This window comes from Mytilus galloprovincialis, chromosome 5, assembly GCF_965363235.1.
Source record: "Mytilus galloprovincialis chromosome 5, xbMytGall1.hap1.1, whole genome shotgun sequence".
In the NCBI taxonomy this organism is placed as follows: Eukaryota; Metazoa; Mollusca; class Bivalvia; order Mytilida; family Mytilidae; genus Mytilus; species Mytilus galloprovincialis.
This window is the reverse complement of record NC_134842.1, coordinates 32,974,356-33,260,086: the sequence shown is the minus strand read 5'-3', so window position 1 is coordinate 33,260,086 and position 285,731 is coordinate 32,974,356. Positions and strand designations below refer to the sequence as shown.

The 285,731-nt window shown below is 32.1% G+C and overlaps 12 protein-coding genes and 1 long non-coding RNA gene across 26 annotated transcripts; 5 read left to right on the top strand and 8 right to left on the bottom strand.

The window, feature by feature from the left end:
• Positions 1-53,283: 53,283 nt before the first annotated feature.
• On the bottom strand, positions 53,284-57,245 carry LOC143075648 (pantetheinase-like). Its single transcript, XM_076251151.1, has 2 exons — positions 56,940-57,245; positions 53,284-55,138 (listed from the first exon to the last, which is right to left on the bottom strand). Exons 1-2 carry the CDS (start codon positions 57,138-57,140, stop codon positions 53,804-53,806), a joined length of 1,536 nt encoding a protein of 511 aa, XP_076107266.1. The 5' UTR covers positions 57,141-57,245; the 3' UTR covers positions 53,284-53,803.
• Positions 57,246-59,428: 2,183 nt separating this feature from the next.
• Positions 59,429-64,490, bottom strand: LOC143075647 (pantetheinase-like). Its single transcript, XM_076251150.1, has 2 exons — positions 64,224-64,490; positions 59,429-60,883 (listed from the first exon to the last, which is right to left on the bottom strand). The coding sequence occupies exons 1-2, from the start codon at positions 64,428-64,430 to the stop codon at positions 59,480-59,482; spliced, it is 1,611 nt and encodes a 536-aa protein (XP_076107265.1). The 5' UTR covers positions 64,431-64,490; the 3' UTR covers positions 59,429-59,479.
• A 13,400-nt stretch (positions 64,491-77,890) lies between these two features.
• On the bottom strand, positions 77,891-119,546 carry LOC143075645 (two pore channel protein 1-like). 2 transcript variants are annotated; one of them, XM_076251147.1, is made up of 26 exons: positions 119,451-119,546; positions 116,304-116,674; positions 115,718-115,831; positions 111,505-111,635; positions 110,185-110,273; positions 108,895-108,929; positions 104,057-104,115; positions 98,224-98,323; positions 97,330-97,446; positions 96,467-96,530; positions 96,098-96,207; positions 95,657-95,723; positions 94,979-95,023; positions 94,411-94,467; positions 93,861-93,938; positions 92,964-93,036; positions 92,293-92,397; positions 90,800-90,871; positions 90,320-90,409; positions 88,373-88,470; positions 87,912-87,958; positions 85,811-85,879; positions 85,418-85,508; positions 83,974-84,095; positions 82,386-82,463; positions 77,891-80,757 (listed from the first exon to the last, which is right to left on the bottom strand). In XM_076251147.1, the coding sequence occupies exons 1-26, from the start codon at positions 119,509-119,511 to the stop codon at positions 80,578-80,580; spliced, it is 2,523 nt and encodes an 840-aa protein (XP_076107262.1). In that variant the 5' UTR covers positions 119,512-119,546; the 3' UTR covers positions 77,891-80,577. The 2 variants fall into 2 exon arrangements, with proteins under 2 accessions (XP_076107262.1, XP_076107263.1); XM_076251148.1 differs by lacking the exon at positions 119,451-119,546 and adding an exon at positions 119,113-119,305.
• A 261-nt stretch (positions 119,547-119,807) lies between these two features.
• LOC143075646 (dynein regulatory complex protein 10-like) lies at positions 119,808-124,506 on the top strand. The gene is made up of 4 exons (XM_076251149.1): positions 119,808-120,871; positions 121,697-121,930; positions 123,075-123,146; positions 123,979-124,506. The coding sequence occupies exons 1-4, from the start codon at positions 119,939-119,941 to the stop codon at positions 124,246-124,248; spliced, it is 1,509 nt and encodes a 502-aa protein (XP_076107264.1). The 5' UTR covers positions 119,808-119,938; the 3' UTR covers positions 124,249-124,506.
• Positions 124,507-127,178: 2,672 nt separating this feature from the next.
• On the bottom strand, positions 127,179-129,763 carry LOC143075643 (bolA-like protein 2). The gene is made up of 3 exons (XM_076251139.1): positions 129,662-129,763; positions 128,152-128,246; positions 127,179-127,386 (listed from the first exon to the last, which is right to left on the bottom strand). The coding sequence occupies exons 1-3, from the start codon at positions 129,722-129,724 to the stop codon at positions 127,281-127,283; spliced, it is 264 nt and encodes an 87-aa protein (XP_076107254.1). The 5' UTR covers positions 129,725-129,763; the 3' UTR covers positions 127,179-127,280.
• Positions 129,764-129,915: 152 nt separating this feature from the next.
• On the top strand, positions 129,916-136,112 carry LOC143075642 (protein nucleotidyltransferase YdiU-like). The gene is made up of 2 exons (XM_076251138.1): positions 129,916-130,639; positions 135,020-136,112. The coding sequence occupies exons 1-2, from the start codon at positions 130,015-130,017 to the stop codon at positions 136,108-136,110; spliced, it is 1,716 nt and encodes a 571-aa protein (XP_076107253.1). The 5' UTR covers positions 129,916-130,014; the 3' UTR covers positions 136,111-136,112.
• A 7,000-nt stretch (positions 136,113-143,112) lies between these two features.
• Positions 143,113-207,881, top strand: LOC143075644 (unconventional myosin-Ic-like). 6 transcript variants are annotated; one of them, XM_076251140.1, is made up of 31 exons: positions 143,113-143,192; positions 163,707-163,856; positions 165,420-165,535; positions 168,279-168,477; positions 169,216-169,296; positions 170,548-170,727; positions 171,504-171,602; positions 172,293-172,406; positions 173,097-173,168; positions 179,120-179,239; positions 179,875-179,942; positions 186,594-186,699; positions 187,659-187,739; positions 188,757-188,894; positions 189,269-189,364; positions 190,174-190,254; positions 190,670-190,775; positions 191,714-191,831; positions 192,377-192,490; positions 192,801-192,877; positions 193,765-193,833; positions 195,399-195,483; positions 196,407-196,566; positions 196,961-197,044; positions 197,538-197,631; positions 198,107-198,177; positions 201,922-202,063; positions 202,626-202,696; positions 203,872-203,972; positions 204,424-204,523; positions 205,443-207,881. In XM_076251140.1, exons 2-31 carry the CDS (start codon positions 163,731-163,733, stop codon positions 205,455-205,457), a joined length of 3,084 nt encoding a protein of 1,027 aa, XP_076107255.1. In that variant the 5' UTR covers positions 143,113-143,192; positions 163,707-163,730; the 3' UTR covers positions 205,458-207,881. The 6 variants fall into 6 exon arrangements, with proteins under 6 accessions (XP_076107255.1, XP_076107256.1, XP_076107259.1 ...); XM_076251141.1 differs by lacking the exon at positions 143,113-143,192 and adding an exon at positions 146,841-146,993; XM_076251144.1 differs by lacking the exon at positions 143,113-143,192 and adding an exon at positions 148,037-148,118.
• Positions 207,882-212,567: 4,686 nt separating this feature from the next.
• Positions 212,568-222,288, top strand: LOC143075641 (uncharacterized). Its single transcript, XM_076251137.1, has 8 exons — positions 212,568-212,621; positions 213,154-213,208; positions 213,451-213,572; positions 214,798-214,906; positions 215,820-216,029; positions 216,966-217,055; positions 218,217-218,288; positions 220,677-222,288. The coding sequence occupies exons 1-8, from the start codon at positions 212,607-212,609 to the stop codon at positions 220,724-220,726; spliced, it is 723 nt and encodes a 240-aa protein (XP_076107252.1). The 5' UTR covers positions 212,568-212,606; the 3' UTR covers positions 220,727-222,288.
• Positions 222,289-223,222: 934 nt separating this feature from the next.
• Positions 223,223-240,344, bottom strand: LOC143075640 (uncharacterized). Of its 8 annotated transcripts, XM_076251131.1 has the most exons (7): positions 240,213-240,231; positions 233,147-233,185; positions 231,361-231,527; positions 227,132-227,253; positions 225,631-225,721; positions 223,967-224,146; positions 223,223-223,402 (listed from the first exon to the last, which is right to left on the bottom strand). In XM_076251131.1, the coding sequence occupies exons 5-7, from the start codon at positions 225,704-225,706 to the stop codon at positions 223,239-223,241; spliced, it is 420 nt and encodes a 139-aa protein (XP_076107246.1). In that variant the 5' UTR covers positions 225,707-225,721; positions 227,132-227,253; positions 231,361-231,527; positions 233,147-233,185; positions 240,213-240,231; the 3' UTR covers positions 223,223-223,238. The 8 variants fall into 8 exon arrangements, 7 of the variants coding, with proteins under 7 accessions (XP_076107246.1, XP_076107244.1, XP_076107248.1 ...); XM_076251129.1 differs by lacking the exons at positions 227,132-227,253; positions 231,361-231,527 and having other exon boundaries at positions 240,213-240,274; XM_076251133.1 differs by lacking the exons at positions 227,132-227,253; positions 233,147-233,185 and having other exon boundaries at positions 240,213-240,238.
• Positions 240,345-244,560: 4,216 nt separating this feature from the next.
• Positions 244,561-254,934, bottom strand: LOC143074446 (uncharacterized). The gene is made up of 4 exons (XM_076249902.1): positions 254,844-254,934; positions 250,813-250,903; positions 248,289-248,471; positions 244,561-244,763 (listed from the first exon to the last, which is right to left on the bottom strand). The coding sequence occupies exons 2-4, from the start codon at positions 250,886-250,888 to the stop codon at positions 244,618-244,620; spliced, it is 405 nt and encodes a 134-aa protein (XP_076106017.1). The 5' UTR covers positions 250,889-250,903; positions 254,844-254,934; the 3' UTR covers positions 244,561-244,617.
• Positions 254,935-256,839: 1,905 nt separating this feature from the next.
• LOC143075639 (uncharacterized) lies at positions 256,840-259,748 on the bottom strand. Its single transcript, XM_076251128.1, has 4 exons — positions 259,694-259,748; positions 259,418-259,508; positions 258,110-258,289; positions 256,840-257,105 (listed from the first exon to the last, which is right to left on the bottom strand). Exons 2-4 carry the CDS (start codon positions 259,491-259,493, stop codon positions 256,954-256,956), a joined length of 408 nt encoding a protein of 135 aa, XP_076107243.1. The 5' UTR covers positions 259,494-259,508; positions 259,694-259,748; the 3' UTR covers positions 256,840-256,953.
• Positions 259,749-264,443: 4,695 nt separating this feature from the next.
• On the bottom strand, positions 264,444-273,099 carry LOC143075638 (uncharacterized). Its single transcript, XM_076251126.1, has 4 exons — positions 272,975-273,099; positions 270,336-270,426; positions 269,036-269,218; positions 264,444-264,732 (listed from the first exon to the last, which is right to left on the bottom strand). Exons 2-4 carry the CDS (start codon positions 270,415-270,417, stop codon positions 264,578-264,580), a joined length of 420 nt encoding a protein of 139 aa, XP_076107241.1. The 5' UTR covers positions 270,418-270,426; positions 272,975-273,099; the 3' UTR covers positions 264,444-264,577.
• A 10,536-nt stretch (positions 273,100-283,635) lies between these two features.
• On the top strand, positions 283,636-285,497 carry LOC143075637 (uncharacterized). Its single transcript, XR_012978380.1, has 2 exons — positions 283,636-283,827; positions 285,293-285,497. It is a non-coding gene; the product is annotated as an uncharacterized LOC143075637 (long non-coding RNA).
• Positions 285,498-285,731: the final 234 nt, after the last annotated feature.

Sequence of the window (285,731 nt, the reverse complement as noted above, 5' to 3'; positions counted from 1 at the left end):
TTAAATTCGAGTATATTATCAAGAAATTTAATCGACAGGGATTTCTTTTAAATTTTCAAATAAACAATATGTGAATGATATTAACATTTTCAACTGTTTCAGCATATTTAGTTTATAGTACAAGACTTTATTCAAATTCGTGCGTGCAATGTTATCTGAACGATTTTATATAGTTTTAAGTAGAAGAATAGCTTCTCATTGAACATAACATTCGAAATTCATTGTTTTTCCGACTTTGGTGACCGAACAGTCTACTTCTGAGCTGAAGCAGTTTATTATCGGTATGTATGGAAAAGCAGTTATTTTATACAACATTGAAGTAAACAATAAAGATGACCAGTTCTTGCGCATGGTAATAGACAAATAAAAAGATACTGTTAGTAAAAACTGAAGTTAAACATACAAAATCTGAGCTTTAAAAATTACAAGAAGACTATCGATATTATAAAAAAGAAGATGTGACATGATTGCCAATGAGACAACTATCCACAAAAGACAAAAATGACACAGACATTAACAACTATAGGTCACCGTACGGCCTTCAACAATGAGCAAAGCCCATACCGCATAATCAGCTATCGACTATAGAAGGTGTTCATTACATTGAATTGAAATCAATAGGGATGAAACCAAAAGGTAATAGCTATTTAGAGAGAGTCTACACAATAAAATATCAAATCTGCGTTAGCAAAGATTGATTACAAAATACGACAGGATGAAAATCTACATCCCCTTATCATAGTTATCGGGTACCGTCTTCTCTTAGAAACGCGCACAAACTAAAAAGAAAATTGGATTCTTTGAAAGGAGACTATCTTTTTAGACTATTGTAAGAAGAAGGATATCTAGATTGATTTTAGTCCCTGATGCATGATATTTTATAATTAATTGTTTTGGTTTTTAACTAGCTTTCAGTAACTGCGAGTACTATGAAATCGGACTTTCGTATTAATGTGACCTGTTGACACCATTTGTAATGCATTCCTTTTCTTCAATGTTTACTTACTAGGTGTTATATTTCGTCTTAGTATTTTTTATATGCACCACCTTTAATAAGTATTGAGTATGACGATAAATGTTCACTTAGGGACGACATCAAAAGTTCAATGAAGGATAAAAAACTTAATTCACATAGTTTTTTCACTGACCCCCACACCCCCCTTCTTAACTTAATTTGGGAAAAGTTGATTGACCAATAGGGATATATGTAAAATCGATTTTAGATTAACAAAACTTGCAGCAATGTTGACCCGCACCCCCAAACTATTTGATTTAAGTTTTTTTTTTATCCTACATCGATCTTTTGATGTCGTCCCTTATGTACTCGTTCTATAAACAACAAATTTATTTTCGTAAAAATGTTCCGGTACTCTTTATAACAAAATTAGTATATTTCAATTCACCTGTGTACTTTGCTTTCTTTGACGCCATTTTGTCCTAGGTTGAAGTCGTCCTTTTTACATTGCTACATCTTTTTGATTTATATTGTGTCATACACAAAACTTATTCGTTCAGTGTATATCTACTTGTTTTGTGAATAATTCTTTTTGATTGAGTTGAGCCATTTCAATTGATATTTTATTGTGTGTCTTTTTATGTTGTAATGTTACACTACTGTTTCAGGTGAGAGTGAAGGTTGGCGCCCAGTGGCGGATCCAGGGGGGGGGGGGGGGGGGTTCCGGGGGTGCGCACCCCCCCTTTATTTTTTCCGATCAATGCATTTGTATCGGGACATATGTTTTGCACCCCCTGCACCCCCCCCCCTTTCGAAAATTCCTGCATCCGCCCCTGGCGCCTGTTAAAACGTTTAAACCCACTGCAATTAAATGCACCTGTCATAAGTCAGGTGCCTGTTGTTCAGTGGTTGTCGTTTGTTGGAAATGTTCATAAGTGTTTCTCGTTTCTCTTTTTTATATATAGATAACACCGTAGTTTTTTTCTGTTTGAATTGGTTTACATTAGTCATTTTATGGCCCTTTATAGGCTTAGCTTGCTTTTCGATGTGAGCCAAGGCTCCGTGTTGAATGTCGTACTTTTACTTTTAATTGTTAACTTTTTAGACATTGTGACTTAGATGGATAGTTGTCCTATTTGCGCTCTTACCACATCTTATTTATATGTATGTAATCTAACGGATCTTTGGATGTTTTCAGTTTCTTCATCTGAACAATTAGACCCTAGAGAAGGTTGTTTCACACTAACTTTGACGCCCGGATTCGTTTGTTGATAGAATTCATGTTAATAATTTAGAAAGAGGTGTCGTAGAGCAATTAGGAGATCCAGCAATATAAAAGATATGAAAATCCATGCTGTACACTGTTTAGGACCATATATGTCTGCTTTGTTCACAGATCGTTGTAAATACAATAGAGAGGTGTAGCGCTATAAAACCAGGTTGAATCCACCATTTTCTACATTTGAAAATGTCTGTACCAAGTCAGGAATATGACAGTTACTGTTGTTGTCCATGCATTTGATGTGTTTTTTCATTTGATTTTGCCATTTGATTAGGGACTTTCCGTTTCGAATTTTCCTCGGTGTTCAGTATTTTTGTGATTTTACTTTTTATATTGAGAACAAACTATTGGAAAACGATAGAACCAAACTTGCTAAAAAAAATCCTATCTAATGACAAAACACCTTTACCCTATGTCATCAACGTCTCATTAAAGTCCACCCCAAGGGTGACTGGAGTATAGAAATATGGTCACTTGGTCTTCTCCCGACCGGCAGTAAAACGCTTGCCGAAGTGGAGGGGTCCGTTTGGCTGTGCGGGATGTATCAACTAACTAGATATATTGTATTTTTGCAGCTTCCATAATAATGGAAGGAAAAATAGGAGGAAAAATTTTGTCCTGCATTTTTTTTAGCTGTAATCTCTGTCCTGCCTTTTTATTTTTCACTCTGTTCGGTCCTGCCTTTTTTTTTAGTTTATCCTGACTTATTTTTACCTAAATTGTCGTCCTGACTTTTTTTTTTGCAAGTGTCTCATCCTGCCTTTTTTTTTTACTCAAAACTCCTGTCCTGCCTATTTTTTTCAAATTTCATCCTAGCCCCCCATAAAATTTAATGGTAGCTCCCTAATTAGGGTTGGTGTGCTATAAAAAAAAAAGTGTCTATAGTATAGATATGGAAAGTCGCCTCCCAAAATATCAATATAATAATAATAGTATAGATATGATTTCACAGGCTAGTATTTTTCTTATGCAAAATTGGTATCATCATCAGATGAAATAAAGTTTATCCGTTATTTCTAATAATAATGGTATAGATCCCTACTATAACTTGACTATAAGCGTTTAAGCACCAACGTAGATAGATACTATAACATTTGTTATCTTGGATAGTAATCCGATTCTACTCCTTGATTCGCAAGTCAAATCGTTTAACGCGTACCGTATAAAAGTCATATTTTATTGAAATTGTTCGGTATAAGAATCGGACTAAAACATTTTTCCGACAAAGAAGAAAGCCTTATTTCATTTTTACAAGTCACTAAATTTTGAGAATATATCATTCAGAAATCTACTTTAGTCCTAACTCAATCACAACCAGATTAACGTCAACGGTTTAAAGTCCTCGTGCAATTTTTCTTCATTTTGACTGTATTACTCCCCAGTATATTGTACCTCTGGGAATAAGATATTTCAATAGAGATAGTATGGTATGATATGATAGAAATAGAAGCCGACAACATTAAAATTAAAAAGAAAAACGGCGAAAAGACTAACACCCGTCTCTAAAACACCCCATAGAATGCGTAAGCTTATATGCTGCATGTGAGCAATTTGAACACCACCCAGGTACTTCGGAAGGATAATCAAATGCTGCAACAAATTTCTAGTTGTAAATATATATAGAGTTGTGTACGTCGCGTAGAACACTTTCGTGTAGTGAATTGTGCCGCAGCATAAATCACCAATGCAGTTCACTCTTTGAGGAACGTGTTTGTAGATTTTCAACGTGGCCAACTATCTATTGGCCACTCTAAGGTGGCAAGATGGACTTAAATCAGGAAATTATGATTTTGGTTGCATTAAACCAAGAACTTTTATAGTGTACAGTCGTACTATTAAAGTATCATTTTTTGATAGATTTGCCCTCCACTAAACAAAATTCTAATTTGGAACACTCTAATTAAAAGATCTCTGATTTCGTTCTGCTCATATCATATATTATGTACACGAGCCTGTGTGTTTCGATAAATCTAAATTGTAATAAGATTTAAGTTGTAAAAAAAAATGATGGTATCTAATATACTAGTAAATTTTAACATCTACCTCTTTTTACCATAACTATATCAATGCTGTAAAATGGGCGTTTTTTGTTTATATCCACGACAACTTGTTCTGCTCATACCACTTATCATCCCTGTGCCAGCTGCTTCTTAATAATATTTATGTTCATAAAGTAAATATCTTATCAAATAAACAAAAAGCAAACATTTGTGTAGAAACATAGTTTAGTCTTAGATGCATGATTTTTTTATTAGTTGTCAGTGGCTTTGAACTAGCTGTCAGATAACTGCGAGTACTCTCAGATATGTTCATTGTGTCGGGGTGTATAAGTACCCGGCCACGTCTATTTGTATTTTTGTCCATCTGATGAGTTAAGCCTTTTCAACTGATTTTTATAGTTCGTTCTTATGTTGTACTGTTATACCACTGTCCCAGGTTAGGGGAGGGTTGTTTAACCCCGCCACATTATTTATGTATGTGCCTGTCTCAAGTCAGGAGCCTGTTATTCAGTGGTTGTCGTTTGTATATGTGTTAAATATTTGTTTTTTGTTCATTTTTTTTATACCAATAAGGCCGTTAGTTTTCTCGTTTGAACAGTTTTACATTGTCTTATCGGGGCATTTTAAAGCTGACAATGCGGTATGGGCTTTGCTCATTGTTGAAGGCCGTACGGTGACCTATAGTTGTTAATGTCTGTGTCATTTTTGTCTCTTGTGTACAGTTGTCTCATTGGCAATCATACCACATCTTCTTTTTTTTATATTCACATGGGTAAAACTACTTCGGTAACAAACAGTTTAAAAATAGTCTAAAGACCCTCTTCCACTACGAACGAAACTTTCCTCAATCTAATCGATAATTAAATGTAAAGAACATGCAGATGAACCGACAATGTACAGTTGTTTGTACAGAATTTTGTGAAGCTTAGGTATGGATACTACTAAACGATTGCCAACACATATAAGGCATACATCTAACACTTTACTACGTAGGTGTAATGCAACCTTTATTCAATAGTGTTCTTCACTGTTCATACGACAGGTCAGCCATTTTTTTGTATAACTGAATGTTATCAATTCTCTTTAAATGTCAGGAATGGTTGCTTGATACCCCTCAATTCATCTAGCAGATCATCAATGTATATATCATGTTTATCAAGACGTTGTAATAATTGTATTAGTTTCTTTTGCTTATCTAAAGGATATAATTCCGGTTTTAAGAGATGCGCGAAGAATGATTCGGTAAATCTAGCCATGTTATGTTTAAGATTTGTTCCTCTGCACACACCAATTGTGCAATTATTTGTAGATTTACAATTGGTGTATTGAATTTCGTAACTATTTAATGGTTGACATGTGATATTATAATAAGAGCATCCAGACGAAAAATAACACGTCGGCTCCACATTATTTATGTAATCCAGATCAATCAATTTGATCTTACCCTTGACCATAAGGAAATGGTCATATGGCAAAAAATCAACAAGTTTTAAAGATCCAAGCGGAGAATGATGCAAATAGGATATCAGATCAGCTATATCAAGTGCATGATTGAGTCTGTCCTCTATTTTAAATTTGGCTTCCGCAATTCTAAACTCTTTGCCAAATTCATACACTGCAGAAATGTCACCAAAAGGGAGATAACCTTGGTAGATATTAAGATCGTGCTTTAAATGATTCACACAAAAGCCTAACATTTTTATAATTGATGGATGGTCAAGTTGGTCTCGCATTAGTATGTCTTTCATAAACAACACTTCTCTGAACTGTGCATCCCTTTCTTTAGGGTTTTTACGTGGTGAAAGTCTTTTAACCACTACTGTTTCTCCTTCAAATGTACCAATATCGATAGTTTTTGACATTCCTCCACCAATATCATACTTGAATAATCTAATGCTGTTTATATTTGTACAATTAAATTTATATTTTGATGCACTTTTATCGGACTTGTTTACGTCTTCACATGTTTTGTGTCGTGGGTATGCTTCTTTGTTATTTGGAACATTGTAATACAGTACCAACAGTACAAATTGAAGCAATATTATGATTATCATATTTTTGTTTATTCTGCGAAACATTTTCCGTATTTTCTCGGTGGGTTTATCTAACTAAAATGTTTGACAAAGAAACTTCGAATGATTCTACCGGACTCTATTCCTTTACATTTGTTACCAGACCGAAATTTCTTCTTTTTTAAATTTTGGTATGCGGCAATTTGGTCCACATTATTTCTATGTATCTTCTGGGAAAAAGATCCTTTCTTTCTAATTTATTGCTGTTAAAACTTTGATTAAAACGACGTCGGTTTTCTACCTGCAAGTGAATGAATTTAATATATAAATAGATAGATAAAACAATGAATATTATTCAACCATGGATAATTTAAACAATACTAACTACCATTTTGGAATTAAAGTAACTATAGATTCAAATAAACTCATCATGAATGCCAGGATTAAAATGTTGTCAATCAGACGCCCGTTTCGTCTACATAAGACTCATTAGTGACGCTTAAATGAAATACAGATAAATGCCGTACAAATTTCAAGAGCATAGAGGACCCAAAATTCCAAAAGTGTTTGCCAAATACATCTAAGGTACTATAATCCTTGGGTAGAACATCTGTAGCATTTAAAAAAGTTTTGTAAACAGTTATTTTATAATTATGATCTTATCAACGATAGTTCATGTCAACAGAGAACAACCGGGTTGGTAATACCCTCTGGGAAGACCCTCACCAAGCAGTGGCATCAATCCAGTTGTTTTAAATAAAATCATCAAAGTTACCAGAATTGAAATTTTGTTTGTAACACGCATGTTTCGTCTACAAAAGACTCATCAAAGTAACTATAGAAATATTTTGAAAAATGCCATAAGCAAACACGTGCAATTGATCAATAAAAGAAATAAAATAGAGGCAGTAAAATCCCACCCCTGATTGTTCCACATCAAGGTCAAAACAGTGTTCCATAGTAGTATCACAGCCTAATGTCTGTTGCAATGGATGTAACAATTAAATAGCTTAATCATTTTGAAAAAGGTAACACATTAGTATTAGCCTGAAGATATCCCCAAACCGCAATTCTAACAAAAAAATATAAAAAGGACACCGTTGAACTAGACCTTAATTTCTTTTTGAAGCAAACACATATGTATTGTCTTTCGGATTATAAAAAAAATAATTCAATTTGGTAAACTACTTCATTGTATCACGGAGGTTATATTTATTGAGATTCTCCTTTCTACGAGCACAATTTGACACAAATAATGTGAAATGGCATTTAGCTAACACAACTTTAAAATGTACTGTTTGAAAAAGGTTTAATTATTCAAAACACTAAGATTTTATACCCAAGACATATATTGACTTGATCGTATTTTGTACATATTTTCGGAATTTAGTGTTTTAATGTTCTTCAATTTAAGTTAGTATTTGATTTGGCCTATCCACTGTTTTAGTTTACCGACCCTTATATTCACGGAACGCACGACTAAAATTATGTGGTCAAGCAAATGACAAAAAATTATTCGGAATCTAGATTTTCAACATTCCATACATACTAGTGCTAAATTTTGAAAGAAAAAAAAAATATTGATATGAAAAAGAAGATAGTTAAGATTATAATATTATAGTCTGTTCACGAGCAGGCATATATGGTCGCAGCCAGATTTGATATTATATAAGGAATATGTTTTTCCCTATGGGTTTTAACGTCATAGTTGATTAGGACTTTGATTTTGAATTGTTTATGTAGAATACACGCTAGTCTGCCGTACTCTATTATGAGCCTATTTGTCTTCGATCAGTTAATTTACAAAGAAATAATATTTGATATGAAATATATTGTTGTTGTTTCCCCCTTCTGAAATGTGCTTCGTACGCACGAATATCCAAAGTGCTTTTTTCATTAACGATCACTGACTTGATACCCCTTCTTGAGAACTGATAGTTCCAGAGGGTATAATCAGCTGAGTGTTTCAGTAATTGAATGAATTTTTACTTTTTTAATTTAACGTTGATAGGTTAAAAAAAATCTAAGAAACTAAAGTTCTAACTACCTCAGGCAAAGTTTAACATCGATGATCATAGATTATGGATGGTGATGTCAGTTTTTAACAACATTGACTGGCTCTACAGCACTCACACGGTCGGCATATTATTATATTCAATGACATTCCTACGTATATACGGCATCACTAGTTTTCATATTCTTTAATTTCATTGCTGGTGAAGAAGGCCAATCCAGAAAAACGATTCGTACACGCAAGTTTATAAAGTGCTATTCACATTTACCTACAGGCGATTCTTTATTTTTGTGCAAATACGAGATACTTCATTTGTGATTAAATGTTTTTACTTTTAGATAAAAAAAACACCGATACTAGTCTTCGTTTTCATGGTTCGGGAATTAAAATGCTTTGAGTTGAGATCAAATATCTTGTACGTCTAGAAAAAAAACCTCTCCGTTGTCTTTTTAAATAACCGATTGAATGATGACCAATTCTCTTTCCATCTCTAAATACTTGTAATTACATATATGTCTATAGATGGGTTTCTTTACCTTTACATCAGTATGAACATACATCTTATGCTGTCTTATGCTTATTTGAAATCGGTGTTATACATCTAACTTTCTTGCAAACTTTCTCTACTTTTGAAATCGGTGTAAAAGAATCAGTCGCATCCAACACGTTTCATATATATTGTAAAATATCTAGCATTCTCATCCTTGCAATTCACGTTATAAGATGCAGACTAGATACAGATCAGAAACAGACAAAATGGAACCTCCTTTTAAAAAAAAAACCGGATAAATTCTTACGTTACTTCTATTCGAATTTTAGTAACCATTTGATGCTTTATTACTTTGATATTTAGTAATCACGCGAGTGACACCTTTTTATCATTATGTAAATATGCTGATCTGCCTATAGCAGTTGATAAAAAAGTCAATATTTAATAGAAAATATATAATAACTTTAATTACTTTATTTTCTTATTATCAAAATCAAGACTTGTGTGAAGGTTAGAAAATCATGTTGGTCTCTCTCAATATATTTATACTTTAATTGACAACATGTGTTTATCTTTCAAAGGCAAAATCTTTATAATTTCTTTCTTTAGTTCCTACTACTATACATAATACGGACAGTAGTACTGTAAGTGTAGCTGGAATAAGTGATATGTATGATTTGAACATTCATTTAAAGCAAACATAATGTTGTTAAGAGCTTTTATAGTATTAAAGCTGATTGTAACAGCTTGAATTAATAATATTGTATGAATAACACCTCCACGCAATGTAAATATAAAATATGTATCTCTTATCATGATCATTGAGAAAATATGTTTGGTTGTTTTTTTGTTTGATTGTTTGTTTGTTTATTCTTTTTGTATTTGTATTTTGTAAATGTCGGCTGGTATCATTTCTGTATAGGAATTTACACCTATAAAATTATTTGATTGATTTGATTTTATACATAATTGTTGTAAAGGGATGGATAAACTAATAAACGTATTATCGGCTAATGATTATAATGATTTTGTTAGACATTAATAGCAAACAAGCGATAGCCTTTCAAAAAGTGCTAAATTCGACTCTTAGCTGACTGAAAATGGAAAGAGCTCTCGCTTTGTAGATTAATTCATTTACTAGAATAGCCACGTGCATCAATCAACAAATTTTACCACACACGTGAGGTCACGCGTTATGAACTTGTAGTATCGTTTAACGTTGTGGTTTACTCCAGAAGATTCGTCTATTTATAGATAAAAGTTACCTGTGTAAAATCTTATTGCTAAAATAGAGACGACAAATCCGATACTCTACGGGATTGAAGGATATTTACTTGGTTTGGATTGTCCTAACCAATCAATAAATTTTAATTATTCACGTCTCGTGATATCTTCCAATCAGGTAGCAAGAAAAATTCACGCCCTTAGTGTCCATCGTTCAATTCTTAATCTCGACTCCTAGGAGTCGAGAATAATTTAATTTTGGATGCAACGCGTCTTCTGATTGGCTTACATTATTTTGTTATTAGCCCATAGACATAATTTAGTCATGTGACAGTGACGTCATCAACGATTTTTCATGGTTTTCTACGGTTTAAAATGGAATTTAGAATTAAATTATAAGACATGACTGTAATATTGTTCTGTCTATTCGAAATAACATAAACAATGTGGTGCACACTGTTAAATAACCCGCTACGCGCGTTATTTAATGTGCACCAAATTTTTTATGTTATTTCTTCATAGACAGAAAAATAATTAAATATTAAAACCATATAAAGAGTTGAAAAATCATCATTACGAAATAACAAAACCACATCATGTAATGAAACAAATTCATAAGGTTAAGTCACATACACATCACGTGGTATTTCGTAGTGCATTTCTTTTAGACAATAAATTCAAATTAAAAAAATCGCACCTGCTCTTTCTCAAAAAGATTTTTACAGTGTAGTGTACTACCAGTGAGACAAATAATATTAAAATTATAGAAACTTCTACCAGCTCTAACTCAAAATATTGACAATTCTGTGTTAAGGGGGTGTAAAAGTCAGTTTGACAGCTTCAGACGTGATAAAATTTGACCTTTTTGAACTGGACCAAATCACTACTTAACATAAAGATTCAGCACCCAAATTTTTGTAACATGTAAATATTGTTACGGTTTAGGGTATAGGCTGTAGGTTTGTATATACGACTCTTTCGGGCTACTCAGTAAACACTCACTTCTATTTTCGCGTTCGTCGTTTACTGGTAGCCAACGCGTATACAAAGACATTTGATGAACATTGTGTATACTTATATATTGTTATTGTATACATGTAAATATTGTTAGTCAGGTCTCTGGGAATAATACTATAGAGTTCGTCTTCACTGTTTGACCACGGGGCGGTCCCCTGACTGAATGACTGTTCCCACCTTCTGTTTACCCTTATTTCACACGTTCCCGCTTTATTACCTTGTTATTTTATTAGCGTTAGGCATATATATTGTAACCGGGGCCCATACATGCTAAGAGTAAGCTTAGATACGTCCCCATTTCCCGACTCGACAGAATGTCAACATTCCGATCGCCGCCATTTGCATCACTATGTTTATTGACGTCAATGACCTACCGAATTAGACTTTTTACCGGATTTGTAATCACATAAGCAACACGACGGGTGCCACATGTGGAGCAGGATCTGCTTACCCTTCCGGAGCACCTGAGATCACCCCTAATTTTTGGTGGGGTTCGTGTTGTTTATTCTTTAGTTTTCTATGTTGTGTCGTGTGTACTATTGTTTTTCTGTTTGTCTTTTTCATTTTTAGCCATGGAGTTGTCAGTTTGTTTTAGATTTATGAGTTTGACTGTCCCTTTGGTATCTTTCGTCCCTCTTCTAATGACCCGAGATCAGCATCCAATCAGCATAACGTAATTTGCCCACCATCTCCATAGGGGCACGAGACGTTGGTGGGACAGAGATATAAAAGCAAGTGCACAACAGTCTTCAGATAGACTGCGTCCCGCTACCAGGGCAGTCACTCCTGATACCAAGGAAACTTACCAAAGGCAAGGTAAACCAAAAGTGCCGCAGTCGATGCAATACATGTATCTTTGCATCCCCGTTGGATAAATGGACCAAACCATAATTGACCTAGATGTTTTACTACGTTTACTACGATGTTGACAAACGATTAACGTACCGAAAAGGGGGGTCTCTGTATATTTTATTATTAAAGTGCTCTGGTGGTTTTTCATGTGCTTTATACTTGGAATAGTATTGAATGTTTTGTATATAATAAATTGTGAAGCTTTATTAATCTTGTTATCTGTTGTACATGTATTTAGTAAGTCAATGATCGAGTTTCTGTGTTACCATATTTAGACCAGTGCCTTCACTGTTTTGCCTGCTACGCTACCATAGTCTTGACCATTTTACCAGCTACGCTACCAGTATTACTTAGTTTGTAACTCGACACCAGAGTTAACAGATCTATATAGAAATACCGTTACTTATGGGGCACCCCCGTCCCGTAACAGTTGGTGGGATACGTATAAAACCACACCTCGAGAGTAGAGACTTGAACCAGTATTTTTTTATTGATGATTTTTTTGTGACTTACTTGTACAACAGATTTAATTTAAACAATTAGCATGAGTAGTTGCGTTAGCGCTTCAGAAAATTTTGTTTCTGACAGTCGTGTATCTACCCCAGTTAGTGATAAATCTTGTGCATCAAGGCCAGATGATGTAGTAAATACCATGAATAAGAAGGTTGAGGTCTATACAAATATAGTGAACCAGTTCAGTAGAAATTTGAATACCCTAGGGGACCGTTTTAATAGATTTGAAACACAGTTAAAGATAAATAATGAAAAAGTAGAAAAGCTTGAAAATCTTTCTGAATCACTTTTAAGTAGTATATCGAAAATAGAAGACCAAGTGGCAAATTTGTGTATGAGTGTTTTAGATAAAATACCAAAAGTTACCAATGATTGTTCATGTGAGCATACAATTTCTAATGTTACCAATAAAGTATGCGGGAGTAGTGAATCAAACCAATTGTCTAACCGAGAACCAGTATACATCGAGACTATTGGGTATACAAAACCATCAAAATATGATGGGACCACTAACTGGCTTGAGTACAAGTTACATTTTGAGGCTGTTGCAAAATTAAATAATTGGTCTGAAGATATAAAAGTTTTAAAGCTTATTACATGTATGAATGGTGCTGCTTTGTCGACTTTAGCTGATATTGAGATAGATAATATCCCAACATATTGTTATTTAGTTAAACTGTTAACCAAACGGTTTGCTCCTGAAAACCTGACAGATGTATATATGTCACAAATTGATGCTTGTGTTAGAAAACCAGGTCAACCATTGCAGGAACTGGCGGATAATATAAAAAGGCTAGTCAGAATGGCTTATCCATCAGCGAGTCTCGATACCAGAGACTATTTAACTTATAGGGCATTTAGAAAAGCACTAAATGATCATGATTTAGAATTGGCTATTGTACAAAGCAATGTAGAAACAATTGACGGAGCGTTGTACTGTGCTCTGAAATGTGAAACTTTTAGGGCTAGAGAGAAAAAGTTTAGACAGAAACCAAAATTTGAAACGTCTGTTTGTTTAAATGCCAAGGCAAACCAGACCTGTTATTTCTGTAATGAGAAAGGACACGCCATTAGAGACTGTCCTAAGAGAACTTAATCGTTAATGTTTGTTACATTCAGATACCATGAATGTTAGCATGTGAACATGTTTTTTTTATATATATATTTGTTATGAAAATGAGATTTTTACCAGTAATAGTCATTTCGATACCTGAAAGTGAGATTTTTACCAGTAATACTAGTAGTAATTTTTGATACCGGAAAATGAGTTCGTTAAATATTTCAGTATTTTTATAAAGAGTTGCACCTCGTTAAATATTTATTGTTCTATCAGTTGAAACTGCTGAGGTGGTGTTATGTATGCATTAATGTTACCAATGAATAACCTTTTTATAGACCATTGTATGATAAACAGAGTTGTATGGTTGGACCTTTTATTGACTACAGTATTATTTACTAGTATACAGAAATATTCTGATTGACTCATCGACGTGTCTGAGACCCCGTTCACACTAGGACATTTTTATCGATTTAAACTAGACCGGTTCACTTTAGATCGGTTTAAGGGCTAATGTGAACGCATTGAATCGATCTTCAATCGGTCTAAACTAAAACACCAAAAGAGGTAGTTTAGTTTGAATCGATCTAAAGTAAACCGATCTTACTTTAGATGTGAACGCAGAGATCGGTTTAAACTAGTACGATTGAATCGAAAATAACGTATGCGCATGTATAGCGGCAAAACTATCTCAGAGGTTCGTTGTTTAACCCATATTTCTTTGTTAAAAGACCTTTAAAACAAACTGTTAACATGTTGTCTTCGCCATAGCATAGATTGGCGAAATCTGTGTCTTCTTTTCTTATGTTGATTTTTTTTCTTTGCAGGAACCGCATATTTTCCGGCGTCGTGTTGTAACTTCGTTGCTACAGTAATTTTTTTCAAAATTAAAGAAAACTGCAATAACACCAGTATCAAAATTTTAAATTGTGATTCAAGAGAAACAATGACTTTATCCAATTTTTTTTCCAAGTGTGTGTATCAGTGTATCAGCACATGAATTTGATAAATCAGTTCTATTTATACACAGTGTTTACAGTTTTACGGGCAAAAAGGTTAGATCGATTGCGTTTTTAATTGTAGTGTGAACGCAGTGGTTCATATTAGACCGATAGAGATCGATATGATTAAAGATAATGTGAACGCTAACTGGTTTTATTTAGATCGATTCAAATTAGATCGATAAATAAAAATGCTAGTGTGAACAGGGTCTTAGTGACGGATGAGATGTCAATTTAATGTATTTATTTGTTATTGTCCTGGTGACTCACCGACGTGTCTAAGTGACGGGTGGAATGTCTTTGGAATACCATGCAGTATTTTGTTATATATTTTGTTTTACCAATGTTCCCGGTGACTCATCGACGTGTCTGTGTGACGGATGGAAGGTCTGTGGAATATTTGTATTTGGTATTGTCCCGGTGACTCACCGACGTGTCTAAGTGACGGGTGGAATGTCTGTGGAATACCATGCAGTTTTGTTTTACCTATTTTAGTTAACTAGTGTTCCTGGTGACTCATCGACGTGTCTGTGTGACGGATGGAAGGTCTGTGGAATATTTTTATTTGGTATTGTCCCGGTGACTCACCGACGTGTCTAAGTGACGGGTGGAATGTCTGTGGAATACCAAGCAGCATTTATGTTACCAATTTTAGTTTGCCAGTGTTCCAGGTGACTCATCGACGTGTCTGTGTGACGGATGGAAGTTCTATGATATATTTTCATATGGTATTGTTGTGATTCACTGACGTGTCTTTGTGACGGGTGACATGCACAATTTAAAGTACCATTTATTTAGCCACTTATTTATTTGAACCAACTATACCATGAAGTTTACACCAAGTAGAGCAAGCACTTTACATTGAAACCAGATATATACTTGTATACAGAGTATCTCAATTTCAGAGATACATTATACCATGTTTAAGACCATATTATTGATACCAGAATTATGGTACAAATGTTTGATCTCAGTACCAGAGATCGATACTATAGAACTAATGATGATTATTGTGATTAATTTACCATGTATACGAAGCCAGCAACCACACAGAGAAGATCCGGTTTTATTTTTAGGTATTTATTAGGTAGGTGTCCTATTTTTAAGTTCGAGGACGAACTCTTATCCTGGGTTGGGGGTAGTGTTACGGTTTAGGGTATAGGCTGTAGGTTTGTATATACGACTCTTTCGGGCTACTCAGTAAACACTCACTTCTATTTTCGCGTTCGTCGTTTACTGGTAGCCAACGCGTATACAAAGACATTTGATGAACATTGTGTATACTTATATATTGTTATTGTATACATGTAAATATTGTTAGTCAGGTCTCTGGGAATAATACTATAGAGTTCGTCTTCACTGTTTGACCACGGGGGGGTCCCCTGACTGAATGACTGTTCCCACCTTCTGTTTACCCTTATTTCACACGTTCCCGCTTTATTACCTTGTTATTTTATTAGCGTTAGGCATATATATTGTAACCGGGGCCCATACATGCTAAGAGTAAGCTTAGATACGTCCCCATTTCCCGACTCGACAGAATGTCAACATTCCGATCGCCGCCATTTGCATCACTATGTTTATTGACGTCAGTGACCTAATGACCCGAGATCAGCATCCAATCAGCATAACGTAATTTGCCCACCATCTCCATAGGGGCACGAGACGTTGGTGGGACAGAGATATAAAAGCAAGTGCACAACAGTCTTCAGATAGACTGCGTCCCGCTACCAGGGCAGTCACTCGTGATACCAAGGAAACTTACCAAAGGCAAGGTAAACCAAAAGTGCCGCAGTCGATGCAATACATGTATCTTTGCATCCCCGTTGGATAAATGGACCAAACCATAATTGACCTAGATGTTTTACTACGTTTACTACGATGTTGACAAACGATTAACGTACCGAAAAGGGGGGGTCTCTGTATATTTTATTATTAAAGTGCTCTGGTGGTTTTTCATGTGCTTTATACTTGGAATAGTATTGAATGTTTTGTATATAATAAATTGTGAAGCTTTATTAATCTTGTTATCTGTTGTACATGTATTTAGTAAGTCAATGATCGAGTTTCTGTGTTACCATATTTAGACCAGTGCCTTCACTGTTTTGCCTGCTACGCTACCATAGTCTTGACCATTTTACCAGCTACGCTACCAGTATTACTTAGTTTGTAACTCGACACCAGAGTTAACAGATCTATATAGAAATACCGTTACTTATGGGGCACCCCCGTCCCGTAACAATATATCCCCCTGCTTAATATTTCATGCATTTGATATCAAGAAATAAAATTGGAAAGTGTATCAAATAAAACATGCAAGTTATACACTGTTTACACTAGGGACTATATTACAACGAAAACCAAAGGACGATAACTGTGTCCTTGGACCACACAAACCAAAAGACGATAACTGTGTCCTTGGACCAAGTAATGTCAAAACCACATCAACAAATAACACAACCACATTAGATAATCACATCGAGTAATGACAAAACTATATTAAGTGAAACAATCTCATGTAAAACAAAAGTTCATTCAGTAATGACTATTCCATATTGAGTTATATCTAAACATCATTACGTAATGTCATAACCATCAGTGGCGGATCCAGGGGGAACCCCCCTTTTTTGGATGATCAATGCATTTGAATGGGGACATATAGTTGAAACCCCCAATTTTGTCCTAGGCTGAGACCCCCCTTTTTAAAATGGCTGGATCCGTCCCTGACCATATGATGAAAAGCAAAAATATTATTAAGTAATAATAAAACAAGATAACGTTAATATCAGTTCCATATAAGACAGAAGTGGCGTTTCATACTAATGCTTTCAATATTATGGTCAAAAATAAATTTGAAGTAAAAGAATAAGTGTAGCCAATGAAGATGGAGATCGACTTTTCAGAATGTAAAGGAATATGAGTAATATCATTAATAGTGAAATAAAATGAAAAAGAAAATGACGTCATGCTATTTGTTAGTTTTCACTCTTAACCGAGTTACAACGTTTGTGGTAATTTGTTGAAAATATCGCCCATAATTCATTGAATTCTTCAACGTCGCATTGAATGTTTAGATTGATACGAAATGCTAACCCCAATTCAGAGACACTATAAATGAATGAATGCATGGATAAATGTTTTATTAGAGTACATAAAGAATCCGCGAAAATAAGTTGGTTTACAGTATAGGTATAAGGAATAAATGAACTCTCGGATAATCTCATGTACAAAATGTATCTTTTGATAAATATGATATCTTGGCGTTACCTCATTGAATAGTCCATTGATCATTAGGGAGCTACCATTTGATTTTTATGGGGGGGGGGGGGGGGCTAGGATGAAAAATTTTGTCCTGCATTTTTTTTTTAGCTGTAATCTCTGTCCTGCCTTTTTATTTTTCACTCTGTTCGGTCCTGCCTTTTTTTTTTTAGTTTATCCTGACTTTTTTTTTACCTAAATTGTCGTCCTGACTTTTTTTTTTGCAAGTGTCCCCCCCCCCATAAAAATCAAATGGTAGCTCCCTTAAGTCTAAAGACTTACCTTGTTTGTTTTGGACACCAAAAGCTTCACAAAACTCCATACAAACAACGATACATTATTAATTGGCTCACCTGCCTGTTCTACTTTAAAATGATTGTCCGTTAAATTCACCAAAATTTGTCCGCAGTGAAAGCGATTTTACAGAAAAAATGTGATACTATTTATTTGCGTATTGTTATTTTGCATATTAATCTAGAGCTTTTCTCATCATCAAAATTGAGGTCACTTTACTTTAAAAAAAATATATAACATTTCCGTTCCCGAGAAGCAATATTTCAACGTCATCTGCGTATGCTGTATTTTATATTTTTAAACTCATACGGTGTTCAGGAGCTTACAGCTGCTACTCAAACTTATAAAACTAATCAACTAGTGTTTTGTTAAAGAATGTCTCGTCTTTTATTGAAAGCACAAAGACCTACGAGATAGATATTTAATATATGCTAATAGCTATTGTTCTCTGTGTAGTTTATTCACTTGGACATTTAAATTTCTTCTAGGAGAAATCTATCACTCATTGATTAATTTGCCTGACCAAAAAAATATCTTCTTTGTTGATTGAAATACATGTATAAACTCACATAAACTGCATGTGATACAGTATTTATTCAATATCAATAATATATTTTCAATCTGTTCAATATAAGCCTGATTTAATCATAAAAAGTTTATTTCTGATTTTTTTTAACTACTGCATGCCTTTGTGTTTCAAAGAATTTGCGTTTTTTTTTGTGGTTGTTCAGTTATAAAGAATACATTTATGAAGACCTTTATTTAAACATAATCATTTCCGTTTTTATTTGTGAACAGACGAAAAAAAAGCTAATTTTAATAGGTAAAATGTTGAAATTTGATCAGAAATCAACTCTTAATTTTTAATTAAATCAGTGTTTATATCAAACAAATTGAAAATGTGTTATTGATTGAATAAAAACAACATCACATGCAGTTTTATAATTACTTATTTGTACATGTATTTCCATCATTGACAGTTCAAATTTGTTCAGATAAATTAATCAGTGAGTGATAGATTTCTCTTGCAAGAAATTTAAAGGTCCCATTGAATAAACTAAACAGAAAACAAAAACTATTGTATTTGTTAGATGAGACAATAGAACTTACAACAGTTTAAATGGACAGGTAACTTGCAGGTGAATCTTTTGAAAACTATGATAGGGTTCGCAATAACATAAACGAAAAACAAGAAAACAAAAATTTACCATGGCACACTAACACAATGACGGGTAGTACATGTACTGAGCCACGTCAAATGGATATCTGCACCATAAATGATATATGATACGGATCTCAGTTTTCACACAATTACGCAGTGAATGAATTGGAGGCTGGTTATACACGCATAATCATACCTATAAAGAAGCACTGTCCTTTATCTGACCTTTCCTTAAACATTTTTTGATTCGAGCTTCACTTATGAGTCATTTGTAGAAAAAACGCGCGTCTGGTGCAAATATAAAATTTTAATCCTGGTATCTATGATAAGTTTATTTGTTTCATGGATTGGGATATTATTAGGGATTAACAGTGCACTGCGTGTACCAAACAAATGATATGATGACCAATTGAAAAAAGAATATGGTGTGTATTAACAAAAACCAAAAATCATACCCGACTGAATCCAATGCAACGAAACAACGCTCTTATTTTAATTTATTTTTGAACTTTGAACTAATATTACAGTTTAACTGCACGAACTACTAATGTTCCAATTGTCGTAATCACAATCACGTCCTCTTTTTTCCAATTTTTCCAATTAAACTTATCAACGGGTTTGTACCACATGTCAGGTATCACATGAGGAGCAAGATCTTCTCACCCATTCGTAGCACCTGAAATCGTCCCTGATTTTTGGTGAGGTTCGTGTTGCTCAGTTTTTCATGTTGTAATTTGAACACTGATGTTGGACTTTTGAAGTTTTTTTGACATATATTTTCAGTTTGTTTTTGACTTATGAGTTTGAATATCCTTTTGGTATCTTTTGTCTCACTTTTACAATGATGATGCAAAGGATATGAATAATCAAGAATTAAATTGAAGTTCGTGAAATATATACCCTACATAAAATGAAAAAAAAGGATGTTTAAGGTGGTACCCAACACTTTCACTAAAATTAATTTGGCTCGTTTAATTTTTATAAAATTTTGTCAAAGTATTTACTTTGACCATTTAACAAAAATATAAAAATTTCTAAAATTTTGAACCAACCGTTTTGTCAGAAAAATTACACTGGTTATATAGCAGTTTGACAAACACCAATTTTGATCATTGAGAAGCTTAATATTCCTTTTACAATACAACGTAATTAAAACGTTTAGCTGACTTTACAGAGTTATCTCCCTGTAGTGTTAGGTATCACCTTAATCTATGTGTTTAGACATTTAAACTATTTTCAAATATGAAGAAATTTTAAAAACAACTTCATGTAACATCACCCCAATTGTACTTGCAGACATTCTACATTTTGAATGAGGTGCATGTACCTATTTCTTCTGCATGTAATATTGCTTTTTTATTTCCGCATTATGTTTTAACAGTCTGACGCTAAGAAAAAACAATCAAAATGAATTTGAAATGATGCAATTGGGAAAATTTTGTAACTCTCTCCGGAATATCGACTTCAAACACAGTTTTTGGTCTGAAATGTTACAGAAACTCCATAATGGTCAGAAAGCGATATGTTTTGTTCATCAACATCTATAAATCTGTCTAATACTCTCTGAAAAAGATGTTATCATGAATAGTGTGTTAACGTAGATTGTTAATAATGTATTGATATTTTCATATTCTGTGTATTTGTGACATTGAATAACATAATCTCATTTATTGATTTGTTGTGAATAATATAGAATAAATAAATACCTTAAATAAATAAATACCAAATTGGCAATAAAAATCGTCGCACTTCTTGCTCGTTCTAATAGGATAAAACATATAAATTGGACCAATGATCATAGATATTTAGAGATTATCGTTGATCCTCTCAACGAGATTGATTTTCTCGCTTAAGCTGGTACAGCGAAAGTGAGAAAAGCAATCGAGTTGAGATGACCAATGATAATCTGTTTATCGTTTTTTACCTATGATGACGTTGTTAATTTCCTTGGCAACGAGCACGTGCACCCTTAGTTTCAAGCGATAATTTCTCATATCACTCTACTGTGCAGAAAAAAGAAATTATCAGTCATGGAGATCAAAGGAAAATTTCGTAAAAAGCCATAAAAAAATATATAGGATACATTTATTCAAGAAATGATCATCTGATTCAATTGCATTGTTACCGTTGATATGTAGATCACTTCTGTATCATTGAACTTTTAAAATGAAAAAAAAGGCAACAACATGACACAACCACACCACTTATATCCCTTTCATGAATGTGACCTACCGAATTAGACAATTTACCGGATTTGTAATCACATAAGCAACACGACGGGTGCCACATGTGGAGCAGGATCTGCTTACCCTTCCGGAGCACCTGAGATCACCCCTAGTTTTTGGTGGGGTTCGTGTTGTTTATTCTTTAGTTTTCTATGTTGTGTCATGTGTACTATTGTTTTTCTGTTTGTCTTTTTCATTTTTAGCCATGGCGTTGTCAGTTTGTTTTAGATTTATGAGTTTGACTGTCCCTTTGGTATCTTTCGTCCCTCTTTTATATATAATTAACAAATTATCAACAATTTTTTTTTACTTTGAATTACTGTTTATGAACACGCCTTTATACACGCATGTAGAATTCCTAGGAAAATGTTCATCTTTCAGTTGATACATTTTTCTAAGTTCAATATCGGTTTTATCGGAGTTACTGTCACAAATTAATAGCATATTTGTCCATAACGTATATGATCCTGTATGAAAGGATATATATGATATAATTCCCTTATGAAGGACATATATTTTCAACTATATATGACTAAGAACTATCTTTCTGTGTACATTTTGTATAATCTTGATGTTTTTTTTTTATATATAAAACAGCGGATAAAACACGCCTATATAAAACTTTAATCTTATCATGCTGCACATGGGCAGCATTTACTTTCGTATGGTTTAGGACCGTCTTCAATTAGCAAACGAAAACAAGTTGTGTTAAAAATGTGTGATAACAGAATCAAATCCGTATTTGGCAGACTACTTTAGGATGATATTAGTTCTGTTTTCTATGTTTGGGACTGCACATTGAAACTTTTTTCATTACATGACGTCAAACCACAAATACTATACTTACCCTTGTTGATTTGACATGAAATCCTTTGTGGACGATGTGATTCCAGACTGGTTTCTGGACAAAGAATTGACAATTCCGTAGGTTGGTAATCCAACGGCATCAACATAGGGATTCGACAGACCATTCGATAAAAAAGTGCTTATAGTTATCTATAATAAAATCAAATTATTTTCTATTCGCCGATAAATGGTATTTGTACAGTATAACATTATAAGAGAATTGGTAAAATGTTAAATAATTTTTGGGTTTTAAGTTCATGTAATAGTACATTTTTTGTCATATTCACAAATGACACAGTGAAAAATTGTGGCCGAATCATGTTATAAATCATTTGCAAGAATCGTCAGATTTTTCCGGAGCACCTGAGATCACCCCAAGTTTTTGGTGGGGTTCGTGTTGCTTAGTCTTTAGTTTTCTATGTTGTGTCTTCTGTACTATTATTTGTCTGTTTGTCTTTTAGCCATGGCGTTGTCAGTTTATTTTCTATCTATGTGTTTGACTCTGCCTCTGGTATCTTTCGTCCCTCTTTTGTATTAAGAATACTTTTTTATTCTGATACAATGAAATGTTAAATGTATGCAGGTGGTGGAACAAATAGAATTATCATAATGATTCCAGATATTACTGCTGAATTTGCAATTCCAAAATTTTATAAGAGGAAACAAATATTTGAAACTTAACTAAGCGCTTACAAGTTCAGTAAGGAAAACTGATATATATGTAATTGTGCTTGGTGCTCAGATGAGTTTCTAGAGTGAGAAAGAGATTATACTTTGCACTTTATAATACAGGAACAAGATCAAATGAAATGGTGATTTAAATACGATTAGGCAGCAGACAAGACGACAAGACCTCAAGTCAGATTTAGAATTATCAAGATTTAAAATAGGAAAGAGCTTTAAATACTCTCCCTGAAAGATGTTCATGCTCTTCATCTCTGACTTGTTTGGCTTTCTAACTATTTTGATCTGAGCGTTACTGTATGTCTAAGTAGACGAAACACGCGTCAGGCGTATTAAATTATAATCCTGGTACCTTTGATAACTATTTTCACAATTTCGAATCACACTATACACTGTTCAAACCATAAACTCACAAAACAGTACTAGGCTCGTCGAGATGAAATTATGGACAGTCACGGAGGTCGGGGGTTTGGGGACGACACTTCTCATATACAAGGTGATAGGACGTGCCGCTGGAATAGTAAATATTTGGGAAAAACTATCAGAAATAATGATTAGGTCAATAATGTTCCCATTACTTGTAACATGAAAAGCCCTGTATTTTTTCACAGCCAACAGTCTCGCCGTAATTGAACATTACACAAGGAATCTGAACCTCAGATATGAGATTAAAGCATGATATATTTTCGATTAGTAGAGACTGTGATTATTATTTGCTCCAGCACTCTTAAATAAAAGTTATCACGTTATAATGACGTCACTTACCTTTGCATTACGTCACAAGACTGTTGTAATGTCGGAAAAGGATACATTTTACCTACACATTATATGAAAAGAATCAGGTTTTTAAAAAATGAAATCATATGAAAAGGGTGGGGTAACAGAACCCCAGCGACACCCACTATCATTTAAATATTGAAGTGCCCCCGCTCAACCGAGTACACTGTACGTTTTATTACTCACCTTCAAATTCAGGCGTTATATTTGTTGCCTGAACACGTGGTGACTCATTTAAATCTCCCAACAAAATATATTTATTTTCTGCTTTGAAGAATTCAAGTATTCTTAAAGTGTTGTTCAAGTTTTCTTCTTCATAGGTTGAAAACAATGGCGGTGAAACAGCTATCAACGAAACATAAAGCATAAAAACATTTTGTTTATCTTTGTTGACACATTTGCGTGTTTAACAGCTATCAATATTATGACACAATGCTGACAGCTGTATCCCAATTTTTGACATTTGTAACTATTATGTCTGTTTCTTTTTTTCACACATTGTTATTAATACAATGGAATTTGATGCATATGTCTTACAAGTGAGAGGTTTAGCAAGCTATAAAACTAGGTTTATAATACATCCATTTTGTACACTTAAATGTGTACCAATGACAGTTTTTCTCGATTCGTTTGTTGTGTTTGAGCATTTGGTTTTTCCATTTGCTATGGGACTTTCTGTTTAGAGTTTTCCTCGGAGTTCGGTATTTTTTGTTATTTGACTTTAAACTAAAAAAAAAAGCGGAATGATAACTCCAACATAAAAACCTTTGATGACAATACCCTTACTGAAATTTAAGAAAATTGAAACAAGTATTAAAAAGTAAAACCTACATTGAAAAACAATCAACATCATTTGTTATAAACAATGAAACAGTTACATTTTTCAAGAGATGCCAGACGAAACTATTTACACCACTGGGTCGATGCCACTGCTGGTGGACGTTTCGTCCCTGAGTGTATCACCAGCCCAGTAGTCAGCACTTCCGTGTTGACATTAATATCAATTATATGGTAATTTTTATGAATTTCCTGTTACAAAACTTTGAATTTTCGAAAAAAATAAGGATTTTCTTCTCTCAGGAGTAGATTACTTTAGCCGTATTTGCACATCTTTTCGGAATTTTGGGTCATCGATGTTCTTCAATTTTGTACTTGTTGGCTTTACAACTATTTTGATCTGAACGTCACTGATAAGTCTTATCTAGACGAAACGCGCGTCTGGCGTACTAAACTATAATCCTGGTACCTTTGATAACGATAAACAAAGGCAACAATAGTATACAGCTGTTCGAAACTCATAAATCGATAAAAAAAATCCGGGTTACAAACTAAAAATGAGGGAAATACATTAAATATAAGAGGAGAACAACGACACAACATTAAAATGTAACACACAGAGAAACGAACTATAATATAACAATGGCCAAATTTTGACTTGGTACAGGCCCATTTAAAAAAAAAAAAATGGTGGGTTGAACCTGGTTTTGTAGCATGCCAAACCTCCCGCTTTAATGGCAATGTTAAATACATTTGTATAACATTAGAATGGCAACATAACATTACAGGACTACAATACAAATAAATAGGAGAACATATTGGACAAAGAAACACACTAATAATAACTAACAAAAGGCACCAGATTTTAAAATTTGATACGCCAGAAGTGCGTTTCGTCCACGTAAGACTTACTAGTGATGCTCAGATACAAAAGTTCGAAATCCAAAATAAGTGCAAAGTTGAACAGCACTGAAGACCAAAAGTATAAAAAAGTTTGCCAAATACGGCTAGGGTTTTCTGCTTGGAATAAGAACATCCTTATTATTTAGAATAATTTATTCTTTTGCAAACAGTAAATTTTATAAAATGACAAAATAAAAGATGTACATGATAAAACTGCAGTATTAAGTAATTAAAGAAAAAAACAAACCCGGATACATTTCATAAACCAACATAATCCAACACAAAAATAAACCACACCCGAGTTAGTCAAGGCCTAAACGCTAAAAGTGACGTCAAATTTGAAATTATAAAAAGGCACAAAAAATGACGTCACATACACATGACTAAAACTATTTCTCAAAAATAAGATATAATATGAATTGATTTAAGATTATATTTGTATTAAACACTGATATTACATTTAATAACAATGAAAATTGCAATACTTATTAATATCAAACTGAGGTAGCAATTAGACAATTAACTATATTATATAGCTATGTCCGGTTTATTATGAATCAAACTGAAAACGTAATACATGGTACAAATTACGTTGAACCCAATCAAATCCAATAAATGAATGCGGTGATTAATTTTCTTTACCATAACACAAGAATATAACAGAACAGACGTCAAGACATTTGACAAAATCCGATGAGAATTACAAATATTACATAAACTAGTACATGTACTAGACAGTTTGTCTTGTTGGGTTTAACATTCTATCAATTTTATCAATTAAGAGGAAAAAGACAGGCGAAAGATATCAAAGAGACTTTCAAACCCGTAAGTCGAAATTAAAATTAAAATGTCAAAGCTTCAAAATCAATTACATGCAATAAATCTAAAAGTGGATTATGATTGCTTGAACACAAGTTTTGTTTCGTTCGGAATGAGGAATGGTTGAATTTTTAATTACCCATGGAAAAAATGGCATGGTCTATGCAAATAAAAATTCCGTTTCACCAACTCTTTGTGACATCCGCTGATGAGTCTTATGCAGACGAAACTTGCGTCTGGCGTACAAAATTATAAACCTTGTATATTTGAAAATGTTTTACCAATTTGTTTTTAATTGCTAGATAATACAACACACTGAGGAAATCCTGGATAATCATAGGTCTGTTCTATGTTCCTTTGGAATTTCAACCAAAGATGGTGAACTGGATCTTCCATCACTGTATTGGATACCTAAACTGCATAAGTGTCCTTACAAACATCGGTATATTGCTGGGTGTTCCAAGTGCTCCACGAAACCTCTTTCTAAATTTTTAACATATATTTTATCAGCAATCAAAGACGGGCTTCAAAGTTATTGTGAAACTTCCCATTCTAGAGGTGGCGTGAATCAGATGTGGATACTTAAAAATTCCAAAGATCTTTTAGAGTACATACAATCTAACTCTCTTTCATCTTGTAATAGTATTAAAACATTTGACTTTTTTACACTTTATACAAGTATTCCACATTCCAAACTAAAAGACAAATTGAAAGGGTTGGTATTGCTTTGTTTCATAAAAAAGAATGACCAACGGAGATACAAGTATCTTGTCTTAGGAAGGGATAAATCCTACTTGACAACATATTTGTTACGTTCGGAGGACGTGTTTTTCAACAGACTATCGGCATTCCAATGGAAACGAATTGTGCCCCTCTTCTTGCCGACTTGTTTCTTTATTATTACGAGGCTCACTTCATACAGGAACTTCTTAGGAAGAAAGATAAGAAGTTAGCATTATCTTTTAACTCTACTTCCCCTATATAGATGATGTTCTTCCACTAAATAATTCAAAATTTGGTGACTATGTCGAACGTATCTATCCCATTGAACTAGAGATAAAGGATACAACAGATACAGTTAAGTCGGCCTCATATCGTGACGTACATCTAGAAATTGGCAATGAGGGTCGATTGAAAACAAAACTTTACGACAAAAGAGATGATTTCAGCTTTCCAACTGTGAACTTTCCATTTCTAAGTAGCAACATTCCAGCAGCACCTGCATACGGTGTATATATCTCCCAATTGCTACGATATTCCCGTTCTTGAATTTCCTATGATGATTTTCTTGATAGAGGGTTGTTGCTTACAAGGAAGCTATTAAATCAAGAGTTCCAAATGGTGCAGTTGAAATCATCTCTTCGTAAATTTTACGGACGCCATCACGAGTTGGTTGACCGTTAAGGAATAACCGTATCAGAAATAATATCGGATATGTTCCTTACGTCGTAGCTACAATCCCCTTCCCTTTCATGAACATGACCTACCGAATCATACTTTTTACCGGATTTGTTATCTCATAAGCAACATGACGGGTGCCACATGTGGAGCAGGATCTGCTTACCCTTCCGGAACACCTGAGATCACCCCTAGTTTTTGGTGGGGTTTGTGTTTATTCTTTAGTTTTCTATGTTGTGTCATGTGTACTATTGTATGTCTGTTTGTCCTTTTCATTTTAAGCCATATGGGGTTGTCAGTTTATTTCGATTTATGAGTTTGACTGTCCCTCTGGTATCTTTCGTCCCTCCTTTAAAGAGGTTGTTCGAGTAATGCAGAACAAAAGACAAATCAATGAAGCGAGAAAAGATTGAGAAAGAGTTCAAAGCCTGCGAGGTAAGGATCTTGATAATTTGCTTACCGGTGCACCCCGGTATTTGTTGGGGTTGGTGTAGTGCATTTGTGTTTCTTGAATTTCTCGCTGCATTGAAGACCTATTGGTGACCTTCTGCTATTGTCTGTTCTATGATCCGGTCGTTGTCTCTTTGACAAAGTCCCCATTTCCATTTTCAATTTTATTCTATTTAATGTTTCATGTCTTTTTGAGTTTTTTTGCATGGTATTGACGGTTTTCTTCTTATTATTATTTTTGATTGTCCTTTTGATATCTTCTGGTTCCCTTTCATTTATATTTACGGTCAATATAGCGGCTTGCAATTGCTGACGGAAGGTGCGTACAACCTATTTGCCGATACCTTTTACCTGAAATACAGTGTAATTTAAATTAAATATTTGGGTAGATTTGGTATCAAATGAAAGCACTGTAGAACCCTGGTTTCTTTTATATAAAACACAAAGTATATAAAATTATAATGGAAGGGCACATTTGCCCTGTTGTACAGAAGTACCTGTTATTGTACTATCAAACTTCTAGAAACCAGTACTTTCTAATATGCAATTAAAGATATGTAGAATTTTTCAGCACAAGTAGGGATGAGGTATATTGTTTAACATTGTCTTAAAAGGGTTAGGTTTGGCTATCCATAGATATAAAAAAAAGAAGATGTGGTATGTCAATGAGACAACACTCCACAAGAGACCAAAAATGACACCGAAATTAACAACTATAGGTAACCGTGCGGCCTTCAACAATGATCAAGGTCCATACCGCAAATCAAGCTATAAAAGGCCCTGAAATGACAATGTAAAAGAATTTATTTAAACGAGAAAACTAACGGCCTTAAAGTCTTAGTGTTTTGTTAAGTACTGTTTACACGTTTGGCAGCGGCGTTATCTATTTTTTTTTAAATCGTTTTACGTGTACACTTGTGTTCGACTGTCCACTTGGTGTCTTCTTATTTTTTTTTATAAAAATATAAAACATATGCTAAATTTATGCATATTCGGGTTTGTATTGATATAAGAAAAAAAAACACACCAGCGTCTTTCCCTGTATGTCGATGTTGTTATACAGTTGCTTACAGACTGAATGTATAAATACAGGCAATAGTAATATACCGCTAGCTGTTCAATAGTTATAAGTCGATTTAACTGAAACAAATCCAGATCACAAACCAAAACAAAGGGAAACACGACAACTATAAGAGGACAAAAACGGACCGACAGAAATACAGAGCTGCTACAAAAAAACACCCGCCAACATACATAAACACAGACTATTTGATAACTGCCATATTCCTGACTTGGTACAGAACATTTTAAGAACATAAGGTTGGTTGAACCTGGTGTTATGGCTAGCCAAAATAATATAAAATGAGAGAAAAAGTTATCATAAGGATATTCAAACTTATAAGTTGAAAACAAACTGATAATGACATGGCAAGAACAACAAACGAACATGACGAAAAGACAAACATCTGTACACAACAAACAACAGAGAAAACTAAAGACTGAGTAACACGAACCCAATCAAAAACTGGAGTGATCCGGAATGGTACTAGTAAGCAAATTTGCTCCACATTTCGCACCCGTCGTGAATAATTAACTCAGTATCTTTCCCCCAAAAAATCATATGTTATAACAGTAGGGAGTTACAATTTTACATGACTACATTTGTTTTGTTGTATGATTGATTGATTGATTGTTAGTTGATTAACGTCCAATGGCAAATATTTAACACATGCTCAGGACGAGAATGGGCTAAAAGTAAAAAAGAATATGAAGGTTTTGTAATAACAGAGGCCATCCGGGAGGATGTCGGGAAAATTTGGACTGTCACTGGTAAATGAGGGTTTAGTATCGGGACAGATATTTTGCCTTACAACAGACCACCTACGGACCCTTTTGCTGTATGAAAAAATATCTACGATCCTTCATAATTCCAGCTAGCCAGTCATCAAGAACTATAGTCTGCTGCATGCCCGAAACGGTAATAGAGTAAAATAATTGTTACTATCAGTAATCGTCGGAGTCATTTGGATCATGACTTTGTAGTCTCAATGTACAGCACATGTATATTTGTTGGTAATAAACGACCAGATATCTTTCTTATTTGTACGTTCATTTAAAGTAATGTAACTAACGGCGCGCGTTTTTATTTCGAATTCAACAAGAGGAGTTCAATTATATAAACTTTGTCTTAGTTTGATATCACAATCCAAATCTGTCTTCATTTTACTGGTATGTGACTAGTGAAACTCAGAAACCGTATTGATGTTGCTTGAGTCAGCGTAGTGTAGAAAAAGAGGGACGAAAGTTACAAAAGGGACAGTCAAACTCATTTATCGAAAATAAACTGACAACACCATGGCTAAAAAAAAAGACAAACAGACACTTAATAATACACAAGACACAACACAGAAAACTAAAGGCTAAGCAACACGAACCCCACCAAAAACTGGGGTGATCTCAGGTGCCCCTGAAGGGTAAGCAAAACGTCAAAAGTAACTAAAACGTTTCATAACTTTAAAAACTAAGATTCATCGGAGGAGAGCTTAATATCAGGCGATTGTTCCGTGTCAATCACAAATCAAATAGATGAAATTACCTAGTACCTATTGTTCATATGATTTGAAAGAAAGTTATATCTTGTTAAAATATTTAAAAAAAAAGAAGATTCTAAATGCATAATTACCTTTGCGGATAACAACCATCTTGAAAAGGGTTTTTGTATACCAGGTATAAGGCTTTGTGCTTTTCTTTGTGTCATCGGATATTTACTAAATAACGCAAGGCCAGGACCATTGAATGCACCTATTTGTTTCTCTGGAGTAGAACTTACACACTGTTGTACTGACCGGTTAAAACCGCTTACAATCAGACATGCCAAACAATCATTCGACAAAGAACGAGCAGCTTCGCATCTTAGAATTAAACATTCTATGTGTTCGTCTGCTGAATCTAAAGCATTGCAATAACTCAAAAAACATTTCAGAACTTTTTGAAAATTTACAGGATTGCATGGATGCTTTTTAAGTTGTTGTTGGTTTAATAAGATAGTGTCGTCGTTATGGATTTTACTAAATGAGTATGGGACTTTTCTTCGTAGAGATTTTTGAATCAGAACTAAATCCTCTGCATACCAAATCTGAAATTACACAATAATATTAGATTTTTACCGACCACAAACTGCTTCCAATAGCGGATTTTAACCTTGAGACTTATAGATTATCGTTGATCATCTCAACGAGATTGAGCCGGTACGGCGAAAGCGAGAAAAGCAATCGAGATGAGATGACCAATGATTATATGTTTATCGCTATTTTACCTATGCCGACGTTGTTAATTTCATGTCAATTGCATAAGCAATGCCACGTGCCTCCTTAGTATCTAGCAATAATTTATCATCTCAAGCTAGTAGTATGATATAAATAATTATCACAAAAAAAGATCAAAGAAAAAATGCACAAAATAGCGATGATATATAATACCGTAATAACAGACAACAAAGACATATCGATAATTAATAAATGTAAAAATAAAGATTGCTTGTGGCTACTTGATTTCTATTCAAACTACTACTCACCTTTTGATATAAAAAAAAATCCGTCCCCACATTTGGTACTAAATGATACGATCTTCAATTAAATGCCAAATTGAATTTCCACAGAATATGATATAGAAAAAGGAAACAATGTTTTCATGTTTTTATCTTTTAAAAATAGTGGGTATACAAAAGCTATATGTAATCGGTCACTAATTATAACATGCCATGGGGCGGATCCAGGATATTTTAAAGGGTGTTACCCCAAAAAAATCTATATACATAGTCGAGCGATATATTTACCAATCATAACGGGGGCTTATTCCTTTTACGACCTTCTAATCTGCAACTGATTCCTGTCCTGAACAAGTATTTTCGTTAATCATTTCCTTATATTTAATGCTTTGTCCATTTGTCTAATTTAATTTTGATCGAGAACTTTGAAAGTCTTGTTTAATTTATTTCAAAATGTTATCGTACGGCCTTCAACAATGAGTAACACCATACTGCATAAAGCGATGGAATGATCCAAAATGACAAATCAAAACAATTCGAAAGAGAAAACTAACGACTTGAGACTCTTTTCACATAAAAATCTTACGATTAGAATTAATTGTTAGTTACACTGAAATTTTCAGTACAATCTCTTGTTTTTACTTGTTTTATTTTTGTGTGGAAGAGCTGCTGTTTTATGAACAAATAAATAAACGAAAACAAATATGATATTCATGAACAAACGACAATCAATGAATTACAAGCTCTTGGCTTGGGACAGGCATATACGTAATGTGGCGGGGTTAAACATAATTGTTGGCGCCAGACCCGTCCCCTAACCGTGGACAGGGATGGATGTTACCGTACAATATAAGTATAACTTTAAAAAATCAGATGAAAAGGAGTTAACTAACCAAATCGATACAAAGCACACAAAATGTAAAGACAGAAAAATATTACCTTGTCCAATAAAGACTGATAAAGCACGAACCACACCAGAAACCGGGGACGATCTCAGATGTTCCAAGAGAACAGGCATATCCTGCTCCACATGTGACACGCGTCGTGTTACTCTTAGTAAATATGTACATACGTCATATTAATTGATTAGGCATCACACAATAGCGGATTAGTAGAGGACTGTTATGTCACCCTGACATCTGATTTTTTTTCTGCTCAAATACTGATTTATCAATATACAACTTTCTGTTTATTTTAATGTATAAAAAATATTAATTTTACTTACATACCTCGTTTAGACAAATGATATCTGGATCCGCATGTAAAATAGCATCATCGATATGATTCCGTCTTTGATCATAAAATTGTAAAAATGTTGCCAGCCCAGTGTTAAAAGTGATAAGATGTATTGCAATGTCAGTCTTCTTATTTTTCTTCCATTACCTTGTAACACAACAAAACACAAAAGCATCTGTACAAGTAACTTCATTATCAAATACCTGAAATCTTAAAAAAATTTCCCCACCTTACAGTCTAAAATAAACATACTGTGGATTCATTTATTTTCGTTGGTATCATCTTTTTGTGGACTGAGGAAAATTTCCATTTTCGTGGATAGGTCATTATAAAAAAAAGTGCAAATTTCGACGAGGTAATATTATGAAAAAAGATGTCATTGTTTGAAACATTTAAATGTGTTCCCCTATTCTATAGTATGGAACGATATTCAGAAATATGCAATGGGAAAAATGAAGAGTTCCTTCAATTTTAACAATTTTAGATCATCCTTTGATAGAATCATGTCAATGGTGTTACCAATTTAAAGCATACATTTAAGTACTAAATATTATTGTTAAACATCAAACTACTATTCCAATTTGTTGTTGAGGTTAAAACTACGACTTATTTACATTATTCATACAGCTGTGCATTCTTTTCAAATATAAATTTCAAAATACATTGTCGTAAAAAAGTTGTCTGTCCTTACTGTGGCCGTTGTAAATACTGAATAAAAATTTTAAAAATGTCCCATTTTTATATAGTAACACCACTGACCCTTCAGTTACTCCAATGAGTATCACCATTGACATCACAGTTCAAATTTTACCTTTATTAAATACTGAACACAAAGCCAAGAACACCGAGCAAAAGAAAAAGATGAAAAAATAATTCTTTTGCTAAAATATCTCAAATTATACAACATAACATCAATAACTAAAAATGGCAATAATGTTACTAAATAGTGTCATTGGTGTTACCAGCATACATCAGTTTGTGAAAACTTTGTATATGTTATACAGGATATTGTTAAAACATTGTTAAATAAGTATTGTTTTTCATAAATAATATGTTGTTTCGCTTGTTAAGCATGAAAGAAACACAAAACAATACTGATTGTCATGATATATTCAGTGGTGTTACTAAACTGGTCAATGGTGTTATTTTATCAAAATAGTCTCACCATTGACAGTAACATTAATGATTTAAGGTGTATTTTGAGATTTAGTTACGAAATGAGTGTTCCATTCCCCTATTCTAAATGTTGTTACTGGTGCATGTTTCTATAATCAATATATTTCATAATTCAAAGTTCAGGAAATGTTTTTAAAAATGATACATCATGGACACTATTTTCAATTATGATATAGCTTTTACTTACTTTTAAGATTTTTCACTAAATTTTCAACATAAATGTTTGTTTTCTTTTGCATAACATGCTTACAGGTACCATTGCTAAGGAGAAACTATTGTTACTGCTGAAATCTTGAGAAATAACTCTTACCCTACCCATTTGTCTTTTGGTTACACCATTGACTTAAAAAATGAGACTTTTCCTTTTGGTGATTTTTTTATTATGAACCAACATACACCTCCCAAATCATTAAAAAAATGTTTGTATGTATCAAAATGCAATAAAAAGTGAAAAATCCTAATAACAAATGGTATAAATAATAGTCCTATTTCAGGTCTGAAAGGATTTATAGTAAACAATAACAGTTGATTCTGGCTATATCCAAGGGTTTAAGAAAACGTTAAGGATGTTTTTATAACATTTCATACTGTAAACTGTATATAGTGTATCACAAAACATTCATATCTAACATATGCAAGTGTTATTTTGATACATTTTGATATATTTTCATGTCTTTTGACTTAAACATACCAAATAACATAGTTTTGCATGTTTTTTTTTATAATGACCCGGATACAAATGTATTTGATTTATTAGTTTTGCCAATCTCTGCTTATAAAGTCTATAGAAAAATATGTGAATGGTTGAACATTTGAATTCGTGGTTCACCTGTACCCAAATAACCAACGAACAATTAATTCACAGTATGTGAAACTCTTTTATACATTTATTTCCATTCTTTTGGTACCAGATAAAGACATCGTTTGGAGGTTTCATTTTGGTCAATATCTCAATTTCGTCTCCATACAAGGTACTTAATTTTAACATTTAAACAAAAAATCTCCGTGCAACATTATTGGAGATAATGCTATTCTTTACGTCAAGTGACGTGAGATTAACCATTTGTGCTTATTTGAGGACCGTAAAAATATGTTGAAACTAAGTTTGCAAGAACTGAACTTTTACAGGATTGTAGTATGAAGATGTATTTCTGACCTCGGGAAGCCGAACATGAAATGGTTTTCCGGGGATGGAAAAATTGTCGAAAAAAATCTCGTTTATATCCCGAGAACTTACTCAACATAGGAAACGTCTTTGCTAAGAAAGAACCATTGTACATATCAAAGTTTACCATATGGGCAGAGATATGGGGATAAAACCGACCATGATCGTTTGACGTTATTTCTATACTACACAGTTTTGTCATGACAATGTCAGTTTGTTTTCTACGTATGAGTTCGAATACCCATTTGGTATCTTTGAGAATGGGGATATCGACATAACTTAAATGCATTATGGTTCTGAAATTGAAATGTTCAGTTTAAAACAGAAGTTATAAGAGTAAAGTACACTTTCTGTATACTATTATATTATAATTATAGTATAATCTTGTAACGGAACTTAAGTTTTATGTGAAGAATTATTGTAATTAATGAGGAACTGTTCATTTACAGGGTTGATATAATAGCCGAATATCATATATTACTGAAACACAAGTTTTAAACGCTATATAAACTCAGGGGACAATTTATTGTGACTATTTTGTGTCTGGAAGTTTTATTGGTATGTGGAGGTAACTGGGGTGTACAGCTAGGATAACAGGGGACGACAACTAACTGACACAATTACAAAGGTTATTTTGAGGTCAACACAAGGTGTTCAACAATACATAATAGTTATCACAGGTACCAGACTTATAATTTAATACGCCAGACGCGCGTTTCGCCTTCATAAAACTCATCTGTGACGCTCGGATTTAAATAGTTAAAAGCAAAATCAAGTACAAAGATATACTTTATAATAATTTCTTTTTAATTGTAGATTGAGACTGATTATACCAAACCTGCACCAACAAAAGGCTGTATAATCCCAAAATTTAGTGCTGTGGATTGTGTTTTCCTTATAGGTGTTTGTTACAGACAGAAATAAAGGCCATAGTAGTATACCGCTGTTCAAAACTCGTAAATCTATGGACAAAAAACAAAATCGGGGTAACAAACTAAAACTGAGGGAAACGCATTAAATATAAGAGGAGAACAACGACACAACATTAAAATGTAATACACACAGCAACGGACTCAGCATTAGACAAAATCCGATGAGAATGACCAATATAACATCAAAACCAAATACATGAATTTGGGATAGAAAAGTACCGTGACAAGTCTTATAGTAATGTGAATTCACACTCAAATATAGGAGAAAACAAACGACACAACGGAAACACAACGTAAACATGTAACACACACAGAAACGAACTATAATATAACAATGGCCATTTTCCTGACTTGGTACAGGACATTTTTAAAGAAAAAAATGGTGGGTTGAACCTGGTTTTGTGGCATGCCAAACCTCGCACTTTAATGGCATTGATAAATATAATATTAAAATGACAACATAATAATACAGGACTTTAATACAAATAAATAGGAGAACGTATTAGACAAAGAAACACATGAATAATAGATAACAAAAGGCATCAGGTTTAAAATTCAATACGTCAAAACCGCGCCTCGTCCACACAAGACTTACCAGTGACGCATGTGATATAAAAGTTCGAAAGTCAAAAAAAGGTTACAAAGTTGAAGACAGCTCATGGATGCACTTGTGGATGGTCCGATATAAGTAAATGTCCGGCTTGAAAATAATGTAAATTGTTTCCATTCCTTTCTGATGAATAAAAGCTTGATAAATCATATATCTTGCAGTAAATTGTATGTGGAATACGAGCAGTGGCATGTAAATACCAAATATATAAGAGAATATTATACAGCTTTTTCATTATAATTATATAAAAAGAAACTTTTCAAAAATACCTCCAGGGAAAATTCAAAACGCAAAGTTTTTAATAAAATGGCAAAATTAAAAAGCCCAAACACATCAAATGTATAAAAAACAACTGTTATCTTCCTGACTTGGTAAAGACTTTCCTTATGTATAGAAAATGGTGGGTGAAGTCTGGTGTTCTAGGTAGCTAAACCTCTCACTTGTATGGCATTCGCACACCATTCTATTATACTGACATAAATGTTAGAATAAAACAAAAATACATATTAGGTAAAAAAGTCAAAAATAAAGGAAGACACACCGTATCAACCCTAAACCAAATAGCCCCATCTAGCAGAGCTTGTGATAATATATTGGTATCTTGGGTTGGTATGGGTGTGGTATTGAAAAAACTGTATTATATTCTCTAATATATTTTGTATTGATTGTAATGGCTAGATCGCGTTTAAATGCAGTGAGTCTAGCATGTTGCATATACCAGTTAACAAAAGTAGTACAAGTTATTTTTGCGATTGATAAATGCGGTATGGGTTTTCTCTTTGTCGAATGTCATACGATTGGATATAATTGCTTATATCCATTCTATTTGAACTTTGGTAGATAGTTGTTAGATAGTTGTCTTATTGGCAATCATACCACATCTTCTTATTTTTTTTTACAAAATGGACGAAAATGATATGGACATAAATATACGGGATATAAAAAAATAAACAATAGAATGCACAACACATATAAATCTACAAAAGGTACTTAGGGGTCAACGCAAAATCAATCACTAGACGTATACATACCATATGTTGTTTGTAGTTGAGAATACATTTACTACCAAAGATCTGCAATAACACCAAATTCTTTATAGATAAAACTATACCAACGGTTAATGAGACAACTATTCGGTAGTTTTGAAATGACATGATAATAAGCAACTATAGTTCCCAGTTTTATTTTCAACAATAACTAACACTGCAATATTGTCTTGAAGTACAAAGGTTCAGTATTTGATCCTGAAAATCAGAGATAGGTTCGTGTTGTTTAGTCCTTAGTTTTATATGTTGTGTCTTCTGTACTATTATTTGTCTGTATGGTTTTTTTTTAATTCATAGCCATGGCGTTGTCAGTTTATTATCGATCTATGAGTTTGACTGTCCCTCTGGTATCTTTCGTTCCTCCTTGATTAATTTATGAAGCCAATTTGGGTCAAAATTTAATGATAATAGGGGGAATTCAGTAAAATGATCAAATAAATCAACATCTCGACTTTTGATGACACAATGAACTCGTCATTAATTGATCATGGTTAATAGTATTGTAAAGTTCAGAGAAATCAAAGATATAGATAGATAGTGAATATTGTAATTGAATATTATTTAGTAGACAACTGAGTGACAGCGCTGGTTGAATAAACATCAACGCCATATTACTAAAGGTCATCTTTTTTTTTACTGTAGAAGTAGAAAGGTTGGTAGTCGGAAATTAAAAATGTTTTGTCGATCATCTTGATGATCCGGCAATGTATAGTTTTTTTATGGATTTTTGTTTCAGTTTTAAGACCAGAGATTTTTATTATCCTTTTTAAAGTTAGAACCATTTGTGCGACTGATGGATTTTTGTCTCTCCTAAATATCATCTTTCATGAGAGATATTAAGGGTATATGTAGCTTTGATCTGAATTCTATGTCCTTTAGTGAGACATTCTAAAATAATGATTTTTGCATATCAAAATAAATAACATTGTTTGATGTTTTAAATGCATAGACATTAAATTTATCTATCAGATCAACTATTAGTACCCTGGTTTTTCGTCAAGTTTCTTTAATTGTGAAATAGATTTTTCTGTCTTTTCGGATAACAAATCTTAAAATTATAAGCCTGGTACCTTTGGTAACCAATTAAAACGTTCATTGTTATCATCACCTGTAATTACATGAGCAGCGGGACTATATCTTTATCGGAACACCCATAATTGACTTAATATTATACAAGTCGCAATCCTTGAATAACTTGAAAAGTATGTTATGTCTTTTCATTATTTTACAATCAGTGTTAGGAACATTATGATTTATATTCGTTTAATTTATAAAAATCTTCCTGATATACTATAACAATGATGAAATGTGGTATGATTGCCAATGAGAAAACTATTGTTAACTTGATTTGTCTATAAAGGCCTCGACATAAAGAAAGAACAAATAATTCAAACGAGTAAATAGTAGGGTGCTAGGTATCGAAAAAGACGTCTATTTAACGAGTTTAAGTTAACGGATAACACACGGCTATATTTATATGCAAACTATTGGAAAATCATTTTATTTTCCAATCATGAATGTCGTCGTAAGCTCCCGTGGTCACTTATTTCAAAATTTTGTGGTTTCTTAGGGTACCCAAAGATGTCTCATCATACAGGTCATCTTCAACACGAAATATTAAAATATTGCTTTCTGTGTTATTAGTTCAAATATGCAAACTATTGGAAAATCATTAAATTTCCAATCATGAATGTCGTCGTAAGCTCCCGTGGTCACGTTTTTTCAAATTTTGTGGTTGCTTAGGGTACCCAAAGATATCTCATCATACAGGCCATCTTCAGCACGAAAAATAAAATTATTGCTTTCTGTGTTATTTGTTCAAATGATACTTATAATTTAGCTTAAAAATCAAATTTATCATATAACGAAAGCTGAAAAGATTTATTACAATTTAACTATAAGTATTTCATGATTCAAGTAATACTATTTTTTTTAGTTGAAGTTACCACATTTTGAACGAAAGAAAATTTATTGTGTGTTACTTTCACGGGATTTTGACTCACTTTGATTACAACAATAAGACAGGGTTCATCTGTGTGCCAGATATATTTTGTATAATAATAATCGGTAAGAAGAAAATAGCAATTTAAAACACAATTTAGTAATAATTCTGCCTTGATTCGAACACGTCTTTTCTCGTGTCGTTAATCGTTTTGTAGCTTACACTATCAGGTCATTACCTAGGACAATTGTCACTATAGTGCCTAACACGATTTTATGAGGTAGACGAAATTAAACTCAAAACGATCGTATTGACTTTTGAGTTCCTAAAATAGGTAGATCGGACATATTTTGACTTTATTTAATGACTTCTTTAGTTTGGGATTAATTGTAATTAGTATGTTCCTATGAGACTAAACAATGATATTTTTTGTAAGATAAATAATATTTTTACCTGACGTAGCCATGCGTAAAATGTATTTTGGCATTTCTCTTCGAAAATGACTTTTTGATTGGAATAACACTTCTTATTTGTAAACTTTTTCTGTTTTTCTCCGCAATTGCCTATTAAAAAATAATCTATCTACTGTGTATTTGGAGAAAATTGTGAAAATAGGAGAATTGGCAATTCTTACCTTCCGTACCTATACTTCCATTGATAAAACATAACATAGACTCATCCAGTGTCCAGTTTGAAGGTCATTTTAGTTACTGTCACATTCATGCACGTTCTGATTTAATCAATAGTCATGTATGAAAAGCATAAACAGTTTGAAGGTAAACTGTAATAATTTAATCCAATCAAATTGCGTAATTTTCAATAACAAATGACCGGTCCACATCAAAATAAGTAATAGGGGGTAAACTGGGTTGGGAGAAAATGTAAGATATTCAAAGTTAATTGTTTTGCAATAGAGAATAAAAATTTGTCAACCAAAAGTTTTGCTATCATTTCATAAACATGTCGTTTTGTGTTGGTACAGTTTTCGGAACTTTCATGTATGTTGTCGAGGATTGCGACGGTGGCTCAGGTGCGCGGTAAGGTTTTCCTGTTACTTTATTGCACTGTGAGCATTTTCTAAGATGGTATTTCACACATTGACGAATTTCACAACGGAGAGAGAGGATGGACATAAGCAGATTAAAATCGTTGAGAGCGGGGAACAGAGCAGCGGTGACGAAAGTTTTTAACAAACTGGAGGACGCCATCGTTGATACACCTTTAGACCCGGAGGAAATATGTACATTATTGGAAGCAGTTGAAAAGAAAAAGAAAACTTTAGCCAATATTGACGAACAGATTTTAAATACAGTGGACTCGGAGGGAATTACTGATGAAATTATAGAAACAGATGAGTACTATTTAGAGTTAGAAAGTAAAATTAGAAAATACAAAAAGTTCTTGAAACCCGTCGCCACCGCCACTTCTTCAATTCTAGATAGCAATGCCCAAGAGTTTATACCACATTCAAACCCATTTACGCATTCCAGTCGGGAGCCGTCACAAACAAGTTCAACCTCAAGCCAAAATCATCGCCTACCCAAGTTAACGCTACCAAATTTTAGCGGAGATATATTAGAATGGCAATATTTCTGGGATTCATTTGAATCGACAATTCATCATAACAGTACACTATCCGACATTCAGAAATTTTCATATTTGAAGTCCTTATTGCAATCAGATGCCGCAAACGTAGTTTCAGGCCTCACCATGTCCAACCCAAATTACTACAAGGCTATTGAACTTTTAAAGAATCGTTATGGCCAAACACACAAGATAATCGAGCGTTTAGAGAGTTTAAGAGCATTTTACGATAAGTCCGAGGCATACATCAGAGGTCTAGAGTCATTAGGCCAATGCCAAGAAATGTTTGGTTCATTACTGATTCCAGTTATTCTAGGGAAATTGCCGCCAGATTTCAGGAAAAATATTACACGGGAAAACGGAAGTGATGATTGGAATATACAGAAACTACGAGACGCTATTTGCAGAGAACTTTCAATTCAAGAATCAGGACATAATGAATACATGTATCAACCGCCGACAGCTAATCACACCGCAAATTTTGTAGCAAGCGTTAAGAAGGATTTTAGCAAAAATCGCCCACAAGGAAAAACATCGAAGTATCAAGGTATGAAAAAACCAATTAATTCCGCACAGAGAAAAGCATGCACATTCTGTGAGGGGGACCACTTTTCCAATGACTGCACGGATGTCGCCGAACATGAAAAAAGAATAGCCATTATTAAAGAGAAGAAATTGTGTTTTAATTGTTTTGGTACGCACAGAGTATCAGATTGTCGCTCTAAATACGACTGTAGAATTTGCCATCGTAAACATCACACATCAATTTGCAAGAAAAATACAACACATCAATCAGAAGATAAGGACAACACAGAAACGTCAATGTTGTACACATCGGCAAGTCAAGAAACTTCAACCGTTTTGCTTAAAACAGCAGTAGCTCAGGTAATGTCGGTGAATAATACAGCAGAGGCAAACATACTTTTCGACGAGGGTGCACAACGGTCTTTTATTACTGCAGACTTAGCTACTAAATTAAATGTACAAAAAGAGGGATCCGAAAATCTGAATATTGTTTCTTTCGGGAATAAAACTAGCGGTATTAGAAATTTAGACAAAACCACGGTACAGTTGAAAGCCAATAATGGAGAGATTATACCTATAAAAGTACTAATAGTACCCAGCATAGCATCACCGCTTCAGAGCCAGAGTAGAAAAATCACACAGGGACTACACTATCTACATGGATTATCTCTAGCCCACCCCGTTACAGACGCAGAGTCTTTTGAGCTTACTCTTCTAATTGGAGCAGACTTTTATTGGAATATAGTGCAAGATAAAGTAATACGTGGAAATGGTCCGACTGCTGTAAGCTCTAAACTTGGATATTTGTTGTCAGGTCCAGTTCCAGTCAAGAACAATAACCAGTCAACTTCAATGATGAATGTTTTGATATCTCATAAACAGGAAACTTGCGATTTAGAGAAATTTTGGAAACTGGAGTCTTTAGGAATTGATGAAAAGGAAGTTGATACGCAATTGATAGATGTCATGGAAACCTTTGCCGAATCGTCCATTACAAAACAAAATGGGAAATATGTGTCCAAACTACCATGGAAAGAAAACTGCCCGGAATTACCAACAAACAAAGAGATCGTCAAAAGAAGAACAGAAAATGTAATACGTCGTATTTCAAAAGACAAAGAAATGTTCCGAATGTATGGAGATATTATATCTGACCAAGAACGGAGAGGTTTCATAGAAGAGGTAAGCGATGAGACTCTTACTGAAAATCTTATTCATTATATACCACATCACGCTGTCAAGAAGGATTCCACAACCACGCCTATACGAATAGTTTATAACTGTAGCTGTAAAGCAAATTCTTACAGCGCTAGTCTCAACGATTGTTTAGCAGAATACCCGCCTATGATGAACGACCTTACTACAATTTTGACACGCTTTAGAATGGAGAAATATGCAGTGACAGCTGATATAGAGAAAGCATTTCTACACATAGAATTAGACGAAAATGACAGAGATGTTACGAGATTCTTTTGGTTACAGAACCCCAACAATCCGAACAGTCCATTAATAACTTACAGGTTCAAAGTAGTATTGTTTGGTGCAACCTGTTCACCCTTCATTTTGAGTGCTACATTGATGAAACACTTTAAGGAAAACCCATCTAACACATCCTCAGAACTGCAAAGGAACATATATGTAGATAACATTCTAACGAGCTTTCCTGACGAGATAACTCTACTCAAGTTTTATACAGAATCTCGCACATTATTACACGATGCCGGTTTTAACTTGAGATCATGGAATTCAAACAATGAAAACTTACGAAATAGAGCAATACAGGAAAAGGCAGGAGACGAGAACCAGACAGTTAAAATACTTGGAATGCGTTGGAACACAAAGTCTGATAACATTTTGTATAATCAACTTACTTTGACAGAAAATGATGATATACCATTAACAAAACGAGAAGTGTTGCGCCAGTCGTCAAGAATATTTGATCCGCTTGGATTAATATCACCAGTTACTGTGACATCAAAACTCTTTATGCAAAGATTATGGAAAGAGAAGTTAAATTGGGACGAACTATTACCGAGTACTTTAAAAGAAGAATGGAAATCGATCGCTATGGAAATGGAAGAGGCAACAAAAACAGAAATTTCCCGCCAAATAACACCTGAATCTGATGCGCAAGAGGAGACTGAACTTCATATATTTACAGACGCGAGTCAACAAGCATATGGCGCGTGTGCCTATTTAGTCAAAGGGAACACGTCTAGTCTAATCATTACAAAAAACAGAGTCGCTCCGGTAAAAACTATAACTTTGCCACGTTTGGAATTAATGGGTGCGCTGATTGGCGCCAGATTAGCAAACTATTTAGTAGGATTTATTGACATAAACAAGAAATATTTTTGGAGTGACAGTCAAATAGTGTTGAGTTGGATATCGTCAACAAAAACGTTACCTACATTTGTGTCTAATCGTCTCAAAGAAATTCGAAAATTGGCCGCAAACAGTGATTGGAGATATTGCCCAACAGACCAAAACCCAGCAGATTATCTTACCCGCGGAATTACGGCAAAACAGCTCATGAATAGTGCACTTTGGATAAAGGGACCAAAATGGATCGCCAACAAGACAGAATGGCCAAGCTGGACAAGAAATGTGGAAAACTGTAACACATTTTCAACAATTACAGAGGAATATATGGACGCTGAGATACATGTACCAAAGACAAGTTGTATTCAAATTGAAAAATATAGCTCGTTAAGTAAATTGGTTAGAATAACAGCATATGTGTTAAGATTTATTCGTAATCTGAAGACCCGTAAAAGCGAGCGAACGATTGGAATACTCAGCATTCAAGAAATCGGAGAAGCCGAAATTACACTTATTCGTAATGTTCAGCGGACGACATTTGAACTCGAGATTGATTGTTTGAACCCATCATCGAAACATAAAGTTGCTATAGTTAGACAACTTAGACTTTATTTGGACGACAACGGATTATTACGCTGCGGAGGAAGACTAAACAACGCACCATTAGAATATAATACGAAGTATCCAATTTTGTTACCAACGAAACACCATTTTACGTCATTGATAATTAGAGACATGCATCACAAAAATCTACACTCTGGACTAAACAGCACAATTGCGCATATTCAGCAGAAGTTTTGGATTCCGAGAATTCGTCAATGTGTGAAATACCATCTTAGAAAATGCTCACAGTGCAATAAAGTAACAGGAAAACCTTACCGCGCACCTGAGCCACCGCCGCTTCCGAAAGATAGACTTAACGATGAATATCCCTTTTTTGTTACAGGTGTTGACTTTACAGGCGCTTTGTGTACAAAAGGACAAAATAACATTGACTGCAAAACTTATATTTGCCTGTTTACATGTGCAGCAACACGAGCAGTACATCTAGAAATTGTACCGGATATGAAAGAAGAGTCATTCATGTTAGCTTTTAGGAGATTTGTGGCACGTCATTCACTTCCAAGAATAATGATGTCAGATAACGCTAATACATTTAAAGCTGCAGCCCAATCAATTCAACAAAAAGTGGTGGAGCGTGGAACCGAATGGAAATTTATCCCAAACAGAGCCCCATGGTTTGGTGGATGGTGGGAAAGACTTATAGGACTAACCAAAAATGCTATTAAAAAAGTATTAGGTCGATCATTTGTTACTATTGACATGCTTCGAACCATAGTGACTGAAATTGAAAGCATGCTGAATAATCGTCCGATTACGTATATATCAACAGACATAACCGACCCACAACCACTTACGCCATCACACTTACTAAACGGAAGGAGATTGGATTCGCTACCACATCAAATGGATGATATTGAAAACTTTCACAATTCTAACCATTCGTCTTGTAACAAAAAACTTCAGAGACAACATCAACTGATTGAACATTTTCGTACACGTTGGAGGAATGAATATTTAACATCTTTAAGAGAATTCCACCGTGCAACTGGTAATAACGTTCAAACTATTGAAGTAGGAGACATCGTTCAAGTTCACAACGATTCAAATAGACTTATGTGGAGGTTAGCCGTCGTGAAGGAGTTGATTCGTGGAAAAGATGGATTTATCCGCACTGCTATCATCAAAACAGATACTGGTATTACAAACCGACCAATTGTTAAATTATATCCGTTGGAATTACAAGGACCAACTAGTGAAAATTGTAAAACGCACTATTTACTTCGTTCCCGCCAAAAGTAAACCAAAAAGGACTTTTACCTATCAATTACATTCAATGACGGAGGGGCAAAATGAAAGACAATTGTGAATTAGTTAAAGTAAATTTCAGGAGTAATTTAAGTATAGTAAATTACAGAGACAGTAAAAGTAAATTCTTTTTGTATTCTTTTGTGATTGTAAATTTTATCATTTTTCTTTAGTAATCTCATTTCGGTGGCCCCCAGGATGTCGAGGATTGCGGGAACGTTATACGTTCGTATGTGTGCCGTCGCCACTGACGATGTGACGTCGCGTTACTATGTATATTGTATCTTATGAATCTATGCTTTTGAATGAATGTTGAACCACACGATTGTATTTATTGTTAGTCAAACCCTAAACGAACACAACGCGAAGTACAAACACACTCAAAACCCAACATATGTATTTAAGGCAGTACAAAGTTTGGGCTTCAAAAGTCCACACAATTATGGACTTTATACAGAAAATTCATCCTTTTAAAACATAAAATGTTTCACAAACAATACGTGACAACAAAGTAAAATCATTTCTCAAAACACTGCAAACAATTTCATTACGATTGGTATAGTGGTATTGTCATAAAGTGCGTTTAAATGAACAGTGGTATAGCAAACATTGAATTCCCTCACAAAATCTTGTTAGGCACTATAACTTCATTTCTCTTTTTTTGCTTGTTGTATGGTCGATTTTTATGTTTTTTTGAATAGTCCAGTTTGGTTGAAGATCGTTGTTTCGTTTAAGGAAATATTTTGTTTTTGTTAAATTGTTTTTTTGAATTTACAGTTTTGTTATAATATACAAATCAAATCATTCGGTTTCAGATCCAGAATATGGCGCACATTCACAGTTTTGTTAAACTATGCCCATCAAGCCCTAAACGAAGTAGGAATGAAATACAATAGGATATGTGAGTTATATGTCAGGGTTCTACGGCATTGCTTATTAATATGCGAGAAATTAGCACAAACAAAAGCTTTATCGAGGCTATGGGAGCACGGAAAGATCATTTATTTTTTAGTATACTGCATGATGCTTCAGACCTAGATCATCTTCGTACTGATGATTACAAACTATTGTACCAACATTTTTGTTATAAATCTTACACTAGCAGACACAATTGCAGTTATTTTAAAGCTGAATCAAGTTCTTATTCGTATGAAAAAGTGTTTCATGTCATATATAGAAGGTCATCAAATTCCTGACTGGAAAAAGTTTCTATGAGTCAGTGAGAATCAGCAGACCTTACTCAGATTTCTTGGCAAATCGATTGTTTAGCATCATGGTAATTCAACAGTTACTATGATACATGAGGAAGTCATTTATTTAGCTAGCACCTCCAAGGACCATAAATCTGCTCAGAAGCAGTATTCAAGTTTTACGAATTATTTTGTAGAAATGAAGTAGAAACTCGCATGATTTTACATGCTGTTCATGTAGACAAAGAGTTCGTTGTGAAAAGATTCAAGGGTAGGATGATAATAAAGTCACAAGATACAGATGTTCTGATCTTATGCGTTTATTACTTCCCCTCCAAGCAGCATACGCATGAGCTATGGTTTCAAACAGGCACTATAACTTGCAAACAAGATTTGCGCCGCTATATACCTGTCCACGAAATATGTAGAAGTCTCGGGTTTGCCATCTGTAACATTCTACCAGCGGCACATACTGTAACATGATGCGATACAACGTCATCCCTATTAAGGCTCGGTAAGCGCACTGTTTTTTAGTCTTGAAGGACAACCCAGATGATTTCACCGATTTGTCAAACCTTTCTAATTTGGACATCGATGAATCTATAGATGCAGCTTGAGATCTTGTTGTTAGGTTGAATGATCTCAAGTCAAAACTCAAAATAGATCATTGTGACCTGAACAAATTGACCTAAACAAAGTGATCGTAAAATTGGCTACAATTCAAAATTCCTCCTTTGTCAAACTTCTTCCTTGTGAATCTACTTTTAAACCATAATAAGAGCTTCACTCCAGATATAATTTTGATGTCTTCATATATAGTCGGTGTTGACATGAAAATCAATAATGTGGTCATTTTTATAAATTTCCTGCTTACAAAACTTTGAATTTTTCGAAAAACTAAGGATTTTCCTATCCCAAGCATAGATTACCTTAGCCGTATTTGGCACAACTTTTTGGAATTTTCGATCCTAAATGCTCTTCAACTTTGTACTTGTTTGGCTTTATGAATATTTTGATATGGGCGTCACTGATGAGTCTTGTGTAAACGTGCGTCTGGCGTACTAAATTATAATCCTGGTACCTTTGATTACTATATAGCAAAACTACCCTAACATTTTCTTCTTTAGTTCGGATGGGAAAAAAAAGAATGACCTGTCTATCTCGAAGATCAAAATGAAAAACAACGATGACAACGGTATTTCGATGAGGCTTGCTCTCCTCTTTCCAATGATATAAAATATAGTCGTGTGTTATTCAGTTAAGACAAATCGATCAAAATTGTTGATTGGGCACCCTAATAAAACTAACAGCATAATTTATAACTAAACAACTAAACAAATGTGACAGAAATGAACCAACGACCACTGATTCGCATCATGCTGTTGCATGCACATCAATATTGTAACGGGATGTAAAAATTTGTTTGGTGCACTCAACTGCTCCTTTTAATTTAGTATTTGTATTCATAGTTACTTTATGAATAAACTCATCAACGATACCAGGATTGATATTGTGTATTTGTACAAGACGGGCGTTTCTTCTACATAAGACTCATCAGTGAAGGTCGAAAAAAAAGTTAAAAAGGTAAAATAATGTATGAAGTTGAAGAGCACTGAGGAGCATAAAGTCACTTCATAGAGAAGACGCACGTGTGTTTTATATACTTTGTACTATAAACATTTCGGGGTGTTTTGTTTTTGAGAAAAAAAAGGGGGGGGGGGCAAATGATCAATGATTGATTGTTGTACAAAGAATGCGCATTCTTAGGCGAACTATTTACGTTTATTTTTGAATTAGATAAAGGAAACTTAAATGACTATTTCTAAGAAAATTTATAATTAGCAGGTATTTTGATAATAATATTGACATCAACGTACGATTTGCATTAAATAATAATATAAATTCAATATTATCAGATTATTACATGACATTTTTCATATCGCATGTATTATCAGCCCTAGGTTCAATATCAACACAAGAGCCGCATGCCTCGAGGGCTGATATTGACCGAGGGCTGATGATACATGCGATATGAAAAATGACATGTCATGATCTTTTTATCGTATGCTTCAAAAATGGAGAAAAATAACAAATTCATATATTGATCCTTCTACGTGGTTCCCAAATAGAAGTTCAAAAAGTGAAAAGTTCACGGACGTCGGACCCCACATTTAGTACATTCGATATGAAATCTTTCTATTCTATGCCTCAACAGAGAAGAAAAAGATTTTAATATGGACGAATCGACAAAAATCTGCATTATAAACACTGTTTGGAAAAACTTTTTTAAGTAACTTTCTAAAAGGGGGACGAAAGATACGAAAGGGACGGTCAAACTTGTAAATCTAAAAAAAATTAAAACGCCATGGCTAAAATTGAAAAAGACAAACAAGCAACAGCACACATGACACAACATAGAAAACTAAAGAATAAACAACACGAACCCCACCAAAAAATAGGGGTGATCTCAGGTGCTCCGGAAGGGTAAGCAGATTCTGCTCCACATGTGGCACCCGTCGTGTTGCTTATGAGATAACAAATCCGGTAAAAAATCCAATTCGGTAGGTCACATTCATGAACGGGAAGGGGATTGTAGTTACGACGTAAGGAACATATCCAATATCATTTGTGAAACGGTTATTCCATAACGGTCAACCAACTGGTGATGGCGTCCGTAAAATTTACGGAGGGATGATTTCAACTTCACCATTTGGAACTCTTGGTTTAATAGCTTCCTTGTGAGCAGCAACCCTCTATCAAGAAAATCATGATAGGAAATGCAAGCACGGGAATATCGTATCAATTGGGAGATGTATACCCCGTATGCAGGTGCTGCTGGAATGTTGCTACTTATGGAAATGGAAAGTTCACAATTGGAAAGCTGAAATCATCTCTTTTGTCGTAAAGTTTTGTTTTTAACCGACCCTCATTGTCAATTTCTAGATGTAAGTCAAAATATGAGGCCGACTTAACTGTATCTGTAGTATCCTTTATCTCTAGATCGATTGGATAGATGCGTTCCACATAGTCACCAAATTTTGAATTATTTGGTGAAAGAACATCATCTATATAGCGGAAAGTAGAGTTAAAGGATATTGCTAACTTCTTATCTTTCTTCCTAAGAAGTTCCTACATGAAGTTAGCCTCATAATAATACACAAAACAAGTCGGCAAGTAGAGGGGCACAGTTTGTTCCCATTAGAATGCCGACAGTCTGTTGAAAAACACGTCCTCCGAACGTAACAAATATGTGGTCAATCAAGAAATCAAGCATCTTGATAATATCAGTTTCAGAGAATTTTTTGTTTAAACCAGAGTGATCCTTTACAAAGTAGGATTTATCCCTCCCTAAGACAAGATACTTGTATCTACGTAGGCCATTCTTTTTAATGAAGCAAAGCAATACCAACTCTTTCAATTTGTCTTTTAGTTTGGAATGTGGAATACTAGTGTAAAGAGTAGAAAAGTCAAATGTTTTAATACTGTTTCAAGATGAAAGAGAGTTAGATTGTATGTACTCTAAAAGATCTTTGGAATTTTTAAGTATCCACATCTGATTCACGCCCCCTGTAGAAAAGGCAGTTTCACAATAACTTTGAAGCCCGTCTTTGATTGCTGATAAAATAGATGTTAATAATTTAGAAAGAGGTTTCGTGGAGCACTTGGAAGACCCAGTTCTAAATTATGTTTGAAACTTTTAAAAATGCATTTATTTAATACTTTGTTTGTTTGTTTATTGTTTGGGGTTTTTTTTTTTTTAGTTTTTTTTTTAATTATAATTTTACACAATATTCCTTCCAGTGTCCAAATAATTGTTTTGTACACTACTTTTTAATGTTTTCACTGAAAACGTAGCATTGAGGTGTATTTTCCGGAATTTGCCGAGTATTACCGGAATGACATGCGATAACGTTACGGAAAAGCATGTGATAACAATCGAAGCATGTGATCAACTTTTCATATCAGCCCGCAAAGCACCAATTCGAAAAATATGGAATTTACGTTAATTTAATGCTATTATCATACAGTAAAACGCTTATGTTATTAAGTCTAAGTATATGATAATAATACTTATTTTATAAATTATTCATATATATATGTATCACAAAGCTTTGAGTGTTTTCCGATAAAAATTGAAAATTCGTGAAAAAAAGGTATGTGCATCCCTGTATTATCAGTAACTGCATACAATTATGGATACTGTTTTATACTAAAACATATCAAAAAATTAAATTATCAAAGTATATCAAACAAACAAAAACAACTATAATGAAAAAGTACAGACAGTCCTCATTTCGGGACAACAATGTAGATAATTATCTAACAAATTGAAAATGAATTAATTCTAAAACGGAGAAAAATTAAAATTCCCTGTACACTTACGAAGTAAAGGAGCACTTACTAATAAGATGATCATCAAATTGATACTTTCAAAAAGGAAACCAGCAATCTCGCGTAGCAATTTTGCTTGATATTAGTCATAAAAAATGAACTTGAAAATTATATTTATACTTCCCACAATTTTAATGTTTTTCACACTACTTTTTGAGTTTGATCTTTCAAAAAAAATTACTTTCCTTTTCTTTCTTTTATCGCTCACTTTTCTATTTCATTTAGTTTACATTAAAATTATATCGGCAGAAATATTTGAAATATCAAAAACTGTAGTCTTCGTGAGATAGGGCTATTCTGGTGAAATGTACCAGATGAGATTCATTTATATTCTGTGAAAAAAATACTTAAACTACTTCATTTAATGTTCACATCACTAATTTGCTGAGGATTTGAACTTAATGTATGCCAAATAATCTTAGTTTTGAGCTTTTAATTGAAAGATCAATTTTCTTAATTATAAAATGTATATACTGACTTCTTTCAATGATTTATCAATGGAATGTCAATGATTTTATTTTTACACATTTATTTTGGTTATTTCTTTTTGTTACCTCTTCTGACATCGGTCTCGGACTTCTCTTAAACTGAGTTTAACTATGCGTATTGGTGTGCGTTTGTTTTTCTACATTGCTTATAGGTAAAGGGGGAAAGGTGAGATTTCAAAAAACATGTTGAACCCCGCCGAATTTTTGCGCCTGTCCCAACTCAAGAGCCTCTGGTCTTTGTTAGTCTTGTATGATCTTTAATTTTAGTTTCTTGTGTATAATTCGGAGTTTAGTATGACGATCATTATCACTGAATTAGTATACATATTTGTTTAGAGGCCAGCTGAAGGAAGCCTCTGGATGTGGGATTTTCCCGCTGTGTTGAAGACCCTTTGGTGGTCCTCGGTTTTTTTCTGCTCTGTGGTCAGGTTGTTGTCTCTTTGATACACTCCCCATTTCCATTCTCAATTTCATTCTCTATAAGTCCGTATATGGAGACATGTCTAACAATAAAAATTACTCTATTTCTCATTAAATAAAGATACTTCGAATTTTCAATGAATCATCACTCGTCATATATCGTAAACACAAACGTAAGAAACTGGATTATCGATTTATGAATTTTGAACGGTGGTATTCTACTGTTGCCTTTATTTATGAGATAAGGCACTTCCAACAAAGGCTTTATTTTGGAAAGATCCCATAATGATATAGAATGAAAAATAACCCTTTATAAATTTGAAGTGTCCGAAGCATTTTGCATTAGTTAGGTATGATTGGTTCCCTAATGATGTTGCGTAGATTCTATTGGCTTAAATGTATAGAAGAGTTGATAATACCATTCGGGAAAGGAAAAGGACCACAGCAGATTTAAGGCTCCTCTGCTAATTTGTTTACTTAATTGATCAAACGCTCAAATTTGTGATGGAAAAAGTTTTATTATGTTTATATAAAACTCTAGTTGACCGGCTACAAAAAATAAAAAAAAAAAACAACGTGTGAATCATCAACTTTTTAAAATACATTCCAAGACAATAATTTTTGTCTGTAAATATATAAAAAAAGAAGATGTTGTATTGGGAAACTTCCCACCAAAAACCAATAGGGGGGAATTTACCAACTATATGTTACCGGAAGGCATTACACGATGTGCAAGACCTATACTGCAAAGCTAAGTTGTTTTCAAAACCCCCAAGGTAACACATGTAACATGTATCACTCGAATAATATATATGCAAGTATTCAAAAATTATCATCATAACCATTTATATAATAATAAAACCTAAAAGAAAAAAAAAAAAATAACACATAATTTTAAATGCAGCAACAGGTTTCAGCTTTTTAATACAATTAAACCTTGGTGCTCGTTTAAGAAAAATGGCTTCAAATGTTGCATGTAAAAGAGAATGCATAGACACTTAGAGCTTCTAAGATTAATCTTTAAATACAATATGATGTTAAAATTAAAGCTATATATTGAAAAAATGACTGTACGATAAATCTACTAACAGAACTATTTGTTAATTGTAGGTTTGAAATGTTGACTCGCACGATTAATAAAATGAATAAATGATTAAAAAAGATTAAAAATAATGCCAAATAACTTTAAGGCAATATATAACTTCTACAGAAGACACCTTGCCTACAGGTTATAAAACTTTCGAGTCATTTTTTTTTACTCATACTCCAAAATCAACCAATCAAAATGCTGGTATTCATTTTTAGAGCATGATTTTAGTGCTACAAGCACTGAGCAGAGTTTTATGACTTCAACCAAAGATGTAGTTCGAAATAGCTAACAAAGCAGTTATCACGACGATTTCAGGTAACATGTGATTTCCGTGATTTATTGTCAAATCATTTTCATATACCCTCGCCAACATGGCTGCTGACACGACTGGATATTCTAACTGATTTTCACTCTGAAGAATGCCTCTTGTGTAATTCCAAGTGTTCGGAGCTGCTAAAAGTAGTAAATCGCTAGCGTTAGACAATAGAATTTCGGGATATATGTATGCAGTAGTAAATGTACCTTCGATCTTAAATTGCTTGAAAAATGTTTTGCTGTTTACCTCGGGTTCTCCACAACTTGTAAGACTACTGTTTTTACACTTCAGTAATATGCAAACTTGGATGTAATAGGTACCTTCATATGTATGTAGTCCATCAAACGCACCAAAAGCAAAAAAATCATCAGTATCCATTTTCTTTTCGTAGGTGAGTGAACAGCAAAGTTTGTTATGACATATTGTCCTTTTACCTTGAATATCAACTAATGGTACAAAATTGTAAAGATCACGAAAAACAAGGGCCTGAAATCTATCATTCGAAGTCATTGAATTGTTTTCTTCTGTCATATTTTTAGGTTCAGGATAGGAGTTTCCTTTCCTATTGCGAATAGGAATTTCTGCTATGAGAAGTTTTCCAACATCTTCATTATCGTAATGAAAATCGAGATATCCTTCTGCGGAGTAGATACCACTGCCATGAACTTTGATACTAGAGTTTTTTAAATTCGCAGCGAGGAAATTTACGTTTGCACCGGCAGCAAACGCGGAATGAAACTGTATCGCGGCTAATATCGGTAGAGCATCCATCCATGCCGTTGGGAATACGATATTGTCAACGTTATTGTTTTCTAGCAACTCAATAGCGGGATTCCGAAAAATTATATCAAAGCATATCATCACTCCAAATTTTCCAAAAGGGGTTGCGAATGATACAGACTTTCTTTCCGGTGGGACATCAAACTGATATTCATAAAATAAATTGATCTTGTGATATTTAGTTATCAGGTAACCAGTTTTATTGTATACTACTGCTGTATTAAATTGGTAATGATCATCGGACGGACAATTCGGATCATTTTGTCGACTACATGGTTGGTTATCTCCTATATTTGCTACAATGTACAATTCATTGTCTTTTGCCATACAACTAAGAGAGCGCTGAATTTCTGTATTGTTATATCTATCTGGTTCATCACAAGCATTCCAATCTTCAAGGTCTGGATCTGGAATGTATTCTAGATAAGATTCCACACCCTGTCTATTGAATTTGTATCCATAGATTCCGTCTTCTGGGAAAACTAAAATATCCACTTTCTGAAAAGAATGTACGGAAACATTAAGTATAGGGAGACATGATAAATGTCGTGATATTGTTTAGTGTTCTTATTCTTGTTCTTAAAACATATAACAAGTAGAAATCAAATTATCATAGATACCAAGATTGAAAGTTTGACAGTTTGTATTTGCATCAGACGGGCGATTTGTCCACAAAAGACTCATTAGTGACGCTCGAATCAAAATCAGATAAAAATTGGTCAAATGAAGTGAAAAGTTAAAGAGCATTGAGTACCAAAAATTCTTAAAAGTTTGGCAAATGAAGCAAAGGTAATATATTTCTTATGTTGAAAGCCTTAGCATTTAAAAAAAAATATCAAAGTTTTGTAAACAGCCAATTTATAATTATGACCCTATCAATGATAAATCATGTCAACACAGAAGTGCTGACTTCTGGGCTAGTGATTTAGCTTTCTGTATAATTTTTTTTCTAAAGGGTCTATGTACGGTATAGGTGTGTATAAAAAAGTACAATCACAAAAATACTAAACTCCGAGCAAAATTTAAAACCGAAAGTCCCTAATCAAATGGCAAAATCAAATGATAAAACACATCAAAAGAATGGACAACAACTGTCATATTTCTGATTTGAATTGGTACAGGCATTTTTAAACGTAGAAAAATCGTGGATTAAACCTGGTTTTAAAGCGCTAAACCTCTCACTTGCATGATCGACGCATCAAATTCCATTAAGTTGACAACGATGTGTGATCAAATTTAGTAAAATATCTCGAAAATTACATATAATTGAATGAACTTCTTGAAAATTTAGTGGAACTGCATTAGTATATAAACGATAGTTTAAAAGACAAACTTTGAAACACAAAGCGAGAAACACACATAGTTTATGCTTAAAGTTAAATCAACGGGGTTGCACATGTATGGTTGACATAAAAACTTGCATGTTTTTCCTTGCTCTCGATTGTATACTATGATAGACAACCAAATTACTTGTGACATATTTAGAATTCTAAGAATAGTATATCAGTTAACACTGCGTAAATGGCTAAGTTACATATCATTTAGAATGTTATGCAATAACGTCTTAACATCGTTCAGTTGATGGACTTAATTAAATGTATTAAGTTAACTCCTTGTCTACAGATAAGGGATTTATTGTGTGGCAATATTATCTTTTAATATTTATTGAGACTCCACCTTTCTTATTTTGATTGACAATAACTGTCTACACGTGCATGCTTGAAGTTTATTGACTGTTTTATATAAATGATACTTTAAGGTTTATAACATTTGCAGGTAGATCGGCAGAAAAGTAATGAAGTCTTAGAATAAACATGAGGTAGTAACACGGATTAATAATATTGGCCTCTAGTAATGATAACAGTCATAATATAGAATAATAGACTTCCTCGAGATACCAACCCAAACAAAAAGAAGAACACCAATGGGTTTTATGTGCTAGTTTTCAAGAATTGTATAGATATGAATCAGTATATACTGAATGTTTGCAACTGTATAATTAACAAAGTGTAAAAATGTTAGTAAACTTTAGGTTAGTTTAATAATTTTTTTTATTACAAATGAATACAGGATTAGCCAACTGTTATATGTAAAAACTTACATTATCGTAGACATGACAGAAAACAAAATACTTCACCATTTCATGTTACTAAATACACCCCCGAAAATAATAACAAAAACATAAGTAATCACAGATGAAATAAAGACTTCCTACATATACTTTTCATCAATAGCTGTTTGCAATTAGATATTTTCCTTGATGATTATATGGATAATCCCCTTTTTATATACAACTTACCTCTTTTCCCGCTTTCTTTGCCTGTATCTGGTAAACATCAATGTTTTTCATCATATTTTCTAATGCATAAGATCGATTCACCCATACTTTCGTATTCTCTGGCATTATAACACTATGTTCGAATACTGCTCCTTTATATGTGTTTGAAGCTAATGAATTTGTACAAGAATAAAAACAAAATACAATTATTCCGAAAAACATCTTTCCTGTAGAAATACTGAAAAATAGAATTTATGAATTTGTAATACTTTAACTCTATTGAGTCAATTACATAAAATGAAAATGGTTGAAATTATTTTTAACTATTCTGCGCACTTCGACCGGAAAACCCATTTTTAAGTACTGATTCATACATACAGATAACATACATGAGGGAGACGATGGGGATATTCACAATAGGAAATATAACGCCAAGGCTAGAGGGAGAAATTAAAAATAGGACAACAAAATGTGAAGAAAAGCGAGCACTGGGTACTTAGATTAAAATAATAGAGAAGAATGTGCAAAAAATTGTAAAGAAAGGCAATCGAGACCATTATATCTTTTTACACTTTATCTTATTAAATGTGTACCTGTGAATGTTAAAAACAGAAAGTAGGTGTACTTTAACAAACATCCCGCTAACATGTTTAACCCCGCCACATTATTTATGTATGTGCCTGTCCCAAGTCAGGAACCTGCAATTCAGTGGTTGTCGTTTGTTTATGTGTTACATATTTGTTTTTCGTTCATTTTTTTACATAAATAAGGCCGTTAGTTTTCTCGTTTGAATTGTTTTACATTGTCTTATCGGGGCCTTTTATAGCTCACTATGCGGTATGGGCTTTGCCCATTGTTGAAGGCCGTACGGTGACCTATAGTTGTTAATGTCTGTGTTATTTTGGTCTTTTGTGGATAGTTGTCTCATTGGCAATCATACCACATCTTCTTTTTTATATTTCATAAATGAAATAAACTAAACACCTGAGAGAAACCGGGATACATATTTTAAGGTTAAAAGGAATAACATGAATAAATATATAATGTGTGATGATTTACATTAGAATTCCATGACAATTTCGCTATCGAATTTCTCACAGATAATTCATATTCCTACGAATTATGTATGTACGAATATTTTTCTGTTATTCATCATGTTCATAGAATTCTTCAAGAGTTGCAAGAGTACAGTGAAATTTTAAACCAATGATTTACAAAAGCATGAAAGAAGTCATTAAGATAATCAAAAAGTGTGTGTCCTCTGATTATTTATTCAATTCGATATTTGCATCCACAAAACACTTTCAGAAATCTTGTGACATAAAATTGAGAATGGAAATGGGGAGTGTGTCAAAGAGAAAATAACCCGACCATAGAACTGACAACAACAGAAGGTCACCAATAGACCAATAGGTCTTTAATGAATGTTTATATAAATATAGGATGAAAGTACCAAACGAATTTCTCGACAACCTATGTCCTTTTGGTGATGCTTGCATTTGAAGAGCTGACACATAATAGGCAGTTCTTGAATTCAATGCAGGTATATGAAAAAAGTGAAATCACAAAAAAACTGAAATCCGAGGAAAATTCAATCGGAAAATCCCTAATCATATGTCAAAATCAAATGACAAAACACATCAAACGAATTGACACTAACTGTCAAATATCTGACTTGGTACAGGCATTTTCAAATGTAGAAAATGGTGGATTGAAACTGGTTTTATAGCGCTAAACCTCTCAATTGTATGACAGTCGCAGCAGAGACTGACAATGTGTCATTTAAAATGAGATATAGTAGAATGACACAATTTAAATATTTGCTCAACTGTGCAGTCAACACGTACGGATATGACATGCAATGAACGAAATGAACCAAATGCAAACCCCTCGTATATTTTTGTGCGAAACAGAACATTTTGGTGTCCGTAGGTTTATTGATCTGAAAGTCCATTGGTCTGGAAATTTGGCACTTCTAAAGCCGTATTGCCCGATGTTCTAGTTATCCAACAGTTCTGTGGTCCTTCGAAAGATGTGATGGTTGAGATTTCAATAATCATTTACATAAGACTCCGCTTGACCAGCTATAAAATAGTACAACGATTGTAGTCATTTATAGTTTGCTATTTATTCCAAGACAATTGAAATTTTCTGTAAATATTAAAATTGACAGCTGTAAACGACACATTTGCTAGTGTTAAAATGATCGTGCTACCCTTTCATATAAAAATAGACTATGAACCCGAAAACAAATATTCAACATATAAATATTAAATGCCGCAACTGTATTTGGCCTTCCTATACACTCAATTCAATTTTGAACTCTCAAATTATTCAGGCAAAAACATTTTGCATATACAGAAACAGCTCCTAAAATTAAAATATGCCACTGGCATTTTTATAGTTATCTATTAATTGCAAAAATAATACTACGATTAATATTCCTAGACAACTGTTTTTTTCATTGAAGATATTTTATACTGGAGTTTTATAAAGTTGACAAAACTAAATAAAAGATTATGTATATTAATAAAAATACTCAAAAACTTGTATGCAGTATATTACATTTGCAGAAGAGATATAATGTAGTTGGATACAGCTGACAAAAATTTATAAAAAGTTATGACGATTCTTACATGTAACAATAGATTTCTCTGATCTCTTGGAAAATCAAACTGAGTTCTTTTGTTTGGATTTTTATCTGATAACAATATATGATCCTTTTCGTATACCCTCGCCAACATTGCAGCTGACACGACTGGATATTCTAGCTGAATTTCACTCTGAAGAATTCCTGTGGCGTATTTCCAAGTGTTCGGAGCTGCTAAAAGTAGTAAATCGCTAGCGTTAGACAACAAAATTTCGGGAAAAATGTATGATGTATTAAATGTACCTTCGATTTTAAATTGCTTAAAAAATGTTATGCTGTTTTTGTCTGGTTCTCCGCAACTTGTGAGATTACTGTTTTTGCACTTCAGTAGTATGCAAACTTGGATGTAATAAGTACCTTCAAAAGTATGAAGTCCATCAAAGGCACCAAAAGCAAAAACGTCATCAGTATTTGTCACCTTTTCGTATGTGAGGGAACAGCAAAGTTTGTTATGACATATTGTTCTTTTATCTTTGATATCAATTAAAGGTACAAAATTGTAAAGATCATGAAAAACAAAGGACTGAAAACTATCGTTAGAAGGCCTTGAATTGTTTTCTTCTGTCAGCATGTTAAGTTCAGGATAAGAGTTGCGTTTCCTGTTATAAATAGGAATGTCTGCTATAAGAAGTTTTCCTACATTGTCTTCACTGTAATAAAAATCGAGATAACCTGTTGGAGAGTAAATACCACTTCCGTGAAATTTGCTTTCAGATTTTTTTATATTTGAAGCGAGAAAATTTATATTTGCACCGGCAGCAAACGCAGAATGAAACTGAATCGCAGCTAACAGAGGTAGCGCATCCATCCATGCTGTTGGAAAAACTATACTGTCAACGTCATGGTTCTCTAGCAAATCTATGGCTGGATTCCGAAAAATTATATCAAAACATATCATTACCCCAAATTTCCCAAAAGGTGTTTCAAAAGAAACAGACTTTCTTTCCGGTGGGACATCAAACTGAAATTCATAAAATAAATTGATTTTATGATATTTAGCAATAAGATAACCAGCTTTATCGTATACTACTGCTGTGTTAAATTGATAATGACCATCGGGTGGACATTTAGGATCACTTTGACAACTGCATGGTTGGTAATCTCCCATATCTGCCACTATATACAAGTAATTGTGCTTTGCCATACAGCTAAGAGAGTGCTGAATTTCTGTATTGTTATATCTATCTGGTTCGTCACAAGCATTCCACTTTTCTAGCTCTGGATTCGGAATGTATTCTAAATAAGATTCCACGCTTTTTCTATTGAAGATGTTTCCGTAAATTCCGTCTTCTGGGAAAACTAAAATATCCACTCCCTGAAAGGAATATACAAAATCATAATCATACAAGTAATTGTTGCTGTATAGCATTTTTTGGTTTTTGGTTCTACTGAATATCTTTCAGTGTGAATGTTATTTTATTTGTTCAAAATTTATAATCTTTTTAATACATGTTCTGTACGTTTTCTCTGTGAGACTCAAAGAAGATTAACGAATGTTAAAACCATTATAGGTTCATAGACATTTCAAGTTTTGCAGATGTATACAACCATACTATGAACATGTGATGAAAAAAAAAGAAGTAAAATAAGAAAATGAAGAATCAGTTATATAGATAATCGAAATATCTGTCCAGGCCTATTCTAAAAAGTTGACGAAACATTCAGCTTTAGGTTTAAACTTAAAGATCAAGTAAACGTTATATAGTTAAGGAATAATGCATCTGTGCGGTATTTGTGATACAGGAGAAATGTGACACCTATTTTTCGCATCAAAGATTATCGAGGAAAACGAATAATTAGATCGTTATATCAATCTGAACAACAATACACATCAAAGTAAAGTTATTGTACGTTTTGAGAAATGGAGAAACTGACAAAAACCAAGGGAAGATCGAGGGTCCAATAAATAATATTAAATTAACCTTACAATTTTGATACTTTGGTTAATCCAGTGACAGTGAAGACTAGTATTAGAATAACTTATACTTGCATACAATACATTTTAATAGTAAAATATTTTTTTTAATAATTAACAGTGCATTGGTCTTTATTATATAGGGGTAAATTCAGTAAATAAATATACGTCATCAGGGACCGCCCATTTAGGGGAGAGATTTCAATATGAAATTGAAGACCTGTGCTGCAATGATTGGTAGATAAAGTGTTTAATTTTTTTTGATTAGATGGATCAAATCTGAGGTTAAAAAAATTAATAATAATGATGAATGCATTTGATTTTTTTTTTTTAAACAGGATTGAAAAGTGATGGGGTCATTGTAGGAATTAAGTACGAAACTACAGTGTATGTTAACTTCTTCTTGTCATGTGGAAGGCCCAAAAATGCCGCATGACCCTATGTTTTGATGGTTGCTACATTTGTTCTTTTATGAATGAAATATGAAAGCTTCTAATTTGTAAAGGTAAAAAAGTTATAAATTTAATTGAACATGTAGGTTTACATTGAAGTTAATGGGAGATTTTTTACTGAATTTACCACAGGCACTTGTTTCTATCCATAGGAAGGTCGACTATCCATTCTATTTATATGGATAATCGACCTTCCTATGGATAGAAACAAGTGCCTGTGGAATTTATCCCTATAAACATCGTGTACGTTTATAAATAAAAAGGTGTAAGCCGGTTTAATCTATTTATAGATCAATCGTTTTCAAAATAAATCTTCAAATAGTAATGGATCACTTAATTGTACATATCTATACTATTAAACGAGAAGACCTCATTTTGTGTGTCGTTTCTCTTCCTTCCACAATAAATTAATCATCATGCCTCTGCGTTCTTTAGGTAGAATGCATAGTCGCATTTGTCATCCATTCTTATGATTATTCAGATTGAGTTATTTTGGGAGAAAAACGACAAAATAGGTGTCCGGATATTGTTTCCGTTATCAGACTGACTTTTAGTCATAGATTAGACTTCCGGTTTTAAACATGCACAAGAACAACCAATAGTATGATAGATTACAAAAATGAAAGATAAATAAGCCAATCAGAGCGTTCTCCATATCATGGTTTTTAGATAGCAAGAACCACAACTATTATACCTTCTTAGAGAAAATTATGTTTTTGCGTTTATCCACCTGTAAACTACGATTATACTACTATAAAATACAAAGACTGTCTGTATTCTGTCTACTTTTTTCTGAAATATTTACTATCTAAGGGGCCATACCAGTTGCATATATATATATATTGAAATAAACATGTGGAAACAAGAATGTGTCCATAGTATACGGATGCCACATCGGCACTATCATTTACTATGTTTAGTGGACCGTGAAATGGGGAAAATCTCTAATTTAGCATTAACATTAGAAAGATCATATCATAGGGAACATATTTACTAAGTTTCGAGTTGGTCGGACTTCAACTTCATCAAAAACTACTTCGACAAAAACTTTAACCTGAAACGGGACAGACGGGTGGACGAACGAACGAACGGACGAACAGACTAGAAAACATAATTCCCATAAATGGGGCATAAAAATTTAATGTTGAAAGTGAAAACTTTAATCTGAAGCCGGACAGAAGGACGAACGAACGAACGGACGAACAGACTAGAAAACATAATTCCCATAAATGAGGCATAAAAATTAATTGTTGAAAGTGAAAATAGTGATTTGGCCAAAATGAAAGTAGGGTAGAGATAAGAGGAAAGCAGGACTTATTCGGGACGTTGGGATCGGGTGTTTTTAAGCTCGGGATTTCGGGATTGATCTTAACGGGATGCGAGAATATTTTTTTTTAAATTTCGGGATGTCGGGATATGAATTTCGTTATTATACGCACCTCGGGATTTCATGTTTTTAAGCCCGGGATTTCGGGATCAGGGCCCCTCAGACCACCCCTCAAATGAGCCTTAGTCATTTATACGAGATTCAAATCCTACCAGTGGCATGCTAATAGGGCTCTTAAAAGGAAAAGCACATATGGATTGTTCTAGAAGCACATTTTATTAGAATAATAATGGTCTATAAGAAGTTTCATTTATTTCATGTTTTTTTCATGACTTTTACCAAAAAATGCATTGTAGCAAAGGGGAAAAATAATTGTGGTATAAGGCCAGAAACACGAAAAATAATTGAATTTAAAAGAAAGAACGGACTTTGGAAAAAAAGGAAAGGGCTAATACCTTATACGAAATTCTCCAGTCATAACATCTTTTACAAAAAATCATCCTACAACAGTTTAACAAGCTGTATATGCCCGCGATTTCGCGGGTGTGTTCTAGTATACTTGAAATAAAAAAACAAACCAAACAAACGTTACAGTATGTGATATTATTTTTACGCGATGAGGTTATAAAGGTTGCAATCATATCATTGTGTATGCTTTTAATGGATTGGACATAAGTCTATTCATAGCAATGAAATCATCGCATGTTCAGATCGTTAAGTAGGTCATTTTTAAAAATAAATACAAATCACTGAGACAAATCAGACGATAAACGATTTTTTTTATTTTGTAATTTCTGTCATTTATATCTTGATTACAAACATTCATGTCCATGTTTTGGCAGGTTTTGCATATCCTATCGTAAAAATAACATCTATAAAAACTGTCTGCCCTGGTATAATTGTATTGACTGAAAAATATTCCGTGTAATTTTCTGAAATCCTTTTTTTGTATACAACTTACCTCTTTTCCTGCTTTAATTGCTTGTTTCTGGTAAACGTAAATGTTTTTCATCATATTTTCTAATGCAAAAGATCGATTCACCCATGTTTCTGTGTTCTCTGGCATTATAACATGATGTTCGTATACTGCTCCTTTAAATGTGTTCAAATCAAATGTGTTTGCACAAGAATAAAAACAAAATAATGATAAAAGTATTTCGAAAAACATCTTTCCAATAGAAGTAAACAAAGTACTGAGAAAAGCTTGTTTTTAAATTTTTAATACTGCTGAGTAAACCAATCAGAATAAAAGTTTAAAGGTTGAAATTGTATTCAACAATTCAGTCGATATCGTTTAAAGTACTGATACGTATTTACATGATTTTACAGAATATAAATAGAAATGTATGAGTCAAGGTTAGAGAAAAAAAGATAACGTATGTATACCTGAAGGTTTGGATTGGGTTTACAAAATAGAGAATAATGAACCATTAAGGTTAGAGAAAAAGCGTTAAAGATGTTAAAACAATAAAGGATGTTTACAAACGGGAAAAAGAAAAAAAAAAAAAAAAAAAACAGAATATAGTATAATGGGGGTACTGAATTATAAAGCATCATAGGCAAAAATTATAAAACAAATGTGACATATGGCTGAAAATTTAAACAATACAGAAATAAAAGGACCCCAATCCAGACGTTCATATTTATTGCATGCTATTTCTACAATCGACGATATTTACTTTTTCGCGACAAGAGACCGCCAACATAAGTATGGCTTATGTCCCTCATCATTAAGCAAAATATTGGGTAGTACCAACTGTTTTCCAAATAAATTCTCATACTTTTTTTCCTTCAAACTTTTTGAACTTGATCATGCCTGGTGAATTAAACGCAACAGTAGTTTTTATATGAAAAAAAATATATATAAATAAATCATATGAAACTTATCTAAAATTAAAAAAAAAAGGAATACGTTTTATATACTTGAATGGCCAAGTTTTACTTTAAAAAAAAGTGAACGGGATTTTTTTTTAAAGAAATACTTTATATTATCAAAATCTTTATAAATGTACCGAAATTAAATTGCTGATTTTCCAGACACTAATTTACCGATATTTTTGTGTATTCAGTGACCTTTACTACTAGACCTCTCGTTATAACTTCGTCTACTGCGCAACGCAAGTGCGAGGGAAAACCCGTGATGAAAGAATATTAACAAACATGTCTGGAAGGTAATAGTAATAACAGATTCTACAAGAACAAATTTAATACAAAAAATCATTGACCAACTGATAAGTAAAAGTTTAATTAACAAATGGGAACACAGGGAAAATATAACAAAAGAAAGTCATGTCTCTTAAGATTCACATTTTTGTCACGTTTAGCAAGTGCTCTGTTTTTATTGTTTATCAATGTAACGATCCGGAAAACTTCGGCAAACAACACGAAAGTTAATTTGCCTGCGATCAACGTAAATAAATAAATATTGTTGTCGTTAATACGATATAGATTCGTAATAAATATAAAAAAATCCGTGCAAACAAGCCTTAGTTTAGTAATATGCATGCATTGATTCAATAATTTCGATAACATTAAAATTTCAAGAAACTCGTTCAACCGGTAAGATGTCAACTGTTCATTTTTTTTATATGCCCGGTACATTTAACGTTTGAAAGCATATTTGAATATTTTATCTGAGAAGGTCGTTACTTTTATTTAAGAACAGTTGAATATAATTTGATAACTTAAAAATAATATAAGATAAATCTTAACATGTCAATAATATCAGGGGCGGATGCAGGAATTTTCGAAAGGGGGGGTGCTAACCCAGGCTAACCCAGGGCAAAGGGGGGGTGCAAAACATATGTCCCGATACAAATGCATTGATCGGCAAAAATAAAGGGGGGGTGCGCACCCCCGGAACCCCCCCCTGGATCCGCCACTGAATACGGGGTATAAGTAGGTAGCACAGCTATGCTTTGGGTTGGGTCACGTGGAGGTAAGAATGTGTGTCATGAATAAATCCACAATGTCAATGCTTTTCATTAAGCGATAATTATGCTAATAAAATGTTCACATCAACGTACGATTGAAATTCAGTGATTATATGTTTTCTTGTATTATCAGAAAAAAAACCTTTTATTTATAGTTAGGTTTTTCACCTATTTTCATAAGTCTTTAAAACTTTCAAAAAACTCAAACATACACATCTACAAACCGCACTCATTTCAGGACTACACTGCATAAGTAAATTATCTAACAAATTGAAAGTAAAGTAATTCGGCAAACGTTCAAAATCAAAATTCCTAGAACGCTTATAAGTGACAAGAGCACTTAATATTAAGATGATCTTTACAGAGGTATATTCACAACTAAGGACAACGACAATTTCACACGCAATTTTGCTTTATATCAGTCATAAAAATCAACTTAACACCCGTATTTCCATTAACCATACTTTTTTTGCTATTCCCGTTTTGTTTCATCGAGTTTTGTGTACAGTATTTGCTTTCCTTTTCTTTCTTTTGTTATTAAAATTTCTATTTCATTTTATTTGACGTTAAAACCTTATTTCCGCAGAAACATTTGCTTCTTGGTATGGAGTTTTAAAGCTATAGCCTTCGCTAAAGATAACTTTATTATGTGGTGTATTCCAGATGCAAAAGTGGCATTCATATACAAAAATGTTGGAAAGTCGTTTGAAAAAAGTTCTTGATTTCGATATGCACTGACATTTTACCCCAATATGATATAGAATGTGTAAATAACAATTTATAAATTAGATATGTTTGAAACCGTTTTTGCTTCGCATCATGATGTGCAACTATTAGTTTAATACGATATATACGCCATCTTAAAACCATAACGTAGCAAAAGTCAGTTCTGAATGGTTTCATGATGATGTTGCGTACATTTTAAAGGCTTACATGTATTATGGAATTGAGAATGCTTTACGAAAAGGAGAAGTTACATTTCTAGCACGATATTTTTACTTATTTGACAGTTCAAATTTGTGATGGGTATTGTTTGAATTTCAGTCACATAAATGTCTGGTCGGCTACAAAGAAGGGCCTCAGCAAAGAGGGAAAACCCATGATGCGTAGCAAGTCTTTTTTCATAATACACTGCAGCCTTCACGAAGGCATGTATAACGAACGAAATATATGCTAGTGTTAAGAATGATCATCATAGCCATTCACATATTAATACAACATATAAATATTAAATGAAGCTAATAACAGTTGTTTTACATTCGTTTGATGTGTTTGAGCTTTTGGTTTTGTCATTTGACAAGGAACTTTCCGTTTTGGATTTTCCTTGGAAGTCTTTTTGTTATTTTACTTTCTACTAGTTTGGGACCTCAAATACAAGTAATTCAGTTTTGACACTCTTTTAAGTGAAATTGCTTCAAATAAGCCATGCAAAAAAGTAATAACAAATCTTCCGAAGTTCAAGGTTAGTTCAAAAAGGAGAAGTCCCCAAGGTTTAACCCACCATTTTCTTCGGAAAATGTCTGTACCAAGTCATGAATGTGGCAGTTGTTTTTCACTTGTTCCGTTGATTGATAGCGTTTGATTTTGTAAGGTTTATGTACTTCCCCTTTAGAATTTGTCTTGGAGTTCGATATTTTCTGTTATACCTTTTTTCAGTCTAGTGCCATGCATTCACCTTTTGTGAATTTTATATTCAGAAACTGTTCACAAACAGGTTTTATTCCAATTGTCAGATATAGCAAGGGCATAAGACCCGACTATTGAAACCGAAGCAGATATTAACAGTCCATTTAAGTCTTAGATCCTTGATTTTTGTATTAGTTTTATTGGTTTTGAACTAGCCTTAAGTAACTGTGGATATTCTCATCAACTGTGTTTTTGTTTGTTTGTATTGTCCTCCATCTGTATCACAGTTTTTCGACTTTTTGTTTTCTGTTCTGATGCAATATACTTGGCGCTTTGATTATAATTCTAAGGAAATAACTTTCGTAAAGAACAGATGTGAAGAACTTAAACATCTGAGAAAAAGTATTTCTTCAATAAAGACAGGATATTATAAATTCATAACTCAGAGAAGGGAGAAGGGAGAAGATACTGAGGAGGCAACAAAAATATATTTCAAGTAAAAATATTACATGGCATTGCATGCTTTGGTTTATGCAACTCTTTGCCGTTTTCACCCTCTCACTGTATGGCAATGTCTAAGAAACGTCCTGAAATCAAATTTTAAGTGTGTTCAATTGTACTTGAAAACGAATTAGTGTTTTTTTCTTTTGACTTAACTGAATATTGGTACTTTTACACGCTTTTGTGCGCGACTTAAAGATTTATATGCTCAAAATTAGTAACTTTGACGACGTCAAATTTAAAGAAAGTCAAAATTTGCTACTTTCACGATGCAACAGTACCAGTATTCCTAAAGCTTATAAAAACAGGTTTAATCCACCATTTTCTACATAAGGAAATGTCTGTACCAAGTCAGGAATATGACAGTTGTTATCCATTCGTTTGGTGTTTTTGAGCTTTTTGCCATTTGATAAGGAAATTCCGTTTTGAATTTACCTTGGAGTTCGGTATTTTTGTTATTTTACTTTTGCATATTTATTATTTCCAACGTTTAAATTATTTATATTATGTAATTGACAATGTAATGGATTGTTTGTGGGTGGAGGACAAGAACATGTAGAAAAGCTTATGAAGATTGCTTGAACATATAATTTAGTTTTCGGACACTAAATGTATATATATGGCCGTGAATTTGGTATATCAGTTTAGCCGACAAAAACACATGGGAATGGCACAACAAATTAAATCCTATCTAGTTTCCCGACTGGAAAATTTAAAGCAATGACTATAATAATCCTTCTATTGAGAATTGTGTGATATAATATAAATCGATTAAATGCTAAAATGGGGCGACTGTATTTGTGACATGAAACACAGATCTCTGTCAGGGGAAGAACCATACAAAAGTGTTATTACTTTTATGATATAAAAAAGAAGATGTGGTATGATTGCCAATGAGACAACTCTCCATAAGAGACCAAAATGACACAGATATTAGCAACTATAAGTCACCGTACGGCTTTGAACAATGAGCCAAGTCCATATCGCATAGTCAGCTATAAAAGGCCCCGAAATGACAATGTAAAACAAATCAAACGAGAAAAACTAATGGCCTAATTTATATAAAATATGAACGAAAAACAAATATGTAAAACATAAATAAACGACAACCACTGAATTACATGCTCCTGACTTGGGACAGGCACATACATACATATAACATGTTAAATGTCGAATATACTTACCGAAGTTAAATTTGAACTTCTTTAAAAACTGAGATCAGTTTATCAAAGCTTTCCTTAGATATATCCTAAGACATGTCTTGTGACATATATAACGTTTATATGAGGACGGGCAGACGTTCGACATGTTAGAGCAATCATATCTTAATTTACTTAGGACTATCGGAGCTAGGGTGTTCTAACCGCTGACATTGGTTTTGGTTAAAGAAATAGCAAAATATAAGTATGAAAAAATGCATCATGTTTTACTTATAATCATAATAATAATACTGTGTTCCAAAAGCGTTGTCAGTTTATTTTAGATCTATGAGTTTGACTGTTCTCTGGTATCTTTCGTCCCTCTTTTAAAGAGAAATTAGATGCTGAGCTCCTGTTATCATGAACATATGGTAATATTATTTTACGTATAATAAAGGTCAGACTATCGATTTTGCAATCAAAATAGAATGCATTGCAAAAGAAAAAAAAACCATGACGTTTGTTTTCATTACGGTGTGAATGTTGTTGCCTGTTGTTTTGGGAAATTGGCTCCATTAACCATGCATTTCATATTATTCACAGGTACATTTACTGCTCTTAGTAAGTTTGAATTATTATAAAAAAAAATTGATTAATTCAATTCTGAAATTATTAAATTGATTAAATCCATTATTGAATAATTAAACTGATTAGATATATTATTGAATAATCAATCTTATATTATCTATTTTTGAATAATTAAACTGATATTATCGATTTTTGAATAATTTCAAGGATTAATCAATATATGGTATTGAATCATCAAAATCGATTAATTCAGGTATTGATTACTAGTATCAAATTTGTTTATGACAATCTCATTATAACTCTGCAAGATTTTTAGATATTTTTCTAACTAAGTGTAATTATTGAATCAATATTATGAAGATAAAAAATCAAAGTATACATAACTTCTTCAAATCATTATTTATATCTCAACTTTGGAAATTAAATTTCTTTGATATCTCACCTTAAGCATTCATCCCAGTCTGGTGTCTTGGACTAGAATGGAACATATATAAAGGAATGGAATATGCGTTGGTAACGACTCAAATGACATGGGTCGAAGCACAGGTTAATTATATACAATCACATTACTTTTCTAAATTCAGAATTTCAAGGGTTCGGAAATTGTTTTGCAATCGTTCTACCTAGTAATATTATAAATCGATTTCATTTTACTTTAAATTCCTTGACTACTATTTCTTTGAAATGAATTCGTTTTGCTGTGTTTCTTTAAGAGAAAAAGATAAACTGAATGAGCCGACATACAATTACCCATTTGACGTTGTAGAGTTTAGATTTTTCAATTGCCTTTCCATGGCGTTTAGAGAAGAAACATAAAATAAAACAGCAAGTATAAGAAAATAACCAACACCATTTTTGAAAATACACCAAATCATAAACCCCCAAAAATTTTGAATAGTAAAAAATAAAATGAAACAATACGAAACACTACTATCGTTTAAATTTGTTTTTCTTTATTTTAGAGATATTGTTCCACCTTTGGAGGTGTATTGGCTCAGCCAGAAAGTGCAGATATCAACAATTATCTGAAGTCAATAAAAGACAGTAATTACTCTACCACCTAAATGCATTTAACATAATTATAAGGTAGCTGTCCAATACATCTTGAATAACAATTACTTCATGAAATTAAAAAACTTTGACTGCACGTACAAGGAATGATAATTAAGATAATACTTGCATTCTATTTTGAGGTATTTTTCATGAAAAAAGTCTTGTTATTGTATTTAAAGAATATCAGATTAGTCCCCCTGAATTAAATTTTACTGGTACATATAAATAAACCGCATTAATTTTGATTTATAGCAAGATTTCCTCATTCATCAATTTCATCCAAATTGAAAAGTCATTACATGCAATTTTCCACACCCTCTCTGATCAAATAAACGTTAAATCAAAATAAATCGCATAGTGATATATTTTTGTCCTTTTTTTTTCTTGGATTTTGTCTTTTTTCAAATAGTTTATTTTTTTTATTGTTCACTTTGCATAATTTTGCCTATTCAATTATCATAACCCGGTCCAACAAAATTCACACTGTTTATTCTGTACTTATACATCCCGTTATTGTGTTATTGTGCAATAATTTAATTTTGGATGTAACGCTGATCTTCTGATTGGCTGACGTTATTTTGTTATCAGCCCATAGACATAATTTAGTCATGTGACCGTGACGTCATCAACGTTTTTTCATGGTTTTCTACGGTTTAAAATGGAATTTAGAATTAAGTTATAAGAAATGACTGTAGTATTTTTTCTGTCTCTTCGAAATAACATAAAAAATTTGGTGCACACTGTTAAATAACCCGCTACGCGTGCATTTACATAATGTGAATAATGTTGTTCTTTATCAATTGTTTCCATGTACCGTCACCCGGTATGCTTTGGTCTCAGACACGTGCTTCATTAGAATAGTCATTCCTTAATTGGTAAGTTCTTGTATTCCTTCATTTTTTTCTAATGAGCTTTGTATATCTGCCTTTTTTGTGTTTTGTTTTGTTACATATTTGTTTTATAGTGATTAAGATTTTAACACAATGTTGACTGCTTTATCCCAAATTATTGCATTTCAACCTATAATGTCTGTTTGCTTTGTTCACACATCGTTGTCAATATAATGGAATTTAATGCGACTGTCACAGAACTGTCAGGTTTTACTAGCTATAAAATCAGGTTTAATCCACCATTTTCTACATGAGAAAATGTCTGTACCATGTCAGGAATACGACAGTTGTGATCCATTCGTTTGATGTGTTTGAGCTTTTGATTTGACCCTTTGATTAGAGACTATTTGTTTTGAATTTTCCTCGGCGTTTGGGTTTTTTATTTTACGTTTTTCATACATTATCATAGACAGAACTTATAATTCTTTTCATTAGCACCTCATACTTCTATCACCTTCTGTTCTTAGGGATGCTCGAATTACTAAACATGTTTTGACAATATTGGTTGTGGTTTTTGTCGTATTCTTCCCGTTTTGTCTCACAAATTTTCGACGTTTTGATTTTCAAATATTAGGCCATATACATGTTCATGTTAGTGACTTTTAAAAACTATCTTTGGTAGAGAACAGAAGTGAATAACTTAGAGCAATTAACCAAAACAGACTAGATACTGTAGATTCGAAACATAAAAAAAGAGTGAAACGATACCAAGTTCACTGGTCAATCAAAACATACAATATCATGGCAAAATTAAAATATCGCGTGCATTTACATAATGTGAATAATGTTGTTCTTATCAATTGTTTCCATGTACCGTCACCCGGTATGCTTTGGTCTCAGACACGTGCTTCATTAGAATACGTTAATTTATACTCGAATGACAACTGTGTATTTCCTTTTTCACTGAACATTGATAATGTTTAAACGTTTTGTAGTTCGACATATAATGAGAAATAGGTGTGTAAATATGAATTAGTAATCATTCAAATTAATGATGCAGCAGTTGTCATCTAGAATACCTGATCGAAGTATGTAATTTTCAAGTGGTGATCATATTTATTGGTTACTTTGGAAAAGTCATGCACTTTGCATACACTAATTACGGTTCGGTTTTTAGAGTCAACATGGTTGTGGCTTGGGGCAAGTAATCTACCCGACAAAACCTGGGAATGGCTCAACCCGATTAAGCCTATAAAGTTTTCCGACTGGCAAAGCACTCAACCTAGTCATCCGAATAGTGAACATTGTATGGTTTACTGGAAATCTAACGAAGGCTTCAAATGGGGTCACGTTAGATGTGAAAGTAAACAAGGATTTTTATGTCAAAGGTAAAATCTTCTATAAAGTATTATTTGGTTATTTACAATTTTTTTGATAAATTTTGTTTGATTATTAGACCATGTACGGTACATTAGATTAATAAAGTTAACTGTTACTACGAAGAATCTCTCTTGGAACTGAACCACCGGTAAGCTCTGAACCACCGATTAAAAGAACCACTGGTTAACTCTGAAACGCCGGTTACCATGGTTACCATATCTTTATAAATATTATGGGGTGCAAACATCAATCCATCATTCTGCTTCTGATGAAGGTATCTAATGGACCGAAACCGGTCAGGTTATGAACTATCACCAGGCGCTGTCAATTATGTGTTTTGGCATATTAGTATACTATATCTTTATGAGCGGTATTAAATCTTCTTCAAAATACACAAGTAAAAGGTATCAAATAAACTTATCAACGTTAAGTTTAAACTAGTTTACTTAAACTGGGCATGTTTATCAAAGATGCCTTTAAGTCAATCCTATAACAATTAGCTTTGGACATGTATTACGATAATGAAAGGACATACTTAGAACATGTCGAGGCAAGCACTTCGAAGCTATCTTAGGACTACCTCAGCTCAAACTTTCTTACCATTGATTTAAGTTTTGACTTCAAAGAAAATAGATACAAAATCACATTAAACCAAATAATGATGATGATATTAACATGTTTCATAATTGTTTGAATTATTTACCAGATTTGTTTCAATTAACACATTTCTAAATCAGTGCCTTCCTGAATATATTGTGATGGTAATAATAACTGCAGGTAACAATAGAAAATTATATTATTGTTACCTGCAATTTCCGTATGAGGTCCAGTCCCCGTCAAGAAATACCTTTGGCAATGCAATTAGTTCCAAAAGTAAAAATGACTATTTCTTATGGTTTCTTTTTTGCGGGAATCATAGTATCAAATATTTTTATCAGTAAAAATCGTAATGTTTTTATTGAGATCATTTCGACGTTCCACAGTTACAAACTGTACCTTGTTCATAGGAAAATATTATGTACATTTCCGATGAACACCCATTTCTTCAACTATTTTATTACAGCGAAACATATACGTGTAAATATAAGCAGAGAAAATAATTCTGAGATTACCGATAACGAACTTCGCTGTCTAAAAGTATAGATCTTTACTTCTCAGCAAAAATATACGTGTAAATATAAGCAAAAGAACGAATTCTGAGATTACTGATAAAGAACTAACAGTTATATACCTTAACTTCTCAACGAACTTTCCCCTCTGCAATGAATAGTGCAATGAAGTATATACACAATAGACGTGAAAATAATTACTTGTCTCGTCTCTGATGAGTCTTGTGTAGACGAAACACGTGTCTGGCGTATTAGATTATACCTTTTTAACTATAATGTCGATATCATCAAAATGGCCCAGCAGATCATCAAAACTTTTATCAGAATATCATTCGTCTTTAACATCAACGTTAAACTTTATAACATGTATAAGCCGCGGTCGAATCTGTTTACGTGTTTTAAAAGACATCATAAAATATGTTGAACATCCTAACGACACCTACATTGATGTCATACACAGGACAAATCCTGTGACATATTTGATAATATAAATTTAAAAGGAAGTGGAAAAATGGCCAATGATACAACTCTCCATCCGAGAACAAATGACCTAGATGGTTATAAAATCATGTTCTGAGAGGATTATAAGGCTTTTTGTCCTGATCCTATGACAACTTCGATCAACAAGCCCATGTATCCGATTTGTGACGTATAAATTTTCTGACGTCAGACACGCGAAGCAGTGAATGTGTTTTTAATGTGAAGGATGCTTTTGTGCTTTTTAGTAAAATTGTTTGTTTTAAGATTGTAACACAGTGATGACTGCTGTACCCATATTTTGACTATTTTATTTATTATGTCTGTTTTGTTCACGCATCGTTGTAAATATAACGGAATTTGATGAGACTGTCGTACAAGTGAGAGGTTTAGCGCTATAAACCCAGTTTCAATTCACAGTTTTCTACATTTGAAAATGCCTGTACCAAGTCAGGAAGGAATATGACAGTTGTTGTCCATTCGTTTGATGTGTTTTGTCATTTGATTTTGCCATGTGATTAGGGACTTTCCGATTAAATTTTCCTCCGAGTTCAGTATTTTTGTCATTTTAATTTTTTCATGTGCTGCTATCTGTTTGTATTTCTATAGAGTTTAACTAATTGATTCCACGAACGAGATAAAATTTGCAATTTAAGAGTAATAGTATGCAAAATTAGAAAAATCTAACTATGTTTTCAGGAAAACATATAAATGCTCTAATCAGGAACATATATATTGATATACTGTTCCCAGCTCTAATGTTTGGATTAACTGGAAGATTCTAAATTGATTGATCATACAACATCTTATTTCTATATCAGATTTTTTTTAAACACTAAGGATTTTCTTATTCCAGGCATAAATTACCTAAGCCGTATTTGGCACAATTTTTTTGCAATTTTTGGTCCTCAATGCTCAACTTTGTACTTGTTTAACTTTATAACTATTTTGATCTGAGCGTCCCTGATGAGTCTTATGAAGACAAAACGCGCGTCTGGCGTATTAAATTATAAGCCTGGTACCTTTGATATCTATTTATTCCACTGGGTCGAAGCCATTGCTGGTGTACGTTTCGTCCCCGAGGGTATCACCAGCCCAGTAGTCAGCACTTCGATGTTGACATGAATATCAATTATATGGTCATTTTTATAAATTTCCTGTTTTCAAAAGTATAATTTTTCAAAATACTGAGGATTTTCTTTTTTCAGGAATAGTTTAACTTATCTCTATACCTTTGTATTTGGGTTTGTGAGAAATAAAGATATATTAGCCGTTTTTGGTACAACTTTTTGGAATTTTTGGTCCTCAATGCTCAACTTTGTACTTGTTTGGCTTTATAGCTATTTTGATCTGAGCGTCACTGGTGTGTCTTATGAAGAAGGAATGCCGTCTGGCGTGTCTTATGAAGAAGGAATGCCGTCTGGCGTATTACATTATAAGATGGTACTTTTCGTAACTATTTATTCCACTGGGTCGATGCCACTGCTGATGGACGTTTCGTCCCCGAGGGTATCACCAGCCCAGTAGTCAGCACTTCGGTGTTGACATGAATATCAATTATGTGATCAATTTTATAAATTTCCTGCTACAAAAGTATATTTTTTTCAAAATACTAAGGATTTTCTTATTCCATGCATAGATACCATTAGCCGTATTTGGCACAATTTTTTGGAATTTTTGGTCCTCAGTGTTCAACTTTGTACTTGATTGGCTTTAGAACTATTTTGATCTGAGCGTCACTGGTGAGTCTTATGAAGACAAAACGTGCGTCTGGTGTATTAAATTATAAGCCTGGTACCTTTGATAGCTATTTATTCCACTGGGTCGATGCCATTGCTGGTGGACGTTTAGTCCCTGAGGGTATCACCAGCCCAGTAGTCATCACTTCGGTGTTGACATGAATATCGGTCATTTTTATAAATTTCCTGTTTACAAAAGTATATAGTTTTTTCAAAATACTAAGGATTTTCTTATTCCAGGCATAAATTACCAAAGCGGTATTTGGCATTTTTTGGAATGTTTGGTCCTCAATGCTCTTCAACTTTGTACTTGTTTGGCTTTATAACTATTTTGATGAGCATCACTGATGCGTCTTATGTAGACGAAACGCTCATCTGGCATATTAAATTATAAGCCTGGTACATTTGATAACTATTATGTAGCTTATTGAAGAGTTAGAAAAAATGATAAATGAAAAAAGGAATGAAAAATATTAGATGTACATCTCTTATCTCAAATATTTTTTAAACATTTTCCTGAATTTTCCCTTTTATTGTAGGACAAAGTCATCAGAAAAGGACAGCAGCTGTAGTGACAAGAAACCAGTAGGACAGAAATGCATGACAATCTGTCTTCAGATTAAAAATGATATAAATGCAATGTCTTCTTATATATGTATTAATCTTCAAACAAGAATGCATACAGGGTATCACATTCTGCCCTTGGTCTTTTTGTCCGGAAGTTATTAAATGCCTCTATGAAAGCTATAAGAACTTTAAATTTCTGTGATTGTTCCCTCTATATCCCAAAATACACTTTCTTACTTTTATATTTTGTGTGTTATGTTGTGTTATTTGTTATTGTGGCGTTGTTAGTGTATTTTTTTCTTATGACTTTGAATGTCCCTTGGTATATTGAGCCTTTCTTTTAAAGTTACTGTAATGTTAAGTTTTTCGATAACCAAAATTCGAACTCCAAGTAAAGTTCAAAATGGAAAGTCCCTTAATAATTCAAAAGCTCAAGTACATCAAGCGAATGGAAAACAGCTGTCATATTGGAGACTTTGTACAGGCATTTCAACATTTAATATAACTTAAGATTATCATATCAGAACAGGAATATCGGTGTACAAGACAACATGTCCTACTTGCAGTATTACATTTCCATGTTCAGTGACCTTTAAATTCATGAAACTACATGACCTCAAAAGTTAAGTGAACTTGCCACACAACTTAGATCAAGACAGCAGTGAACACAGAATTACTAATAGAGAAACAATATATTGATTTATTCTTAATTATTTCATAATCACTTCCAATACAAATATATCTCATATAACAGATGACTAGGAAAATTTCATTATAGTTATTATCACAATCATAAAATAAAATGTGTATTTTCAATACATATATAAAACTAATAACAAAAATACTATAGTACTATAAGTATCCTGTACAAAATAATCACAATATCAAAATAGTCAAAAAAAATTATAAGAATTTTCAAATACTTTTCTTCATGTGGTCAATTCAATTTTGATTATTTTTTTTAAACTTTTTTAACCTTTGTTAAATATTGAAACAATTAACAATTGCTTTAGTAAAACAGTTGATCGGATTACCTCAGTATAAATTCACACATGTTTGACCTGATCAATTTCTGTTCAACACATGATGATAATACACAAAATGTAAATAGGTTAACACATGAATAATTTTTATTTTATTGTACTGTAAATCTGGAATTTTTCATGTGGTCTGTCATTATGATTTGCTGACTGGTTCTTGATTGGCACTATCTTCATTTTCAAGATTAATGGTGGTTTTTAAATTTGTACATTCTTGGTCCTGTGAATTCAGTTCCCGTGAAATATTTGTGGTAGTTTAATTTTCATGAAGCAACTGTTTTGTGCAAAAAGCGAATAGAACTGCTACAAAAATTTCCCTGTTTACAGTAATGAGTTCTGCATGTAAATATCAGAAGTTTTTACATCTAACATCCTTTTTATATGTTATACTGAGAAGATCCTTCTCCCACATGAATAAAAAATGTGTTTCCCTTATTTCTGAAATAACCAGTAATAAGGCTAAAAACTCCATAACAGTATAACATTCTTTTAAAATAACCTGTTAAGGTAAAAACTAAGTGTGTTTAGCCTATAAATATCAATAAAAGAGATGAAAATGACAATGGATGGCCAGTTATAATGTCAAGTTGAATGAAAAGAAACAAAACCCCAAGGCTTCTGAAGGTCAACATACAGCCTTCAACAATGAACAAATGTATGTACAGCATGTCAAGTTCTAAACTCTGTCACCACAATAAATCTGTTTGGCACAATAATCTTTTAAGCTTTACAATGAGTCATGTAATCAAAAAATGTACAAAAGACATTTTAAATTTTCAATTAATAAATAATTGAAATATAGGATTTCATTTCTATTATCATTTTCAAATTAGAAAAAAAAACATTGACAAATTTACCTCAAATACTCAAAAGTACAATACACATGACAACGACATTTTAAGCACCTCAATTCGCTATGGCAATTCAACCTATGGCTGCTATTGCTTAAGTATGAGACTATAGAAATAGATTTCATATGATTAAACTCTTTCAAAGACATAAACAGAATTTCGGTTTCCATTTTTGAATTTTAAAAATTAATATACATCTTTAATCCCAAAAGTTAACTGTGTGTTTACCTGTATAGAAGTCAGGTTCTTATTGATCTATATGTTTAATGCATAGACTTTAATGAGTCCTAATCCTAATGTTTCCTTAACAATACACACCCTTCCCTTGTTCAAAATCCTGGGGCCACAACTTAAACTGCATCTGCTAAGCTATTCCAAGGGCGACTATTGTTAAAATCATCAAAAAGAAAAGAATAGAAAACCATATTTCTTAATAAATGATTCATAGCAAATTTTTAGAAGCATTGTTTTTTAAGAGTTTCATTGCACTTTGTTTGGGTCTATTTGGAACTTGTACCAGGGTTTCAAGCTGCAAAAGATTTGGGTCTATTTGGAACTTGTACCAGGGTTTCAAGCTGCAAAAGATTTAGGTCTATTTGGAACTTGTACCAGGGTTTCAAGCTGCAAAAGATTTAGGTCTATTTGGAACTTGTACCAGGGTTTCAAGCTGCAAAAGATTTGGGTCTATTTGGAACTTGTACAAGGGTTTCAAGCTGCAAAAGATTTGGGTCTATTTGGAACTTGTACAAGGGTTTCAAGCTGCAAAAGATTTGGGTCTATTTGGAACTTGTACCAGGGTTTCAAGTTGCAAAAGATTTGGGTCTATTTGGAACTTGTACAAGGGTTTCAAGCTGCAAAAGATTTAGGTCTATTTGGAACTTGTACAAGGGTTTCAAGCTGCAAAAGATTTGGGTCTATTTGGAACTTGTACCAGGGTTTCAAGTTGCAAAAGATTTGGGTCTATTTGGAACTTGTACCAGGGTTTCAAGCTGCAAAAGATTTAGGTCTATTTGGAACTTGTACCAGGGTTTCAAGCTGCAAAAGATTTGGGTCTATTTGGAACTTGTACCAGGGTTTCAAGCTGCAAAAGATTTAGGTCTATTTGGAACTTGTACCAGGGTTTCAAGCTGCAAAAGATTTAGGTCTATTTGGAACTTGTACAAGGGTTTCAAGTGGCAAAAGATTTTGAAAGTTAAAATATCCAAAATTTATACACAGTATTCAAGGTATAATTAAATATTAATTCATAATTAACAATAGGCAAATTAGTGTCCAATAATACCATCACAGATCATGATAGAATGAGATATATACTGATAAATGATAGGCACAATGTATGTGGACTTTTTTATAAATAATATCATAATAATATTCAAATCTTAGGATTTATTTTGCTTTTTCATTTTCATCTTTAAAATTTAAATCTAACCTTCTAAACACATAAATTTAAATCTGATCTTAAAACTTTAAAAAAAAAACGTCTTAAGCAAAACTGTTTTCTATGTCGGGAGACTCTAACTCAGATACTGTCCGATGGAAAAATACTGGTGCTGTAGTTGGTTCTTCCAAATTCAAACTGTAATTGACACGCCGTCTTTGTCTCAAATTCTCCAAGTTAGCTATCATTTCTTCTCTGTTCTGTTCATCTTCTTCTATCCAAGTCTAAAATGGTTAAAGATATTAAAAATAGTAAGTTGTGTCAACATAAAAACATTTATCATATTACAACAGCGAGTTGTTTGCAATGGTCCTGAATAAATTCAAGCTTTGTTAAATATTCTAATTTGAAGTTTTTCATAGAAAACTCTTGTCTAGTGTACTTTTATTTGTCTGTTTGTCTTTTTCTTTTTTAGCCATGGTGTTGTAAATTTATTTTCGACCTATGAGTTTGACTGTTCCTTTGGTATCTTTCCCTCCTTTTTGATACCTCATTTCTGTGATTGATTTTAAATCATTTCATAGCAAAATTCCTGGTATTACTTTTCTGTAATCACATTCAACATATGAAAACAGGGCTTCCAAAACAGTCATATATTCCGGACATTTGCATAATGTCCGGTCAAAGTCCGGCTGGGAAAAGCATGAAACGGTCATATACATTATAGTTTTCAAGGCTTTTTCGGTCATTTTAACAGAATTCACGATCTTTTTGACCCAACCTTTTGCCTTTAACATCCACACATTTCCGGTCATAAAAGTGACATGATGATTAATTACTATCAAAACAACCCCTACTTCAATACTTTCTAATTTTAATCAAGGCTAATTAGTTGTTGGACAGGTGATATCTACCTGTTCAAGTGACAGGTAAACTATGTTCAGTACCGGACATCGTATAAATCGATCGGTCAATTCACAATTATTTTCTTACATTTCAGCGGTTTGTAGCTCATTGATTTAGTCCAAAAGATTAAAATTATAAGAAATTAGTTTATCTACATGATTTGATGAAAAATTTTAAAAGGTTTAAATGAAAAATCGTCAGGACTACGTTGAATGAACTAGAACATGTGTGCGCATCTGCAAAGGTGGGAAATTTAATTATGCATCCTTTATTTCTTCAAAATGCTAAAATTATCATTGATACCTGTATCTAAACGTTCATTTCAAGTATTTTGTTGAAGAAATAATGTGGAAAGAGCTTCTTCACTCAGTCATGCTTTGTAAACGTACACAGATTTACGTATCCGTTTTTGGTCCATGTTTTACCATTGTCAAGTCAACATCCGGTTTAGAAAAACGTGATTTTAAAAAGGAAAATAAAGTTTTTGACATGTTATTTTGCACACAAAAAAAAGAGTCTATGGCAGATATGAGCACTCTGATGTGCACACTTTGAATGATGCACTGCCAATTTAACAGTTCACATCCAAACATCAAATTCATATCAAAGTAATGTTTAAAATCGTTTTTTAATCTAATGTCATTATCATTGGAATGGCCATCTGATTACCATAATTGCGTCTTAAGGGATTAAAATCGGGATCAGATATAAAATGTCCGGCTAGCTCAAATGTTTTTTGGAAGCCTTGTATGAAAAACAACTTTAAGATGTCAAAAATTCATAATATATCATAAATGAGTAATACAGCATAACAAGAATAGAATAACTAGTAAACTGATAAAAATTAAAAAAAAGAAAGTTGCAGAACAGAACACATTAGTTTATGATTTGGTGTACAGATCATAAGTTGAGCAAAAACATATCTGTTTTCACAACTGGGAAAGTTGCTGTCAAACAACTGGGACATCTTTGTAATTCATTGCAATCATTATATTAAATGACTGACCTTGACCTCATCACTGTACATCTTTAGACTGTAATCATCCTTATTTCTAAATCTCTCTCCTTTGTAAAGGTATGGTGTCTAAAATAGAAAAATAATTTCAACTGAATATGAAATTAAGGAATTGAAGTATTGTAGTTGAAGAGTTGCCAACCTCAATTAGTGATTTGACAGTTGCAAATGTAGTTTTACTGGCGATGTGTAACATATTCAAATTTGGATAAAAATCACATCAAAATGGTGATTTGGAGGTAAGTGTTGTTCTATTTTCGATAATATTGGAGTAATCTAACATTTGGTCAGATCCAATCAATTCAAAATGACATGTCCCTCCTTAGTTATATTTAAGAATGTTACATGAAAATTACAATATAATTTCAATCTGACTCCATTAGAATTTTTTTAAATCTCCTTGTAATTTTTGGCATCACCAAAGAAGTTATTTGACACCAAAAACTAAAAGTGATTGTTTTGTAAATGTCATGTTGATGTTGGTCATAGTAAAGCCAAATTATTTAATTAGTTTGAAAAATTAAAAAGTAATGAATAAAAGCAACTTAATGTTCTGGTATGCCACAAAACCAGGTTCAACCCACCATTTTTTTTTCTTAAAATGTCCTGTACCAATTCAGGAAAATGGCCATTCTTATTATAGTTCGTAGCTGTGTGTGTGTTACATTTCAATGTTTATTTCTGTTGTGTTGTTGTTCTCCTCTTATATTTGATACATTTCCCTCAGTTTTAGTTTGTAACCCGGATTTGTTTTTGCCTTAATCCATTTATGAGTTTCGAACAGCAGGATACTACTGTTGCCTTTATATACAACACAATTACTAGTTTGATATCAAAAGAATCACAATATAATCATAACTGTTGACTTTTTGCTATGAATGAAACTTAGTCATACATTTTTTTTTATATTGTAAACACAGAAAATGTTTAAATCATGTAGTCAAGTAGGATTGTTTGCAATTGTTAAACTGCTGAAGTTCTGGCCTTCAAGGCATAAAATTTTGCTCAGTGCTCGGAGCACAAAAATCATGCGCGAAACATGAAATCCAGCAATTTGATTGGTTGATTTTCGAGTCTGAGTACAAAAATCATGCTCGATAGGTTTATGACCGTGAGGCCTGACCTCAACTTTTCAGATAATAATCCCAAACAGTTGTTTCTTTCATTTTTCTATATGTTTCTGTAATTCTTTTTCTTAAATAGATAAAAGAAGATGTGATACAAGTGCCAACAGACAACTCTCCATCCAAGTCACATTTGGTAAAAGTAAACCATTATAAAGTCAAAGTACGGTCTTCAACACAGAGCATTGGCTCACACCAAACAGTAAGCTGTAAAGGGCCCCAAAAATGACTACCTTATATTAAACCTAATAGTTTCTACTTTCTACATGACTATCACATGACTTTGATTGATTGATAATGTAGTTTTATCACATGACTTACAGGTATATCACATGACTTTGATTGATTGACAATGTAGTCACCAGTTATTTTTTATCACATGACTTACAGGTATATCACATGACTTTGATTGATTGACAATGTAGTCACCAGTTATTTTTTATCACATGACTTACAGGTATATCACATGACTTTGATTGATTGACAATGTAGTCACCAGTTATCTTTTGATACCGATGTTCACACATAGCTTGTTCTTCCTCAGATATTGTGATATGTACAGTGTGTTTGGCATGATCTGGAAAATAATGTGTGTAATGAAAACAAATATTTAAAGTACACAAGTTATAAATATTACAATTTAATGATCTAATAATTAAATTGATTTATTGCATTAAAAATACATTTAGTTGTTTATTGTGTTTCAAATGTACGTCAGTCCATTATTTACGTTTTGCCATTTACAACCATATATTTAAACATACGAAAGAATATACTTTGAAGCACCTCGTGGACTGTGGTCATATATAAGCACGTGCTCCCGCTAAATTTTCATTCCACGAGTATTTTTCAAGATTGCACAACCCACCCTCTCTCCCCTTAACAAACAAAATTGCTGCTGTTTTAGTTTATTTTTCAGATTACATGGTGAACAGATCCAAATGTATTGGATGTTCCAATTAGATTGTCATGTATCATCAAAAGTGTCAGACGTTTTAATATTCATTGGCAGATCAATGAAACCTGAATATTCAAGGAATTTGCAGGAATAATAAAAAAGAGTGTCTATCGTCATGGCATTCCGTTCAATATTGAAAGTGCGTTGGATGTCATCAACATGATTCAACTGGCAGTGATTTATTCAAATATCGTTCATTAAGCTGTTATGGATCTGCCCAGCAGCTAGAAATTGTTATGCATTTACTGTTGGTTTCCCTTTAGTGACCAATTGTCATCAAGTTTTAACTTGTTGGCCAGTTTGTTGATGTTGGTTGTTTGTTGATTTATATTGTTGAATATTGTTGAATAAATGCCATGACAAATAATCAGCCAAATTTCAAATTTAATTGTTTGTTTGTTGTTTATATTGTTCTTGCAAAAGAATGGAACATAACACATCTGCAGTTGTATATTCATTGCGCACATTGAATATGCAATAAACATCTAATATTTACCTCATGACATTAAGCAATAACAACAACTAGTTTGAGGGCTCCATACATGTCTCTATCAAATTACAGCTAATTCTTATTCATAATTAAGTACAAAGTATGATTTCAAGTGATATTAATTCTGTATAATGTCTTATTGGAAAAGGTAAAAGATTTTCCTGATTTATAGAAAAAAACGACATTGTGCGTACATCATCTATGATCTAATAAATGTTATTCCTAGCTGCACATCAGCATAAGAAGGACTGCAGTTTTTTTTTTTATGTTGCTCAATCTTCAGTTTTCATTGTTGATTCATGTTGACTTGATCATTGTTTCATAGTTTTTCTTCTTTTGTCATGGTGTTGTCAGTTTTTCTTCAATTTATGAGTTAACTTATACCATATTTTAAACATTTACTGACAATATCATTTTATAGAAAATTACTTTTTTTGAATAAAAATCTTACCTTCAATATCTTTGACCTCCATTTTTCTGTTATACTGCATTCTAAAGAGGAATTGTTCCAGAATAAAGGCTACTACAATGTTCATCACCACCTGAAATGCGAAAAAAAACTCTCTCTTTAGAATGTTAAAGGAATTTGTTCATAAAAACTAGTCAAAAACCTGCATTGGAACAAGATAAAACTGAGCTTTTAAGAGAGTTAACCTGTGAATTAAGGTTCAAAGTGCAAGAAGCTGGTAACCTGACAAGAGGTGACATTTGAAGCAGGTTTGATTGTACTTCAATGTCAAATTTCAATTTAAAGCAAAGTTTAAGATTTTTATCTATCAAGCATTTTAAAAGTTTAACAGTGGTATCTGTGAAGAGTTAATAAAGTATACATATTGTCACTCACCATCATAACAATATAAAACAACATGAAATATACTCTACTCCACTCTCCTATGTGATGAGCATAACCTTCCTATAAAACATGAAAGAATTGAAATAATCACTTCATAAATTTTTGGACACTCTTACTTAGAAGGCATCAATTTGAGGTTAAATTTTGCGTGTGTGCGTGTGTTTTGTGTTGGCTGCAGGTATTTGTAACCAAAAAACTAGCTCTGGTGTATCTATAATACTAAAATAACAAGGTCAAATTTGTCAGCCGTCATAGGGTAAAAACGACAAATCAAAGTATTCAACTTTATATAAAGCTAATATAGGACAATGGTGTTGATTAAAAATTACACGACTCCAGACCCTTTTGTTTTCCACATAATTAATATTGCCAATAATTAACAAGTTCCGGGTCAAATCCGATACCCATACCAATAGTATATTCACCTGTTACCTATTACCTTATCTGTACGTTCCGCATCTGACATGCGCACCACCAAATTGTGTATTTAGGATTTTGTTATATATACACGGGTTATAATCACAGGGTTGACACTACTAAATGCAATCATTGTCAAATTGTTCCCTATTGTAGTATTTTAATCAGTAAGACTTTCTAAGATGACCATAGGAATATTAAAAATCTGGACTTAAAATAAGGTGTATAGGTACAGTTTTCAATTTATTAGCGGGCATGACATAAAACAGCGAATCAAAGAATTCAACTTTATTTATAACTAATATAGGACAATGCTGTTGATTAAAAAATACTCCATTCCAGGACCTTTTGTTTTCCAAATAATTAATATTACCAATAATTGATAAGTTCCAGGTCGACGGGTTCAAACAGAAAGATTTTGAAAGCAGATAAAACTGTGCATCTTATAATGGGCATGACTTTATCAGATGACAATACCAATACTAAAATAAGGCTTACGCATAGTTATATACTTTAATTCAGTCACGGACCCGCGATATCACGGGTGTGTTCTAGTATTATTGTAATAAAATTAGTTCTTAAGATAGTTCATCTTATGTCTCCTATTAAGGGAGATTTACTGGCCTGAAGTTTTCAGAAAGGTAGTCAGGGTAGGCCAGAAATTATGCCTAACATGAACAGTCTTGGCTAAAATGCCTATATATTCTATTTTTTAGTATGATGATTGAAATTGCTTTCAGAGAATTTCCTATCACTCAATTGCCTTATGCCTACCTAACCAAAATGATAAACAAAGTAAATTAAATCTCAATCAAAGTTGTGTACAAAATACACCGGAAGACAAAATTGCACGGTGATGATAAGTTGGGCTGTTAAACAATAATAAAATTGAAATTAATGAAAGGGTCAACTGAACAAAAAGTAAAACTCAACTCTAGTTTGATATGAATTACCTTCAAAATATATTTAGTTTTTCGTTTTACTGTTAATTTTATAAATGAACAAAACTATGAATAAAATTCATCTAAAGAATAAAAAGCTGCATACTAATAATGTAATTTTCAAAGTAAGATTAAATTGATGACATACTTAATATTCCATTGTATTGTAAAACATCTTAATTTAATAGACAACTTTCGAGTTCGTTGCATTTCAGTCAAAAACACTGGTTTGAGTGAACGTCATTTGTGCGTTTAGGGGCGTCATCACTTCCATTCCAATGTTGAGCAAGTGGTTGGAAAACTATAATTCTATATTGTACGAATTCTTCGGCAAATTGAATTCTCAAAATTGACAATCAGCATTGCTGTCATTAGGGAATTGTCATTAAGTACCTACAGAACAACCATTATTTCTAGTTTATCCTTCATAATGACGATCACTAAGACGCTTGATGAACGTAAATAGTGCAGGGATACAGGCGACCCCCTCTATCTGGTTAATGACGTCATAAAGGCACTTATAATTAAAGAGTTTTTTCCGGAGAAGGATGAACTCGAAAGTGGTCTATTCATGGTACATAATTGAATTCAGACAAATAAATATTCTACGGTGACCTTTTAGTTGTTTTAAATTTCTGTGTCATTTGGTCTCTTGTGAAGAGTTGTATCATTGGCAATCACACCACATGTTCTTTTTTGTAATATAATAATCCAACATTAGACTATCTACTCACCATTATTATAAACCAGTTATTGACAACAGTCAGTTCGAACAAAGTTACTGAAAATAATAGATATTTAAGTCACATTATCAAATATTTGTACTCTCTTTGCTATTTATCTTATGTTATGTTTAGTGTTTATGTAGTGTTTATGTACATTTATTTGCAAAACCATTTAGAAGAAGCCACATGAAGTAAAGGATAAATCTTTCATTACATACAGTAATAAGAGTGTGGCTTAAAACTTTAAAAACATTTATAAGCTTCTCTTTAATCAACCCTTTAATTCTAGTTTATACTGTGAGTTTTGATGTGCAGACAATTTTGCTGCATATATATATGCCTGAGGTAGGTGAGGTATTTCATATTTCCAAAATCACGCATTGTTTTTATATTTTCTCCACCCCATATCCCACATGCGAAAATCTGTCATCCCCCTAATAATTTCTATATGCCTAAATGTAAGTACATACCTCCTGATTCTAAAATATTGTCAAAGTTGTTGAGGTAATAATACATCTGATTCGTTGAGTCATTACTATATTTGTAATAAGCTTCCACACTTGTATTTCTGTAATATAAGTGTATATTTGTAATAAGCTTCTACACTTGTATTTCTGTAATATAAGTGTATATTTGTAATAAGCTTCTACACTTGTATTTCTGTAATATAAGTGTATATTTGTAATAAGCTTCTACACTTGTATTTCTGTAATATAAGTGTATATTTGTAATAAGCTTCTACACTTGTATTTCTGTAATAAATGTGAATATTTGTTTTAAGTCTAATGCACATATATTGGAATGTCAACATGGTCAAAACATAAAGCAAAATTGTGTACTTAAAAAAATACACTGTTTCTAAACCAGAATCTAAATTCCTCATCATTTGGTCCCTGGTGAAGAGTTGTCTCATTAGCATTTATACCACATCTTCTTATCTTATCATAATTAAACAAGAATGTGTCCATAGTACATGGATGCCCCAATCGCACTATCAATTTCTATGTTCGGTGGACCCTGAAATTAGGGACAAAACTCTAATTTGGCATAAAAATTAGATTGATCATATCATATATATAGGGAACATGTGTTCTAAGTTTCAAGTTGATCGGACTTCAACTTCATAAAAAACTACCTTGAATAAAAACTTTAACCTGAAGCGGGACAGACAGATGAAGGAAGCAACAAACGAAAAAAAGCATACCTGTCAACCTGTGACGATGAAAATGCAGGTCATGACCTGCATTGAAGAATCAAATCTCAGGTAATAACGCGTACGAACTTTTTCGAGCTGAATTTCAGTATTTATGGTACATTTTCTTATAATGTATATCAAAGATACCAAAACATCAATGCATGTTCACTTGGTTAAGTCATTTTAAATCTTATTTATTATTATTTCATTACACTTTTAAAGATTATTATAAACTTGTGTATCACAGTCTTATGTCCTTTACTTTTTGTCATCATCTAAAATTTATTTTTCAAATGTAATTTTAAAATGAGACTACTAGCCTTTATACATACCATGTAGAGGTATTACATGTATGAATATTTGACAAGGATATTAGACTATCAGTTGATAGAATTTTAAATAACGCAATTTTAAAAATGAACAAAATTTTTAAATGCGGTGACCCTGCAGATAGGGTGAACTTCCAGAAGAAGAAGAGGAAGAAGATAAAATATAGTAATACAGTTAAAGGAAGTATAAATGTAAAAAATAATTTTCAACTTTTTTTTTTAAATTGTATAAAGGTATAAAAATAATGAAAAGTTATTTTTCAATATGTATTTGAATTTTATATTATTATGATTTAATCTTTTTCACCCATAAAACGTAAATATAAGGAATAATTTTGAATGGTGACAAATAAGGGGAAGTAACTCTTAGTTGAAATATCTTTGTAAAACAACAGGGCAATTTATTTACGACCTAAAGCTAAGGTAATTGGTGTTAATCAACAGTGTGTTTGACACCAAAGCTGTCAAGTGAAGCCATGCACTTAATGGGTCACTTAATTTGACAGTTTACATAGCTATTTGAACTGCATGTTCATGGAAGAATTACGAATTTGCCGGTATTTCAAAGGAATATTACTTATGAAAATCAATCTCAAGGCTAAGAAATACGGGTGAAATCGGGTCATTTTCGGAATTTCCGGGTTATTTCAATGATCCGGCGGGTGATCCGGGTGATCCCTCAGAATTGTGAAAATCTCGGGTCACACCCGCAGAATCCGGGTCAGTTGACAGGTATGAAAAAGCAGATAATGGATGGCTGTTTAAAGTGCAGTGGGGAAAAACGTAGAAAAAGTATACAAGTTTCCTGACATTGCCAATTTATAGTGCACAAAAAGACACCTTCAAAATAAAATAGAAAAAGTTACACATTCTCCAATACATTATTGACTTACTTGCAGCAGTTACGTAGATTTGTGTGTAGAAACATCTCCATTCCAATAATGGCAAAGAAATAATACACTAGAATTATCACAATTGCAAGACTGAAAGAAACAAAACACATCCAATATTTGTTATACACCAGATCAAAGTTTGAACTATTAAATTTGTGAGTGTGTGTGTGTATATGTATCTTTTAAGTTAAACTATATCTACTTGATGCCCTTAATCATCATTTAAGAGGACTTGCTTAAATTTAGTCAATGATGTAAAAGAATATTTGATAATAGTTTGATAGAACCTATTCACATGAACTACATACTTTGACATGTAGTACTAGTTCTTAAAGTATGAAGATGAGCAAACAGACTTTTCTAATTTGAATTTCACCTGAAAAGGATACATTTTATTTCCATCAATAAATGACAAGAATAGAGAAAATATTTTCAAATAAGAGTTTTTAAGTAATAAGTTAAATTCATCAAACTGTATACCTTATCAATCTGGTAAATAAAACAAATAAAGTACCAAGTACATCTCTGTATCTCTCCTTTACTTTAAATAATCTACAAACAAAATCAAATCATTTAACTACATAATTGAACAAGCAGTGTGTATGTATTTCTATTTCTTGTAATGTTTTGAATAAAATGGAGAATGGAAATGGGGAATCTGTCAAAGAGACAACAACCTGAGCAAGAGGCAATTTATTTTTATGAAGGAGGTAATGGGTACTTTTATGTCATTGACAAATTACTGTACACAACTAAGCAATTTTTGTGAATGTTTTCCTGCACAGCAAATGATGATGCAATATTAAATCTTCATGAATTTCTGTGGCAAATATAGAAGAATTATTGACTTTTGATGAGGTTGATACAATTATTTATCAGCCCTTGGAAACAGACCAATGTATTTGGCTTTTCAGGCTTGTACAGTTTTGTCGCGTTTTCCTTACAACCTGTAGAAGAGGGTGGAAAAGGGTTATTTTCGTGCAACATGTTTTGCCATTTTTATTTCACATGCAGCCATGAAAAAGGTTAGTTATTCACTGTGTTTCATGAAACTAGTTAAAAGATCAACGTGCACAACATTTTTAACTGTTCGTTCATTAAGTAAAATGGCAAATTTATTTTGCGTTCTTCTTTGCAGATACCCCCCCTTTTTACACCCCCACAGAACTTTGTGTCAATAAAATTGAGAATGGAAATGGGGAATGTGTCAAAAGTCAACAACCCAACCAAATAGAAGAAAACAGCTGAAGGCCACCAATAGACTATTTTTAGATCACCAACTATTGACTCTAGAGAACTTTTTCACAGGTTACCTACTCTGTGGTAGGACATTCTGATACTCGGTCAAGTAAAAGCAGCTAAAAGAAGTAAGTTCAAGCTTACAAAAAGTGTAATTAGTGGTAAAACAGTTTTACTGTTTTCCAATGATTTTGTAGCGTATGGAAAGCAAAAACAGTTAAGTTAGTTCACCAATTCGCTGTTTCACAATCGATTGCATCCTGGTAAATCTTTTTAAAAGTGTACACCCAAGGGTCCTGATTTGTTAAAAACGTCCTAAACTTTAATTGAAATGCAACCAATGACTTGACGTAATTTTCATTTTAGCTTACAAACAATGAAAACTACCCATAATCCTATATATTCTGAAATGGTTGTAAGCATGGTTTTACTTCTTTATGTTGCTCATACCTGAAAGAGTACCAGAAAGTTCTAAACCAAGAAGGATTCCAGTTTAGAGACTGTGACAAATAGTGAAAAAAAATTTGCTGAACTTCAGACATACATTTAAATTTGTTGTAAATCTTAACTTTGTGTAACATTTTAATTGAATGACAGAAAAAAAATCAGGTTTTAATTATGTATCAATGAAGACATCTATATTCTTATCATCATGCATGTTAATCAAAACGGTTGATGATAATGAACCAAAATGTGAGAAAGTTTGTAAGTGTATATGTTTTGTTTGAGCTAACCTCAACAGTTTGAATGGTCTCAGGACTATAATGAAATAAAATGAGTCATCAAAAAATTCTCCCAGAAGTCCTATCACAGATGTGCCTGTTACCACAAAATCAAATCTGAAAATACAAAATTATAGGAGTCATGAAAAATACAAGGCTCTGTGATTAAGACAGTTCTTTGACCTATTATGGTTTCCTATACAAATTGAGACTTGGTTGTAGAGTTGTCTCATTGGCACTCATAAAGGTATACCACATCTTCTAATAAACAGGGTCAAACTAGAAAATAGCTCTCAAGAAAGGCATATTTATAAATTGTATTTCACACCGTTTACTTGCCTGCAGATAGTGGTTTTTTGAGGGTTCTGAATTTCTTTTGACAATCAAAACTGTTGTCAACAATGTTGAAACAACAGTTAGCCAGTGCAATTTGAAAAAATAATAGGTTTTTTTTGCATTTTGTACTTTATCATTCTTTAAATTAAATGACATATAAAGACAAACACAGAATTTAAATATATCAACAACAGCAATAATAAATCCACAAAGTATCCACTTGTGTTTTTTCATCACTTTTTGGCTGAAATCTGAGATCAAATATATTTTTTAATTTATTGTCCATTTACAATCCAGATGAGAATATTCAACCACACTCTGAAGAACAATATAAGTGTATTACTTACAAATCCCAGCCACTGGTGAAATAAACTGCTGGTCCCTTTCCTAAAATCTTCAATATTGCTTCTACTATATATACTGAAAACAAATAAAAAATTGCTTTAATATTTATCCATTTTATCTGACTGCTATTATGAAATTCAATGGCTATAACAAAAAAAATCTTTACAAAACTGCTTAATACAGACTCTGAGCTCAATTTGTTGTAGTAATCAATTATAATAATAGTTTGTTATTTTGGTTAACCATTATTTGTAGAAACAATCGTACCTTGTGCTCAATTTTTATATGATGAAGACATTATCTTTCAATCAGTCTAATTGAGGTCTAGAGCCGGCATTTCAGTAACTGCTAGTAGTCCTTTGTTATTTTTATTTATCATTGTCATTTTGCTTAGTTTTTTTTAAACTGAGTTTTACTGTACCTATTGCTGTGTGTTTGTTTTTTCTACATTGGCTAGAGGTATAAGGTAGAGTTGAGCTCAAAAAACATATATAACACGGACACATTTTTACACCTCTCCAAAGTCAGGAGCCTCTGGCCCTTGTTAATCTTGTATGATTTTAGTGCATTTATATGCTTTGGAGTTTAGTATGCCTCTGTGTGCAGGATTTTTTCTCTGTTTTGAAGACCCATTGGTGGCCTTCAAGTGTTTGCTTGGGATGTTGTTTCTTTGACGCATTCCCCATTGCCATTCTCAATTTTACAAAAAGTAAAAAAAAATTATCTTACTTCTTTTCTCTTGTTGTTACACATGTAAGCTAATTCTTGGTATATAATTTTACAATAAAAATCTCTGGGTTTGTTATTGTTGTTTAGTAAATTTTAATAAAAACATGACCCTTCTGATTTCAACTTCAGGATAATTTGACTTGTCAACAATTACTGATACATATACTTACTACAAACATACACTGTTGAAGCAACAGAGGCCCAGTTCTCCCTGTCTGTTATCTTATGTCTATCTGCTTCTATTGTTACTGTAAATAAAATAAATTTTAGAGGTTGGTTTTCTCTTTCAAATTGTTAGACATTTGTTATGCCACTGCAGTTATTGCTAATAGCATAAATTCAGCCTTTTATTTTCTTATTTGAATTGGTTTAAAGTTGTCTTGACAGGAGATTTTTTGTTTATTTGTCGTATAATAAATCAGACTGAAAGTTTTCCTATTTAAATTGCCTTATATTTTGTCTTGCTGGTGCACTTAGAAGCTTACAACAGATTATAGATGTTTCTCAATACAGTGATTATAGTGATTATATAGGTGATTGCATCCTCTATATTGGTCTCTGGTTGGTTCAAGTTCATTTTTTTTCTTAATCTCATTTTTCATGTTGGATTCAAATTTCAAAGAACTTTACATGCATTTCAGCTTCATGAGTTGGTTTATTGTCAAACAAAGTTTTTTCCCCGACTCACATATCAACACTCGTACAAACAATGATACCTACCTGAAATCTGTATAGTTTCTACCAAAATAATCAGGAAGTTGCTAGCTATTGCAAAATCTAAAAGAGGAAAACATATGTATTTTAAAATAGATAACTTGCATCAACATAAAAAAATAGAAAGTGATCACAAAAATCTAAATTTACATTTTTACTTATTCAATATTTTATTCACTACTGACTAAACAATGTTATAAATCTATCATTTATTTGATCATAATTCCAGTATCATTTTCCTGCACTTTATCAAATTTTGATACAGATGTATAAATGTCAATTATTTTTTTTCCATGATTCAAAGTTTTCTTTTTTTTAAATCTAAAAATGACACCAAATATAATAACAGGTTTAAAAAAAAAATAATTAACAATTCAATTGGGCTCCAGTATGGTACCCCATTCCATCAGACCACAAGGTCTCTCATAAAGAAATTAATAAAAGCTTGATTTTTTTAACATTTTTAAAAGTCACATGTACATTTAAATGAGATCTCAGATCCATAGAACCACCCACTAGACCCCAAAGGTTGATGGCTGGAATTGACCTTGTTGAATCTATACAAGACACTTACAAATAAATCTTTTAAACCATTTCCATTTTACAAAACTGTGTATACCTGTAATAAATAGTCAAATTAAATTTTTTTACATTGATTTGTTGGTACTTTCTCCTTACAATGCTAAATATAGGTACTGTAAATTCAGAAATTATTGTGAGGTTTTTTATTAACGCATATAACGAGACTGGATTGGAATTGTGATAATAAGAACTCCCATTCTGATAACTGAAACATAGATCTGTATGCAGTTTTTTTTTTAAATCGCAAAAAATATACTTGCATTTTGTTGATTCTTGCAATAATAGATTCAATCAATAATTTTAAGAAATTTACAGATATAAATAATAATAATATAGATTGTAAATTTTGTCAGTGACTGTGTGTTTAAAATTTTCTAAAAATAAAACAATGGGTAGTATGTATATAGAAATAAAACCATGAGGGTATGTATGTATGTAGAAATAAAACAATGGTGCTATAAAGAATGTGTAATATGTTTTATAAACCAATGTCTTGTATGTTGATAAAGTAATAATGTGTAATATACCATTTAAAATAAAGCAATGACATTTATGTAATAAGTTGTCAAAATATTCTATAAATGCAGCTGTTGACCAAAGAAATTACTTTGAGATACTTGGCAATTATCTGTTGAGCTCAAAAAGATTTAATACACACACAAATACTTACATCTAAAAATTCTGTTGAAAGGATATTTGAAATGTGATGACCAGATAATGTTTTCATCCGATTTTAACTGAAAAGAAAAAACACTTTCAAGGATTCATATTTCTCTATTGATGGGAAAGTGACTTAGTAGTCAATCAAAACATAGTTTTCTTTGTTCTCACAATGTGAGAACATGCAATAAAATATTTAACAAAATTAGACACAATAATAGCACGAAATCTTCAGATGTTTTTGTTTGTTTTTGTTTGTTTGTGTTTGGTTGTTGTATCATTCATGTTTATCTCACATTGTAAATACTGACGAAATGTTGGTGTGCATTTAGATTTTTATGCCAACCTTTATGTGAAAAAGATAGTATTACAGTTGAAATATTAATAACACGAAAAAGATAGTATTACAGTTGAAATAATAATAACAAAGTGTATGATCTATCTTACTTACCATCCACTGCAAGTCAATTGCTTCATATATCTTATGAAATTCTTCCAAAGATAATTTTCCTGATGTACTCATGTTTAACATCTTAAAAACTAGATAACCATCTCTTCTACCTGTCAATACAAAGGAAAAGATAAGCAAAGACCAAGAGGCACAGGCTACTAAAATTTGAACCAGGCCACTGAACTTATGCTGAAAATTCAATCATGGTTATGTCATCAGCAATAAGATTACAAAATGTAAAACAATTCAGAAAAGAAAATTAACAGCCTGACTCATAGCACATTTCACATGATATAAACAATTAACTTTACTTTTATATTCCATTCATTTAGAATACAATAACTAAAATGTTCATTATATTTTACTTACTTTTCTTTGGTCTTAGATGTTTCATCATCCCAAGAAAATGTTTTAATTTTATAGACTTGTTATCCTGCAACAAAAAAACATCAATATCAAAGTCTGGATTCTTTACAATAAATCTTTTCTGGATATTATACATGTATATATATTTCCATCACTAATTAATTTTCTGCAGAAACAAATGGGTACATTTTTGCCAAAAAACTGATAACTATTAATTTTTTTTTAAGAATACAATTTTTTTGAGGATGGAGGTAAATTCAATTTTCTTGGACATTTGATTTTGTGGTTTTGCCAAAGTCTGAATACATGCAAAAAGCATTTTTTATTTCTTTAAACATTTTAATTTGTGGTTTACATTTACCCACAATAAAATCCACAAAAAGTTAGAATCTTATAAATAATTATTCCCCAGTCACAAATATCTCTGGTAGTAAGACTTCTAGATTGTTTTTTTTTTGTGTTTAATGCCACTTTTAGCACTATTTCTTATAACATATCTGCCAGTGTTGTATGATTGATGAAGACTGAGAGAACCATTACCTTAGAAAGGATAACTAACAATCCTAGTCAATTAGGATTGTAGTATAGTCAATTAGGATTGTAGTATAGTCAATTAGGATTGTAGTATAGTCAATTAGGATTGTAGTATAGTCAATTAGGATTGTAGTATAGTCAATTAGGATTGTAGTATAGTCAATTAGGATTGTAGTATAGTCAATTAGGATTGTAGTATAGTCAATTAGGATTGTAGTAAAACATGCATGCAACATGTGGGATTTGAAAATCACAAACTGATTCTTGACAGGATACTGATGAGTTACTGATACCACTTGGCCACTGAGGCCTGGTTAGAATTTTGGACTTACCTCCTTAGTAACCAATAATCTGAAGGCATGTTGACAACCAAGTCGCTTGTGAAAAAATAATTTCTTTACTTTTGTCTTTTCTAAATTTGAAAATGTATCATATACTACGGCAAGAAACTGAAAAATAAAAATATACGTAAATGTACTTTCATTGAAATGTGTACATTATTTCTAATCAATATCCCCTTTTCTTTCCCTTTTCCTTTATTGTATGTAGGAACATATAACAGGTATGACATTTTCACCCTAAAATGCATTGGTGTGTTTGAAGAATGTCATAATAAAATAATAATTTTTGTTTCAAAAGTTCAATATTGTTCAAAGTTACAATATTATGCTTTTGTGCTTGATACAAAATTTGCTTATGTTAACTCCTTACACCACAATAAAATTTCAAAAAAAAGCATTCTGAATTAAAATAAATGTTTACTAAAGTCACTTTCAGTAACATTGATAATAACCTACTTTTTTCTTCTTATAATAAAATACTATTGAAATTCTTGTTATATCACCCAATTTTTGTATTTTCGAAGATTTATTATTATTTTAATTAATTTTATTCAGATTAGTATTCATCTTTGTACCATTTTGATAACATTATTTAAATGAATGTGGAAGGATAGGAAAGAGTTGGGATTTTTTTAATGATATAATTATGGCAGGTGTCATTTATGGTCATGTACCTATAAGTTGTTGGAAAAATTGCCAATTAAAGTGACTTTGTTGTTGGGAAATTTTTGTAATCCCTTCTACACACCAACATCCATTTTCATGGAAGAGCATTCTAGTTTAGTTTAAACATATTTATTTATAGTGGAGCATTCTAGTGCCAATATGTTAACCATGGAAGATTGAAAAATTGTGTAAATTATCTCCCCTTGTTGTATAACTCACCAGATTCATTATAAAATAAAGTTCTAGAGACAGGTATATAATGTAGAAAATACTGTAGTATCTGGAACTGGCATAGGCTGGCATCATTACATCTGGATAACTGAAGAAAAAAATTAGTAGTACATGTACAAAGATTACCAGATAGCTACTTTCATTAAAACTTAATTGTTATCTGTGGTAAAAAATCAAACACATTGTTGTGTTTAGCTAGGCCCTTGAACAGAAATAAGGGGGTCTGACAGATTAAAAACAAGTTCAAGGGTTAAAAATCATCAGTGTTAAGCTGCTGACCTATTATGAAGTAATTTTATTAAGTAGTATTTGAGAAAGTATGAGGAAAATATTTCTTGGTAGGACTAAGTCTTTGAAGCTTTAGTTTGCAAAATAATCACATTTAAATGTGTAACATCATTAGGTTATGTGTCGGAAATATAAGAGAAAAATAGAACAATGGTGATCCACCATCAAGAACACTTATTAACTTCCTGCAAAAACATTGTGAAATAAAAATGAAAACAATTACAAGCATGCTTTGTTTGGTATAATGTATAAGTATGTATTGTATTATCATAGGATATTTCTTTTGCACTTAGTTGGATACTTGAGAACTATTTTTAAAGTAATTGTCTGGGACGTAGCTGGGTCCCTTTGAAGTGCACGCCAACCAGGGGGGGGGGGGGGGGGGGGGGGGGTGGTGGTTTGGCTGGACGCAAAATGGTGCGCTCTGACGGCCTGAAATTGGTTTGATTAGCAAATTATTAAGACTGTATTTGATCATTTTTTATTGAGAAACATCCTGAATATTTTTCAAAAATCTGCCCTTCGTATTTTTAGCTGCAACAAAAACGTCCATGGCCTTGTCTAAATTGACCTCAAAATCACAGTGGAACCCAAAGCCGATAATCTGTCATTTCTCATTGTGAAACGGATGTACGTTTTCAAACGTTTCAGTACGCTAAACGACCTTTCAGCTGTAGCACTAATAAAGGGCATTGTTAGGAGAACACACAGTATTGGTCAATTGGTCATTAGTTATTTGTTCGACCACACACGGAAGAAGATATTGTGCATGAAAACGGTTTTCTGAATTTAGAAGTCAAGAATCAAGTTCTGTGATCATATGATCCAGAAACGGATAGTAGAGAGAAATTCGCCAGTAATCCTTAGGTGTTACGGTTGGATGGTTATAGCTCTCGAGGTTTGTCTTCCACCCCACCTAGGATCATTTTCAACTATACCAAAAAGCTCTGCTATATCTAGAGTGGTTTGGTATAGCTCGTTCCAAACATTTTCATCATTTTGCTCGGAACGCAACATTTCAGTAACGGACTAGTACTGCGGAACTTGATGAAGTCTTGAAAGGCTATTTTATTTTATTTTTAATGCGTTGACGCCTTAATATTTCGACAGGAAGGTGTCAAAACAGAACAATATGAAGTAGCCCTTCAAAACAATAATTTAAAGAGGGAATTCAGATTTGTATTTACCGTTATCGTAATTTACATATAAAAGAGGGGCGAAAGATACCAAAGGGACAGTCAAACTCATATAAAGTTTACTGTAATTCATTAAATTGTTCAGGATCGGAACCAAAGTTGAGAGATAAAAATGGAACAAAAGTCATTTGGTCATTTTTTTTTACCAAAATAAAGTACGAAATTTACAACCCTTATCTAAACAAAAACGTGGGTTTACAACCCCTGCAGCCCTGTTAGTTCAACGACGCGCATTATATATTTTTTTAATTGAAATGGAGTTAATATACCTTAAGGGCATATCCAACAGTTTATTTTTGACGGTGAGAATTTTTTCCCGTAAAGATATTTCATTCTTCAATAGACAGAGAATAAAATTTTGCCAAAAAAAATATTTGTTGTCGATTTCGTTTTTGCTAAAAATACTGCTGAAAATTGAACATTTTTGCAATTTTGAAGAAACAAACGTTTTTTATTTAAAAAAATTAAATATGATTTTTTAATCAACATATACTTATATAATGGGGCTCAAATTGAAGCAAAATAGTTAAAGATGGTTAGAAAAATCTAACTTTACCATTTAAAGAATTAATTCTTACTCAAATAAAGCCAAAAACGTTATGGTTACCCCCCAAAACGGCAAGAAATGAACGTTTGAAATGCACATTTTAGATTTTTTTAAATATTTCTAACGGTGTCGATTTGACCAAAGTAAGATATGTTATTCTTTGAAAAAAATGGAACGTCATAACGTTTTGAAAAATATTTGTCACCATACTCGTTTTTGAGAAAAATCGAGTAATATAATATTGTTTACTCAATCCCTTCCGTAAGCCTCACAAATTGCGCCAAAAATTAAGACGTTTCGGGACGTAACGTTATATTTCCCCGCTAATTTTTCAAAGGCAGTGCGACGGAGTTGCAGACAAATGTATTTTTACACTGTGAGTTTGTTGGATAGTTGTCTCGATAGCACTCATATCGCATCTTCTTATTTATAATGGACCAGTATCTGTACGAGATAATAATTCAGTTACATGCAAATCATTAACCCGAATAATTCAGTCGTTATATTCCGCTGATCTACGATTACTACCTCGCAAGTAGGAGAGATCGATTACGGGGAGGAACTGAATTGTTCGGGTTAGCAAACCATGGAATCAGAGGCGGATTTAGGGGGGCCAGGGGGCCCGGGCCCCCCCTTTTTGGGGAAAAATTTGGTTGCTTATATAGGAATCACTGAAGCGTGACTGGAGCGGGCCCCCTCTTAGGTCAGTCAGTGGGCCCCCACTTATGGAAATTTCTGGATCCGCCACTGGGAATTACAAACTATTAAAATAGTCCCCGGCTCTGGTATACGGTATTTCATCCCTCTTTTAAAACAAACGAATTACACGTTAGAAATCCGTTTCTGTGTGTTGGTCTAAAGTACAAAGCAGGGTTAATTTTCATATTATATTTACATTTAATGTTTTTGTTCTGATTATTCATTTAATATGCCACTTGACGTCCGTCATCCATAATCATTATTTATTTTATTGTTACTTTACAAAGAAGTGGTTTTCTTACACTGATTTATATTACACTGTCTATATAATTTCACATTTAACGAAATCAATAAAGAGCACGTGAAATTTTGCAACCAAACACTTGTCTAAAATCTCACCGACTCCGTATTATATATTCATGTTGCAGTTTGTTTGTTTTTTTTCTTTACAGGCTTCTAGCTATAACAAAAATCTGTATGTTGACTCTTAGTGTTTTGAATCATATGTGTCGTTGGGTTGCTGTCGTATTAATGTATACCTTTAAAATCTTTTTCATAAAAAAAGTATTGATTGGGTATAGAAATATTCACATTCTGGACTGCTCCAGTCCGACAGTTACGTGTATATATTTGCTAAAATTGGGTGCGGCCGTTTAGCTGCTCGGATGTATAAATTTGCAGCCTCGTTTAGTCGAAATAAAAATTTCGTTATATCAGATGCATAGAGTAAGGAGAGTTTCGCGCTATCTATACGTTAAAATACCATCTAAATAAATGGTTGAAGGGATATACGAACTTCGAATAAAATCTATAAACAACAACAAAGGTTACATTAATCTTCAAATAAGTCGCATCTGTTGCGCCTTTTGCAGTTGTAGATGAAAAATATAATAATTTGATTAACAAAACAGATCAGTAAGACATTAACTTGAGAATAAACGAAACAGCCGAAAAATGTTGAATGTTATTATAAATTGTGGCCATTTTTTTCGTGTGTTTTTGCTTTTATGACATATTTACAATATATAAGTATATGAAATTGACACAGTAATTTTTCCACCTAAACGAGCCTGACTGCCGTGGTTTTACGCTTCAATATTATGAGTTATTGCATATATACACAATGGAAATTGTTTTCTGTTCTACTGCCCTCTACATAGTTTGGCTGCATACAAAGTAACCACTGATGTAGACTACTATATTATTTTGATTATTCAAACAAATGAATTCAAAGAGAAAGATGCGGAAAGAAATTCTAAAATTTTCGTTTAGAAATAAGATATAAAATAAAAATAAAATACCAAAACTGGAATACTGTTTGAGACAATTATCAGTTGAGAACTAATGATTATGCATCACTATATGAAACTGATGAATTGATTGCTCCCGTCCTCCAGTGGCAAATATATCACGCATATTTACAACGAGGTGAGAGTGGATCTGAAGTAAATGATTGATACATTATCAAGATATAAAGAGTGTACTAGTGGTAAAACGTATGCCGTACTAGATAAAGTTGAATAATGATCAAAATCTTGAGATAAGCTATTAGCAACCCCCCCCCCAAATTTTGAATTATGGTACTTCGATGGCTGTTTTTTTTTCCTATCCTGTTATGGACCCGCTGACTTAAGAGGGCGTGCCTAATTAGTCAAGACCTACACTGTTTTTTTTTTGTTAAATTATATTTGTTTCCTCATACATAAGTAAACACTAACATCGTCAGATATTTTTACTTGTATGTCAGTATATTACAATGTTTTCCTATTTCAATATTTTTTTATTACTGTGTCATCTTTTGTTTTACATTGTGTTTACCGGTTAAAGGTCGTATTCATTTAAAGAGCTACTGTATACATATTAGCACTTCAACGCAAAGCTAGATGCATGATAAATGTTAGTTTACGCCGTATTTTATTTTTCTCAAGAAACCATTTTTTTCATCTTTCTCAAGAAAAACTAAACTTTGAGTTTTCTATCCTGAATGACAATGATCTCGGAAAAGTTTGGTAAAGAACTATACTGACAATTTGTGTTACATTCTACTGCAATAATAAATCATTTGCTGTCGTTGTTTTCTACTGTATTGAAGATAATTTTAAGAAAACGGAAACTTAAGTGAGTATGGTCTAGTAATTATGATTAAGATAATTGCAGTTCTTTTATATAAATAGACCAAAAGGACAAAGATATCTTTTAATTTTGAGTTCTAGTTCTGGTAATATTCTGTATGAGTTTTTTCCCGATTCCCGCCGTGCCCTTTCCTTTGAGGAAAGAAACCGCCCTTTCCAGACGGCCATTATGACGTCGTTGAAACACAGTGAAATTACGGGAAACTATAGACGACGGTTACGTTTGTTATTACCTCCCCTGAAACTGTTGGATATGCCCTTAATTGTCGGAAATTTGAAGGTGTGGACATCTTTCCATTTGTCGGGCAAAAGTTGTCACTTTACATCTTTTCCTAAGGATTTCGAATCTTTCAACAAAGAAATATCTGGATAAGATGGTCCCGGATTTTTTTGTACTGGCTTCAATGACATTACACGGATGTGGCACTTAAGCTAAGTTCAATCATCGTCAATTTTTGACGTTTCAGGGGTCTAAATTGTCCTGATTTGTTGCTGGGTGTGTTTCTGCATGACTATCACTGTTGGTAGGCGTTTTTGTGAGAGAAAAAAATGTCTTACGTTTGCCCTTTAGGCTTGTCACGCTTTGAACTGTTCATGTTTTATAGCTGCTTTTTACGTCGAGTACCAGAAGAAAATTCTCGCAAATAAATTAAAAACGATTTCGGTCAGGGTTGATTTTACAGACGGAAATATTATTGTGACGTTATTAAAATAGTTATACTGTATCGTTTTCTACTTTGCTTGGTTAAGTTAGATTTAATATTTTTTACTCGTTTGTATTTTTATTTTATTTTTCGGCATAAATTATTTTTTTAGACCCTGCGATGTGCACGCCATGGCGTGACAGCGTATATGGAGCTACGCCCCAGATTGTCATTGGACTACTATTCTAAAATACTAAACAATTCAAAACAGTATAACTTTTAACCGCCATACTTTTCTATCTCTAACAAACTTACTTTGCTGTAGTCAAAAGAACAAACAGACTTATAAAACTGTCTTGAAGTGTGGCAAAATACTGAAATAAAAAAATAACAAACAATTTTGTCATTTGACATAAACTGAATAAAGATTTTAAATCAATACATTTTATTACCATTGCCTTTCATGTTTTTGTTTCTGATATTAAATTTGATATATTCTTTATCTGAAAAGGTTCATTGAAATTTGGCAAAAATACAAATATTAATTATTTTGCTCATTGTTGAATGTGTACAAGTAATTATTTTAAATTTGACAATTTGTATTTTAATTGTAGATACAAAGCCCTGCTGATGTGTGATAACATGTATTTTCCGGGAGTAGTGAATTTGATGATTATTGTGAATCAAAGAGCTGATAGCTCTGAGGTGAAAGAAGGTGAATAAAAGGTAACCTGAATTACCACAAAAGCAGCCCCACTTACCAAGGCTGCTTTGTTCCATTATCGTTATGATGTAATTTTTTTTTCTTCAAACAAGAAAAGGTCATAAGTACATGGATTTCCCATCCGTAGAATCATTTTCTATGTTCAGTGGACTGTGAAAATTAGGTAAAATCTTTAAATTGGCAGTAAAATTAAGAAGATCATATCATAAGGAACACATGTGCACTAAGTTTCAAGTTGATTGGATTTCAACTTCATCAAAAAGTACCTCGACCATAAACTTTATAACCAGAAGCAGGACGAACGGACAGACCAGAAAACATAATGCCCATAAATGGAGCATAAAAATAGTAAGGCTTGTTACATACCCGCCAACTTTTGAAAGTTCCCATAGGGGTTTTTAGTGCACAACAACAATTTTAAAGTTACAATTTTAAGTGAAGTATTTTGCACAATCTGGATTGTCTAGAAATAGTGTCATATTTGTATGATGAACTTACATGCCTTTTTCTTAAGTCTGTTTGCATGATTCTAGTTATTAAATCGGTAGAAGAGATGAAGCTAGCAGATCAGTGTTTATTTTCTTGCGTAAGAATATTAGATGCTTGTTGAAAGTTCCAATTTTGAATTATGCACACAAAGATGGGCATTTAACAGGTCGGAAACAACACTCCAAATGAGGGGTAACCTTATTGGAAGAACATTATAACCCACTGTAAAAAATGAGCACATTTTTATTCATATTACTTGATGAAACTTTCCCCCAAGAACTATGCATCTATTAAGTACTAAATGGTCAAAATATGTCAGAAGAATTTTCTGTTGTTTCTAAACTTATAGAATGAAATTCAAAACAGTGTGGCTGTGGCCATTGATTGACACATTAAATTCATTCATTGACTGGGACAATTTAGGTGAACGTTTGTATGTAAAAACCACTGCTCACTATGTACTTTTTAAAGACACTTAAACTATGGGGTCACCAAAGGTTCTCAACACCTTAATAAAGTAATTCGAAAAATTAATCAGAAATAACACGATGTTTTGATTTATATCAATTATATAAATCAAAACATAAAGGTTATTCCTGATTGATTTTTCGAATTATTTTATAATTAAAAGCGTTAAGAAACCTTTGGTGACCCCACAGTTTAAATGTCTATCGTAGGTACGTCGTGAACAGTGGTCGTTACAGACAAACGTTCACGTAAATTGTCCCAGTCAATGGATGAATTTAATGTGTCAATCAATGGCCACAGCCACACTTTCTATCTTCTTTATTAACTTGACCCCTCATTTAGAAAAGTTGTTCCAAATATAAGAATTTTCCCACTTTTGAGTTTAATAAAAATCTTAAAAATGTTCTTTCTTTTTCTTCAACAGTAAAATGACCCCGTGTTTTAGGAACAGTCCCTTATTTAAGGGACACCACTCATAATTGGGGGGGGGGGTCCCAACCTGAATACAAAAATAAAATATGTTACAACCAGTATTATGTCAATAAATTAGTGAAAAAAATACTATTTACTATCTTTATCATGTTTATGGTAGTACAGTAGACTCCGGACAATCGGATACCCAAAATGTCAGCTAAAAATATCCGATTACCCGATATATTCAATTAGACGATGAATGTATATTCAGTGAATATTCTACAATAATAAGTAGATCTATTGCTTAATATGTGAAAGGGCTGGAGGATTGATGGAGTGATTGTTATCAGTTACATCAGATCACCACGATGTTTGCGAGAAAAATTATCAGCTGATTATGTAGCTAATGATTAAATTTGTTAACTTCCACTTGCAGTTTTTAAATCCTATATTTATTAAAATCAATCAAATGTCCTGAAATATTTATGTAAATTATTATCTTCCATCCATAGTTTGTCTTTATTTGTTTAGTAAACAAATTATTTACATTTTCACACAGGTAAACTAATTTGGCTATAAATAGATCAAAGCATGTCTGAGTAGAATCTCTTATCTAAAATCGTAATTGTTATAATTTTATTTCTTTAAATAATCAAATTTAAATTTATGAAAATAATCATGATTGATAAAATAGTATTGCATAAAGTTTACGCTTTCAGAGACTATTTATGTTTAGGTCATGGTTCTACAGGCTTCTTCACATATTTGTAAACAAACCAATATGGCCGCACACGTGATTACCTTTGCACATGTGAAAAAAATATTTCTGACAAAAGTCAAATGTCTCTTGTCAAAAGGGATTTATATTTATATTGCAATAAATTATTCAGAAGGAGGTACATTCAGTTACAATTATATTTCTTATTCTTTGAGCATTTAGAGTTTAATCAAATTCTCCCAATAGTAACGTACTGCTCTTGTCAACTGAGTCTTGAATAATTTTATAAATAGATTCAAACCATTTGAAGTAGAAAGGCATCTAATTCACATGACAAGGAAAACAATGAATAAAGACACCAATTTAATAAGAAATAGATCCTTTTTATTTATTAAAAACAAAATCTTCTTGTCTGCAAGATTGCAAATTTGTAACTTCAAGGGCGAACTTGTAAACAGGGTGAGTTGTCCCGATACCAAATTCACGCATGCGTACTACAAATATCTACAGTAAAAACATCCGGTTACAAGTAAACAAATAACGTTCATGGATTTCATGTGGATGAGATGAAATCTATTAATTTACATAAATAAAAAGGTCATATTTACGAATTTAGTGATTGTTTTTCAATACTAATTTACAAATTAAATGATTCAGATGCTTAATCATGTGTAAAAATCGGTGTCAGGAATCTTAAGTTGTTATGAAATTGTAATACACAGAAACGAATGCGGCATACGGAGGCTCAATGAGTTAAAGTCGGTCCCATAGGTCTTCAGAAGACTTGACGTCCTCTTCCACTAAAAATGGCAACTTAAAATAAATGTAAACAAGACAAAAGTTCTTATATTCTCCAAAGGGAGACAACCCAAGAATATTAGATTTGTTATACAGAATAAGAGAATTAGAAATTGTAATTGTCAGAGTATAAATACCTCGGTATATTTTTTGCTAGAAGTGGTTCTTTTTTAAAGACATGTTTGATAAGATAGTTTTACCTATTCTTCTTTATGGTTCTGAAATTTGGGGATTTGAAAATTTTGAATTGATAGAACGTGTACATTTAAAATTTTGTAAGCTTGTTCTTCATTTAAAACAGAGTAAACCTAGCTGTATTGTTTATGCGGAATTGGGTAATTATCCTGTAATTGTTAATGTCAAAGTTCGTATGGTTAGTTTCTTATGTAGATTACTATGTGGTAAAGAAAGTAAAATTTCATGTCTTTTATATAAACTATTGTATTTTCATAACTATGGTCTTAACTGTAAATGGATATCATTTGTAAAAAGTGTTTTTGATACCTGTGGAATGTCAAATATCTGGTTGAACCAAATGTTAGATACATGGGTAATTAAAAGTATTGAGTTGAAACTTAAAGACCAGTTTTTGCAGAATTGCCTAAGCGAAATTAACACTACTCCTAAACGCTTATGTTATAGAATTTTTAAAACTGATATTAAATTAGAAAGCTATTTTTCCAAATTATCAATATATAATCAATTTATATTGTGTAAATTTAGATTTGGGAGTCACCAATTACCTATCGAGACGGGAAGGTGGAATAACATATCAAGAAATGATAGGTTGTGCCATCTTTGCGAATCAAGAGACGTAGGTGATGAATATCATTATGTTACGTCATGTAATGCTCTGAATCAAGAAAGAAAGATGTTGTTACCATACTATTGTACTCATCGTCCAAATATTTATAAATATCAACAATTGATGAGCTCTAATAATTATATTGTTCTTGAAAAACTTTGTAGATTTATAAAAATTATAAATGTGAGGGTCACTCCTTCTGGTTAGTTTGTAATTTAATGTTTATGATTGTATTGTTCACATGTGCTTCAATATTTAATGTATTGTTTATATATTCTCTGTAACTATGTAATTTGTACTTTATGAGAAATAAAATTCATTTATATTTTCAATGAATAACTCTACAACTTTAAACTAAATTGGTCTACACAATTAAAATGAACAGAAATACTTGAATACCTATATACATAAAAGTGTCAGGCAAAGTTGAACTTTGAGATAGTGATTTGGCTATTTATTTGATGTCCTTTTTGTTTATATAGGTCTACAAATGTTTTTTGTTTTTTTTAAATTCGAGCGTCACTGATAGTCTTTTGTAGACGAAACTCGTGTCTGGTCCGGGGCAAATACAAAATTTCAATCCTGGTATCTATGATGTTTATATATACCCTTGGCTTGTAAATTTTCGCCTTTGAGCATACCTGGAGATAATAAATCCAGAAAAAAAGCTTTGAACGTTTGAAATTTATAACAGGAACTTGTTGTTTTTATATTTTATAACAAATATTCATACTTACTGCATCCCCATGAATCCCAGAAAATAAATAAAACCCTACAATTAAACCATGTGTATATAATATTAACATTAACATTGATTTTCATATTATTTTTTTAAAGAATGAATAATATTTTATTTATTTCATATTATAATGGTTTCCAGTTTTTTTCGCTACTGTACAAAGCAATATGTAAGATTTCTTTTTTTAAGACTTTTAATTATATTTTTACAGTAAAATTTTCTGGAAGTGATTTCATTGTCAAAAATGATAGGCACTATAAATCTGTACATTACAGCAACACATTAACTTTTATCTTATTTCTAGCTGTCATCCTAGTTTACCTAAACCATCACCTCACAGGCTCTAGTTAACTTTAAGGGGGTTCGCGGGTCTAAATCATTTATATAGGATTTCTCTATATTTTTCTATAAATGAACTTTATCTTATAGTTAATAGAAAAATAAAATAAAAAAGTGGGGTCACCGTTCATTTTTGCTCACAATCTGCCTTCGAAAGAAGCATACATTTTTGTAAAGGTGGTTTTTTTCTGTTGAAGTAATAGGAGAAATAAAGGTAATATCGAAATAAAAAAAGGGAAATTTATTACAGAAATCGCTAAAATTTTACAATAATTTAGTTTAAGTACAGCTTATATGGAAATTATATTAAAAAAGATAGGTCACCGATGAGTTGAAAAAGATATTTCAATTTTAGAGCCAAAAAATGGCATTTTTACACCAAAGGGAGATAATTTGGAACTTTTTCACTGATGTATACATTTTGAAAGTCATCTGGGGCCAACACGAAGTGATTGTTTTGAATGATTTTTGTACCATATGATAAAGTAGCAACTACAAAAGGAAATAAATAAAATTTGTAATGAAAAACAAATGTTTGATTTTTTTCTGAAATTTTTATACCCTCGAGCCTCCTTAAATTAATATTTGATACATAAACTTCCATGCTATGAAATGTACATGCAAGAATTATGATTTTATCTATGAAAATTAACTGAAAATTGGAAATGTTATTAGTTTATACCACATAGAATTTACTTGTCTAAATTTGACCTATTAACATACTTCAGCTTCTAATACTTCATTTGGTCTCTGGCAAAATGTTGTCTCATTGGCAATAATACCACATCTTAATTTGATCTTCAATTGTTTGTTCATTGCTTTTATGTTGTTTTTGCTTCTGTAATACTGTCTCAGTTTGAAATTTCAATCAGGTGATGTTTTTCACTCTCAATAAGATAAAAGTTTTAGGGTTCAATAGGCTTACTTACAGATGTAATATAGAGCTTACCTAATATAGAAAATATCAACATGAAAAACAATAACAACAACAACATGTCTATAATAGGTGGCATGGACTGTAAAATCTGTCGGAATGTTCTGAAATAAATACAAAACAAAACAATTTCAGCTTTTAAATGTAGAAAATAAACTCATCATAGATACCAGGACTTAATTTTGTATATACGCTAGACGCGGATTTCGTCTACAAAAGACTCATCAGTGACGCTTGAATCCAAAAAAGTTAAAAAGGCCAAATAAAGTACGAAGTTGAAGAGCATTAAAGACAAAAATTCCTAAAAGTTCTGCCAAATACAGCTAATATACACATGACAAAAGGTAAAACAGATGGTAAAGCCTTATACAACATATTTTGGCATGAATGTTACAAAGTTTGGTTCCAATTAGACTGGTAGTTTCAAAGGAAATCTTGGTAAATGTTAACAGACAGCGTGTGATTAAAATAGCCCAGCTGTATTTGGCAACACTTTTAGGAATTTTGGATCTCAATGCTCAACTTCGTACTTTATTTTACTCTTTTTTTTAACTTTTTTGGATTCAAGCGTCACTGATGAGTCTTTTGTAGACGAAATGCGCGTCTGGCGTATATAGAAAATTTAGTCCTGGTATCTATGATGAGTTTATTTGGGCCATGTGAGCTAATAACATTAGACACATACTGTAAATTCTGTTGGAATATTTTAAAATATTAAATAATAAAAGCTCTAGATTGAAATGAAAATCCTTGAACTTTATTTATAAAACACTTAGCTAGTACATCATTTTAGTTCAGTTAAAATTTAATTGGAATTTTGAAAATAAGGATAAAATTTAATCAATATTTATTTGAACTGGTTGCTTCCTGTCACTCAGAGAAACTAAAGTAATCTAAATTCTAAAGTGTTTCTTAAGAGGGAAATTATAAACACTTAAGATTGATGTGAACTCTTTAAAATAACTGTTCTTTAAGAAGATCTAGCTATATATAGAAGGACAAGAAAACTCTATTTTAATCCATTTCCATAATTATGTTGAATCTGTGAAACAGTGAAATAATGCATTCTTAAAAACAAGTTATATGATTGTAAGTCAGTTTGTGTCTAAAACCTGAACTCTGATTGATGTAAAACTTAAATATACACAATGTGTCAAATCAGTGAACCATGAAATATGGGTACCTTGACCATAATAGAGTATTGCAAGTAGTTAGTCTCTCCAAAATTCCATAGCACACAATATTATACTGCTGAATATTCAATGACCCCTCTATCAGCATGATTAGAAATTATCGCTTCAACAATTTGGTAAAATTTAATATTAACAAACATACCTTCTGACCCCTCTGCAGTAGTATGTATCTATGAGAAACAATGGCCTCAGTGATCTTGTGACTCTAAAATGGTTATGCTGTCGTATTATCACAACTATAGTCTCTATAAATACGATGATCAAAGTACAACTCTGAAAAATAATTTTATTATTAACTTTCAGTTAAATTTGTACTATCATTAAAACTAGAATGTGTCCATATTACACAGATGCCCCACTCGCATTATCCTTTTCTATGTTCAGTGGACCTTGAAATTTTGCATCAAACTTACTCTAATTTTGCATTAAAATTAGAAAGATCATACCATAGGGTACAGGTATACTTAGTTTCAAGTTGATTGGACTTCAACTTCATTAATCAAAGAGCTGAAAGCTCTGAAGAAAAATGACGCCACTGTCTCTAATATTGGGATAGTTTTTATGCAAGTCTTGATTTTCACATACCGTAATTAGTTTAACAATGCAACATGTCTCGTAAGCATATAATTGATATTCGTATATATGTGTGTGTGTGAAGTGAAGGTGACAACTGGCTGTTTTTTTAAGACAAATGAATAGGTCAAGACTACCTGAATTGTACAAATAAATACCGTAGAAAGGCTTGTATATTTCTCACTGGTACATAGTCTGAATCCGGGTCGTTCGCGCCCACTCATGTTCGCCCCCTTTCACTTTCACACCCTAAATGTTCGTACCCAATCTTAATTGGTTTTGTGTTTAATAACTCTGTAAGCAAGTGTTTTCTTATAAGTATAATTGTTGTCATTGTCTCAAAATAAAGTGAGACAGCATTTTTATTTGTGTTGAATAAATCTTAATCATGTTTTGGATAGCGTATTGTTAAAAATAATAATAATCCTTTCTAATAAAAGTGGTATTTTGTCAACGTTTTATTTTGTGTTGAATAACTCTTAATCATGTTTTGGTTGCTATAACTTTGTTTCATTGACTTCTTTCAAAATGAAGTGAGATTCTGACTATGTTTTTTTCTGTGTGTTGAATAGATTTTATCATGTTTTGGTTATAATAGTGGATTGCTATATTTTGGTTCCTATATTTTATTGTTTCGTTGTTTCAGATCAAAGGGACCAAGCTGTTAAAAACAATTATCTTTTGTGTTTTTCCTTTAAAATCTTCAATGTTTTACTCATACCAAGCTATAAATACATTCAGTATTTACACCAAAGCAATTTAAAACAACAATCATGATTTTCCAATTATTCAACTTGAATTTGAATTAAAATTGAGCGCGAATGAGTAGAGTGCGAACGGACCTTGGGTGCGAACGTGCGAGGTGCAAACCTGCAAGGTGCGAAAGTGTATTGGACGCAAACAGACCTGATACCACAAAATATTAAGTAAATAATCTTTTTGTTACTGTTATCAAAGGTCTAATGAAACTCAGGTAATTTCAAACATTTGTCAAAGAATTCTAGTCAAACCGGCACCTGGACAAATCAGCACCTGGTTAAATCGACACCTGATCTAGTCAATTCGTCATCCATGTTAAATATATATTTTAACAGTATTTTAAGCAAAAAGAGTAAAAATAAGTAAGGGGTTGCCAGAATTTTTTTCAGTATTTAAGCAAAAAGAGTTAAATACTAACTTTCACATTTTTGGGTGTTCATTGTACATTTTGTATAAATTTATTTTTCTCAACTAAATGACATTTTTGGTGTATTTTTAATGATATATATATGAGTAGTCAAAATAATTATTACGTCTGACAAGGCTTTTTTAATTTTATTCTGGGACACCTTTCTATGACCGCAAGGCTATGTTAATTTTTTTCTGGGACGCCTTCCTAAGAACTTCGTAGGAAGACGTCACAGAAAAAAAATAAAATAGCCTTGCCAGACGTCATAATTATTTGGACTAATACATGAGATATTGGATATTTTTATGCATTATTTAAACCAGTTGAGCATTTTACAGGATTGTTTGTTTAATGCTTTTTAAACTTTACTGAAAAAAAAAACACCTTAAATTTGCTTACTATTTGGCATGAAAGTTTGATTTATTGAAAGGGACTCATAGTTTTCCATTTTTTTTTTAATAATTGTCTAATTGTTAAAACAACAGCTTGGGTAAGGGCTTCGTTGTTTACCTTTATACACAACAACATAATTTCACTTTGGTTTCGTTGTTTACCTAAATACACAACAACATATTCACTATGTACTTGGTAACAGTTATTAATTAATTGAATAGAAAATATTATAACAAATATTATTGGATGCCGAATTGACGTCAAATAGGTGCCGATTTGACTAGATGCCAATTTAACCAGGTGCCGACTTGACTTGTACGTTTCAATTCCCCTGCGATCGTTTGCAGTATTTTCTTGAGAAAAACCTATTTTCCATCATCAAAGAGAAAAAGAAACGGCTTGAAAATGATTCTGGAACGCTTCATGATTGTTAAAATAAGTTAAATTCACTCAAAAAACAATTTTAAAACTTGCGATGTTTAAACAGGAAGTTTCAAAAGCACGTGTAAAAAAAGAAATTAACCGGTGAGAGTGGAAATCCGTACATAACAGATATCACTATAGTACGACTTTGAAAGCAAAACAGTTCCATCCTTTTGTAAAACAGTCTTTAATATACCTATCACATTAATGTTTGAAGGGTCTTAAGCTTATTCAAACCATAAAAGTCGGTATGAAACACCAAAACGGAATGAACAATAACCGATTACGTTTTGTAGTTTACAAATTCTAAACTGGTTCCCGTCAAACTACAACACTTTGTCCGAGTGTAGTGGAATACAAGCAGAAACCAGTTAGTTTGTAAACTGGTTCTGATTACTACACAATGACCTCTCATGCATAATTAATGATAACACAAGCAGATTCCAGTTTGTATAGAAAATAGTAAATACGAAACCAAGCGCGGTAGGCAGAGAAATGTAATGAAGTTCAGGTCGCCAGTAATGGAACAATGACTGCGTCATTTTCCAAAAACTACCTTGACCAAAAACTGTAACCTGAAGCATGACAGACAAAGGAAAGGAGTAACAAACGAACAGACGCACAAACACCGAAAAACTGGGGCATAAAAATAATCATTTGTCTATAAATAATTATTTCTATTGATACAAAAAACAAGAGTGCACACACTGAAATGTCTCGCCTTCTTTACTAATCATTGATATTATGTTGATAGTCCTAAGTATAAAGCGTTATTACAACTGTCACATAAACTTAACTTTAACCAAGATAGTTAAACAAAGACCAATGAACCATGAAAATGAGGTCAAGGTCAGATGAACCATGCCAGGTAGACATGTACAGCTAACAATGCTTCCATACAACAATTATAGTTGACCTATTACTTATAGTTTAAGAAAAATAGACCAAAACACAAAAACTTAACACTGTCCAATGAACCGTGCAATTGAGGTCATGGTCAAATAAAACCTGCGGGACTGACATATAGATCATAATATATTTCCATACACCAAATATAGTTGACCTTTGGCTTATAATATTAAATAAAAAGATCAAAACTTAAAAACTTAACTTTGACCACTGAACAATGAAAATGAGGTCAAGGTCAGATGACATCTGCCCGCTAGACATGTACACCTTACAATCATTCCATACAACAAATATAGTAGACCTATTGCATAAATTATGAGAAAAACAGACCAAAACACAAAAACTTAACTATAACCACTGAACCATGAAAATGAGGTCAAGGTCAGATGACACCTGCCAGTTGGACATGTACACCTTCCAGTCCTTCCATACACCAAATATACTAGCCCTATTGCTTATAGTATCTGAGATATGGACTTGACCACCAAAACTTAACCTTGTTCACTGATCCATGAAATGAGGTCGAGGTCAAGTGAAAACTGTCTGACGGGCATGAGGACCTTGCAAGGTACGCACATACCAAATATAGTTATCCTATTACTTATAATAAGAGAGAATTCAACGTTACAAAAATTCTGAACTTTTTTTTCAAGTGGTCACTGAACCATGAAAATGAGGTCAAGGACATTGGACATGTGACTGACGGAAACTTCGTAACATGAGGCATCTATATACAAAACATGAAGCATCCAGGTCTTCCACCTTCTAAAATATATAGCTTTTAAGAAGTGAGCTAACACCGCCGCCGCCGCCGGATCACTATCCCTATGTCGAGCTTTCTGCAACAAAAGTTGCAGGCTCGACAAAAATCATTAATAAATCTACATACCTTTATAAGAGTTCTTTTATGTTTGATGAATGTTCTGAATCCTAACCACTTCATGCGTATTCCTAACTCTAAGGCTAATATCAAAAGTCCAAACAATTCCAGTGATCCATGAACCTGTATAATACATCTAATACAAAGACACATTTTATACCTGACTTAACTGTACATTTTCCAGGAGCCATAATCTATATTATTGTTGCACAAAGGTATTTCATAAATTAAACTTTAATTTAAAGTGAGAAAACTAATAAATGGCTTTATATATATATACATGTTTATGCTTGCTTTCTGCTTATTCAGTCTGATTTTCATGATTCTGTCATGATTTGAATTATTTATGGTAAAAAGTTGATATCTGACCACTAACAATATTTTTTTAAAGAATAAGACTAGCACATCTTACAAAGGCAATGAAAAACATACAATGAAAATGATACTGTATTTTCCTTTCCTTCATAAAAGACTCAGTTTAAATTTGCTGGAAATTTTTATAATCAAAAGACTTGAGCTTTCTGAAAATGCTTGTTGAATTTACCAGTCAATAATTAAAAAGACAATAACAATTAACAATTACATGGTAACTTACCCCTACAGGGAGAGTTAAAAATGGCACTGCTGGTCGTTCACAGGCAGCTAATCCCATTACCAGCAGTGCTGCAAATAAGTCTAAAGCATAGAAAATTTTCTTGTGAGCAATTTTATACGCTGGCAAAGCATTAAAGTCTCTGGGATGTGTACTATATTTATCATTGTTTTCCCCTTCCTGCAGATATATAGCTGCCTCTTGGTAATTCAGTTCCCAAGTTTTATACTGTTTATGTCGTCTAGTGATGGCATGGTATGGAGTGCCCTGGCCCTCCAAAATCTGATGGTTAGATCCAAAACCATTGTTTACATCATAAATAGAGTCACCATTACTGTGTATTCTGTTTGATGGAACATCATATTGGTCTTCATCTGAAATAGACATTAAAAACCAAAATAAACAGTGTTCTAGCTACAACCTTTGAAGAGGGCAGCTTCCGCCCTTTTTTATTGACGCCTGTTCCTTTTTTCTGTTGTTCCTCGGGCATCATACTTTTTATTACTGAACAATGAAGAGCATTTTACATCTTATTGATATGTATAGTTTTATTTCATTAAAATTGATCAAAGGTTTCTATATAAACCTGAAACGACCCCAAATGTCGATTCCTGAACAGTTAGCAAATTTAGACACAAAATTCAAGCTTGAGAATGTCTGAATTTGAATTTTGATAATTTTTTTTTTACATAATAACGTTTCTGACACAAAAATAGAATTGGTCTGACAAGGATAAATTTATCGTGCAACCCTGTGCAATTGAAGATTTCTTCTTGAAACTTTTCAAAAAATTTAAAATTTGAAAAATTTTGAAAAAAATATGAACTAAAAAAAATAGAGAACCCCCCCCCTCTATCTTTTAGAATTCACAATGGTGCAATTACCCCCAAACTCAATCCTAGCCTTTCCTTTGTAGTATGAAACCTTGTAGTACAATTTCAGAGAGATCCATTCACTTAAACACAAGTTATTGCCTGGATTTGATTTAACTACAAAAATACTTGTTTTTGGCCCTTAGGTTTCTAAACTGTTGGCACCAAAACCGTGCAAAATAAATTCCAACCTTCTACTTGTGGTATTAAACATTGTGGTACAATTTCAGAGCAATCAAAATACTTAATACACTAGAAATTATTTTGAAACTAGAAAAATGCGCTTTCGGGTCGATCCGGCCCAAGTCGATCCGGCCCACGTCGATCCGGCCCCACGTCGATCCGGCCCATATGTAAAGTCGATCCGGCCCCAATAAAAAAAATAATTTCTAAGGAATAAAAATAAATATATATTAATTGTAATTCATAAATGTTTATTATTTTTATTATAATGCTAAAGGTGTACGGTAAAAAAAAAGTAAAAAAGGCCTTTGAAAAATATTTTCTTTAGATGAGTATAAAACAACTAGGTTGATTATGTCTTTATTACAAGTTTTCAAGATTATTTGGTATAATTATATTAAAACGTATATAAAAGAATTCAGACATCAACATTAATCAGCAGTAATTAGCATTTTCTTTCAATTGACTGTGATCCTAACAAGTCTTTCATCTTGTGTAACATGTAATAACAAATAGTTACATACATGAACGGTACAAGCCGATCCCCAAGCTGATACATATAAACTTTGTTTTTCTTTTTAAGTTCTTAAAATTTCTAAAATTGAGAAATGTTGTTTGATTTGCCGAATCCTTTCTATAAAAGAGTGCTGATATTATATTTTAGAGAGTGAAAACGTGCATTCAATGTCATTGTTTTGTTGTTTTCTTTGACTTTTTTTTTTTTTTATCTACACACAACTATTCAAAATATTGTCAAAATAAGAAAAATAAATTGACGGCCATATCCGATGTTACAAAAAAAAGTGTTATAGAATAGAATAGAATATTTTTATATGTTATAGAAGCCTATGATGTAACCTAAAAAAATACAAATAATTATTAAGATATACACCAACCAGAAGATCAAACTATAAAGACCTTGTTGAAAAACAGATTACGTAACTTTAATTAATCAGCATTGGATTGAATTAAGTGATTACGAGTGGCATTACCTTAGTTCACAATCATCAGACAATTGTTGAATAAACAAACCAATTATAGACTAATGATTTGATTAAATAAGTCATAATGATGCGTTAAATTTTATAGGTCCATTGGACTGTAAATATTTATTTAGCTATTCTGTTTGTGAACTGAATAAAATAAAAATCGCCATGAAATTCAAAGTAAAAATTATCATGGAAAATAACTTCATAATTTAAAAATGTAGAAACTGTGATACAAACAGACACAATAACACTAATTTTCATATCGTTTTAAAATAGTTCTTTAACTGGTACTCCAATACTTCACTGACCTGTTGTCATCCATGATCGATCGGATACTTTTTTCAAATTTCATTTATACTGTTAAAGTTTGTGTGACAAATTCCTCCAAAATCAATATAGTCAATTCATATTTTATTATGGGGCCGGATCGACGTGGGGACGGATCGACGTGGGCCGGATCGACTTGGGCCGGATCGACTTTGGGCCGGATTGACTTGGGGCCGGATCGGTTTGGGGCCGGAACGACCGGATACCAAAAATGCTTGTTTTGGGCCCCTTTTATCTAAACGGTTGGGACCATCATCCCCATAATAAATCCCAACCTTCCTTTTTGTGGTATTGAACCTTCTGAATACATTTCATACAGATCTATTCACTTAAACTAAAGTTATTGTCTGGAAACCAAATTAATGTGTCTTAGGAAACGACACTGACATCAGGGCATTAAACTAACCAATAAAAACACACCCTGTATTAATTGAATCTTACCTGCCAAATCAAATTTCTCAAAATTTTGTAAATTTGCTTTCATGCTTAAGCATAAGTGACTAGTGTGGTATATTGTGACAGTTGACAGGCTGTGCGTCTCTTTCTTTGGATCATAGAAGTGACTGTGTATTTTCAAACTTGTCAGGTTTTATTTATCACTGGTACATTTGGACTAATTGAACCCTTGTTATCTACTCAAAAATAAACTATTAGTATTATCTCACTGACTTTCCACAACACTATTTTTTCAATGTAGCAATTAAAATGCAATGTCACTAGCCAGTATAAATAGTCAATCTTAAGTGTTTCAAAAAGAGATGCACATTAATAATAAATACCTGAGGGTGAAAATCCATTTTCATTTCTGATTAATAGGGGACTTTCAATATTACCCGCCATATTGTTTTCATTTTTGATAATCAAGGATAAGTATAGAGGATTGCGAATGTATCATGTGTATTCTAAAAATATTCCGAACAAAGGTTATTTCCGCTTAAAAGTAGTTCCATGACAACTTAATAAAATCATGAGCAACATTTTTTGCTTTATTCCCTTAGGAGACTAATATCTTCTTTTTTTTTCTTTTTTTTTAAACTGTATTTTTCATTTCATCGAACTATTTTGTAGATTTATGCTATTCAAAAAAGAGAGACACAGAAATTGTAGAAGTACTATTTGTTGCTAGGGAATGCGTATTAAACAAATTCAATGTAATGCGGCTGCAAGACCGATAAACAGTGAATTGGTAATGTTGACGATGTAAATTAGGAATTATATACATATAAGCCTATTGTAAACGTTGTTATCGCCGTTATATTGTGCGAAAATGGCCACCACAGCAATGCGAACACAGACATTAACAGGTTCAATTGCCACAGAGCCAATTTTAAACATGAAACTAACAGTTCCCGTACCCCCTCAAAAAGGAGGACCAGGGAAAATAAGAAACAGACTCCGTTTAGATCCAGCGAGGGCATTAGAACCTGCAAGAAAAAAAATAGCCACAGTTGAAGCACAGCGTGTTATGTCAGTATTTGAGGACACAATACAAAGAATAGAAATTTCCTCAATGATCCCATACATTCTTGAAAATTTGGACAGATTTCGAATAAGCTTTGGGGTAGAACTTTGCAGCTTGCTAGAGAACCACAGTATTATAATCGGTAGTTATAATGAGATAAAAGAACAGCTTGACAGGCAAATGCAAAGGAATAGAATACGATCAGCCAGTTCTGTCAGAAGTGATGCATCACAGGAGCAACAAAATGATATGAATGAAACTCAACCTACTGCTGAAGATGACGAGGATGAAGATTCTGTTGATGGAGGCCAAAGTCCCCCACAGAGTCCTGTTAATAAGCCTCCATCTAGAGGTAGTAGTGCTAGCAGTCGAAGATCTAATCCTTCTGTTGCTAGTTTTGACAGCCAAACAGAACGTACAATGCGGAATTTGAGTCTGGTAGCTCAGCAACTTAGTTCCTCATGCAAAAACATTCTCAGACAATTTCAAATAAACGGTAGTGCATTTAATTCTGTTAAGACCCACTTTCATGCACGACCTAAAGAGAGTACCCAGCTTTTATCTTACATGAATGATTTGAGAGATATCTTACTGAATAAACTGTTAACAACACCTGAGGAAGAAAAAGAGAGAATGGCTTACATCCAGGAAGTTTCAGAAAGAGAGAGAAACAATGCTACTATCATTGCAAAGATGGAAGAAGAACTTGATGCTGCAGTTGCTGATAAGGAAGAAGAGGTATATTTAGATGGATTTAAAAATACTTGGCAAATTTTTTGACTCCAACATGTCAGTCTACATGCATCATGTTTATTGATACATTGTGGATGATATATGCATTTATTAAGAGCACTGAATTATTGTATTTCAAATCATACTGGCATTCTCAATGATAAAATGTTCTCCATTTTTAGTTATAAAGTTACAGAAGTTGAAAAATTTTTAAGATTCTTGAATCAATATTTTAAACTCAAAAACATGTAAAACTATATATAATCAAACATGTCTCCTAAAATTTAAAAAGAATACTATAATTTGCCTTACTTGGTTTACAATGATGTCTGACTTTTGCAAAGAGAACCTGTATTGTAAAAGAGAAACATTTTAAAATTTTAATGACTTTCAACTACAGATACATGTACATGTATATGTTGCCACCACAAAATTGTGTGAATAAATTAGCAATATATACTCACAATCATCATGTACATGTAGCACAAACAGCAGAAACAAATTATTGTAAAAGAGTTATTGTCAACAGTAATAGTTATACAGAAAATTATAGAAGATATGACAATACACATAATTAACAGCGCCTAGTGATGTTTATAGTCTGACCAGTTTGTGTTATAGTAATAGGGGTTGACAAGAAGTTCTATTTATTGCACATCACATTATTTTATTTAAGTTCAAAATGTATACATGTATGTATGAATTTAAAACACATTATAATAATATAAATTGTATAATGATATGACACATTATTTCATATCATACATGTCATAGATACCAGCTAGATTATTTCTTTTAAACATGTGTGTATAAAGATTCTTTCTTTTATAGATGAAGAAGAAAAATGATGTAATAAAAAAGCTACAGACAGAGTTACAACAGATTATAAACTTTTCCAAAGAAAATATAGGAAGGATTAAGAATGAACAGGACAAACAAGAATCAGCTGATAAAAAGAACCATGAAGGCAAAGTACAAAGGCTGCAGAATGAAATAGTACAACTTAAAACCCAGCTTCAAAACCTTGTATTGGAGCATAGAGAAAAGGAACAAGATCTAAGAAGGGTAAGATACATTTTGATGCTGTAAATATCTCAAAATATCGTTTGTGACAGGAAAATGTAAGCGAGACATCATCTCAAATACATACATGTAGCATTAGTATAATATATACAATGCTATTTAAGAGTTAGCATAATTAAACGACGAATCCACAGGATGAGTTCTATAAATATGTTAATGAGTAAGGCGTGGTGTATATGTTTTGTAACATCATTCAAAAGTGGCCTGGTGATTTTTTATCCAATAAAAACCCAGTGGGAATGTCGTTCTAGCCCCCTACTTGTGCACGAGAAAATCAATCAAGTCAATTTTTCGAAAATCATCCGGTTCATTCAAAACAGAGTCGTAACAAAGAGGCAGGGTTTAAATCATGGTTTAACATGAAAAATATCAGATTAAACCATAGTCTAAAGACTCTAAACTCCACCTATCTACATGAACTTGCAAGCACAAAGTACGTCATGACTTTTTTTAATGTAATAACATATCAATCTTTCTATTAAACCATGGTTTTTCAGAAACCGAACTATTAAGCAGATTATCGCATAAAAACTTTAAAGGAAAAATGCCGTATTATGTTACAAGATATATTAAATCTTGTTGAACAAAGTCAAAAAAGTTCTATTGTAGTATTAATAATATAATTACTGGCCTATAAAAATAACCAATAGAATGACATTTATCATTTCAAACTGCTATTTATTCAATTTTTTGGTACCAAATTCAAAGATGACATTAGCATGATTATTATCATTGAAAATTTACATATATTCAGATTTCACATGATGTTGAATTCTGATTTAAAAATATTAAGATGTGGTATATGATTACTTAATACAAGTTACAATGTATAATTATGAGACAATTACAATCCATTCGAAAACAAAGACAGTGGATGTAAACAAAGGCCACTGTAAATCAAATACTGTAGTAATTTAAGATTTATATAGTTATTATCTACCAGAATGGTTAACATAATTAAAGCATGACATGAAGGAAAAAATATCAGCCCGTTAAAAGATACATGTATGAACCAAAAATTGGCAGACAGAGAACAACTTATTAGCTCCTGATTGCATAGCTTGTACATATGTACATGTATATCACAAATTTCTTAAATTACAGTAATATTATTTATATTTTACAGATGAAGTTTAAGGTGGAGTCACAAGTTGAAGGTTTAATTCAGAAATATGATGGCGAAATGAATGAGAGACAGGTAATTTCAGTCATATATGAAATAAGTAGTTTTAGTATGACGTCAATTATCACTGAACTACGTAGTAGTAGTATACATATTTGTTTAGAAGCCAGCTGGAGGACACCTTCAGGTTGCAGGAGTTTCTTGCTACATAGAAGACCCATTGATGGCTTTTGGCTGTTGTCTGCTCTATGGTTGGGTTGTTGTCTCTTTGTCACATTCCCCATTTCCATTCTCAATTTTACACTTTGAATTCACCTACAACTGCTACTAAGCAGGGTGTTGAAGACTGCATAGAAAAGCCAAAAGGTTGAAAGCATTTCAAAGCAATGCAAAGTTATAAATGGATATGAAATCTCAAATAATTTTTTATCAGAATAGACTTAAGTTCTAAATGAAAAGTTAACTTAACTACACTAGACTTTCTCATTGGTAAATTGGTGATTTTTTTTATCAAGTCTGTTCTAAAAATTAGAAGGCTGATTATCAGAACTGAAAGTAAAACACAGTGTTGTCAGATCCTTGAAAGCTTAGCTTGGGCTCAAATCTGTATTTTAATCAGATTTCAACATTATCTAGTTAGTATTGGGTATTTCATTACAGATTCACTGCTATATTAATAAGTGACAACATTTAATTTTCATGACCAAATTCTTACTATAGAATAAATAAATCTTATATTACAATTTGAAAGTAGGTCAAAAGCACAATAAAAACCAACTGTACATTTAGAATATTATCATCATTCAGAACTAACTGTTTGTTATGTCAAACATTTACATCCTAAATCTTTGTAAACAGTAAAATTGGAGGATTCAACTAATAATCTTGTGTTATCCTTATATTTCAGGAGGAATATGAAGAAATAGAAGCTGCATATAATGCTCAGAAGAAACAGTTAGATGAAGTAGAAGAAAGATTTAAAACTATGTCAGCTGAGTACGACCAGATTCAGGAAGAGAGGAGACTGGCCCGTGAGAAACGTGAAGCTGCTGAGCGTGAGATGGCTCTCATGGTCAAAGCTGCTACAACAGTCCAAGCTTTCTGGAGATCATTCAAAGTCCGTAAAGCACTTAAAGCAAGGAAGAAGAAAGGTGGTGGCAAGAAAGGAAAGAAATAGACTGAAAAAAAAGAGAATGTTTATGTTTTTGAAGACTTTTCAAGAATTATAAATTGATTGAAAGAGTAACATTACAATTTCATTGATAGAGAACAGCTACCTAATGAATATTTATTGTCCCAGTATTTGTATACCTTGATTTTATGACATTTACTTTCTACTGAGAATCAGTGCTCTTCAAATCTGTAAATATATCTATGGGAGCTTTTTGTGTACCCTTATGAAATGTGATGAACACATAAATTTGTAATAATTAAATTAGTTGTTATTTCTCTTCCAAATCTCATTTATCAAAGTCTTAGGAGACCTGTTCTTATAACCCATAATGCTTATAGATTGATGAAATATATATATATATTGTTTGAATATATTTTAATTTTACACCATTTAATATTTGCTACTGCATCATTAAAACTAAAGAAGTGATAGTATGGTTTCTGCTCTTCGGTCAGGTTGATATATATATCTCTTTGACTTATTCATCATTTTTATTCTCAATTTTATTTATTAATGTTTGGAAATTCATGGGTTTAATTTGAGCTTTGTTCCAAAAATAACCTGTATTCATATGGCAATATAATACTTACTCATGTTTCTTATCTATCCTCTAAAATATGGGTTAATATCATTTACTTTAAGTGTACAATTTTTATAAAACTTAAATTTTTAAAAGGTTGAAGAAGAAAATTTGTATTATTTTAAAATCATGAGAGAACAACCTAACTTTATTTGATGTTACTTAAAAATGAAATGCATTTGGGAAAAAAAATAATACATGTACATGTCTGCAGTATTGTATCATTTTAAAAACTTCATTTTAAAGTTCACTTGACAAAATTTTCCAATTTACCAACCTGTAATGAGAAGATTTACAAGTTCTGATACTGTAATTTTTCTTCTATCATGCATTTGGAAATAAAAACATGGAAAGCATGTGTTTCTATTCTTTTTAAAGAGAAAATTGTAGAAAGTCTTGGAAATGCTTACCCCTCATAAACAAAAAATAGAAACAATTGAATGCTTGAATTAACATATATCTCCCCCTAAAACTTTATCTTATCTCATACATTGTATGCATAAATTTTTTTAGATGCTTATGGGGAATGGATCCCTTTCTCAACAAGAAGTATCTACCCTGAAAATTGGATAGAAATGTTTTTTTTCTGTTTTAGAGCTATTTAATTATTTTCCCTGAAACATATTTTTTTTTGCAGTTTTTGGTCGTTTTTGTAAAAAATATTGTAGCTAAAATAAAAAAAATAAATTATAATATTGATCAGCACAAGATCTGTTAACCCTGAAAATAACAAAACAATCTTTCAACCGGTTTATAAGCTATTGCCCTAGAAATGGATATTTTTTGGCAATTTCTTCTATTATTTGTCTCCCTTTATCTCTGATGCAGCTACCTTATAATACAAAGATCCAATATGTCACATGTCTATTTTCATTTTCATGGTTCAAATTGATTGGTAGGTGATTGCTATATGTTGCATCAGCCAAAAAAAAAGTTAAGATATTACTTGAAAATATTTTTTGTTTGTTTGGTCTTTTTCAAATTGAGGTGATACAAATATAACTTTCATGTGAAATATTTACTTGTTTTGAGTGATATGATTATTACAGTGGCGGATCCAGGGGGGGTTCCGGGGGTTGGAACCCGCCTTTTTTTTTGGCCGATCAATGCATTTGAATGGGAGCATATAGTTGGAACCCCCCTTTACTCTGGGATGGGAACCCCCCCTTTTTTAAATGGCTAGATCCGCCACTGTACTATGTTTTGTATATAGAATCCTTGCAGAGAATACATATTCGCAAGACCTAAACTTCCTTTACATAAATAAATGACCTTGTCAGATGATCACCAAAATAAATGCAAGTATGTTTCAGTTGGGCAAAAACATTGGTAGATCTTCATGCAACAATATTCCAATTGTCTACCAACCATTTTTAATGTTGTGCACATTCTTTTTATTGGTCACATGTGACTAAGTGTTTGAAAGGCACATCTGTTGCAAATAGTGATTCTCTGTGGTCAAGTGCTATTACCTGTGATTAAAGGGAGATGACCCTGACCTGCAACCTGTTGAGTATAAAAAAGATATAGTTGAACAACTATTCAAGGGAATACATGGCATTGTACTAGATTAAAATACTAACTTGATCTATTACTTTCATGGTGTAACTATTTAACAATTTTATAATCAATATCTTCAATCAAGACAACAAAAAAATGTGGAAAACTGATTATTTGCATGAATTTTCTTAGTCCAAGTACCATTTAAACTCTGCAAAAATCATTTGAACCCAACAAAATTGGAAATTTATCTGTTACTGGTCATGATAAAACTATATACCAAATATCCGATCAATATCTTCAAGCATGATGAAAAAAAAATGTGGAAAACTGAACTTTCCAAGTCCAAGGACCATAACTCTGCCCAAAATCATCAAACCAGAACCAAATTTGAACTTGATCTGTATCTTGTCATGATAAAATTATATACAAATCAATATTGTCAAGCACAAAGAAAAAAGTGGAAAATTGTTTCCAGACTGGCTGGTGAACAGAGTGCAAACCTAGTGTACCTTTTGACTTTGTCGATTGTTTGACTACAATTGTATAAAATTACCAATAAGTACCACCATCCTTCACTCTGAAATGGGAGTATGAATCGTATTATTGTTCTTCATGTGTAAAGTTACTACATCTTATAGCTTAATTATTAACATCCAATCTAAGAAGTTCAAAACCCTCTCTAACATGACTTAGAGTACTGTAGAGTACTCTTTGTTAGTCACCAAAATTTAAAACCACTATGGACCTTTGGTTCAAATTCAAGTTTTAGAAAAGGAAAATTAAATTTACTGCACATTATCTCTAACTATTCATATTGATGATTATGACCGAAATGACAAAAAGTAAAACATTTGTAAATGATTATTTATTTCTAAGTAGTCGTAACTGCCATCCAATAAATGTCAATCTTGGAGCTGTCATAGCACAGGAGTCAGTGATATTAAATGTTCTCTCATCCAGCATTATTCTTCTGTTTTTCATACTGATCAGGTGTCCAAGTTTTCATTTCAAATGCATGTATGATTTTCATTTCTTCTTCAATGGTAGAGTTCACTAACCTGGAAATAAAAACAAGATTTTATTTATGTATAATACACTGTGGTCAGACACTTCAGAAAGATTTAAGTCAGCCTTACCAATATCTAGATCAATAAAACTACACCATGGAATAATAACTGCATAACTGTGAATTTTTTTATTATTATTATTGTTTAACTAATTTTTTTTTAGGGCAAACATTTTTTATTTCTCACTGATATTTGATTTCCTACAGTAAACACTAAGTGATGATTTGTAGTATGAAAGGCCATATTTATGATAATAACACTTGTGTTTGAGGTGCATATCTTCAAAATATATATAGCAAAAAATATTTCGAATATAAACTCCTGCCTATTTTTGTATAGGAAATAAACCTTATAACAGCTAAAGAAGTGAAATGTTCAAACTTGCATTTTTCTTCACACAAGTGCAATTCAAAGGCCATTAGTCACAAACACTTTTTATAACTTTCTAATTAACTCATCAAAATCCTGCATTTTCTTTCTATTTTTGCTCAAGTTAACTACATGGCAATTAAATGCAAAATGTTAGCATCAAGCTTTTCAATACAAGGCTCTGTGATGAAGACCGTACCTTGACCCATATAATGGTTTACTTTTATAAATTGTGACTTGGATGGAGAGTTGTCTCATTTACACTCATTCCACATCTTCCTATATCTAAATAAATATACATGTAAATAATAAACATAATAAATATATGGTTATTACATCCCATTCGATATCTCTTTACTTTATATCAATTTCAACATGATCAATTACCTGTGTCTTTGTAATAATGGTTTGCCTTCAAATTGAGGTGATACAATTATAGCTTTGAACTTTGACCCACAACCATTAGACATGTCCACAACATCCTGCAAAGTGAAAGGAAACTAGTAACTTTTCAGTGTATTCAGTAATATCAAACTTATCTATAACATACTTCACAACATTATGGAATATTTGATGCATAGCAATAAGACCAAATACATCAGTTTAAACAAGAATACATGTCCCAGAACATCATAATGCCTTGCACACACTATCTTGAATATCATGATGCATAGGCGGATCAAGGAGCGGGAGGATTTCCTTGGAAAATTTTGGTTGATTATATAGGAAATCAATGAAGCATAACGGGAGCGGTCCTCCCTTATGAAAAGTTCTGGATCCCCACTTTGATGCGTCTATGTTTAGTGATCCACAAAATCAGGGTCAAAACTGTTATATGAACATATATTGTCACATTTTATCATGTTTATAAAATTTCAAAATTCTATCTCATGCATAAAAATGAGCAAGATGAGTTAAATTTGCATGAACATTCTAAGCAAATTAAAAAAAATTTCAACAACTCATAGCTTAAAAAATAACACGGTGACCCATCCTTTTTATTATACATTAAAAAAATATATCTCGGGGGAAACTTATGCCTATGATCTACCATAAATATAAAACTTTTTTAATGTGACCACAATACTTGTATCAACACTTTAACGTCATTTTCAATATGGCGGCGCAGGTCAAAAGGTCGTAGGGGGAAGTAAGGCGTCAAAGAAAAAAATTATAATAGCCTTTCGAGACGTCATAATTATTTGGAGTACCATAAATATAAAACTTTTTTAAATGTGACCACAATATTTCATGTATTTGGGACAAAAAGGGATAAACAAAATTTAAGGATTTGTATAGAGGTACTGTGTTATAGTACTGTCTCAGACTATAGTAACGTTATTTTTTATTTTATTGAATTAAAAAAAAATATATTGCAAAGCAGAAATATAGGTATATTCATAGGGCTTGGCTAGTCCAAATAATTATGACGTCTGGCAAGGCTATTTTAATTTTTTTCTGGGACGCCTTCCTACAACGTCTTCTTCTTCTTTATAATTCAGCACTCCATCAACATACTGATGATAACGTGCCGGGCACTGATTTTACTATGCCGCGCTTGTGTGGAATCTAATTTTCATTTACAGTGAATAATATACAAAAAAAAAAAAATAAAAATAAAAATTTCAACATAATTTCTTTTTCTTCTGTTTTTGTACTATACAGATATTGGAATCTGTTCTCGGAAGCTTTCAAGAGTAGTACATTGAACTGCAGCTACTGGGAGAAGGTTCCATTGTAATAATTATTTGGACTAGTGCTTGGCTCGTCATGCTCATTGCAAATGTTTGCCTTGTTCTAGATTTTGACTTTAAATAGTGGATATTTTAAAAACATTTCTGCAATGACAAGTGTTTGTGATTTTAGCTGTTACATATATTTACTGTACAATACTCACAACATGTGTGGCGCCAAGCTGGGATCTAAATTTGTCTTCAAGCTGACTACAAGTAATTGCCATTTTTAACCATGTTAATTTTAATTTTCCTGTAGAGTTATCTCTCTTGTATTGACTGAATTATTTAAGAATACTGTCTTTCGTTGTTTGGCATTTTATGTCAACAAATATGGGGATGTTTGCTATTATTTGAATCCAATAGTCTGCCACACAATCATTTTTTATTTTTAAAAACTAATTCGAAAATAGCAAAGTGGCATGATCTGACATATTTTTAGCAGATCGCTTAAGGGCATTTCCATGATGGTAGAATTTTAAGTAAAACTCAACTATAAACAAACATACATGTAGCTATGAAATACGTGTTCAAGTTGATAACACTACTAACTCTTTCAAATACCATTAAAACAAGCAACAAGTTGACGTGTGACTACATCAGCCTGCTCGAAAAGTTTATAAAGTATGACACTTGTCATTTACATTTAAAAGTACACGCGAACTTTGCTGACTGGAATCTTGCAAAGAATCAACTTCTACAACAATCATTTCCTATAGAAAAGGAGACTAGGAACTATGTAAGAAGAGTTTCCGATTGTGTATTTTCAGCAGTAAGACCGATTCCTTTGAAGTCTAATGTTCAATTAGCAGCAGTGTCAAATTATGTTTTAAGTAATATTTTGGACTTGGACCCAACCGTTGCATTGACAGGTGAATTTGTGGCCTTTGCAGGAGGTAAAAAATTGCTCACAACCTCGCTGTCCCATAGATATGGAGGTCATCAGTTTGGATATTGGTCTGGACAACTAGGGGATGGTCGTGCTGTAATGATCGGAGAATATGTCAACCAACGTGGAGAGCGATACGAACTTCAACTGAAAGGGTCTGGTTTGACTCCATATTCAAGACGTGGTGATGGCCGGGCTGTGATACGATCATCTGTGAGAGAATTTCTCTGCAGTGAGGCTATGTTTTATCTTGGTAAGTGACAATGATATATTGTGGTAATTCTTAGATAACTATATGGAATGCATTTCAAACGTCAAAATGAAGGGTCTATAGCTGTCATCATTTGCCTATTATAATATCATCCCATCATATTTTTTCTCATACAAAACCCAAATGCAATCCTGCCCCATGCCTCATTTATATGTATATATTTAATTGGTGACACGGCATCTAGTTGGAATTTAGATGTTAAATTTGATGTCCCGTGTAGGGGAGTGCCAATTCAGCTTGCATGTTCATGCAAGCTATGTGGGATCGCTATAGATGACCTGTTGCAAGGCAACATTTCTGCCCTATCATGCATATCCAATATAAATATAGGAAGATGTGGTGTGAGTGCCAATGAGACAACTCTCCATCCAAATATCCTCATTTTATATTTGCAGGCCAGATTCGTGCCTACTTATTGTATAATGTTCTCATTGGTGCTCGTCATAAATATGCTTAAATATTTGGAACTGTAGGTTAAGCACACAACAGTAAGCATGCTGATCAATCATACATTTTTTTTTGTGTCAGAAAAACACATATATATATATATAAAAGTCTATAAAAACGACCAACCAGCAAATTTACTATGTACCGGATCGTCTAGAATAGGCGATACTATGCAGATAAGGAAAAAATTATATCAGTCTAAAGATTTGCACAACGGTACTGATATAAGATGTTATAATACGAAAATGTTGTTATTAAATCGTGCTGACAAATATTTCGGCTCAACAAATGGCCTTCTTCAAGTGTCACAAGTTTTAACAATACTGATACATAATGTATAAGGTGTAAAAATAGATCAGTAATAATACAGGTAAATTTTGGTCGATTGATTTTAATCCAAAAGCCTGAATATCATAATATAAACAAAACACTATAAATCAATATACGTGACTGTGTATATTAACAATAAAAATGAGTGAAAAAACAAAAACGCTAGTATTTCTTATTGATGCCGTTTGGATGATGTACATTAAGTTCCTTTATCCAAAAGCTTTCCCGAACCTGTCGCTGGGCATCACTCCAGTGAATATTCTGTTCAATCACTAGAATTTTCATGCGGTTAAAGTCATCAGGTTTGTGACCCGACTGTCTGAAGTGCTGAGAAACTGGGAGAAGTGGCTTCTTAGAGATATCACTCCTATGGCCATTGAGGCGTTTGTGGAAAGGCTGCTTTGACTCACCAACATATTGGAGGCCACAAACCGAACATTCTAGTATGTAAATAACATTCATACTTTTGCAGGTAACATTGCAAAATATCTTATAGTTGTTTTCGGTTGCCTTACTGTGAAATGTTGATGAATGCTGCATCTGTAGGCAGCATTTGCAGCGTTTTTCTTCACACGAACGACATTCTCCAGAAGTACTTCTATTATCAGACACTTCAGCCCGCACCAGCAGGTTCCGCAGACTACTAGGTTGCCTAAAAGCTATCATTGGAGGCTCGGGAAAAATCTTGGATAGTTTGGAATTCTTTTCAACTGATTTCCAATGCTCACGAATGACACCAAAGCTGTTTTTGAGAGATGGGTGGTAAGTAAGAACACATGGAGTCCTTTTATTTTTCTTTTTAACTTTGTATTCCAATAGTTCACTCCTGGGAATTGATTCCGCTTTCTGAAAGCTTTTTTTGATATTTCTGTGTTTGTAGCCCCTTTTCTTCAAGCGAGTTTCAAGTTGACGTAGTTGTCTTTTAGTTGTTTCTGTGTTGGAACATATTCGCTTGACTCTAAGTGCCTGACTGTATGGAATGCTCTTTGTAAGATGAGCAGGATGGCAACTTTTAGGGGACAAATATTGATGAGTGTCAGTGGGTTTAGAATATAAATCTGTAGATATGATGCCCTCTGTGAGCGAACTTGAAGTATCGAGGAAGGCGATTTTGGATTTAGACTCCTCATGAGTAAATTTGATACTAGGATGTATGTTGTTGGCATGAGTGATAAAAGTATCTAAATCCTCGTCGCTTTTATTCCATTTCATATCCACATCATCTATAAATCTAAACCAGGAAAGCGGTTTTTCGATGGAAGTTTCAAGGAGTTGTTTCTCTAATTTGCCCATAAATATGTTGGCATATGACGGAGCCATTTTGGTGCCCATGGCAGTTCCATTTACTTGCAAATAATGATCTCCATCAAAAGTGAAGTTGTTTTTCTTAAGTACCAGCGTGAGCATTTTGACAAGGCATTCGGTAGGTGGATATTTCACTGGTCTGGAATTCCAAACTTCTTTACATGCATCGATGCCATCTGCATGTGGAATATTAGTGTAGAGGGAGGTGACATCCATGGAAACAAGAGTCGTGTCGGAGGGGAGTGGATTTAAGGCCTGCATTTTTCTTAGATAATCGGTTGTATCTTTGATGTGAGATGGTAAGTCTTCAACATGTTGACGAAGATGGAAGTCAACAAATTCCGATATTTTTTCCGTTGGATGACCGTTCGCTGAAACTATAGGTCTTCCTGGGTTATTGGCCTTATGAATTTTAGGTAAAAGATAAAATCTGCCCGGTTTTGGATTTTCTGGTTTCAAATATTCAAGAGTTTTGTCATCGATGAAACCATCGTCATGCATTTCTACCAAACTATCAGTAATTTCTCTGCTAAAAGATGTTGTAGGATCAGTCTAGTTTTTGGTAGAACCTTGCATCGCCAAGTTGTCGTTCAGCCTCTTGAATATAGGCAGATTTATCCATGACAACCACTGCACTGCCTTTGTCTGCAGTTTTAATGACGATATTGTTGTTAGATCGTAAGTTTTTTAGTGCAGTCCGTTCTTCATTGGTAAGATTGTCAAAAGGTTTATTGTTATTTTTAGTATTTCTAATAATGTCCGACTTAAAGTTATCAATAAATTACCTGTATTATTACTGATCTATTTTTACACCTTATACATTATGTATCAGTATTGTTAAAACTTGTGACACTTGAAGAAGGCCATTTGTTGAGCCGAAATATTTGTCAGCACGATTTAATAACAACATTTTCGTATTATAACATCTTATATCAGTACCGTTGTGCAAATCTTTAGACTGATATATATATATATATATATATATATATATATATATATATATATATATATATATATATATATATATATATATAAGTACGTCTGAGTCAGTGACAACTCTACAACAGATGTATCCATCGGATCGCCATCAATGATGAGGAAAGGTAACACACGGCCAGCGAAAGCTCTTTTTTGAGAGCCCAGGTGGTCGTGTGGTCTAGCGGGACGGCTGCAGTGCAGGCGATTTGGTGTCACGATATCACAGTAGCATGGGTTCGAATCCCGGCGAGGGAAGAACCAAAAATTTGCGAAAGCAAATTTACAGATCTAACATTGTTGGGTTGATGTTTAGACGAGTTGTATATATATATATATATATATATATATATATATATATATATATATATACTGTTGTTTTTCAACTTCCTGTGACTAATTAGAATGTTATATTTATATGTTGTTCATAAAGTTTAGTAACTATGACTAAGTGCCAGGTGTCTTTGAAGTTCCTGTTATATGCACGTGTACCGTTTTATCATATATATATAATCAATAATTTAATGCTTCAGTGGATTTGCATGTTTACGGTGTTTAAATGTCAATTTTAAACATGTTTATTTCTAGACTATTGTTTTTTCTATAGTTACATTAAAAACCATACTTTCCGCTTTTCAGTTTGTAAGGAGAATCTGACATTTTTCATCTATGAAAGCAAAGTTTTCCTTATTAGATGTGTTTGTGAAGATGTTCTGTTTTTTAAACAGTAACGGTTGACATATGGTTTGCTGGTGCATAGGCACCCCTTTATTTTAGTTGATAGCAGAATTTAAGTTTCCGTATTCTAGTAATGCCAAAGGTCTTTGGAAATGTTTCATTGTACAAATGCATCTTGATGTGCAATCTTATTAAAATCAATGTTTATTGAGATACTATTGAAATATACTTTTTATGTATATCATGCTTCAAAGTTTTTCGGGCTGTTCAGTTACCATGTCCGTCCGTCCGGTTCATCATTCATAACTTCTGAACTGTAATTTATAATAATGTGCTGTTTTCTAATTGTGAGTAACAGATCAAGTTATAGGTTTGGTTTAGAGTATAAATTGGTTTTTTTTATGGAATAAGGAATTTTGAATTCACAACACAAAGAGATATGATTGCAGATGTAGAAGTTTATGTCACAGTCGTCCGAAAACATTTAGTTGCAATTATAATTAGAACTTAATATGTTTGCATTGGATGATATTCGTACATATGAACTATCAAAAAGTCATTTCTTTTAATTAATCATTGTGCTGTTAAAATGATATTAAATTGTCCTTTTGTTTATTTTTTTTTTAGGAATTCCAACAAGCAGAGCTGCATCTTTGTTGGTGAGCGATGATCCAGTAGTACGTGACATGTTTTATGATGGTCATCGTCGCACTGAACGCGGCGCAATTGTTCTGAGATTAGCTGAATCGTGGTTTAGAATCGGGTCATTAGAGATACTCGCCGATTCTAAAGAGTATGAACTCTTGAAGAATCTCACAGATTTTGTTATTTCACATTATTTTAAAACGATAAATGTAAGTAGCGCTGATCGATACCTTGAGTTTTTTTCTACAGTAGTTGAAGAAACTGCTCAAATGATTGTTCTATGGCAATCAGTGGGATTCACCCACGGCGTATGTAATACCGATAATTTCAGCCTTCTATCTATAACCATAGATTACGGTCCTTTCGGATTTTTGGAAGAATATAATCCAGACTTTGTCCCTAATACTTCAGACGACGAAGGTCGCTATAGTTACGAGAAGCAACCCGATGTTGGTTACTTTAATCTTAATAAACTTAGAGCAGCTTTGGAACCATTATTAACACAGAAGCAAAAGAAACAAGCTGGCCAAATTCTAAACGGGTATATTGATATTTATAAAACAAAGTTTTTGAAAGTGTTTCTTAAAAAGTTAGGTCTGACGTTTGATATTAAAAATGTTGCAGACGATGAGCAACTGATAGCTATTTTGTTAAAAATTATGTCGGAAAATAAGTCTGATTTCACTATGACATTTAGACAACTTGGAGAGTTACCTATCAAAAAATTGAATGATTACGGAATCACTAGGTTCTATTGGGCATTGGAAAAGTTATCAAAGCATAAATGGTACACAGAATGGATATCCATGTACAAAGAACGATTTTTTAAAGAACAAAAATCTGAAGACGAACGAAAAGAAATAATGCTTAATACAAACCCACGATATATACTTAGAAACTGGATAGCACAAAGTGTAATAGAAAAGGTTGAGAAAAACGATTTTACATATTTAAACCGAGTTTCGAAGATACTAGAGAGACCATATGAATACCAAGATGAAGCTGAGGCTTTAGGATTTGCATCACCTCCTCCAGAATGGTCAAAACAATTAAAAGTCAGCTGTTCGTCATAATACATATTGTTTTTTTTTTTATTTAATTTGCCATGTATCTTAGTATTTGTTACATTTTCCATCAGTCTGTTTACAACTGGTGTTATATCAAAATAATTGATATGCATCATAACCCCGATCTTGTTGCACTAACAAAGTCTAAGTAAAGGCAACAGTAGTATACCGCTGTTAGAAATTCATAAATCGTTTGAGAAAAAAAAAAACAAATCCGGGTTATAAACTATGGGAAACGCATCAAATTTAAGAGGAGAACTACGACACAACAGAAACACAACATTGACATGACAACACTTTCCTGGTTGTTCATTATAACGTTTTCTCAATTTCGTGAGTTTTTCATGCAAGTATACTATACGAGTTTTAAAGTAAAATCATTTTATTTAAAGAAGCGCTTTTCTGATGTGTACGTATCGTTTCATTAGTGGCCGAATACATGAAAACCACAGTTTTTATCGATTCGTAAACACGAATAATATCGGCTTCATGTTCATGTTTTATTTATCAAAATAAGTTGTTCGTACTTATCTAAATTTCTCAGTTGCTCTGTAAATTAACGTATAAGTAAAGATTGTGATAATGATGCTTCGCCTGCGTAATTTATCATTTGTAATTAATATGTAGAATCTAAACAAAGTCAAAATACATCCTAAAAAGTTAATTATAGCTCGACAAAATGATTGTAATTTGACTTTGACTTCCTTGACATACATTACTAGTACAAATGCTTAAAGTATGGTAGTGAAGAGGAAACCGGCAACAAAAGGAAAATCCCGTGGTGATGCGTAAGAAAACTCCTGGAGATTATGATTCGGTGTAGACCACAGAACCGTGAATACTACTAATAGGTCAACTTATTTTCCGTTACCAAGGCTAAAGGACGTACATGATGCTTATGGTAATAGAGAAGCCAAGATATTTAGAACAGTTAGGATCTTGGCAATACAGCCTTGACTTTAAAACAGCACGTGCAGATTATCTTGTTACTCAAATTAAGATGTATCAGTGTAGGCGTTTGTAGTTTGATTTTGTTTGATTTCTGTGTAATTCTTGTTCAGCCTAAGCTGTCGGGTGCTGACTTAATTTCTATGAAAACTTACCTACTACACAAAAGCTTTTATTGTTGATGATATTCTTACCTTTATCTTGTCCTTTTAGCAAAAATTGAAACTTTTTAGTTGGCTGTTAAAGCTAGTTTATAGGCGTATCATCAACCCCAGTGAATGCCATTTTGCTTAACCTGAAGTGATATATGCCTGGTATCTTGGTCTTGACATTTCGAAAAGGAGCCAGACAGTTAGTTCCTCAATAAATGAAAGCCGAAAAGTAATTTCCAACTAAAAATAACTAAAAGCAAAACATGCTTTCTGACCGACACAATATTACAAAAAGTTAATTAAGGGTACAGTGCTTTTACAAATTTCCTCACTCTATATATAAAAATAAGGAGATTCGGTGTGATTGCCAGTATCTACCAAATTTCAAATGGAGGGACCTTAAGTAATTATATGCAACTATATGGCCTTCAACAATGTGGTCGTTGATGCAAATCAGAATAAAGAAACTGAATCAGTATCAATACTCATGGTTCATCAATCTTTCAAGACTCATATGTTACAGAAAACTCGTTCCTCCTCCATGACAAATATGTTGTTGTCTCAGCAGATGAATCCACAACCAGCAACCTACTTCATAATTTTTACTTGATAAATAGATTCGGTATTCAAAATTCACTCAAAATATACGTCACATGTACCACCACGACACTTACTAAAAAAAATATGTTCCTTTGGAATTCCAACCAAAGATGAAGAATTGGATCTTCCATCACTGTATTTGATTTCCAAATACATAAGTGTGTTTACAAACAACGGTACATTGCTGGGTCTTCCAAATGCTCCACAAACCTCTCTCTAAATTGTTAACATCAATTTCATCAGCTATCAAAGACGGATAAGTTATTGCGGAACTATCTATTCCAGAGGTGGCCTGAATCAGATGTGGATATTACAAAAATCCAAAGATATTTCCAAGTACATTCAACTATTCTAAGACTCTTTTATCTTGCAATAGTAATTTATAAAGGCAACAGTGGTATACTGTTGTTCGAAATTCATAAATCGATTGTGAAAAAAACAAATCCGGGTTAAAACTAAAGCTGAGGAAAACGCATCAAATATAAAACGATAACTACGACACAACAGAAACACAACATTAGAATGTAAGACACACAGAAACGAACTATGATATAACAATGGCCATTTTCCTGAATTTGAATAAGACATTTTAAGAACAAAAGGATGGGTTGAATCTGGTTTTTTGGCATGCAAAACTTCCCGATTTTATGGCAATGTTAAATATAACATTACATGACAGGACTACAATATCAATAAATGGGAGAACATATAGGACAGAGAAACACACGAATAATAGCTAACAAAAGGTACCAGGTTTAAATTTTAATACGCCAGACGTGCGTTTCGTCCACACAAGACCAACCAGCGACGCCCAGATGAAAAAAAGTCCGAAAGCCAAAATAATTACAAAATTGAAGAGCACTGAGGATCAAATGTTGCAAAACGTTGTGACCAATACGGCTAGGGTTATCTGCCTGGGATAAGGACATCCTCATTATTTAAAATAATTCATACTTTTGCAAACAGTATTAAAATTGTTTAAAATGACTATATAACAGATATACATGATAAAACCGAAGTGGTGAATAACTACAGAATAAAAACGGATACATTACAATACCCTAAACCAGCAGTCGAGTTATCCAAAGCCGTCAACGCACAAAGTGACGTCACATTTGAATTTCTAAAAAAGATTACCCAAAATAAGATAGAATTAGGATAGAATTCAAGATTAGATTTGTAAGACTGGTTTTACATTTATTAATAACAATGAAAATTACAATACTAATTAATATCAAATTGTGGAGGTTATTAGATAACTAATAGTATTATCTAGCTATGTCGGCGTTTCTTATGAATCAAACTGTAAACCAAATATATCGTATAAATTTCGTTGATCCAAACTTAAATCTAATAAATGAACTAACTGGATGATTAATTATCTTTACCATAACACACGAATACGACAGAAAAAAAAAATAAAACTACAAACGTTAAAACATTTGACAAAATCCAATGAGCATAACAAATCTAACATCAAAACTAAATACATAAATTTGAGATAGAAAAGTACCGTGACACGTCTTATAGCAATGCGAATTCACACTCAGCAAAACAATTGGGAATAAGTCATGTTCGGTAGTTAAAAAAGATCAGACGACGATATTGACAAACCTCAATCTAACACGTGGTTAAAATGTCCTTAGAGAGTTTGGACAAAGACACTTCGTATGGATCAAGCAATTCGTGATGGTGTCCGTAAAAATTTACGGAGTGTCATTTTTAATCTGTCCTCAAAACTTTGTTGGAGCAGTTTCTGCGTTAGGAGCACACCCCTGTATATGAAGTCCGTATAGTGTGAACATGCACGATAATAACGTATTAATTGAGATATGTCACCATACGAAGGGACAGAGGGTATGTTACTGCTGAGAAATGGGAAATTGATAATTGGGAAGTTAAAATCGTCTCGTTTATCAGTGATTTTCGTGTGAAGTCGTTCATCTGTGTCAATATTGAGAACAGATCTAGGTATGAAGCAGTCCTTCTAGTATCAGTAGTATCCTTAATTTCAAGTCTACTGGTATATATGAGATGTAAGTATTGGCTGAAATATCGGTTATTCAATGATAGGACATCATCAATATATCGGAAGTAAAATTAAAGAATTTCGGAAGGTGCTTTTTTTTTTTTGTCTTTTAGAAGGTTCTGAATGAATTCTGCTTCCTACGAGTACAAAAATATCACATTTGATCTCTCTTCACTTTACACAGGTATTCCCATTCCAAACTAAAAAAAAAAAAAAACCAAATTGAAAGAGTTGGTCTTGATTTGTTTCATAAAAATAATGACCAACGTATATACGAGTATTTTGTCTAAGGGAGGGATAACTCCTATTTTGTAAAAAACACTCTGATTAAAAAAAAAAATTCTCTGAATTTGACATTATCAACATGCTTGATTTCTTGTTTGACAACACATGTATTAAGTTTGTAGGAGTTGTTTACAGCAAACAATCGGCACTCCCATGGGAACCAACCGTGTTTCTCTTCTTGTCGACTTATTAATTTTATGTTTATGAGGCTGATTTCATACACAAACGTCTTTACTTTCTGCTCTATATAGATATCATGACGTTCTCGCACTAAACAATCAAAATTTTGTGACTATGTTGAACGCATCCATACGATTTTCCTTGCTTGCATTTCCTATCATGATTTCCTCGATAAGGGTTGCTGCTCCCAAGGAAGCTATTTAACCAAGAGTTTCAAAAGGTAAGTTAAAATTTGACCGACGGCATGACGAGTTGGTCGACAGTTTTGGAATATCTGTATCGCAGATGATAGCGGATGTCATTGTGTTCCTAATGTCGTAACTACGATTTCGTTCCCTTTTCATGCATTTGACTTACCCAATCTGACTTATTACCGGGTGTGTACTTACATGAGCAACACGACAGGTGCCACACGTGAAGCATAATCTGCTTTCCCTTCCGGAACACAGAAAATCACACCAATGTTTTGGTGGGGTTCGTTTTCCTCAGTCTTTAGTTTCCTATATTGTGTATTGTGTACTATTGTGTGTCTATTGGTCTTTTTTTCTTTTTTATCAATGGTATTGTCAGTTTATTTTCGACTTTGAACTTGCAATATGATGTTATTGATAGTGTTTGGTTTGTTTGTGATATTATATAATTACATACTGTCTTTGCGCTAAAGATATCAAACAGTGAGCAGTATATACACAATTTCTAAAATCAAAGACGCAATATTAAATAAACGCCATTGTCAGCACTTTTATACTGTTTCGTGGCGATCCGGTTTTATTGGCGAAGGAAGCCGGAGAGAACCATGCACCAAACTTTGGTTTGAAACTGAAAATTCCAGTCAATTAAGAGTAGAATAGACCTCACAAGCAACATTCGGGATCCCAACTCAAATTCTTGGTTAACATACTAGTAATACAGTCATCCGACCAGTGGCGGATCCAGAAATTTTCATAAGTGGGGGCCCACTGACTGACCTAAGAGGGGGCCCGCTCCAGTCATGCTTCAGTGATTCCCTATATAAGCAACCAAATTTTTTCCCAAAAAGGGGGGGCCCGGGCCCCCTGGGCCCCCTGGGCCCCCCTCTAAATCCGCCTCTGCCGACTATTTACAAAATAACAAGTCACATTTTATAAAAAGTTAACAATTATAGGTCAAAGTATGACCTTCATTACAAAGCCGTGGCGCACAGTAAACAGCACGCTATAAAGGTCCCTAAATCAATAGTGTAGAACAATTAAAACAGAGAAACAAGCGGTCTTATCTATATAAAATAACGAGAAAAAAAGAAACACGTATGAACCACAACAACAAGCACTAAACAACTGGTTTATGACTTGGAACAGGTGCATAACAATTCAACGAGTTTTAAAGTTTTAACAGACGCCAACCTTCACCATAACCTGAGACAATAGTGCAACAATACAACATGAAAAAAAAAAACACACACACTAGGAAAATTAAAATATTAATTGAAACGGCTTAACTCGATCAAAAAGATATTTGAACAAAAACAAGAAAACACACACCCTGGTTATAATTTGACAAATGACTAGTTTTATTTTCTGCAGACAAAATTGAACTGTCAGACAAATAACCATGTCTTGAGATGAAGTGTGATATCATTTACATGTAGTTATCATCTGCTTAATATTCATTTTGTCTAAAGTGAAAGTAATTTAAAAAGTTTCTAATAAAGGCGCGACAGTTGATCAAGATACTAGCAGATTGTGCATCAGCTTTGATACTGCAAGGATGTGAAGTCTCGAGCTCGAATCAATAGAGATTCTGAAGGATTTTACATATCTAAGCTTTGTAAGCTTATTTTGTTAACAAGTCCTAAGTACAAGACAGTTAGAAATGTACAAGTGTAGATAAATGCTGTGTGTTTAAGTTAATGGAACTAACATAGTATGCATCGTCATTCCATAATATGGTTTTGACAGTCTGTCTGTGTTTTAGCCATACTACTATGTGCAATATTATAGAAATACCATGACTTTTGCTCAAAATTAGAGATGAGGACAGAGGGTAAATCACTTCATACCTTAATTGAATAGTTAGCTGTTTTAATCCGGACTTCGTCTTCATGACTTCTTTTACTTTGGCTTCTTTAACATTTATACCTACATATATATGAGGCGCAGATTCAGTCAATAGTATTGTATTTTGTAGGAACTCCGGAAATATTTAAAGGACCACCATAAATCAATTTCAGGTTAATCCTTAAATACTCATGAATGTCCTCAATCCTTTAATTCAGGACCTCCGAGTGCAGGTCCTTGGATATAAAATCATGGACATCCTTGAATATTGAAAGATATCCTGAAATTGAATTATGGAGATCTAGGAATATATAATCATGGAGCTGAATAAATATAAAGGATATCATTGAAAATTTTTCATGACCTCATAAACCATGATAAAATTATGTTGACAAATTGTTTTTTAGGCCGCGATTCCTGAATTATTTTTTTAGAATATCATAAAATCGAATTACTGAGAGCCTAAAAGTCCTCGATGATTTGAAGATTAATCCTGAAATCTAATTCTGCAGTCGGATGTCCTGAAAATTTTCTATTAAAAATGCAATAATTTTGACCTAAATGATCATCTCCTTTTTGTAACCTCCCTTAGCCTGTATTAAAATAAATTAAAGTATTGATACTGATAAATACATTTTTTTTATACCAATATGTGCCTTTGGTCAGAGAAAAAACAAAACACTATCTAAGATTATAATGTACCAGCTGTGACACAGAATTGTCTTAATCCGGAATGTATACACATTCTTTCCGTATTGTTTTATTTTCGCGCCAAAATGTCATTAATCACGTGTTATGATTTATTTACAAACTGACTGGCGGGATATTGCAAGTAAACAGAGAAGACAGGTTAGAAAGGTAAATTTGCCAGTTTCATGCAATGCATAATAACATTTTTTGTATAGTGTGCAGGTTTTATACTCATGTTCTGTTGAATTACCTGATTAATCCCATCGAGTAAATAATTTTTACTCCTAGCTTGACTATTTACGTATTTGGATGCAGGCATACCCCCCTTTTATCTATATCCTGTAGATACATGTCATGTGTGACAATGCATGAGTAACACACGTTTGTAACAATGCAATCTTCACATGAGTAATAACTACAGCTGACATACTTCAGTAATAATATGTTTAAGGAAACCGCTTAAGTCAGGAAATAAAAAAAGATGTAAAAAATAGTGCAATGTAAAAATATAACATTTATATCAATTATGAAGTTATTATTTATTAATAGAATAGCAAAACAATAGCATGTATCAGCTAAATTAACAATGATACAAAATGTTTGTCTGTTTTAACATGTTTAAAAAAAATATAAAAAAAAAAATAGTTTATATAACTTCCTATGATCCCTGCTAGTCCAAATAATTATGACGTCAAAGTAAGTAAGTAAACAGACAAAACATGAGCTCTAGTGAGCTCTTTAATCGACTATCACATAGAAAAATCATGCAATATCATGCAAATACTATCAAACAAAAATGAAAAAAGCATGCAAGTATAGTGTTGTTCCGATGATCGGAATAAGTCGGAAATCAGTTGGTTGGGCCTGGCGATGTCGATAATCGATTGGGATTTTGTTCAATCGATTGTCGTTAAAGTTTCCGGACTTTTAGCTTGTCAACTTCCGGTCCGTTTACGGTTTGCATTTTACATGCGCAGTCAAACAAATAATAACAAAAATACCAGTCGATGACAATAACAATGTCAAACATCCTATAATTACCAATAACCAATTTCCTTCTCTATAAACGTGACAAAAGCATTGACTATACATATTTGCAGATTGAAGGAATGTTATTTAAGATTAATAACTTTGAATGAAAGACTTTCTTTCAATACTGGTTCTTGTTTATACTTGAGAGCGTACAAATCATTCTGATTTTAGACAAAATAATTTCTTTGCTTCATTAAAACGTATTGCAAATTGCCTTTTATTAATGTTTTATCCATTTGTAGCATAAAAAACGTCATATTCCTTTCCAAATTGCTTGCCAAACATCGTTTATTTTTGTAAATTTTCCGAAATTTGTCCGCCATTAATAAATATAAGAATCGCGAATCGGATACGGTTTAACTATGTTTTAATTCCGCATTCTTGCAATTATAAGTTCAGACGCACAAATGACACAATTGACAGAAAATAATGATCACAAAAATGAAAAAAAAAGCATTCTACACGAATTAACAGACTTTGGCTTAATCCCTTTTGTTTACTGTAAATATTATAATGCAAATGCATTTTTTATTTTTTTCTGTTAATTTTAAATTTTTTAAAGTTAAAAACTTAATATATCTTTTCCTAATTAGAAGCATTCAAATGTTTACACAGCTATGTTATTGAAATTTTATTGACACCATTGAAATTTAGAAATGTTAGTGTCACTGTTGGTAATTAATGTTGTAATTATGAGATAAAATATCTTTAATATGAATCTTGATTCTTATTAATTCATTGTTTTAACTGCTAAATAAATAATTATCAAAGGTACCAGGATTATAATTTAGTACGCCAGAATATGAAAGGGAAATAAAAGATCATAAATATGAATATATAAACTCTGCAATGATATGGAATATACACATTAGACATGTACAATGAGACTAAATGCATGATTTCATTTAAAAAACAAAAGGGCAAGGTATTATGAAGCGATTATAACCGATAGTCGGTTGGTTGCTGTCATCCGATTGTAATAGATAATCGGTTGGTATTTTCAACCGATTATCCAACACTATGCAAGTATATATATAATGAAAGCAAATCTATTTGATCTGTGAGCCTCCAGAGTCAAAGTTCATGTGGCAAGCGCCTCTATGTGCAATGAGGGAGTCAGCAAATCACTTGAAAATCATAAAATAATAACAAACTTAAAGCATAAAAACAATAAATAAAAGCATATAATATAATAGCTTTCCAAAGCGCCATAATTATTTGGACTATGATCCCTGCATGACATTTTTGTGTTTCATTGACAGTTAATACATGTAAAATGTATAAACAATTTCTGGATTTCGTTCATTTTCGTTACTGCTAACCTTCCACAAAACTTTCTGTTTCAAATATGGGTTTTCGATTTCTCAAAGTAATCTAAAAAATATAACCTAATAGATGAAGCTGACATATTCTGCTGCTCTATGATTACAACATCATCTACTGGGAACAGGGATTGATTGTGAGAAAGGCATGAAATATTCTGTTTAAGAGTAATACACTTAGTCCAAGTACGCAAATCATGGAATGTCACAAATTTGATTAATTTCTGTGAATGTGATTACAAAACCATGGATTTGTTTATGGTCTTGACTTTTTAGAGAAGGTCATGGGGATAGCAATTTAGATGTGGTAGGAACTGTGGAAACTATGTGTTTAGAGTGGGTCTCATTTGGGGTCTAAGCGTAACACGGGATTGCAGATTTTTTGTAAGCGTGACACATGAAAGTCAAAGTATTGTGCCGTGAAAACGGGGAATGAATCTAACGGGACACGGGAAATTACAAAAAAATGAGAATTGCTTACGTATATAGGGTAAGCGTGATCCGGGATCAGTACCCCCAATGAGACCCCCTTTAGAGCTTCATATTTCAAAAGGTAGAATACTATGATGCTTCCTTATCTAACAAAGGAATCAGTCTGTCTGTCCATATAGAATTGGGTCTGCTCTATAGCTAGTGAACCGTTATATTTCATATATTATACTTCACATGTATATATTGGGTGTGTCAAAAAAATGTATGTTCAACTTCTTAGGTCAAAGGTCAAGTTCAAAAACTGGTTCCAGTTGAAAACCACATGCCCTGTGGTAAAGGTTGTGTCCGCTCTTGAGAAATCACTCTCAGCACATAACAAGACTATGTACTAACTAAAAAAAATGCTTTACATCAGCTTATCCAAACAAATTTTCTACTATATTTGTTTACAGGGGGACCCAAAGAGATGACTCTTATCTCAATGATGTCTAGTTCACGATGAAGTCATTAAAAAGAGAAGATTATTTGTCACCAAGAAATTTACATCAATTAAAAAAAAAATGATTTTGATATATATTTTATTACCTATAATCCAGATTCCTTAAAGATGGAGTGACAACTAATGCCTGACTGTATATTTTCCCCTTGATTGCAATGTTGACTTGTAATAAACAGGATAAAAAAATTAATAACAGTTAACTTGAAGCTGCCAATTTTCATGACGTTGTTACAAATAGCTTTGAAAAATTGTGAATTCAAGTTGACCCTTGAAAATATCTTTCATGTCTGTTTACATGGTTTACAGCTAATATTGACATCGGAACACCTTAAAATATAAAAACCTCTAAACAAAGCATTATACTGTTTAACAGTACATAAATTACATTATATAAATTCTGTATAAAGTCAGTAGCAAAGCTTTTACATCATCACAAAACATTTTGTTTGTAACATTTTTAAAAGTGAAATCAAACATTTTAATGATAGCCGTAAAGCACTTAATCCTGATAAAACAAACTTGAGCTTCTCATAAAAGTAGGATTAATTGATAAGAGGAAGGAAGTGTTTATTGGTTTATGGGGACTATCAAGGAATTTGTTTTGGTCTCACCCATAATGTCTACCTGCGCAGGTAACAGTCTATGACAGGTTTACCTGGAAATCAGACTGATAGCTGACTTCAGGTAAGCCTTTACATATATATGATATATACAAAATATACATTATGTTTTTTTTCTGTAATTGTTATTTTATTTCCATATTTGCCAGTACATTTAAAACATTATTACATTTACAAAAAAAAATAAAATCAGTGTCAAAAGGATATGTTAAGATCTAGATTTTTAAAAGTAAAATAAATTTATAGAGCATTACTACCGTAGTAGACTTTCTTGTATCCTTGATAAATAGCTATTTAAATTTGAATAAAAAAATAAGTTAATATTACAACAGGGTCAGTGTTTACTATTTTGATTAAAATTGATTGGCATGCCATTGATCACAATTCTTAAGCAACAGCAAAATGCTTATGATTTAATTCCTTTTTCACCACCCATATTGAACAATCTAGGCACTGATATAAAAATTACTCATTAAAGTAAAGTGCATGGCATGTTTCATTCATTCTTTATGTCAAGTATGTTGTTATCTTTTAACAATGTTTAAGGTGAAATATAATATGATAAAATGGATTTTTGAAGTTAAGGCTATGATATGCATGTATTGCGTTTAAGATTTTATTTGAACACAGTCATGACAGTTTTGTATAAAGAAAAAAGAATAATTTGTTATAAAAAAAATAAGATGAAAGGATTATATCAACATCATGAAGATCATTTGGCTAGGATTCTTAGGAATAAGACAAAAAAGTGTTTTTTTGTAATATGCACCATGTGCACAGTGAAAGTGAATTGTATGCAATTTAAACCTTGGGATCGGGCTATGTGTCATACATTTGTTTAACAAGTTTCTGATTAATTACTGTTAGTTCAAATGTCAGTATTTTACAAGTTTAAATAGTTAAAATGTATTTTCTTTTCTTCCTGGTTTAATATGTGTCTGCATAAACCCTTTAATTTCATACTTCAAAAGAGAATTTAAAGACTTTAATATACAAATGTTTAATAGCTAAGGTACATCTAGAAGAGGTAGAGTACGTCTTCATTAAAATTAGGATTTCAGATCTTTTAATCTTTATAACATTCTGCTTTGATAGCCCTATAAACATATCGACATGTAACGAGCATGTAACATATGTAATTTTAATAAAAGACTTCTGGACATAGATATCTGTAGTCTGCAACAAAAAAGTAAGATATAGTTTTTAAAATTATTTTGTGAATTTCATTATTGTACATGAATATGAATATATGACTTTATATTAAGAAGAGCTTTATTTTTGTTATCAAATGAAATTCATCATAAACTTTAAGAGGAATTTTTAGATAGTAAAAAATATAAATAAAAACAGTTCACTTAGAGAATGAAGGTCATTTATCAAAGGAAATAAAGAAAAAATATTATCAGTCATGCTTTTTATTTTCATGTAAAATAAACCAATAAGAATTTTGTAACTTCATGATAACACAAAGCATTTATAACCATTGATTTGTTTAGAATAAAAATTGAAACTTAATTATAAATGAGGCTCCCACAGGGTACCCCCTCAGGTCGGAAGGTCGCTTTTAAATTTCGTCGCGAGGGGTCGTTTTTTAGAAAAATGTATAGGTCGCAGGTCGTTTTTTCAAACATAAAGGACAAATGTCATTTTTGTATTTAAAAGATCCATTCAAGTCATTGTTGTGTCGATTCTTGTGTTATTAACCCAGTGACATATATGTTCCTGGATAAACCTTTTTGTTTAAAATTAGATATTTGGACATTTTGCTGTGTCTTTTGGTTCAGTTGTTTTTGTTTTAATTGGGGCCATCCAGAGATGGCTGTCTGTAACTTGGGAAGTTCCTGCTCTATTGAAGTTCGTGTCGTCAGCTCTAGATTTATTTTTGTGTGACATTTAATGATCAATACGTGATGTCTTCATGCCATTAATCCATATCTGTTCTTTTGCATATTGAGATTCGTTTTTTCAGAACAGTAGTTTCAACCAAACATTCAGTATTTTACTAATCCAACACAATATCTTCTTCTTTTTCTATATACTGCCCACATTCAACTTTCGGAATATACTGTCAAATTGGTTCTGCATGGTTAAAAACAGGATAAAAAAATGTTCATCTTTAGTTTGTACGGTTGGTCATTTGAGATTTGAAAGTCTCAAATGACTGCTGTGGCGATCAATGGGGGATTCAGTTTGTTCCAGTTTTTGGTGGTGTTAACAAAGAAGGATCATTTCCTACAGTCTTTGGTTCCTGTTTGTACCTTGTATCCATGCTGTTGTGTATGTCTGTATATTCTAGTTGGTCTTTGAAGGTACATGTCTTTGCTGATGGCTATTTTGTCGTTGACGATCTTGTACATCATTGCAAGTCTGGCCTCTCTGTCAAAAACAAAAGCCAGATATTCTACACACTCAAGCATCAAAAACAAAAGCCAGAGATTCTACACAATAAATGGCAAGATTATTACTCCAACAACAGAACAACCCATACCTAGGAGTGCAGATATCAGAAGACCTGAAGTAGAGCACCGCATAACAAACGTTGCAAAGAAGGCAAGTTCAACCCTTGGCTACCTTAGAAGGAATTTAAGATACTGCCCACAGGAATGTAAGAAAACCCCTTACATTTCCTTAGTTAGACCAACAATGGAATAGACAGCAACAGTATGGGACCCCTACAGTATAGTAGATTCAAACAAACTAGAGCGAATACAACGACTAGCAGCATGCTTTATAACAGGCGACTACAAAACAAGAGAAGATGGCTGCATAACAGACATACTCAACACACTGGAACTTAAAGAACTAAAGGCCAGACGCACTAACTAAAAACTTATATTTTTGTACAAGGTGGTTGCGGGATTAGTACCTGCTATCGATCCAGACGACTTTTTAAAATCAGCCAGACCAAGAAGAACCATCACAGGGAAAAAGTTTGAAAATTACCAGGCAACAAATAAAGTGGAAAAACAAGTGAGGAACTATACTGGGTGCTTTGACATTCCCACCAGTAAAACTCAGCAATACTCAAACTCATTCTTTGTGTCCACAGTTATTAACTTGAACCATCCTGAGGATCTGTCACACTATTGTGTGCAAAACAAGTGTTGAGAGCTTTAAAGCTGCTCTCCCGAGACATCAGTAAATCGACGGCGCCTTCACCCAGTTGTACAAAAGCCAGAATTGGTAGCTACGATGCAACCACACAGATTAATACCTGGATACATTTGTCTCTTTGGAGCACACACAGAGACGCTAGTAGCTTAGTTAGTGCCCTTAGATCTTTGATCTGTTCTCAAGTCTTCATCTGGATACCCCCATGGGACGGTCAGACAGATGGAAGTACGGACGGATACCCAACCATGTTATACTTCTCTACTGCGTGTAGTGAAGTATAATGAAGTAGACAAAAGTGTGACAAATGGCTGGAAAAACTGAATGGCTGACCAACAGTTAGCAGTTTATGTTTAATAACAGACATGTTATTTGGGCATTTTATTTTATCAGATCTACCATGATAATCGGTCATGACGCCAGCTGATTATTCTTCCCGACCTTGTTCTACTGGTTGGAAGAATGTAGTTTTCACACAACTCTCTGAGGAACAACTCGGAGGAAATAGGCTGAAACAGAAAAGTGGGTTGAGTCAATATCGTAGCAGCTACGTATAGTGTTACGTAGATTTTGACTATTGAACGTGTAGCTATAGACTAGTTGTTAAATAGATATTGATAAAAGCTACGTAGCTGCTACGATATTGAACTCAACCCTGGTAAACTGTACGCCGTTTTGCCGATCTGTCAGATAATTAAAATGGGGACAAAGTCAAAGGTTGTTCTATCCAAATTTTACAGGTCGCAGGTCGTTTCTAGAAGGCCCTCAGGTCGGAAGTCGACTCTAAAAAGCCCTTAGGTCGCAGGTCGTTTTTGACCCTGCGGGAGCCTCATATATAATATATTTTGGTGTTTCCTCATTGCTGACCTTTTTAGTGATCGTTACAGATCGAGAACTTTAAGCGCTAACAAAGTTTTTATATATAAAATGTTAATAGAAGCAAATCCTCTGGCACCCCTGAAATTTTGATAGCCTTAGCTGAAATATGTTTGTATTGGAAAACATGTACATGTAGTCAGCTCTGCAGGTTTTTACTGTGCATGATGCATTTGGTATGCAGCCTCATTGTTTTCCTTTGTAGCTATGATACATGTATAATTGGCTGACTAACATAAATTAGACATGTTACAGTTCATTGCTCTTTTATTTCTGTTTGAAGAGAGGATATTAAAAAAAGGCTTTCGTCTTTAGTAATCTTTGGATGTGTCAATAGATTCCACTATCGAATATAGAATGTGAGATGTGATGCTTATTTAACTGACTGTGAGATGTACAATGTATACTTATTTAACTGACATTGATTTAGTCAAAGTTGAGATTTTTTAGTAACAGTGTTCCATATAACTGACAAATGAAATACATATATATGACAGACCAAATTCTGCTACACAACAGTATGTTTGCCAATTTCTGTAATTGACCCTGTAATTAGAGATCCCATTTTTATGCCCCACCTACGATTGTAGAGGGGCATTATGTTTTCTGGTCTGTGCCTCTGTTCGTCCGTCCGGTTAAAGTTTTTGGTCGAGGTAGTTTTTGATGAAGCTGAAGTCCAATCAACTTGAAACTTAATACACATGTTCCCCATGATATGATCTTTCTAATTTTAATGCCAAATTATAGTTTTGACCCCAATTTCATGGTTCACTGAACATAGAAAATGATAGTGCAAAGTTCAGGTTAAAGTTTTTGGTCAAGGTAGTTTTTGATGAAGTTAAAGTTATATCAACTTGAAACTTAGTACACATGTTCCCTATGATATGATCTTTCTAATTTTAATTCCAAATTAAAGTTTTGACCCCAATTTCACGGTCCACTGAACATAGAAAATGATAGTGGGAGTGGGGCATCCGTGTACTATGGACACATTCTTGTTAGTTGTATCCCTTTGGAGGGACATACATTTTTATTGACCAATGGAGAGCTAGCTCAAAAAGCAAATTTATCTGTGTGTAATATGTGTAACATTTCTATTTACTATAGATCTCTGGTGTGTTAAAAATATCTTTAACACTTACAGTCAGGGGTACTACTTATTCAAGTAATTTTTATTTACTTGAAAAAGTAAAAAAAAGTATACACATATAAGTAAATTTTTAGGATACTTATACAAGTGAATTTTATTTACTTGTATAGGTAAAAAAATAATTGGCTTAGTTATGTCCCTTAGACATTCAGATTTTTGTACTTGTATAAGTAAAAAAGTCGTCCTTTCTTAAATTCTTAAGATTTCTTTGCTCTAATAGAATTTTAAATTGTGTACCCTTTGCAGATGTCTTTACTAATCATTTATGTGTAATTTCATGGACAATGAAAATCCCATTTGTCTGTTATCTTCATATAACACTGCTCATTTACAAGCCCCAACGGAGGAATTTTTGAAGGCCTTGCGCAAATATACAAGATCTTTGCTCAATCAGTTTCTTTGTTGAATTAATGAGATGAAACATTGAACTTTAATGAAAAAATTTGAGCAAACCTTGGAAAAATCATTAAAGGCATGAACTTACATCTCAAAACTTAAGGATTTTTGTATGATTGTAAGAAAATTTTACTTATACAAGTAAATTTTTGAGAAAATTAAGGGGAGATTATTCAAACATTATTTATTTACTTGGGCCACACCAATTTGATTCCTTGTTCGACAGACCTGCCTACACCTATTTTTTTCAAAACAGAATTTTTTTTATATTCTCGCTTCCCGCATCCGGAAATGTGATTATGTCCATTTTCCACACCCTTTTTTTTTTTGTAAATATTATAAAAGATATCAACATTTGTTTTTAAAATCACAGTCTAACCTGTATAAAATTGAGAATGGAAATGGGGAATGTGTCAAAGAGACAACAACCCGACCAAAATAAAAAAAACACAACAGCAGAAGGTCACCAACAGGTCTTCAATGTAGCGAGAAATTCCCGCACCCGGAGGCGTCCTTCAGCTGGCCCCTAAACAAATATATACTAGTTCAGTGATAATGAACGCCATACTAATTTCCAAATTGTACACAAGAAACTAAAATTTAAATAATACAAGACTAACAAAGGCCAGAGGCTCCTGACTTGGGACAGGCGCAAAAAATGCGGCGGGGTTAAACATGTTTGTGAGATCTCAACCCTCCCCCTATACCTCTAACCAGTGTAGGAAAGTAAAAGCATAACAATACGCACATTAAAATTCAGTTCAAGAGAAGTCCGAGTCTGATGTAAGAAGATGTAACCAAAGAAAATAAACAAAATGACAATAATACATAAATAACAACAGACTACTAGCAGTTAACTGACATGCCAGCTCCAGACTTCAATTAAACTGACTGAAAGATTATGATTTCATCATATGAACATCAGGCACAATCCTTCCCGTAAGGGGTTTAGTATCATACCATCATAACATATATGAGAAGAACATAACCCGTGTCATGACAACAACTGTTTTTAGAATAAATGTGTTTAGTTCCGACGCAAAGACCTTATCAGTGACTCAATATTAACGCCAAAATATGCAATCTTTAATGACTTGACAACAGTATCGTAATTATAATGTATGTATATAATGATTTTAAACATAAAAGCAACCCACCACACTGTGTAAATATCTGTGAGAATATTTGTTTCAGCATGAAACCTATTTATCCAAAGTGTGAGCGCTCCGATATAAATTTACAACAGCAGAAATACCTGTAAAGAACAACAAATTGGTTTCTCTCCCCCTTACTTGTATTCCCTATCAAAAAATGTTTGTTGTTAGAATAAAGTACAAAGAACTTCTGAAGGATTTGCCTTAAAACTCAATTATATTGTATGCTGGCGAATCAAAACTATCCATAGCCGCTGCATGTTTATGCACCTGTCCTGATTGATTCAGGAGCCTGTCGTTAAGCAGTTGATGTGGGTCATTGGTATTTTCCCGTTTGGATATATAAATTAGATCGTTGGTTTTCCTGTTCGAATTGTGTACACTAATAATTTTGGGGTCCTTTATAGCTTGCTGGTCGGAGTACACAGTTATCGTCCCTTCAGATTTTCGTTGTTCACGAATATAGTCCCTAGTGTGGACAGTGTGTTACTTGCCATTTTTATATGCCCGTCGTCTTTTAGACGGGACGTATTATGGTATACCGTTGTCCGTCCGTCCGTCGTCCACACTTCGGACAATAACTCAAAAACACTTTCACCAATTTCCATGAAACTTAAGTGAATTGTTTATATCTATTGACGTAAGCTCCCTTTCGTTTTTTTTTAATTTCAGATTTTAAGTTTTGTATTTATGGGGCTTTATTCATAAAAAAGGGGGGATTTTCAACACTTCGGACAATAACTCAAAAAGGCTTTCACCAATGTCCATGAAACTTTGGTGAATTGTTTATATCTATTGATGTAAGCTCCCTATCAATTTTTATAAATTTCAGATTTTAAGTTTTGGATTTATGGGGCTTTATTCATAAAAAAAGGGGGATTTTCAACACTTCGGACAATAACTCAAAAAGGCTTTCACCAATGTCCATGAAACTTTGGTGAATTGTTTATATCTATTGATGTAAGCTCCCTTTCAATTTTTATAAATTTCAGATTTTAAGTTTTGGATTTATGGGGCTTTATTCATAAAAAAAAGGGGGATTTTCAACACTTCGGACAATAACTCAAAAAGGCTTTCACCAATGTCCATGAAACTTTGGTGAATTGTTTAGATCTATTGATGTAAGCTCCCTTTCAATTCTTATAAATTTCAGATTTTAAGTTTTGGATTTATGGGGCTTTATTCATAAAAAAAAAGGGGGATTTTCAACACTTCGGACAATAACTCAAAAAGGCTTTCACCAATGTCCATGAAACTTTGGTGAATTGTTTATATCTATTGATGTAAGCTCCCTTTCAATTTTTATAAATTTCAGATTTTACATTTCCGTGTTATGAATTTTTATGCTTAAAAAAGGGGGGATTTTCCAATTTTGGGACAATAACTAACACTTTCACAAAATTTTATGCAACTTTGATAAATTGTTTATATCTATTGACATAAGCCCCCTTTCCATTTTTATAAATTTTAGATTTTACGTTTTCTTAAGTAATGAATTTTTATACTTAAAAAAAAGGGGGATTTTATGAAACTTTGGTGAATATATTAACGTAGCATCCCTTTTGATTTGTATATATATTTCTAGTTGATCATATAAATTCATTTAAAGCATAAAAGACAAGTTAAAAGAGCAACGGGCGTATCATGCGCTAAAGCGCAGCCCTTTATTTTTTATACCCCTTCCAAATTTTTTTTTTTTATGTTTTATGCCTCAAGTAGCAAGAAGGGGGATAAAACTACACTGTAAAAAAATTTGGTTCATGAATTATAATGTAAAGTAGTCATTTGGTCCAGTTGAAAAAGGTCAAAAATTAGCATTTCGAAAGCTGTCAAAAGATTTCAAGACCCCCTTCACATAAAATTGTCCATATTTTGAGTTAGAGCTGATTAAGTTTTCTATAATTTTGATATAATTTGTCCCAAAAGTAGTACAACACACTGTCAAAATATTATGGAGAAAGAGCAGGTGGGATTTTTTTTATTTCCATTTATTGTCTAAAAGAAATGCACTACGAAAAAACTGTGTTAACTCGGACCTGCTGTTTGGTCTGTTGACCATTTAATACCAGATAGATATATAGTTCTTTGAGAAAATATGAGCCCTTTTGTACAAACAAATATAACTTATATTGATCCCTCATAAAACATGTAAAAGGGATATTTATAACATTAAGGGGTTACCCCCAAACTGATTCTGACTTCGATGGAGAATTGTCTCATTGTCTAATGTCAGTCACACATACATAGACCAGATTTAATTATTTCTTGGTGAACAGGGAAAAAATACTTTAGAAATTAAAGAAATGTCAAATTACAAGTGATAAATCAAGTTTTAATATTGTCAAAACCTACTATTTTATGTTTACAAAAAAAAAATTATAATCGCTCGCCTTCACTTTTCAAGCTTCACCTCAAAAATTTGCAAATTAAATATTTTTTTATTAAAATTTTCAAATCGCTCGCTCGCCCCAAATTTTGGAGTCCAAAAATCCATAGAACAAGAAATTAAATTGGTGTGGCCTTATATGTGTGTATTTTTTTTTTTTACTTCTTCAAGTAAATAAAATTAACTTGTACAAGTAGTACCCCTGACTGACTTATGTACTGATATAATCTTCTAAATCTTAAAAAAAAATGAATAGGAAGTACTTACAAGTTTGATTTAAAATCTTAAATTTATCAGACCTGAAAAAGTCAAGTTGTACTTTTATTTTCATTACCTAAAGCTTAAGCATTTCCAAGGTTGTACATGTATATCGGTTGCACGTGCATGTATATCCCTTAACTAAGTTAACAAAATAATATTTTGAAACGCAAAACAAAAACATTAAGCTTGAAGGTTGTCTTCAATAATTATGATATTTTATTGAAAAGATACGATTTAAGCTTTTATTTCAAAGGACATCATAGAAGATAATAACAATTTTCTAGGTATTAAGCATCAGCTGGTGAAAATAAAAAGATTTAGATTAAATATTGATTTTACATGAAACCTAAAGACTTAATGAGACCATACATAGGTAAACAGATATCTATATAGAAAATGTATCCAAATGTTGAGAGTAGATAATTGATTTTATAGCAAAACTGTCCGCTGATTATGTCATTACAATTCTTCAATGAAATAATTTTCTTTGACAGTCATTTGAAGGAATTGATTTGATATGGAAACTTAATGCAAGCAGAAAATTTGAGAAATGTAGTCCTAATTATAACTTTTTGTAGCCTCAGCGAGCTGAGTGTTTCATTTATACAAGCAAAAAACTTGAGAAATGTAGTCCTAATTATAACTTTTTGTAGCCTCAGCGAGCTAAGTATTTCATTTGAAGGAATTAATTTTATATGGAAACTTAATACAAGCAAGAAACTTGAGAAATGTAGTCCTAATTAAATCTTTTGTACATATGAGCTGCTGTGTGTGTATATTTAGTTACTGAGGTATCTGAAAAATTTCATGAATTTATATCTGAAAATACATGGCTGTACTGTTATATATAGGTATCCTGGATAAGGTAGCAATACACAGTTAGGAGTTTAGTTTCGCATTTTGGCCCCTGTTGATTTTTCAAATAGGAAAGTTATTGTGTAATAAAATTCATTTTTAGACAGCTGAGTGCTAATTTAGCCTTCAAAGATGGTTTATAAGTGCATCAAGATTATTTTTTACATGTTTTATGGGCTGTTTTCTGTTTGACAATCCGTATTTTCATAGCTAGACCGGCCATCGGTCCAGAAATTAATGTAATGTTTACAAACACTTTTTTTCTACACGAAGTTTTTGACGCAATTTTACAAAAAAATGAGATGAAAGACATATGATTTTTCTTGAATTTGCTGAATGATATATGTACACAGTTTCAGAAAAGGTATTACTTCAAGCGATTGAAATTCTACTTTTAGCTAAATTTTGGGGAAATATGTGACATCTTTTCTCCCCTTTTTGCAATATTTTATAACAAATAAATGCAGATTGTTGCCATGGATACACCCAAAAGAAATTATATTTTACCATTTTATATACTGGATATAAAATCTATGGAAGATTCTGATTACATACATATGCCCATATATGACACAAACAGTAAGCTTGATGTTACAAGAAAGCAATGAAAAGGGGATGGTAAAATTTATAAGGGCAAATTTTAATATTTTTTCCTAACTGTTTATTGCTACCATAATTAAGGTAGCAATACACAGTTAGGAGTTTAGTTTCACATTTTGGCCCCTGTGGATTTTTCAAATAGGAAAGTTATTGTGTAATAAAATTCATTTTTAGACAGCTCAGTGCTAATTTAGCCTTCAAAGGTGGTTTATAAGTGCATCAAGATTATTTTTTACATGTTTTATGGGCTGTTTTCTGTTTGACAATCCGTATTTTCATAGCTAGACCGGCCATCGGTCCAGAAATTAATGTAATGTTTACAAACCCTTTTTTCTACACGAAGTTTTTGACCCAATTTTACAAAAAAATGAGATGAAAGACATATGATTTTCCTTGAATTTGCTGAATGATATATGTACACAGTTTCAGAAAAGGTATTACTTCAAGCGATTGAAATTCTACTTTTAGCCAAATTTTGGGGAAATATGTGACATCTTTTCTCCCCTTTTTGCAATATTTTATAACAAATAAATGCAGATTGTTGCCATGGATACACCCAAAAGAAATTATATTTTACCATTTTATATACTGGATATAAAATCTATGGAAGATTCTGATTCCATACATATGCCCATATATGACACAAACAGTAAGCTTGGTATTGCAAGAAAGCAATGAAAAGGGGATGGTAAAATTTATAAGGGCAAATTTTAATATTTTTTCCTAACTGTTTATTGCTACCTAAAGCTAGGTTATTTAATTTAGACTCATCTCTTTATCATTTATAAATCTGTGTCATTTTGCAGTCATCACAATAAACTTTTGTAGCACAGGTCCTGTGAATATTACTTTTTTAGGGAAATTTTTAATTCTATAACAATATATTGGCCTGTAAAAGAAATGCTTATAAAAGGCTCAGTACAAATTTTATAAGCCTGTGCTTCCTTGAGTCTAGGCTACATGTGGTCCATCTTTTCCTTGTAGAAAATTAATTAAACATAGTAAATTCTGTATATAATATAATGGTCTTATGGACGAATTCCGAAATAGGCAGTATTGGTATAAAACTATAATTTTAGACTTTCTCACTAGTGTAGCATTTATGCTGAGACTGTCTTAGATATATACATAATTACAACGACAGATTATGAATGTTTGATTAGGTCCATTATGTTATTTTAGAGGCTATATTTTTAAGTCCAATATTTTGGTATGATCAGATGGCACGATGACATTATAAGCTTCAAAATCTTGGTAAATTCATTTTTTTTTAGCTTTTTTCAAAAGCGTGATTATTATTTCAAGATTTTCAGTAGAAATTAATTCAATTTTCCCCGTTGTCTGCAAATGAAATTTCAGTGGCAGATCCAGAACTTTTCATAAGGGGGCAGCTCCAGTCATGCTTCAGTGATTCCCTATATAATCAACCAAAATTTTCCCATGAAAAGGCGGGGGGGGGGGGGGGGGGGGAGCACCCCAGGGCCCCTTCTGGATCTGCCTATTATTTTCCATGATTTATGTAAAAAATGAAGATAATATTTTGTTTTTGTAAATAATGGTACACTCTTATGTTCTCCCCCATGGTACATTTGTGATGATATGGCTACAGTAATAAATCTGTCATATTTTAAGGATCAATACTGTAGGCTGAATCACTGTCACAGATTTTTATAACTGATAAAGTAAGTTTTATATATCTTATGGGATGAACCAGAATTTAAATACAATACATAAAACCTTAAAAGTACATTAAACCTTATTTAAACATATTAAATAAGGGCAATGGATCTTAAACTTGCACAATTCATTACAAATATTTGCTTTGAGATTTTTTTAATCTGTGACTAAATTCAGCCAATTTGATTGTTGATGCATTTTAATGTTAAAAGAATAATAAAATTTTAGAGGTATCAAATTTCATAAATGTTTTATACTGAGCATTCTTTAAAAAAGCTTTTAAATAAGTCAAGATTGTGAATCTGACTGACCTCCATAATGTTTAGGTTTGTTTTATAATTTTTTTTATAATATTTACAAACATATAGATCAACAGATTAGTTAGATCATTGCTCTGGATGTTTATATCACATTATCTCCTTCACTCTTTCTTTTGCATGTCATGTTATATAAGTTTTTTTAGGGATATTAAATCATAAAAATTTAGAGGTGATAACCCATATAATCATTTTGTACTGAGCATAGACTTTAAAAAACTTTTCAATAAGACCTGTAAATCTGACTTGCATTAATGAAGGACAGAAAGTTACAGGAAAAAAGTCAAAATTCAGTTTAGAGATTATTTTTCTTTGAAGAAAAATTAATACAGTTATTTAAACAAAAATATTTTTGTATTTGTTAAGTTTTATAAAAAAAATAATAATATTTACAAACAATGTATCATAATCTATAGACCAGACATAATTGATTTTTATCAATGATCAACAGATTAGTCAGATCATTCACTCAGATCATATAGATCAGGATGTTTATATCACATTATCACATTCCCTTCACCCTTTCTTGGCTTTTGCATGTCAAAGTCATTATAAAAAAGGAAATATTATAGATATACAATAAATTACAATGATATGTCATCACTCAGCTGTCTGCAGCCTCTGTCACCTGGCCAGGTATATATACAATGCTAAATACCTGTATTGATTACGGCCAGGTGAGAAACACCTACATGTTTTATCAATGACTTCATCATCTTTATATTACATAGTTTGACGGTGATTTATTATTATGTACTAGTTAAAATTTATTTGTTACATGTTTTCTGTTAAAGGTAAGGTTTTGTAAAATTTTAGTTGAATTTTAAAAATAGTTTAGGACTGTTATATATAAATAATGGATATGATAACTGTTGATATTTCTTTTATTGATTTGTAAATATCTTTAAAATGTTGAAAAAAATACCACCATTGTCTTTTGTTAAACATTATATCCCCTTAATTCCACAGATGAAATGATTGATATAAACATAAGGAACTGTGGTAAAGATTTCTTAAAAAACTTATAATCCACTTGAGTTCAAAGGACATGAATATAAGCAATATAGGTCACTGTAACTCAATTTTTGGAATATTTCAATTTGAGTTGTGTTAGTTTCACTAAAAAGAGTTCTTCCAGAAAAAAAATGTGTTTTAGGGTGAAGCTTGTTTTTTTTGTTACATGTATAAATACTATTTTGTAAACCCAACTTTTTTCATGAATAATTTTTCATAAAACTAAAATATTAAATTATTTTAGCATTCACCATTTCTTTATGAATGTTAAAATTATGAAAATATAGCAAACAATTGCACAGAAATCGTGCATTTATATTGTCCATTGTGGATAAGAAATGCACAAAATGTTGTATTCCTTCAAGTTGATTAATTGATCATGACAGAAAGTGTTATGCAATAAGTATTCGTCACCGTCATTTTTTGCTATATATTTCATTTTTACAAAAAAACAAAAATAGAGTGGCAACTTTCTTAAAGGACTTTAATCGACTTTATATGCAGGTACCAGTAGAAGCAGTAGTCTATAGGTTTGTTTAATTATTATAGAGTGGCAACTTTCTTAAAGGACTTTAATCGACTTTATATGCAGGTACCAGTAGAAGCAGAAGTCTCTAGGTTTGTTTATTTATTTGCTTGTTGTTTTCAATGTTGAGAGAGGTAAATTTCACTTTCTGATGATAATTTAGTATTCATTTATTTTCGTGGGTATCAATTTTCATGGATTGAGGAAAATTTACGTTTTGTGGATATTTGATTTGGTGGTTTGGCCAATCATTGCATCTAAAACCTATAGAAAATTTGTTAATTGTTGAACATGTGAATTTGTGGTTCACTAATGTACCCACGAAAAGGTATACAACGAATAATAATGAATCTATATAGTATACAGAGAATTTCAACAAAATTAAATTCTAAAAGATAACTATACATTTCTGCACATCAAGAAAACACAATAACAACTGAGACAAGCCTTTAATCAGATAAACAAATATACCTCAGACAATCCTGTGTCTTTCAACACAAGGTTTGGTGAAATCTGACCATAAATGACCTTAATATAATCTTTTGAAAACACAGTTTATGTGAAATATATTTTTAGAATAATTTTGTAGACCGTGATGAATACATATATTATACATGTAGCATTACAAAATTTCCAGGAAATTTTAATGAAACTACAGTGACTTGACTGTTAGTGTTGCTCTCCACCAATTGCAACTCATTCAAAATTTTGACCAAATTGCAATTTGTTTTATTAAACCAAATTGTTCAACTGGTCAGAATATTGAACAAATTGTTCAGTCAAAATGTGAAAGTGCAAGGTGATAAAATAAAATATACTTACAATCCTATAAGACTTTAACTCCACTTTAATGATGTTGTGACAAAATTAGTTATCAGTTTGTATAGTTATATTATATTCATTTCCATGCTGAAGGGGAACTGTTTATTTTGAATTGCTATAAAATTGTCCAAACTAAGCTTTCATATAGTTTTTCTTTCTAAAAGTATTCTATATTTATAAGAATCAGATATCATTTTAAATAAAACATTATATATTCAGTAAAATATGTGTGAAATAACAATATGCTATTGATAAGTTTTCAGGGGAGATAACCTAAAATATTATTCTTTTGAATAAAGACTTTTTGAAAGAAAAGTTTGGAAACTTCCTACAAACATATATTGCAATTTTACACATATTTTACTGAATATGAAATGTTTTAATTCACATAATGTCTGATTCTTATAAATATAGAATACTTTTAGAAAGAAAAACTATATGAAAGCTTAGTTAGGACAATTTAATAGCAATTCAAAATAAACAGTTCCCCTTCAGCATGGAAATGAATATAATATAACTATACAAACTGATAAACTAATTTTGTCACAACATCATTAAAGTGGAGTTAAAGTCTTATAGGATTGTAAGTATGTTTTATTTTATCACCTTGCACTTTCATGACTTGGCTGTGGTTTTCTACAGCAGTTGGTTCAAATTTCTGACCAGTTGAACAATTTGATTTTATAAAACAAATTGCAATTTGGTCAAAATTTTGAATGAGTTGCAATTGGTGGATAGCAACACTAACAGTCAAGTCACTGTAATAAAGACTTTTTTTTGTGTTTGATTTTTTAAGATTTTATATGACTTAAGTGCAAACACCTGTAGGAAATTAACACCAGTCCGATTCCAGAAAATACTGATTTGATTGATTGATTAATCATTATTTACTAAGCGCTATAAATACAAATCTGTAATTTAGAAAGTAGCTGATGAGAACAAGTATTATTAAGAGTACTACTAACTTGGAGAACTATTACAATAGAATAAAGCAGTTAATATGGTTTGATGATTTATGTACTTTTTTTTTAAAAACTATTATTTATTGTAGGTAAACATGTTCTTTTAACTTAAGGATATTAAATGTATAATTTAAGAGATTGTTCAGGATTTGAATTAATAGTCCAGATAGTTTGATATCAACATAATAAAGTTATATGCTATTAAATTTAAAAATAAGACATTTCTTCCTAAGCCTATTATTTTTTTCTGTAATAGATTAAAACCAAGTGTTTCAGACTATCAAGGTCATAAATAAATTCATCATAGATACCAGGATTGAAATTTTATATTTACACCAGACGCCCGTTTTGTCTACAAAAGAGTCATCATGCAGTGACGCTGGAATCCAAAAAAGTTAAAAAGGCCAAATAAAGTATGAAGTTTAAGAACATTGACAAAGTGCTAGCTGTGGCTTTGAATATTCATAATGCCCATTGACCAAATGGATACTGAAATGATACAGTGCAGTCTGTGCTAAACTGAATTTCGGGTTTGTCTGAATGATAAACGAATTTGACCTTTTCTCCTATATTGTCAACTAAAAAGGTTGTTGAAATTTGTCCATGATCTTGCTTAGTATGTTTGTTGTTCAGTTTTTATTGTTCTAAAATTAAACTACATTTTTTGCAGGTTATGAATTTGAAGTAATCAGCTATGGAAAATGAATTAACTAAGCGTGACCATATTGGTGTCCAGGATTTTGTCTTACTTGAGGATTATGAACACCCCGAAGCCTTCGTAGAGAACTTGAAGAAAAGATTTACAGAAAATCTTATTTATGTAAGGTTGAAAGTTAGACAGTTAATTTCAAATTTCTTGATAAACATACATACAGCACACATGATAACTCCTTTAAAGTTCATTCATCAATGGTGCTGGTTTTACACAGTGAATGCTGGTTTATGTTGGGGATTTAGTATCATTTACTCTGAAATACCAGGACAATTTTTGTACTCATTTGTGAAAATGTCAAGAGTATTGATAATTGGCACATAAATTAAAGATTTTCTTGACATGCAATCACTTGCAAATACCCTTCTTCACCCTTGTCAAAGTCATGACATTAACAAGGAGACTGGCATTGCATGGGTGTTTTTTTAGAAAGTGATTAGGCTCTGTGATTTGGGTATCAACAATGGCAAAAGCATTGTGGTGAAGCTCACTTTTAAAGTTAACACTATTGATACGTCAATATTTGGTATGCAGTTGCATTGATTTTAAAACTCTAAAATAGTTAACATGTTTAAAAAATGTTGCTGTTTTTTATATTTTCATTATACTATTGAAATTACATACAGGCAAGGCATATTACTGTGTCAACAGTTAAACTACTGAATCACCTTTTGTGTACTGTTCCATTGTCATGATGGTCATAAAATGCATTATTATATAATATTTAAGAATATTTTAGTTGGAAAAGAAGAACAATCAATTAAAATGTAGTGGATAATTGATAAATTAATAAAAAGATGCATCTAATTTATAGGTGAGAAGATGGGAGGGTTTTGTTGGAATGATTTGTATAAAATAACCTTCAAGCCTCCTTTTATTTCGCTTATCACCTTCTACAAGATATTTAAGTCAAATATATAAAATTTGATACCTATACAGATATTTGTAAGTCAATCAGTTTAAGTTGCACTATACATCACTATATAAGATAATAGGTTTACATTCATATTACTAAATACACTAAATATATAAACAGCATGACTACTGACAGGAAATTTGTTGTTTACATTGAAGGTGTAGTTACTGTTTAGTCAGGATATTTAGAACAAAAGCAGACAGTATTCACTGTGACCTAACATCCATGTTTAACTGCAATTGTGAAAAATTTGTAATTTCCTGACATCCACTTAACAATGCTAAAAGAAATTATATAACGTTGGTTATTTTTTATAATCCTATGTATAAAATGGCAGCAGTACACATACTTTTACCTATTCTCTGTTATTATACAACTATTTTTCTTAAATTTTATGATCTGATGCAGATAGAAAGTAAGCTGATATTTGGTTCACTGCATATCTGAATATGGGCTAATTCAGGAAAAGATGTATGTGAGGTTTGACACCTGTAAATCTCTTTATGTGGTTTAAATAGGGAGAATCAAATACAGTTCAGCTTCAAATGAAAATAAAAATATGGGTATATGTGTATTAAAAAGTGTTGACTTCTCTAATTGATTCCTATCCCTTTTACATTTTGCCCTGAAATAGCATTTTGAAAATTTAAATTCGTGCTTGATGACAATGATGTTTCTACCTGTGCACTGTTCAGTCTGTGCATTATTGATTTTACAGACAAGATTTTTACTCTTTAAATTCCATTCCATTTCAGACTTACATTGGACCAGTCCTGGTATCAGTTAATCCATACCATCAGTTAGACATATACAACGATGAAATTATACAGACATATAGAAATGTTAACTTCTATGAGTTACCACCACACATGTAAGTTTACTTAGAGTACTACCAGTCCTGGTCTCAGTTAACCCATACCATCAGTTAGACATATACAACGATGAAATTATACAGACATATAGAAATGTCAACTTCTATCAGTTACCACCACACATGTAAGTCTACTAAGAGTACTCCAGTCCTGGTCTCAGTTAACCCATACCATCAGTTAGACATATACAACGATGAAATTATACAGACATATAGAAATGTCAACTTCTATCAGTTACCACCTCACATGTAAGTTACAGGATGTTATGTCAGTGTATTTAGAATGTTATACCGAAACTTATACTGTTAACCATCAGCAGACTTGACAAATGCTCAAAGGCTTGCATGGGTGTGCTGTTTCTGAATGCCGAACTTTGTCAACAGTTTGTTAAAGGTTGTAATAAGTGTAGTGAAGGGTACAAATGGAAAGTCCTTGATATTCATTATTCAGATATATTGCCATTAGAACATCTCAGATCAAGGGAGAGTGTTTGTGACAGCACCTTAGTCATCACCTTTTGACTTGTGCATAATTTACATGTTTAAGTTTGTGATTAAGTCAATTAAAGGTAAATCAGTAATTGTAAGTCAGTGATATTTGGTATGCAGTTGTACATTGTATTAACACATCTGATTTCTATGCAGATTATAAGGTCCTGCTCCCTCAGTCATGGTTATTAGATTTTGAGACTCTGCATAGGTTACATATGAACTCATTGACATTGATATACAGGGGCCAGCTGAAGCCTGTCGCTTGGAGTGGGATTTTCCTTGCTGTGTTGAAAGCCCATTGGTGCTGTTAGGTTGTTTTTCTACTCTCTAGGTAGTTTAAGTTGTTTTTGACTCATTCCTGGTTTCCATTCTCAATTTTATAGTTCTAGTATATATAGCATATCTTTGTACCTGCACTTTTTGTCATGGATCATTGACAATGAATGTTAACATATTGCCAGTTAATTAAAACATTTGCATTTTACTGTCATAATTACATACAAGCGTGACATCGCTGTGTCAATAGTTTATTGTACAATTTGTCAATTTGATATGAATTTGATCTATTAGTACTGTTAAAATGTTTGTTTAAATTGAAATCAATGATACACTAATGAAACAGCTTGCTTCAATTGACTTTACTGTAAGTATATACCTGAGTTCAACTTCATCAGTTTTGCAGTCAACACTTGTTTTTTTTTTAAACATCCAATAACAGCTCAATTTGTTTATAATAAAGAATACAGAATTCTGTGTCCATGCTTTGCTTAAGGGAACTTCCATTTGATTTTTAGGAGGGGGAGGGGCTACTAGGATGAAATTAAAAAAAAAGACAGGATCAGACCAAAATAAGAATGAATTCTTTAATTCGATAGCCTTCCTGAGGCAAATTTAAAGCTCTCTAAATTTAATAAAAAGGAGGAAAAATTTATTAAAGTTGTTGATAACCGTCAATAAATTTAGCAATAAGAAACTGAAACATAAATAAAATAGAACCGCAGCATATTCAGGTTATTAATCTGTCAAAAACAGCAGATTTTGTAATCTTATCCAGGTGATGTTTATAAAATAGGTAATTTACCTCAAGGAGTTATATGATGGATCCTTCAAGTTTTTTATTAAATAAACATGGAAGTTATACAGGTGATTGATTTTTAATTTGGTATCTTGGAAGTTAATGTTATTATTACATCATAAAGAATTGACTATAAAAAATTCAAGGAATATAGATTCACCTTTTTTTGGTTGTTGAAAATGGTCAAAATTGCTAAATTGATTAAAGTGCTTGCAATTAATATGTTCAAGCAGTTTTTTTATTATCTGCCTATTTTCTGTTAATGCCTTTCTCTGTCTGTCCACCTTCCCAAATAAGGTTAAAATTATGGTTGAAAGTCATAGTCCTATAAACATAAAACTTAGTACACTTATTCTTTCTGATGTAAATTGTGGTTTCAATGAGGTTAAAATTTTGGTTAAAGGAAGTTGTGGTCACAAAAGTTTGAATCTACTAAAGTACATATATTCATTTTGCTGTGAACTTAAAAGAATATTGAACTGTGATTATGTATGAAATATATGAATTTGCAATGAAATACTGTGAGTTCCCAGTTAACACAAAACTTATCATGTCACATAGATATATGCAGATTTGGTATGAGTGCCAATGAGACAACTCTCTATCTAATTTATAAAAGTAAACCATTATAGGTCAAGGTACGGTCTTCAACACAGAGCCTTTTTTGACAGGCTCACACCAAACAGCAATCTATATATGCATGTGAAATAAATCTGATAATTTCACTCCTCTGATGTCATACATCAATGTGATTTGTCAAGACAAATTTGTTGATGACTTTGCACGAAAACAAAATGAGAATTTGAGAAAAAGATATAATTCCTGGTCTTTTATACCAAGTATTTCTATTAAAAAAAACATGGTTAATTTTCTCAAAAGAATATCTTTCATCGCATGCATTTATTATTGGGAATTTAAAAGCATGAACAAAAATACAAATTTAATTATTGCGATTCCTGGAATAGAAGCATACAGATGCATGTAGCAGATATTACAATGCAGTTCTTATTATTGCAATTTTCAGCCTGTTGCATTATTCACAATAATGAAAACCTTGCAATAATTTATTAATTTACAGTATTTGAAATCTTCAATTAGTTATTCCTATTAATTATTTTTAAAAATAAGATTCATTTGTATAAAGTTTGAGAGACATTATTTTTTTTATTTATATAGTTATGCCATCGCTGATGCCGCCTTCAGGACTATGCGATCAGAGACCCGTGATGTTTGTGTCCTGATATCTGGAGAATCTGGTGCTGGGAAGACAGAAGCTTCTAAGAAGATTTTACATTATATAGCAGCCAGCAGTGTTCACTCAAAGGATCTAGAGAGAGTTAAGGAACGTCTTCTGCAGTCTACACCTTTATTAGAGGTTAATCTTCCATAGTCTATTGTTAGTTCAAAGCTTGCATAAATCAGTTTTCATGTAAATTAATGAGAGTCAACATCTTACTAGTTTATTATCTTTAATTATAAGGATGACTGATACCTGAAATGTATATACACAGTACATTAGTAAATGATTAGTTATCTCCTCCCCCGGGGACAAGTTTTTTGAGGATACGTTAGTTATCATTCAACCACCATTACCAGTGATAGTGCAAAAGGGTATTTATAGATACATAATTTAACTCCTTAAATTATTTTATTTGTATATCACAAGAAAACAATAACAGTTCTTATTGTGTACTTAACAGTATTGTCCATATTTTTTTTCCTTAACTTGAAGCTACTAATGCAAGAATTTGTATATAGATAGTGGCCAAAGGGATAATCCTTCAATAAAATTGATTGTTGATTTTTGTGCATCACATTTATAGTACACAGAAATTACTATATTATGACAATCATATTGAGGACAACAATAATCATGTGATTTTACCCTCATTATACCACACTGTCAACACATACATTCTCATGGTGACATTCAGTGGGCAGACTTTTAATTTCACCTAGTGACATAATTCTAATTCTATGCAGATTAGTCTTTGATCTAATCTGAAAAGCATCATTCTTATCTCTCGGTAAATCCAACAAGTACTTAATTAGTAAATCTTCACCGACTTGACATTCCTAAAATTTTGTCATCAGAATGTTTTTAATTTTTTAGGCCTTTGGAAATGCTAAGACAAACAGAAATGACAATTCCAGTAGATTTGGAAAGTACATGGACATTCAGTTTGATTTTAAGGTATTTATATAGATTGTATCCGAAGAGTCTTTTAGCACAACACAATTTCAAGTCAGTCAGATTGTAAAAAGAATGATTACTCATATAACAATGATGACATCCATATTCTAACTTACGTTTGCTGCATGTAAAATTTTATGAAACCCTTACACAGTGCTAAGATTATCAACACTACCAGATTTTGAATTTGAGTGATGAGTAACTTGCTGTTCTAGAGTTAAGCCCCTTTATAACTTTGAAAATTGCATTTTTTTTTTGTTTCTCCTACCTAACTTAAGCATGTTAAGCAAGTCTCATTTAATGTTTATGAATCATATACAGAATGCTAAGCACAATGCAGGAATTAATATTCATTTCCTTAGAAATATTCTTATTTTATTTAGTTATACTTGTAGATTTCTGATTAGATTTGAATAAGAGGAGAAATTGCCAATTTTATTTGTGTGCATCATTTCAGTAATTGCAATTTACTTTATACTATTTTGCATTTTGTCAAAATTTAAATGATCCAAATAGTAAATGCACACATAAATTTTCGACTTAAAAAGTATCACTATTTGAGTCTTCCTTTTGATAAGTTATATAATATGAAGGAATGATTTCCTTGCATGTTAATGTAATGATCTTAATGATAAAACAGGGATCAGTACATGATTGATAATAAACAGGAAATATAGTTTAGAGAATTGATGGAGAAATAATTTCCTCTATAGCTGCATGTGTCAACCTATACGTAGTTGACCTCGAGTAGCACTGTAACTTAGAATAGTCAACCATCATTAATCATGTAAATAGCTGCAATACCAAAATTTCCTGTGTATCCCTTAACTTTGTAAGGCTTGCTGTTAAGCTATTTTAAGGTTGTATGTTTTATGGAATAATAAAATAGTCATAAAAATATCAACTTCAGAAATATATTCTGAAAGATCGACATAAAATTGAACTTAATTTTTATGCCCCAATTATTGGCATTATATTTTCTGGTCTGTGCGTCCGTCCGTTTGTTCTTTCGTTTGTTCGTCAATCTGTTAGTCCGTCTGTCCCGTTTCAGGTTAAAGTTTTTGGTCCAGGTATTTTTTTATGAAGTTGAAGTCCAATCGAATTGAAACTTAGTACACATGTTACCTATGATATGATCTTTCCAATTTTAAATATTTTCGTATACATTGAAAATTATTGTTATCAGTTTGTTTAACATTACTTTTTACTGTAATTGTAAAAGATCAGTTTTTACTTGTAATTTCCATTTAGGGAGGTCCAGTAGGGGGACATATATTGAACTACCTGTTGGAGAAGTCCAGAGTTGTGCATCATTCAGAAGGGGAGAGGAATTTCCACATCTTCTACCAGCTGGTCCAGGGAGCCACACCCATGTTACTGAGTAAACTTAAGATTCAGAAAGATCCTGAATTGTACCATTACTTAAAACAGGTTACTATTATCATGTATTATAAGGTTTAAGGTGGTACCTAACACTACAGGGAGATAACTCTGTAAAATCAGCAGAACGTTTTAATGACGTTGTGTTCTTAAGGGAATATTAAGCTTCTCAATGATCAAAATGAGTGTTTGTCAAACTGCTATATAACCAGTGTAATTTTTCTGATTAAACGGTTGGTTCAACTTTTTTGATTTTTTTATATTTTAGTCAAAAAGTCAAAGTAAATACTTTGTCAAAATTTTAAGAAAATTAAACGAGCCAAATTAATTTAAGTTCTGGTGTTAGGTACCACCTTAAGGCAGATTATTAAAATTTTATATTTTTAATTTATATATATACAATTTTTTTAGAATGGAAATAGGGGAATATGTGTAAAGAGACAACAACCTACCAAAGAGCAGACATGACTTGTTACTTAAAAAAAGACTGTGTTGTATTCTAAATTTTTTAGAGAAAATTGACTATACCAGTTGCACAAATTTGGTTTGACTTGACTTTTTAGTTTTATCAGTTCTTCAACTATTGTTTTATATTGTACACCTACATGAATTTTAGCATTGAGCATCACTGAAGAGACTTTATATGTTAAAATAAGCATCTGATGCATTAAACAAATATTAATTTACTTTTCTGAAGTTTAAAAAAGGGTGAGATCATGAACACTATTGTTTAAGTATCATTTTAACATGTAATATTGTAGTATTATACATTGTTTATCTGTCAGACCATATGCCACAAAACTAATATTTTATGTATATTTATACAGGGAAACAGTACAAAAGTAGATTCCTTGAATGACCATAAAGATTTTCATGCCATGAAAGAAGCCATGGAAGTGTGTGACTTCTCAAAACAAGACCAAGATGTAAGTCTAAATATCTGTATTTATTCAGATGTAGATAATCAAGGTATCACTCAATTAAATCATTTGGGTTAGAAAATGTCAGTTCATTATTGTGAGGATGAATACACGAAACATCAAATACAATACATATTTATATTTCATGAAATGCAACAAAAACAACAAACAAACCCAAATAGTCCATTTTAATCATATTTTGATGTGCAATTATGATAAAACTAAAATTCTTCAAACAAATGCTGTCTTCTCGGAAGCTTAACATAGTGTGACATCATAATTTCACATGTACATTAAAATGCTGTTTATCAAACTTTTAAGGCTTTTTAAGTTATAGTTTATTATTGAATAAATCACACAACAAATATTCTGGAATTCAAAATGAAGACTTTCCTTAGTGTTGCATGGACTGGCTATTTGATAGTTTATGCTGTTTGTCATCCAATCAGAACCCTTATAATAGAATAATTATATTAAAACTGACCATTAAAGACCCTCATGGGGAGTCAAGGTTGTTAAAAAAAACTGTCATCACTATTAGAAATAGAGTTCCATAATTAGGATGTTTTTTTGTTTGGTCTGTCTTAATGTAAATTTTGTACATAATTGTCTTCTCTATACCTATGTATATGGTTTATTGAGAATAAAGACAAAGGCAGAGATAAACCAATTATGTTATTTCATTTTACTTTACAGGCTGTGTTTTCCATAGTTGGATCAGTCTTACACTTGGGTAATGTAAAGTTTGAAGACAAAAAAGATGGAGAAGCATATATCGGTGATAAAGATCCAGTTGAAATTATATCACAGGTAAGGCCTAAAACATTACTGTGGATTCATTAATAATCATTGGAGACCAATTTTCATGGAATTCATTGGTACAGTATACATGGTATTCTAGAACCACAGATTTAAATGTTCAAAGAATAACAATTTTTAAAAGGAATGCATGCAGACCTCGCCAAAACAAAGATATTAAATTTCAACTAAAATGCTAGTTTTCTTCAATCCACACACGAAAATAAATGAGTCAGTATTAGTTGGAAAATCCTATAATTGTGTCAATGTCTTATTTCTACTTAAAAAATATCAAACGCTTTGATTTGAGATTACTTTTCTTAAAACATTTCAACAGTGTCAGTGTTCTCCTTAGAAATTTCTTATATCTTCCTGGCAAACAGTGTTTCTAGAAACTAAAGTATCACATTCATTATACTATCTATAAGAAACTTATTTCAGATAGTATCACATTCTAGCAATATAGCATAACATTTTTGTGATGCTAAAAGGACCTGGAGAAGAACACTTTTTAAAAGTCTGCTGCTGAGATTATCAAGCCAACTTCATGCATTTTAAAATATGGTACAGAAAATTATGAAAAGTAGAAATGAAAATCGTGAAATATAGAATTTCCAAAAATAAGTTGGTTTACAGTATATCACATTTAAAGCATGATGTGCATCAATTAAGTTTTAATTTCTTGTCTTGTTTATTTTCTAGTTACTTGGATGTCCTGAAGAGATATTAGTGTCTGCCTTACAAAACAAAACTATCGAAGCTATGGGAGAAAAGGTTTGTATAAGATTTACATAAAAGTTCTTGAAACTGACCTTAGGGAAAAAACAGACAGTTTAAGAAACAACTTCATTTCAAGTCATCAAAATGTATTTTGAACACTTGTGCATGTTCTTAATTACGAGCGATAAATTGATGCATAGAGAAGTACAAAATGAATTTGCATTGGAATAATGAACTAACCAATTGCTCATTCTGCATTTATTTATTGTCATATGGATCTGTTTTGTTTTTTTTTCAAATAAATAAGTGAAAAAATACTAGGAATTTAGAAATTTTTGCAATGTTTCAATGGGGTGGAGGGGGGATTTATAGGGTTTGGCGCATCACATATAGCAGAATTTAAATTTTTTGTTCTGTTTGTAATATATGCATTCAGCCCCTTCTTATATTGCATAAATATATACATACCATATTATTAGCCATTGATCAACAATTACAAAATGCATTTACCCATTTAATCATGAGAAGATGCCGTATGATGGCCAATGAGATAACTCTTCACCAGAGATCAAATGATGGCTAGAAGTTAAAATCTACCATTCAGCCTTCAACAAAGAGCAAAACCTATATTGTATGTTCAGCTGGTTTAATAACTGTCCTATTAACATTTGTATTGAGCATTGCACATTACATATGACAAAATGTTTCTGTAGAATTTTGATAAAGTATCAAATAACAATATATAACAATGGGGTTTTGTCCAGCCTTCGACTTTTGTTGAAAAAGCGAGACTAAGCGATCCTACATTCCGTCGTCGTTGGCGGCGTTCACAAATATTCACTCTGTGGTTAAAGTTTTTGAAATTTTAATAACTTTCTTAAACTATACTGGATTTCTACCAAACTTGGACAGAAGCTTTTTTATGATCATAAGAAAGTATCCAGAAGTAAATTTTGTAAAAATAAAATTCCATTTTTTCCGTATTTTACTTATAAATGGACTTATTTTTCTGCGAGGAAACATTAGGCCACGAGAATTTAATTTCTTGTTTGGATTTTTGGACTCCAAAAGTTGGAGCGAGCGAGCGATTTGAAAATTTTAATAAAAAAATATTTAATTTGAAAATTTTTGAGGCGAAGCTGGAAAAGTAAAGGCCAGCGATTATAATTTTTTTTTGTAAACATAAAATAGTAGGTTTTGACAATATTAAAACTCAATTGATCACTTGTACTTTGACATTTCTTTAATTTATGAAGTATTCACCATGTACACCAAGAAATAATTGTATAATAAAATCTGGTCTATATATGTACATGTGTGACTGACAATGAGACAATTCTCTATCTACATTAAGTCATAATCAGGTTTGGAACAAACCCTTAATGTTATAATGTAAATATACCTTTAATGAGAGGTCAATATATATGTCTTTGTAAAAAAAATCTTTTAGTTCAACAGGGCCCACGCTACCAGGCGACTTGGGCGAAGAAGTCGCCTTCCTGACCGTCACTTCGCTTTCCCCGACCCCCAAAAGCGAAAACAAGTCGCCCTGTTCTTGACGATACTCGCTTTCAGTCGCTTTCGTCATCGGACATTTTCAATTTTTACCAAGTTGATGAAACATCAATTTTTTATTGACAATTAAAGAAATTCAGACATAAACGATTCATTATCTTTAGAAAAGAGGTTGAAGCATTGTCTTCACAGTGTGTAGCAGGTTATTTGATAAAAATACAACTTTTTATCACTTCGTGCATTTCCGCAAGTTCCGGTGCTTGTTACTCAAAAACGTACATCAACCTAAATTTCGGCGGCAAAATAAGTTTGTTACTTCATTCAAACGTGATAAAAGTTGCCTCCAGTAAATGTTTAATCCATTTATTGCATTAAAAACGTCATGTTCCTTTCTAAATAACTTGTCAAACATCGTTTATTTTTGTAAATTTTCTTGCATTCGTCCGCCATTGACCGATTTCTAAACTACGGATCTGAACCGGACCAGCTATGACTGAAATCCGTACTTTTACAATAATTACTACGGACGCACGGATGGAACAGCTGACAGAAGAATATTGATCCCAAAGTGAAAAATTAAGCATTCCACACGCATTAAGAGACTTTTGGTTACAACTAATTGATTAGATATATAATTCCCTATATTTTTTATGAATTGTTTCAAACTATTGATTAAAGTTGCTTAACTCTGAGACTATTATACTAATATCAATATATTGTGGCCCAGCTTTATAACTTTATATTTTTTTATGAGAAACACTGAATTTCATACACAATACACAAGATAATTTTTAAATAAATTGTAATTGATATATTATAATTTCTTTACATTTTTTAAAATAATTTTTTTTTTTTTAGTGCTAGATATTTAGTTGGTAGTTTCTTACAAGAACCTTAGTAAAACTTAAACAACTTTTAATTTCAAATGTTACATTAATTGTATTTTTTTACTCAGATATGAATTGAACAATATAAAAAGAACATTATTTACATATGGCCCTTTATACTATTGTAAAATCCAAACATAATTGTAGCGCACCGCGCAAATGAGCACTTCTCTTTCAAATCTCACCACTTCTCCCTATCAGTTTCAAAAAGAGAAGTCACTTCTCCCTATAATTCTGAAGTAGTGTGAGCCCTGGTTCAAAAGGGCTCACATGTTCCCAAAGAACTTATGATATCTCTATCTTGTACTAAATGGTCAAAACATGTCCAAGAATTTTGTAATATTCCTGGACTTAAACCGTGTTTACACATTTACTTTATAAACAGTTTATTTAATATTATTCAAAATAAGTGGACCCCTCTTTTAGAAAATTGTTTAAAATATGACGTATTTCTCCTCTTTTTGAGTAAAAAAATCTAATTAAGTCTCCCAAACAAAGTTTGGAGACTTATTGTTTTTGCTCAGTTCTTATTATTTTTCTTCTTCTTCTTCTTCTTCTTCTTCTTCTTCTTCTTCTTCTTCTTCTTCTTCTTCTTCTTCTTCTTCCGCCACTTTTAAAAATGAACTTGTCCGCAGCGTTTCTCCATAACCACTCGTCAGATTTACTAAGGGTTTCATAGAATGTTAGACTAATATGTCTAGGTGAGCCATCAATCTTTCGTTTGTGCATTTGGGACTATTAAGGGGTATTTTGGGGGGCAGAAAGAAGGGAGGGGTTTACTATAGAACCCTATGGGATTTTATTTTATATTTTTTTCAAATGAATATAACTTGAAAACTGTAAGTGATAAACACACGCAATCTTCAGAAATGATCAAAGGACAATAAAACAAATCATGAAATATAGGGTGAGTCCCTGGGGGGTCATCCCCACCCCCTTCAATTTGAGAATATGCTATTATATTGTAAACAGTCCAGATCCCCACCCCCTTCAATTTGAGAATATGCTATTATATTGTAAACAGTCCAGATCCCCACCCCTAAACCATAAATATTCTTGAATGGGACTATAAAACAAATCAAAAGTTATTAAAGGGAAGTCCCTGGGGGTCACCCCCACCCAGTTCAATTAGTGAATATGCTATTATCTTGTAAACGGTCCAGATCCCCACCCCTAAACCATATAGATTCTTGTAGGGGACAATAAAACAAATCAAATGAAATAAAAGGGAAGTCCCTGGGGGTCACCCCCACCCCGTTCAATTTGATAATGTGCTATTAACTTGTAAACGGTCCAGATAACCACCCCTAAACCATATATATTCTTGTAGGGGACAATACAACAAATGGAATGAATTAAAAGGGAAGTCCCTAGGGGGTCACCCCACTCCCTCTTGTTTGAAAACTTGTTAACAGTCAAGATCCCGACCCCTAAACCATATGTATTCTTGTTTGGAAGAATAAAACACATCAAATGAAATATAGGGAGAGTCCATAGGGGGTCACCCCCATCCCCTTCAATTTGAGAATATGCTATTATCTTGTAAACGGTCCAGATCCCCACCCCTAAACCATATATATTCTTGAATGGGACGATTAAACAAATCAAATGAAATTAAAGGGAAGTCTCTGGGGGTCACCCCAACCGGTTCAATTTGAGAATGTGCTATTATCTTTTAAACGGTCCAGATCCCCACCCCCTCTTGTTTTAAAACTTGTTAACAGTCAAGATCTCCACCCCTAAACCATATATATTCTTGTACGGAAGAATAAAACACATCAAATGAAATATAGGGAGAGTCCATGGGAGTCACCCCACCCCACATGTATGAAAAACTTTTAAATGGTTGAGGTCCCTACCCCTAAACCATATATATTCTTGTATGGGACAATAAAACAAATCAAATGAAATATAGGGAGAGTCCATGGGAATCACCCCACCCCACATGTATGAAAAACTTTTAAATGGTTGAGATTCCTACCCCTAAACCATATATATTCTTGTATGGGACAATAAAACAAATCAAAGTCCCTGGTGGTAACCACCACCCCCTCCTGTTTGAATACTTGTAAATGGATGGGACCATAGGAATGGCGAGTTATGGGAGCTTTGTTTGGGAGACTTCGTAACAATTACTTCTTGTTTTTTTAGGTTTTGAAAGTAGCACGATACAAATCCTTGGTATTTCTATTTTCTTTTCTACAACAGTAAAATTACCCCTTGTCGGAGGGAGGGTTGTTCCCAACCTGATAATAACAAACACAGGTCAAAGTACAGCCTTTTACAAAGGGCTTTGATCCAGACCAAACAGCAAGCTTTAAGGGACCCCACAATTATTAGTGTACACAATTCGAACAGGAAAACCAACTATCTAATTTATATATCCAAACGGGAAAATACCAATGAATCACATCTACAAACGATAACTGCTGAACATTAGGCCCCTGAATCAATCAGGACAGGTGCATAAACATGCAGCGGCTATGTATAGTTTTGTTTCGCCAGCATACAATATAATTGCAGTTGAAGGCAAATTCTTTGTACTTTATTCTATGCCACCCTAAAAACGAACATTTTTTGATGGGGAATATAAGTAAGGGGGGAAAGAAACCAATTTTTTGTTCTGTACAGGTATTTCTGCTGTTATATATTTATATCGGAGCACTCCCACGTGGGATAAATTGGTTTCATGCTGAAACAAATATTCTCACAGATATTTACAGTGTTATGGGGTGCTTATAGGTTTAAAATCGTTATAAAAAGGTTAGAATGTGAATTTATAAAACAAATGTTGATATCTTTTTATAATATTTACAACCAAAAAAAAAAAAAAAAACGGTTGGGGAAATGGACATGATAACATTTCCGGATGCGGGAAGCGGGAATATTAAAAAATTAAAAAAATTCTGTTTTGAAAAAAATAGGTGTGGGCAGGTCCGTCCAACAAGGAATTAAATTGGTGTGGCCTTACATTCACTCTGTGGTTAATGTTTTTAAAATTTTAATTAATAACTTTCATCAACTATCCGTGATTTGTATCAAACTTGGACAGAAGCTTGTTTATGATCATAAGATCATAGTATCAAGAAGAAAATTTTGTAAAAATAAATTTCCACTTTTCCGTATTTTACTTATAAATGGACTTAGTTTTTTTGCCAAAAACAAAACATTCACTCTATGGTTTAAGTTTTTAAATTTTTTATAATGTTCTTAAACTATCCTCGATTTCTACCAAACTTGGACAAAAGCTTGTTTCTGATCATAAGATATTATTCAGAAGTAAATTTTGTAAAAAAAATAATCCAATTTTTCCATATTTTACTTATAAATGGACTTAGTTTTTCTTCCAGTTAACATTACATACAGTCTGCAGTTAAAGTTTATAAAACATTTATTAGATTCATAAGCTATCCTGGATTTTTACCAAACTTGGAAGCTTCTTTCAATCAAAAGACAGTATTGAAAGGGAAATTTTTATTGATGTTTTTCCTCATTTTTGTTGAGTCTGCAATTAACAGCAAAAGTAGGCGAGACACTGGGTTCCGTGGAACCCTTACGACTTTTTTAGTCATTCTGCTTCAACGTTTTATTTTTTGTTTTCAGATGAAATCTTCATTAACCAAGGAACAAGCTTTATATGCCAGAGATGCCTTGGCCAAAGGAGTGTATGACAGACTGTTTACTTGGATTGTCCAGAAAATCAATGAATCTTTGAGCAGTAGGGTAAGACAGTTTACTCATCACTTATTTTATTATTGCACAAGAATGTTTCTTTTTGATAGACTAGGCATAATTGAGAACAACTTTATGTCCCAGGTTTGTTTAAAAAAATTGTTACACACAAAAAAAATCATGAAAACACAAATTAGATATAAGAAGATGCGGTATGAGTGCCATTGAGACAACTATCCATCCAAGTCACAATTTATAAAAATAAACCATTATAGGTCATAGTATGGTCTTCAACAAAGAGCCTTGACTCACACCGAACAGCAAGCTATAAAGGGCCCCCAAAATAGCTAGACTGTAAAACCATTCAAAAGGGAAAAACAGCAGTCTAACGATTTTAATCAATTTTTTGCCAACTCTAGTCTAATCTATATAAAAAATGAGAAACAATTATGAAACACATCAACAAAAGACAACTTCTGAACATCAGATTCCTGACTTAGGACAGGTGCCAAAAAAACGGGGGGTTTAAAAGTTTTCATAGGTACCATTAGCTTATTTGTAAAGTAGAATGGTGGTGGTAATTTCAGAAAAATAAATTTCAAGAAATAGAATATATGACTTCACAGGTCAGAAAAAAGTTACTTATTATACAAGTCTTTAAAAAAAAATTATGATTTTCTTTTCAGAGAAGATCTAAATGTAATCTGATGGGATTATTAGATATTTATGGATTTGAAATAGTTGGAGTTAACAGGTGAGTGTCTTAAAATAGCAAAAATATCTGACTTGGGGCAATTATGATTATCAATTAGGTTTTCTTTTATAACAAATTAATTCATGTTGCTTATTGAAGCCGTTCCATAAAAAAATCAATGTACAGTAGGTTTACATATCCCCTGTTAACAGCGTAAGGGGTATATATATATATAGGAATCCTCATGTCTGTCTTAACAGTGTAAGGGGTATATATATATAGGAATCCTCATGTCTGTCTTAACAGCGTAAGGGGTATATATATATAGGAATCCTCATGTCTGTCTTAACAGTGTAATGGGTATATATATATATAGGAATCCTCATGTCTGTCTTAACAGTGTAATGGGTATATATATATATAGGAATCCTCATGTCTGTCTTAACAGTGTAATGGGTATATATATATAGGAATCCTCATGTCTGTCTTAACAGTGTAATTGGTATATATATATATAGGAATCCTCATGTCTGTCTTAACAGTGTAATGGGTATATATATATAGGAATCCTCATGTCTGTCTTAACAGCGTAAGGGGTATATATATATATATAGGAATCCTCATGTCTGTCTTAACAGCGTAATGGGTATATATATATATATAGGAATCCTCATGTCTGTCTTAACAGCGTAAGGGGTATATATATATATATATATAGGAATCCTCATGTCTGTCTTAACAGTGTAATGGGTATATATATATATTTATTAATTAACTGCACTGTTATTGGACTTAATATGATGAAAACTGCCTATGCAATATAATGTGTAGACTGGGCCAATACAGAATAACTAGGCCAATACAGATTTTTTCTGTATTGGCCGAGTTATTCTATATTGGCCGAGTTGACACAAGTGCAGGATTTCGGAACGTCTCTAGGTTTTACATCGAAAGTCACGATAAACACAAACTGAAAGTAAACAGTTGTTTTGAAGACGCAGTTGTCATTTAGTTATCTTAAACATGCTGAAAATGTCAGTATGGCATACATTTCAGGCGAAAGACGGTCACATTCATTTAAAAGGTATTTTGAAAGCAGACGTGACGTGACGATAAAACTATTTCAGGTTTGGGGAACGAGTAGATTATCACAATGAAAGTTCATTTCTTGACGACCTCATAATTTCACGATTGTACACATCGATTTTAAATTAGTTTCTGCATTACACATGCAATGGCAGTACCTTTCCAATTACTATTTATGTGTTGCGTCTAAATTTAAGTTGTAACACTTTATAGTAACTGAAAAGGGTAGAAAAATTCATCAAATGAGAAAATGCTGAAGACACCTGGAAACAGCCCCAGATCATTATGTATTACATCTAATAAAAAGAAACAAACTGAGATTTGGATAGTCCACTTCAAGGTAAAAATATTTATCTCTTTTGAAATGAAATTAAAAAAATATTGTAACATTGTAGTTAATTAATAAAGATATTATTACGTGTATTTCTGTATTGGCCTTGTTATTGGTCCTCGGCCAGCTGTATTGGCCTTCGGCGCCTTAGGCCAATACAGCAAGCCTCGGACCAATAACAAGGCCAATACAGAAATACTTACGTAATAATATCATAATATATAGGAATCCTCATGTCTGTCTTAACAGTGTAATGGGTATATATATATATATAGGAATCCTCATGTCTGTCTAAACAGTGTAATGGGTATATATATATATATATAGGAATCCTCATGTCTGTCTTAACAGTGTAATGGGTATATATATATATATAGGAATCCTCATGTCTGTCTTAACAACGTAAGGGGTATATATATATATATAGGAATCCTCATGTCTGTCTTAACAGCGTAATGGGTATATGGCTAAGTATTCAGTAAAGTGCTGTTTCAATGGGTGTCCCAGAAAAATGCATTTTTTTCATATTTTAAATTATTTTGAGTTTAAATGCAGGTAGCTAATCAATCCACTGTATTATGAAGAGATAATATAAACAGTCTCATATGAAAAGTTTATTGTTGAATAAAGTATTTTATAAATGAAGTGTTGAATTCCCTGCTTTGTGCATGCTTATTTTGTGACATGGTCGAATGACCCAAAATCAAAATTGTTTTATAAACCTTTTTTTATGAATGGCAACTAGGTAAAAAGGATTTTCAGGTAATACAATAGGGTTGGCAAGGTTTAGGACACTAAAACATGAAAAATCTTCGAAAAATAAGGATTAAAAACAATTTTAAATGGTCATGTTGTCGGACTAACATTTTCTGTCTTCTTCCTAAGAGAAAATGAAATATAAGTTATATAACAATAGAGGACAATTAAATGCACAAAATATCTTGAGGCTTCAGCTTATTAACTAAAATGTGATAATTCATCATGAAGATACAGCAGAAACTTTTATTTTTTTCAGGAATTGTCATTAAAGTTTACTCTTGAAAAATCTGTCCAACCGTAACGGGCGAAAATTTCAATTTTCATTTGCAAGTTGCCAACTCGGTTTAAGTTTTTTTTTAATGTTTATGACAACATATTTTAAGACAATTGCATTGCGCATTTGGTATTGCTGTCAACTGTTCCTTTTTATTCGAGGTCAACGACATCGAAGGGGTGAACGCTCTTTCTGTCCAACCAAGAGATGGAAGTTACATCCGAATTAATGTTACGTCCAACATCCAAGATATTCTCTACAATCATTGACAATGGCTACCACAAGTCACAGAATCAATTTCACTTCCACTTTGACAATAACTTAACCTTAAATACTACCGTATATATGAAAAATAAAGAGGTTTTAAACTGTTGACAGTGTAAATTTGACATAATTTTGAAAATTAGGACTTAACAAGAGTCCTATTATGTTCTGTTGGACGAACCTTAGGACAAAATCTCTAATGTCGGACGTAACAGCTTTTTAAAAGTAAAAAGAAACTTGTTAACAACTAGCAAGTCCACATAAATTTAAAAATAGTTCTCAGACCCTTCCTCGTCTCTTCTGAAGAGGTGCCCATTTTTAAATTGCCATTAGGATCAGTAAAATAATGAATTCTGTCCTATGTTTGTCCGACAGGGAATATAATCTGTCCTATGTTTGTCCTACAATAAATGAATTCTGTACGCTGTTCATCCAACAGTTTTTTATGGTTTCATTTTATCCATTTATTTAATAATGAACCATTTTAACTCTTGCTGAGGAACACCAGCTGTAGATATTAGTATAAACAGCAAAGTTTTGATTTTGTTTTTGACTTTGAATGATGCAAATGGAACAAATTCTCATCCAAAAATGTCCCCGTTTGTCCGACATATTTTAAGATTTTTCAAACTTATAAGTTAGTTTTTGAAACATTTAACAAAATGATTAACTTTAATTGAAGATCTTATGAACTGTCAGAGAAAAATTAATGTATTTATTAACAAAGCCTTCATATAAAAGGAAAATATTCATTTTTCAATGTCCTGTTACGTCCAACATAACCTCTGTCCAACATGCTATTTAGGTCTAATTTTATGTTTTCTGACTAAATAACTATCTTTTTACATTTAAAACCCTAACCTAGAATCATTCTCCTTTCAGAAAATCATGTTATTATGATTGAAACAGCTACTTTTAAAATCATACATTTTGTCACACACTGTCAGCACTATACTGAATACTTAGCCATATATATATATATATACAGTGCTCTAGCTAGAATTCAAAAGGGGCAGGGTGCCAGTGGAGGGCAGGGCACTTTTTTTATGATAGAAGGCACTGCTCATTTCTTTTGTCTACGTCCCTGCGTGTATCACTAGTTCACATATTTTTTTACTGTATATATTGTCAATAAAGATGCATAAGTTGTTGTTATGATTATTTATTCTATAAAATTTGCACAAGAAAAGTCATTCATACTACCTGTTCATATAACATGGCAATACACATTCATACTATTAACCAAAAGAGGCAAAATAAACTTACTATTCTCCCCCACCCCTCTCCTTCCAAAAAGAAAGAACATAAACTAAACATCTCATAGTTTACCATACATGTACATGACAGAGTAGTTGTATTTCAAAATTTTCAACTAGAGTTTGGCCCTCAAAACTTTTTTTTTTGTTTGTGTTTAGGAATATATTATTTTGTGTAACTTTATAATGTTGATTTGTGATGAGAGTTTAACTACACACTTCCATTTTTGTAAGTTGATAGCTTGACACCATTCGAACAAATAATTTAAACTTATTTCTTAATTGAGAATGTATAAAACATGGATTGCCAAAAGTATGATTATCAAAAATAAATTGCAATATATTTTTTTTGTATGTTCAAAGACAGTTAGTATCCTTAAGGTAACATTCTTATATAATTTTGTATTCAATTGGTTATTTTTTCCTATTTTTAATGCTAGATAATATTTTAGGAGCACAATTTTGTAATAAGCTTTTTCAGGGGAAGTAACTCCAAAATTAATTTCCAACATGTTTACGTCTGCTTGTCGCTCACAAGTTGAGATGGACGATGTTTCTGTGAAGGCAAAGTTGATTACTTCAATTCAATTCTAAATTCATGAAACTGAAAGTCTTCATTCATACACTCTTCCATTGTGACTTGGAGATCGAAAAGAAAATGCCGACACATTCATCATATTTATGACAAAAAGGTACATTGTCTTAATTAAATTACCTATAGTCGCCGTCAGCTGAAATTCGTAGCGGTTATCGGTAAAAATAATCTAAACTATCAATCGCGTTCACTCGAGATATAGTTTTTCACATTCCATTCATAAATCGCATAAAGAAAAACCACTACTGACCTACCTTTTAAGTGATCACACTGTAATAATCCTGACCTTCACTTTTTCATAGACGATTTTAAATGATGGAATCAGCCATTGTTTTTACCGGAAGTGTTTCCGTGGAGTTCAATTTCATAAAATTTGCATAAAGCGCGGGAAACCTTATCACATCAATGAAAGGAACATTTCAGGAATCTGCGTACAGTGACGAATGTCATATGTAAACAAATGATCCTCATAGAAACGAAGATGGCGGAATTACAATGGAAAATATTCTGGAAAATGTGAAGGTCAGGATTATTACAGTGTGATCACTTAAAAGGTAGGTCAGTAGTGGTTTTTCTTTATGCGATTTATGAATGGAATGTGAAAAACTATATCTCGAGTGAACGCGATTGATAGTTTAGATTATTTTTACCGATAACCGCTACGAATTTCAGCTGACGGCGACTATAGTAATTAACACCTTTGAAGTCTTATCCACAATTATTGATTGTAATGACATGATTAACCGCGTTACCTGGGGGCAATCACCAGGTGTCATATATGTAATTTAACTTCTGATAAGAAATCGATGAAACAAAAGGCAATTTTACCAAAACGGCACAAGGGTTTTTCAGAAAACGGCGTCAGGGCACACAGGGCGCGGCTGAGGGCACATAGGGCGCGGCTTAGGGCACACAGGGCGCGGCGCCCTTCTATTTTGGGCTAACGAGACCACTGATATAGGAATCCTCATGTCTGTCTTAACAGTGTAATTGGTATATATATATAGGAATCCTCATGTCTGTCTTAACAGCGTAAGGGGTATATATATATATATAGGAATCCTCATGTCTGTCTTAACAGCGTAAGGGGTATATATATATATATATATATATATATAGGAATCCTCATGTCTGTCTTAACAGTGTAATGGGTATATATATATATATATCTATAGGAATCCTCATGTCTGTCTTAACAGTGTAATGGGTATATATATATAGGAATCCTCATGTCTGTCTTAACAGTGTAATGGGTATATATATATAGGAATCCTCATGTCTGTCTTAACAGCGTAAGGGGTATATATATATATAGGAATCCTCATGTCTGTCTTAACAGCGTAAGGGGTATATATATATATATATATATAGGAATCCTCATGTCTGTCTTAACAGTGTAATGGGTATATATATATATATATATAGGAATCCTCATGTCTGTCTTAACAGCGTAAGGGGTATATATATATATATATATATATAGGAATCCTCATGTCTGTCTTAACAGCGTAAATGGTATATATATATATATAGGAATCCTCATGTCTGTCTTAACAGTGTAATGGGTATATATATATATATATATAGGAATCCTCATGTCTGTCTTAACAGTGTAATGGGTATATATATATATATAGGAATCCTCATGTCTGTCTTGACAGTGTAATGGGTATATATATATATATAGGAATCCTCATGTCTGTCTTAACAGTGTAAGGGGTATATATATATATAGGAATCCTCATGTCTGTCTTAACAGTGTAATGGGTATATATATATAGGAATCCTCATGTCTGTCTTAACAGTGTAATGGGTATATATATATATATATAGGAATCCTCATGTCTGTCACTTTTGGTTTCAGATGTTCAATAGCTAACATCACATTGAAATTACATGAAATTTTTAAAGGAATTTGTTTACCACTTATGACCAGTCAAATTCTATTAGTTGATTTCACTTAACCCATTGCAGAGTTACTGCACTTGAAAGTTGAAATAGGAATTATTTTGCTTTACAAATTGATAGATTTGGAACAGCATTTTGAAATTATTCTAAATTTAAATGGAATGTTCATGATACTATCTACCACCATAAGCAGGAGATAAGCATGTAGTATAATAGATTTCTGATTTATATTTTGTAGTTTTGAACAGTTTTGTATTAACTTCTGTAATGAGAAACTACAACAGCTATTTATAGAACTGACATTAAAATCAGAACAAGAAGAGTATCAAAGAGAAGGAATTGAGGTTAGTTATGTTAATTTAATTGTGGGTGTTTAGGGACCAGACACAAGTGTTTGACAAGATTGGTTTAACAATTTGTTGGACTTAACCTTTAATAGTAAGGATTATTCCATTAAGATTGAAGTTGGAGGGTAGATATGGAAGTTTTGTTTTGACAGGGGTCTTTGCTTATTTATGGTTGTTCGTCTATTTGATGTATGCAACATATTGTTATAAACTAATGTTCATTGTAGATAGACTTTGAAAGTCTTTAGTTTAAACATAGTTATTTATAGTGGATTGGGAAAAAAGTTTTTGCATCTTATATTAATCCCTTTCCACTTTGCAAGTACTGCTTTGTAGCGGCATTAGCCTTCTCTTTTTCGAAATCTACAAGGGTGTCTCTTTTACATGCAAGAGATATAGCTCTCTCATAACACAGGTCAGCCATTTATTGTCCCGTTCAGACCGACTATCATCGTTTCTCAGGACCATACCTGCAAATGAAGTCGAGGGAGAGCCAAAAAATTCAGTCCCTGAAATCCCCAGAGCAAGGATTGAACCACCCACATCCATTTTAATGGAAAAACATTAACCTTACTTAACTTTATTTCAACCTTATCATTATACATAGGACTGCATATGATTTGTTTGTGGCTATTTTCAATTTCAAGGAAGATGTTTTGTTTCAGTTGTAATTTTTCAACTTAACCCCAATTTAAAGACATGCATATTTAGGTTAGTTCAATCGTTGTTTAAAATGAAAGTTGAGAATGTATAACTTGTAAAATAATATTGGGGACAATGGATCTCAGTCTGAAGTAAATTAGTTGTATCAACCTTTAAATGAATGTATATTTCATGTTGATAGTAGGCAATATAAGAATGGTGTCCTGACATAAGAGGTCTCTATACACATTAGCTATAAATGGAGCTTTCATCAGTAGAAGCTATCGTGATAATTACCTAATTTTATGTTTCAGTGGGAACCAGTAGAATATTTTAATAACAAGATAATATGTGATCTGGTGGAAGGTAAACCTATTGGTATTATCACATTATTGGTATGTATTGAATTTCTGTAGTTGAAAATTTGTTAACTCAGTTATATAGAATACACTGACTAAATTAACTACAAATTTGAAATAAAAAAATAGAAATATACATCATTTTTATGCCCCACCTACGATAGTAGTGGGGCCTTATGTTTTCTGGTCTGTTCCTCTGTTCTTCCGTCCGTCCGTCCGTCTGTGCCTCCGTTCGTCCGTCCGCTTCAGGTTAAAAGTTTTTGGTCAAGGTAGTTTTTGAAGAAGTTGAAGTCCAATCAACTTGAAACTTAGTACACTTGTTCCCCATGATATGATCTTTCTAATTTTAATGCCAAATTATAGTTTTGACCCCAATTTCATGGTCCACTGAACATAGAAAATGATAGTGCGAAGTTCAGGTTAAAGTTTTTGGTCAAGGTAGTTTTTGATTAAGTTAAAGTTACATCAATTTGAAACTTAGTACACATGTTCCCTATGATATGATCTTTCTAATTTTAATTCCAAATTAAAGTTTTGACCCCAATTTCACGGTCCACTGAACATAGAAAATGATAGTGCAAGTGGGGCATTCGTGTACTATGGACACATTCTTCTTTTTTTAGACTTTGACATTAATAAGATTATCTACATTTTATGTGTTTTATGATAACAACCCTGCATACTTTTGTATCCACCTTACTCTCATATATGAAAATATAATGTAAAAAATTCCCTGTTTTTAGTTTACAGTTTATTCAGTAAACTATGCGATGCTACACAATTTGTCTTTTTAAATTTACTGATACATTGATTGATTGATCTTGCTTTAATCCAGTGTTTTTGGAAGTTGACTAATTTAATGTGAATAAAAGAGATGGTTTTATAAGACATGCTAGTAAAAACCAATGCTTGTGTTGTGAAAGGAGTGTATTTACAGACTCTCCAGTTTACACTATACTGAAGTGGCTGGATTAATTGAGAAAGCTACTGCTGAAATTTTTTGACTTTAAATCTTAAACACCATAGCTAGCATAAAATTAATTTATTTGACAGGATGAGGAATGTTTAAGACCAGGTGATACCACTGACATAACTTTCCTAGACAAATTATCTGAGACTATTGGGACACACCCACATTTCCTGTGCCATGCAAGAGCAGATAACTCTACCAGGAAAACGATTGCCAGAGATGTGAGTATATGTATATAATGTTTGTTAGCCCTCATTTTACCTGGGACAGTTCTAGCGTTGTAACAATGAAACATAAAAACAAACTATTAGATCAGATTGTTACCAGGCACAACACAAATAAGATGTTTTCAATGAGGTGGAATCAGAACAATGAGAAAACACAGGGATAGATAAAGTTCTTGTTTTTTCTACTCTGTTTACATAAAAAGTCAAAGTAATTAAAAAAGTTCAAAAGTAAAATAATTAAAAGCACCTTTTCAAAGAACTCAAATATTAAAAAAATATTTAATGAGTGACAAAGTAATATGCTAGTAGGGGTTACAATCTCCTTCAACATTTAAATTTATTGACTATTTTATAAATCTACATTACAGGAGTTTAGACTGATCCATTATGCTGGTGAAGTAACTTACAATGTCAAAGGTTTCCTAGATAAGAACAATGATCTGTTGTTTAGAGATCTGAAAGAGGTAAAAGTTGATTTAGATATTTATACCCCTGCTTTGAAAAAGGAGGGTATACTGTTTTACCTCTGTCTGTCCATCCGTCCCATGAATATTTTTCGTCACATTTTTCTCAGGAACTACATGACGAGGATTTCTAAAATTTAGTTTCAGGGTTTATTTATGTCCGCTTTACCATGTGATGTATTATCAGATTTATCACTAGACAACTTCCTGTTTACCGTACACTTGTATTATTTTACACATGATAGCCAAGTTGAAAATTTGTCACATTTTTGTTAAAAACTACAATACAAGGATTTCTGAAATTTTGTTTCAGAGTCTATATATGTTAGTTATACTGTGTGATGCGTTTTCAGATTCATCACTCAACAATTTCCTGTTTAACAAACACTTACATATTTTTACACTATAGAATTTATCCTCTTGCGGCAGAAGTATCATCAGTGAGCAGTAGCTCGCAGTTTCACTTGTTTGTTGTTCAGTGCTATGAATAAGATATTCACAAGTTCCCGAAATAAGCTGCTACTTTAAATTCAGAGATGTTTGCAGTGTGTTTAAAAAAGTGCATTTAAAGGGGCACTAGCTATGAGATATATGAAATAAATTAAGATATGATTGTTTTTGTACAATCATTAATGATAATGAAAAAGTGAAATAATAATTTGCTTTAAGAAGCCACTATTGCTTAATTTTGTCAAAATAAGCTAAGAAACATTGATAATGAATTATTCACTCTCTGTTTTCAAATGTATAAGATATATAACCAAATATTTATAACAAGATTGATAACCACTAAATGATTTACATTGTAGGCCATGAGTGAGACAACCAATCCTATCCTGTCCAAATGTTTCCCTAAATCAGAGCTGTACAACAAGAAGAGACCAGATACTGTAAGTGTTATTTATATTCCATGCTTTCTGTTTTGTAGCAGAATTTCTTTTACAATAAATGCAATAACTATTAGAGTTTGCTTGTGATATTTGCTGTTACTCTCCAAAAAAATATTTTCAGAGCTAAAATAGAGAATTGAGAAAAGCTAGTTCTTTTGTTAAGGAAATTTCAAGATTTAAGAGGCGATTTTCTTTCTTTTAAAAAAATATTCCAATTCCAATCACACTCCATTTGAACTTTTATTATGAAATAAGTAAATCAATAGTGTCTTGCACCCACCCTTCACATTTGTTGCTTTAATTTGATCAGTTCAGGTAGAAAAGACACAAGTAAATAGGTATGATAAAGTCAGATAGCCACAAACAATGTCAAAAACTTATACCATTTTCCTAAGTATAGCTATGTATATTTCAGGCAGGGACCCAGTTTAAGAATAGTTTATCACAGCTGATGGTTATTTTGATGTCAAAAGAACCTTCATATGTCAGATGTATAAAACCTAATGACTTCAAAATGAGAGGTTAGTATATAATTATGGCTTCACTAGGTCCTAGTAATGTATAATCTTATAGTTTGCAAGTGCCTTGTTGGATCTTTTATTGAAAGAACTTCTGAACTCGTTCATAGCCTACTATATATACTATAGACAGGAACATTTCATTTCCTCTATTTTATAGTTCTCAGACTCGCATGACTTTTGATTGGAAATTTTTTGTGATGGTAAAAAGTAAAGGAAAAAATTAAAGATGGTCAACAATAAATAAAGATTTGGTTGCATGCTGAAAATATCATGAAAATAAGTTGTGAAAAAAGACTGTTAAGAATATGTTAAAAATATACTGTTTTACACAGGAGAAAGAACAAAAAGATAATTGTCTTATGAATTTTAATTTGGCATACGATTATATGTTTAACTAAAAAATTGTTGTTGGAACTGTTTAAAGTCAGTATCAATAGTACATGTCCAACAGAACAGTTGCTAAATACACACTTGAAATCATATTTGAAAATAACAGAAAACAATTACATTATCCTTGATTACAACACTAGAATGATTGAAAAAGAGGGACGAAAGATACCAAAGGGACAGTCAAACTCATAAATCTAAAACAAACTGACAACGCCATTGCTAAAAATGAAAAATACAAACAAACAACAGCACACATGACACAACATAGAAAACTAAAGAATAAACAACACGAACCCCACCAAAAAACTAGGGGTGATCTCAGGTGCTCCGGAATGGTAGGCAGATCCTGCTCCACATGTGGCACCCGTCACCCGTCACATGTGAAAACCTGTAATGTTAAATTTTCTTAGGGTCATGATGATCAAGTTCAGTGTAGACTATTCTTTTGGAAAACCGCTACGGCATTTACTATGAATTTTGTTTTCATATTCTTTAAATAAGACCACACACTATTTAATTAAAGGCTAACATAGTTTCTTAATTTCCAGGTGTTTTTGATGAGAGAATTGTGCATCATCAGGTGAAATATTTAGGTCTGATGGAGAATCTTAGAGTAAGGAGAGCGGGCTTTGCTTACAGGAGACCTTATGAAGTCTTTCTTAAAAGGTAAACACATTATGTGTTAAACATTTATTTGACTTTATTTATGAATTAAATTCAGAATTTGTAAGTTTTAAAAGATATGAATGGTTACAAATTATGAAATGCATCACCACATGATAAATGTGTAGTACAACAATACACAGATTGTGTAAAACAAAAATTTGCTGTAAAAGTACTCTATTTTTTACCCAGTTTCTTAAGTGACTTGATGCTTTAACTTTTTATTAAAATAAAGAAAAACCCAATAAAACTAAAACTTTCTAAACTAGTCTTAAGATATTTCCTAGTTTGATACATATGGATAAAAAGAAAGGTATTGGCTATTTAAATATGTGACAGCAATCTAAGAAAGCAATAAACCAAAAAAAAGAAGACATTTAGTCTTCAGTGATAAACATGTATAGGTGCCCATACAACATGCTGTTATGAATTAAATTGAAGGCTTAATAGCTGGGAATGAATTCCATTATATATTTTTTTAATTATTAAAGTAATATATGATGAGGAATATTGAAATTTTTAAGCATTGGAATTAATTTGCTTTTAAGGTACAAATGTTTATGTCCAGAGACATGGCCTCACTACAGAGGTGCACCCAAGGATGGAGTAGAGATATTGGTACGACATCTAGACTATGACCCTGAGGAGTTCAGACTTGGCAAGTATGTATATACTGTAAAGTTGATTATAGGATTGCAATGTTTTTGATAAGTGGATGATGGCAACATGAACATGTTTTGCTGAAAATTTTTGGAAGCTCAAATTTTATATGTAAAGCTTAAATGGCAACTGTAAAGATCTGGTGTAAAGCCACATCCTTTGAAATAGAATTTTGTTATTTATTAATTAAATAAAAAAGAATAATGAAACTTTTTGATTATTTTAATATTTAATTTGGTTAATTTAATGGTTAAATAGTGTTCTGTACTAGTAATGTACTAATATAGATTTATGTTTTTCACATAATTTTAGGACAAAGTTGTTCATAAGATTTCCAAGAGTCCTGTTTGCCACAGAAGATGCCTTCCAGCACAGAAAACATGATTTAGGTAATATGAAATTATATTTTATATTTTTGTCTGCTGTGTAACCATTGGCATGTGTTTGTCTGTCCAGTCTTGTTCTGGCTTTCACAGGTACAATTAATTCCATATTTTTATAATACATATTCTATAGATTAATATCAGCAGTATATCAAACAAGTTCTATAATGGTGGATGATTGATTTCCAAATAAAAATTATGCCTCTTGGAAATATAAGATCAGTGCAACATGGGGGTACATTAGAACTCTGTTCTTTTATTCAATTTAAATTTTTCACTGATAATTATGAGAAAGAAATAAACATATACTTGTTCTGCCACAGACAAAAATCATGTTTCAAGTGGCCAACATTGTTTTCTGGGTTCATTGACTACCAGAATAGCTCATAATTTGCACTTGCAAAGGTTTAAATGTTTGTTAGAAATCAGACTCTTGGTGAGTGTTTTATATTGTTTGCTTAATTTTAAGCTCAAAGAATAGGTAATTTAATGTGTTTCATTGGACACGAAAAAAGAGAAGAACAATACCAAAAGGACCAAAAGACAACATTGAAAACTAAGAACACAAACCTGCCCAAAAAACCAGGGGCGATCTCAGATGCTTTGTATGGGCAAGCAGATTTTACTGCATACATTATGTTTGATGTGGGTAGTATGATTGTTAGGTCCATGTGGTATCGAAGCTGCATGTTTGATTTTAGCCTCAACCTTATACTTTGAAAATATATGTCTTGTCATGATCATAATAAAGGTGGTATTTAGGTGTCCAACTAAGTATGTCTGTCAATCATTGATAATTGATCGCAAATTAACAGTTACTAATCAAAATTTAAATGAGCCTGTTGGTATGTATTGAAGGTATTTATAATCAGACATATTTTATATTTTTTCAGCGACTGCTGTGCAGGCACAGTACAGAGGGTTTGCACAGAAGAAGAAATATAAAACACTGAAATTCTCAAGTAAGAATAGCTTTATTGAATGCTTAAAATAATTATATTAATATGATATAGGTGAAGTTCAGTGTGAGGTTAAGTTACAAGACATTGTAGGAAAAATTATTATAATTATTTTATAAAACAAAATTTATCAACTTCTCATTCTAAACAAAAATAACAGTTTTACAGTAGTAGATCCAGGAATTCCAACATGTGGTTTGGGTCTTTAAATAAAAATAAGGGAAATGTACTAAAATGGCAATTGTTTTCCATTATTAAATACTTGCCTCCCCTGAATATGCCAAACATTTCCTGGTATACAGCCAAGTGCACCAGTAAGTATTGATAAGAGTAAATTATTGCAATCCTTTAAAAATAAGTGCTGTTTGTAAACATACATTTTTAAAAGACGAGAAATTAATCAATCAAGGAAATTCATAAAGATTCTCTAGTACCAATCAAAACCAGATACTTGTTGATTCATTAAGTACTGCTTTTGCCTTTATGCTATTGTGAGACTAACCCAGATTCATCCAAACTGCTTGAAATAAAAATGGTGAATCTTCTGTGATGATAAATATCTATTATGATAAAAGAATTTAGAAACATATTAGGCAAACACCATGGTGAACTTGTGAAGGTGAAAACCTTAATTTATACATTAAGATTAAAATACCACAAATATTTACTTCTATATAAATGTATGCATATGGAAGCACCAATCTACCTAGTTCAAAATTTTAAACTGAAATCAGATAATAATTCTTACTCCCTAAGAGGTGTCACTCAAGGTTATCTGATAGTTCCTAAGCCAAAAGATGAACTATTTAAGAAATCCTTTGCTTATTCTGGATCAGTATTATGGAATGGACTACCTCACAAACTGTGTAAAACTCAAAACACTTTTACTTTTAAGTAAAGTATCAAGAAGTACCTAACACAATCCTGATAAGAAATGTTTACTACAATGTATTTGTATATTTTTTATTTTCATTTGATTTTTTGGTTTCATGTATACATCTTTTAAACAGCATTATATCTTATGTTAATGATATTGAACTACATGACTGTAAATTAACTATGTGTAAATATCTGTTTTGATTGTATTGTAATTTGTATGTGAGGGCCTCAGGGAAGATTAGTTTATTGTAACTAACTGAGTTTACCCTCTTTAAATAAAGAATTTATTATTATTATTATTATTATATAAGTATTATAGGGTTATTGCATGAATATTGGGGAATATTGTCCCGAGTAGAATTTTATATTGCACGAGCTTGCGAGTGCAATATATGTTCTACGAGGGACAATATTCCCCAATATTCATGCAATAACCCTTTTATTGTATAGCAATATAATATTTGAAATTAAAAAGGGTTTAAACTAAGATTTTGTCGTCGATGACGTCATGAATTTTGAATATTTATTGCACGCTAACTTTTGGTTACTTTCTGTTGGAAATATTATATTGCTATACAATAATATACAATTTTCATGTTTACTTATTGACTGCTGAAACATTATCTTGGCAGCAATTACCATAACAGTGCTGTCACACTTTGATTAACATTTTAATCGTAATATTTTAGCTATTATGTTGCAAAGCTACTGGAGGAGATATAAAGCCAAAAAACTGATGGAGAAAAGGAAGCATGCTGCACAAGTTATACGCAAGTAAGGGCTGTTGTAATTCAATTATATATAATTTATCTTAATTGTTTATAGGTTTTATGAAGCCTAGCTAGAAATATCTTGTGCAAGATCTGTCTTTTTCAATTTTACATAGCTAACAATCATTGGAGGGTATTATCTCCCCTTAGATTCAGCATTATTTTAAAAAATTTATTAGAAGAAAGACTAAGAATTTTTAACCCAGTCAGAAATTTAAGTTTTAAGATACCGCGGTAAAAAAAACCCAGTTATTTCTTTTAGCAATCCCTATTTAAATGCTAGCAGCTCCTAAAACTAGTTACCCAGGTAAATGATTATTTAAAAGGAAAGATGTTATTAGCAAAACATTGATGAAATAAAAAATGATTTGAAGAAAAGAGATCATTGGGAAGCAGAGTAAAGAGTATTGTAAAGGCGGGTATCTGCACAGAAGAACGCAAAATAAAATTGCCATTTCACGATGAACAAACAATTAAAAATTTCTTGCACATTGATCCTTTTTACAGATTTCATGAAACACAGTGAATAATTAACAATCCTTTTTCACGGCTGTACTTGAAATAAAAATGGCAAAAAACCGTGCACCCTTTACCACCCTTAGTTAACATTTCCTGAATTAATATACATTCTAAGAATGTCTAAATTTAGCAATTGGCCATTTCAGAATCTAAAGCATCATGGGTAATTTCATTGTTCGTACCCAAGAATGAAAATAACGTCACATCATTGGTTAAATTTCCATTGTTTATGACATTTTTAACCAATCAGGACTTTGTGGTGTACACTATGAAAAATATTACCCAGGATGCATTAGATTCTGAAATGACAAATTGGCTTTTTTTGGGTATATACACAATCTGTTAAAAACAAGTTTTACTAATAAAAAGAAATTTGAAGCACAATGACTTAGTTTTGTATATTTGTAGATTTATCAATGGATATATACACAGAAAGGAAGAAGAATGTGACGAGAACAGAGAATTTATACGCTTTACCAAACACAATTATCTTTATAAAATACAACAGAATCTACCAAAGACTGTTCTAGATAAAAGCTGGCCATCTGCACCATCAATGTTACAAGAGGTAGCTTTTAAAATTGTAGTTATTTCTATGGCTTTCTAAGCTTTCTAATCTGATAGCATATTTTATGGACTGTTTTCTAATTTAAGGAATGGGAGACACTCAAGTTGATTAAATTCTTGGAAATTTGTAAGATTTGTAAGTAATATGAAAACAATACCATGGCCTAACACCAGTACAAGAAAACCAGCAAAAAAAATCAATTTATTAGGTTCCTAGGTAAAGGGGCTATAACTTTTAAACTTTAGATTTAGTTTATAAATTTTCATCACAGATTTTAGAAATGGGTAAAAAGCATTGATAAAATTCCTTGCAAGGAGACTATCAGGTTTTTCACATGTAAATAATCAGCAATAAATGTAAATTCAATTTTTTTTTATATATTGTTTTTTTTCAGGCGTCATCATTACTGAGAAAATTGTGTATGAAAAACCTCATTTTGAAATATATGAAGAAGGTCACACCTGAATTTAAATCAAAGGTAAATGAAATAACAATCAGTTAATGGTTTTATGAATGTGGTGGTTTTTTTTTTTTTTTTTAACAATCACCGCGATATAGCCCTTTGTGCTCATGCGGCGTAAAGCAACCAACAATCAATGTTTTTTAACAGCAACTTCTGTCATCAGTAATCAATTTGGTGAAATAAAAGAAACCAAGGATTGAAACTTTGTAACTTCTGGATAGTTGAGTGATTGAACGTACCATATTTTCATTAAATTATTCAAGTCAGGATATGTTTAACCTAAAAAAAAATACTTACTTTTTGTTTCTGTCTGGTTTGTATAAACATGAAATGTGCCAGAGGTGAGCAGATTGTGAAATATGATTTTTTTTTTATCTTTTCTGCATTTTGAAAATAATAACCCATTCTCCAAGAGACTGTGTTTATGACAAGAAAGAAAATATATTGAGTGTGCATTCATTATTGTTGTTATCTTAAAAGCCTGATATCTTGTGACTATCTATTACAGATGGATGAGAAAGTAGAAGCTGAATCTCTTTTTAAAGGAAAGAAATCTTTGTATGGTGACAGTGTTAAAAATATGTTTGTAGACAGCAGATTAGGTAATTATGTTAAACCATCCTGTGTTAAAATGTGTCATGATTTTTCTAGACAAGAGTACAGTGTTTTACAGTATATTATGTTACAGTATACATTGTATATATAGATTTACTTTGATTGTATGTTGATATCATCATGATCATGTATATTGGGAATTATACAATGCACTCCACGAATTTAGAACACATTGTAGAAGTTCTGATATAATGTCACTTGAAAAATATTTAAACACATTGCAGAAATTGAATATAATGTCACTCAAAAAGATTGTAAAACACATTGTGAATGTTCAGATATGATTAACTATTGAAACATTGAAAAACAAACAACTAAATTGACTGGAAAATTTCTTTAAGGTTTTCAAATGAATTTAACACAATACAACAAACAATTCTGAAAGTGTCATGCTTGTTAATAAGACTAATCATATATCTAAATTTATATAGACATGGAATTTTTATATTGCTGTATTTTCAGATGAACAGCATGAAAAATTAATTTCCTCAGTGTTTGATTCCAAGGTCAAGTCCATGGAAGAGAAGGTCAAGGTAAGAACCAAGGTCACATAAAAGTGATATTATCATTGATGCATGATAGATTTTTTTTGATTGAGTTAAGTCTGCCAATTGATATTTTATCGTATGTTTTTCTTTGTTGTGATGTTGTGCTATTGTTTCAGAAAAAGGGAGAAGGTTTGGATCCATTAAAACGTTTAATCCCGCTGCAAATGTTTGCACCTGTCCTAAGTCAGGAATCTGATGTACAGTAGTTGTCGTTTGTTTATGTAATATATACGTGTTTCTCGTTTCTCGTTTTGTTTATATAGATTAGACCGTTGGTTTTCCCGTTTGAATGGTTTTACACTAGTAATTTTGGGGCCCTTTATAGCTTGTTGTTCGGTGTGAGCCAAGGCTCCGTGTTGAAGGCCGTACTTTAACCTATAATGGTTTACTTTTTAAATTGTTATTTGTATGGAGAGTTGTCTCATTGGCACTCACACCACATCTTCCTATATCTATAAAAGAATATGTTTTTCAATTTATTTCCACAAGCTAGTATTTGAATTATTTTGGAAGCCTTTGAAAATCTAAAATATTTATGCAAACCTTTGATATTGTCAAAGGAGTAGGGGCAATAAGGCCCTTATTTGGCCCCAAAATAACTGCAAATTTTAAAGTCATCTTACACATTCTTAAATTACTGAAAACTTGACTATGGTACAAGGTATTCAGAAAAAAAAATTTGACTTTAAAAAAATTACCATGGCAACAAATCTTTACTTAATTTGCATATTTTGTAAAATTTCGTGATTTTCCTTGTTTTTCGTCAATTTTTTAGTATATTTTTGATTGAAAAAGTATGTGTGTACCCAAGAAACAACTTTATATTTGGTGAGATTTTGTCAAAAGTTCTTATTATTTTGTTGTTTCTTGGCTGCGCATGATGTTTCCACATCCAAAATAAAGATGAAAAACTGCATAAATTCTGTATTTTTATCGTTTTTGTGAAAACAGTACATATTATGATTGTGACGTCATCATGTAAAAATCTTAATGTTTTTCATTGACCCTAAGTATTTCTAAACATTATGTGCCAATTTGAAAAAGTTATCAAACATTTTCTTGGGCCAAAATTAGGCCTTAATGCCCCTACTCCTTTGTTATGATGATAAGTCATTTTGGATAAAATTTCAACTTTGATTGGTTCTTTTATTTATTTTGTTCTTTTTAACTGCATAAAGTCCACGTTCTCCTTAATTGAAATTTTCATGAAAAAATACTGCTTTGGGTTATTGCAATTTTAACATTGTAAGAAAATTTAAAATTTTGATTTGCTGATTGAAATTATATTTAACAACTTATCAACAGAGTTATGGTTGTACTTACAAAATTATTTCTGGTGATGCTATAGAAATATCAGAATATATATTTCATATATGGGCGTTTTTCAATAAAAGCGTTCCTTTCAGACCTAAAAAAAATGGAAAATCAACTAGTCTAAAATTTATTTTCAAGAGTTATTTTGAATACCTCTATTATAGACCTGTTTGTAAACAAAAAGTGCAATCTTAAATACTCTTTAAAATTATATTATTTTCATAATTTGTGTACTGTTTCGTAGGGGACTTTTGTCCCCTACGAAACTGCTTCTAAACACATACTTTTGCAATTTTTAACCGGATTTTTGTGACAAAAATGTCGGTTATTGATTTGGGGATGTACGGCAGGCAGGCGGTCGGGCGGGCGGGCGGGCGGGCGGCAATCAAATGTTGTCCGTGCATTTACTCATGAACCTTTCAACCAAAGCTTTTAAAATTTTAATATGTTGTTACTGACAACTAAATGAAGGTCAAGTTCAATAATGGCGATTTTTACTCTTACCCTTCAGGAGTTAAGGTTCTTGAAAGATTGAAAAATGGAGTTTCCAGTCGTGTCCGTGCATATACACATGAACTGTTCTACCAAAGCTTCCCAAATTTTAATATGTTGTTACTGATGACAAAATGGAGGTCAAGTTCAATAATGACGATTTTGACTTTTACCGTTCAGGAGTTATGGTTCTTGAAAGATTGAAAAATGGAGATTCCAGTCATGTCCGTGCATTTACGCATGAACTGTTCTACCAAAGTTCCCAAATTTTGATATGTTGTTACTGATGACAAAATAGAGGTCAAGTTCAATAATGAGGATTTTGACTTTTACCGTTCAGGAGTTATGGTTCTTGAAAGATTGAAAAATGGTGTTTCCAGTCGTGTCCGTGCATTTTCTCATGAACCATTCAACCAAAGCTTTTGAAATTTTTATATGTTGTTATTGATGACAAAATAGAGGTCAAGTTCAATAATGATGATTTTGACTTCTACCGTTCAGGAGTTATGGTTCTTGAAAGATTGTAAAATTGCGTTTCCATTCACGTTGTTGCATTTTCTCATGAACCATTCAATCTAAGCTTTTCAAATTTTAATATGTTGATACTGATGACAAAATGGAGGTCAAATTTGATATTGACGATTTTCACTTTCACCATTCATCAGTAATGGTTCTTAAATCCGGTTTGCTGTCGTTGTGACAGCCTCTTGTAAATGTTTCCTATAGACATTCCAGTTTGTTTACTTTATATACTAGAAAAATCTCATTTTTTTCTGAATTGGAGAACCATTTTTTATCGATAAAGATTAGACAGTACTTCACATATGAAGGTACAACTCATGTTACGTAGTGGACATTTTGATGCGTTTCGTAGTTGACAAAACCGTTTCGTAGTGGACAAAAAGTTTCGTAGTTGACATCAACCCTATTCTATGTTAATAAAATCATAATAAAAATTACATTAAACTAACCTTTGTTATTTGCTTTGCACGAAAAAAGAGTAAAAAAAGACTGCATGGTAGTGGTAGTGTTCGCTACGAAACGTTTTTCTCCCAAACTTGTTTCGTAGGGGACGTATTCACATGTTTTATTTTTTTCTCACAACCCCAATATTGCAATAGTAACAAGACTGACTGTATTCATCAAAGCGTTATTAAGCTGTACACTGATATTTTTTTCATAATTTTAAAACCAGTTACTGAAGGAGATTTGACCCGTTTCGTAGTGGACATTTTACAAAAATACGGTATCACTCTGGTCCATTTGATGTGCTCAATTTTTTTTACCAACAGTTTAATTGCCGTTATAAAAGCATCACTTCTTTTGTAAGACCCTAATGTTTATATCTCTTGCAAACAAAAAATTACATTGATTTTATAAAACTGTTTATAAGCAAGTTTTAATGACTTTGTTTCGTAGTGGACATTGTGTTAGGGACACACCTTCTAAAATAAAAAATCCTATGTTAAAAGCTGTAAATTAAAATATGTTGGCTCTAAACATACTTTTGAATTATTAAAGAACTTATATCAAGTAAAATCAATATTTATTTCTACATTTTTTTACGATATTTGAGAGTATGGATGTTGAACAGGCGGTCTAGGGACATGCCATTTTGGTTGTTTTGGACCATTCAGGAATCAATATCTTATCAATCCCTCTAAAAAATAAACTGTTTCTTTGCTTAAAAATGTTATATCTAATTCAATGTACTGACTGCACAAAAAATTTCTTGCAAAGATCAAACACATTTTTTTTAAAGTGGCTGGGACAAGAAAGTACGTTTTTATTGAAAAACGCCCATATATGTAATATTTTACAAGCTGATACAAAAATGATGAGTTGTTCTTCTATTGTTTGAATTTTAAATTTATTATGCTTATTAACGATTCATATTAAAAGGGTTTATTCATTCTTTTTCAGTACTCTTCTGTAGTAACAAAGTTTGATCGTCATGGTTACAAACCCAGGAAGAGGCTGATGATATTAACAGACCAACATCTATATTTAGTAACAGATAAAGACTGTGCACTGAAAGACAAAATACCTTATGATCAGATCACAGGTATGATACAGACATTTATCAGCAATTTAAACATTTTCCCTTTAATCTTACTGCCTAATAGTTTTAAGATCATGGACATGACTTTAAAACTCGCAAAAACAAAAATGCTAATATTCAATATGTACTCTCTGAGGCAAATTTGGATTATGCGACATACAATTTTCCATGAAACAATATTCTTTGTTTTGATAATTTTTTCCACGCTTTTTTTGCTGTTTACAAGATGGTCATATGAATTGAATATTGTTTATTTTGTTGTGGTCCCCTTTATTTTCATGTTTTACATGTATGTTGTGCTGTGTTACAACATGGAAAAGTCTGGCCAAAATGAACATTTAAAGCATGACAAAGTAATAAAACTTACTTAACAAAAAAGTATATTTTGATACCAGTATTATGAGTGAATATAACATAGTTTGACTTAATGTTCAACCAAATTTGATTTGAATTTTCAAATATACTATCAAGAAATACAAAAATATATACAAGAACTTACTATTAACGTTGATCTGTAAGAATATTAATCCTGCAGCCATGAAAACTAGTTATTCTATTATTGCAGGTATATTATCCAGTTGCCATGGTGATGGATTATTTATTGTTACTGTTAAGCCTGACGAAAATGGAGTCAAGGTAGGACCAGATGAATTATTAGGAGGCAAAACCTTGGTGCTTTTATTGCTGATCTTTATCTTAATGTTTTCTGGAGACTTTTAACAATAATCTTCAGCTTACAACTTACAACTCAATGCAAGACAAAATTGGCTGTTAGCACTGATTTGAGCATAATTCTTTGCAGTGAGCAATTGGCAATTTAAGAATTGTAAAGAAATGAAAAGGCTGTAAAATACAGAAATAATGTAAACATTAAGGCAACCATAGGAAAACTTTGTTAGATAACCTGTCAGAAATTAATGTATGAATAAAGCAAATCATTTGAACGGATTAAAATTTTACAGCGGAAAAAGAAAAAGTACACAAAGAGAAGTTATCTAAATATTAGATTTATCAAAATCGTAAAATATGACAACATGCACTTCTAGGGAATCCTGTGAGTTCCTTAGAACAGAATTATAAACTTAAAATGTCCATTGATGGAAGAAAATAAGACCACATAAGGTAGATGAAGCAATTTTTCCTGAATTCCTGTGGTTAAAAAGTGCAGATTAACATTACTTGTATTATACATGTTTTTTTGACAGATGGCCTAATTGACATCATTTTCATGTGCAAATTGTCAGGTTTAATAGTGGCATTTTGTTTTTTGGTCTGTGCGTCTGTTCCCCCATCCATTTGTTCCTCCGTCTGTCCTGCTTCAGGTTAAAGTGTTTGGTAAATGTACTTTTTGATGAAGTTGATTTTCAATGGACTTGAAACTTAGTACACATACAAGTTCCCAATGATATGATCTTTTTCATTTTAATGCCAAATTAGAGTTTTGACCCTAATTTCAAAAGTCAACTTAACATAAAAAATTATAGTGCGAGTGCACATGAAGCATCTGTGTACTATAGGCACATTCTTGTTTAATTATGTGTGAATTTCAGAAAACATATTTGGGAGGTTGAAAATATTGTGTTATATTTGTTATGACATGAGCATGTACCTGTTGTGACTAACTTTTTTTATCTTGACATCAGTTTAAGAGGTTTTTACTGTAAAATTAATTTATGTATTGATGACAGCAACCCTTTTTTATACCAACTTTTGCTAATATTGTAAAAATTGTCAATTTCATAACGCATTAACAAAATCTGTTATTTCTTAGATGAATGCTATATTAATATGGATATTATTCTTCATTTCAGGGTGATTTGATATTAAGAAGTGAGGAAGTTATTGAGGTTATAACAAAACTTGCCATGATAGGAAAGAAATCAGATGTCGTACAGGTCATAAGTGATCACAGGTATTATGTTCATTGATATGACAAAGCATCACTTTCACAAATGATACAAAAAAATCCAAATGATTAAAAGGAAATATCAAATATCAAATATAAACACACAAGATAAAGTTTATACAGTCTAATGCATAATTAAGCAATGTTCTATTCAGAAAAAACAGAATTTTCATGATATACTTCACTGAACATTGCTGTATTTCTTGCAATACACACTGACAATGTTGAATTCCATTCAAACAATGCCAAATATATAGATTTCAGGTTAGCTGTGACTTGTCAGCAAAAAAAATAATGATTTATAGATTTGAAGCTAATTTTGTATATAAGATTAAAAAAATTGATATCAAGAAATATAAATGTGGTAAAATAGCTTTTACATCAAATGTTTAAAGGGTGTAAAACAGCAGTTTATTACGCATGAGAACAGCTAACAAAATAAGAATCATTTTTTCAGCATTAGCCATGGACTATCTGGAGGTAAAGCAGGAACTATAGACTTTGTGAAAGGTCCAGTAGATAGTATGAAGAAAGGCAAAAATGGACATTTCTGTGTGGTAAGGATCGTCTTAATAGAAAAACAAAGGATATGGGGTATCTATCCATTACACAAAATTGGTACCGGTACAAGCACAAAAAAAAACACAGGAAAAGTGAAGGATCAGCGCTTATATTGCTGCTCTTCTTCTTAAAGTCACAGTGAGGCCTTCAACATGAAGCAAAAAAACACTCTGCAAGTTTAAGACCCTCACTAGCACTGGTCTATAGTTAATTATAGGAGAAGATTGTATTTTATGTATATAAATTTATAGCAATATCTTTAAAAGCCGCATACAAGGGTCATTTTGTGCTAGTTTGTTGTCCACTTTTACATGTCATGTTTAAGGTCAAATCTCCAGAACACATTCTTATATTTTTATTACAAAGCATTGATATTAATGTTTAGTTTAACAAAAATACCAATCTTCGAGGAAAATTTTAAACACAAAGTTCCTAAGCTTATACATCTTATCACTATTTGTCTGTCATTATTGGACATCACAAAAGTTCCCACAAAGTTTTGACGTCATAATAGAAAATATCTGACGCCACAATGAAAAAGTGATTGTTGTTTGAAGTCAAAAGTTGAAGCAGATCAGATTTCAAAAAGTAATAAGGTGTATGGAATAATCAAAAGCTCAAACACACCAAAGGAATGAATAATAACAACTGTCATATTCCTGACTTGGTACAGGCATTTTCTCATGTAGAATTGGTGGATTAAACCTGGTTTTAAATCATAGCTGGCTAGACATCTCACTTGTATACCAGTCACATAAAATCGATACAATACAACCATTATTAGACATATTAACAAAAAAATTGGATGATTGTGACCTATATTTTACACATAAGTTATCATCTATTTACTTATATTGTTATCTCAATATTTCATGACGACTTCCTCTTACAAATTTTGTGATTGTTTTTTTTCAGATTGTTGCACATTAATAGGAAGAAATAAAATACAAACAAATTTTAAGAGGTGAATCTTAAGAATTCCATGGATAATTTCCTGACCAAAAGCATCATGAAGAATCATATTGCTTATTGTTCTAGTCCAACATTGGTGTAATACAAGATATTCATTTGTTTTTGTTCAATCAGACTATTGATAGAAATCAAATACTGTCAAAGTAATCCATCTTTTCTTTCAAATCACAGAAATATATTGTTTTATGAGTAAACAATCTTGGATACCAGATTTTTAGCATGTCAAATTATAAACACTCATGAATACCAGTTTGAAGTAGTTTGTGTGCTGAAATCATTGTTAAGTTCATGGGTTTTTTATTTGTTGTTCCAGGTCTATCACATTACAAAGTTTTAGTGATTCTTTATATTTTTAGAATAATTTATCTCCAAGAAATTCATGTGTTTTAAAGATATTATTATGAATTTTTGAATTTTGAATTTTGGATCAATTTTACACCTGTAAAATATTTCAAGTAGACATTTAGATTTCACATTTTTTGTCCATCAACCAGTCTGAACATTTCATACACTCAACATTAAATGAAAGGACATGAAAGGATGGCAAAAATTGCTTGAACATGTGTATGAAAATATTTATGCAGCACATCTTATTTTTGCTTCATTGAGGTTAAGTCTTTATTCTTTACATTTTTATATGTTAAATGATATAATGTATCAATTTCGTAAGCAAGTTTTTTCGTTGATGAACACTTGGAGCAAAAATAAGACAACTGCTGCTAATATTTCTATGTTAAAATTATTGAAGGTGCTTGTTGATCTTTTCTTGTCACTGTATTCACACATTTGAAATCCACTAAATTGTGTTCATTAAGATGTAGGGCCTACTATATCTACTTAATAAAAAAATTAAAAAATCATGAAAATCATTAAGTAATAAATGTTATCAATTACCCTTCACCTTTAAAGATGAAATATTATGTTGCAAATTTTTTTTATGTTCTGAATTTCTCCATTATTTTTCAAAGATTTCAAAATTGTTTTCAACAATTTCTCTGTAGTTTTTAAGATTCTTAAGTTTTTACTGATCAAGTCCAATCACAAAGATTGTCTTTTCAAATCTCATAGGACATGGAGAGTTTAATCTTCAATAATATCACCTGATGATGTGGTGTGGTTTAACTGATGTAAAATTGTTTCTGTATATACATTTTTTGGATCAATACTAGTCTACAATATATTTGTTTTTATCGGTTTCCCTGCATGAATCAAAGTTTCGCATTTGTTATAATTTAACAACCTTGACTTTTACGTAAATTCAGTGGTGGATCCAGTTGTTTAAAAAGGGGGGTTCATACCATATGTTCCTATTCGAAAGCATTGATCATCCAAAAGAGTTGAGGTAGCAACCCCTTGAACACCCTACAGCCACTGAAATTTGTTTTATATATATATTTAGATTTTCATCCACTCATTTACTAAGTTTTGTATTTGAATTGGTGCATTTAAATTTCTACAACATATTGTGCAATTAATTGTGATACTGTTATTAAACTAAATGAATATTTGTATAGAAACCTGATGTTTGTATACAATAAGGATCTCATCAAGAGGCTGAAGAAAGTGATTGAAATGATGATCATATTTACCATTTCACTGAACACACACACATTTTCTTTTATAAGATAGAAAATGATATTTTTACCTACACTGTTTTGATATGTCATATGGTAAAATGTTTGGTAGCTCTATTTTCTTAATATCTTCGAAAAATTACTTGTAAGTCATGCACATTTCAGTATAACTTATGATATGTTTTAATCATAAGAGTTTTTGTGAAAAGAGTCGCAGATTCACAACTGGAATGATATCTAGATGATGGATTTAGCTCCTATGTTGTAGCATACCAGATATTGTTGGGAGACTGCATATAATTTCACACAGAGGTAGGGCTATTTTCTCTTGTGTTTGTTTCAATCATGAGGTCAACCCTCCAGGAAATTAGACCTACCTCATTTAAAAATAATTACAATAAGTCTATTCTCCTGACTTGGAAGTAGTGTTCCAATTTGATAATAGAAAAGAAAAATAAACAATTGTGAGAGAAAGACTGCAATCTGCTGGTCAACTATTTTGACCACATAAAGTCAGATTTTTAACTTTATGCTGTGAATGGTCACTTATATAAATATATTCTTGATCTGTTTAACCTGTCAAGAGTGCAGATGAATAGTTAAAGTAAATATTTATTTGTTTGTTTTTAAAGTGCTTTATGGTTATAATTGTTATGTAATGTACTCGTGTAAAGTATGTACAACTTGATGTATAATCTGTTTTCAATGTTCTTTGTGGCATTTGTATAAATTGTTTGATCTCACAGAATATTATATATATTTTGTGATGAATGTTTTTGTGGTGTCTAAAAATAAACGATAAGAAAAATTTAATGTATATTCTGTGATCCTTCCCATAATGTGATTTTCAATTTAAAACGAATTTTTAGTATGTGATCTGTGATTTCATTGTGGTGCTTTGTATATTTATATTGTGTTGTAAATTATGAATATATATTTACAAATATATTAATTTATTAAATCTAAAACATAAAAAACTGTCTTGTCTTTATTTTTTATAGTTTGGAACTTGTTCCAAGTCTTCCCTTTCACCATCACCTCACAAATTTTAATTAAGCAAAATAAAGTTCTGAAGACAGCAAATGTAAATAGCATATATGATGTGTAAAAAAATGGGTACTGTAAATTCAGAAAATTTTGTGAAGTTTTTATTGTGAAAAATGCGACAGGGTTATATTGGCAATAATTTATAAACTCACATTTTGATATTATTTTACATGAAATACACAAAATCACAAAAATTTGAATCACGTTTTGGTTTTAAATGACAAAATCGAAATAATAAATGCATGCAATAATTTCTAAATTTACAGTTATATCATTTAATGTGCAGATTTAATTTGAAACTCTTCTTAATTGGGCTCTTTATTACTAAGGCGTCCATAATATGATTTACATAAAAGTATTCTAATTGAATTAGCTCTGATCTACCTACTGTAAAACTATAACAAGATTATAATTTTCTATGCCAATGAACAGATGCATAAATATAAATATTTGTATCTGTAAAAGTTTATAAAAACCTAGCATAAAAAATTAAATATAAAATATATCATACAAATGATGTCAAGAATTATGTTGTAAGTGTTAACAACACGTAAATGAAAAGTTACTGAAAAGAGGGATGAACGATTCCAGAGGGACAGTCAAACTATAGATTGAAAATAAATTGACAACGCCACTGCTAAAAATAAAATTACAAACAGGCAAATAATAGTACAGAAGTAAAAACAGAGAAAACTAAAGACTTAGCAACATGAACCCAATCAAAAACTGGGGGTGCTCCGGAAGGGTAAGCAGATCCTGCTCCACATGTGGCTTATTTAAGATCAAAATCATATTAAGTTGTGGTACAATGTACCATTGTCCCCATTTTAAGTATGAATAAAATATTTTGTCTGATCAAGGTTCCAATTTTATGGATTTGGATGAAATTATTTATTGGCTACAGAATGTTAGGTTTTATTTTGTTCAAACTCAAATTTAATCCTAGTGCCAGAGTCCCATTTGAAGTTTTGAAAATACTATGGTTCGGAATTAAGAAATAAAACTATAATTAAAAGCCGATGAAACGTTCAGAGACTTTAAATGAAGGCAACAGAAGTATTCCGCTGTTCAAAAGTCATATTTTGATTGAAAGAAAACAAATTACAAACTGAAACCGAGGGAAACACTTCAACTATAAGCGGAAAACGACGAAATAACATACACACAAGTGGAACAAAAAACAAATGACAATGCAACACACACAGAAACGAACTATAAGATAACAATAGCCATATTCTTGACTTGGTACAGGACATTAAAAAAAATGGTTGAACCTGGTTTTGTCGCTAGCCAAACCTTTCGCTTTTATTGTAATGTTAAATATACCACTAAAATGACAACATTACAGGAATATAGTACACATAAATACAAGAACATTCAGGACAAAGAAATACACAAATACATAATACAAAAGTTCATATCGACATGCTAACCATAGAAAAAAACAACCTACAGATATTAACTTCTGGAATGACAAGTTGTCCAGAGAAAGAAGTATAATTGGTTGACAACAGTTTCATTTTTTTTACCATACATCGTTGGCAAAAAGATTATCGAAATACTTTGTTTGATAGAAAGAGAGGGTCATATTTTTATGATCAAATCATACAAAAGAGAGACAATCAGCATACAATGAAGATAATACCGTACTGTTCTGACATGTCTCAATACAAATGTTATTGTGTGTTATATTTCTATGATCAAACCATATAATAGTTGTCAAAGGTACCAGGATTATAATTTAGTACGCCAGACGCGCGTTTCGTCTAAATAAGACTCATCAGTGACGCTCATATCAAAATATTTATAAAAGAGAGACTATCACCAGAGCGTATGTAATATCAAACTACTATCCTGACCGTGTTAATAGCTATCAAAAGTACCAGGATTATAATTTAGTACACCAGACGCGCGTTTCGTCTAAATAAGACTCATCAGTGACGCTCATATCAAAATATTTATAAAAGAGAGACTATCACCAGAGCGTATGTAATATCAAACTACTATCCTGACCGTGTTAATAGCTATCAAAAGTACCAGGATTATAATTTAGTACGCCAGACGCGCGTTTCGTCTACACAAGACTCATCAGTGACGCTCGTATCAAAATAGTTATAATGCCAAACAATACAAAGTTGAAGAGCATAGAAATTGTACAATTGTAATTTCTCACATTTAATTAAGCAAAACTTTACGAGTCTATCAATATATTGCCAATAACACCAAATAAAACGACACTTAATAATATTGCATATCATAAAGTAGATGTGAGGGCTGTTATACTGATTAAAAATATCCATCTGAACCCTCATAAATCTCGTTATGATAAATGAAAAATAGATTAAATATTAGAAAATTGTCTTTTTGAACATATTGGTAGTGAAAAATAAATAACAAAAATACCGGGTTCTAATGAAAATTCAAAACAGTCCCTTATCAAATGCCAAAATCAAAAGCTGAAACACATCGAATGAATGAAAACAACTCATATCCATGACTTGAAATATGCATTATCTAACAATTTTGATATGTTAAGTACGACAGAAACAGAAACTTTTATGATTGACAAACGTTTTATTGTTTTTACCGTACACCATTAACGAAAAGGATAGTAAATCGGAGCCCACTTATCTTTTAGTATCAAACATGCTAAGTCACGAAGATTTGTTACACATTGTAAGATATATTAACACTTCAACAAAATCAGTCTCTACCTAGAGTTGATGAATGCATGAATATTGTAATGAAGGCAAAATAAGTAAGTAAATTTGATCTACTCCAAGGTTATTTGAAATTCCTTGTTACAAAAAGGGTCATACAATTTCGCTTTACCATGGTTTTGAGATAAACTATTAGAATGGATATTTAAAACAAATGCGTAAAGCAGAAGGGTTGTATCGCTATTTTTTGGCCACTTGAATTCGAGAAAAAGTATTATAAATCTACCAAATAACATTCATCAGATATTCACAAGATATATCAGTATTTATTTTTGCGTGTTTCCTTGCACACTTGCATTTAGACTTCAAACTGATAACTCTGGAAATAGCCTCATTTTGAGCATTTAATATTTCTGCTAATAGAAGCAGTATTACATAAAAAGATATATTGGTATAAAAGTTATTTATAAAGTTGTTTATGTGTGAAATATATTCTTTGGGGAAGGTTGTAGCTCGTATCAGAGACATATACGAGTACCCCCAGTTTTTGGTGGAGTTCATGTTGCTTAGTCTTTAGTTTTCTATGTTGGGTCTTGTGTACTATTATTTGTCTTTTTGTCTTTTTCGTTTTTAGCGATGGCGTTGTCAGTTTATTTTCGATTTATAAGGTTGACTGCCCCTCTGGTATCTTTTGCCTCTCTCTTATATATTCATGTCTCTGCTCGTATCTATCCTGTCCGAAAACTATGTGTAAAATATTTTTTTTTTATCAAATATTTTACTTTCGACATGCATAAGATACCATAATGACATCACAAGTGCCATTTTTAAATCAAAGTATCAAGATGTTAGTACCCTGTCGATATAATAAACATAACACCTTTTGTAGAAACACCTGACGTTAATGGGGGAACTCATTTTCACGAGTGGGATTCAAATTCACAACCTCAGTGTTTAATAGTGATCAAGAATGTCATTGAGTTTAAGATTTTCTTCTTTAAACGTAAATCAGAGGGAATATACAAACACGTCATACAGGTTTAAGATAAAATCTATCAACTGTAAATAGAGCAGACATTAGTTAACTGATTTTCACATTTTGTTTATCGATTGAAAAGAGACCGAACAAGTCAACCAACAAAACTGAGGGAATGGGATTTACTCAAAACGGAACAATCAACATAATTAATCAATCTTGTCTAGTTTAAATGTTTACCCAACCTAAGTTGCGTTGTTTTATCATTGAATTATACCTCACTTCTCAGTTTTGGAGAATTGTCTTTATTTAATTAGAACAAAAGTTAAAAAAAAAAACTGAAAAAAGACATGCCGGATAAAAAAGTACAATCATGGGTATTTTGCAGTTTTAATGTATTTATTCTTTTAGGTGTTATTTAGTGGTCTCGTTTCCCTTTTATCTGTTCACAATTTTACTTAAATTCAAAAATTGATAAGGTTAGATTATAAAATATTTTCATAGTTTTAGATCATTTGTTTGGTGTTCGGCGCTGTTTTGTGGTGTGCGGTGGTGTTCTGCGATGAAAACACTACTATAGAACTTAAATCATGCCATTACCAAAGCATAATTCGTTACTGAAAACAATGATAATTGTTCATATTTTTTCATAATTTGAAAACTATTCAACAGTCCAAGCGATACAATAACTGCATGTATTTGTTTTAAATGGATATTTTATATCATATCATGTCAATCTGTACTTCTATTCAATGCAGTAGTTTATTACGACAGATATTTGGCAATCAGCGTCTACTTACTTGATTACATATATACGATATAATCGACAGAAGTTAGTTTAAATACCAAAATGGTGGCAAAATTTGTAAGTAATCTTAGTATATTAGTTTGAATTTGTACTGAAATATTTTAGAAATCAAAGATTCTTCGTTCTATTGTACCAGGCAGATTATCAGTACGATATTCCTGTATATACACAACTACTTGTGATCTGCAAATACAAAATGCTGTAAATATTACCAATTTTGAAATTTCAGTCCAATGTGTGATCTATTTTCAACATAATTTATTGAAACGTTTGTAGTGCACTATTTAGGAGACATATAATCTAGATTTGAAATGATTAAAATTTCAATTGAACTGGACATATTGCAGCGGTAAAGAACTATCTTTATTCAAATAATTTTCAGAGCGAAATGTAATTTTTGTATGGTTAATTCCAAAGAAGAATAAAATGTATTTATTATTCATATGCGTAGGCAATACATTCTAAAGTTTAATTCGGTGGTGCTGCATCGAGTAAAAGAGGTCAGGATTGAGACTACGAAAATTAAAACATTGAATGATGACGTTGTTCAAACTGCTTTCATTCACATTTATATATATCTGACTTTTAGATCGTTTTCTGTTTTGTTGCTGCCATTTCGAAGGTTAACGGAAGACAAGAAACAAGTAAGAAACTTATATACTACAACTACCAGTAAAAACCCATATTTGATTAAAGTTGGATCATACCCTGGTTACCATTATAAGCCTCCAGTTAACAGAGTCCTTTCTTTTTTTCAAAGACCAGGGACAGTAACTCAGTAAAGATAACAAAAACATACATGTCTACATAAGGCCAAACATTTGTTTTTGAAATGTTTATTGAAAGAAATTATATGTAATGATAACATTCATTTATTTTCTGACAGGGCTCAGCAAAGAAAATGCCTTATCTTTCCTCAGCCGGAAGATTTTATCGTCGTCGAAACACGTAGAATATTCGTTATGTGCTGATAGTTATTATTGTAGCATGCACCTAGGGGAATGCTCGGTACGTAATATTTTAATGAAATCAAAATCAACGGATACAAACAGACTTATCATTTATACCAGGATTAATATTTTGTACTGAAGACTACAAAGACCAATCACTGACGCTAAAGAAGTTTAAAAGGCAAAATAAAGTACAAGAAGTCCTTGCTACATGTAGACTAAATTGACAGGACATGCTTATAGTAGAAACATACACATGACAGTGATATACAAAATAAAAAAATAAGGAAGGAAATAAATAAAGAAAAGTTGTTCTGTGTTGGCCTAATACTCCAATTGTTAAGGCCAATATTCATCCTAGGTTTTTATTAATATTGAAAGGTAACGGTTATGATTATTTTTGTATTGGCATGTTTCATTTTTGTCTTTATGCTTTGTTTATATACCTTTTCGTGTTTCCGTTTTACATATGACGTGGCTCTAATGAGAAAATAACACAATGTTATCTGCTGTACCCCTATTTGTGACATTTATGCCTGTTATGTCTGTTTGTGTTGTTCACACATCATTGTCAATACAATTAAATTGTATGCAACTGTCATACAATAAGAGGTTTAGCTAGCTATAAAACCAGACTTAATCTACCATTTTCTACATAAAGCAATGCCTGTACCAAGTCAGGAATATGACAGTTATTATCCATTCGTTTCGATGTGGTTGAGCTTTTGATTTTGCCATTTGATTAGGAACTTTTCTTTTTGAATTTTCATAGGAGTTCAATATTTTTGTGATTTTATTTTGCTTATACATGTTTTTAAATTATTTTGAGTTATATGAATCGCATAGTTGTCACAATTCTGGTAGTATGCATATAACACGCTCATAACTTGAAAGATTTGAATAGACCCATTATAAGTGGGAAAAAACTTTAATCACATTCACAACAAAATGAGCCAGGTCATGTTCATACATAAAGTATGCTGAAAACTCATTCTTTGCATGTATTTACCTTCATGCAATCGGCCTTTATCATGATAATAAGAAATGGTCAAAACAAATACATTTAACTGGCAATAACTCAAAAATGGGGACTGTCAGTGGTTTTGCATTCAAATTTCTTTCAAAGTTCAGTTCTAATAATTGGTGCAAAATGTCAAGGCAAAAATGAAGAAACATAAATTATTTTTACCGTAACCAGGATTAGAAACCATGAACTAGTCAAGTTTCATATTTAAATTTTTTCAGGACAAAATGTCAATTGTGATTTATTTGTCTCTTTATAGTCAGAAGAAGTTAAAGAGGATGTATGTCAGGATCAATGTTCCTATTTCCAGACTTGTTTCTTCCACTTTGATGGAGCTAATTGCTGGGGTCAAAATACTCACTGTAGCAGTACGTACAATACAACTGTGAAATAAGAAGTGAAAACGTATATACTAATGATCGAGGCACAAAGTATAAAGTGTGTATAAACCTGACAAGCTATATGGACTCAATATAAATACGAAATGAAAATATATAGTTTTAAATAAGACATGAATTATAACATAAGTCTATAAACCAGTCAAGCTACGGACTCAATACAAGGAAATTGAATTGTATTTCTTTTTATAAAATCCTTGTATCCCTACTCAGAACCTAAAGATTTGAAGTGCTGGTTACGCCTATTTATATATTCCTCAAACCGGTGTTTATTTTCTCTAAAGTATGCAATATTTGTGAAGTGGGGATGGTTTCCTAAAATTCTTCTAAATATAGATTATGTTAATAAAAATTAAGATCCCCCCCCCCAAAAAAAAACCAACAAAAAAAGCCCACGGGAAATTCAAAGCAAAATATTCCTCATCAAATATTTCGAACAAAACACATCGAACAAATGGAAACTTTGTTCTATAGCTGAATTGCTAAACCTCTCACTTGCTTGACAGTCGCACATAATTCCATTAAATTGTCAACAATGTGTGAGCAAAAGTTAAACAAATAGAATTGAATTAACGTTTTTGCATTTGTGCGTAAGAGCAATACTCGCCACAGTTTATCAATGTATGTTGGTTAAACTGAGCAACAGACGTACGTTTAAGGATACCTAATGCTTTGAATTGATTAGACATAGATAGTTTGGCTCTAATCACAGAAGAAAAGATTACAATTGCACATACACTAATGTAGTTGGCATTTACATAAGTTAATCAGTCACATTCACATAAACCATGCATGCTGATGGCTTCCAGTTTTTGTTTTAAATAATATTAATCATTTTTGATAAAATGGTATACAATAAATTCCTATGTTTATTTTCTTTCAGAAATAGAACCTTTCAAGCAGGGTAAAGGAAGCTTTGCCTTCTTGATGATACTCACGGTAGTGTGCATCAGCTTGATTATTGCCCTGGTCGTCATGTGTGTAAAGAAATACAAGAAGCAGCGGACAACATCTCCGATGAGATCCTGGCCAACATATCAGAATAGTTATACTGGCCAGGAACAATATGTTCAATTTGTCAACCGATATCCGGGTACATGTTATTTTAACTGACATTTTCTGTCAAAATATAGTTTCCTCATTTTTTATCAAATATTATATTCAAAGCAAAAAATTTTCACCTAATTTGCTTTTCTTTGATAAAATATATTTTTAAGTAAATGCTATCCGGATAGTCTCAGAAAAGTCTTAATAATTTATACGTAAAGGAGCAATTGGTGATGTAAAACCTGCATTTTCGTATGTAAGTGGTAGATTGAATCAGGTTATCCAACACACTAAACCTTCTACTCGTGTTTCAGTCATTTTTTTTATTTTGGTGCCAAGTTGCCAATTTGTGTTTTTTATTCGCTGAACTTACTAGACCGGACTTAGTAACTATTCGCCAGAAGAGAGTACATTGTACGTCTTAAAGGGAGAATTTGGCAGGTTTTACAACCCTTTGGTAATGATTAAATCACATGATATCCCCCATTACTTTGGTAGAGTTTGTGTTGCTAGGTTTTAGTTTTTATAGTGTTGTATTTAATATTCTGTTATGTATCTTTTGAGCGTTTTTAATTGTTTTGCCATGTCGTTGTACGTTTTTCATCAACTCATTAATTTATGAAGAAATAACATAAAAAATTATTTGCACACCGATTAACCCACGTAGAGGATTATTTCAAAGTGAGCACCAAACTTTAATGTCATTACGAAGTAACAGAAAAAATATTACAGCCATTCCTTATAATCTAATTCTAAATTCCATTTTAAACTGGAGTAAAGCATTAAAAAACAGTTGATAACGGCACGGTCACATGAACAAATTATGTATATGAGTTGATAGACAAAACACTGTCAGCCAATCAGAAGACGTGTTACATCCAATAAATTATAAGCAAATATTGATTGATTCGTTAGCCTCCATTTTGGTTCTATTGATGAAGGATTTGTATGTTGGTTATTCTAAAATGTATTGCGCTTGTAGTCATCAATCACCTTGGACATCTGCAAATTCCAGGAAGCAGTGGAAGCAATGCAAACAGCAGAAATCTGCCCACGTATGATGAAGCAGCAGGTCAGTTGTTTTTAAAGTTCATACTAGATTAGCTTCATTCATTTTCAGAATGTAAATAAAGAACATGCATTTTTGCAGGTTGTTAACTTGCTTGTTTTAATGTTTGTTGACATAAATATGTTCTAAACTTTAACAATCCCAATATAAGAAATAATGCAATTTGTACATATTGTTAATGAATATGAATTTGAAAGGTTTATGTCAAAGGCTCTAAATTTCCATGTAAGTTATGATTTTTTTTACAGAGGCATTATAAATACACAATCAGATGAAAAAAATATTTCATTCGTTTGACTATGAAATACTAATATATCTCCCTTTAATAAAGATGCTTGATAATGATTTTGATGTCACTGGGAATTTCAGTTGCCTTTTTGTCGAGCCGTCCACTTTTTTTTCTCTCGAAAAAGCGAGACATAGCGATCCTACATTCCGTCGTCGTCGTCGGCGTTGTCCACAAATATTCACTCCGTTGTTAAAGTTTTTGAAATTTTAATAACTTTCTTAAAATGCCTAGATTTCTGCCAAACTTGGACAGAAGCTTGTTAATGATCACAAGATAGTATCCAGAAGTAAATTTTCTAAATCAAAATCCTGTTTTCCGTATTTTACTTATAAATGGACTTGGTTTTTCTGCAAGGACACATTACATTCACTCTCTGGTTAAAGTTTTAAAATTTTTTATAACATTCATAAACTATCCTGGATTTCTACCAAACTTGGGAAGCAAGCTTGTTTATGATCAAGAGTTAGTATCTAGAAGTAAATTTGAAAAAAATTATTCATTTTTACGTATTTAACATATAAATGGACTTAGTTTTTCTGCTAGGAAACATAACATAAACTATCCTGGATTTGTATCAAACTTGGACAGAAGCTTGTTTATAATCAAAAGCTAGTATCTAGAAGGAAATTTTGGTAATTTGTTTTACCTGTTTATCTGTATTTTACTGATACATGGACTTATATGAGTAAATATCGTGTTGAAGAATGTTCGTATTTTCTAAGGGCAAGCACATAAACTAGATTCTATTAACACCAACAATACCATTTTAATGCTTATTTTTCTAGACTTTCGACATTTTTCCAGGATTTTTTTTGTTATTTGAAAATATGTTTAACGACATTGATGATGCTATAGTATTTCTTGTTATCATTTAGGAGCAAAACGACCAGAGTTAAACGCAATAAATAATCAACAACTAAGAGAAACTCCGACTGCACCTGGTCATGGTAAATATGAAGTACCTTATTTATCTTATCGTCTAATTTAGGAAGTTAGGAGCCCGTTTGTACTTGTTGGTTGCTGTCAGATATAAGTTGATTTTGTTTGATAGTTTTAAGCATAATTTAGGTCATTGTTTTCTGCTTATTGTAATTGTTTCATATTTATATTGGTTTTGATCATTGTTGAAGCCTTTCTTCGTCTATGTTGGATATTGCTCTCATCGGCAATCCTATCACATCTTTTAATTTTCATATAAGTCATAGCAAGTAATGAAAATTTTATTTTACCTAGCTGATGATGCATTTTCAAACATGATTTGATTAAGATTAATTTGATTGAATATACAGCTAGTATAATTAAAAGAGATATCCCACCGTTGTCTAAATTCGGTCATCTTGTTAGTTCGTTCGTTATGTGTGTTTGAACTTAATACACTTCCAGCGTAGTAAATTAGTACAGAACATGTTTTTTTAATAAAAAAAAATGTCTAAAGGTAAGTTTTCACTGTTATTCTCAAGTATTGCTCAAAAATGCAAATTTTCGAATGACCGTTTCAATCCCGACTTCCGAATGTCTAAAAAAATTCTAGAACATCACAAAATCCCACTTCCATCCTCCATTGCTTTGTGTACATTCCATTCAGCGTCATCAATCTTGTGGCAGGCAATACAGGTCAAGCAAATCTATTTATTTTATTAATTTAAAAATGACAAGCTCCTTACGTCTTTTGCGATTTTCCCGCGAAAAAAGCCCAACAAAAATGAAAGGAAAACTATATGAAAAAACGATGTCCCTGCTATAATTTTGTGCAGGAATATAGAGTAGGTTAATAAAACAACAATTTACATTTACTTTTCATTGAAAAAAAAGAAGATTAATTTTAAAAAGATCGATATTCTGACCATCCTGACTGTAGGTTAATATTCATACAAAATTCCGTTGATGTCGAAAGGGATGGCAAAAAAAGAGGTTTCCTGTTGAATAAAACCCAAAATTATTGCAAACTATTTTAAAGCAATATCCCACAAACAAATAATGTAATTGTCGAAGGCTGAAAAATCACATATTTGACAATAGAGCAATTTGATTGGGTAGAACGATTTTACATCACGTGATTTTGACGCCATTGGAATTTGAATGTAAACAAACAAGGTCAATAGGTTCAGCATGGGCCAGCATCGTATATTGAGTTACTGAGAAACAATTATGAGTTTACCAAGCTTGACAATATATGGTAATAAAAAATCAAAGCTAAGTCTACAAAAAAAGAAAAAGAAAAAGAAACCTTATGTGAACGACTTTAAAATCAACATACCTGGATAATAGTTGCATTACTTGTGTATGGTTGTATAGAATAAACTGGTTTAATTTTGGCGTCGAGAACGACAAATGAAGACTGTGCTGTGTTCTTTTTATGGGTTCGGTTCGATGATCTGATATGTGTTATCGTTTGTAGTTTTTTATATCCTGTGTTTGTTGCTGGAATATATTCCTTATTAGTCCCATACCGACGAAGTCGAAAGGGACTTTAGGTTTGCTCTCCGTCCGTCCGTCTGTTTGTTTTTCCATCCGTCCAGTCAGTCTAGCAAATCAGTTTGTGTCGAAAACTATATTATTTGATTGAACGTGTCATTGTGATGAATGTTCTTGCGTGTGATTGTGTTGTATTTCTGTCATGCAGTGATGCCATTTCAGCGATACTTTTTAACATTTTCATAAAGCGGGAGGTTTGGCAAGCTATTTAACCAGATTCAGCCTTTTTTCTTAAAATGTTCTGTACTAAGTCATGAATATATCAGTTGTTATCAAATAGTTTGTGCTATGTATGTTGGCGTTTTTTCTTTGATTTTTTTTGCACTTCAGTGTTCCCCTATAGCTGATGTATTTCCCTCGGTTTTAGTTTGTAACATCAATTTACAACATTGCCTGTATTTCAAACAAACACATTTTTTTCACATACCCTTATATAGCGTATTGAATTAATGCGTCTGAAATAATACCCATAATGTCAAATTATTGTAGAACTGGATGTGTAGAGTAAAAATTATGTTTTGCAAAAGTTACCCTTTTTTTACTTTAAATCATAATGGTGTTTATGGTTTTCAAAAAGTGTCTTTTACAAAACGTTATAATAAAAATTACAATATAGAAAAGAACTACATCACAAGGTAGGAGTTTCATTGAAGTCAAAGAAAAAACAAAAATATGGTTAATCAATCCATAACACAAAATTAGTACATAGAAACATGAAGAAGTGGTATAAACACATGGAAAAAAAAACAAAAAAAAAAACACCAAAGCAAATTTTTCTCTCTCCAACGATGACAATATTTGTTTATGTTCAACAAAACAATAAGGCTTATGAATTCATTCATTGATTTCATTCATTTCAGATTCAATGCAAAACATTCCACCGCTGCAGTCTAACTTTACTTCATCATAGAGAAGATCTGTATGGTAAAATTCCGCGTTGTTGGAATTTCATTGAAAAATTAGTTATCACTGTGTAATTGAAATGACACAACTGACGATAAATGATACAAATATTTGTTAAGATATGTTGATATCACAGTTTCTTACATCTGTGTTTTAAAATTTAAATTGAAAGACAAATGCATTTAAATGTTTTCCAATTCAGTTTAATATTTGTTTTCAATATTTTCCCCAAGGCCGTGACATTCATTGAGGCAAGTGACACAATTTCTTTAGTGTTTTTGTTCTATTGAAATTTGTTCATTTTAATTCGTTACATATTACTTATAATTTAGTTGCTGCATTTCATTTTCATGTTTTTTCTCCTTTTTTGATTATTAAATAATATTTTCCGCGCTAAAAACATTAACCCGTCACCGGTAAAATGTTCATTAATAAGAAGAGAAACTATAGCGTATGCACAGTGAGAACCACAAACTACAGAAGCTGTGGATCATATTTGCTTAGATCTCGAAGAACGATTCCTTCAGATCAGAGTCAAATGATGTAAAACCAATAAATTGTTCAATTAAAGCTTAACAAACTTACATACAACATTCTGTTGGTTATTTGACCGGATCTACAGGATAATGAAAACTTGATAAAGAAGATAGAAGACGGAAAATAAATGACAAAGATGATTTGCAATTATTTGCGGGAAACTTTAGTTAATGCACATCCAGAATTCTACCCAAAACATCAGAAAAGGTATATTCTTCCTGTAACAAGCGTCTTCTGTGAGAAATGCTTCTTTTCTATACGAAGATTAAAGACTTGAGAAAGAGTGTGCATGGGGGAAGTGAGATTATTTCGTTTTTCTATGTAACATGTCAATCGAGACAAAACATAAAGTAGGAAAACCCTCTTAAATGTGGTTTGGTATCAATTGGCACAGTAATATCGGAGATTTACACTTTGAATGAAATGTGGACATTTTTCTATTATGTTATCATTGTATGCTGTCTCCATATTCAGTGAACTTCAAGGGGATTTCGACCCGCTATCCTCTTAGCAGAACTCTGTCGTGCAATCGCTGGAGACTTCAGCGGTACCAAGACCCCTCTCCCCACTATCATTGATTGAGGCCTTCCATTTCTACAAGTAATATAAATAGGAATATTGTATTTCTAATTGACTGAAACACAAGCTATGACATGATGTTTAATGAGATAAGCCATATTTTTTCATATATATAGAAATACACAAAAATAGATGTTTTGTTTAAAAACAAAAATTGTGAAAAAAGGCATTAGCGGAAACTGCTTTTTTACGTTGTTTATTTAAAGTTTGATTTAATTTTCAAAAAAAACTAAACTGACCAACTAATAAATGTGACCGCTGAATTAAGTTGAGAAAAAAATCATTGATATATTTATAACACAGCGGGATAATACAAGACTAATGGTGAACTTTCAAGACATCGATTCGATTAAATAAAGGTCTTTTATAGCAATTGAACTTCAAATGCTACAAAACCATGTTTTCAACTCCCTTAGCTGTATAGCCAGTCAAGATCGTAAAAACATTCATTGCATTCCTCAGGCAAAGTTGACCGAGATGTATTTTGCTATGATACGGATTCCCCTTTTGGTCATCTGGCGCGTTGGCTATTTCGATCCTGTTGTTCCTTTGTTTTCCGCTTATAGTTAATAGAATGAAATTCAAAACAGTGTGGCTGTGGCCATTGATTGAAACATTAAATTCATCCATTGACTGGGACAATTTAGGTGAACGTTTGTATGTAACGACCATTGCTCACTGTGTACTTTTTAAAGACACTTAAACTATGGGGTCACCAAAGGTCCTCAACACCTTAATAAAGTATTTCGAAAAATTAATCAGGAATAACACGATGTTTTGATTAATATCAATTGTATAAATCAAAACATAAAGGTAATTCCTGATTAATTTTTCGAATTATTTTATAATTAAAGGCGTTAAGAAACCTTTGGTGACCCCACAGTTTAAATGTCTATCGTAGGTACGTCGTGAACAGTGGTCGTTACAGACACACGTTCACGTAAATTATCCCAGTCAATGGATGAATTTAATGTGTCAATCAATGGCCACAGCCACACTGTTTTGAATTTCATTCTATGTTTCCCTCGGTTTTGGTTTGTAACTTTGATTTGTTTTTTCTCAATCGATTTATGACTTTAATATGAACATCGGTGTACAAGTGTTGCCTTTACTTATAATTCTTGGCTTTTAAAAGTCGATTGTCGAGAGTTAACTCTAGATAAACGCTTTGAAAGGTTGAAATGTATACCCTATTATTTTCATTGTGTGGTTTTTTTTTAACTGTTAGCATCCGAAAAGAATTTACAGCCTGTAACCGGACAAGTTTCTGTTCTCTTTCAACCTTGAGAGAAGATAAAGAATCAGTATTTATTTGTAAATATTTAATTTTCTTTCATTCCATACATTTGTATAAAAGGAAGAATAGAAAAGAAAAAAAAATATGATGTTATTTTTTCGATCATTTATTCTAATCTATGCTTTTTAAAACACATGTTTTCTGCACTCATTTGGCCAATTTTTGTACATATTAGGACATTTTTGGCGCGACAGCTGCAGCCGTTTACTCCATCCAGATCAAGAACGCCATCATTAATTTGATAAACTCCTCCACCGTAACTGCAAGTACCTATTCAAAAAAAATAAATTTATATAACAACAAAAATGCTAGTTTGTTTTCCTAGTGTATCTGTATAATTTTAGCACACTTATAAGTTGAGATAAATGTTAAACCACAATAAACACTGAAATCTACAACTAGTATTTTTACATATTGTACAGTAATCATACATTTAAAAAGTCATTGGCGTTCCCTCTGCTGATTTGTTTTGTCTATATAACTATATACTTTCTTTTAAAACCTGATGGTTCAGAAAACGTTTTCCGCTTTGAGAGATTTCTTTGTTGGTGATATATCTCAGGTAATGTCTATTAAAAAAATATATATAATTATATTATATGAAACAATTATCGACTCAGAATATTTCGAACTGTTGTATAGACACCTATTCCTCTGCCAATTGATTAAAACTTTATTTTAGACCCTATAAATCGTATTTTTGTATTTGAATTGATGAGCTGCTTTCCGAATACCAATTCCGAACATTTTTGTTTATCATTTATAATCATCATAGGTACGATATTGACCGGAAGTATAACTGGTCTGGATTGAAACTACGTTTTATCTTCTTACCTGGACAATATGGACATGCTCCATGGCTAGGAACTAAAGGTTTCACGCATTGTGTGGCAGGACACTCAACTTCTCTACAGTACACATACTTTCCACTTGTTATGCAATATCTATCTCCATTCAGCGCAGGTTTGCTTTCTCCAACAGCATACTTTATACACTTTCCATATTTTTCTTTTCCTAAATGAATAGAACAAATAAAAACATTTTTTCTAATGAAATAATTTTTAACCAAATATTCCATAAAACACACAAACACATAATCAACGTCGTTAAGTATTTGATGGATAGTTGTATTATTGAGAAGCACCTCCTCTCCTTATGTTCTGTGTATCCCATTTCGTATTTGTATATAGTTATCAAAGGTACCAGGATTATAATTTAGTACGCTAGACGCGCGTTTCGTCTACATAAGACTCACCACTGACGCTAATATCAAAATATTTATAAAGCCAAAAAAAGTGTATTTATACCAGACATTGGTCCAAAATTATTGTAATGTTATCCACCTTTTGTCGTGCGAAGTTTTTGAATTAATTTTACAAAAGAAATTAAACGATGCAAAAGACTCCCAATTTTATTTGATGTTTTAAAAAGTTTAAGAAAAGGTATCAACTTAAGGTTGCACTTTGTAAATACAGCTGTTTCTCAAGCCACGCCTCTGTTGGGGATATTTGATATAAAAAATGTTTACGTACTGGCTCCCTGTATGATTTTAACTCTGTTTCATCTCATTGATACTAATTTGGGAATATTATTAGTATAAAAACACACGGTAGCAGTAAAAAATGAAACCTGAGGAAAAAACTCAGTAAAGGTAGGCATAGTATATAATTTAAGTATAAGTTTAAACTCTTAGAAGTTGGGGACACATACAGTTTGAATAGATGATACAAAGCCTTTAATTTTGAAATTAGTACATATAAACTTTTCCTCCTATAATATGATATTTAACAAAACGTCATGGTAAAGTGGCACCGTTTTAACGCCATATATATAGATGGGATTTTCTATAGGACATTGCATTGGCTAAAGACGTCATTTATATACCGATAAAACACATGTTCTTGTGACATGTAAACATGTAGGTGTAGATCTGTTAGTGAATATATAACATTTCTATTGAGTTTGGTTTTAATATCAATATTTATTATACCTATAAAACATTACTTTTTTCTTATTACACAGTGATGTGTTTAGAATGTATTTTCACATTTCTATGTATATTCTAATTTCCAAACCATAACTTTTTCTCCGAAGATAGACAAGTAATTAGTAACAAGTTTAAAAATTTGTTCAAAAGTTCAATGCTATCTGAGAATTCTATTCATTTGGATGACCTGAAAGCTTTTGAGAAGGAAAAAACTTCTCATATTCTTATCAAATAGGAAACTATTTACGTTTTTGTGTCATTACTATTGATGAAAAAACCTTACATTAGACATATAAGTATTAACTAACATCCCAGTGAATAACGTCGGTTAGGTTGCAATACATTACATGTACAGTTTTTTTTTTAGTCTCATATATATAATTATAACGACAAAAGAGAGTTCCTTCTTAATACTAACCCGTCATCCATTAAACAACTATTCCATATTGCTCATCATAACAATATTACACGTAACATTTAAATAACAAAAATATGAAAAAAATATATTTACCGAAAGATACTCCAATAAGACTGAACACGAACATGGCAGTAAATACCAACACAGGGAACACTCTACACTGTAACATTTTGAATTTCAGTTTCTGAAATATATTTATGAATTTAAAAAGAGTGCATCCAAATTTACTACAAATTAACAAATTTACTATAGGAAAGTAAATATGTCAGTACAATGGTCAATCAATAACGGTAGTCTAGCTATCATCACGACGGTCAGTATTTTGTTCGAGTCTTGTTAAAAACACCAGTCGAATTTACCTTTTTTGTTGAGAGATTTGAATATACAACTTACCAATTACACAGTGTCATATGAAGTGGTGAAACAATATTTTTTTCCATTCATACACATGTTTAATATATAGTACCAAGACTTCGGTAGATACATTTATTGTTTTAAAAGACGGATATATTTTAGTAATTAATGATCCGGATTTGTGTTACCACATCCTATTTAATATTTGTGTATACGCGCTGAACCTTAAATCATTGACATAAGGTATATGTTACAAACATAAGATCTGATTCAACTCTTTAGTATTTTATATTCAAATTACTAAAACATGGGGGAAAAAAATACAAATTACAAACTGGTGGTCCGTCTTGTGGACCATCATGATCAATAACGTATTAAAAAAGCGGATTAAATCTTAAAAATTATTTAAAAAAAAACCCAAAACAATCGCCATGTTTTTAAATTAATTACAAACGTATAGCTATAAAAAATATTATAATTTTCATATCATGATTTTTGCTGTCGTGTATAAAGAGAATATATGATGTCGTGATCCTACATTTAAAAGGTGTAGGAAAAAGCTATTAAAATCATTATTAAGTATTGTTCGAGTCCCGATGTTAACTACCTTTGATCAAATTATTTCTCCACACGAACCTCTCGCTAACAAAAACATCTTATATATATATTAATATCAACACTTTGGAAATATTTTATATGGACCAAATTTGATCATTATATTCTAATTATATTTTCTATGGTCTCATTATTTTACAGGATATATACTTGTTAACATTTCTTGTCATAATGATATTTGATTGATGCTGTTCGTAGTTGTTAACAACACTTGTCAGGAAACAATGTTTTTTGTTGTTGATGAATAAGCTTATATCTCTATTTGTCCTTTAAATTTATTAGTTAATAAACACAATGAATTATGATATCCTCATTTGTAAACTTCGATGGTTAATCAATATAATAGCATCTTTCATAACATTTAGCATCAGCTGGTTAATATATCCCTTTTGGTCATATATATTACGTCTTCCGATACTTATGTATTGCAGCTTTTAAATGCTTGACTTTAAGCGTTCTTGATGGCAAATCCAGAAAAGAATTTCGGACGGATTTAATTAATTTAAAGTGTCATTTCAATTTTTGTTGTTCTCTTAATGAAAATAAGCAATGAATGTATTTGCATTCAACACCAAAAACCGATTTCGTGGCGCTCAGTTTTAATTGATGGAGGAAGTCGTAGTACCTCACCACCTGATGAGAAGCACCAAACTTCGATTGGAAAACCCTACAGTCAATTAAGATTGAAGTCTAGTGCACCTGTGCCGTTGGGGATTCGAACCACAAACCTCATACAATATAATTCAACTGGAATAAAATAAATAGTAAAATGAAAAATAAATATAAAAATCAGCCCAATGCTTTATAATGATACATTAAAACTAGAAAAACAAAAGTCACATTAAATCTTTATATAGATATGAACATCATTTATGATTAAAATATATCATATAGCAAAACAAGCTCAGATTTGGATCATTCTGGCTTGTGTACACATAGTATGTTTATGGTATCTAAGTGTGTGTCTTAAACTTTGTTACTTAATATAATATTTTGTTTTATTAAAACCATTAATGATATTTTGATTAAATGACAATTTCGTGCTACTTATATTATATTAGAGGGCCTAACAAACAATCGACGTATCAGAAATGGAAATATTTACCAAAGTTACTGAATGAATTACGCATTACATATCACTGAACGTAATTTCCATCAACTTTATACTTGAAATAACAGTTGAAAATTCCTGCTCACCGTTATGACCAAATGTTGTATGTTTATTTAAGTACGTATCTCTTAATTACAAAATATCCTAAAGAGGCAATTAATCATTCATGGAAACTTTGAAATGTATCAACGTATTTTACTTATTATCAATTGAGATGAACTTCGAAAATTGCTAACGGTCATATCATCAGATACATAAAGTTATTATAAAAATGAATATATCATGAAAATTAATTGCGACGACGTGCGTGTACGCATTCAAACGAAAACTAGGTCGGCTTTATTTATAGTTGTAAGTAAAATTATCGTTTTACATGCAAAATAATGATTTCCGAAGGCCGAATCAGTCAATAAACAGTTCTTCACGGTTGCTCCCTTATACTTCTTTTCTATGATGCCATAATTTTATTTTAATGATCATTAATGAAAAAACAACACAAAGGACACATGCACACCATCTGCACAAAATATCAAATTGAAAAGTTCAACGAAAACGAATAACAATGAGTTCAATCATTGACTTATAAGCCAATATTCTAATATGACGTGTTTTTTTCGCTTTGTGAAGAAACCCATGCTCTAAATCCAATAAAATTGGTTTGCACATGCGTACTCAGATCGACGTCTGGTCTCTAATCGACGCCTGTTTCTCAAATCGACCACCAAATCTGACGTCACATTCTCAAATCGACGTTTGATCCTCGAATCGACGTTTGATCCTCGAATCGACGTTTGATCCTCGAATCGACGTCCAATGTGCCGTCATGTATTGGCAAAACGACGTCCGATTTATAATATTTTGATATGAGCGTCACTGATGAGTCTTATGTAGACGAAACAGTGTCTGGCGTACTAAACTATAATCTTGGTACCTTCAATATATATAACTATTATTGTAGTCTTCTTGATTTCCAATATCAATGAATAATAAAAAAATAAATTGCTGCACTTACACTTATACATTTTCTACATTTGAAAATGCCTGTACCAAGTCAGGAATATGACAGTTCTTGTCCATTCATTTTTGATGCGTTTTGTTATTTGATTTTGCCATGTGATTATGGACTTTCCGAATTGATTTTCCTCTGAGTTCAGTATTTTTGTGATTTTACTTTTTATACATGCATATTGATAAATGGCATGTGAGTATACGTATATAGATATAGGAACCCAACGACAAAGAAAACGAAACGACATTTATATTGGGCATGAACACTCAGTTTTCAACAATGGACAAAATGAAGGAGAAAATACCAACTGTTTTTAGGGTATTATAATTTGAACTCTAAGATATACTAGTATTCAACAAATTCATTAGTTTTACACCTTGAGTAAAAAATGTACAAAATAAATTGGCATTATGTTTTTATGTTGTGGTGTTACACCACTGTTCCAGGTTAAGGTAGACGGGGTGTCTAAATTGTAATCCATAGAATTTTTTAATAATTTGCCAAAAGGTAGTTTTTATCATGCTTTTTAAAAAAAAATTATAAAAAGAATGGGTCACCGGCCTTATTTTTACGCTACACGGTGTTAAAAATTGACAAATTTTGTATAGATTATGCATGGAAACCCCAATTTTCTGCAAAAAAGCGTAATCTATACCATAGAATTTTGAGATAACATATGAGAAGATGGCTTCAATAGTATGCTTTCAGTTAAATTGCCTCCCCTTATGTGGCAAAGTTGGAAAAAAATTGATCAAACAAAAGTTTTCTGTTTTTTTGTAAAATACAACCATAAATATGATAAAACATGTCATTTTCTATATCGAAGTGGAAGTTCTTACACATGAATTACCTACTACTCTAAAAATTTGCACATTTTATTAAAGATCTAGACCTTGTTTTCTGGTATTTCCAAATCAAAGATGGAGGAAGACACCCTATCTACCTTAAGGGAAGGTTTAGCGCTCACAAACATGTTAAACCCAGCCAAATATTTTATGTGTCTGTAGTCTAGTGGTTCACCGTTGTCGTTGGATTATGTCTTGCATATTTGTTTTTCGGATTTTTTTTGGTATAAGTCAGTTTTTAGTTTTATAATAATTCTTTTATATGTCTCATGTCGTGGTGGCCTTTAATTGCCGATTTTATCATTGTTGAAGGACGTACGGTTGCCTATAGATATAAGAAGATGTGGTATGAGTGGCAATGGGACAACTCTCAATCAAAGTCACAGTTTATAAAAGAAAACCATTATAGGTCAAAATACGGCATTAAACACGGAGCCTTGGCTTACACCAAAAAGCAAGCTATAAAGGTAAAGGGCTATATAATTGCTTACATCCACTTCATTTCAACTCTGGTGTATAGTTGTCCGATTAGCTATCACACCACATCTCATTGTTGTTTTAATAAATTACAACAAAATTAATATTACAACCTGTAAACATCGGTAGCACGTTTAAAAATTTATGTTTTAATACCTTTTATTTGTCACATATACTATGTTTTGATTGTAAAAATATTGACCTACACCTGTCTTTACTCCTCTCTCGGACAATTCAAGTTTTAGTTCTGTAATTTCGGCAGTTTTATTCATTTGTTTTAGAAGAAGAAGAAGAAGAAGAAGAAGAAGAAGAAGAAGAAGAAGAAGAAGAAGATGCTTTTAATTATTTCCATTAAATGAGCTCACAAGGAGCATAATATAATATCATTATAATATTATTATTTTACAAATATAATAAACAATACAGTATACATAGTTACAAACACAAATAAGAAACCACAGATATATTTCCGTATAATGCGGCATGTTGGCCAAAAATGTCTGAGTTTCGGCGTTTGGATCTTTCCATAGGTCCATTAAAACGGACGTCGATTAGAGAAGTTAATATTTGGACGTCGATTAGAGAAGCAAAAAATTGGACGTCGATTAGAGGGTGATAGAATTGGCCGTCGATATGAAAACTTATTTTATTGTGACGTCAGCATTGGACGTCGATTTGCAGAACGGACGGCGATTAGAGACGGACGTCGATCTGAGTCTTACATATTGACTACTGCAGAATAATTAATTTTATTAAATTGGCATGCATTTGATATATTTCATTAACTTAAAACGCTTTCAAATTCTTAAATGATGCACATGTTGTCACTAATTCATTTATTATGACTTTAATGTGTTGCAATTGGAAATTGACATATTTGACATAGATACGACAACCGTTCATGCTGATTGTTCAAAACTCCTCCCTCTGAAAAATCACATTGCCAGTCGTTTGCTTGTTTACCAACAAAAAGGGAGGTTCATGGAAGAGCTCTCTAAACGTATACACATCGGACACAGCAATTACCTTAATTGTCTTAATCAGAATCGAAATAATTGATGCAAGCTATACTTTATTGTAGTTTTAACATGGGTAGTCATTATTTTCGTGTTATTCTAGCTCTCACTAACGCTCGGGCAAAAAAAAAATCACAAATATAATGCCTACTCATGTAAAAACTACAATAAAGCATAGCTTTCATCAATTATTTCTTAAATATACCATAAATGGTTTTACAGCTCATGTTTTACAAATTTCAATCAAATTGAGTGCCAATAGCAGAATATTATTTCTACAATCAGCTTGATAAATGTTCAAGAAAAAAATCACATTCTAATATATTTGTTCTATTAAAGATAAAATTGAGGATGAAAATCGAAATGGGAAAAGTTTCTAAGAGACAACAACCATACCAAAGAGCATAACACATCCGAAGTCCATAAATGGGTCTTCAACACAGCGTGTTAATCCAACACCCAATGGCGGGCTGCCACTTGCTTTAAACAAAATGTGCTCCCGTTCCAGGAAAATGGACGTATCCAATGTTCCTTTAACTAACTATCAATATGAGTGTACTCACCTGGAAATAGACAAGCTATAGCAAGAAGTGTTTTAATTGAAGGTTCCTTTTAAAGGGACTACAAATGTTGCAGGTGAGATACCAGACAGGTTTTTACTCAATTTGATAACGATCGAAATAACTGAGACCCCTCAGAAAGCCCTTCAGCTATTCGTGATTACAAAAATCTGTTGCAGTAGTTTTACCATGTACTAAATCTTATTAAAGTAACCGAGTTTTAATCATTGTTACGTAAGAAAAGATTAAGAACTATGTTCAGCTTTGAGTATTCATTATTTATGGAAAGTGCTATTTTAAAACAAATTTCCGTCTAAGTGAAAATTTATTGACACGTAAATAAAAAAAAGCTTTACATACAAGTATCGATAGTCTGTATATGTAATCTAATCTGAAATCAATTTATCATTATAATATAAGATTTATCATCTTTCCATAAATTTATTTTGGCATATCAATTATTGTTTCTTGATAAATTTTTCATATGGCCTGCAAGGCGATTTACATCTTTAACTGTGGCCATTCCAAATACAAGTTTGTAATGGAACTAATTAAAACTTTAGCTTTGTATATTTGAACCAATAAGTAGATGTTTCTCTTGGAACAAGTTGTATATTACCAACAGTATTATATACATTGGATGGTATATGTGTCAGTACTGCATACAAGGTTTTATCGGTAATTCGTATATTTTCCCTTTGCTCTTACTGCTTAATATTTTCGAGTATCAACATACTTGCTGTATCACTGAAACTATTAGGTAATACATTGTGTGACGTCATAATTACCGATAAACAGAATAATAGGTAGTTTCGTTTTTGATACTGACTATATCATGTGGAAAATCTTAACTCGCCCTAACGGGCTCGTCTAGATATTCCACATGATATAGTCAGTATCAAAAACGAAACTACCTATTATTCTATATATATCTTATAATTGAGAATCACATTAACATATAATATGATCCAATTCCATCATTATAGTATAGTAATCTTTCCACAAAGAAGCAAATCTTGAGCCATTTGTATCTCGAACTTTTTTCATTTTCATTTTTGTTTTTAAATGATCTAAATAAAGGCAACTGTAGTATACCGCTGTTCAAAACTCATAAATCTATGGACAAAAAACAAAATCGGGGTAACAAACTAAAACTGAGGGAAACGCATTTAATATTAGAGGAGAAAAACGACACAACATTAAAATGTAACACACACAGCAACGGACTAAGCATTAGACAAAATCCGATGAGAATCTAAGAATCACCATTTGTCACTATCAAATTTGAGTGATAAAGTTGATAGTTTTTGCAATACTTGCCAAGAAACAATGATTTCTTTTGTTGAATAAGCTTATAGCTCTACTTTTCCTTACAATAAATATTATACGCATTAAGAACGACACCCCATTTGGGAAATTGGATGGTATATCAATATCATGGCATATTTTATTACCTTAAGCATCAGCTGGTTGATATGTCCCTTTTGGTCATATATCTCACGTCTTCCGATACTTATGTTTTACAGCTTTCAAATGCTTGACTTAAGCGTTCTTATATAAACAGAAGGGTTTATAGAATGAAAACAACACTTAAAAAAAACCCTTGTGCATCCGAATCTTACCTTTGAACCAGTTCGCATCATAGAAAAAAATCTGGATAGCTGGAAACAAACATCAAATAATGTCAATACAACCAGAAGCATCATTTTATAAAGTTAAATGATAATAAAAAGTGATACAATTCAAAATGAACGAATCAAAATTCCTGGATAAGAAACGAATACTTTTAATTAATTGACATTTCAAGAATAAAAAGATTAAAACAAAATAACTGCGTTTACTGCGTTTCAAGAAATAGTGATTGTTACGACTTCAGTTTCACTTTATACATTTATTTCCAGTGCCTAGGGGAGATTTAAAGATTGGTTCACCATGGAAATCATGCAAATTACATTCCCCGAGGGTTATGATTTTCATGGTTGAAAACATTTTTATATCTCCATAAGCCAAGGTAAATGTTTTATTCCACTGTCTATACTTTTTAATTTCTTATGAACGCAATTACTGATAGCTAGGTCAATGCCAAATACAACAATAAAAAGATCATGCATCGAAGACTAAATTATAAATTAGTTCACACTAAACATCCAATGGATTAAGTATAATGACGTCATCAACAGTCAGAGAAACTAGAACCGACAGATTTTCGAACCATGAATGTGAATATGTATATAAATATGATATTAATATAAAAATAAAGAGATGTGGTATATAAGTTTGATTTAATTTACTGATATCAAAATCGGAAGTTATACCAATGAAACAATATTCAATATCTAATTACAAGGCTGAATTATTATTCTCTAAGAATATGTTTATATAGGATCGTCAGGTCGATCGTCTCAAAATTTCCGGTTACAAAGACCTGTGATAAGTATACCGTATCATCTTCACGAATAAGACAGGATAGTCTTGAAGTATAGAGTCTAAGTACTGGCGTTTTTATCATCTTAATAACGTATTATAATATTCTTTTATTTGTTTTTGTACAATATTAACCTATATTGTTTGTCAATTTTGCGAGATATTCTTTTGTTGTGTTTCGGTACTTATACATCGCCTATTATGTATTTTTTTTTAAATTTTGTCTTTCATTGTTTGTTTATATATAAAAGAAGATGTGATATTATTGCCAAATGACACAACTATCCACAAAAGACCAAACGACAAAGAAATTTATATATAAACTATAGGTCATCGTGCGGCCTTCAACAATGAGTAAAACACATACTGCATAGTCGGCTATAAAAGGCCCCGAAATGACAAATGTAAAACAATTCAAACAAGTTATGTTCTTTTCCTATATTGCTTTTCTTTGTTGACATATTCTTTTTATATATATAGAGATTAATAAAATTTTAGAATAGAAATCGGAAATTTGTCAAAGAGACAACAACACGACCAAAGAGCATAAGACAGCCCAAGATGAGAAAATCCGGCACCCGGAGTCGTGCTTCAGCTGACCCCTAAACAAAAATATGTACTTGGTCAGTGATAATGGACGTCATATTAAACTCCGAAATATATAAAAGAAACTAAAGTTAAAAAATATCCAAGACTTACGAAGGCCAGAGGCTCCTCACTTTGGACAGGAGCAAAAAATGTGGCGGGGTTAAACATGGTTTTTTAATATTTCAATCCTCCCTTATACCTTATAGCAATAAAGAAAAACAAACACACACAGCAATACGCACAGTAAATCTCAGTTGAAAAGAAGTTAGAGTCCAATGTCGAAAAATGTAACAAAAACAACTAAATAAAATTACAATGCTACATATATTAACAAAGAACTACTACCAGTTACTGACATGCCAGCTTCAGACCTCAGTTCAACTGATTGCAGGATTATGTCTTCATCATATGAAGATCAAGCACAATCCTTTCCGTTAGGTGTTAAGTAGCACACTATCATAAAGATTAGAGAAGAACAAAACGCGTATGATGCCAATAACTGGTTCTAGAATAAATGTGTTTATTGTCGATGCAAAGACCTTATAAGTGAATCATTATCAAAGCCAAAAGATGCCATTTTTAATGACCCGAAAACAGGATCGAACTATATTCCTTCTTAATAAGTCCGTTTAAAGGTTTTGTTAGATTTTGCGGTGAGTGCGGACATTTTTGTGCTTTGTAAACATAATTTCCATAGAAGATTGGATGTAATGTGAAATACCTGAACGTGTAAGATGTCTGTATGTTGATTTATATATTTACGAGTGATGTCCTTGTACCGATGATAAAATTTAGTAAATGTTTTGACTAGTTTGTGATAAGGAAAAACCCTAGTGTAGTGTAGCTAACATCTAATAACTTGTAACATACACGAGTGAATCGTAAAAGTCTAGATATATAAACACCATAAGATGGTGACTAGGGAAGGTCCCAATCTTAAAATGAACAATTATCAATAGAAAATGAAAAATCTTCTCTTTTATTAAAAATGTTGGCTTTAGTCATGAATTTCAAGAAACTGGCAGTGTTAATTATTAGAATTAGCTTTATTTAAAGTTAGTAAAATAGGATAAATCTCTGTAGTGTACATACTGAAGTCGTTATTATTGAGAGCCAATATATCATTAAACTATCTAAAATATTATCAAATGTATGTATCAGATGTTGTTTTGATGGCCTTTTTTCTTTTTCCTTTTAGTTATGAATTGTAACTCATAACAATACAGAAACAGGTCCACAAGAAGTGGTGCACAGTTAGTCCCAATTGGAAATTTAATAACTGGACGATATATGGATTTTCCAAAGCGAACAAAAATGTTGTCTAGTAAAACTTTGAGGCTATTAAGATTATAGCACAATTTTAACTGTGCACGCTTATCTTTGCCATTTTTCCTATTACGTCTGTTTGGTTTGTTCCCACATCTTTGTCAATGTAATTGAATTGTATGCGACTGTCATACAAGTGAGAGGTGTAGCTAGCAATCAAACCATGTTTAAATTACCATTTTCTACATAAGGAAATGCCTGTACCAATCCAGGAATATGACATTTGTTTAATGATTATGATATGTTTGAGTTTTTGATATTGACATTGGATTAGGAACTTTCCGTTTTGAATTTCCCTTGGTGTATGGTAATTTTGTTAACTTAGTTGTGACATGACTAACTTACTGATCGAATAATTTCACTGACAATTAAAAGAAAGAATATGATGTTTAATTTGTAAAGAGGGCATATGTCTAATGCAGAGACTTATAAGGCTTGTATTAGACATGCGTAATTAAAAATACCATGAAGGTACTGTAAACAGCATTCTTATGTATTTTTAGAGAATTTTTAACAATTTTGATAGTCACGATGTAAATTTTGAGTAACTAATGTTACATGCAATCATTTTATGCAAAAATAGATGTATAATGGTGAAACGTAGGATTCACTAATGCAAAATGTTTACACCAATAAGATCCTTTCAATAATTCGAACAACTAATGGAAAAGTCAAGAACAATCTTTTATTTCCAACAATTTATTTCTTTTATTCATCATAACTTATTATATTTATGGTTTTTTATTCAAGCACATCCATTCTGCAGGTACACCTACTTTTGTATGGGGTGTGCTATTTCCATCACGACAGTGACATCTGTTATATCTATCAAGGCATCGAAACGAGGCACCAACTTGATAAACGATTCCTCCATAACTGCAAGTGCCTATTATATAAAATGGAGATACATATACAACAAATTAATGCAATTGTTACAGTATAAATTGTACTTTTTAATATTAAAAATATAAAAAAAAACCAAGAGAGAATAAATTGAGTACTGTATACTGCAGTCAGGTACTTCAAAACAATGAAACCCTCTGTTTATATAAATACTTGTCCAAGGTCAGAAATCTAAACATGGTGGCCTTTGATGAAATATTCTTGATTGTTTGTAATCAATGTTATAAACGATTTACACATCTGTTCAACTCTGAGACTTCTGAAACAGACTGTTAGTTGACCTTCATATGAGTTTTTGTTTAAATGAATTGTTAAGTTTATGTCTAAATTTCAGTTGGTGCACACGTTTTCTTTTATTTATATCTGTTTATTAATACCATAAAGTTCAGATATTACCATATGTCAGAAATCGAAATTTACAACTAAGAAATAATAATTCAAAGTTTGAACTGACCTTTACAATATGGACATTTTTTATACGGTGCAACTAATGGATGTGCACATGCTGTTGGAGCACACTTAAATTCTATGCAATACTCATAATCCCATCCAACTCTTGCTTTACAAAACCTGTCACCATTTGGAAGATCCGGTTTGTTTTCCCCTTCGGCATACCTAATACAGTCTCCATATTTGTCTCTTCCTAATGAAATACATTTCAAAATTAATGCACTCAAGTCCAAAATAAAAAATAAATAAATATCAAAAACATAAAAAACACAAAAAAAACCCATAAAAACACGCTTGAACATACAATTTAAGATACAGTCGGTTTGCATTCATATTGACTGTGTCTTACAGACAGAGATTTTTTATGGATCTAATTCACAATTAATTGATGTTTAATTAAAATCAAAATTATGAATGCAAGACTTTTATAACCAATATAAAATCAATAATGTCACTTCTCAGAAGATTTGCTGAAAAGAGGGGGAGGGGGGGGGGGGTCATCTTTATAACTCGAATTATAGTAACTGACTATATTTCATGTTTTACTACCACGCATGCTAGACATTCATCTATGATTAAAACACAATTATTTTTAGTATTTTGTGTTACAGATAATTCATCCTGCACTGGGATATTCATTTTTCAAATTGTAAATTTATTTATTAACTTTCAAAATGACAAGTGTTTACTACTTAGACCTCCTCCTTAACAAACCCTTGCTATGAAGAACAAAGACGCTAAATTCATTCAAGTTTGGACATCACAATATAGCAAGTAATTACATAACCATTGTTTATGTAATAATTATGTCATAATGAAATTATCACAATTTGAAAGATTAATCTTTCTTCTTTCTTTTGGTACCTCATTTATAAAATATAAACAAGGATGTAATGAATTACATCAGTTTAAAGTTATCTGATTTGGAGGAAAAAATCTTTGTATTGTGCTACCTAAAATGAACTTGTCTTCCCAGGTTAGGGGACGGTGTTGGGATCCCGCTAACATGTTTATTCCCGCCACATTATTTATGTATGTGCCTGTCCCAAGTCAGGAGCCTGTAACTCAGTGGTTGTCGTTTGTTTATGTGTTACATATTTGTTTTTCGTTAATTTTTTTTTTTTAACATAAATAAGGCCGTTAGTTTACTCGTTTGAATTGTTTTACATTTTCTTATCGGGGCCTTTTATAGCTGACTATGCGGTATGGGCTTTTTTTTTATAGCTTTATCATTGACCAGTAAAAGTTCTCAAAAACTATTAAAAAATAAATAAGATTTTATAAGACTTTTACAAATGACTTATAATTATACATGTAAAAGATTTATAAAAAGAAAAATGGGGTCCATTGGCAAAATTTTTTAAGGTATTCAAATGGATAAAACCAGAAGATTTGGGAAATCTGACAAAAATTCCAAAACATGACAAGCAAACATCTTTAAGTGCTTATTAACTGTTGTATATACTGTCCGTGAGATAAATTGAGTAGTAAGTTTGTTTTCATCAATAAATATCAGAAGATGTAATATGAGCCCCTTTAAAAGTATAATACTTCCTAATACTCCTTAACGTTTTAACGTATATATATTTAGGTCAAAAGTATCTATCACAATAGTGTTAATCGATTAGGGAAAGAGAGAAAAGAGCAAACATTCAGTTTGAATAACTAAGTAATAATTTCAGTATGACTAATGATCTTCATATTGATTTTCACAGGAAATATTCTGATTATTAACACTGGCATTCGTTCAAGTACATGCACATGTGTTTTTTTGGATGAGAGGACTTTCCAAAGGATGATACCCTCATATTTATTCAATTAATCCTAATTTAATCATGATATCATGAGTTAACGGTAATTAATATAAAGGAAAACGTATTAAACGTAATATATTCACCGGAAGCTGGTCCCATTATACAGAACATGTATATTGCAGCAAGTACATACACAGGAGATACTATACTTTGTAACATTTTTGTTTTTACCTTCTGAAATTAATCAAAATTGATCAGGATGTAGACATATTCCAATATTGTAAGATGTCTGTTCTGTCATGCCAGAACTAACTGACCCTACATTAAATTTTAAAAAGCACGGTCACCGATTGGTACATACCAGTTTTTAAGTGCACATAATCCAATATAGTAATGAAGGAACTTATTATTCATGTCAAAAGTATATGCAAATGTAAGGTGTACGGTGATCGGTGGCCAAGTACTGACATAACGATTCGGACTGCAAACAATTACATTTTATATACTGAGCATTAAACACTAATCAATCAATCAATCAATCAATAGATCAATCAATCAATCAATCAATCAACAGATCAACCAGTCAAATAGATAGGTATGGATAATAAGTTATACAAACACGTCTATGCTGCTTAAATAATCTGACATAAAACATGCTAATCAATTCCCTTATGTATAATGAGATATTGAGAACTTATATTTTCTCAGTATGAACAGAACCACAACAGAAATTATCGGACCACAGATGAATTATCACGTTGTGATTGGTTAAATGCCGTCACGTGGTGACCCCCTATGAGACCGTATGGGGTTAGTAAGTTTCATATGGGGTTCATGACGCGTTAATGGCGACGTCATCTATTAATGTTGTTGTGTTTCATTGTTTATTATTCAACAAAACGCCGCAGAAAAAGTCCAACGTCCGATAAATTCGTTATACGGTTAACTACTGACCCCCCTACGAATCCATAGAGGGTGAATAAAATTCATAGGGGACTCGGCCTCAGGCCTCACCCCCTATGGATTTTACTAACCCTCTATGGATCCGTATGGGGTCAGTAGCGAACCATATAACTTAAAATATGGCAGTGACACATTTTCCTTTCGACTATCAAGTTATGGCAACGAAACATAAACCTTCGACAGAAAAACTCACGATCCTAGTCAGTTCATATTGATTCTATATAAATCTTTAAGACTTTTTTAAACACATTTTTTTAATTAGAGATAAAAAACTACTTACCTTATCTATTACGACGTGACCGTAAAAGAATACAATACTTGCTTCCGTCACTTGTTAAATAGAAAATTTAATACCAGCGTAGATTCAGTTGTTAATAAGCCAAGAGAAGTATTGCTGTTTACATATGTCCGGAGTTTTGTAACCACATCCAATTGACGTGTACTTAATTTTTCAAGGTTCGTGTAACTACACGCAAAATTAAAATGGACTTGTGACATTGATGGTGTTTGAATTTGTTTTAACTTCTTTTGAAGAAATACAGTTTAAAAGTGTCTGATTGGCAGTGAAAACATCTTTTTATTGTTCTATCTTAATTAATGATGTCATTACATAATATGTTATAAGTCACTTTTTTATCAAAAAGTAAATGATATACAAATAATAGTGTATAGTGGTCGGACATTCTGCTGTGTGATATGTTGTTTCTGTTTTTAAGGCTTATGGTCGTAGTTAACATAAGCTATCGAATAAGAAATATTGTGACATTTGCTTGGTTTAAATAAAAATGTAAGCAGATGCAATGATAAAATGTATTTGTTATAATTGAGGTGTTTGGTCGTTTTTACCTTATATGTTGAATAAGTAATGTTTTAGACATATGGTCAGTTTATTTGGAAATTAAACTTCTTGCCATTATAAATTGAATATGTCTTTAACCTAAGTTATCGAATATGAAATTGAGATATGCAAAGAGAAATTTAGAAAATTGAAATAAAGCACGTTGATGTCGTGAATGTGTTTCTCAGGGGAAAGTCTTAGAGGTCTCATTTTCATATTATATAAAAACAAATTATATATAGACATCATAGCAAATGGCTGAGTTTGCATACTAACCCTTTCCCTTTCATGCATTTTAGACCTTTACTTATCGAAAATACATTATCGAAGTTTAAATGAATACAGCATTCGCATCAATGGTCATACACATGCCATGTTGGGCTCAAATGAAAGATAATTGGTCAAATATTTCAAAAAATTAAGTTTGAAGATAATTCGTCATTTTTTGGTCACGTGGTATATTTCCAAAAGTCACGTGACTGTTGGAGAAAAAGTGAAAAAATACGAAATCCTTGGGCAAAAAAAGAGACATATTGGTGGGCTAATAGAGTAAGGTTTTGGTGGAAACACAATGCCTCGAGTCTATTGAAGCCATATAAGTTATCATAGTGGTATAAATAGACGCATAACGTGCTATAGTCCTTGAAATATCGATGTCCGTAACATTCAAAATAATTGATTTTAGACGCTCTTTTTGTCCGATTTCAAACTTGGACCCTAGTTATTTTTTTTATTTGTTTTTAATCAATCAGCAACCTAAACTTTGTTTTTACAAGGGAAAATTCATTGAATTACCAATGCTAGCTTCATCTGAGACACCCTTGACCGAGCCCGATGGAGCAAAGGAGGTAAGAAAAGGGGGAGGGGCAATTTTGCACACACATTCTTTTAAAAAAATTTCGTAAGTTTCCTTTTTGAAATTGAAAGCAAAGTTAAGTTAAGTTACATTTAATATAGGAAATTATTTTTCCGACTCAATGAGATTCGAACTCTTAATCTTGGGATAGATCAGCGTACCCCTGCGCCACTGGCATTGTAGTGAAATTATTGAAATTTAAGTACTTAAGTGTACTACTACGGAAGAAATTAAAAAAAAAATAATATAAAGATTCTCACCCAGTTTGTTTTCTTTTTGGAATTACCCTATATTTAGCATAAAAAAAGTATCGTCAAGAAAATAATATGAAGCAGTTCATTCGAAAAACCAAATGGCCTGATTTATGACAAAATTATAAATCAAAAACACAAATGACATACCGTTCAAACGATAATCACTAAACTACACACTCCTGACTTGAGACAAAAACGTATATAAATTAACAGTTGAACATGCTATGGAGCACAAAGTCCCTTCTTTTACATGGAACAGAGTTGCAACAGCATAACGTGAGAACAAACTTGAGAGTTCATTTTGAAATGTCTTACCTATCAAATTTTGACAAAGCACAGACATATAACACATGTATAACAAAGAAAACAAGAATGTGTCCAAAGTACACGGATGCCCCACTCGCACTATCCTTTTCCATGTTCTATGGACCGTGAAATTGGGTAATTATCTAATTTGGCATTAAAATTAGAAAGATCATATCATAAGCAACAAGTGTACTAAGTTTCAAGTTGATTGGACTTCAGCTTCATCAAAAACTACCTTGACCAAAAACTTTAACCTGAAACTCCCACTTTCATTTTCTATGTTCAGTGGACCGTGAAATTGGGGTCAAAAGTCTAATTTGGCTTAAAAATTAGAAAGATCATCTCATAAGCAACAAGTGTACTAAGTTTAAAGTTGATTGGACTTCAGCTTCATCAAAAACTACCTTGACCAAAAGCTTTAACCTGGACGGACGGACGGACGGACGGACGGACGGACGGACGGACGGACGAACGGAGCCACAGACCAGAAAACATAATGCCCTTCTACTATCGTAGGTGGGGCATAAAAAACCCAAACAATCGATTTAATGGAACAAGTAAATCATAGTATCTCGGACTAAAGTATTTATATTAACTTCAATAGTAGTAGGTAGTATATTGTTCGACTCTAATCTCAATTGTCTACGATTGTCAGTTTCCTACCGAAGGCTGGTGTTTGTTTCTTTTCGGTCACTCTCTATATATCTTTTAAAAAAAACACATTTACAGTGAATTGTACAGAGAACCTAATATTAGTTACAAACCGAATTATGTGAGAGAGATGTAAGCGGACCACACAACCCTTTATCACGTTTATCAACAATTTTGATAAATTCTCTCCGGTTTCCAACACCAATAAAAACAGACTGTCTTGAAATAAGCAATAATGCTTAAAGAGACATTTAACATCAATCAATCAATCAATCAATCAATCAATCAATCAATCAATCAATTAATCAATCAATCAACCAATCAACCAATCAACCAACCAATCAATCAATCAATCAATCAATCAATCAATCAATCAATCAATCAATCAAAAAATCAATCGAGCATATTTTTAACAGATTTACCGATGCAAACACGCCCATGCTGAAATAATCTGACATAAAACATACTTATCATTTTCCTTATGTATCATCAGATATTGAGAGGTAATCTCTTATCAGGATGAATAAAACCAAAACAGAAAATCTTGCAATATCTTATTTTCTTTTAGATTTTAGGTTTCATCGTGTTCAGTTAAAACAGAAAAAAAACTTGCAAACCTAGTCAATTTATGTTGATTCAATCTTAAAATTTAAGATTTGTAGAAAACACTTTTTTTCTGTTTAATTAGAGAGCAAACAATATCTTTCCTTATGTATAATAAAGTGAACGTAAATGCGCACAATACTGGTGTATATCACATGTTAAAAAACAGGTTAAATACTAACGTAGATTTAACTTTAATAAGCCAGGAAGAGCATTATTTATTAAAGATGTCCGGAGATTTGTAACCACATCCAATTGACGATTACCTTATTTTTCAAGGTTCGTGTAGAATAACTCAACGCAAAATTAAAATTGTCTTGTGAAATTGATCGTGTTTTACGTTTTATTGGACGATCAGTTATATACGCCATAGAACTGATATTAAACCTTATATTTATATTCTGCTGGACGTTCCATTGAGAGTCATGATAAATTATTAATGTAATTGTTTGCTTTTTTATAAGTGATAAATTAAATTAAATTAAGTAAATTTTAGACAAATATATATTTTTGTTTTTCTAGGTTCGTAACTTTTACTGCCATCCTGTATTTTTGGGAATTGATCAATTACATGAACGTATAACTGTGTTCCTTTTATTAAACTAACAATTGATAGAATATGTTTTGCAATATTTGGAGGGCACCTGTCTAATGCAAATACTTTTTAAATTAAATATTGTCTCACCAGACACAATTGAGACCTGTGTAATCACAGTTATCATGACATTATCAGGGTACTGGAAACAGCGTTCTTATTAGTTTTATAGAAGGGTCTACAGTGCTAATAGTAGACGTATTTCTTGTTACTGAAATAAAAACGATCGTATCATACCTAGAGAGAGTTTTTGTGATTATTCGAGGGAACTCACAAATGAAACATGTTTGCTGTTCGGTGTGAGCCAAGGGCCAAGGATCCGTGATGAAAAACTTTGACCTATAATGGTTAACTTTTACTAATTGTGACTTTGATGGAGAGTTGTCTTATTGGAACTCATACCACATCTTCTCATATCTATTTAAATCAATTAGAGCAGCATTTGCGTTTTCATATTAATAGATTGATTTTCAAACATTCATTCTTACAATCAAAATAAATCAAAACGGTAAGGTGAAAAAAGCGTTTTATGTCAACGATTTTATTTGTTTTATTTTTCCAGATCCATTATTTTTAAGGTCTTTACTTTTTGCACATCCATCTGTAATTTTGGCCTGCTTTTGTAGATGCTATCCTATTTTCTTTGCCACAATGACATTGGTTTGATCCATCAAGGCATTCAAAATCGGAACCAACTTGATAAACGGTTCCTCCATAACTGCAAGTTCCTTTTTAATGAAATGAATATACGTACAAAATGAATGAATAAGATAATGTAACGAATCGAATCTAACTACAGTCTTAAGACAAGAAAAAAAAATAGAACAATCATAAAGAAATGTTACCATGTTTACCAGTAAATCAGACTTAAATTAAATTTATATCGATTAATATTATAAGATTAGGTTGACACCTGTATTCCTTTTTTTACATTTTTACCTATCATATCTGTTGTTTTGTTCACTCATCGTTGCCAATATAAGGAAATTTTATGTGACTGTCATCATACAGCTGGGTGTTTTGCTAGCTTTAAACGAAGGTTTAATACACCGTTTCCTATATAAGAAATAGCCTGTACTTAGTCAGAAATATGATAATTGTTATCCACTCGTTTGGTGTTAGAAATTTTGATTTTGCCATTTGATAAGGAATTTTCCGTTTTGAATTTTCCTCAGAGTTCAATATTTCTCATCATTTTGCTTTTTAAACAAGATCAAAACATTATTTCATTAACTAATGTGTAACACTTGAAAATACCATATTTACAACCTATGTTAAATAAATAAGACAGTACATTGACCTATAATGGTTTACTTTTACAAATTGAAGACAGGGATGAAGTGTTGTCTCATTGGCACTCATACCACATGTGATGTTAGTTGGTTGTAACATGTATCGCATATATTTTTTTTTAACTGAATACAACTAGAAGCTCTTCAGAGCCTGTGTCGCTCACCTTGGTCTATGTGCATACATGTATTAAACAAAGGACACTGATGGATTCATGACAAAATTGTGTTTTGATGATGGTGATGTGTTTGTAGATCTTACTTTACTGAAAATTCTTGCTACTTACAATTTTCTCTATCTATAATAAACGTGGCCCTTTAGTTACACAGAGGAAAATATTTTGTAAAAATTTACAAAAATTTATTAAATTAATGAAAAATTGTTAAAAATTGACAATAAAGGGCAATAACTCTTTGAGGGGTCAACTGACCATTTAGGTCATGTTGACTTATTTGTAGATTTTACTTTGCTGAACATTATTGCTGTTGACAGTTTATCTCTATCTATACTAATATTCAAGATAATAACCAAAAACAGCAAAATTTCTTTAAAAATTACCAAATGTGGGGCAGCAACCCAACAACCCATTGTCCAATTCATCTGAAAATTGCAGAGCAGATAAATATTACTAGATAAACAATTTAACCCCTTTCAGATTTGCTCTAAATGCTTTGGTTTCAGAGTTATAAGCCAAAATCTACATTTTACCCCTATGTTCTATTTTTAGCCATGGCGGCCATCTTGGTTGGTTGGCCAGGTCACCGGACACATTTTTTCAAACTACATACTCCAATGATGATTCTGGCTTAGTTTGGTAAAATTTGGCCAAGTAGTTTCAGAGGAGAAGATTTTTGTAAAAGTTAACCGACGACGCAGGACGACGACGACGACGACGACGACGACGAAACGACGACGACGACGATGACGACGACGAGACGACGACGATGACGACGACGACGACGACGACGATTACGACAACGACGACGGACAACGGACGCAAAGTGATGAGAAAAGCTCACTTGGCCCTTCGTACCAGGTGATATAAAAAGTAAGAGCAATAAGCAAAGAGGGTGAAACGAAAACAAAAGACTACACGAAAAACAATACTATACAAAACATTACACCAAAAATCTTGCGAAACTTAAACCCACGTAATAAAGAGATTGAAATTAAATTTTAAAAGAATATTAATATTCCTCCACTTATGCCATCTATCTTGTTGCTAATTAATGATAACTTAACATTTCTTGATTTTACTCAAGGTATGAAGCAGACTTAACTTCCTGTACTGTGTTTGTGATATGTCTTTTTAAGGATTTTCCTGTTAACAAAACATTCTATTTTTGGAAAAACTAGGGATTTTCTTATCCCAGGAGTTGATTATCTTAGCCGGATTTGGCACAACTTTTTGGACTTTTCGGTCCTCAAAGCGCTTCAACTTTGTACTTGTTTGACTTTTTTAACTGTTTTGATCTGGGCGTCACTGATGAGTGTTATGAAGACGAAACGCGCGTCTGGCTTAATAAATTATAATCCTGGTACCTTTGATAAGTAATTAATATAGTAATGTTTATGAGCCATTTATATAAATTGAAAATTTGGCAAGGTAAAGAAAACTCAGATCTCTATTTGGTTGAGATTTCAAGGACACATTAACATAATACAGTGTAATCTGTGTTATCCGACAAACTGGGGGATAAGAAAAAATGTTGGATTAAGCAAGGTGTCGGCTTTGTCTGCAAGGATAGGCATATTTTGAGACCATAAAAATGTGTCGATAAAAGCAGGATGCTGTTGGAATACTCAGGTGTCGGATTAGGCAGGTTACCCTGTATATGATTATCAGAGATTATATTTTCAGTAAGTGTCTTTGGAGTATTTTTCGTGGTTCTGAATGATCGGGTATTGCTTGATTCCCTCACCCAACAGTGTAAACAATACCGTTTCTGTTTAACTCATCATTGCGTTAAATAATCGACCGACATAATTTCATTTTAGAATAAGATGGAAGTGATACATGTAGCAAATGGATTATTACAAAATTTAGTGAGAATAGACTATATATCTTTTCATTGATTAGCTTTGTTCTAATTTTTTAAAGTGTGAACTTTTAATTTATGAGTTTTTTTTTTAAATTTATACTCATATATACATGTACAGTAACACTAAAACCATGCAGTATGAATTGATTGTTTCATCTTCAATTAGGTCTTGTAACATCTATGATTAATTTTGTTATCTACTAAAGTATTATACAGTTCTAAGATAATTAAGCGCTTTTTATGTTCATTTCTTTTTTCTATATTATTATATGTAACCTTGACCATTGATTGAAACTGCAATTGTTTATAGCTGTCCTAAGTCAGGAATCTGATGTTCAGTAGTTGTCGTTTATTGATGTGGTTAATATATTTTTTGTTGTTTTTATATAGATTATAACGCTGGTTTTCCCGTTTGAATAGTTTAACACTTGTTATTTTTGGGGCCCTTTACTAGTTTGCTGTTCGGTGTGAGCCAAGACTCCGTGTTGAAGACCGTACTTTGACCTATAATGGTTTATTTTTTGAATTGTGACATGGATGGAGAGTTGTCTCATTGGCACTCTTACCACACCTTATTATATCTATTGTTGTCTTTTGTCTGTTGTTTATATTTTTATCTTTTTTTATTATTATTTGGAGAACTGATTGTTGATGGTAGATCGTTCATCATATTTGTTAACATTTATATTCAACTCTCTTCGACTAAGGGCCTATTGACTTTTTATACAGACACTTATCGTTCCGATTATTTTTTTCTTGACATCTATGCGACTTTTGGTTATCTGTTTCGTTTGCTTGAAATCTTATTGGCATTTACTTTTATTGATGTCCTATAAACAAGACAATACAGTAAAGATAAAGACCACATGTCGGAAATCTAATTCAGAAATTGAGCGAAAATATATGGAAGTTTGAACTGACCTTCACAGTATTGACATTTTAGGTTCTCAGGAACTAGTGGTGATTCACATACAGTTGGAGGGCACTTGAATTCCTTACAATACACATATCCTTGTTCTTGTAAACAAAACCGGTCACCATCTGTAAGCACAGGTTTAATTTCCCCAACTGTATACTTTATACAGTCTCCATATATTTCACTTCCTAAAACATACATGAATTAACGCATGTTAGTCCAATGAAATACATAAAAATAACACTTCCAGAAACAAATATCACACATTATTGACGTTCAGTTTAGTCCCCCAGTGCGATTGATTGTTCGATGCTGTTATTACTTTCCGAAATTCACAGGGTGTTGAATGATTTACAATACAAGCCATTGTTGTTTGAATTGAAATTAACTCATAAATTCTAGACATACTCCGATCAAAAGGCCATATTTTCATTGTATTAATATTTAAAATCCATGTAAATCATACGTATACTAGGATTTAGATTGTAAGGCAAACCCCTTTATAGTCACGATAAATCTAAGATCCAACACAATTGTGGCATGAAAATATACGTTAACGGTTTCAACTAATGGAAGTTCTACTGATATGCCACGATTAAATAGATTAGACACAATAATATTGCGTTATTCACATATCAGATTGAAGTTGTTAGAATTTCGTGATAATTTGATAAAGAAGTTGGCATAAAGATAAGGTAGTTACAAACAAAACAAGGGGAACTTTTTGATAGTTATGGTATTTCTATGCATCGAAAATGAATGTTGCAAATAAGACCCAAATGTGTAAACAAACATCACATAAATTCAAAATAGATCTTATGGAATCAGTTTATATTTATAACCATTTTCTCTTTTGGAAACTACATGTAGTTTTATATTTTTCTATCTGAATTCCCAGATTGTTTATATTTAGTTACATTGTATTGCATTGCTTATAACAATTTGCAAGGTTAATGTTTACTTTTCTACGACTTTTCATTTTATTTTGATTTAGAAGCAATATAAATAACTATTCGACTTGGCCGTTTACGCTCTGTGCAAATGTGAACATGTATGGTTAAATATGCTTATAGCTTATTGGTCGAGTGCGTTGACTAGACGCGTGATATCATAAAAATATACTTTGACATGTACTTATTGTCATTGGATGTTTAGCAACAATTATTCAATGAACAAACGCTTGTTGTCATTGGATGTTTAACAACAATTATTCAATGAACAAACGCTTGTTGTCATTAGATGTTTAACAACAATTATTCAATGAACAAACGCTTGTTGTCATTGGATGTTTAACAACAATTATTCAATGAACAAACGCTTGTTGTCATTGGATGTTTAGCAACCATTATTCAATGAACAAACGCTTGTTGTCATTAGATGTTTAACAACAATTATTCAATGAACGAACGCTTGTTGTCATTGGATGTTTAGCAACAATTATTCAATGAACAAACGCTTGTTGTCATTAGAAGATTAGCAACAATTATTCAATGAACAAACGCTTATTGTCATTGGAAGTTTAGCAACAATTATTCAATGAACAAACGCTTGTTGTCATTAGATGTTTAGCAACAATTATTCAATGAACAAACGCTTGTTGTCATTGGATGTTTAGCAACAATTATTCAATGAACAAACGCTTGTTGTCATTAGATGTTTAGCAACAATTATTCAATGAACAAACGCTTGTTGTCATTAGATGTTTAGCAACAATTATTCAATGAACAAACGCTTGTTGTCATTAGATGTTTAACAACAATTATTCAATGAACAAACGCTTGTTGTCATTGGATCTTTAGCAACAATTATTCAATGAACTAACGCTTGGTATTAACATTTTAGATATGTTTAAAGATTATCGTTGATGTTGGATCGTTCAATCTTGCCAATATAAAGTGGTACACAACACTTCGGGGAAGCAATTTTGTAAAACTCAGGTGAATGTTTTTAGCACTATCTCCTGTTAAGAAAATATTAAGATTGTCGATGATCAAAACTAGTGTTTGTCTAACGGCTACTAGTATATAATTTTGTAATTAAGTGTGTAGTTCAAACTTTTGATTTTTTTTTGTCACAGGGTTAACGTTATTATTGTGTCCAAATCTTATGAAAGAAATAAAAAAACAAAAATATTGGAACTCCGACGAAAATTCAAAACGGACAGTCCGTATTCAGATGACGAAATCAAAAACTCAAACACATCAAACGAACGGATAACAACTGTCGTATTGCTGACTTGGTACAATATAGAAAATGATAAAATGAACCTGATTTTATATGGCTAAACCTCTCACTTGTACGACAGTCGCATCAAACCTGTCAAATGAGTTTTAGTCATTGTGCTTGGTACCACCTTAATCAAACATAATTGTTTTCTGATCTAAGGCATTACTCAAATGTGACATCATATACATTTACCTTGAGAAAAATTGCGATTTACTCATAGAGCTTTCTATTTTAATTATATGCATCACAATATCATACATTAACGAGAATGGTTTTAAGGTCAAAATTAGCAATATAATTTACCGGAAGCTGGTCCAATTATACTAATCATGTATATCACAGAAAGACCATACACCGGAGATACTTTTCTTTGCAGCATTTTCAATTTGACTTTCTGAAAAATAATAAAAAAATTATGTTGAAACCCCTCATTTTTTTTCTCAACCTATTCGTTTTAAAGAGTCAAGTAGTATATTGCCCATAACAATTTAAAAAAACCATTCAAAGTATAGAGTGTCCGACATTGTCAAGACTCATGTGCTGCCATGTTGGAACAGACTGGTCAAGAGGAACTTACTGTCATGTCTTAATGAGACAATTGAAACCAAATTTGAAGCACATGGAGAATAATATGACAAGAACTTTATCACATTTCTGGATTGCTGAAGAACGTTTGAATTTTTGGAGTATTAATTAAAAATGATAAAAAAAACATACTTTGCCAAAATGTAGCTTTGATTGTGGTTTGTTCAAAAATATAATAAGTCGCCGAGCTTTTCTCAAGGTACAGTTTGCAACAAAATGAAACATTTTATATTGATTACACATGAACAAACATTATTATGTGGGTAACAAGCTAATAAAATATATACAAGTTAATCTGTGAAATGAAATGTTTTGTATGTAATACTTAGATTTTTGTTTTGTTTTTAACATGAGAAATGGAATAAGAAGGTATTGTGACATTAACTCATTTTTCTACATACGGAAAAGGAATGGTTTTAAACCATTGACATATCCTTATTTTGCTCTCGCGAATTTTTCGTTTGAATTCACATTAATTTTCGTTAATTTCATGTAAATTTCACGTCCTTACGTACATTCTTTCATTACAGTTTCCCTTTGCATGCATTTAAATTTACGCTATGCTTATAGAGAATAATTGACTTTCTACCATGATACAATATTCGACAAATGATATTTTTTGATGTAAAAAGTAAAATACTAAAACTACTAGATTCCTGACTTGGTAAATGCATTTCCTTATATTGAATACAAAAACTGATTGGCTGACGCGATACTCTGCAAAAAGTAAAATCACAAAAATACTGAACTCAGAGGAAAATCAATTCGGAAAGTCCATTATCACATGGCAAAATCAAATAACAAAACGCATCAAAAACGAATGGACAAGAACTGTCATATTCCTGAATTGGTACAGACATTTTCAAATGTAGAAATGGTGGATTGAACCTGGTTTTATAGCTAGCTTAACCTCTCACTTGTATGACAGTCGCATCAAATTCCATTATATTGTCACCGATGCGTGAACAAAACAGACACAATAGGTAAAAATGTCAAAAATAGGGATACAGCAGTCAACATTGTGTTATCATCTTGATCACTATAAAAACAACAAATGTAACGAAGAAGCACAAAAAGGCATACATCAAATTAGCATCCTCATTTTGATTTATTATACGATTTATTTGTCTATTGGGATGCATAAATACAGTCACACAAAATAGATATAACAAAAACTGACTTAACAGTTAAAGTAATAATAATAAATAAAATAATAGTTTGGTTCAAAGTATGACGGGATACATAAGTACAGAGTCACGTCAAATGAATATCACAAAAAAAGTTGGTTAACAGTAAAAGTAATATTAATAGATAAAATAATTTTGTCATTCAAAGTATGACAAGATACACAGGTACAGAGTCACATCATAAAATAATTTTGTCGTTCAAAGTATGATGGGATACATAAGCACAGAGTTATGTCAAATAAAGGCAACAGTAGTATACCGCTATTCAAACTCATAAATCCATGGACAAAAAACAAAATCTGGGTAACAAACTAAAACTGAGGGAAACGCATTAAATATAAGTGGAGAACAACGACACAACACTACAATGTAACACACACAGAAACGAACCAAGCATCAGACAAAATCAGCTTTATTTAAAATCAGTTCAGTAGGATAAATTTCCTAAGTGTAAACACTGAGGTCGTCATTAATGAGAGCCATCATATCACCCAAATATATGTGTTTTTAAATTTTTGCAAGGATATCTCAAAAAACAGACTTAACAGTAAAAGTAATATTAATAAAGACAAATAAAAGGATAATATAACACGTTATTAAGATGATAAACAACATCAGTACGCAAAATCTATACTTCAAGACCATTGTGTATTATTTGTGAAGTTGATACGGAATATTTATCAACAAGTTCTGGGTTAAAAGTTACAATTTATTACTAAAATCAGCAAAGATGCGACGCATCGAAACAAAATCTGATACAAAAATTTAAAAACACATATATTTGGGTGATATGATGGCTCTCATTAATGACGACCTCACTGTTTACACTTAGGAAATTTATCCTACTGAACTGATTTTAAATGAAGCTTATACTAACAATGAACACTGCCGTTTCTTTGATCTTAATATCTATATATCAAACGAAAAGCTTAATACCAAAATTTATGTTCAAAGAGATGAATTTTTATTTACTGTTGTTAATTGTCCAATTTTAGATATTGTGTTTATATAGCTCAAAGTGTTCGATTCGCTTATATAAATGTATATAATAACGTATTTGATTTTAACGTAAGAAAGGTTTTGATTCCTGAAAAATTATTACACCAGGCTTTTGATTTCACAAACTAGTCAAAACATGTACTAGATTGTATCATTGGTACAAGGATATCATATCGTAAATAAAAATTAACACATAGACATCATATATCATCAGGCATTTCACATCCTATCTTTTATGGTAATATTCTTAACAAACCACAAAAGTGTCAGCATTCAAAATATCTCTAAACATTTAAACAGACTTATTCAGTAAGGATAAACATTTGTAGTTACGATACTTTGCCAGGTATATTTTGGTTATAACATTGATTCACTCATAGGGTCTTTGCATCGGAAATAAGTACATTTATTCTAAAACAAATGGTTTTGTTTAGTCAGTATAACGATTTAATGTGTGTCTTTGTTTGTAAAATGGGAAAGTTGTTTGTCTTATTTTAGCATAGATATTTTGCATTTTATTCGGGATTTTTTAATTTCTTAATCTAGATATCGATGAAATATTCTATAACGGTTATAAGTGAAGTAAAATCAAAATTATATCCTTTTTGAAAATAGCGTTTTTAAAACAGTAGTGAAGTAAGTCAAATAACATGGACACAGCCATTCGCGAAGGGAACACGAATTGCATCCTGTATGAAAATAACGTTGTTAACACAATTATATAGTAAATCAATTACCCATTCGTGAAGGGAACACGAATAAGAGAGCAAATCGCTAATATTTTATATATTTAACTCCTTGAAATCATTATAAGTAATGTTTCGTCTGAGTAAAAGTTTTTATTATGATCAAAAACCAGAATTATTTTTTTCCGGAACCCGGAAAGTACAAATCAAAATTCACCAAGAAAAATAGCCACGCAACATATATAGTATATGCGGCAAAATTATCGAACGAGCTTCTGTTTTTAATAACATAAGGTTTTTTTTCCGTAAACAATTTATCAAAGGCGCAATTTAGGAAAATAATTGTTTATACATGTAATAGGAACGTCCAAAATAGAGAAATCATTAAGTACTATGCACAATCTAAAATAACATCAAAAATCGAGTTTAATATAATATTCCATTTGTTGGCCAGATGCTATGGTTTTCTCATAGATTTTATGATGGTACGACACTAAACCCCAACCGGGAGGAATTGCATTTGCTTTAATATAATGAAGATATAATCTTTCAAACAGTTAAATTGAGGTCAAGAACTGGCATTTCAGTAACTGATAGTAGTCATTTGTTAGTCTATGTATCATCGTCATTTTGCTAAGTTCTTTCGTAACATCCTTTTTGGTGCTCATGTTAGTACAAATCTGGTAAAAGTCTATCAGCGATGTTTTTCAAGCTTATTTTGACAAAATTGAAGCCAATTGATTGTCAATAGCGGAATGTTATTTCTATATTCCGTTTGGTAGATGTTTGAAGAAAAGAATAACATTTTGATCTATTTGTTCTTTTATATCTTATTTACCTTTAATTAACTTTTAAATGTAAATAAGTATGTACTCACCTGGTAATAGACAAACGATAATAATTATAACGGTTATTAATTGAAGGTTTCTTTGCAAGTGACTAAAAATGCAAGAAAACACACCACAGTCATGTGACTTTGTTTTCATATGAGGTACAATACAGGTGTTTTACTTAATTTGACAACGATCGAACTAATTGAGACCCCCTTGAAAGCCCTCCAGCTATTTTAAATCACAAAAATCTGTTGCAGGATTTTTAAGTTTTACAAGTGCTAATCAAATAATCATTGTTATGCAAGAAATGTTTAAATTCTATGCTCAGCTGTGACTATCCATTATATAGAAAAAGTATTATTTTTAAACAAACATTCGTCTTTGTGAAAATTCATTAACATTTAATACACAAAAAGCTTTGTATACATAAACTTGTAATCTGCATATGTTAATAATATCGTGAAATTTATTTCTGTAATATATTTTCATTACATTATTAGATTCAATATTTGCCGATAAACTTATTCGAAAACTATATAAGTAAGACAAGAAGAAATGATGCAAATAGTTAACCTTTAACATATATTCCTTCTGAAAGAATCATTCTATTTCTGAAACATTATTACAAACCTTTGATTGGCAGTGATATATAAGATGACAGCAATGCATTAAGATCAGCCATGTAACTGTCTCTTGATAAAAGTGGTCATATAGTGTGCAAGGAGATTTTGATCTTTAACAGAGTGTGCTGGTCCCAAATAATTTTATTGCATCTTTGATATCTCTTGGATCAATCCGTGAATGTTATCAACAGTGTTATTTTCATTGGATGATATATGAGCCTGTACGTACTGCAGATAGACGACTATATTGTTTGATCAAATCTCATTATAATGGAAAATTCCACAAACATCACACACATACGAACATAAATGATTTTAGAATTCAAACAAACAGGCACAAAATCTAGCAATGACGCCCAAAAATGAGGGACTGTTAAATTTTCCGAGCCTCTAGGCAAGGGAAATTTGGTTCCAAGACTAATATTTTTCGCAAATACCTCTCAATAATATGATATATCTGTTTAATTACACCGAATAGATTTTGTTTGAAACTCTCTGTATTGGTTGAAGGAAATATATTTTACTTGTAAGATGTAATTCATGAACAAGTTTGTCCTTAATTTTGAGGATAAGTAGAGACTATCATAATACCACGTGAATTATACATGTAATAATACGAGCTAGCGCTGTCTTAATGTAACGTCATATCCGAAAAAAACTTGACGGGAAGAGGCTCGCGTGGGTAAAAAGGGAATTTGCAAAATGGCAAATACCACAGCATTCAGGGGAATTTAAGGCCAATTCACCGGCAGTGGTAAAAAATATGCAAATTCGTTTGAAATGTGAAAAAGGTTAGAATATGCGAAAAAAAACACTGGCTACCAAGAGATCAACATACATTATTCTTATATAAGGCGTAATAAAAAATAAAATACTCTCATAAATTGATACTTTATTTTTCCAATCGTTCATATTCTAATTCTAAATGAATGGTTTTTAGAAATATTTATGATATGTTTGTGTTCACTGTTTTTAGTAACCTAGTAAATATTTGTGTTATCTAGACGTAACTTCTCAAAGATATTACTCTTATATTTTAGCTGGCCTTTGGTTTTATAATAATGTCCTTTTCCAAAAAATTACTTTTAAATTGATCTAAAAAAAAATTTATATGAAACATTTTCACGATATTGAAATAAAAGGGACCTTTCGTGACATATTTTTTACAGACGATGAAAGCATTTAACGACCCAGACTGGCTAAGCAGCCCTTTCTTTTTTTATCAATTACTTTTTTTGTCTTACAACTATGAATTTTATAGCAAATTTAACTAATTGTAAAATTCGTGACGTTAGTCATGTTAATTTGAATGTATGGTATGATGATAGTCTCAGATGGACACTACTTGTTATTCGACAAGTTCGTTCTATTTTCCTTCTTAAAAGGCTTAAGAGTATAAATAACGTAAAAAAAAACAGAGAGAGAAAATTAGTTTATTCTTTCATTTATCAAAACAACAATAAGAAAAAAAAAGTAATGTTCATCTTTTTTAACCGATTCGCTCTCCTTCGTTTATGTTTATCCATCAGCTTCATTGCATTTTAAAGCACATAGATCTTGAATTAGTGCCAATTTTTGTAGATCCTATGCTATTTTTGGCACCACAAGAGCAGTGGTTTACTCCATCCAAACAGACAAATCTATCTTTAACTTGATAAATAGCTCCTCCGTAGCTGCAAGTACCTATTTAATATAATGGATATACATTTATAATTGATAGAAATTTATGAAAATTTACTTTTGTAAATTATATAAGTCTAAATGAAATATCGTTTTAAGAGAATTACCTATAGTATTTACTTTGACACTATAACAAAAAATAAAAATTTTTAAAAATTTGAACCAACCTTTTTGTCAAAAAAATTACACTGGTTATATAGCAATTTGACAAACACCAATTTTGATCATCGAGAAGCTTAATATTCCCTTTACAACACAACGTAATTTAAACGTTTAGCTGACTATACAGAGTTATCTCCCTGTAGTGTTAGGTACCACCTTAAATATTTCATTTTTATCTGAGCTTGGCGAATTAGATAATATATAATAACACAGACAAAATAATGAAAAATGATTTGTTCTTCCGTAACTGTATCTTATAAACTTCTCAAAATTTAGGTACATTTTTGGATTAAAATTTAATATATAAAAAAAAAACCCACTGAATTCCCTCACGAACATATTGACAGTTATCATAAATTTAATGAGACAAGCGTTTTTCCTTTACTGATTCAAATTGGATACATGAATAAATATTTTTTTTCAAAATCTATTGATTCATATAAAAAGGAGTGTAATCCCGTCAAATGTCTGTATGTCATTGCGAAAGCATATACCTCGCCAGTGGTTGTCTATCACCATATCATAATTTTCCGCATTTTAGAAAAACATGATGTTATTTTTAATGGTAATTCGAAATCAATATCTGTTAAATTTGTTTTTAACTTTTCTATACTAGAGAACTCTTAACCTGTTAAAACAATTGTTCTGTCTATTGTTTAAGACTCTTTGTTGTCCTTTATATCTCGTTTTGTTATTTTATTGTTGTGGTGATGTTTCATTTTTTATTTCATTATTTCCATCTTTTTTTAAATCATATAGAATTATTAATAGTTACGATATTGACCAGACGTACAATATTGACCAGTCGTATGACCAATCTTAATTATAACTACGTTTGATCTCACCTTCACAATATGGACATCCACGATATGGAACTACTGGTTTTAAACATTTTGTGATTGCACACTTAAATTCTTTACAATACACATATCTTCCTTCTGTTATGCAAAAACGGTCACCATTCCTAAGAATAGGTTTCGTTTCCCCAACTGCATATTTTACACAATTTCCATATATTTGCTTTCCTCATAAAATAGAATAAATAAATGTATTTGCATTAATGTAAAAAGTTCATATTCAATATACCAAAAAAAAAAAAAAATACATTTAAATTGTTCATGTCGTTTAGTGTTTCACGGATAATTTATTATTCGGGAATCATACCACATCTCCTTATTCATATAAGATATTTAGGTACTATGTATTCATTAATCGTAAGCTTTCAAATGTTTGGATTTTATGTTAATCCAGAAACCCCCTTTGCACGTAATAAATTCATGAGGGGTTATTGCAGTTACATTTACTAACAAATTGAAAATATCAGTAATAATAAGATATCATTAATAGATTATCAAAATGTTAATAAATCTTTTTTTATGTAAAAATACACAGGCCTGCCGATTTCATTCATATGGTGGCGATGTTCCTTTTTGATAACCGTACTGTATGTTTTTGCCGGAAGTAAACGTGCAACATAAGAGCTTCCGGTAGCATATGATTCAAATCCAATCGAGGCGTTTTGCTTTTACTTTGAAGAATTATTAAACCTTCTCCTTAACAAAACATTACAAGGAATAGGGCTTGACTAACTATTCATTTAACATGTTCAAGCATTTCGAATCCTACATAAAATTTAAGCAAATTTGTATGCATGCATATGATTGGAAAGACTGTCTTTTGACTCATTGTGCAATTTACAAAAGAAAAATAATGAAACTACCGGAATATGACATTTTTTTTCTATAGCTTTGATATGTTTACAAAAACTTAAGACGAAAAGAAATTTCGAGTACTTCTGTTAAATGTTCTTTTTTATTTTCCGATGTTGATGTTTCTTTATCCTCCTCTTACATGGTATCTATGTAGACGGTTACTTGTTTTTAAAAGTGTGCACCCCAATTATTAGGTTATTTTGAATAGACAGAAAAAACATTTCAGTCATTCCTTATAATGAAATGAAAGGAGAAAATTGTTTTCACGGTCAGATGACAAATTATGTCTATGAACTGATAGACAAAATAATTTCAGATTATGAGAAGACGTTTTACATAAAAAATTAAATTATTAAAAAATATACGATTTAAGAAATCCATAAAATAAGTGATATCATACCTATGAAATTGAACAAAGATTCTTTAAAAAACTATATTTACCATAAGATTCTCCTATAAAACTGAACATATACATGGAAGCAAAAACTAACGCAGGGAACACTCTACACTGTACCATTTTGAATTTCAGTTTCTGAAAAATATTGAAAATTTTAAAAGATAAAATCCATCCATAGATTCATTACCATTGAGTCAGTCTATCAATATAACTGTCGAGCAACAGTGTCATATTTTATACAATGGTCTATGATTTCAACTGTCTGACGATAATTTTTAAGTAATGTATGTTTGAATTAATTTAAACAACAGTTTACTTACATGTTTAAATTCAACGTACCAATTATAAAGTGTTATGTAAAGTTTAGTAGAAGAATATTTATGTCATTTATCAAACACGTAAGAAATATAGTACCAAGGCTCAAGTTGTTACTTTAAAATTGCGTAATTAGTGATGTCCGTATTTGTTTAACCACATCCTATTTACTGCTTTTGTTTACGAACTAAAATTAATTCGTATGTCAGGTAAATGTAACAATCGTTAATTAAAATTGTACGAAATATATATACAATATTATGTCAATGTCAGAAAAGTATCAACTTTTTTGTGTGAGGCTGAGAAACTAGGTAAGGGCGACGTTCTTCCGACCCTTCCCCAGTTATGCGCCGAGTACAAAAAAGTTGATATTTTTCAGACATTGACCTACTATTGTTTTTATACTGCAACTTAAATAAATAAATTCATAGCTATTTAAATTGTAACACAAATTTCAAACTTATTTTCATCCCTCAATGAACCCCTAACTGTGGTAAAGTGTTCCATGATCAAATTGACATTGCACAAAATATAGCTGTGTTACCATATTTAGGAAATAAACAAACTAGTTGCAGTATGAATACAAATACAATATTATGTAAATATTAGAAAAATATAAACGTTTTTCAAAGAGGCTGATAAACTGGGAAAGAGTGAGGTTTAACCGATCCCTTCCCCCGTTTTTTGCCGAATAAAAACACTTTATATTTTTCTGACATTGACATACTATCTTTTTTATACTACAACTTCAATTAATACATTGATGGCTTTTTAAAATTGTAACACAAATGTCACTTATTTTCATCCCATAGTAAACCCCTGAATGTGGAGAAAGTGTTCCATGATGAAATTGACATTGCACAAAATATAGATGCGTTTGTAAATAAACAAAACTAGTTGCAGTGGGAAAACGTTTGTATTTTTAAGTTTAAGTGTTGTCCGATAATGTGTTTTAGACCAAGGCTCTTTAGCATGTTATTAGCCTCATGATTATTTCGGTTATCGTATTGCTGCTCATGATAATAGTTTGTACATGATCATACAGATATTAGTTTTGATCGCATTACTTTGTAGTTTATTTGGTGCGACATTATTTCCTTATATGCAACTACTACCCTATATATTATCTAACACAAACTGTCATCACCCGGATTATGCAATCTCTCGAAAGCTGAAATTGTATATGCTATTTTTTTTTTTATTATTATTATTTATTTTGTATAGTTATTAAAAAACCTAATTACTGCACATGATGTAATAAAACATCATAAAATCAGACATCTAAAACTAAATTATTATAACCAGATGTGATTGATGCAAAGTACAGTTGTAAACAGCACTTGTCAAGAAACATGTTTTTTTTACATTTTTAAATCTGTACTTTGACATAGCCTTATTTATAAACATTGGTCGTTTAGCACTATTAAAGCATATTTTGGAACATTTATTAATAATCATCATATGCCTTTCGTGTCTCTTGCTGTTTGTATAACGCCAAGCAAGTTATAGTTATTGACCAAGCAAGTCGTTATATTGGATTTAATCTGCACAGCTTGGGTAACCCTTATTAACCCGAACGACATAGGAGTTCGGGTTAAAGGGTCACACGAGCGTGCAGATTAAATCGAATATACCGATTTGATTGGACAATAACTGTTTTAACACATGACGCCATCTATTTACGTGAACGTTTTAGCAATATGCAAACGATGATCCGCAATCCACGGCTCCTAAATAAAGTTTCTTGTAGAGTAAAGAAAGGGAGAAATGAGCCTTTATGTAGTAAGAGGTTGGTAAGTTTTAGATTATTATTTTTTTATATTTAGACATCTTCCTCAATTTTTACATTATCTGCGATTTAACTGTAAATTATTTCTGTTAAATTTATTCGATTTTTTTCTTGCAATCAGTGACGATTAATACTTTGACATATTCTACTTTCAAATCGGTGTTATGGATTAAAGATTAATTGCTTTTCTTTCCTTTAGTAGATGATATGCTTAGAGAAACGAGGAAGATCTTAGTACATACATTTAGAATGTTAAATAAGCAGAAACAGCGATTTGCTATCCAATTTTTAACCCCTTCCCCCGACCCCGACCCCAAATTTAAATTCGATACCCAAATATTCCCTTTATAAGAATAAATATGCCAAAAATCGTAATGAAATTCATTCTCTAAAACTTATTCAAATCAGATTTCATATACATTTATTTGAATATTCTTAGGTACATGCTTTCTTTATTGGCAGAAACTACAAAAAAGTCGTTATTATCTGTTCTGACTTTGAAACACTGATTTAAGATGTACACTGTGAACACAAAATAAAATATTTCATGTCCCAGTTTAAAAATAAGAAGGGAAGGAGAAACCTTTCTTTTTTCATCAGCGACCTCGTTTGCCAAGAAGTCTAAGTAGTTCTTCTACAGTAATCACTAGACAGTCAACTCTGAGGGTTTGAGGGCAAACTCCGCCCGTGCTGGGGTTTTCGACTTCAATATATATTGATTAGAACAGTCTGGTTTCCCATCAAATGTATGTAGTTTTCTCCAGGCACTCCGGCTCCTAGCAATAAAAACCGGGCGCCACGAAATAGCCGAAAATTGGCGCTTAAAAGTGCCGTTATAACATCAACAATCAATTTATCATTTGTTTCTTATTCTGAAACTACGATGTTTGTACAAAGTGTTTAATTTATCAACTTTTTTTGTAACTTCAGTCAGATGGCGGATTCGTTTTTTTTTTTTTTTTGTTGTTGATGATTTTTTTTAGGGAAGGGGGTCGAATAGGCTGTTCATCCTTAAATTGGAGAACGAAACGTTTTTAGTCTCGCTACCATCGTTGATATTTTTTGATTTTATAGAATATAATCACACCCCTTTCAGAATCCAGGAAACGCCCCTAAAGGTAACAATAGATTTGAACTGTGCAGTATATCTGAGGTAGTTACTGCACACCTTAGCTGTGCATTATTCAGATTATAGCACAGTAAGAACAAAGAGATTTTACCTATGTCATGTGTTAAGGATACTTATACACTTCGGTTTTCAAATATTTTGATTTGAATGCTTTAATTCCCCTCGAATTTTTTAACCGAATCTACATTGTCATTGTTTTAATATGATTTACTAAAGTCAATAAGGCAATATTACGTATATAAGTACCACTTTCTTACTGAGTATACTTTGAATATTTCTCATATTTGATTTGAATAAGCTATCAACATCTAATTTAACTTAATGTTTTTTTTTACAGAACTTCTGATTTACTATTATAATTTAATTGATTTTGACAATATTGTACTTGATTTTTACGTTTATAAGTAAATTGTTGAGTTCTGTTACATTTATGGGATAAAGTACAAGCCATTCAATGTACTGCGATGTATTGACACTGATCCCCTTCTGTTACAATAGTAAAACATAATTCATATTCGCTTTCTCAAAAATGCACACATTAGGTAAAATATAAAAACAAAGGGTAAAACCAATAAAAGAGGGGCGAAAGATATCAGAGGGGCAGTCAAACTCATAGATCAAAAAACAAACTGACAACGACATGATTAAAAAAGAAAAAGACAAACTGACAAACAGACACATAATAGTATACAAGACATGACATAGGAAACTCAAGACTAAGCGACAGGTTGATATCCGGTCCTTCGGAAGGGTAAGCAAATCTTTCTCCACATGCAGCACCCGTCGTGTTGCTCATGTCATTACAATTCCGGTTAACAATCTGATTCGGTTGGTCACATTCGTAAAAGGGAAAGGCTTGTTATTACCACAAAATGAACATATTCAATATCATATGTGACACGGTAAATTCATAACGGTCAACCAACTCGTTATTACGTCCGTAACATTTACGAATTAAATTAAAGTGTCCTGCGTCCAAATCGCACCTCTGAATCCAACCACATCAGAAGCGCTCTCGGTAAAAATCCAATAAGTTGGATGCACTTATACTGAGTCACGTCAATACAGTCAAAAGAAACAAAAATTTATGCTGAAATGTGATATTAAGAAACAATCAGAATTCAACGTTTAATTTCTTCCATTTAATTTACACAGACATCTACAGAATGAAACACTCAAACAGAATGTATCCATGTAAAGATAATTGCATGAAATAATGATTGTTATGGCATTTAGGGCATCAGTGGCCAAGTGTTCTAAGTAGTTACTACTGTGATCACTGGCCAGTCAACACTTAAGTTGTGAGTTCGAATCCCGCTCGTGTGGTTGCATTCGACTCCAATCTTAATTAACTAGGATTGACAGTTTTCCTATCGAAGGTCGGTGGTTTTCTCCGGGCACTCCGGCTTCCTCTACCAATATTAACATGCCGCAACGAAATAGCCTAAAAGCGGTGCTTAAAAGTGGCGTTTAAACACAAAAAAATACAAATCAATCAAATGTTATGGCATTGTATGACATAACATAATACATTGATTGTCCATGCATTATACTTTGTTCATTGTTGAAGGCCGCACGGTAACCTTTAGTTGCTTATTTTTGTGTCATGTAAGCTCTTGAGGAGAGCTATTAGCATCTCATTTGTAATTATACGACATCTTCTCTTTTATTTTAAGAAGCATGACGGAAACAAATTTCTTAAGAAATGTATCCACAATGAAGTAACCATGTATTTTGTATTTACTGAAATATAAGCCATCACATTATACCGAAAATGATGAAACAGAGGAACTCCATACTGTAACATGTTAAACAGGAATAATATCTGAAGAACATCAAAGTCTCTATTTTTATTCTATTTTGCCCTTTTCCTACAATCTAACAACAAAAAGTCGACAGGCATAGGAAATAAATGTATACTGTTATGTCGTGAAAGTCTTGTTTTCTTTTCTTTATATCAATCAACTATCATTAAGGTGTTGTCTTAAGGCACATCGATCCTGGACTTATGGCTATTAGTGTAGTTGTTACCCCATTTTTAGCACCACAGTTACAGCGGTTTGTTCCATCAAGGCATTGAAAACCAGCACCAACTTGATAAACTGTTCCTCCATAACTGCAAGTTCCTATTAAATGAGTGGATATAAATGAATAATGAATGAATAACATAATGTAACACATCAACTGTACAGTCTTAAGGCTAGATGAAAATATATTAATAGGAAATATCACCATTATAGTGTTATGCACAGCACTTGAACATACCGTTCAAAAGTTAAAATTTCCCACGCGCGTATATTTTACTCCCTTGAGACGATATAAACCAAATTAAGGCTGATGGTCAGCAGTTGTCGTTTGTTGATGTGGTTTATAATTGCTTCTTGTTTTTTTTATATATATATAAATAAGACCAAAGGTATTCCCGTTTAATTGGTTTTACACTTGTAATATGTGGGGCCCTTTATAGCTTGCTGTTCGGTGTGAGCCAATACTCTGTGTTGAAGACCATACTTTGACTTTACGTCGTAACTACAATCCCCTTCCCTTTCATGAATGTGACCTACCGAATTAGACTATTTACCGGATTTGTTATCACATAAGCAACACGACGGGTGCCACCCACATGTGAAGCAGGAACTGTTTACCCTTCCAGAACACATGAGATCACCCCTAGTTTTTGGTGGGGTTCGTGTTGTTTATTCTTTAGTTTTCTATGTTCTATGGTTTACTTTATTAAATTGTGACTTTAATGGAGAGTTGTCTCATTGACACTCATACCACATCTTCTTATATCTATATAATTATAATTTTAGGATTATATGCTAAATGAAACTAGCATTATCTTCCTTTTATGTTATATGGGTCGAAAATATTATACAGTGAAATGGATACCAAACCGCAGATTTGAAAGCAAAGAGAGCAAAACGAAAACCACAGACTTTAAATTGAACTTCTGTAAAACTGGGCCACTTTTACTATGAAGTTTCGTAATAAACTCTATCTTTAAATAGAAAGTTCATATGCACTACTAGTGTGTTCAAAGATTAAAACAGAAGAATGTTTTAACACTTATATGCCTCGAAATTAGAACTAGAGGCTCTAAAGAGCCTGTGTCGCTCACCTTGGTCTATGTGAATATTAAACAAAGGAAGCAGATGGATTCATGACAAAATTGTGTTTTGGTGATGGTGATGTGTTTGTACGTCTTACTTTACTGAAAATTCTTGCTGCTTACAGTTATCTCTATCTATAATGAACTTTGCCCAGTAGTTTCAATGGAAAATGTCAGTAAAAATTTACAAATTTTATAAAAATTGTAAAAAAAAAACTATAAAGGACAATAACTCCTTAGGGGGTCAATTGACCATTTCAGTCATGTTGACTTATTTGTAAATCTTACTTTGCTGTACATTATTGTTGTTTAAAGTTTATCTCTATCTATAATAATATTGAAGATAATAACCAAAAACAGTAAAATTTCCTTAAAATTACCAATTTAGGGGCAACAACCCAACAACGGGTTGTCCGATTCATCTGAAAATTTCAGGGCAGATAGATTTTGACCTGATAAACAATTTTACTCAGTCAGATTTGCTCTAAATGCTTTGGTTTTTGAGTTATAAGCCAAAAACTGCATTTTACCCCTATGTTCTATTTTTAGACATGGCGGCCATCTTGGTCGGATGGCCGGGTCACTGGACACATTTTTATAAATTATATACCCCAAAGATGATTGTGGCCAAGTTTGGATTAATTTGGCCCAGTAGTTTCAGAGGAGAAGATTTTTGTAAAAGATTACTAAGATTTACGAAAAATGGTTAAAAATTGACTACAAATGGCAATAACTCCTAAAGGGGTCAACTGACCATTTCGGTCATGTTGACTTATTTGTAAATCTAACTTTACTGAACATTATTGCTGTTAACAGTTTATCTCTATCTATAATAATATTCAAGATAATAACCAAAAACAGTAAAATTTCCTTAAAATTACCAATTTAGGGGCAGTAACCCAATAACGGGTTGTCCAATTCATCTGAAAATTTCAAGGCAGATAGATCTTGACCTGATAAACAATTTTACCTTGTCAGATTTGCTCTAAATGTTTTGGTTTTTGAGTTATAAGTAAAAAAACTGCATTTTACCCCTATGTTCTATTTTTAGCCATGGCGGCCATCTTGGTTGGACGGCCGGTCACCGGACACATTTTTTAAACTAGATACCCCAAAGATGAGTGTGGCCAAGTTTGGATTAATTTGGCCCAGTAGTTTCAGAGGAGAAGATTTTTGTGAAAGATTACTAAGATTTACGAAAAATGCTTAAAAATTGACTATAAAGGGCAATAACTCCTATAGGGGTCAATTGACCATTTCGGTCATGTTGACTTATTTTTAAATCTTACTTTGCTGAACATTATTGCTGTTTACAGTTTATCTCTATCTATAATAATATTGAAGATAATAACCAAAAACAGTAAAATTTCCTTAAAATTACCATTTTAGGAGCCGCAACCCAACAACGGGTTGTCCGATTCATCTGAAAATTTCAGGGCAGATAGATCTTGACCTGATAAACAATTTTACCCTGTCAGATTTGCTCTAAATGACGGCCATCTTGATTGGATGGCCGGGTCACCGGACACATTTTTTAAACTAGATACCCCAATGATGATTGTGGCCAGGTTTAGTTTAATTTGGCCTAGTAGTTTCAGAGGAGAAGATTTTTGTAAAAGTTAACGACGACGGACGACGGACGACGGACGACAGACGCCGGACGCAAAGTAATGGGAAAAGTTCACTTGGCCCTTTGGGCCAGGTGAGCTAAAAAAACAACCTGTAATGTTCCTTCCTTAACCTAGGGTTTTCCTCAGAATTCAATTTGGCCTCTATGCATGTTTATTCATACTGGTTAAATTCCTCAGTTGTGCCTTTACGACATGAAACATGGACATTATATCTGGAAACCAATAGGTAGGATGTTCTTATCCCAGGAATATATTAACTTAGCCTTATTTGGCACAATCTTTTGGGAATTTTGGGTCCTCAATGCTCTTCAACTTTGTACTTTGGCTTTATAACTATTTTGATCTGAACGTCACTGATGCAGACGAAACGCGCGTCTGGTGTGTTAAATTATAATCCTGGTACCTTTGATAACAGTTAATAAAACAAAATTCTATAAATATTATATATTCTCCAAAAGAGGAGTGGTTTGTGAAACATCTATAAAGAAAACACAATAGTACAAGTTACCTAAAACCTAAGAATCAAGCTAATTAAACATTCCTAAATTTAAGCCATGCAAGCCATGAGGCGGATTTTACTTCCTTAAACGTATCTGTGATAAATATATAAAACTCAATACAATTTGTGTGTATGGATACTTATGTATATTGAAAATCTTGTACATTGAAAGAGAACCTACTTCTTTTTCGTTGTTGTTATTTCACGGACATATGAACAGTTATCTCATTATCAAGAAGGTTATTTTATTAAGTGGTTTTGGAGTATATATTTTTAAATGATCAACCAATATCCAATGCCGTTACTAACCAATTTAGATATAGCTGACTCTATAAATTTGAACAAAGTAAACACGGGTAGCTTTTGATTTAAAGTTAACAAAATATAGCCGGAATAAACTTGATATATTAGTATCGTTTTTATCATTTTTTTTTTACTTTTAAAAGTATGAACAGCCATTTTATCATATTTTGAGACAGATAGTCTTATGGAGACGAAACGTGCGTCTGATGTATTAAATCATAATCCTGGTACCTTTGATAACTGTTTACTAAACTTTATCAAACTTTATTAAATCAAACAGACCCACATTAGATAATATTATTATCAAGTAAATACATGTATTTCTCACAGAGGGGAAATGTACCAAAGGGACTCATATAGTCGAAACTAAATTGACTAGGCCATTAGTTAAAAGAAAAAACAGAAAATTAACAGTTCACAAAAGACAACATTGAAAGCTAAAGACACTAACCCCACCAACACTGATTTCAGGTATTCTAATTCAAATGTGGCAACCATTGAGTTGGTTATGGTTATACAAATGTATGTAACCTTAACAAAAATAATAGCTTTCATTTGCTGATTTCTTTGGTATTATTTTGAGTACCCTTTTTTAGTTCTTTCATCGAGACTTAACATGCATATATAAATATAAATCCTTCTGTGTGGTTATGCTCTCGAAGATGTTGGTGATAGTTTGATGACAATCTATTTAATCTTCTTTTTTTTATATCGCTGTTGACTTTTGATTTTTTTACTTTTAACATTACACGGACACCTGTTTCCGTTTAATGCACACTTTATTTTCATTGATTACCATTGTTTAGAACAATATATCTATGATATCGACCAAATGAAGGAAATCTGAATTAGAAATTGGGCGATTTTTGATTGTTTGAACTTACCTGTACAATATAAACATTTATTATACGGAGTAACTAATGGTTGTTCACATGCCGCTGGAGGACATGTAAATTCCTTACAATACTCATATCCCTTTTCTGTTAAGCAAAACCGGTCACCATTTAAAAGCACAGGTTTGAGTTCCCCAACTCTATACTTTAAACAGTCTCCATACTTTTCACTTCCTAAGAAAATACATTTTAAAGTTAATGCATGTAATATAAAAAAGAAGATGTGGTATGATTGTCAATTAGAAAACTGTCCACAAGAGACCAAAATGACACAGAAATTAACAACTATAGGTCAACGTATGGTAAGTGTACAATAGAAATATATATATAAAAACACATGTTTTAACATATTATTTTATACAAACTATGTTGTCATCGAGGTCTTTGAGAAAAATAACACTTGCTAATACTCCTCATAGTTGTTCATACGTATTCATTAGACATATTGAGTAGTAAATATGTTGTCATCGAGGCCTTTGAGAAGAATAACGCTTGCTAATACTTCTCTAATAGTCGGAGTAATTGGTCAAAAGTATCTTCCATAAAGTAAAAGAAATTTCTAAACTAGAATTAAAGGGGAAACAAAAAAAGGGCATACTTTAAAATTGAATAAACTAGAAGTTGTTATCTCAGCATACCCAATGATGTTGGTCGCAATTGATTTTGTCCAGGAAATATTTCAAACATTACAAATAATGGCATTCGTTCATGCACTCGTGTATGAGTGTATATTATTAAAAACATGTGAAGATGTCCTCATATATAGTTATCAAAGGTACCAGGATTATAATTTAATACGCCAGACGCGCGTTTCGTCTACATAAGACTCATCTGTGACGCTCATATCAAAACAGTTAAAAACCAAACAAATACAAAGTTGAAGAGCATTGAGGACCCCAAATTCCAAAAAGTTGTGCCAAATACGGCTAAGTTAATCTACTTTTGGGGGTAAGAAAATCCTTAGTTTTTCGAAAAATTCAAAGTTTTGTAAACAGAAAATTTATAAAAATGACCATATAATTGATATTCATGTCAACACCGAAGTGCTGACTACTGGGCTGGTGATACCCTCGGGGACAAAACGTCCACCAGCAGTGTCATCGACCCAGTGGTGTAAATAGTTATCAAAGGTACAAGGATTATAATTTAACTGGGCTGGTGATACCCTCGGGGACGAAACGTCCACCAGCAGTGGCATATTACATTTCTACTTTAAACCTCATTTATCATATTTTCATAGGTTAACAATAATGGATATAAAGGAAAGCCTTTTCACAAACTACATATTTACCGGAAGCTCTTCCTATAATACTGATCATGTATATCACAGCAAGTACATACACAGGAGATAATCTTCTTTGTAACATTTTCATTTTCACCTTCTGAAATATAGAAAGAATTGATCAGGATGGCTTATTTTACAATGTTGTAACCCGGATTTGTTTTTTTTTTCTCAATCGAGTTTCGAACAGCGGTATACTACTGTTGCCTTATTTTGGATATCTATTCAATCATGCCAGAACTGACTACATCAAAATTTTAAAGAGTGCAGTCACTGATTTGTTCAATGTCATTTACTTTCACGTCAACATAGCCCACAAAAACGCTATCCCTAGCACTGAGAGTTTGATGTTGTAAGAATGAAATACCTGCATTGTCCAAAATGACTAGAACAACCTACGACTGACTGAGACATTGTTTACTCTAAAAAGGCAGAAATCTTTGTGCTTCCCTTGAAAAAAAATCCGGTATATCATTGGCGTGGTATTCAAAATAATCACAACTTCTTTTGAATTCTTTTGCACATCTGAATAACATTGTTATTGTCGTTAAAGTACATTTCAACATTATCAGAACAGTAATCACACATAGTTACAATTAGGAGTCAGGACGTCAAACATGTCTATGAAACATATTCAGACATAATTACAGTCGATTACATGGCAAATTTTAGAGTTTTAGATGTTCCCCCTTGATACATTTTTGTACATTCTTTCTCTGTTTGTGCCAATTAAATGTTCACATACGCACAAATGCATTTGATATCATAGATTTGAGTGTAATTGTGTTCCATTTACTGACAGGCAATTTATTTCTCGACAAAATTTTAAACCACAAGATGTCGACATCAGATAAATAACACAATTCAAGTTCAACAACCAAAAAAGAAAATTTTGTATATGTCTATATGAATCTTCCTTTTAAATATTTTAGGATTGTTTTTTTCATGAATGGTAAGCATCAATATTATCATATGCATTAATATTCATGCTTCTATCAACACATTGGCGAACATACACAATCTGTAAACTACATTCGATCTTAGCCTTTCTATTTATTACATTTTAATCTTTTTATTCATTTAATTGTAGTTTTGCATTCATTTATATTTGTAAATCGTAATCAAATTTAGTTTTATTTCACAAAATGAATTATCAGCGAAGTATTATTATTTTCCAACAAAAAGTAATATATAAACATATGTATAGATTATAACATGCCCTTTTCCATATTGGCCCTGGTATCATCCCGAGACTCCCATATCGGCCTCGAGGCTTTAGCCGAGGGCCGATATGGGTCAAGGGATGATACCAGGGCCAATATGGAAAAGACATGTTATAATCTTTTTATCACATATTTAATTTCTGCAGAAAAGAGAAACAAAGGTCAATTATAACAATTTAATGAAAGATAAAAGGTAAAATCTTAAACATTTTATCACAAACGTGTCGTTAAGGACACAGTGACGTCACGTCATTTAGAATCGGGGCACAATATCAATATGGTCTTTTTTGCCCCGGGCAATTTTGAGGTTATTGCATATACAAAACCAGACGTATTCGTAACAAATATGTGATAAGGAATATTATTCATTCTTGGTTAGACATCATGCTGAAATATACCGTTACGTGTGTTGATCACTTAAATAAGCTGCTGATTGTTTTTGACATAAAATAGTGTAATAGAAATGATTGATGCATATGTTCGTTTTGTATTGATATCAATTTATAATGGAATAAAAAAAATGTAATAATATGGCATTTCAAAATCTGCCAGATTAATAAGAAAAATACCATGAATACAACTCTTATTTTTTCTCTTTACAAGATATGATGATGTATGTTCGAGATTTTGATAGCGAAACATCAAGTATATAAAAGACCAAATTACTCCGATATCTTATCTAAAATTAATGCCAAATAATTCAACGAAAAGTTGTATTGTATAATTTAGAAAAAACAAAACAAACATCCACCGATCTCCAATACAAAAAGTCCCTTTCACCCCAAAAAAAATCATACACATTACAACGAAAGAAAAACAACTGTGATGTGTTTTCTCTTTTATTTTTTCGTAAATGTCACCGGATTTCCAAGCTAGCTAAACCTCTCACTTGTATGACAGTCGTTTGAAATTTTATTAGATTGACAACAATGTGTGAGTAAAACAAACATCCATTACAAGTAAAGGGAACATTTTTACAGCTGACAGTTTAGGGACTGTTCTTGGTTACGTTTAAAAAGGCGTACAAAATGTGCAAGCGAAGATGTTAAAGGCAAATTTTAATTTCATTCTTTACATGTATTATTGAACAGAAAGACTCGACTTGGTGGATTTCTAATAGACCAATATACCATGAGAATAAGGTTATCTTAAACTAACTTTATAGAGTATCACAACTTAGTATATGAAGAATCTTTCTTAACAATATAGATTCCGGGATTTATGTGAACATTTTTGGGGGGCACATTATGAAATTATATCTCGTGGAGATTAACAAACTATCAAGTTGTATGTAAATACACTGTATACAAGATCAATTTAGAGAAATTCTATAACTTGTCAGTTTTTGAATTTTATATGTCTTAGATATGTTGAAAAAAAATCATTTCAAAATTATTTTGAATAAGAAAGAAAAATACAACTTACCTTGTTGTAGTGTTGGATATTACTACAATTATTTCAGTCATTTATACTACTGGTTAAATATAGTATCAAGGCTAAGGTAAATACATATTTTAATACAAACAACTTTTTTTAATTAGTGATGTCCGTAACTTTGCCACCACATCCTGTTGACATTTTCGGTTTCCACGAATTGTAATATATTTCATCTTAACATATTGCAAGATTTATCTCATCTTTTACACTTTTCTTGTTTTCTACATCTATCATCAAGGTGCATGTAATAAGCCTGAAATGAAAATAGTCTGGTGACCTACATAGCCTGTTTTTCTGTTTGTTACTTAACATTAAATATTCATACAACTTACAGCTGCATATTTTCTTACCGATTACGTTGCAAATCTTTTCCTTCGGCGTAAAGATATGATGATTTTTTTCACAATATTTCCCTTCTTTTGAATAGATGCAAATAACCATGGTGATATAAAGAGTAAAATGTAAAAAAAAAATACCGAACGCCGAGGGAAATTCAAAACGAAAGGTCCTAATCAAATGGCTAAATCAAACGCTCAAACAAACAAAATTTCCTTATATAGAAATGGTGGATTAAACCTGGTTTTATAGAGAGCTTTACCTTGCACTTGTATGACAGTTGAATATAAATGATTTTTATGATTTTTTGTGTTGCATTAAAACTTCATCTGAATGAAGAAAACATGATAAATGTAGCATTTATACATGCAGTAATGCAATCAAATGATGTTTCTCAAATATATCTAAAAATGTATGTCATGTCTATAACGAGTTTGGAAACACCTTTGGTGTTCTTGAAATTGCATCTTTCGAAAATTCCTCCACTAATTTTAAATAACAAATGTAATGTTTGCTACAAATCAAAGATTTTCCTTTCAAATGATACAAAAATAAATAGAGTGTTACCGGATTCGTTTGATTTAGTAGCAATCAATTTATCTTGATTTATAGCTTGAAAATAGAATCAAATGTACAAAATAAGCGTAACTTAGTGATGATATTGTGCAATTAAATTCCAATAATTCGCATTCAAGAGCACTCAAAATCCCGCATTTTTTGGTTGGATTCGTATTGATTAGTCGTTAGTTTTTCTATGACGTCCACTCCTTGTTTTTGTAAGAAGTATTTCTATTGGTATTCAACTTATGAGTTAAGCATGATTCAATTGACTTTTATAGTGTGTCCTTGTGTTGTACTGATACACCACTTTCTCTAGTTAGGGTAGAGTTTGGCGCCCTCTAAAATGTGTAGCCCCGCTACACTCTACATGTGCCAGTCCATAGTCAAGTTCTTGTAACTGTGTGGTTGTATTTATTGCTGTTAATCATATGCATTGTTTGTTTATTGTTTGGTACAGTTCTGTTGGTCTGTTGCATCGGTGTGAGTGTCTCAGGCAGGATTAGGGAGGATCGTGGGCGCTAACTAAAAAAAAAAACAGGCCACATTCTGTATGTACATGCTTGTTTCAAGTCAAGTGCATGTATTCCAGTGTGTGTCGTTTGTTTCTACATATTTGCTTTTCGTTTATTATTGTTCATATAAATTAGATCGTTAGTTTTCTGGTTTGAATTGTTTTACATTTGTCATTTCGGGCCCTCTTTAGCTGAGTTGCAGTATGAAAAAGGGGCGAAAATAAAAAGAGGAACATTCAATCTCAAACATCAAAAATAAATTAACATCGTCATGGCTAAAAGAAATTGCATTGGTCAGATTCGTGAAAAGTGAACGGGATTGTAGTTACGACATTAGGAACATATCCGATATCATCTGTGAAACGGATATTCCATAACGGTGAAACAACTTTTGATGGCGTCCGTAAAACTTTCGAAGGCATCATTACAACTTCATCATTTGGAACACTTGGTTTAATAACTTCGTACTTTATTTGACCTTTTTAACTTTTTTGGATTCGAGCGTCACTGATGAGTCTTTTGTAGACGAAACGCGCGTCTGGCATATATACAAAATTTAGTCCTGGTATCTATGATGAATTTATTTACAACCACTGTGTTGATGCCACTGCTGCTGGAGATTTATTTCCCCGAGGGTATCACCAGCCCAGTAGTCAGACATGAATTATCATTGATATGGTTATATTTATAAATTACCTGTTTACAAAATTTGAATTTTTGAAACACTAAGGCTTTTCTACCTCAGGCATAGATTACCTTAGCTGTATTTGGCAAAACTTTTAGGAACTTTAGTCCTTACTGCTCTTCAACTTCGTACTTTATTTGACCTTTTTAACTTTTTTGGATTCGAGCGTCACTGATGTCGTCTTTTGTAGACGAAACCGGAAACGCGCGTCTGGCGTATATACAAAATTTAGTTCTGGTATCTGTGATGAGTTTATTTGTAAGCAGCAACTCTCTATAAATCAACTCATCATAGATACCAGGACTAAATTTAGTATATACGCCAGACGCGCGTTTCGTCTACAAAAGACTCATCAGTGACGCTCGAATCCAAATAAGTTAAGAAAGCCAAATAAAGTACGAAGTTGAAGAGCATTGAGGATCAAAATTTCTAAAAGTTTTGCCAAATACAGCTAAGGTTAACTATGCCTGAGGTAGAAAAGCCTTAGTATTTCTAAAAATTCAAAAAATTGTAAACAGTAAATTTATAAATATAACCATATCAATGACAATTCGTGTCAGCACAAAAAGGATATGATGATAGGAAATACATACCCGGAAATATAGTATCATCAGTCTATTTGCCAATTACCGATTAGATTCTATTATTACACTTTTTTTTTAAACAAATTACTTCCCTTTGTCAATCGTAGACTGGTTCCATACCGGAAAAAATGGTTTTTGCCAATGCAAAGCATGATGAATTGAAAGTGATGTTTAAGTTTAACTAATTTCTGATGTCAAAAGTATTTAGCTTAACAACAAATAAATGTAATTAAAAAATTTGAAAACCTTATAGATTACTCACATTACGCACAGGTAAATTTGCTATTTCTGCTAGCTCTCCATTGTAAATAAAAATTAATGTCCCTGATAAAGGGAGACAACAAAAATAAAGGTATCTTATTATAGGATCAATTATGGGAATTGGCAAATAGCCTATTGGAGATATATATCCATATGCAGGAGATGCTGGAATGTTGCTTCCTAGAAAAGGAATGTTCACAATTGGGAGGCTATAATCATCTCTGATGTCGTAAAGTTTTGTTTTCGACCTACCAATATTGTCAATTTCTAGCTGTTGTAAGTCAATATATGAATCAGACTTTAAGTGTATCTGTTGTATCCTTTATCTCCATTTCGATTGGATAGATTCGTTCAACATAGTCACCGAATTTTGAATTATTTAGTGAAAGAACATCATCTATATAGCGGACAGTAAAGTTTAAGTATATTGCAAACTTCTTATTTTTCTTCCTTAGAAGTTCCTGTACAAAGCTGCCTCGTAAGAATAAATGAATTAGTCGAAAAGAAGAGGGCACAATTGGTTCCCATGGGAATGCCGATTGTGTTTTTGTTAAAAACGTCCTCGAAACGAAACAAATATGTTGTCAATCAAAAAATCAAGCATCTTGATAATGTCAGTTTCAAAAGAAGGCCGTTTGTGTTAATATCTGTTAATTTGGTTTCTTGTGGAAAGTTGTCTTATTAGCAATCTTACCACATCTTCTCTTTCATATCTGTACACTGTTGTTTTCTTTTTTGGTCTTTTATCTTACTTTGGCATGCCATTGTAAGTTTACTTTTAAACTTAGAAGTTTGAATGGCCCTTTGAAATCGTTTGCTTGTATTTAAAAGTTACAATGTAGATTTTTTTTCTGACGCCAATTACTAACAGTCTTTATTTCAATTCTGAATTAAAAATAAAAGCTTTTTCTAATTATAAAACCGATTAAAACTAGTTCAGGAAGCAGACATACTCTAACTTGTTCGTATAGTGTATATATTATTTTTTATTATACAAGTAGTGTACAATCAATTTCATAACATTTTTTTGTTAGATTTAAAATAAGCTGTACTTTTTGTTAAGTCTGTTCTGTTGTATATTTTTATGCATGATTACAAAGTTTTGGCTGCTTGGTCGAGTATCTAATTGTTTATTTCAGGATTGTTCACACAATTTTGTCAATACAACGGAACTATAAACAACTGCCATACAGATCAGATGTTAGCAACCTCTGAACTCCGAGGAAAATTCGAAACGAAAAGTCCCTAATCTAAAGGCAAAATCAAACACATCAAACGAATGGAAAAAAACTGTTGTATTCCTGACTTGGTACAGGCATTTTCTAATGTAGAAAATGGTGGATTTAACCTGGGTTTATAGCCAGCTAAACCTCTCACTTGTATGATAGTCTCGTCAAATTAAACAGACATAATAGGTAAAATGTCAAAAATACAGCATTCAACATTGTGTTATAATCTTAATCACTAAAAATAATATACAAATATGTAACAAAGAACCACAAATTGGCATATAGACCCAGCATATAAGCAAAATTTAAAGACAAGAATACCAGGCGTAGATTACGTTAGCCGTATTTGGCACAACTTTTTGGAATTTTGGATCCTCAATGCTCTTCAACTTTGTACTTATTTGGTTTTATGAATATTTTGATATGAGCGTCACTGATGAAACTTATGTAGACGAAACCCGCGTCTGGCGTACTAAATTATAATCCTGGTATCTTTGATAACTTTTTACAGCACTGGGTCGATGCCACTGCTGGTTGACGTTTCGTCCCTGCGGGTATCACCAGCCCAGTAGTCAACACTTCGGTGTTGAAATGAATATCAATATTGTGGTCATTTTTATAAATTTTCGGTTTACAAAACTTTGATTTTTTCGAAAAACTAAGGATTTTTTTATCCCAGGCATAGATAACCTTAGCCGTATTTGGCACAACCTTTTGGAATTTTGGATCTGCAATGCTCTTCAACTTTGTACTTATTTGTTTTTATAAATATTTTGATTTGAGCGTCACTGAGTGGTCTTATGTAGACGATACGCGCGTCTGGCGTACTAAATTATAATCCTGTTACCTTTGATAACTATATACAAACATTTATCATAGTTCAGTTACACAATGACGGGATGTACAGAGCCACGTCAAATATGTAACAAAAAAAAAAACATAAAAAGGGCATACAAAGCACATAGCAAAAATGAAAGACAAGAATACGAGAATATCGTAAACAATAATGACAGGATGTACAAGTACTACAAGTATCTTACTAACAATAAAAACAAGCAAAGATTAAACAAAGAAGCCCAAAAAGGCATAAATCAAATTTAACAACCTCATTCATTCCTTTCTTATTTTTGAATTTTATTTATGTATGTAAAATCCACCCATAAACGATTGAAAGATTTTAAGCACTGAGACCGAATAGCCAGATCAACATGGCTCTAACTTAAAATCGCGCTTTTGACGGCAGAATGTAAACGTCACACAGGTAGAGATAACAAATAATTGTGTCGTTCAAAGTATGATAATAATATAGCTTATAGTTCTTTGGGCATATCCTCTACTGAATGTAAATTAGAAGTTTAAATTCCCTTCTTGACGCTTGTCTATAAGTTAATTGTGTAATTCTTCTAAAAAAAAAGCAGCTACGTCATTATGTATAAATGAAGCACAAAAGAGCGTATAGGCTAATCATTAGCAGATATAAAAGACTAGAATACAAAAATTGTAATGGAACAATAACACAATATCGAGATGTTTAAGTACAGAGCCATGGCATATGTATCAAAGAAACACAAACAGTCACACGGGCAAAGCAAGTATGAAAGATAATGCAAACAACACAATGACGGGATGCATAAGTACAGAGTCACATCAAATGAATATCATCAAAAATAGATACAGTATAAGTAATTATAAATATACACGTATAAACACATTTAACCCCTTTTTATTGATTATATATTTTTAGGTAAAATGCCACACATATGATATCTCAATATTCAAGATGCATTTATAACGGATTTTTAGTCTTACTGAATTAAAAAAATAAAAATTCTAAATTTTCCAATATTTATCTTTTACAATCATTCAATTTATCATGTAAGAAACATCCTGGTTTCATTCCTAGATAACCCAGAAAGACACATTTATATATAAATAAGGGATTATCTGGCTCAACTCAAGATTTATTTCGACCTATATTTGCTCTATGTTATCTGCGAACATTGTACACAAATGTAATTTATTGTGGGAAAAATTTCGTTTTTGACAATAAGTATAAAAAAAAGATATGGTATGATTGTCAATGAGACAACTCTCCACAAGAGACCAAATGGCACATAAATTAACAACAGGCAGGTTATCGTATGGCCTTCAACAATATGCATGGTTCGTATTTCATGCCAGTTCTTATAATTAGTATCTCAACAAACAACTATGTGGTTAAATTAAAGCAAACTATTTTATTATAAGACATATTCCTCTGTGTATGCCATAGGCTATATATGATCTATTTCGATCATTGAGCTCTATATGCACACAAAGTAAATCCAAAATACAACGAAGATTACTTGACATTGTATATTTTTCAGTAGATGAATTCATACCTATATTTTGTATAGAGTTGGATGTCCTGTAAAATACCAAAAGGTATTAAATATCACTAGGCTATTTCCGTTGCAGTTTATGACATGCATCATAATTGTTAATTGATATTTAGTGCATAAAGTTTTGCATCGTGTAAACATGGAATATATCACTGTGACAATTCGCAGAAACAGAAAATATGAGCAGGACTTCACTAATTAGACATTTTAAAGAGATCATCGTTCTTATTGAAAAATGTATCTAGGTTACCCTTGCTACTATATTTTACATCATCAAAACTCTATATATATAACAGACCCAAATGTTACACTTCTGAACATCACACTTTGTCAAAAGTAAGTTGTCTTGTCTTCCTTTTAATACAACTAAATGAATGTTTTTGGAAATTTTAATAGAGGTCCACTATTTATAATTAGAGTGTATTTTCATAGGAACTTTGTATTCTGTCAAAGTTCACGTCGTACTTAAAAAATATAACGTACGTTAAATAAAATATCAAAATATAATTTTTTGGGAAATTGTCTTTATTTATGTAAGCTGTGTTCTTATCTTTGTAATAAATATGTTTAATCTAAACGTCTAAAAAATTCCATCCGCTTTCGATATTCTATCAAAAATTGCCAAAGATTGGGGAACCGTAGTGTTCGGAAGTAACCACAAACATTGGTGAATTTAGATAGGAGTAAAATGCAACTGCCACGTGCAGGATTCAAACTCAGTGTTGACAGAAGTTAGATACCACTAAGACCGGTAACAAATTGCATGGAGAATTCCGAATTTGCTTTCAGTGTAAAAATTAAAGCTGGTGTTAATCCACAATTAGTTATACATGTTCAACAACCTGCAGAATATTTTTTTTTATGAATTAAGGCAATAGTATTTTACTAATGTCCTAATCTAATAAATTAACGACGGAAACAAATCAAGGAAATTAAGGATCAATAATTGAGTAAATAGTTCCAGGATTATAATCTAATACGCCAGACGCGCGTTTCGTCTACATAAGACTCATCAGTGACGTGCATATCAAAATAGTTAAACAATACAAAGTTGAAGAGCATAGGGGATCCAAAATTCCAAAAAGTTGTGCCAAATACGGATTAGGTAATCTATGCCTATGACTAATCCTGGTACCTTTGATTACTATTAAGCACACCTCCAGGTGCCAGATTTCATCGTTGATTTAAAGCCTCGTTAGTGGTCTGCTCATTGGTCAAGTTGTTGTCTCGTCTTTCCCCATTTCCATTCAGCAACTGTTGTTATGATAGACTGGAGACGTTGTTAAAAATTCAAAGATGATTATCATAACATGTGTTCGAGTAATTCAATTTCTATTAATCAAAGTTTATTTTTTGTCTAGTACACATTATTATATATATTTCAGGAGGTAAAATTCAAAATGATACAAAAGATAGTATTCCCAGCGTATATCATTGTTACTATATACATGTTTAGTTTTATTGGAAGATCCTGCTGTAAATATATTGTTCTAAATTAGTAATGCTTGACATTGTGATACGACTACATTAAGGTGGTACCTAACACGACAGGGTGATAGCTCTGTAAAGTCAGCTAAACGTTTTAAATACGTTGTGTTGTAAAAGAAATATTAAGCTTCTCAATGATCAAAATTAGTGTTTGTCAAACTACTATATAACCAGTGTAATTTTTCTGACAAAACGGTTTGATTTTTATATTTTTGTTAAAGGGTCAAAGTAAATACTTCAACAAAATTTTTATATAATTAAACGAGCCAAATTAATTTTAGTTAAAGTGTTGGGTACCACCTTAACATAGATAATATATTGTAACGGCTCTAAAGGTAAGACCTTTCATTGGTATTTCCTATGCTACACTACATACTAACACATGTGTGCGAACGATCGCAAGTGCTTGTAATTTATGCAAATGAGTATTTCTTGAGAAAATCGATCGTACACATCAGTATTTTTCCTTTCTGAGATGGTAGCTTCTAGTTTTATGATATATTACGATTGCCATACATGCAAAAGTTATGGCTAGCTATAAACCCGGTTTAATTCACCATTTTCTACATAACAAAATGTCCATATCTAGTCTGAAAAATCCATTCGTTTGATGTGTTTGTGCATTTTATTCTGAAATTTGATTACGAACTTTACGTTGAGAATTTTCCTCGGAGTGGCTGCGGTATTTTTTGGTATTTTACTTTTTTACAAATTATTTTTGTTGCTTATAAGAAATTCTCGAAACAAACATACATTTGTCTTTAAATTATATTCGTCAATTATGTTAGAAAAGTACTAGCATTGAGCCATTTATTTATTTTCAAAAGGCACGATGACTTAAAAATTAATATAGGATAGTTTCATCATTCCATAAAGCCGTTCATGGATTTAGAATTGTATCATTTCACGGAGGAGATTTTATGAAAAACACCAAACAGAGAGAAGGTAAATCACAGTCCTAAATCATCACGCAAAAGTATCAGAATTGGGCATAGTATAGTATATTGGCGTTATTATACCGTGTATTAGTAGAGATGATTGTTAAGTTAATAGGAATTCGCTTTCCCTTCTTTATTGCTATTGAGATATTACCAAAATAAAGACTGCAATTTATAAATAAACTTTGTAAAAGTCAAATTCGTGAGAGGAAATACCACCGTACTGACAGAAAGAAATAAAGAAGTGTAAATTTGAAAATATAAAGGCGTTGGTCAAAAAAAATAAATATATAATCTGATACTGTGATACTGATAGTCTATTCCATTGGACGTCTTCTTGTGTATATGTTTTCCAATTCGTTGTCTATGCCCGTGTCTGCAGTAACGATTTAAATCTAAACGTTTGTAATATTTGTGTTACTAGTAAAATATTTTAAAAAAGTCGTAGATTTGGTAACCACAAATAACTTTAGATATATGTTTAATTCATTCAGTGATATACATATCTGGTTTGGAAGTTTAGCTGTTCATATAGAAACTTTATTACAAACAAATATATACTAGTCAACAAAAGAAACGATACACGACTTTGAAATAAAATTTATCAAAAATTATTAAATATAAAACAAAATGAGATATACTATTTTAAAAAGCTTTCATTTGCAATGTATGCACATGTGATAATGAAAATCAAAACTTGTCGGAAAGTATCTAAATTCCGTGTAAACGAGCATAGGGTGCAAATTAGTTTTGCGGAAAGTTGAATAAAAAATCGACAGATAATTTTCTAAGCACTAAATAAAATTTCAAGTTTGTTTAAAAATATTCAATATGCTAATCAAGTTATGTTCATGTTGTAATTAATGGGTTGAAATATTGTTTTTTTTTTTCAAATTTTTGGGAAAAAAGTGTTTTTTGAAATCACAAAAAATGCAAAAAAATGTTTTTTTATTTTCGTCTCAAATCAATGCTTTAGATATGAAAACAACACACAGTAAATTTGGAACCTTTCGGATTAGTTTTAAGATTTTTACCGCTTTTTGAATATCACTTTACACATACTGTCTATGGTAAATCAGTTGATAATGTATACATTTTAACGATTTCTCGTGGGGCCGAACTTTGCTTAACAAATAAACAAAGAAACTGTATGATTTTTAAAAACAAATTGATGGCAAACATTGTCTTTACTTTTAAATGAGAGGTTGGCATCATTAATTGGAACTTCTGTTTTTAAAATTGTCGTTTTATGTAAATTTTGTAAAAAAAATAAAATCGCGAAAAAACGTCACGAAAGCAAAAAAATATTTTGTTTAAACGGATTTATATTTCCATAATGATTAAGTATTACTACCTTCAATATTGGTCCAATGAACGGAAAACTTTATCTTTAATTTGAAAAAAAGTCTTGTATCGTTTCTTTTGTTGACTAGTATACTATATTTAGATTGATTTCCAAAAATTTCAATACAAATGTGTAACTTCTTTCAAATTTGTAATAATTTGAATAGTAATTATTATGAATTGTCTTACATGGATAACCTTTGAATTTTCAAATATCAATCGTTGGTACTCTTGATCAACCAATACTACCCGACTTTAAAAAGTCATTAGAGATGGTGAATTAAATTGCCATACTTTTTGATTCTACTTTTTGGAATTAATTAGTTTAAAAATGTATTTATTTAGGGAGTGAAAAATATGGAAGATGCATAAAGTATCGAGTTGGAGAAAGTCAACCTCTTCTAACAAATGGTGACCGGTATTGTTTGACGAGAGGGAAACATGTGTATTGTAGGGAATTCACGTGTCCAGCAACGAATTGCGCAAGCCCTACCCAGGATGGAAAATGTTCATATTGTACAGGTCAGTTTCATCTTCAATACATCGTTAATCAGTTCTGGCACAGAATTTCCGACATTTGGCAAATATTTTTTAACTATATTTGACTACTTATTGCATATAAATTTTAAGAAGTGTTAATCAAACTCCAATAATACAGCAACAAAACGATACACATATAACAAAAGGTGGTCTAGATATCAACATGCTGTCTTTAATTTTCCATAGGACCAAGGTTTCTTCACAAAAATGTCAGGAGTACCAGTATAGGAAAGAGTTTTACTTTCTGTAAATTCAGAAATTATTGCGATATTTTTATTATTGCGAAATGCGACAGGGTTATAATTGTAATAATTTAAGCTCATATTTTGAATTTTTTATAGGAATTAAACAGAATTTTTCATAATGTCGCAAAAATTAAAATCGCATTTCAATCTGAAATGACAAATCGCAATACTGAATACACTAAAACAAATCTGAATTTACAGTATAGTATACTATATCTAAGGTCAATCAGCAATCTTGTGGTTTGTATTATATGTACATGGCACTTGGAACTCTTATATCTTCATATGTTTACTATTATTGATAGGCTTTACAACGGGTGCATTAAGGTCATAATCGGTCTTAAAATTTTGTGTTTTACTAAATAAAGTATATTTTTATGTGAATACGCAAAGTATTATGAATAATCATGAAAAAACGCATGAATTCCAGTTTTCTATACAAATTATAAACATTGCTTATTTACCCATGTTTGTGTGTAGGATTCACAAATACAGCTAAAGAAAGATGTTGTTCGAATGATAATTTAAATAATTAAGCGGTACATGCATCTACCCTACATTTTAGGCTAGTAAAACTATCTGACATGTAATTTATTATGTGAAGTCTTTAAATTCGTTAGAAAAAATTACTTTACAAAACCTTTATTAAATTATTTCAGACTAAAATATATTGTATTTTTCACAAAAACTTATATACTGCCAAAAACGCAATTATGGCATCATGGATGGAAAACGTCAGGTTTTTAATCGAATTTTCCCTAAACTTTGAATTAGATAACAAAAGAAGAGGATGATTTTCATAGTTAAATATTTTGAAAAACAAGACTCTTGTTGAACGCTTAAACCTATTCCCTCGTGTTTGTCCTCATACAATTGTGAACAGTTACATTACTAAATCTTTTTACTTGTAAGTCAAATACCATTTGTTATATAACATGCATATCCAGAACATTTTGACAAAGAATTCCGCTCAAGTCGGTGCAACAGGTTTTTTGCTCCGTGTTGAAGGCCTGCCTCACTGTCACTTTGAGTTGAAAAACAGCAACGAAATCTCTGTGTCTTTGCTTTTGTGTGTTTTTTGTTGTTGTTTTTTTTCCTGTGTATGAACAGTGTTTGTGTCATGAATGCTTACCCAATTTCCTTTGTTTTTCTATTAAAATGTAATTTATTTATTTTTTATTTATATCTTTTTCAATAAATAGGCACTTGCAGTTATGGTGGAGTTGTTTATCAAGTTGGAGCCGGGTTTGAATGCCTCGATGGAGCAAACCGCTGTTCATGCAACACTAATAATGGTATAGGGTCTTCTGCAGCGGCATCGAATGAAAAACTGATGTGCAAGAAATAAATTCGTTGAATAACTGAATGGGATTCAAGAAAAGAAAATAAATTTTTGTAAAAGATGAATCGTGCTTTTCTTTTATTTCTTCTTTGTGATGATGATATATCTATAAAAAGATATCTAAAATGTATGTGTATTGTCTTCCTTATATTTTGTAATTTTGGATCATCAATGCTCTTCAACTTTTACCTGTTTGGCTTTTTAAATATTTCGATATGAGCGTCACTGATGAGTCTTATGTAGACGAAACGCGCGTCTGGCGTGCTAAATTATAGCCCTGGTACCTTTGATAACTATTA

What these genes read in the sequence shown, in the direction of transcription:
- LOC143074446 (XM_076249902.1), bottom strand. Translation starts at nt 250,888, where the DNA reads ATGCTGCAAAGAAAAGTATCTCCGGTGTATGGTCTTTCTGTGATATAC. An exon ending in TATAATTGGACCAGCTTCCG is followed by an intron (nt 248,472 to 250,812) that starts GTAAATTATATT and finishes TGTATGTTTTAG; the next exon opens with GAAGTGAAATATATGGAGAC. An exon ending in AAAATGTCAATACTGTGAAG is followed by an intron (nt 244,764 to 248,288) that starts GTCAGTTCAAAC and finishes TTCATTAAAAAG; the next exon opens with GAACTTGCAGTTATGGAGGA.
- LOC143075648 (XM_076251151.1), bottom strand. Translation starts at nt 57,140, where the DNA reads ATGTTTTTCGGAATAATTGTATTTTGTTTTTATTCTTGTACAAATTCA. An exon ending in CAAAGAAAGCGGGAAAAGAG is followed by an intron (nt 55,139 to 56,939) that starts GTAAGTTGTATA and finishes CATTCTTTTCAG; the next exon opens with AAAGTGGATATTTTAGTTTT.
- LOC143075641 (XM_076251137.1), top strand. An exon ending in TAACGGAAGACAAGAAACAA is followed by an intron (nt 213,209 to 213,450) that starts GTAAGAAACTTA and finishes ATTTTCTGACAG; the next exon opens with GGCTCAGCAAAGAAAATGCC. An exon ending in TGCACCTAGGGGAATGCTCG is followed by an intron (nt 213,573 to 214,797) that starts GTACGTAATATT and finishes GTCTCTTTATAG; the next exon opens with TCAGAAGAAGTTAAAGAGGA.
- LOC143075646 (XM_076251149.1), top strand. Translation starts at nt 119,939, where the DNA reads ATGGCCACCACAGCAATGCGAACACAGACATTAACAGGTTCAATTGCC. An exon ending in TTGCTGATAAGGAAGAAGAG is followed by an intron (nt 120,872 to 121,696) that starts GTATATTTAGAT and finishes TTTCTTTTATAG; the next exon opens with ATGAAGAAGAAAAATGATGT. An exon ending in AGGAACAAGATCTAAGAAGG is followed by an intron (nt 121,931 to 123,074) that starts GTAAGATACATT and finishes TATATTTTACAG; the next exon opens with ATGAAGTTTAAGGTGGAGTC.
- LOC143075642 (XM_076251138.1), top strand. Translation starts at nt 130,015, where the DNA reads ATGAAATACGTGTTCAAGTTGATAACACTACTAACTCTTTCAAATACC. An exon ending in TGAGGCTATGTTTTATCTTG is followed by an intron (nt 130,640 to 135,019) that starts GTAAGTGACAAT and finishes TTTTTTTTTTAG; the next exon opens with GAATTCCAACAAGCAGAGCT.
- LOC143075640 (XM_076251129.1), bottom strand. Translation starts at nt 233,167, where the DNA reads ATGATGCGAACTGGTTCAAAG. An exon ending in TGATGCGAACTGGTTCAAAG is followed by an intron (nt 225,722 to 233,146) that starts GTAAGATTCGGA and finishes AATATATTTCAG; the next exon opens with AAACTGAAATTCAAAATGTT. An exon ending in TCTTATTGGAGTATCTTTCG is followed by an intron (nt 224,147 to 225,630) that starts GTAAATATATTT and finishes CTATTCATTTAG; the next exon opens with GAAAAGAAAAATATGGAAAG.
- LOC143075638 (XM_076251126.1), bottom strand. Translation starts at nt 270,417, where the DNA reads ATGAAAATGTTACAAAGAAGATTATCTCCTGTGTATGTACTTGCTGTG. An exon ending in TATTATAGGAAGAGCTTCCG is followed by an intron (nt 269,219 to 270,335) that starts GTAAATATGTAG and finishes GTATTTTCTTAG; the next exon opens with GAAGTGAAAAGTATGGAGAC. An exon ending in TAAATGTTTATATTGTACAG is followed by an intron (nt 264,733 to 269,035) that starts GTAAGTTCAAAC and finishes CTCATTTAATAG; the next exon opens with GAACTTGCAGTTATGGAGGA.
- LOC143075644 (XM_076251140.1), top strand. Translation starts at nt 163,731, where the DNA reads ATGGAAAATGAATTAACTAAGCGTGACCATATTGGTGTCCAGGATTTT. An exon ending in CACCATCAATGTTACAAGAG is followed by an intron (nt 196,567 to 196,960) that starts GTAGCTTTTAAA and finishes GTTTTTTTTCAG; the next exon opens with GCGTCATCATTACTGAGAAA. An exon ending in CACCTGAATTTAAATCAAAG is followed by an intron (nt 197,045 to 197,537) that starts GTAAATGAAATA and finishes TATCTATTACAG; the next exon opens with ATGGATGAGAAAGTAGAAGC.
- LOC143075643 (XM_076251139.1), bottom strand. Translation starts at nt 129,724, where the DNA reads ATGGCAATTACTTGTAGTCAGCTTGAAGACAAATTTAGATCCCAGCTT. An exon ending in AGCTTGGCGCCACACATGTT is followed by an intron (nt 128,247 to 129,661) that starts GTGAGTATTGTA and finishes TTCACTTTGCAG; the next exon opens with GATGTTGTGGACATGTCTAA. An exon ending in CCATTATTACAAAGACACAG is followed by an intron (nt 127,387 to 128,151) that starts GTAATTGATCAT and finishes TTTTATTTCCAG; the next exon opens with GTTAGTGAACTCTACCATTG.
- LOC143075645 (XM_076251147.1), bottom strand. Translation starts at nt 119,511, where the DNA reads ATGGCGGGTAATATTGAAAGTCCCCTATTAATCAGAAATGAAAATGGA. An exon ending in TTTATTTTATAATGAATCTG is followed by an intron (nt 97,447 to 98,223) that starts GTGAGTTATACA and finishes TTTATTTTTCAG; the next exon opens with TTTCTTGCCGTAGTATATGA. An exon ending in ACATCTAAGACCAAAGAAAA is followed by an intron (nt 96,208 to 96,466) that starts GTAAGTAAAATA and finishes TTGTATTGACAG; the next exon opens with GTAGAAGAGATGGTTATCTA.
- LOC143075647 (XM_076251150.1), bottom strand. Translation starts at nt 64,430, where the DNA reads ATGTTTTTCGAAATACTTTTATCATTATTTTGTTTTTATTCTTGTGCA. An exon ending in CAATTAAAGCAGGAAAAGAG is followed by an intron (nt 60,884 to 64,223) that starts GTAAGTTGTATA and finishes TATTCCTTTCAG; the next exon opens with GGAGTGGATATTTTAGTTTT.
- LOC143075639 (XM_076251128.1), bottom strand. Translation starts at nt 259,493, where the DNA reads ATGGTACAGTGTAGAGTGTTCCCTGCGTTAGTTTTTGCTTCCATGTAT. An exon ending in TTTTATAGGAGAATCTTATG is followed by an intron (nt 258,290 to 259,417) that starts GTAAATATAGTT and finishes CTATTTTATGAG; the next exon opens with GAAAGCAAATATATGGAAAT. An exon ending in TGGATGTCCATATTGTGAAG is followed by an intron (nt 257,106 to 258,109) that starts GTGAGATCAAAC and finishes TATATTAAATAG; the next exon opens with GTACTTGCAGCTACGGAGGA.